The 282,854-nt window shown below is 41.3% G+C and overlaps 3 protein-coding genes across 5 annotated transcripts; all 3 read right to left on the reverse strand.

Moving 5' to 3' along the window:
* Positions 1–23,457: 23,457 nt before the first annotated feature.
* Positions 23,458–133,884, reverse strand: LOC139201665 (PDZ domain-containing RING finger protein 4-like). The gene is made up of 9 exons (XM_070831052.1): positions 133,474–133,884; positions 133,281–133,376; positions 40,746–40,999; positions 37,522–37,624; positions 31,505–31,603; positions 29,179–29,241; positions 26,979–27,080; positions 26,007–26,135; positions 23,458–25,027 (listed from the first exon to the last, which is right to left on the reverse strand). Exons 1-9 carry the CDS (start codon positions 133,882–133,884, stop codon positions 23,546–23,548), a joined length of 2,739 nt encoding a protein of 912 aa, XP_070687153.1. The 3' UTR covers positions 23,458–23,545.
* A 3,043-nt stretch (positions 133,885–136,927) lies between these two features.
* LOC139201022 (contactin-1a-like) lies at positions 136,928–200,631 on the reverse strand. Of its 3 annotated transcripts, none has more exons than XM_070830224.1 (25): positions 200,544–200,631; positions 170,138–170,272; positions 167,807–167,845; positions 160,893–161,019; positions 159,816–159,994; positions 159,327–159,422; positions 158,095–158,301; positions 154,973–155,072; positions 154,255–154,436; positions 153,861–153,985; positions 153,237–153,354; positions 152,794–152,941; positions 151,857–151,984; positions 150,987–151,159; positions 150,001–150,124; positions 147,105–147,266; positions 146,618–146,767; positions 145,955–146,025; positions 144,683–144,917; positions 143,501–143,604; positions 142,884–143,073; positions 142,654–142,766; positions 142,387–142,543; positions 140,821–140,904; positions 136,928–139,263 (listed from the first exon to the last, which is right to left on the reverse strand). In XM_070830224.1, the coding sequence occupies exons 2-25, from the start codon at positions 170,190–170,192 to the stop codon at positions 139,187–139,189; spliced, it is 3,144 nt and encodes a 1,047-aa protein (XP_070686325.1). In that variant the 5' UTR covers positions 170,193–170,272; positions 200,544–200,631; the 3' UTR covers positions 136,928–139,186. The 3 variants fall into 3 exon arrangements, with proteins under 3 accessions (XP_070686325.1, XP_070686326.1, XP_070686327.1); XM_070830225.1 differs by lacking the exon at positions 200,544–200,631 and adding an exon at positions 200,375–200,424; XM_070830226.1 differs by lacking the exon at positions 140,821–140,904.
* A 6,254-nt stretch (positions 200,632–206,885) lies between these two features.
* LOC139200919 (neuronal cell adhesion molecule-like) lies at positions 206,886–229,971 on the reverse strand. Its single transcript, XM_070830098.1, has 31 exons — positions 229,887–229,971; positions 228,838–228,855; positions 228,183–228,288; positions 227,277–227,470; positions 226,762–226,884; positions 226,018–226,188; positions 225,411–225,467; positions 224,099–224,210; positions 223,802–223,986; positions 223,481–223,615; positions 223,003–223,146; positions 222,785–222,896; positions 222,537–222,703; positions 222,169–222,316; positions 221,806–221,930; positions 221,452–221,481; positions 220,545–220,646; positions 219,440–219,637; positions 219,066–219,136; positions 218,588–218,813; positions 218,320–218,435; positions 218,019–218,223; positions 217,605–217,727; positions 217,036–217,212; positions 216,064–216,071; positions 215,685–215,769; positions 215,341–215,466; positions 213,402–213,557; positions 212,510–212,641; positions 211,810–211,888; positions 206,886–208,973 (listed from the first exon to the last, which is right to left on the reverse strand). The coding sequence occupies exons 1-31, from the start codon at positions 229,969–229,971 to the stop codon at positions 208,727–208,729; spliced, it is 3,963 nt and encodes a 1,320-aa protein (XP_070686199.1). The 3' UTR covers positions 206,886–208,726.
* Between the last annotated feature and the right edge of the window lie 52,883 nt (positions 229,972–282,854).

The raw sequence follows: 282,854 nt of genomic DNA on the forward strand, positions 1-282,854 counted from the left end.
GAAACGCTTATATATACACAGTTCCAACTCCACCAGGTATGCTAAAATCTACTAATGTCAGTATAGTATTCTCTATATTCTACATGTATTTATACTGAGGTGATCATTAAAGGTGGTGTCATATAGCACTATGTTATACTGAGAGGTGTTTCTCATTTTTTTGTCCTCCCTATTTACATACATGAACCTCTGAATATATAGGCTATATAGTCCAGAACAACACAATCTCTGACAATGACCTCAATGCAAAAACATATAATTTAACTTTTATAACTGTGTTAAAAGAACGATTTAATCTTTTTTTCTTTGTCAAATAATAGGCACTTGCTATTTTGTTGCCAGCGCCACTCTTTCCCTATTTCTCATTGAGTTTCCTATAGTGAGTGAAACAGCGCCCCTCTGGGTTGCAACGGGCTGTAATGTCAGCTGGCCGTAGTGGTCAAAAGTGGTATTGCACCCTCACCTACCGTGTGGAAGACAGGTGTAGGTGGCGTCATCTGATTAAAAAGAGCCATTAGATGCGGTCTCTGTCGTGCCTCAACGAAACTATGAAGGAACAGTTCCTTGGAAGAAGAGACTAAATTGTAAAGCTAACCACATCCCGGCCTCACAAAGAAACAACAGAAAGTTGACAACATAATTTAAATGAAACAACTCGGAGAGTTTGCTAGCTTGTTTTCCAGTGTTGCTAGTGATGGCTAGCAGAGACGAGGAGATTTGAAGAGGAGTTTTGCTAAGAAACACACACATTGTGGACTTCATCTCACAAGAAAGGAAAAGAAAATGGGCCTCCACGTCGACTACCGTGAGTAAGATACACCCTGTTTGTCTCTCTCTCTCTCTGTGTGTGTGTAGGTCGTGTCTCCCCTGGCCTGGAGTGCTGAGGTTATGGCTGTGCTGCAGGGGCAGAGCCTGCTTTGAATTATCTGTCCAGTTTTGCATGTATTGGTTGTTCATTCAGCTGTTGACTGTGTGGTGTTTGTGAATTGGCTTGTGCAGAAGTTCTCCCACATGCTTGTGAAGAAGGGATTCATCCTTGTTTTGTGTTTAAAGCTGTATAGTGAGTCATTAGTTTGACCGATGGGGTGTCCTTGGATGCAAAGCATATTGATAAGAGTGTGTGCAAGTCATGTATTTGATACAAGCATTGATACTATTTGATGTGAACTTCAACTTTAAGATCAATGAATGTTTCCACTGCTGAGTCCTTTCAGTATTCAGTGCTGATCTGTAACTATATGTGTCTGTAGCTGCCTGTATCAAAGCTTGAGGAAAGCAGGGGATCAGCGGTTCAATCCCCGGCCTCTCCAGTCTGCATGTCAAAGTGTCTTTGGGCACAAATGTCTCTGTGATTGTATGTGTGTGAATGATAAGCTCCTACTGATGAGCAGGTTGGATCCTTGCACAGTAGTCCCTGCCTTCAGTGTATGAGTCTGTGCATGAATGTACTGAAAACGTGCTTCGAGTGGTCAGAAAACTAGAAAAGCGCAACAAGCGCAGTCCATTTCCTAGAAAATAAGTGTGTAAGGAACTTCTCTGACTTGGCTTGTGAACCAGTCCACAAAGTGAGCACTTTTTGTTTGAGTTGATTTAACTGGCTCCTCTAAAACCACCACAGCAGCACAGGACTCAAATGCCTCTTTTAGTTCAGTTTTTCAATTATGAAAGAACCCCGAATCATAACCACTGTATCACCCAGTTTATTTATGATGTTTTGGTCCTTAGACGTTCATCAGGTGAAGTTTTGATGAGATGCACCTACTATAAGACCTCCTTGTGTGCAAGAGCGTTGTACTAATTGCTGAGTTTATTTGATCTTTATCTTACTTTTCCCCAGCCTTGTTTGAGTTCTCAAACATTTTTGTGTGTTTACCTTGTCCGTGTGTCTCAGAACCACTTTTAAATTAACATTCATTCATTCAGTCTTTCCTTTTAATAGAGCAAACACAGTATATTATATATGTGGACATGAAGTCAGAGTAATTATTCTGAGGGGAGTTTGGGAAAAGGAACTTAATTAGAAGACCAATCACCAAACTTTCTAAACTCGGCCACACAGTTTGAATTGTGATGCTGCTGAAGTGATGTCTTGAATACCTGAGTCGCTTCTCGGAAAAGATAACTTCATGTAATCTGTGTAGATTTACTGAGATTAATCTAAATTCTCCCTTGGGTTTCTGTCATTATAGAAAATTAAGATGCTCCCTTTGTTTAAGAGGATCTGTCATCATTCAGATAAATCTTAAACTAAGAAAATTTTGACTGGCTGTCATTTTTGGAGAAAGTGACGAACGAAAAATGTTTTGTTTTGAGTCTGGTTGATGCATTTATCCTCAGCAAATAGACTACAATTATATTTAGTTGTGTATGTTATGGATTAATTAGAGAAAACACTTCAGAGGTAGAAGTAATCAATTTTCTCCATTTTGAGAACAGTGATTACCCTGTTTCTTAGATAAGTTTGTGTTCCCCAGAGTTGAACTTAAATTGAATCCCAACAACAGAGGTCACGAAAGGTTAAAGCCTCATATTGATTGGAAAGGTAATTAACTTGAATGAGTCATGACTATTACCTTAACCAACAACACACATGCTGGGATGAGACAGGAAGCTCATTTTATAAAGCCATTTTAGCAGAAAATGAAGGGAAACTGTGGGTCCCACCCACTCCAACCTCTTCACACAGCAATTCATCTCAGCAGTAATCCGTCTGTTTCTTTCGTTCAGGTGTAACATTTATCCAATATTTTTGGTTCTCAGCAGCAACTCCCCAAAGCAGCTTTTGTAAGTCCCCTAAATGGCTTGGAGTAAAGCACTTGCAGATTGAGACCGCTCTTTCATCTCGCCAGGTGGTAAAAATTAAGTCTCATATACTCCAGCACTGCCAAATTGTCCTCATAACATTTTTTTCACACCTTTTTTTTTTTTTTTTTTTAATTACTGACTCATTCATTTGTCCTGTAGTCATCTTGGACTTGTTGCTGATTCTGGATTTTTTGCTGGTTTGTGGTGAGGTCTCAGAAATTATTAATGTCACTTGTTTCTTGTTTTAAAGGTGGCAAATACAGTTGAGGTAATGTTAGATGGACGCGTAGACGCTACACTACACATGTCCCCTTTGTTGCCACTTTATTAGGTACACCAAGCTAAAACTAATGCTTTTCAATAGTCCTGTAATAAATCCTCCCATCGTGATGATTATAATTTCCAGTTTTTGTTGAAACTGTTGTGTGAAACTGATGTTGATTCAACTGTGTGGTCATTTTGGAGGACATACTTTGTGGTGCCGTTGAATTGTCTTGTGTAAAACAGACACTTCTATTATTTTGTCCACTCCATTTATATCGATGAGGGTAGGCTACATAACAGAAACACCTCTCTGTTTATTGCAGTACAGTTCAGCAGCATCAATAAATATATCATCCAAAATAACCATGAAGCTTCAAAAGCAGGACTGTTGTATTAGACTGCATTAGTTTTAACTAGGCGTCTCTTATGAACTGGCATCGAGTGTAGGTGTCTTTAATAATAAAATGATAACAATATTAAAAATGGTTTGAGATATAATCAACTTCAAGGATGAACTATTTCAAATGTTTCAAAAACATTTTTAAAAATTTCAGGCATTTTACACCAAGTATTGTTATCTGAGTATAACAATAAGGTAGAAAAATGGGATATTCTGTGGGTCATATTTTTATTGAACACAGGAGTAATGATGGGAAGTTTACCTCTCAGTCTACACCATTCCCAGAGACCTGGTAGCTGAAGTCCATTTTGGTCAGAAAATGCTGTTGTTTTGAGACGGTTTGACAGTTTTGTCCATATTTTGTGTAATGAGGGTCCATATAACCTCATGTGCAGAGCATGGCATCAGTGCCGCTGGCGCTAAGGATTTGTGTCCATTTCAGGCTAGTCATACTACAATTATATTTCCTAACGGTATATGTCATACATCCGAAACTTGTATTTCCACGAAATGGCACACAGTGACAAGGTTGTCTACAATATGTGCTTTTTAATGATTTCAAAAAATCCCTATTGTGAAAAAAGTCCTAATATATTCTGGCCCAAGAGACTAAGGATTGAGAATTAAATCAGCAGCAGGATTACTTTGTACACCTGGTATAAGTGCAGCACAGCAGCTGTGTTTGCCAAGTATTGTTGGATTGAACCAATGATTACTTACCGTTGACCAGTGATTCTCAAACTTTTTGGTGTCTAGGACCCCAAAATTGATGCACATCAGGCTTTGGACCTGCATTTGATAAGATGTACTCTCAGGGATCTCCGTCTGATACAATGTACTTATTCCATAACTATCTATACTGTGGCAGATCAACAGTGGAGTATGAAACCTACGAATCAAACAGTCATTCTTATACATTCTCTCATTGGGCTTGACGTCTAGTCAAAGAAATATTGAAATTAAAATATTCCCATTTTTCTGGGGGTCCCTCGACCTCAGATTGAGAAGCGCTGACTTAGACCACATAAGAAGGGGTCGGTGATGGTTTTGATACCTGCCTCTGACTTAGGACTCCAATTACTCCTCTCGGCAATAACACAACCTTTAACATATTAAGTTCACCTCATAATGCCCAAGGACAGATGTACAACAAAATCCGCTAGTAATTTGCATTTAGATTGTGCTTCCACAGTAAGGTACGTGAATGAGTTTGCCATGGAAAGAGCTAATCCGACTTCTATGTTTTAGCCTAAGCAAGAACTGTGCAAAGAGCCATGGAAGAAGGTGTCTCTGCTGGCAAATGTTTGTCAGATCCAAGGCCTGAATGAATTGATTGAAATATTTTGCCAGTGGGGTAATAGACACATAGTGTTTTCTTAAATTAATCAAATGAATATTTATTAAGGTCTGCTTCTACTGGATATAAATTAAAAACCAATTTACATACATAATTGCTTTGTTTTTACTGCAGCTGAGAGATTACATTGGGTGAGTTAGGAAATTTCAATGGTAAAATTGTGGAATTCGCTGCATCTTCAAACTTTCTGACTCAACCAACTCTGTAATTTGTATTGAGCTGCTTTACCTCCGTCCCGTATGACTCGGCATCCTTCTTTGGTCTGCGTCAACGTGCCTGAAAACAGAGGGAGACTACAGTGCTGCAGATAAGATGAAAACTCTTTCATTGTTTCTATACCGTGGTTGCACTCTGTCCCACAAGTTGGTGTGACTCCTCTCATTTTATTGGCTGTATTGATGAAAGCAGCTCTGGCAATCAAGTCCCAGAGACCAGGCCATTCATTTTCATTAGCTGCTCGCATTTCTGTAGGCTTCACAGGGATGGAGAGGAGCAGACCATCTGTGAGGCTCACAGTGGAATCATCAGCACTACCTTTCAAAGGATTACCACTCAGTTTATAGGCCAACGCTCTGCTCATTTTATCTGATGCATGGCTCTTCCCATACACACTAATATCAAAGCAGCGAGAGTTTGTTGTTGTGTGAGTCTCAGATTATTAAAGCCTTCATATTACCATATTTACTTAAACATGCCTACCTGGATGTCAGATGTGACTGGGCTATTGTCCGAGCTTTATTGCTCTCCCTATCTGTCTCATTACATTCTGATATCGCAGTAATTTGACAGTGAATGCATTTGAAAAAGATTTGCCTCTTACAGACAATGGCGCTCCTGCATACTCTACTTCAGACACGTGTTCGCTGCTCTTTTCGCCTCCTCGGTCCTCTGAATATGATTAGACAGGTTGAATGAAACGATGATATCTGTGAATAGTGCCTGTGTCTGAGGGCCACGGCTGACAACAAATGATAGAGTAACCCCCCCCACACACATCAAAAGACTCATTATTCCAGACAATTTCAGTACATTTATTATTTTCGGCATTTCTTCATTCCCCGCTTATTCCCTCTGTAAAGGGTATCGTTCAGCTGTCTTGCAGTCAGTTAAAGTAGAAGCAGATCTATTAATATTTCTATTTCATCCACAGTCAAAAGTCCCAGTTCAGAGACTCGCTAATGGGATAATGGTGTTGTAATAGGGGATACCCACGCACTAGTTTCTCTGTATCATTCTTGCAGAGATTGAATAGCAACATGAAGAGCAGGTATCTATGAGAAGTTCAATACTCCATGCGAGCCTTTTTGTCTGTAAAAACCCAAATAAGTCACATGTGCATAGGAGTCCTTATTGAGCTATAAGGTGCAAATGGAGGAGCAACACAATAAGCTTTGAGTACACTAAAAAGCACATTATCCTCAGTATCTGAAAAGGAATTCAGTAATAGAGACTTTGTAAGATGCCAGTTATTTTGTGAAAACACACCTATGTGGAGTAGTGATAAATAGCTGGGACTTTCTTACATTTTCTCTGCAGCTACAACACGGCTGTGCTTGTTAAAAGCAGGGCAATACTGCAAGCTGAGTATGTGTAGCTAACGCCTCCCAGACAGTCACCTGAAGAGCCACCTTAAGGTAATAAGAATAGACGGCGTTCACCATAGTTACAGGTTACAAATCACAAATGAATTACATTTAAACTCCCCTGTTATTGCTCATCATGACAGGTTTACACGCTTTTTCTATTTTGTGGAAATGTCCACGCCCTACACATTATTGTTTGTACGCATACACATGTAAAGCTTTAAGGTCTAAAGTCTGTTCAGAGTCACATCACTCTAAAATGCATATTGATGGGAGCGCTGATTATCCTTGTTGTGTACTGACAGTAGCACTTTACATCACAAACCTAGTCAGCAGCCAGAGCCTTAATAACTCCTCCCCTGAGTTTTTCACCTGAGGAAACGCTCAATTAACGAATCTCAATCCATTATACCTTTTCTGATCTTAATTATGCATTTATTCAACAAAATAGCAGGCTGATTATGAACAAAATTAATTAATACAATGAGGAAAAATCAACTGTTAATACTAAGTGGTTTGGAAACATGCTGTATAAATCAAGACCATGCTTCAGAAACATTTTATTAAATTGCAGGCATGTGTTAATTTGTTTCAACGAATTATAAAGTTAAGAGCACAAATTACCACTTTTGGTAGATCTGAATTTCAAGTCTGATCTGCATAGTTAACTGATTTTACAATGTTAATCCAAAGAACAGTCAGATCAGTCACTAAGTATGAATGCTAATACAGTTTGATTTGCTGCTACAAATTCTGTTCACTGCATTCAAAGATTCAGTGAAGACTGTCATAGAATTCCCCAGAGATCTTCAGAACAGAGCCCTGCAGTCACATATCATTGTGCTATGGAATATACTTATGCAGAAGAGATGCTACAATAGTTGATAAGAAGCCAGAAGGGGGGGGGGGGGGGGGGGTGTATATGAGAATAGATGTAAGAATTGAGTATTTCCAAATAAAATGTTGAGGCAGGTTTCAAACATGAGCAGAGAATGTTTGGGTCAATCGATGGCCAGCTGATGTGTTGTACATGAGCTACATGAACTAATCATAGTTAAAGAAGGAGCTCAGAGTTACCAGCCTTACTTACTCCTCTTGGTATGACACAAGAATTGAAGCTTTCTTTTCACCCTACTTTGAACTGGGTTATCTTATCATTTAATTGTTTAATTTCATTTTTGGAAAACACATTTCTGTCACTTTTTCTGCTCATATCACATTCAGGGTTATGGGTTTAGAAGAGCACACTTGCTGAGGCAAGATTGGCGTCACACTTTTGAGCTCAGGGAAGTCAAATTTTTCGCTGAGCGTGTTATCTTCAGTATTTTCGCATGCTATTAAAACCTAGGGGAGATTCTTGAATATCAGTAATGGCTGACAGCACAATTAGTATACTCCATAATAGGTGTGTGTAAAAACAGATGCTTGACAGTAAAGTTCAACCCCTCGATTACTTTGACCAACTGTGCAAACATTTCCCAGATCCACAGCCAATGCTGTGTGTGCAGACTAAATTTCAAAATAAAAGATTCTATACACACAGGCCACATTTTCCAGCATTCTCCATCTGTTGTGAGGTTGTTTGTAGAGCTGCTGAGGCCCCATGTATAATTCTGACAGGTGCCTCTCCCCGTCCCACGTGCAGCTGCCAATGAGCCTGTCAGCAAACAAAAGAGGAGTTGGCATGTAAGAAAGAACAGCTGGTGAGTGCTAATATACCGGCCCAGTGAACTGCCAAGGCCTCCATGGTACACATCAGAGACATGCTCAACCTCAGATGTCAGCCCCTGCAGGACCTCCAGACAGGCTTGCTGTCTTAATCCTAAATCTGGGTTCATACCACCACCACCTGTGTTGCGTTACTTTCATCCAAAGGCCGATTTAGGGAAAACATACAGCTACAGCTAGCATGTAATTGAGTGTTGATAGGCAGCATGAGGCAATTTCTTCAGCAGCTAAATTATGGCAAATGAGGAAACAAGGCAACTAGTCAAAAAGAGCTAACATTTCTAGTTGTGGAGGAGAAGCATGATAACAGTGAATCATTGCCGGCAGTGATGGTGTGTGCAGAGAAGATCAATGAATAAAATGTGAAGGGATAATTGTTTTAATACACTTAAATTGACTAAGAGAAAATATCATGTGGTAACAGATGTTTGTTTTTGGTTAACAAAGTTCAGCTACTGAATTGTGCATTATTGTAGTTTTGTGCTTGATAGCAGTATTTATGTTCACCTCTACAGAGCAGTGGGACAAGCTGTAAACTCAGTATTGACACCATCATTGTATTGTATTAGTATTGATATTGTCATATAAAATTAATGTGTTAGCAAAAACTGACCCATGTACACATCCAGCAGACGCATTGTAGATTCTAAGTCCAATAGTCGCTCTTCTTGTAGCTCTCGTCTGGTCTCCACCTTTATATCTGGCTTTGTCATTGAGCGTGGTGAGAGTGAAGCCAGAAAGTGAAGTTGTGGGTTGTAAAACAAAAACAATCAGCAGCTAAAGTGCTTCATTACAGCTGAGGGGAACTTTGTCTGCTTCCTCTTTCGCTTCACATTACACATAGCCATTTGATCCATTGGTAATATTGATTACAGCTGCTTTAATTTATGACAATAGAAAAGACACTTAAGAAAACAGCTTTGCATCAACATCCAATTGGTAAGTGCCTGTAAGATATATATAAAAAAAAAATAAGAATTTTCATCAGTTTTAGGCTCAAATCCAGCAGTGCACATATCATTCCTTGTTTAAGCTTTATACCTCCATTAGTCTGTTCCTGTTTTTCCCAGCCTAAATCTGCATTACTCACACAAGAACCACAGACAAACAGCCAAGCTCCATCTGTATTCACTCCAACTGGGGGCCCCGGCCAGGTACACAACCCTGTGATGTCACATTAAAGCTGCTGGCGTCTGGGGATCTGAAAGAGCGATGGGGGAGCAGGAAGTAGGACATGCAACAAGAGAGTAAAAATCAGCTTAGAAAATTTCCTCAAGGGGCTCTAAAGGTATCTTCTCACAAGCCATTGCCACACACACGCTCAGACTCACTGATGGCTGTTGTGATCCATTAGGGGAATGATATGAGGGGCGTGTGGCAGGGAGAAGACTATAGATCTCAATGCAAATTCTCTGTCTCCTGACAGAATGAAAAGACTATTCTTTAGGGGAGGCATGCTGCTGTGGCAGGAGCGGGCTTTACTGGGGCGAAAGAGGAAGGCTGGTAAACAAGAATTAAATGATGCCGAGTGTGCGCTGAGGCTGCCGGCATGACATTTCTGCTCTGTGAGATTAATAATGAAGGAGATTACAGGCACCTCGATGGGGACACACAAATGAGACAAAACCCAGGAAGATTATTAGAAGGCTGACAGCCCATGTCAAATAACAGAGAGCCCCAGACAGCTGTTGTGAAATTAATATTTTATGGCCTTCCATCAAAGACCGCAAGGAGGGATCTCACCACTCACGACGCGGTTGACTTTATATCGACAAAACTGCGGTGCCCGTGTATTAAAAGTATGCTAGTTGTCATTCTCGCCATATAATGAGGGAGGTTGTGACTGCACCATGAAGGGAACGAATATGAAATAATTCATGTAGGACACAAAGAGTTATATTGTTTTTGTAGACCTCACTGCCAAACCTATATTGCTGTGAATCAAATGGGACATCATGTTTGCCAAAGGAAGCAAGGCAAGGCAACAACATCTGAGGAGCCAGGAAGACATGATAGGGGGCAGCTGGAGGTCAGGAATGACTTGTATTGCAATAAAGATGTTTAACTAAGTTTATAATATGCTGTCATACAATTCAGAAAACGCTTTGGAGGCATTTGCCAATGTTGTTGCAACTTTCCTTCCCATTTACAGTCAGTTGAAGGCAGACTAACACGTCTGAAAAACATTAGCATGTCCCTTTTTTATAGTCTTGAAATAATGTTGAGGTGAGCAGTTTTGATGTAGACTGACAGTGAGGCAGAATCAAAACAGATGTGGATTGACAGGTGCATTTATTTTGCAAGTTTTTTCCCCCTCATTTAGCTCTGAGTGTTGATTTTTTTTTTTATTTCTGACAGACGCATCAGCTTCCACTGCCTAAAAAGGTGGGGAAGTCAATGCTGATTGACATCTGATAGACTGGTTTAATGTTTTCTCTAAAACAGGTTGCTTTTGCTATTGTTTTAGCGAACCCCAAAAGGTGTCATAGAACAGGAAAGTAACGTGTTTTTTTCCTCACATTGGTGGGGCAGAGTGTGTGTTTGTCATACTGTATCCACATGACCCACTAATCAGTCACCACAGAAAAGTTATTTCTTCTTTTTACAGATATAGCATTTCCCTGTGACAGAGGCTGGACAAGTCTAAGTCGTTACGTTCGCATAGCATCCCTGGCATTTGACTATAAGGCCAAATGTAAATAGCCTGTGACGGGTGGTGATACACGGTTATGTCAGGCTCCATCTCAGTGTAGCCGAAGGTCATTCAGCTTAGTAAGAATTGTTCATCACCCGCTGTGTTCATGTTGTTACAGTCTGAGATAAAGTATTGCTTTTTATTTGCAAAATGCATTTCATCTCACCAGCGACGAACCCCATAATATATACAGCAGCATACTGTAGATGTGATATGGCATGCAATATGAGTTTGACGTATTGCACCATACAAGAAGCTCCAAAGATTAACAGGGAATGTGCTGTTTGATAGTTTTCCTTTTGCTACGTCTTAACCAACAAAATCCCCTCTGTTATCACTGACTTCACAATCAACAGTAGGGAACAGCCAGCTTCTTACCCTGGTTAATTATTCTGTTTTGCATTTATTTTGCATTAAGTGTACATTTCCAATTTGACTTGTGTATGCCACTTCACAATACTTTTAAGGACTGTAGCAGATTAATGGCGAGCATTAGAATGAAAAGAGTATGAGATGTAACAATGTCCATCATTCTCTTAGAGGATACAGATGGCCATTGAATTGTCTGCTAATGTATGTTTGTAGGAGCTGTAGAAGCCGAATTATACCTTATTGATGTACTCTTGATAGGACCATATTGCTTTCATTACATCCACTCCTCCCTTTGGGAGCTGCCGGAGACGTGCTTATCTGCATAGCTTTATTTCAGATTTCCATCTCACGAGGTTTCAGTGATAAGGCTGTGAGCCTGTCATTAAGTCTAATGTATATTTGACATGTTTATGTTTGTAGATTACACATTACACTGTAGTTTAGTCAAAGATATGCAGTACTCGTACAGAAATGTTGGTATGAAAGAAGAAGACGAGTTTAGGCAATAAGTAACACAGAGTATTGTAAGTATTTACAGATAACAATCTTACCTGTCAACAGAAGCACGCTAGCTAGCCAGCTGTTCTGGGACTGCACTGGCTATTTCTAATTGGCTGTTGTGGTTCCGCTTGAAAAGTAGTGATGCAAGTATCTATATTCTAAATTCAAAATATTAAACGTGTTTGAAATTATTGGAGTGGCCCCTATGAGTCTATGAGCAAATGTGGAGGTTTAAGATTGGGTCTATAAAGCCCTCACATCAACGGATAATTTGGGCCAAACATCGATACAAACCAAGGTACCAGAGCAGATGTCTCCTCTTATATCTGATTTGGACCCGGAACCTCCTTTCTGTGAGGCAACAGTGCTAAACAATACCTAGTGCAACTGGATCTAAGTTTACCTTTCTCTAATATGCAATGGAATAGTACAAAAGTGTTCAAAATGACAACATTTTGGGACAAAACTCTATCACATGTTGCAAAATTTTTAAACAATATCATACATAAGCTTAATTTTTCCAAAACCATACATTTACAATTTTGTTATATTTTATGTTTTCTGAAGAAACCTTTGCAGGGGAAGATTTTTGCACTTTAGAGCTCATTAATGTATGATAAATTGCATTTAACATATTTTTACTTATTTACATTCTTAACAGAAAATAAATACCTTAAGGCAGAAAATGTACACATCTCGTCTTTGACACTATAATAAATACCAGTGATGCACCTTTAGACACTCTGCATAGCTTACATTAATGTAATTTTAGATCTATAAACTGCAAACATCTGTAATTTTTTTTTAATATCTTACATTTATATTTCATGTTATTAACATTACTTTTATATTAACACCAATGTGTTTGTTGTTCGACCAAAACCCATACCAGTGTGTGCTGAAATTCTTTTTGTGCACCATTGTTCAGATTCTCATCAAAAACAACCAATGATAGGAAATTAAACAGGATATTCATATTTGAGAGAAATATTGAGCCCTGTGGATCATTGATGGAATTAATGCAATGCATTAGTCCAACAATATGACCACACATGAATGGCTATCAGGTCCCTCTGTGATTCTGATCATCAAAAGAAATATTAGCCGAGCTATTCAGCTTCCACCGTTGAATGGAATCTAATTTACAATATGCCTACAAGACCTTTTTATAGTAATGTGAGGTGAGCACGTGCATATGTGAGGGAGAGCTACTGGACTATTCAATGGAATAATAGTGAATATTAGACAGGACCACTATTATGCATGCTACAATACAGTATGCTTATTTTATAATAATAGGATGTCGAACAAAGGATGGTGCATCCATTTATCTTTTGCCTGACCAGCAGCATGTTATGCCAATGTTGAATTAAAGAAAAGCAGTTTTTGTGTTTTGCTTCAAACAACGAAGTGCTCAGATTTTGGTATCTAGTACAGTAGTAGATGCCCGTTGTGCTTATAATATGAACAGAAAACCCTAGAGAGTTGGCTCTCTTTTCAAGAAGAGCACACAAACAAAATACAGAGAACTGATAACCTCTAAAGTAGGTTAGCACCCAGATGTTAAAGTGATTACATTTATAAAATCAGAGCAGAAAACATCTCCAGCTGATGTTGAAAACATGAAGAGAAGATGTAGCTGTTCTGTGAATGCCTCATTGTCGTGTTCATTTTATTGAATTTTCAATACATGACTGTCTGAAATTATGTCAACAACAGCTTGAGTTAAAACATATTTAGCTTGCAAAGACCCGTCTGCAGCTCAGGTTGTGCTGCCTAAACTAAACCTACATCTATGTGTTTGTGTCAGGTTTTTTTTTTAGCACATTTTTAAACAGACAAATAAGACAAACCTTTATAGTAATTTTTAAGATCAAATCTGGTAATGGCTCATGCCTGTACCGTAAATGTGACATGAAAACTACCAGCTGATAATCCTTTATCTCCTACATATGTTTTTTTACCACGCAAAATGTTTCCTATAGTCTGATGTAAGTGAAAGTGAGGTAGTGGTGAGGTTGTGAGAACTTGTTTTGAATGAGAAACCTGGTTAAAGTAGATCAAAGGTAGATCAAAAGGTGGTTGCTAAAGCAATCTCTTTAATTGTCTCACATCTTAACAGTACAGTACTAGTGTTACATGGCTTTGTTGAATACTTGGTCCTGATTGGTCAACTACGTCTTCCTGCAGCCTGTTGTTTCCGTATAGCAGACGTTGCCATGTATAACAGGCTGTTGCTATGGATGCATTTCTGATAGCGGAAGCATTAAAGTCATTTTTAAATCAATAAAATCAGTTTTTAAGTCTGTATTTTTTGTCAAATTGTTGACTTCTTTAGTACACAGCTGTGGACTTAGCGGGATAATGTACAGCGAGTGATGTCATGATTGCAAAAGACCTGTGTCACCCTATCAGGGTTTGTTTTCCAATAACGACCTACTCGCTGTAGATTGTCCTTTACGTTGCATCATATAGAGCACAGCTGCTGATTTTCAGAGTTCCTAGAATCTGAGAATGATGTCTTCAAAAGAGACGTTTTTTCAGTAGCGCTGCCTGATAACTGATTTATAAGATGAGCTTTGTAGTTGAGTTTACAAGGTTGAATTAAAGGATGCTGCATTAAAACCAAGCATGATGCTGCTAATAATTTAGTCCTAGTTCTCTAACTGGTACGTTTAACAGCAGATACAGTTAATATTAAAACTAACAATATTAAACTATAGTAAATAAAAAACAAATGCTAACAGAATACACAAGCTATACTACACTCAGTTATGGGTTATCAGATCAGTTATGGTTTCAGAATGAATCCTTGCCCACATGTCAGGTTTTGTTGTGGTTCAAGTTGGTTTGGTGTTGCAGTGCATTACTTTGCAAGGCAGCTGGATTCACAAGCTCAAATCACGTGAATATCTATCTGGCCAGGCTCCAGGACTCAGACCAATCAGCGTTTGCTTCGGGTGGAGTCTGGGTGTGACGACAGAAAGAGGAACTCTTTCAAAAATGAATGGCTCTTAAATAGATTAGCGTAGATGCCTTGAAGAGCAAAGAATGGCACTGAAGTATTTTCTTGATGGAAAAGATGCTCTCGCTCCCCACCCGACTGGCCTCTGCAGAGTTTTATGGTTATGTGCTTCATTGATGTGATTGGCTGAAGTTAGTCTGCCTTAGATGGTGACAGACAGATGGTTCATCCAATCACCTGCCAAGTATTTTTCTTTGACATACTTTTCAATTTGCAAATAGTTGTTAGGTTTTTCCTAGATGGTTACTGCTTACTGTCTCCAACTGGCACATCAGGTTGGTATTAGCAGATACAGTATTTGAAGTCAGACAGACTGTCTAACAATATTCCCGCTCCTGTTCACCTATATTTCCCTACATTATCACGCTAGCTAATAAATTGGACTTGCTAACACAGCTACAAATGTTTGCCAGTTTCCAAAAAACATTTAGTCTCATTATTGCCATATGCAAACTATACGCTGGCTAATGATGTTGGCTAAAAGTTACGTCAGAGCAGACGTGTCAGTGACACGGATTAGGGCAAAGTGAAATTCTCCTCACAGAAAGCGCTAACTGAAGGCACTGTCAGACTGAATAATGGAGTGGCCATAAAATTGACTGTAAATCTAAATATCAGGCTTGTACATAATTCAAGGACAACAAACTGATATCTGTGACTGCATTCTAATTTGGCTGGTAGTTTAGTCTGCAGCTGTGACTAATAACCTAATTTCCTCACCAAAGATGCCTGATTTATGTTTTCAGATGCTTGTATGAGCAGATTTACCCATAATAGATGTTTCCTGTTTCCTTAAAAATGCTGGCCTAAACAAAATCACATGCACTTAAGATAATGAAACTACCTACTCTGTAATCGCTGTGTACACCAATCTTTTTAAAACACGACTACTACTGCCCACCCGAAGCAATTTTAATTGATTGCACAGCAGCATAGCATTGATGCTCATAACTTTACATCATTTATGAGATGTCTTTGTTCGCTCTACGCTCATATCTCTCAGTGCCTAAAGAGTAGAGGGCACACCTGAGGAGTTTTGAGCTCAAGGGTATCCCAGATAATTATTCTCTGAGCAAAAACAGAACCACTGCAGCAGGGTATATGTAAAGCCAAGATTAAAAGTGACATTTACATATTGCATCCAAAAAAACAATATTGAGGTACCAAAAAGCATATTGAGACAAAACTAAACTTACATAATGATCTTACTCAAATGTATGACTTGTGTCTCCTTAACCTAGTTCAACAAATAAACATAATTATCAGCATACATGTAGATTATCAAGCTATTAGAGCCCATGCATATTGTAGCTACCTGTGACATTAAAGCAATCCACAGGAGACAAATCCTTCAGAGCCAGTGTGCCATGCAGATAGGATATTCAAAAAAGGGGGATTGGGATGACAGTGATGTATAGCCTATTTGCCACGGGAGCATCAGTACATTTTGTGCTGTATGTTGCTCCAAATGAGTATTCTGCTGCTCCACTTTTTGAAACTGCACTATTAGTGAGACTGCAAGGCTTGATATTAAAACTAACAGCAGAATTTCAGCAGCAGCTTATTTGTTGCTCCACATTCACTCAAAATATGACCTTCTCTCGAATGCACCAGGGGTATCTTAATAGTAGTCAATTTTTTCTGCTAATGGAGAGAAGAGAGTAAAGACAGGGCCAAGAGAGGGCAGGGATTTAGTTATAGCGTGCTGTGATATGGGAGTCTGACACACTCTGTTAAAGTTTGTGTGTTCATGCGTGTGTGTGTGTGTGTGTGTGTGTGTGTGTGTGTACCATTGTACGGTGGGGGTGTTACTCAGCTGACCAGCTTAAGTCACATCTAACTTTACTTTTTGACACCAAAGGCCATTTGAAACAAAAGCAGTTATCATCTGTGACTATAGCCACTCCTCTGTCATAGTCTTTTTTCATTGTAAAACTCAGCCCTGTCAAATGGTCTGCAAAGCACTATGAAATCAGTAGCCATGAATCATTAAGCCTGCACAGACTTCTGTAACCTACTGCAATAAAGTATAATGGTGCACTCCAGCCTCAAGGTCAGTCACTGCGAGAAAGACTCTGCTGTGCAGTCAACCGCATCAGCCTCCCTTTTGCATTGACTTAATCCCTCCGCTGTTCACCCACATGCTTCGGACAGCAGCACACCTTGTTCAGCTTACTTCAAAGGCAATGCAGATTATCATCCACAGCAGTTGAAACCAGCTTGTTCTTGTGTAGTCGTCACTGATACTTCAAAGGATGTAAATGATGAAATGGTAAACGCAGATCATAATGGAGTCGAATGGCAGAAGTGTTAATGACTAAAATGGAGGGAATGTTTTCAGTTGCATAATTCATTTAATTGAGAAAAGGCACTCTTCAGCTTTGTGTGCCATTTTCCCAGTCGATCACCGACCAAAGCACCAGGTGAGATGGGGCCATTAACACTTCCACATCATATAAGGATTTCACTTACTTGTCTAAAGGTAGCAAGTCACGTTGGTCAACCTTGGCCTTTCATAAGGACAGAAGTTATTCTTTATCAACTTGACTAAGTGTTTTGAAGCAGCTCTTTGTATGATTTCTCTATAAAGATGAATTAAAAAGGGGGACAACAGTAGAGTAGGGCTACCACTCCCTGTAAGTGAGACAGTGAAATTAACCCTGTCCTTTGTTTAAAGAAATATCACAGACCAGTTAAAAATATAAATGACTGTGGTGTGCTATTTACTAATGTCATGTTACATGATTGGGAGATGTTGAAGTTGAAATCTTTACACAGTTTCCTCTCACTGTAATTTGGGGAGCTGTAAATGTGCAAAGTTAGTGTAGTCACCGAACTTTACTAAAGTTGACTTATTTGCAATATCTCCATGATCCAAAAGAAGCACTGTCCACATTACAGTAAGGTCATTACTCCCTGCAGATGCACCATGGATCATTCCAAGCCTAATTCGCCTGTGGCAAAGCCTGGATGCAGCAAAGAGGTGAGCTCTGACTAGCAAGGCCTCCTGGCAAGATTCTCATTACTCCCAGTGCAGGTGTCCCACTGCCAGGAATGCAACTGAACAAGTGAAATCTCCTGTCGGTTGACGCTGCACTGTATCAACCTGTATGACGGCATAAGTGCAAAGATATGAGTTCACTTCACACTCTGCACTCCGATTTCATTAGGAAGCGGGGTAGGCGCCAATTAAATCAATGTGAAGTTATGAAAATCCTTCATGACAGGACTACATATTCTAACACACATGAATATGAAACAGTGACTGACGAGCTCACCATGACAAATGAAAAAAGCCTTTTTTCACCCACTATGCTGACACTGAAATAACATGGCGGGGGATCCCTGTTTATATTGTGTAATAAATGTGAAACAGATCCTATGCACAGACTACTGTGCATTATTTATTAATTCTCAAGCTCAGCGAGGCAATCATGGACTCAAAATTATTAGTAATTTCTATTAGATACAGACTTTGACCTGCAGCTCATGAATAAGAGAAACAAACTTTACAGGAATGTTAATTCAGTTCATATAGACAATGAATGTGCAAAGGAGCAGGTGTTACATTTGTATACAACATAGTTTGCATGGTTGACCACACACGTCAGTCATTTCCACCTTGGAGGTTTGTGAACACATCGAGTGAGTTACTGTCAGTCATCACTGCAGGCTAGGAAGTGTAATTATTGCAGGATTTAAAAAACTATTTTGGAGGATCTAAGTTTTGGTTTTGTTTAGATACTAGTATTCAAGAACTGCTAAGCAGGCAGTGACTAAGACCTGAATGCTTGCCTTGATTCCAAGGTAAAGATGAGTTGGTGAAGTAAAAGGTTAGTAAACACTGGAGTAAGCTTGTTGTACAATTTGAGTGATAGTGTGAGCTGAATGTTGCAGAGAGATTATGTTTCCACCAGTGGGTATTAACCAGCTCTCAAAATCTGCAATGTGTGTCTATGAATAATATACTAGCTTATTCTGTTCAGGGCTAACAATATTACAATATGTTTTAGGTAGTATTATAAATATTCTAATTGCATTCCAAGTAGTACATGTATGAGTCCTTTGCAGTATGTATTGCAGTTTGGTTCACCCATTTTATGTATAATTAATAGTAATTGGAGCTCTAATTGTGCTCTGAAATATTCACAGGTTTTTGTTTAATAGGTCTTTTAATGCATTTGGTTGAGGTGAAAATGAAACAACAAATGACACATAAAACGGGGGGTGTGAAAGAAGAAAAAAGTCCAAATGGTTCACAGAAGCAATAAAAAGTCTCTGCCAATAATAACATGCTAACATATCTTGCAGAGAGTTTGAATACACAGAATTGTGATGAAGCAAACAGTGAGACAACAGATGATTAGACTTCTCAACTAATCCTTATAACTATTAACTCGTGTAATTTGCGTATTATCTTCACAGTTGGCTGTAAACACTTGGCTATAAACCAGGTTTTCTGCTCGGTGTGATGCTGGAAATGAAGAGTGAACTGCATGTGAAATTGAATTGTTCATTTTATCACAACTGAAGGTGCAGTTTACACTGGGACGCACCAAGTGTTTGCATTTGAATTTTTCTGCACTATCAACTACAGTTGCTACCATATGACCATGGTTGACATTCTGCTAAACATCAGCATGTTGCCTTTGTCATTTTGAACATGTGATAGCATTCTCAAAATTACATGTTTGCATTTAGCTCAAAGCACCGCTGTGCCAGCCTCACAGGGCAGCCGGCATGGTTGTAGACTCTTGGTACCTGGTGGTGTTATAGGGACAAAAGAATATGGAGTTCAGACATTTATGCAAGTTTAATTTAAATGTGCGGCTCAATGCAGTGTTTGAACTTGTTTGCCACTGTTGCCTCATGGAAAGATGGTTCAAAGTCCAGTGTGAACCCCGCCTCTCACTCAATGTTAGCTGGGACTGGCTACAGCCCCCACTGCGACCTTCTAAGGATAAGAGGTATAGACAATGGATGAAGGCATTATTTAAACATTATTTAAAATTTCAGAAGAGGTGTTAAGTGATACAGCACACCGTAACCCTCAATCAACAAACTCACTATCTTCTGCTTGATTAAAACGTATAAAATCAGAATAGCTGGCTCAGCAGTAGCGGTCTGTCCATAGCACCCATGTATATTTGGCATGACGGGGCCAATTACTGCAACACAACAGTTATGATGTCAATGATCAAAGCTGCCATCAATTTCTAAAGTCACACCGAGTCGCATGATCCGAGGCAATTACCAGTTTGATACAAGCCTCTGAGATTTGGAAGGAGAGGAGGCACTAGGAAGTAGATTGCACCACCACGTGTCAAGTGGATCTGTATGTCAATAAATATGGGCCTCACTGGATGAATAATGATGGAGAATTTGTAGTTTTTGCTGTTCAGGGAATCCTAAAGGTTATCAGTAAACATTCATTACAGAGGTATGGCTTTGTGTGTGTGTATGTGTGTGAGAGGGTGGAGTGCTGAAGAGGAGATGAGCCACTGCTATCTGTTTGACATTTCTGTCAGTACTGGTATTTGAACTGCTGGGTAGCTCTGACAAATGCCATGGCTGTCACAGGCTCGATTTTAATTACACCTGACTGGGTCTTTCAGGGGCTCAGGGATGAACTTAATTAGCTAGCAAACACTTGGGCTAGTTCTGGCATTGGCTGGTACAACTCACACCGCTTCTTCTTTTGTGGCTTTTCATTGGCATTTTAATGGTCTCTGTCTATACAGACTGAGAGAATTAACAAATGAGGGGAGAGCAAATAGGCTGGGGGGATGGCAGGAGTCGACTTTGCAACACCAACTTGGATGTTAATGTTGTATAAATGGAGATACTTAAAAGTACCGCAGACTATAATGGAAAAGGGGATGCGCTTATCCTGGAGTACAACTTCAGAGTTACACTAAACATGAAACCGTGACTATTTATCTATTAAATGTTGTTTTGTATATAAGTTAAGTAGTGTGTGCCAGCAGAAAGTGATGCATAATGTCTGCAAACTGGCCTGTAAAGACCTCTCCCAACTCCATGCAAGACAAAAAAAAACACCATGTCTTACACACTAAATGTTTGCATATATGATAATTTAAAAAGACTAACAAAAGAAGACCAGACAGGGTGCTTGGCAACAAAACAAAGGCATAATGCCTTTGGGTTACCAAAAACAATTTCTACTCAAAGGAAAACATGGATAATAATATCAGGAGGACTTTTTTCCTTTTATATTTTACCAGTTTCTTAAAATGGAACAAGTCTCCAGTTAAATGGAAACACAGAAGTACAGAACAGTCTTCAGGCAGTGGTGTATCTGTGACACTCCAATTTCAGCTATAGCACACTGACAACTTAAGATAACACAGAGACCAGAGTATCCCAGTAGCTCTCCCTTGCATATGACAAGGCCATAGTAATGATTAAGTGGTTGGTACATTTTAATGAACACAAAGCCAACCAAGTGGAAGGTGATTTTAATTGAAATCTCCCTCTGTAATCACTTAACATATTCACAGAGGGGAGAAAAAAGTGAGTCACTTGAGGAGATATCTGAGGTGAATATGTGCTCAGTGAACAAGTAATTCTGTTTCACTGGACCAGAATGGTCTTTGTCCCAGAATGACTTGCTGTAGTTTTCATTGATGTGCTTTTCACTTTCTTTTCTGATATGACGGCATTTCCTAATGCTCTCCACCTCTTTCTTGAGCCATCTTTCTTCAGCATAATCACTGAAGACTAAAAGGACCGCATAGATTGATGCTGTCTCTCACACTGATAACACCATCCACCAGAAAATTAAAACCTTTGAAAAAGTTCCAGCACACTAACTTTGTAATTAAACAGAGTTCAGTTATGTAATTTTTATGTTAAAAGTTTATCTGTGTTCACTTTTACCACACAGTTCAAGCACATTGAACTGTTGCGGCCAAGTAGCAGCAGATTTTAGTTCTTCCACAAATGTATAAATTAAAATAAAAAAAAACTTTATCCAATGCGATGTTATACCAAAAAACAATAATTTATTTTCATTTCTTTCACCATTATCACACATTTTACCTGGCTACAAATGTGCCATCTACGCATTACTCAAAATTAGACCATTGACATTGACTCAAAACAAATACAGGAATCGGTTTAAAATTTCAAATTTACAATATTTTAGTTAAAAATGAGGCATTTTGGATGATCTTACTGTACATGTAACTGAACTATAAAGACTGTTGAGAAATGGCAACCCTTTCATTTCACCAGTTTACTTTTTCAAAGATCTAGTATGCTGTGTTCTGAGTCCTGCTCAGTGGCAATCATCCCAACACAAGTTTAATGTGACCGTGGACATAACTATACAATGTCTATGAATTTTCAGTTGCTAAAAACTCAAATTTACAATGTGTAAGGCTGAATGATGGCTCTCTGTTGCACAGAAATATCCAGAGACAGTTTGTTTGTGTATGAAGTCAGTTTGTCACACACACATTGATTCAGTTTTTGCTGTTAAGGCTATGCTGAGTAAAGGTGTATTTGAAGAGTAAAAATGATGTAAAAATACTGGTATGTAAAAGCTATGAGCAGGTCCATCTGTTGCTGAAAATGTAGAAAAAAACTCATATTAAGCAAAAATAAAACTGAATACAAAATATTTTTTACTGAAGGCTGCAAACCATACAAACAAAGCTGCAGCACTGGCAGTGAGTCAGAACATTTTGGGTTCTTGGGATGTTTGTTGTTCCTTTTAGACCAAAAAATCTCTATTTTAGAAGTAGAGTATAGTACACATTCTCCTTGTCCACAAAGTTGTTCTTCCATTGACCTGTCAGTGTAGCAGCTTCTTGAGTATTGTTTCCTTGTTTGTAAGAAAAGTGGCTCAAGTTCATAAATAACAAAAACAACATATGAAGAGTTTCACTGTAACGTGAGGTATCAACCTTTTTGGAGATGCATAATTGCTGATGATAAAAATGATATTAGCAAAAGTTGTTCACCTTCGCTCCTATTGACAATTTACAATGTTCAGTAATCTTAAAAAAGGATTTTCCCCAAAACAGATGCCACATTTTCAGGTGAAACACTTCATGAGTTTTGAGGATTTTCCCCCCCTTTAGGTCATTGGAATAATTTAAATTTAATTATATTTTAGGGATTAAACACCTCCTTGCCGTAGCAAGATTCAATCTTTTACTTGGAGCACGTCTTACAGTACTATGATTGGAATGTCTAACATTTATGTCCCTTTAAAGCTGAAATGTGTACCTTATTTTAACTTTAACATACCTCTGCTATCAGCCATCACGATTTCATGATGCCTATATGGTTGGCTGTTATAAGTTAACTGGTTGGACTTACTGCTTCAATAGCCTGAAACATAATTTCAACTACTTCTAGACAATATCAAAAGAGTAACTGATTTCAGCTTTAAAGAATCAGCAGATCCTGCCAAATGAATGGCAGGACACCCATTGATTCATTGTGTGTTACAACTGGCTGGCAAGTGTACAAAAGAACATTTCTTAAGATGCTCATACAACTATTTGAGTTATATGGTTACAACATAAATATGAAAATAGAATTAAAAAGAGAGCGTTTAGAGCGAAGTAATAAAATAATTATATAGTCATAATTTTATAGAAAAAGTGAGTGATGTGAAAAACAATACTGAAAAACATGAAGAAAATGCCATGACACCACTGATAAATTCTTTACAAAATGCTTTTTGGGTTACAAAGTGTGAAAAATATTCCTATTGTCCTCATAAAAGCGCCACATTGAACGAGGCAAGTATATTATACCGCATGGGGTAGAATGTGTGTTTTTATACAGTAGTGACTGATAGGAAGGCATTGTGCACCTTGGCTCCCTCAGGGGCCTTAGTGCCATGAGTCATCAGCTCCTGGATTGTCATCCAGTTGTCCAGAATCTTCTTGTTGCGTTTCTTCATCATCTTTTTGTGGCTGAGCTCTATAATGCTGACTTCCTTGCGACCCTCGCTGCTGCTCTGAGGGTTCTCCTTCAAGCTTTCAAGCCGACTACGCTGCATGAACTCCCGTCTTTTCCTCTGTTCTTTTGCTCTGACCAGGTGCTGCTTTCTCTCCTCTTTACTCCAGTACCTCCCCATCTTCATTTCACTCATTGCGTCATCATCTGTGGTCATTCCCCCACTACGCTCCTCTTTAATCTTCAGGGCTCGCTCCCTCAGGATCTTGTCTCTCACAGGCCTCTTGGTGATGTAGCGTGTGCCGTCACTGCGGATCTTGACCTTCCACTCCATCTGGGGCTCATTAATGGGCCTCTGGGGCTCTTTGCAGATACTGAGCAGGCTGAGCTGGCTCTGTGCATACTCTACAGCTGAGCGTTGCTGGATCAGCTGCATGTAGCTCTGGTAGTGGCGAGCATGAGCTGGGATGTTGGTGTGCCTTTGCTGGGAACTGTGGGATGGAGAGAAGTAAGGAATCTGGGAAGCACATGGCTTTGATAACTCCTTGTCGTCCTTCTCAGCCTGAGGTGTCTGGTTTGACTTGGAGGGATTGCTGTGGTCAGGACTCCTGCTTTTTCCAGGGACTGGGGCACGGCATGCTGGGATGGGGCTACGGCTAGGGCTAAGAGAAGGGCCAGTGGCAAGGCCGCTGCAGAGGTTCCGCTGGTTGGTGAGACTGACCATCCTCTGGAGTGAGTGCTCCGGGGAGCGGTCCATTGCCAGAGGAGTGCTCCGTGAACTCTCTGCTGTGTTATAGGCACTGGAGCTGTCTTTGTCCGATTTCTCCAGCCTCTCATTAATGTCAGCCAGCTTCCCCTTTGTGGGCTCACTCTGACGGAGGCTTTGGTTTTTGGTTGAGGGTGCAGAGCGGCCCGTGGAGGAGGGAGACTGCTGGCTCTTACGAAGGTTATGGGCCTGCATAATGTTCTGACATTCAAGCTCGATGCTGCGCAGCTCCTCATTGAGCATACGTAGCTCATGCTGTACGCCACCCTGTTCCCCCATGCTGCACTCAATAGTGCTGCGGCGGCTGTAGAACAGGTCGTACTCGCCGCTGTTACGTATCTGACACTTCAGCTCCAAGAGTTGCTGGAAACGATCACCCTCCGTATCATCATCGTCCTCATCCTCTTTGTCGTCCAGCCGCGTCGAGCCGGTGGTACGGTGTGTGTCCCGATTGTCTCTCAGGCACTGGGACAGACGTCTCTGGATGTGTGCCAGGACATTATGCTCTGAGCTCTCCACTTTGTCTTTCATACTTGGTCCACTATCCTTATGATGAGGGAGTGTGGAGCAGGTTGGCTCACTGTCTTCTACTCTCTGAAATGTACAAGAGGAACAAGACCAGCCTGAAACACTAAATTTTAGATGTATGGCACTCACAACACATGCAAAACTGTGAGACACTTCCTCCCTTTAATGATCCACACAAGGATATTTTTTAGTATCTTATTGATTTATGGCACTTAATGGAAACTTCTAACGTGTATGTAAGCCTGTGTACGTTATTAGAATGTGCAAGTATGTTTTCAACTTATTCTTAATTTGCAAGTATCCTTGCAAATATGTCTCAAGTGATTAAACCTATTTAAAAATGTCATATGGTAATTAACTCGAAAAGGTATTCTGCTGCTTTCTGATATACCTTCCTTTTTATCCAATCAGGACTGAAAACAAGAACTGTACTAATTAATTACTACAGTTCTTGTGACTTTTGTTTAAGTTTAAGAAGTGCAACCTTATTCTTCATGCTCCTGAAGGACAGCTCTGTTACTTCAGGGATTGTTTCCTCTCTACTATGTCTTTGAAGTTCCAGCATATTATCCTCCCAACAAAACAGAATTTTAAATCATGATTACTAATGTTTGGAATTTTTGAATGGTTCAGTGGTCCCCTTCCATAAATATTCATAATGATTATTTTATATTCATATTTCAAAGGGCAAAGCTTGTTTTCACTGTTTAGCTAAGTAAGTAAGCGAAGAGTTTTAATCCTTCTCTGCCACTGGCTAGATCTGCTTAATATTGACCATCAATAATGACCTGATACACTCAAAGCAATTATTGGTCAGTCTGATGGTGTGATGTTCATAACACAATGGGTTCTACGGTCAGTCAGCCAGCCAGAAGGTTCACTTAAACCTATTGCTTTGTGACCCACTAGCCTAGTTTTTAGGGGCTTTATTCTTATTGAACAGAGCAAATGAAAAGAAACAGGCTTTCCTAAACCCAGATAACAAAGCTTTGCCATTGACTCGTTAATCCAATTATGCAAAGCATATGTTTTGCTGCTGTCTGACCTGTTCATTCTCCTGCTCCTCCTGCAAGGCAGCCAATTCCATCTCCTCCCTCTGCTGTTCCTCCAACATTTCCATCTTCAGCTGCTCCAGGAACTCACTGTGCTCATCATCCAGCCAGGCCTCCTCCAGCTAAGGGTGAATGAAGAAGGTATTCACATGGTGGGATGAGAGGGAGAGAAAGGCATGAGTGTTATTTATCATGCCCTAAAGCTTGGCTACACGGCTACACGGCGTGTCTCAAAACAAATAGTTGGGTGTTCCAAATGGGTGCCCAAATGGGATTTTCTGGAAAACAAAAACAACTAGTATGGTTTTAAAATAAGAAACTGCAAGCACCAATTTGACTGATATGCAGTTCCCTATTACTTAACCAAGACAGCACTACCCCTCATCTTTAAAACATGCATTATAATCTTAAAATCCAGCCAATACAGTTTAATGGACATTGGACTGCCACCTTTGACCTATCTCTTCCACACCATCCATCATATGTTTGTCTGCTCGATGTGACCCAAATGGGATCCATATCTGAAGACTTGAGATTTACTACTGAGAGACACATTTAATTACAAAGAGTCTACTATTGCTCCTGGCTCATCTGCACTGCGGCAGACTCCTTTCGCTTATTTGCCAGCGGCCTTGGGCCTGAACTCACTCCACATTAGCATGCCATTAGCTTTTATGGCTTACTGTTGGAAGTCAATTACAGTGGAGCTACATAAAAATAAAACATGATGAGGTGTCTCAGTGGTGGCTTCCACGAGGAGTGGCTGTGGGGAGGAGGAAGTGTTGGCTACCCCAGACTACTGAGGTTTACTCTGAGCAAATATATATGTACTGTAAATGACAAACTTTAAGGGTTATAATGTGTGAGTAGCGTGCTTACTTTGCCAATGGTAGGCCCATAGTGGGTGTTTCATTCAATAGGTGAGACATACAGCATGTGAGTACAAGTATGTGGTCATTTCTAACCTGCAGCTCAGGTCTGGCAACCAGCAGCACGATGTTCCTGCACTCGTCATTGGAGAGCGCAGCCATGGCTTCCTCTCTGTCTTGTACATCTTGGCCATTAATCTGAAGATGACATACAAATATGATTAACACGCTCACTCTTAAGACAGATGCAAGCAAGCAATCATGTATTGTATACACAAATGTAAACAAAACACAGGCACTTGCATACACACATACTTACATTGAGGCCAGCTTCAATACAAAAGCCCTTAAGAAAAACAAAGTACCACAATAAAAGTGATCCTACACAATAATGCCTTTTTCCCGGGGAAATTGTAAACACTCTGTGCTGCTCTCTAATATGAAGCAGGACCCAGCAGTGATTATGAATGGGACAGTGGCTGTGGGCCAACGGAGCTGTTGTGTTCACAAAAGTATCCATCAGCGTACATACATCTAGCCTTACAATTAACTGGCCACTGACAGGGGGCGTCCATCTTTTTGCAGGCAGAATAATGGCCCTGTCACTGGTGGATAATAGTGCCAGAGTACTAGTCTGCCTCACAAACACACAAACACACACACTCTCTCCTGGCTAAATCAGTCACACAACACATGGTAGACACCAGTAGACAATTAGACCAACAGTGCTTATGCATCTGCCCCCTGCATCCAATATATGCTTACGTGGACTATTTACTTCTCCCTTTATTCCTGCTTCCTCTTTCATAATGCACAACTGCAATTATTAAAGTACATTTGCTTTATAGAATACTGCTGTGTGTTTCTCATCTCATAGACTTTGCCTTCATCTGTATAGATCACATTTACTATTTAAGACGTCAAAAATGTCCTCACCTTGTATACAACTTTGAACCTTAAAGCTGCACTAATGATTTTTCATACTAAAAATGTACCAATCTAAAATGTGTCAGAACCCACACATCTTGGCCCAGCTTTTCAGCTTCTTTTAGCTTGTTGTTTTTGTTTCTGGGCCTGCAAACCTTGCTCCTGTCCTTAACGTATCCAGCAGCCGTAAGGAACTGTTTTTTAGTGATAAAGCTCTAATAAACCCACTGTACAGTACCTCCCAGGTACCAAGCTGCAGACAGACAACACTGCAGACAAAATAAGGCTAGATGGTGAACATAGTGAACCCCAAGCAACTTACACAGTCAGATGTATACCCCAGGAGTTGGTGGTGACCAAAAAAAGAGCTAAAATGCAAGTGAATATTGGATTTATATTGATCAAGTGGCTAAAAAATGCTGAAAATTAAATGTTGCACCTTTCAGAAACAAAAACTTAAAATATAAATAAGACAAAACTGTTTAAAGTTACAACAAGTACCATCCGTTAAGAAAAGCAATAAGATAACACTGGTAACCAGTGAAGGGCAGCAAGCATTGGTGTGATGAAGTCACTTTTCTAAGTATGTGTTAAAAAGCCAGCAGCAGCATTTTGTATCAGCTGCAGTCTTTGGATGTTTCTCCTGCTGATACCAGAATAAAGTGCATTGCAATAGTCAAAGCAGGATTGCACCACTTTGGTCACCTATGCATCAAACGACGAACGACATCAGACAAGGCATCCAGACTAGAGGAGAGACTATTAAAGCTGCTAGTGCTGGGCCCAGAGAGGGTAATTATGATCATTTCTGATTTGGAGTCATTGCATAAGGCGATAATATGTCAGCTGCTGTTTTCAGTTTATTTCACCAGCCAACATAAATCCATTAATGCAGCCTTAAAATCAAAATTAGGGGCTCGGACTCACCTACACAAAAACAATAACTACCCACTGAACCCACAGAGGCACCTCTATCCAGCCCTTAGCCTTAACAACTACTGCTCCTTTTCAGTAGCAGAATTCCTCTGAATCTCAGGCCTGAAGATAAAGCTCATGGCCAATAACAGCCATAGCCTCTCGGCTATCCCACAGGAAGCAGTGAACTGCAGCACAGCGTCATCCCGAACCAGAACTCTTAAGCATCCCTGTTGCTGCTGAGTCTGTAACTAAAACAGCCAGGGGGGCATTTCTCCCCCTCTAACAGTCACAGCGGGGGCGAGTTCCCCCTTTAATGTGCTGCCATTAAAAATGAATGGGCTCTCGTGCTGAGAGACAGTGGTTGAGCGCGACAAAATAAAAGCAGGTTTTTATGTTGAATCAAATGAGAGCTTGTGCAGAGGGGGCAGTAAGAGAGTGTGTCCTACTGTACCTGTAAAATGCGATCTCCCTCTCGGATCCGTCCATCTCTGGCAGCAATGCTGTTTGGACTGATCTGTGACAGTAGAAGGAACAAAATAATGCCTCTAAGACACTTTAATTCTTCACTCAAAAGAAGTGCCTGAAAATGTTTTAACTCTCTATGGTGACTAGCTCGAGTTGTCTAGACTTTTTGATGATAATGTGAGCAACACACAATAGGTGTGCTGCAATGGGAAAACCTAAGACATCAGATGGCTTTCCTGCAGCTGCCTGGGCAGTTTTCAAACTCTTTTATCCCTGAGCAAAAGCAACAAACTGAGTTATCACTTTTATCATTTAAATCCTCAATTGTATTTGTGTCAGTTGTGATTTTCTGGCAGGTTTATATAGCACAAGCCTCAGCATTTACAGCCTGTAACTCAGCCTCAGTACATGATGCACCTGCCCCTCCTGTAACTAAAACAAGTGAACAAGGGGGCAGGACACACTTTCATCGGCCAATCAATCGGTGTCTGGGGTCAGTCGTTTCACTCTCTCCTATCAGGTGGGATGTCTGGAGATGGTGAGGTGCTGTGGCACTCCATCATCATGATTGTCTACTCCTGCACAGAGGAACATTCATTAAACCGGGTGGGAGGTTACTAGACAGGAATGGGGGTAGGACTGGAAGGAGGCAAATTAAAGGTAACCTTATTTGCAGTTGTGGGGAGAGCACCCAAACCCTGAATAATCATCAATTAATAGATTGCAATATTTTTCAAGATTTAGGTTTACAGTTGAAGGTGTAATTCCTAGTGGCGAAATGGCTGTGGTTATAATTTGGCCACACAGCAAGAAGGTCTTGGGTTTGACTCTGAGCTTTAGTCCTTTCTGTGTGGAGTTTGCATTTCTCACTGTTTGAACAGTGGGAAGAAAAATTGGGAACTGGAGGAAACAAACAAAGAGGTGGAAGGTGGGTTGAAAACTCTAAATTGCCCATTAGTGTGAATGAATGTGTCTGTTGGCACTGCAATACACTGGTGACCAGTCCAGAATGGACTCAGCCTTTTTTCCCCCCATGCATGCTGGGTTAGACTCCAGCCCCCTGGTTCCTCTGAACAGAATTAAACAGGTGTAGAAAATGGATGGACTGGTGAAAATGGACTTTTTCTGTTCCTGTTCTCCTGAATTATTTAACCATTGTTCTGCGAGACACAATAGAAACAAAGGGAAATAAACTTAAATAACACAGAATGAAAAAACAATGTAGCCATTCATCAAGCATTACAAAGTTGGGACATTTAGCTTGTTTTAAAATGACCTTGCATTGTTCTTCTCTCTCTGTTGATGAGTTCTCTGCTTATGCAAGATCAGAGCACATAGCACTTCCTCAAACACAACCTGTATACAGTGACAGTCAGACATCTTATCTAAATGCAGCACACACCTCTTAGCCCTACTTTTTTTGCAGAGCGAACACTTAAAGATGCTGCCAGGAGCCACAGACCTCAGTGATTTATATTCCACTCTACTCTCAAAGCGAACACCTAGCAGAGTCCGAGTCAACTTCAAACGAATCAGAGAGAAAGTTGAGCAGACTGGAGAACAGTATTTTCCATGCTTTCCAACAAAGGGGAGAAAAATAGTATTTGCTAAAAGGTATTTTGCTAACATGTATCTCACAGCTTGCTTGTTGATGTCAGTTGTACTGAACAGACTGGGTGAACAACTCAGTTTTGAGACATGTTGGTAACTCACAGTATAATCACAGAGTTAAATTTACTCTACCCAATAGAGGAACTGGCTTTGCGCACCTGAATACTAAAGTGAATCATAAATTGGAAGATGAATATTAAATGTCACAACTGATTTAGTCTTGGATACCTCTCAGTTGTTTAGGCAGTTTACTGAAGCACTCTAATGTAGCCATGATGATTGTCTGTTTCTTCAACAGTGTTGATATGTGAATGTAAGACTTCAAAGAACTGAAGGAATAAGGACTGTAGAATATGCATATACCTTTTGCCCCAAGAGTGCTCATACTTTCATTTTTCAAACCGCTAGCAGTCCTAATTGTAGTGGTTGGTTTAAAAAAAAAAAAAAAAGATAACGGGAGGTGAATACATGTATGTTACATGCTTTTTTCTTTTTTTTTTTTTTTACAGTATCAGCAAGCAGAGAGGGGGAAGATCAAAGAGATACTATTCTGGGTTTAGAGAATATGAATAAAAAATTTGAGTAGGAAAGTTAGCTTCCTCATGAAAAACTCATTGAAAGAAAGATGTAACACTCTGAATGAACCCTCTGTACTAAAGTCATTCAAGCCTGCCATCTTGACCAGCAAGTTATGCACTCACCTCACTGACATAGATGGCCACATCCTCCTCTTCATCGGTTCTGTAGCACAGAGTTAGCCCCAACTTCTCCTGGCTGTTAAGTCGACACAACTCCACTTCCTGTGTAAATAAGAGTGAAAATACAATAAATGTAAAAAAAAAAAAAAAAAAAAAACCTGCATGCTAACAATGACAATGCTAACACGCTGATGTTAAGAAGGTGTAAATATCATGCTCAATATTTGCCGATTAGCACTAAACAAAATACAGCTGAGGCTGATGGGGATGTCATTAGATTCACAGTTATTGGGATAGGCATGTACTCTACCAAATCTCATGATGATACATCCAGTAGTTTTTGAGATTTTTCACTCTGACCCACAAATATCACCTCATGGTGTTGCAAGAGGAAAAAGTTGGGGGATCACTTAAGTTACTGGTATTCATCCACAGGGCACCATTAATATCTGTCCTGATAATCCACTCTATAGTTCAGATATTTCAGCCTGAACTGAAGTGGTGCACCGAGTCTTGATGCATAACAATGGCTCTGCAAACACCAAGTTCCTGTTCCACTGAAGATCAAATAATGTTCTTTAAGTTTCATCTGAAAAATCCGACTTGTTTTTGAGACGCTTGAATCTGGATTGCCAACTCTTGTCTGAGGGTTTTGAGTCTGAAAGTGTTTGATCATGAAAGACATTCTCAGCGCACAGTTTGATCAGTGGGGCTTTGATAAATGTCAGAGGACCACAAGTGTTTTTCTTTCAAGTCGTTGCCAAGTTATAGAATATTAGACTATAAATAAACTATAATTATGTTAATGCTACCAGATATACATATTTGCAGCAACACTAAAGTATTCCCCATCTTCCCTTGGGGAGAGATCAACAATCTATTGACTTACAAATCAGTGGTCGTCAAATTTCCCACGAGCCTCTTGGAACACAGCAAAGTACCCTGGCGTCTACCTCATGAATACAAACACGCAGTGAGTGAGATTTGATTTACCACAGCTAGAGCTTGAGTGAGTGGTGCAGTTCCCAAAGTATGTTTGTTTTGAATATGGAACCACACACAACTTCAGTTTTTCCTAAGCTCAAAGACAGTTTATGTACAAGAGCCACTTTGCACTCTCAGGGTGTTCACAGCTGTCGTATGTTTGCTCTGGTCTAAATCAGGTACCAGTTAATGACAATATTGCATATCGACGCAAGTTTGGTTTGTATTCACATGGCAGAATTTACAAGCCGACCAAAACTTGTAATCTGAGAGGAAACTGCTCTCTAACTTTTCGTTCCTCTGGGAGCTTCCCCACAAGGAAATTCTGACCAATTAAAGGAGCAGACTTCTGTACCTGAAATACATTAATGCGGCACCTTCCAATTTCACATCGGAGGCACAACTATGCTGGTTTATCTTGGCCCTGGGTATTGTTTATTACATTGTTAGCATTTATCATTTTAGGCAAATGATACAGTTGGAAAGTGAGGCACACCTGCGACTGGAAAATAATGTGTTGTCGCAGAAGGTGTATATTACATTGGGAGCTGGTACAATTCAAGATGCAATCCTTTCTGCAGTTGGGTCAAATTGAGGACAGAGTTCCTTTGCTGAAGACATGGTCTCAGTCTGGTTACAAAGTCTCTGTCCGGTCGTTTAGGTCTGCCCCACAGTGTGATTGCTGGGTTCACACCTGCCAAAATGAGCTACGCCAAGGGACAAAATGCTCTAGGGTTTGAGTCTACTGAAATAAACAAGGCAGGTGTAAAAACACCCTGCACCAGGCTGTGCTCCATCTCCAATACTGAAACATATCAAGGCTGTTGGGAGGGAATCAAGTGTGAAATGGCCTCTCCTCCCAAAGTCTTCATTAGAGATGAAGCACACCAACTCTGAGCAGCAGGAGCGAGGTGGTTGACTGGAGAGGAGGATTGAGGGGGCAGAGAGAAATGAGGCAGAGGTGAGGGCTCTGGTGGGGCTCACCGGGGTCTCACACAGAAACAGATTCATTTCCTCTGTGACAAGTGTGGGTTGGCTGGTTACACGTGTCAGATGTTGCAGGGTTTTGGGAAGGGGACGTGTGGGGGGGGCAATACCACTGCTAGAGAGCGGCCACCTGGTGCCTCTGGCTACTACTCCCTAAGCTGTTTGTGACCCTCCACTTCCTCACAAACAAAAACACATCTTTAGACTCTATACCCATTTTCTCCCTCTCCCCTGTCACTCATTTCTTCCTCAACTTCTCTACCTCTGCTTTGCTCACACACTGACAGATCACTGACGTGTTTTTGGACCAGTGCTCCGCTGCTGGGCTTCACACATTCCCATAGAGAAAATGATTTCTGCATCCCTGTACAATCCCTATGCTTACACACACAAGTGTACTCACCAGAGCACACACATTCGTGCAGACTCAAAGAAAAAGAGCTGAAGAAAAACGGCATCATCTGAGCTTTGTCGTTTCATCTTTCTCGACAGCCTCCACCTGACAGAGAGCTCAGATCTTTAATTGACTGTCTCAGAAGCGATGACAACCTCAAATCCCAGCTGATACCTAAGTATACAATGTAAAAGAGCGAAAAAAGCTTCGCTGCCGACTACCTGAACAAAGTGAGCTGCAAAAATCAGTCATTAGCTATATTAAAAATGTTACTAATGAGCTACCACTAATTGTTAGTAGAAATATTATTAAAGCGGCACATCTTCTGATGCAACGAAGCAGTCATGGAGGTAATGGAAGCTACAGAGACAGCATGCATCTTGCATGCTAATATGATGTGAGAAGTTGTGGATATCTGTGGGAAATATTGAAATCACTCGCAATGTCTTGGAGACATCGGTCTAAAAATAAACCGTACAAATTAATTGCTGAGACTGAGGCAAAGCAGAGGTGTGAGCAGGTACTACATCATCCCTATCTGGCGATGCTAAATAAGCCTAAAGTTACTTCTGATTAATTAATGGCTGGATATAGTGCAGTAGACCTGTGGCTAAATGATCAGAGGAAATAGATTGCTACAATTACTGCATGTTGGATGAAACATCAAACCTGCGTGTTTTTTTTTGTGTGTGTGTGTGTTTAATTGTGCAGCAAAAACATGTGTTGTATGTATGTGACCCTTTTTCCTTTACCAGATGTTCTTTTGATTTCTTGTTTTAAGACAATATTGTGTAGGAAAAACACCCACTCACACTCGGATGCCTCAGTGAAAGGAGGTTGTCTCCTGAGCCATCACACACGCATTCACCAATCTCTGTCTCTCCTCTTGCCTTTTGATTTTTTTTCCTCCATTTTCCAGGCGAGCTGTCTGCCTCTCAGGCAAGAGATTGCGGCGTGGCACAGGGAAGAGGTCTGACAGTAAATTAATGACTGCGATGGCGTGATTAGGGGGAAGATTGCCGCCCACCATCAAAGCACATTGGATGCTGTCATAATAATCGCGCCTTTGATTACCAGTAATTGAAAAAGCAGTCACAAATGCATGGATGGCTACGACTGGCAGGAAGAGAGAGAAGACTATCTCTGAGCTCGAAGTACTTCCCTTCTTCAGAACTTACCGAAACGAATCAAAGGAATGGTTACTAACATAGTGTTGAGGCCACATACACATCAAGGGATCCTAAGAAATGTGCCATTTTTCAGTGTGAAATTCTAGCTATGAGGCATGACCTGCGTGTTTCATTCATCCAAACAACCCAACCAGTGGCGAAGACGGGTTGGATGGCAGTGAAATTCTTCCTCGCCTTTCCAAAAGAATGTTTAAACTATGAAATTAGCTGAACTACAATATACTGTATATTGTTTTACTCACATGCTCCTTCCCTAGCTTGTTAAGTGAAGCAGGGCATATTAGGGGAGGAAGATGCATTTCAGAAGGTTATCGTGGAATTCAACTGTTCGTCCCTATTGAGTACATGTACAGCAGACAATTAAAGCTTACAGAGAAAAACCTGGATGTAGTTGGAAATTGAAGAATGATTTTACATGATCTGTAGTAACTTGGTCACCATAAAACCAGTCAGTAATCAGATTTATGTACTTACTACCCCTGAGCATATCTCAAATCACGATGGGCTTATTTTTAAATGTGTAAGAGTCTTAAATTGAGACCAGGTCTGACTCTCACAAGATGACAACTGTTTAACTGTAAAAACCCAAGTCTGGCAATATATTCCTAAATAAATAAATAGTATTACTCAATCGGCCTTTATGGACCTAATAAACAAAACAATGTGATGAAAGGTGTTAACAGACCCGGGGAGGAGGAGCTGCGTGATAATTCTCTGTGGGTTTGTCACTAATAGCTCTCCTTTCACATTACACATTTGATGTGATTTGTTGATACGAAAACTTTGTTCAAATTTTGTTGGTTTTGTTCAAGTTCAAGTCCTGATGTACTGGATGGAGACTAGCAAGACATGGCCATGTATCTATTATGAACCGCGAACAGCGTTGAAATATACAGAATACCATGAAGGTGTACTTCTGTGGTACTTGGCGTCTCTCCACCTCATCAGCCAGTATACTCCAAGACTCCAAGATGTTGATTACCCTAACAGAAACATCAATGTCCTGGTGTATTAGAAAGGTGAATTAGATTTAAATAGTTTCTCTGTGATGTGATAGCTAACTGCTCTCCTCCCGCTGTGCTTTTTCATCTAAGAAAAGGTAATTTAAAGAAATGTCTTTCCTTTATTCCCTTTCTTCTTCTTCAGAAGGGAGTGGGGGATCAGGTCGACTCTGAAAGTAGCTTTTTAGCTTTCGCCTACATCCCCCTCACGGCGTTTTCGGTTGACATACAGTAAAGTGGGGCTGCATTAGCGTGGTATCTAAGTCCCCAAGCATGAAATACAAAAAATGGTGCAGGGTACAAAGCATACACAGTATAATAGGATTTGTTAATAGCAATGAGGCATAAAGAGAGGCTTTAATATATTATAGTTGTTCCGATTTGACACTGGGGCCTCTGCGATCCAAGCGGGTGCACAGATCTCTTTAGGATGTGAAGAAACAGCTCAAGCTCAGTGGGTGGAAGCATTCAGAACAAATTCAAATGAACCAAATAAGAGGAGAGGGAGGGGTGAGCAATCATCATACATCAGACCAGTCGAAGCCCTCGCCAGCAATATGTTGCACCTCAATGACTCGGAAATAAAGAATATTGGACCAAAGCAGAGAGCGGAGACGGAGCCTGTTTATCTCTTCCTGTCACAGTTGAATCAGTGCATCTGTATGTATATGTGTATGTGTCAGAGATCAGCAGCCTTAAAGACATCAACTATCCAACTGCTCCTGTTACTTACATGCCAGTGCAGATGCAGAAGCAAAGAAATGTGTTTCCAACTGTTTTTCTTACTAGCACCCACCACTCACACCTCACTTTAATTGGGTCTGATCGAGCTCACAGTCAACCAGCCTGCTAGATTTTTCTTCGGAAGTTGTGAAAACAATTAGCAAATCTCAGGAAATGCAGTCTCTCTTTGGAGGTTTTTCAACACTCTGTTTTTGCTTTTGTAGGAAAAAAAAAAATCAACAGCATGGAGGTATGCCATCGCTGCCAATGGAAGGAATACATTTTTCAATCTCTGTCCCGCTGGGATCTGCCTGTAGAGACAAATTAGTGTTTGTGCCCTTCCACCAATTTTCAAACAAGTGTTAAGCAGTATTGAGGGAATGTGTGTCCATGCGTAGAAGAGGTCAGGTGTGTGCTTGTGTTTGTACTTTTCAGCTCAATATCCACATCGATATCGAACTAAAAGGTTAAAAATTGGTACCAATATAGGAGCTGATACAAGAATCCCTTCATTTATGTTACCTGGATAGACCTCTTCTCTGGACTACATGGACGTGTTCAAACTGTAGCCATCTTACATACAGTAGTTATCGTTCAAAGAATTGAGTACATTGAGTTGGGGGACATCACATAATTCCCAGCACAGCTTCACCTAACAGTGTGGATATGCAACGCCTTTAAATGCAGTTATTCTAGGAATAGTTTGAATTTGTAAGCCGTGGTGTCAAGTGCGATTCCTACCTCATACTCGAACTCTTCTGTCCTCTCTCCATCAGCTGGAACAGGGGAGAGGTAGTCAGTCCCTTCATAGTAATCCTGGTCCATTGTATGAAGAGAATGACAGCTGTCAGGGGAGACAAACGGAGGAAGAAAGAGAGGGAAACAGACAGACAGGAAGGCAGAGAATTGGGTGTAAGCAAGATCCTTTTCCTTATTTTCTGTTATATGCGTTCAATATTTCTAAGTGACAGAATTTCCTCGCCTTTGTCTTTGCTGGAATCTGAAGAATAAAGGATTTGTCAAGGGCTTTCAGTGCCAGTGGAGTATGTGCGATAAAAGTACAGCCCCTTGTTAATAACAGCATATCCACATAATTTGCTTCCTGCTCTTGACAGACAAAACCCCCCACATTGTACAGTGTAATTCTATTATGCTTCCCTCAGTCACTGAACAAAACCGCATTGTGAGGGCCTAACGAGATGAGCAGCCTCGGTGCCACACGAGATGATCGCGGTGGACAAAAACTTCAAAAAGACACTCTGTTGAACATATTGAGTGACGTGTTCTGGGGCTGTCTGACTCTTAGATTACCCAGCACTGTGAAATTGTCTCTAAACAATTTTCCAGTCATAAAACCAGACTAGTAAATGTCAGAATGCTTCATACTTTGATGCCTCAATATTACACATGTAACAGCATTTGGCAGCGGGTGCGAAGAATACAATCACAACTTTACAATCTAGCCTCAAAAATAAGAGTGACAAACATTTGTTGTATCTATAAAATCTGCCTTATATGGGGTTTTTTGCACCTGATCACAGGTGAGGAGAAGAAAATGTGAGTTTTATGGGGCACAGTGATTACATTTGCCTTTGGCCTAGGGCTGTAAGGAGCCTGCAAGCACACGTTGCACTATGTTGCCTGGTTTTTATTAGCTCATTTGCTTTAATCACCTTGTAAACCTTCCATGAGTCAAAACGGATACGCCAAGCAGCCCAATTATGGCGGGAAGGCCCCGTGGGGAATTCTGTGGTGATAATGTGTGAGATATATATACATGTAGCAACGATTTTGATCAGGTCATGTATAGTACTTTATACCTAGTGTGTAACACTGACAACACGCATTCTTAATGATGTTTTTAATAATGAACAATAAGGATGGAGCAGTCAGCTAAAGTTCTGTCCCTGAATGTCTAAACAAGTCTCAAATGACAAGCAACCACACAATTCAAGATGTTTATGATTGCTGCAATCAGTTATGTACTGTGACAAACACACACACAATTCATTGGGGCCGGCTTGACTTCCCAGTTCTGTGCTGTGAACATCCTGCTTTGCTTTTGTTTGACTGTTTCCCAAGAGGTGAAACCCAGATATTCTTTTATGCTAAACTTTTCTTCTCCATGGTTTACTTCTCCTTTGAGATGAACAGAATATAAACTAAAATGCCACAAGAAGAAATAATGAACCCTGCGTCTTTTGTTGTTTTCCAGGAAAACCTCTTGTTGATACTTTACACTCTCAAGATCTTTTTTTTTTGTACATAATGTGATGCCTTCTTCTCACATAGGCAATAAAAACACATCTATGAGGTATTGTACTACCCCGTGATTAGACTTCTAGTGATTGTACCACACGTGTTGTTTTGAGCTACTTTGCACACAAAGTAACAGCAGCAGTGCAGCTTTTCATCTCCTCTAACTTTATAGACATGTCAGCCCAACATACATATTTCATCTTACAGCTGAGTTATGTTCCTGTGCAGGATTATCTAAGCAGATGGGAAACATGTGAAAGATGGTAACAGAGAGGATAAAAATTGAAAAGGACAACTACATGTGCTGTGTACTGACCAGGGCAACCAGATTCAGCTGTCAGACAGTGAATATTGATTTATCTGTAAATGCGCATTTCTACCGCTCCTGCCACTCAATCACAACTATCCCCCACGTAACTGTCTGTGCTGTGTTCAGTCAAGTGATGTGTGAGTAACATTGCCTGTGCCTTCACAGATCCAGATGCTCATGTGCTCAAAGTCACTTAGCTGTCATACATGACGCAATTTTTTGTGAACTTCTTTTTCAAACTTAACGTTTATCTACTTAGTGATACGTTTGAATGAATGCTGTATACTTAACAAGATACTGAAATGCCAAGCGGACTTTAGACGTATTTTGTATTAATAGTTAATTAAGACCGCTTGGCCTTGGCCTTGTCCTTTGCTTTTCACCAATAAGGCATGTCAATTAACAAAAATGAAATAGAGGTGAAGGATAGTGAGAAGCTCATTCAACAACCAAATCTATATTTGTCAGAATCGACTATGCAGCTGGTTAGACAATTCATTTATATTTTAGAGATGCCTTCCATGCTTGTAATGCTAATCCTGCAAACACTGATATTTCTGCTTCATAGCTCAATAACACGTCTCTCGACTTCTTAATTACCATCAGTCCCAGCCAAAGTCAAAACAAGGACACCACAACAAACTATTTGTAGCAATGAACCAAAATCCTAATTTATTTATTAATAATATAATTATATCACACCAAGTTAAAGGGGTAGTTCAGATTATTTGAAGTGGGGTTGCATGAGGCACTTATCAACAGCTAGTGTATTACCTACAGTAGATTAGTCAGCACACCCCCACTCTGGGGCAGCAGGCAGCATTCATGGCACAGACACTGTGTGAAAGGGGTCAGCAAAAAAAATGTCCTTTAGACAAAAAAGGCCAGCCTAAAAAACAACATCAGTTTAAGCGTCCGCTATATTTAGAATATTTCCACCACTTTACCTTGCCGGCAGACCTTTTCCTTTTGACAGGGAAATGAAGCCGTTCTCTCTGCTTCTTCGCCACCAGACTCCGTTCACAAATACAGTTGTTAGTGTACCGCTGCCTCTGCCATTTAGTTTGCTTGTGATATTGTGTGACTTTGGTGTTTTAAATTGTTAGTTCAGATTCCAACTAACTTGTTAGTTCAATGATCGAAGCAGCAGTAGCACAGCAAAATTTTAAGCACCTGACAAAAGCCCACTTCAAATAATCCAAACTATCCCTTTAAATAAAAATGTGACATGTTATCAAAAAACCTCCTTCAATTTATAACCTCTGTTTTGAAATACTATTGACGATGATTCATATTGATTTTCCCTAACAAAGTAGGATTCACAACCTCAGTGAGCATATTTGATTTAATTTACAGCGACGTTAAACAAATGCATACATTTTGCCGTTGTATTTACCTGTCAGACAGAAGGAAGGGACAGACGTCAGGCACAGGAGGGGTGGAGGGCCGGAGCTTTGCCAGCGCCATGATGTGTTCAAAGGTGATGTCGGTCTGAGTGCACACATCCACCACATGGATTTCCTGAGGGGGGCCATGGGGGCGGCCGCTGGGGGTCCGCCTGATGACCTGCACCACGACGGGGTCCTTGGCAGCTCGAAAGGCCTCCACAGTCTCCTCATGGCTGGACTTGGACAACTCCTTCCCATTCACCTGAGGAAAACAGGGAAAATTATACTTGTAGATATTTTATCTCCAGTTTATCTCCTACTGTTTTATTTATTGTGCCTTTTTTGTGGACTGTTGCTATAGAAACATTTTAGGGAAGCAAAGCTGTTGTCGATGTAGACTTAACCTTGCTGGTTCAGCAAAATCTTTGTTTGCAGAGCCAAAAAAAGAGTTTACTCTGACATCAGACTAAAAGCCAGCAAAAAAGCCAAGAGGCAGGCAAAGATACAGCGCATATTACTTTTTTTTGCTCTTTATATGAAGTAAAAGGTGCAGTTGTTGTTCGTAGAAGTGTACTTAAAAACACCTATATAATGGAGCCTCAGACATACAACCTCCAAAATGCAACAAATAGTTGAAACTGAGATGCACAGACTGAATTGTGTGTATGTTAAACTGGTTTAAAGGTTTACTGGAGGACGTCAGCATTAGATCCCAAGCTCCATGGTCTCTGAACATGCAACATACTGAATAAAGACAATATCTTTTTTCCCCCCACTCTGCTGCTGCAGCCCTATGGTTGTACACAGGGTGAATGTATTCAGATAGAAACTGAAAGTTTTTTTCTTCTGACAGACGATCAAAGAGAATTTCTTATGAATAAAATATTGGAAATCATTCACACAAAAACACAGTTTGATGTAACATTATCAGAATGGTAGATCAAAGCCCAAATGGCCCCTGTTCACTCAGTCCATCTTCAACCTCATCTTCACAAAATGAACTGGATTTTTCTGGCAGATTGAAAACCATTTGCACTACAGCTGGCACATATAAAGAAAATCATTGCTTCATTTAACACGAGTAATTTCTCTGGAAGAGAAACCGCGGCTGTGGAATACCTTAGAGAATATGCTTTGGTATAAACGCTGAAACTAGAGATTATAATTTAGATAACCACTGAAAGAGAAAAAGGTAGACAGCATAATTACACTTGCAGTTGTATTTAAATATGGTTTTGGAGTGGAGCATTTTGCTCACATGGCAAACTGAAAGGAGTTTAAATGATAACCAGAAAACTAAAATGAAGCATTTGTATTCACAAGCGTCAGCTGTAGAAAAATACAGCAAGGCTTAGAAACTCAAAAACAGCAGTGTCTCAGATCTTAAATTACACACTCTGTGAAATGCAACACAGCTGTAAAAATAAAAACACATAGCTCAGCTCAGACTCTAACAAGATGACCTAAATTTACGAGCAGTCGACAGTAGAAATGGGTCATGATTTTCGAATATTTGTTAAATCCTAAAAAAAATCGAATAGTCTACATGACTGTTGTTTTGTTTCAGAAGTACATGTTCCTTGGTTTTTACCGGTGCCTGGTAGTGCCTGGCAGGAGCAGTAGATTGATCCGGGGCACTGAGATGAAGCCAGGTCTCTGTAGATGTGGGCACAAACAGTTTCTGGTTTCGTTGCTTAGGCAGCCTGAGTCCCATTTCATTCAGCCTATCTTCTCAACCGGAAATTAGCTAGAAGCATCCGTAGGTACTGGCTAGGTTAGCTTAGCTCTCCACCCGGGGAGATCGCCCCTCCTGGTGCGGCGCTTGATTCGATCGCAGCCCACAACATCTTCCATCCACTCAGACCAACGCCTGCTGTAATCCAAAGTAGTACGTGTTCCAAATAGTTCACTGTGACTATCGAATAGTATTTTGGCTTGAAATGCACAATCCCTAGCTGACAGTTCAGAGTAACTCTGGCTGTGTGCATGTGGTGCCGCTAAATGAATATTAAAGATGCAGAAGCCATCGGGGAATTCCTTCAGACAGAGTTTATATTTTCAACCCCAGATATTCCACCACTTATTTCTCACTTGTGCATGTTTTGTTACACGTCTCGCTGAATTTGACAGGGTGCGTTTTGAGAAATGACTCGACATGTTTTGAGCAGCAGTAAAACACCAATAGAACCTGACAGCACATGTCCTCTGTAAGGCCAAACTCAACACTGATGTGTTTTCTAATTTGTGTGTCTCCGTGTTACATTGCTTTTTAAGTCCCAATGTGACATATACATGACCGAACATTTTGTGTCCTTGAATAGACTCAGTACAGTAGACTATGTTGTTCATGTTTTGCTCGTGAATCGGCTGCAGTTAAATGTTTTTTGTTGACTGGATTCATCTGGTTTAATCGTTTGGTCTGCCAAATGTTAAAAAAAGAAAATGGTGGGGAAACGCCAGTCACAACTTCCCATACTGCTGCGTGACATCTTTAAATGGCTGGTTTTGCCGGACCTAAAGTCCAAAACCTGAAGAGAAGGTGAAACCTCAGGATGTATAGCATATTTTCACAAAATGACTTGATTATCAAAATAGTTCAGTTATTCTGTCAACAAGCTAGCTATATCTACTTGCAACCCTTTATTGCAGGATGCATATCTCTATAAGAAAATAATTCTAGCAGAAAAACACAATTTCATGATTAATCTTGTGACCCCTTACAGCATTACATGAACAAATGAAATGATGATTTGAAAATATCTCAAAAAGGGGTATTCCCATCTATTCCCATGTTAGGTCACGAAGACAAGAGACAGAAAGCTCCCTCCAGAAATGTTGCAGAAGACTTTATATAGCCATTGAGTAAACTGATTTCACATGTGAAGTCGGTAGAAAGCCCCTTTAATGTAATCTTTCAAACGTCTGTATGGCTAACATTGTTACCTGCTAACAGAAAATATAAAGAATATTTATAATCTAATAATGGTTGTAATAGATTAATGGTGTGTCCCATATGTATGTATGTGTGTGTGTGTTTGTTGTTTTTACTTCCACTTCTTAATGTGTGTCTCTGGAGACTGAGTGATGCCCTACAAAACAACAACCAACTTATTTTGTCAGCCGTAACAGTAGCCATATATATCTCCCTCAGCTCTTGTTGTACTCTGGCCTGCTCCCCTGCCTCCTGATGTGACCTTTGTTTGTAGCGATGTTGCATTAATCACCTGAGTGGGAGATAAACTGGGTCAACACCACTCCTGTGCAACTGCAGGGCAATTTAGAGGAAAAATAAAAGTGCAGTCGTGCAGCCTCCCTCGTCCCTCCTTCCCTCACAATCCGAGCTCGCTTTCATTCTCTTTTTTTGGCCATTCAGCAGGTATTAAATACTACTGCACATACATTAGCATTAAGTACTGCATTAAAGAAACATGGGCCACTATAATAATTAGCCTAGATAGTTCCTTTGACAATCTCTCTCTGTGTGTCTTATTTTCCTGCTCATCCTTCGCTTTGCAGACCAATCCTGGAAAAGGGAGCCCGGTGGAAACAAAGGAGTTGGAGTAGACAAATGAGGCAGCCTATGGTGTATGACAGTCCCCGAGAAAAATGATCAGATTTCCCCAAGTCTCCCTCTGGTACAGCCTGTCCAGCCTAGGCTCCTCCTCCTCCTCCTCCTCCAAGCCTCACCACTTGCTAGCCATACTCCATGACCATAATGAAACAAGAGGAAACACGTCAGGAAATAGAGGAGGGAGTGCTGTTTTTCATCCTCTTCACTGGTTTTCATGAGAGCCAGATGGAACAATTAATCCCTAATCAACACAGGAATTTTAAGTAGTCTTAACTCCTGCATGAGGGACTTTGCCATCCTCGTTGTGTCCCTTTGGCTGATGTCTTTCCAGCTAAACACACCGCCTCGGTTAGTTGTGTGGATCTTCAGTCCTCTCTGACAGATGGGAAGGGTTTCTATAAGCCTGGCTGCAGCTTTCTAGATATTCTCAAATATTCTCACACCGAAGAATTGCTTTCAACACAGTCCTTGAGATGTCTTGCGACAGCTTTGCTCTCTGCAAAGTGCTTCATCAGCTAGCATGTCTAAAGATGCTGATGGTGGCTATACAGTGAAATTTTAAGATGAATATTTTTTGCAATTGGCTTAATTCCTAAGTAGCTTTAATCCTGTCAATATTTAACATCATTTCGTCTCATATTCACTGCTTACCCTCAGTAAAGTTGTAGCCTCTTAAAGTTTCATCACACATATTTTGATGTAGTTACACTAGCATAAACTATCCTCTTGAAGTGTGCATACAAAGTATGCAAATACAGATACATTCATAAACATGCTGGTAAACAAAATCTGTTTGCAACAAATTATTTAGCAGCTGCAGCTTTTATCGAGTCCAGTGCAGCTACGCAAACTGCTCCACATGGAGTCAACATGAATTATCCTACTGGTCTGGAACAAAGGAGTGGTGATTATTCGTGAGAGATCATTTGCTATACGATTGACCTAGGAGATGATCAGGTAAATGTAAAGTTGGGGGGAAATGGGTGTTGGGACGAGGTATCTCGACCAAGACACATCTGCTGGCTGTTTGCACATGGATATGCAGCAGCTGCAGCCAGGAGAGAAGTGTGTTTTTATTCAAAGCCCCTGAGACGACCAACAGCCTTCCCACAACAAATGCAGTAAACCAGCTTAGTGGAGTGTAACGAAAGGATGAAGCCCCTTTTCTTTCATTTTCTCTGTGGCGGAGTCCCATATTGACAAAGACATTCCAAAAATGTGCACATGTGATTCAGCCGAATGCAGAAAGTCTCCGCTTCGGTAAATATCGCATGCCGCTTTGAGCTGTTCTGAGCAAACAAAGTTACTTGAAAACTTCACAAAAAGACACTGTTTTTACAACTATGAACGTATAGCCGCCTACAGCAAAGCGCAATCCCGAAGGTTCTCTCATCTGTGTCCCATCCTATCGTTTATCCTCCAGGTATGAGGACAAGCAAGAAAGAACAAACACGTAGCAGCTTAGCTCCACTCCTCAGGCGTCTCCTCCGTCAGTTTGTCTCATCGACTGCTGCCTCCCATCAATATCTCCAAAGACCAAGGGCAGAATGTAGTGACAGTAGTAAAGTGGGGCCAGTTTATCTGTTAAGATGTCAAATTCAGCCACATCTGATGCTGCTTCTGCTGAGGGGCCGTTTCTCTGGCAGGAGGCACAGACACTGCCGGCAGCTTGCAGGGGATTACTGATGGAAGTGATTGATGTACTTCTTCTGCAAGGAAAAAAGGCAGCTCCAGGCAGTAAACTCTAATAGTCTATTAGCTTTTTTATGCCTTTGAATTAACTGCATACATTGCTTTATGGCTTGCATGAAGCACTTTGAATCTTAATGAAATGTTTTTGTTTTCAATTTTATAGAGTTTATGCTCTGCACAAGGAGAAAATGCCTGACTTCAGTCAATTTGGCGCATTTCCAGTTCAACCCAGATACGAGTGAAGGAAGGTCATCCTTTCTACTTCAGCTACACTGACAAGAAAACAAGGCTTTCAGTGGCAGTGGAAAGAGCATCTGAGGCTCTTATTTAACCAGAGTGTGTAACCTTGGGTGTTGTGCTTAACATCTGTACAGGCAGTGAGACTTTGTTACACACACTCCGTATCTCCTGTGTGCAGTCACCTGCTGGTTTGAGTGGCAGTCCGTGGGGTGTTAAGTGTATGCAGGCAGATGGAGAAAGTGTAACATGTAGGTCATCCAGCCTCAGGAGTGTAGCGCTTACAGCCGTCGATTAGACAAACCGTGTTCTATCTCCTCATCTGTTAGGAAAAGGCGACATGACCCCACAGCGTTGGGGTCCAGTCAGCTGTGTGGAGCCCTCAGAAAAAAAAAAAAGAGTTGGACGAGACAGTGCCAGAGGAGGTGGAGGTACAGAAGGAGGGCAGCATGGCCGCAAGAGCCGCGTTTGGGAGATTACCACTTTTCTCACACTCATAAAATGTGGATAGGTGTCACGTCCCTCCGCTGTGGCAAGTCTTTCTCCCAAGTTTTTTCTGTTTTTCAACATAGAATCATAAACCCTACCAGCACGTGGTAGGGTAGGATTTTGTTACCTTTGGACAGAGCCAGTGCCCCGTTTCCAGTCTATATGCTAAGCTAATCGCTGTCGCTTCATAATTAGCGAATAGACAGAAAGTGGGATCCATGTTTTCATTGAAGACTTATATATAACCAAATATATATATTTCACAAAATGTCTTTCTACAGATTTTTCACAAAGTAGCTGCAGAGGCAACAGAACTTTGCATTTGCATTAGTTGTGTCATACTAAAGAGCTCCCTGGCAGTCATAGTTTTGGGGCAGCATTTTAAGCCTTTAGTAGTCAGAAAATAGTAGAGAGATTTTAGGAAAGATGCAACGAAGGTCTCCGGCACGACTTGAACTGGGGATGTTCTGCTTGATGATCTGTGCCCTAAACCCTTAGGCCACCAGAGCACCACTTGGAAGTCATGGCTGACTTCATGTGCACAGGCCTGCTGTATTGACTATTTACCAGAGAAGCAGATATTTTCAAAAAAATTTTTTTGTACTGATGGTTCATGCCCATGCAGCCATTCAGAAATCCTCCAACTGCTACTCGTGTAACTTTGTCTATGTAGAAAATGAACAACATTTTTACTCCTGGGACCCTGAATGGCAAAAATAACTCTCTTTGCTATACTGTCTGTTGATTTTCCCAACTGAGTCTATGCAGCAATAGAGCAGGAGACTGAGACACTGCTGCTCACTGCTGACTGACTGACTGCTGCAGTCTGTCTCTTCTGCGGCTCAAAGCTCCTGAACAGCAGCTGCTACACTGCAGCTCCAACAACAACATCAATGTGTTCAAATTCCATCTTTCAACATATGAAACTCAATTTGCATTTTCATAAATAAAAAACTATATACAAGTGAGAACGGGAACATTCAGTGGAGAAGTGGAATTAAATACTCCCTGAGGTAATTCCGAATGCTGCAAGGCTGAGTTTTGATGTGAGCATGACTGCTACCTCATCCTCTCTCAGTGAGAAAACGGCTCGGGTTCCTCTTTACACCCAAATGTCTCATTTCAATAATAAGTGTCAGAATAAAATACGGGCCAAGGTCTGCAACAGTACAGCCCTTATGACTGCATAAATCACTCCCAGACAGTCAGTGCTACTGTCTGAGCGACTCAAGCAACGCTCCAATGACATGAAACTGAGAGAGAGAGAGAGAGACAGAGAGAGAGACACAGAGAGAGAGAGAGAGAGAGAGAGACACAGAGAGAGAGAGAGAGAGAGAATATGCCACTGGGGAAATCTGACAATCCCCCAACATCTCTACATGAACCAATGTACAGGCGTCCTTTAACCCCTCCAACCACATAAAACACACTCCACAAGGCCCCTGGGTTATTTTTCACATTAAAGGCCTTCCACGTTGCTGCTGAGGTTTTATGCTCGCAGAGCATTTGATGAATTCTGCCAATTTTCTTCTCTGAGCACCAATCCTGTGTGAAGTTCTCCCTTTACTGCGCAACTCGTTCAAAGTGCATCAGCTCTTTCAATCTGCTCTAAAATTCATGGTCTGCCTTTTTACATACCTTTATTATCCAATCTAGCTCAGTAATCGCTCAGCGCAAAGGACAACTATTATAAAAAGGACAAAGGGAGAAGAGATCTTAGCATGAACTGTCCCAACAGTCAATGTCAAAAGTGTGGAGTTGCAGAGTAGGTGATGGAAGCTCCAAAGTATTGGGCAGTCACCATCTACTAGCACAGCCATTTCCTCCGGTTCGTCGTCATACTTGGCCTTGGATATTCGTTTGGTCTCTGAATGTTCAGTGGAGAGACTGGTAATGATGTAATGTAATTACTTTTTCAGTAAGTGATGTAATGAATAAATTATCACACTTTCAAGTCACTTTCCTAACACTGACTGTAGGTCATTGTTGCAGTTGCATTAATGAAATGCTGCAGTGTCTTATCCAGGAATACAAATAACCCCAGCAGGACCAACACACACACACACACACACACACAGGACAGAAAGAAAAGCCCAGATTCACAAGCATAAAGTAGTGTTCACGAGGCTGCATGTGACAGCTTGTTCAGTGAACATTTCATCAGATCTGTTAGCGTACTTGGCCCTGCATCTCTGATGCTCCATGTGATAATATTCACAACATCCCCTCAGTTCTGCTTATGATCACTTTTCCATGAAATTAGATCAATATGGTGCTCTGTCTTCATCACTAACAGATTACGACAGAATGCGGGATAATTGTACTGTTCTATTTTGGCTGGATTATGAAATTTTGCGGCAGGTTCTAAATATGATTTGAGACTGGTGAGAGTGCTGAGTTAATCATCTTGTTCAAGGTTAATGGTACATGCAGGGTATATTTGTTAAAGAGATTTAGAGATGCACAGTTAATCTCTGTGCTTAACTTTAAGATCTTGCCATCTTGAAGGGAGTTTTAATGTAAAATAGAGGGAGAAAATCGAATTAGAGTAAAAGTGGCACTTGGGTGGATGAATAACTAATGGATGAACAGCCTCCTCCTTGGTGATAACTGGTAATTGGTTTGGGGGGCGGGAAAGGAGCAGGAGATGGTGGGAGGGGGGTAGTTGGATGATACTCTGTGCTGTGCAAATCAGCAAAATGGCCTGGCTGGCGTGAAAAGATGTTGTAAGGAGTAATGGTGCCATCCATATGCTGACGGAAGAAAATCAAGTGGGTACTGTCATGGAACACCTCCAAATGTGCTGAGAGTGAAGCAGAAAGCAGGTACAACAAAAGAGGGTGCCTCGTAGGGGTATTTTCAACGCAAGTAAGAACCAAACATACAAAAGAGCAACCACTGCTCTTCCCTCACTCTGTCTACTTGCCTGTAGCCTGATTTTGTTATCTTGTGTATATACTTCTATCCTGACACATGAAGAAACAGAGCAAGTGTAAATGGTAAAGGAATTCTGTGTTACTACAACTTGGGTTTTGTTTGTTTTTTTGTTTTGACTATGACTTTTTATTGCCGCCTATATCGCTCATATATCATTCTCAGATCTCAGCAATCAACTTGGTGAGTCCACCGTTCTTATTACAGAGACATATGATGGCAAACACTCGAAAAATAAACACCCACGCTGTAATGACCCAGATTTATCCTTTATTATCTACTATTTACCATGAAGTTTTAGAGTGCAGATGAGATGACACAGGTAACAGATGGCACCAGCAATGCCTTCGAAAAACCGAGGCCGGCCTGACTCACGGTGGCCTGGGGAGACTTTGAAAGGAGTAAATTGTTTCCTTCACGTTTAATATGCTCATCCTAGCAGCAGAGGCAATTAACACTGGATAAGCACTATTTACATAATGCCAGACATAATCGTGATCACAACAAAGGCGTTGCGTTTGACTTCCCCATCCCTCCCCTCTCAACTGGCTCTTTGTCTGGGAGGCTGTCTCACGGTTGCTGGTTTGGAAATGAGAGTGGAGGTCAGACAGTGGCACGTGGAGCTTTGACAGTGCAAATAATAAACCAGAAGGGTTTGAAAGGTCAGTCCCGACCCCTGCGGCTGGCCACTGATCTGCCTGTAAGCCATTAAAAGGGAGCCAGTTCAGGAAAGAAAGAAAGAAAGAACTAACTAACTCAGGTAAAGAGATGGCGGAAAGAATGGAAAGAGGAAGAACAAACCTCATCAGAAGGTGTTTCCAATTCTGCCTGAAGAAGAAAAAACGGCACAAAACAGTTCATTTTGTGCACAAACGTGTGTAATTGTGGGTATCTTTCACCTGAAGCTGATGTTTTTAACACTTTATCCTGAAGCAAATACAGTAATTAGTGTCCCATCACAAATGCCAACCACCACAAAGGACTTGACAAAAGAGTGGACCTGTAAAATCAAGACTGCCTCATGGACCGACAGCGGGCAGGTCTGGTCAATGCTGCCAATGTCAAAGAGAACAAAAGCACAGGATTACTGATGATGGCCTGCGGATGCGAGGGCTGAACTCTCATTCAGGCTTTCTTTGCACCAAACTCATCTTCAAATCTTAATTCAAACACTGGAAGTGTATCAGAGAAAGCATGGCTGGGGGATGTTTGGCAGGTAAATGGCTGTTTTTTTTGATGAAATATCAGGTTTATGGAGTCACTGGATAATACAGCCTCTCTGGTGCCCAATGAGTAAATAAGAGGTTATTGACTTCAGTGCATTCAGCAAAGCTCAACACCACAGGGATCAAGCTAACATACTACAACTACTGCCAAGTCTTTGATTTTTATAAAAGGCAGTTTGAGAAGTCCAAGGGAGTTTTGTAATTACATTCACCTGATGCAACTACAGAAAATCCTTAAGTGTAGTTCGTAGAAAGTGAAGGCAACACATTTGACTTCTGTGCATGTAGGATGAAGATAGCTGACTGACAAAAAGACAGAAAAACGTGATCCTATTTCAGCTGAAGGACACGCAGCAGTAAATAAGATCAAAACTTCCAATGAAAAGCAGAGCTGTCCAATTAGGATGGCATTTACAATGAGACAGTGATGAAGCTGCTGATGATAATCTTATCCTTGTAAAGAGCAGGGGCACAATGCATGATTAAAAGGAAGGACATTATCTTAGAAGAGTGATCACAAGTGTAATCAATCTACTTCAAGGCTCCCCGCTGTGTTCTTCAGGGCACAGCAAAAGTGCCGGCGAGAGGTTAACAGCGTCAGTGTCTGTGGTTTCCTCTCAACTCCACTCGAGTCTCACTCTTTGTCAGGTCCCCAAGTCAATAAACAAAGGGAAGTGAGAGGAAATTGGATGCAATTCAGTGCTTCCCACTGTGTCCTGATTACACAGTTGGAACAGTGGAGACAGAAACGAGACTCAGACAAGCTACTGTACGACTTGATCAAAAATACTGTACCTGTTTACGTCAGACCAGGACGTGAATCCCTCATCAGTCACACCGACATCGTTAGGCCTTTGCTCACAGATGGGACATCACGTTCAGGTTACACGGGGTTTACCATTGAATTATTTGCTAGCAAAATGCTCAAATCAGCCTCCTAGTGGTCATTTTACAAATTATAATCAGTTAAGTTTGTTTATGATGTGCTTTGGATATGCTAAACAATGAGCATCTAAAATTTGCAATTCAACCAATTATTTTGTTTCTTCTGAAAAGATATAAACATGGAATACGTTGGGGAAAAAAATGAGTCCGATGGGTCTCCTTAAGGCACATTTATATCATGGGTATAGCCTGGTGCAGGTGCAGACCTATAATATAAAGATTACTATTAAACTTAGGTTGTTACTATTAAGTTTCACTATTAAGATAAAAAAGAAACAATGATTATAAAGCATCCTGATTATTTTGCTGGTCTGGCTTCATCATATAAGCGTCACTCTGCTCTAAAATAATTGCTAAACCTTCGGCACACACGCACGCAACATGTCATGAAAGGTCAGTCCCATCTACTGTTAGCTAATAACATAATTCTTGAAGTATGAAATATAAAAAGAAATTCATAATCATTTTCTCATATAAATGACACATCTCACTTGCCACAAAAATTGGTGAGACAGTTTTCTTTTATTAACAATCATTTGCTGGTTTATTACGCCGGTTGGCTGACAGCCACATTACTACTGTTGCTTCATCATGATTGTAAGGTTGAAAGTCCAAATTTTGATGTTGAAATATTGATTTAGGGCTGAAAGACTTGTTGGCCAGACTTTGGTCAAAACTTCAGCACTGACCGCTTCTCTGGGGTCATAAATGATGTTTCCATTCCCACCAGTAAACTGTATTTTAACACTGTAAGACAGCTTACTTCCAAGTGACAAAGCTCTGCTCGGTCATTTATGTCATTGCTTGTCAGGGTGGGATTAGATCGATTAAATGGCAGAACAAGATTTCAATGACAGGGCTGAATGCTTCGTATCAAATGAAGATCAACAGGAGTCCCAACGTCACCGTCGAACAACTGAGATCAAATAGCCTCTAATAGTAAATACAACAAACAATGTCAGCCAGTCTATTCTGAATGTAATGTAATGAAACGCCTGTCAAAATATTTTATATGACCTGAAGCTTTGCACGGTAAATGAGCTGTAACATTACCTTGCTCTTGATGGAGAATACATTAATGAAAAATAGTCCACCTGGCATTGTTAATGTATGCAAAAAACAAGCAAACAAACCAATCTTGATTAGTAACACCTGGCACTGTTGTTGTTTGAAGAGTGCATCCAGGAATGAGCAGAATGATTTACAAGCAGTGCACAGCGAACTTCCTGATTAATGATTCAGCTATCTCTTGAAGTTTCTCCAAAAGAAGAAGAAGAAAAAAAATGTGTTTATGAACATATTGAGCTTGTGGAGGCACTCCAGAGCTGCACTTATTAGCTGGCACCTCAGAAATATTTTGACATTACAAGGAGCACACAGGCGACTGTACTGCATTCGCTCTGCAAACGCATGTGAGATTGGGGGGGCGGGTAATGTGGTAATGGTATGCATGTGTGGTGGTGGTGGTGATGATTATGAGGGGGGGGGGCTTCACACTGTCATGGGAACCATAAGTAGGCCACGTATGTGACGACAGGGCTGCGCGTTTGGTATCCCCGTTTTCATAATGCTCAGGCTCCTCTGGCTAATGGGTGTAATAAAGGATTGTTCATGCCAGCGTCCGCTCATTTATTCTCATTCCTCAGAGTGCGAGGGGACCGCTGCAGCAATCAGCCTCTACTCACTGGTTAATTCCACGGCAGATTTATAGTCCGACTGTGTAATGGATGCACCGAGTGCACACGCATGTGATTGTTTCGGTGTGTATGTGTACTCCAGACTCATCCTACCTGCGCATGAAGTCAGTATTGTTTTACAAGGCTTAATCCAAACAACCAAGAGGCCGAGATTAAATTTCAAATCGGCTAGTAAGTACAATCACAGCCGTGGTTCTGGATTCCAATCAAGCTTATACCTGGTGCCCACACCTGGACCATCCAGGCTGCAGCGGGGCTGTCATCTGTCCTGGCTCCCAGACAGGAACAGGTCACTTGTGGCTGTGGTGGAAAGAGAGAGAGAGACACTCTTGCCAGACAAAAACTGACAGCTGCTCTGCCTCCCCAGCACAGAATGCGTGGTATGAGAGGTAATGAAGCCAGGAGAAAGATGTGAACGCTGGAGGATGAGAAGGAGGGACAGCTTGATGGCCAACTCGAAGCCTGATATATAAATCTCACTTTTCTACTTCGGGAACCCAATTCAACATACTGGAAAAATGTAGCAATCTTCATAGTTTTTTATATCCATTGTTCTATTGTTCTCTGCAGACTTTGGCAAGAACTTCCTGGAACTAAATTCTGGCCCAACTTAAGTTGGAAGCTGCTCTATCCAAGTTTCATATACATTTAGGCAGTGCTAGCAATGCTGTTCGTTGCAGCTGACTGAGCAAATGCGCAAATTACCACTGCATCTGCAACAAGAGTTACTTTATCAAAAGAAACAACTGGAATATGGACAAATAATTTCAAGTAAGCCACGGTAAGCCTTTGGGGAGAGAAGGGAACTGGAATGAGATCTTGCTGAGCAAACTGCAAAGCAACAAAGCCGTTCATTACACTGGAAGCTGTCTTCTGGTAACAGGCTTGTTTTTAAGCATACGTCCACAATTGTTACATAAACTGGTAGTCTCTTTTCGATCCTTGTTTCCCCCTCTACTCCTACTGTCTAGTTTTCCTTATTTGTCTTCCAGCACTAACAGATACCTAATTACGACACGGCTCTGCCAAATGCAAGGTGCAAGGACGCCGGAGATATTAGTCATTAGAAGATAATGCAGCCTCCTGTGACACCACCACACTCGTGCCTCCTCACTGCAGACACGAGCTCCTAGCCTAGACACTACAAGCTGAGGAGGGCTGAGAAGTCAAGCACCACAGCAGGGTGGAGCGGACCACTTTAGCTGAAGTAGAAGGTCTTCTTTTGTTCCTGTCTGCTGGACAGTGCGCGGAGTTGGCGAGCGATTAGGTTCATTTATACCACGGCAGCCACTTGGCAAGGATCACCACTCCATGTGGAGCCAATGTAACACTAGAACGAGACCAAATGGCTCTCTCAATTGGAAGAGGGGTTGGAGGGGGGGGGGATTGGTGGAGGGCATCTGCTCAACATTTACCTAGTGTTTTATAATTAGATGAGCGCAACTGCTTGGGAGCAAAGCGTCTGTTCCACTGTGATTTTCTGATAACAATTATATGTCTTGGAAACATGCGGAGGAGGGCTGTAGATGGAGACAATTAGTGAAGCTAATAAAATATGAACCATATTGCAAGTGAAAAGGAATCTGTGTTCAAAACATACAGACTGATGGCGGGGTGGAAGTTGGTCATGACAAATGCTAATTGGTCCCAAGCAGCAGTAGGGCAACCTGTTAAAGCCTGCTCACATCTGGCACTTACGGTTTCCTCTCTCACCCTGTTTCACGCATTTTAATTCTCTGCCAAACACCAACGTTTAGCGCAGGAGGATAACATCTCAGGGGGTGCAGAAATAGAGTCCATGTGGCGACAACATGATACTCTACAAAGAGCCTCCCTGCTGGTTCATGAAAAGCCACAAAATGTATTTTTATGATAATAAGACCTTTGTGTCAGCAGACAGAGGAAGCAGAGGTAAATATAAACATCACTTAATGATCGATCTGTTAATTCAATTTAGGTGTGCAAGTAAATCATTCTAGAGAGTCAGCAGGCAACACCTAAATGGAGTGCAGCCATTATTAATGTTAGTAAGTCCACCTTTGTGTAGCATATCAAAATGTCACGAACCGTATCTCAACACAAAACGGTGTATAAAAGCATTTTTTAAAGCTGCCGTCTCTATAGTTAAGATATGGCTAAGATTATAATCCTAAAGACAGTCATAGCTTTGCCCAACCACCACACAGACCTACATTCCTTTACCTTCATTGTGTTATAGGGAAGTCCTGCTAGTTTCCATTTTATAACCAAACATCTTCAAAAAATTGTTTGACATTTTGGGACATATCCTTATTCGCTCTCTAGCTCCCTGCAAGTTAGATAAGAGGTTTGATGCCACTCTCGTACAGTATCTGTCCAGCATGTGTAAAAGCTACAGCCAGCAGAGGAATACCTTAGCATTAAGTTAGTCTGGCAGTTTGAAGTTATGGAGAGTTTGAGGCTGTAACTATTTCTTGGCCTGGCAATGAGATTTTGTGGAGTCTCTGCTGGTTGCCTCGCAATCTCTAGAAATAGTCCAGCACATTAGCTCCATGACGACCACAACTTTAAGGAGAGGACCAGGGCGGCTGATTTGCTGGACAGGAGAGTTTGATCAACAGAAAACAGTATCTGACGGTCTGTGTTTCAGCTCAGGTTTTTTAGGACATATGAGATTAAAGAGAAGAACAGTTTGTAATTGATTTTCAAATGAACCCACCTGTTCACCCAGCAGACACAGTATTCATGACTAAATGAGGATTTGTCACCTCAGACATGATAGAGCTCCTTTTCTCACCTACAGTCTAAATTTAAAGGTACCTCAAAGTGTAATACATGCAGGGGCTACTAATGCGTTGCCTCTTTTAATCATACAAATGGACCAGTTCCCACTTTATAGAGAATTTATTCTTGGTTTGCCAGATCAAATGGCTTAAATGAACTTTCATGCCAGTCCTTCATACACTTCAGCTTCATCCTGGATACCATTCTGTATCAATATTAACTATTTATTTGAGCCTACTTTTGGTACAAATATATTTTTGCTTTTTTGATAGTTTTCAGTAAATCACTGCTACAAATGACAGCTGTATTTAATAATGTTTTATTTATGAAACTGAGGACTTCTCCACTGTGGCCATTTTCTGGCACTAGAGGACCTATATATCTTAGATTCACCTGGGGCCATCACTGAGGTGTGAGCTGCAGTGTGGACTTGTCAGACAAAGACGGAGAGGAAAAAACGGAACTCCCTCAGTTGTGCGAGTGCCAAATTCATTCCTGTACACAGAACGAGCAAGCGTGATAGATTTTCCCCAAGCAAACGGGATATTTCCAGACTTCGTGTTTCCTGAAATACAACTTTCTCCCTAGAGCAGGGAAATCTATTGGTGAGCTGAAAAAGCATGATATGATATTTTGGTGTGCGGAGACGCACACACTTGCATAAACCCCCCTTCCAGACTATACAGACACACAAACACACAGAAGCACGATGTCAAGTGGGAGCTATCTGCTTGCTCCTATTTTCTGTCAGTTCCCTGATGAATAGCAGCCCTCAGGTGGAGGAGGTAGCCCCATCCTCATCCCACCCCCTTGTCTCTCTATCTCAAAACATATTCCGCTATTGATTGATTCACAAACAGTCAACAATGCACTGAGTGTCTAAAAACAGACATTCCCGTATTGATTACCTCTGTGTTATTCCCTCAGGCACACCTCTGAGGAAATGTCTGTTTTCAAATCAAATTCACTTTGTTTATCTGCTATTGTTATAAAAAGGCAATTTCAAGTCGATAGCAGACCTTTTATACAACCATACAGAGTGTGTGTAAGTTGCATAAATCACAGACCTTGTTTATGGCTAAATAAAGCATCATTTGAGTATGTTTGGCTGAGGCAAGCTTTGGGACTTCACTGTGGTCTTCTGGCACTGATCAGTCACTGTCTGTTATTTTTTTTGGAAGCTCTCAGCGTGTCTGCGTGAAGACAGCAGCCACTCCCTCTCCACATTTGACAAGCGACGGAGAGAAACTGACATGCACCGATGACACTCAGAGTTAGTGATGTGCCGATGACACTAATGGACTACCACTCAGCACTCCCCTGACATTATCCAGTCTCTGTCTCGTCTTTCCTGATCTGTGCCTCTCGCGCTCACACTGTTCACCCAAGAGGACAGTCAGCTCGACGAAGAGGGAGTCTGCACATCCACTGGGATACATTTATAAACAGTTTGCCTGCAGCTAGGCTGGTTTTTTGCAAAGTCACAGCCACAGTGGCGACATATAAAGAAAAAGTAAGTTAGATATATGTCAAAAAAAGGTCTTCAAGTTCAAGTGCATCCCAGTGTATTTATGTAGGCTTGCACATCCATCTATTCTCCACTGCTTATCCAGGTCTCTGCAGCCCCATCCTGCAGGTCTTTCTGGGGGAGCTTGAAATGTTCCCAAGCCAGATAGGATATGTACAGTAATCGCTCCAGCATGTTCTGGGTCAGCCTGCTGTCTCCACCCAAATGGATGTGTCTGGAATACAACCAAAGGGAGGCTTTCAGGAGTCATCCAGATAAGATGCCTGAACCACCTCAACTTGCTCATTTTAATGCATTTGAACAGTGGTTTAAGTCAAAGCTCTTCGCAGAAATCAAAGATCTTCACCCAGCCCAACCACCCGCAATGGAAAACTCATTTACATGATTTTCATTCTTTCGGTCGCTACTCAAAGCTCATGACCACGGCTGAGGGTTTGAACACACACTGGCTGATAATTTGAGAACTGTGCCTTCAGGCTCAGCTTTCTCCTCGCCTCGACAGATCAGTGAAAAATTTACATCATGACAGATGTTATACCAAACGGCCTGTCGAAATCATCCTACACTCATGGACCCAACAATACTCAAACTCCTTCACTGGGGACAGAAAGTGAATTATTATCTTTTACATGGTGGGAGGCATATTGGTGCTGGTGACAGGCCAACGATTCAAACTATGATTTGGCCAAAATGGAAAAAAAAAAAAGTCACTTTGCCGCAAGTAAGAAAACCAGGGCCAGTGGAATAAAAACATGGTCCCTCCACAGTGAAGGTTCACCAAGGAAACATGTAGGCTAAAAAAAATGGAATTATAAACAAAATGTATAGCTGTACGTTGAGACAATGGTATGTTTTTGGAAGAAGTAAAAAAAAATTTGGATTTCACCAGTGCAATTTAAGGATTTATTACTAATTTACCATGCCTTATCCGTCAAGAGCAACTCAATCTCTGAATGCAACTTCATGTTGCCACAAAAGCATGAGCCGAATAAGACAGGTGGCCCCCTCCTCAGTGCGCCAGTCTGCCTGCTAGTGTTGAGGCTGTGAGGAAGGAGGCCTGACTGTGAGAGGATCTGGGTTGTGTAGGCGGTGCTGGGTTGACTGCAGTGCTGCGGGGGAAGAAAACACGGTCGCCATTCCAACCTCACAAAGATTGCATCCACTTTCTGCTGTGAACTTCTGCTAGGAGCTGTTTCACAACAATGTGTTGTGTTGTAAAAATAGTTTAATGTCTCTCACACGCTCGTATTGATACTTTAAAACCGAGTCTGCCTCAATTAACACAGCACTTTATTATTTTGCTCTCCTCTGCAACATGATCTATCGCATGGAGATTAGTGCTTAACAAACTCTTCCATATGAAAAATTTCTTGGAAATCAATTAACCTACAGACCTTCTTACTTTAAATTCTAATGCGATTGGACTTTTAAATAGATTTTGCAATCCAATTAAATTACATTTACACTGAGGTGTCAACTGAAACTCACCCTGTATTGATGAGGCATTGATTTCATTTGAGAAAGGTTGGAGTTTTTAAAAGCCATTGTGATACTCTCATTGGAAATGCAGCTCATTAAAAGCAAGGCCTTTGCAACTGTGTCAGTATGTCAGTGTGACAGCAGCAGCAAGAATGAAATCATGCCTCGGCTCGCCATAGTAGACTAAAACACTCAGCCACGTGGCAGAAACCCTCAAGTTTTATTTTAAAAAACACAGCTAAGGGCTTGATGTCTGGCTTTTGTACTCTAGCTAATAATGCCTGATATCCAATGATGGGCTCCTCGTGTTTTCTTTGGATTTGAGCCCTTAGGAATGACTCTTAGTGTCATTGCAGTGGCCACATTCAGGGAGCCTCTTATCACTTTCCTCCCCAGGGCCTGGCCATGCGAGCTGGTGAGCAGGGGGGAGCGAGTTTGTGTCACCCTTCCCATCAAATGGCTGTCAGACCGGGCTTATCGTGCGAGCCGCAGGGGGTGCCTGCTGACCTGTGGAGTGACACCCAGCATGGCTGCCTCACCCGGGGGGCTTTGTGTCACCCTGACACCCCCGGCTCCATCCGTCCTCCACCCCAGCACACACACACAGGCTGATCTCCTGACCTTCCCCCTGCATCCTCTCACACAAGCACGAGTTAGTACGTGTGCACGCACACAGACACACACCTGTCACAGACAATCCACACCTTCTGAGGCACCGCAGCCATGCAGAGGTTATGAAGTATGAAAGTAAGAGCAATGTAAAAAAAAAAAAAAGGCAGAGATGGAGTAAAAAACAGACAAAGAGTGAAAAAGGGCCGTCACTGGAAGCATCTAACACAGGAACTCAAGGCTTTGTCACCTCTTTTTATCGACTATAGATCACACAGGCAGCCCCTGCCCTGACACCATCCTATTTCTCCAAATGTCAGCTGTGATGTTGGAGCTGATATCTTGCAGCTGACGGGGGGGGGCGGGGGGGACTGGACGCTGAACGCATTGTATTGTACAGATAAGAGAAAGCCTGTACTCTGTCAGGTCCTCTCTCGTTTCACCGGCAGGGAAAACAGGATCTTGTTTTTTCCATCATCGAACAGCAGCATTGAAAACACCCCCCAAAAATGCAGATCTCTGATCCCTGAATACATTAGGTAAATATATTGTGCATTTTTAAAAATTATTTTCATTATTCTGCATCATCTCTCAATAACAAAATTAACATATTGTTATTATTTTGTGAAATTGTTTGATGAATGATTCCATGCTAATTTCCAACAATCTCAATAAATTGGCTTCATCAGGATTGTGATCAGATTTGATTGACAGTCACCTCTCCCTGGTGGGTGACATTTTTTTTTTATTGATTTGTTACTCAAGATCAAAAGGCTGGGTCATACGATAGGAGCCTGTCACGCAAACACAGAGGAGTGAAAAATAAATACAAGACAGTTGGCTTGCTGCATAGTAGCAAAACGATTCTAACTCTAACTCCTTGAAGTAGCCTTTGGTCCATTCTCTGTGTGCACATATCTGATAAACTGCATTAATTGAAACAAAAGCTCTGAGCAGTGTGCAGTTGGCGTCATGCATGAGGATGCTGTGCCAGGATCCCACCACTAGTCACAAGTCAGACTCCCCACCACTCAGGATCCACATCCTTGTTTTTTTCTGCTGGCAACTGACGGCACTTTGTGTATGTTGTAGCCTTTAAGCAGACAGAATGGCCTCAGACAAAGAGCAAATTCTGAAATTTCTCATATAAAATAAGCAAAAATACTTTGGTAGAAAATTGTCTTCATGTTTGATCGCATCACTCATAGTAAAAGTTGACTGAAAAAATAAATTTTCAGGGCTTTAAGTTTCAGATATTCCTCAAGTTTCACACTTTGAACTGGTTGTTGCATGACTTTAATGCTTTTCTAGCCTGAAATTTCCTTTCTTCTCAGCCTAGATTCCCCACTAATTGGGAGGAGAAGGAAAGATGTGTTCTTGTGAATGGCAATAAATTAATGAGGGCCCTTCTGTCTGCTTAAACTCAGATAATCAGCTAAGAGGCACCCTGGATGCAGATGCGCAGCACCCTGAGTGCATCTCATAGCTCTTTGTTTTCACCACTGTTTGTAGTGAAAAGCACAAGCTGTCAGGTCTGTTCTCACTCTATATACATGATAAATACACACATACGTACACACTCTGGCAGACACACTAGAACAGAATTTGAGAGCTTAATTCAACAGTCCAAAGTCTCCCTTACATTCAGCCACATACACACACAGTTGCAGCAATCAAGTACAGATAATGAACTGATTTAGACAGAAACAAATAATTCTGCACACATTTTTCTGCGCACACACGCACACTCATATTTCCATGAACAGTCATGCTTGCAGGCACCATAGATGCCTGTGTGTAAAGGGAAAGGAATAGCTGCTTTAAAATGCATATTGTCATATTCTGAGTTATACTGAGGGCACCAAGTCATGACTAATAATAATGGGGGCAGAAAAATATGCCTTCTTTGTCCTTTGTTTACTGGCAGAGATATGGTAACAAACAAAAAGACTAGGACAGAAAATTTTTCATATCCCCCAAGCCACAGTACCACGCCGTTTCCCAGCTCTTTACACACACAGAAAACACACACACACACACACACACAGAAAACACACACACACGGGTCTTACACCGGGTTCAATTCATTAAATAGAGGCATTGGTTCACTGGGGATTGGCACTGAGATACTCAGACATGTAGTTCATTTTCTCCGTCCCTCTTCTAGTCTGATTGAAGTTGACGGCCTTTGATCTTGATGAGAATGTGAAAGTAAAACATGCACTAAGACAAAGCTCCGTGTTACTCATGGATGACGCCACGCTGATGTCATCCTCATCCTCCAAGGTGAGGTCTACCCAAAGTGAAATTACTTTTATCCCAATGAGTTAATGAGGTGACGGAATTTTTTTTTTAAAAAAAAAAGGAAGGTGAATGAGTGTATTGACCTCCAGTCCACTTTGTTTGCTTCTATAATTGGTTTCTTGTTGTTTCTGTGCACGTACATGAGATGATAACTTCCTATCACAGCGCTTGTCTGAACACCTTAGAACAGCAAACAGCCCAAACAAGTACTTGCACATCCGACACCGAGCAGTGAGATGTAGAGAAATCTGTTCTGCGATAAACAGCTTTAGATCCCTAAGGAAAATGGCATGTCATGGTTTGCTTGTGCAGCTTTTCCTTGGCGGGAGCTGTGAGTGAGATGAAAGAAATCGGTAAAGACGGAAGCTCGTGCGAGAGATAAAACTCATTTTGAAGAGCTATGTTCGTGTTGGGTTGGAGAGGCGGAAGGACATGAGGGGGTCCGGAGGCTTGATATGTGGCTGAAAAGGTCAGCTGGGTTCTTATTGAGATAAGAAACAGATGAAAAGGAAAAGGTCAATTCATCAGCTCCCTCTTAAATCCCTCCTGCTCTTTCATGGTGAGATTTAGTGGACTGACTAATAAAAACCATTGACTTCACGTCTTGCGGTGGCATCATTTGTATCAGAGGAATACATTTTGCATCTTCAGGGCCAAACTGTGCAATCTGGATTTTAACTTCCCTTTTGATTTATTTAAAATCTCTTCTCCAAAAACAACAGTGTTTATACAGAGGCAGTGAAGCGATTTAATGTGTGATTCACACAGAATTAGACAGTTCTGCAGTCAGCGTGAGGCCGTGGTTATGCAACACCCTCTGCAGCGTCTTCAACCTGATAAGTATGGGAATAGAATTAGACACTGAGAGAGGAGCCATAGAGTGGGGAGGTAAATACTGCTTCTATGTAAACAGCCTAAGTGGAAAAAGATCATCTCACCATATTTAGATCTCAAATTCAGGCGCTGGAAACCCTGAGATAGACAACGGCGAAGCTCCCAGACATCCATTTGTCATGTAATCTAACATGGTTGGCTGACAGATCAGACTGCTGGTTAGAGGCTGTAGGATGAAACACTGGAACTGATGATGGGAATAGAGCTTATTCAGAAATATGGTTCATTATATTAACAAGGCATGAAAAGGATTTGTGTTCTTATGCGTCTTTCCACCTTTCTGGCCATGTACCTAATCAGAGCTTCAAAAATATGGACCTTTGTTTTTCAGGGGAATTGTAAAAGCAGTGCAGGAAGCCCACATTATATTTCAGGCTGATCTTTCCTGGGTGGACATGAGATCAATCAAGCAGCATGCTATTTTCTCTCCTCCCCCTCTTTTTTTTTTTTACTCATATCAATTTCAATGCTTGAGAGACATCCTTCAAAAGATTAATAAATAAAATAATGGGAAAAGAAGATGGATGAGAACATTTGTAGCTAACTGTCTGGAGATGGAGCTGAAGATGTGGTGGCGGGGGGGGTCAACGTGAGGTTCAGCCTTAATGTACCATCAAAACCATCACAGGCACATGGAGACTCATAGCAGCAAAGAGAGATGACATTAGAGCCATTTTCCTTCAATGTAAATTTCTATTTCACAGTAGGCCTGCAACTTATTTCATCCTTTATTAATCTGCTGATTATTGTCTTCCTTGCTTTGCCTGTGAAATATAAGAAAATTTTCTGAAACCCAAGATGACTCCCTCAAATGTCTCCATAACACAAAAACATTCAGTTTACTATCAGATAAAAACAAAGAAAAGCGGAAAATCCTCTCAATTTTTGAGAAACAGCTTTGAATCATAAATCTCTCATGAACGAATTGCTGATTAATAGTCTCAGTGACTTTTTCTACTGAGAAGAAGATAATCAGATGTGTGCATCAGAGTTGTAGCAACTTCAAAACACTTTTTGTTGAAACCTTGAACAAACCAGCATGCTACTGAATGTTTATGAGGTGTCAACATGTCCAACATGCTCCTCAGCTTTCACTTGCCATCACTGGGCAGCACAGAAGTTTTGGCTTGATGCTTCAATTGTTTACATCTATCATTATGATTGTGATTATTATTAAAGCACCTTTAATACAAAGCTGAAGCTCAAAGCACTTCACAAAACAACAAAAAAAGAGGGAGCATATAGCCTATTAAGAAAATAGAATATGGCACTAAGACTAATATCAAATATCTATGTCCACAAAATCACTTGACTTCCCTTCTGACAAGAAACAGATACTGTTTGCCATGTTTGTCATATTGATGATTCAACAGAGAGACTTTCTTAACCATTGAAGCCTTGGAAATACTCCAACTGTAACCCAACTAAGGAGAAAATTTACATTTGGAGCCCTAAACAGCCTTACCCCTCTCCCACTTTGCATCTCTATAGACTAAATGCCACACTAATGCCCTTGCTTACATAGATAGCACAAATGTAGACTCAGGCCTTCTGTGCGTGATGATCCATGTAACCTGGTGCAGCTTGCCAACACTTTTCTGAGAAAGCCTGGCTCTTATGATAGCTGCTCAATTGAATGCATATCCATTACACACATGGCCAGTGGGGTCGCAGAAGCAGCAGCAAGTCAGCTGTGTCCTCCTTAGACCTACTTCGGTCCACAGGTTTCACATCTGGTGCTACCACACGGAGCAGAAAATCCACCGCACTGCTGGACCAAACTCCTGGGGATCGCCCTTCACCCCAGGGGCAAATGAATTCCGGCCCTGCTTCATTTCACGTCCGTCTGTCCCGTCTTGTCAACCGGGGGGACACTGCCCAACATGACATCTCTAAACTCTGAGATTCCATTACAGCCAGCCTCCTGAGCGCTGTCGCACTAAAAATTCATGAACACGGCTTTCCAGTTTTATAGTAATATTCACTAAGACTGTTTTTGTTTCCTGTAGACAGTGTGTGTGTGTGTGTGTGTGTCTCATTCTCATTCATATGCATCAGCAAGTTATCAGGGACTGCTGTGCCTCATTGAGCTGGGAAGCTGCTTTCAATTCATTTCTGAAATGCAGCAGAGTGATTCTGCTCCTGTCTAATAAAACTTATAAAACTGGCTATGCTGCTTTCAAAACTTCTAGTAACAAAGGAAAACTGGGCTCATTGGAAAATTACAAAACAGGATAATGAAATATAGAAAGTCTGTACTCCGGGCGGCAAAGGATGAAATTCATTACCAAGCAATATTAAGAGGCGCAGGCTGCTTCTATAGCCCAGTGGTGGCTTACCATCAGTTCCAACTCTTAGGCTCTGACACCTAAAGGAGCCCCATTCTTTTGATTGCAACCCTATTTGCAAGAATGGTTTTTCTCAAAAGACAATGCAGACCATTAATGCATCAACACACTTGCAGACTGCAAAAATCTCATCCTATCCACATAAATCTGAGCTACGCTGTGTTGCTCCTCTCATCAACATCTGCCATCCTCCTAATTAGCCCCAAAAAAGCCACACATCACTGGGTTTCAGTGGTGCACAGACAATGTGTGACACTCACGAGGGGAGCTCACGGACACAATGGGAATTACAAACCTCTGCCAGATCACAGAGCGAATCAAAATACTGTATGTTATTGTTTGCAGAAATGGGCAAATGAAATGAGCAGCAGCCTGGTGGAGAACGCAAGCTGCAAGAGTCTGGTTGACCGTGGCATGAGAGCTGCTGAACCTCAGGTCAGTAGGTTCAATGAGGCTTCATCCTTGTTAATCAAAAATGAGAAAAAACATCCAACTTCTCCTGCTACGCACAGAAGATGATCAGTGGAAGGTTAACTGGAGCGAAATCCAGCAGAGAGCAGACTGGAGCAAAGGTTGAAACAAATCTAATCAAAAAAGGAATCAAAAAAAGAAGACCACGTGATCAGTTGTAGGTATTAGCAATCTAACAACAAGAAATTTGAGTTCTTAAAGTGAGAAAAGGCTACAGGAAGATTCCATTGTCCTCTTGTCCTTTCAAGAAAGCCGATACAATAAATAAAAAATGTCAGTCCTGTGAGATAGCTTTGCAGGCCAGCTGAGAAAGGTGAACACATTTTCATGCAGAACACCCGCAGCCGTGAGAACAGAGAAAAAAAGGGGGGAATGGAGAGGGAGTGAGGGAGCCAGCTAGTCATAAATCTCCCACAGCTAGTGGGGTCAGGCAGACGGGGAGAGTGTCAAAATTGTTTCGGGGTGTGAAGGGAAGGGGAGGAAGGTGGCTAACCAACCACTGTGACTGACTCCTGCTCCTCGATCAACCTGCTGCAAGGCCGGTCAGTCACGCTGTGACACCAGCAAACCACTTCTGTCTCATTTGCATACACACATTCACCGACTCTGCATAATCACAAGAGTTGAGGTGTGTGTGTGTGTGTGTGTGTGTGTGTGTGTGTCTGTGCATATGTCCAAGTATGTGTGTGTTCCTAAACAGCATACAGACAGGACACAAAGACAGACTAAAGAACTGAGCAAGGAGGAACGAGAAATGATAGAAAACACACGGAGCAGTGGAAGCTAGACAGATGAGACAATATGTAGGAAAGAGGATTAGGCTGCCGGCGGTATGAGCTGTGAGCGCAGCTTCCCGCTATCACAACACACTTCTCCTGACCACAAAGACACAGTGACACACTTCTATAGCTGCAGGAAGGGCTCAGCTACCTGGAGGAGACTCTCCCCCGTCTGTCTCTCTTTCATTTCCAGCAGCTGTGTTGCTGTTTTTATGCATTTGCTGTGCTGTTGTTAAGGGTGCGCTGCTTGTTTTGCTGTCTCTGAGGACATGTGTGAGCGTGTGCACAAATGTGTGCATGTGCTATAAGAAATGTGCACAAATGTGGGGGTATTTCAAACCATAAAGTCTACTAGGAAACTTCTCTTCCTCCCTTGTTCCTCCACTTCAATCAATGCGCATTAGTGAGGTTTTCACCTGCTTGCTCCTGCTCTTAATTTCCCTTTTACCCTCCCCTCCTCCCTAGCACTTCCATCTTTTACGGCTTACTCTCTATTCCCATCCCGGTCTTTATCCTCCATGCTCTATATCCTTCCCACCTCTCCTCCCACAGTGGTGATCTGAAAGTAGGTGCTGATGTTGCAGCTCCCGCCTGAACCAGCTCTGTATATCAGTGGGTGGACAGACATTCCAGAGAGCCTCTGTCAACAGCAAGTGTGCCCTGGAGACTGGCCCACTTGGCAGATACTGATCCCGTCTGCTAAACCCCGAGAAAAGGAGTCAACGCAAATTCTTAACAACTGGTGCGGAGAAAGGCACAAAAGCCAAGATAAGCACCAAGACAGCACTATTTTTATGGTCGTCCTGAGGAGAGTCAGCCACTGTGGCGGCTACCTATTCATCCTTCACGGTCCCTGGACTATTCTGTCTGTTTGCTTATATTAAACAGACCATTAGTGAATGTAGCCTTCCTTACTGCTGACGTTGAAGCTTGCAGCACACTTTTTTCTGATCATTTGTAGCTCCAAATCTGACAATAACCGTCACTAGAGTTTGTCTCAAGTTGCACACGAGCTGAAAGCTACAGACAGTGGTTAACCCAAGGTAGTTTTCCACCCCCGCTTCTTCTCATCCCGTCTCCTCACAAGGGTAAAGAGAGACATTTCACGTCTAATTAATGCACAGGATGGTTGTATAAAACGGCTAATGAGGCTGTGATCACAGTGGCGTGAAGGCAGGCGTTACTCGAGGGGGGGATGAGCTCTACTCTACTTCCAGGAGACACTGAGCTTCACAGTTATTAGCCTGTCACAGGAAGAGGGCTGATAGGGAGACCAGAGGTGGTTAGGTGAATGCTTAGTTCTATATAGTCCTCTGCCTTTTAGTCTGGTAACTGTCTTAACACCCCATACTCACTAAAAACAGAATGTGTTTCTCATAGAAATGCACAATGTTTCTGCAGTTGCATCAGAAGTCTAACAAAGCGTGAATAAAGACAAAGTGTTCTCCAAGAAGTTAAAAAAGAACTCCTGCTGCCACAACACTGAACTGAATATCGATCAGAATATCCAATGAAAACTTTCAATGGAAGACCAAACATATTCAATCACCTTCTGAACATCATCTAAGGATTCAGAAATTGGCCCAAATACGTCAAGTGTCAAAAATAGCCCATTCATCCTGCTGAATGAATGGGCTGCACAGTAGCTGCTCTCTAAGCTACTGCTCATTACTCATTACACATCTGCTGGAGAGTAAGAATCCTCTCTCTCCGTTATGATGCCTCACTTTCATGTTCTGCGTCTGTCCCTCATTCATAGCTTTCCAATCTTCTCACTAAAACACTCAACAAGGCACCTGGTCTTGGTTTGGAGCCGCTCTCCAAAAAACGAGCCGCAGCAGCCTGGAACTGCTCTCCGCAAAGCATGCATAATGAATCATACACAACAGAGCCGGCCGTGCCTCTGCTCACCTGTGCAATCTCATACAGCAGCTTGTAGTGTTCCTCTCGCTTCTGTAAAGTGCACAGATTGCAGCCCATTATAGTCGTCGTGGAAACGCCAGGCGTCCAATTCTCCCCGAGTAGTGGTGGTACGGACACAGGGGGTCACCCTCCACACCGGAGCGCTGGTTCTCATCAGTCACTCCTTAGCAGGCGTCTCTTTCAGGCATCCCATTCACGCACAAATGTCATAAACAACCCCAGCTCAAGGGAACAGAAAGCTCCTGCTGAGTCTAACAGATGAAGGTTCAGATGTGAACAGTGTGGCAGCAGCTTCAGCAGTGGTACAAGTAGCGGCAGCCGTGTCAGCATCAGCCGGTGTGTCTCCTCTCTCCTCTCCCGCTCCCTCTATTTCACAGACTCACACACACACACGCACACACACACATGCACACACTCGCATGCTGGAGTTGTGACTCTCGCTCACTGAGACACTCCCCCCTTTTTGCTCCTCGGTGTCGGCGCACATGACTACGCTGATACCAGCTCATGAATAATGAGGGAGATCACTGCGGTATTCATGAGGGAGGCGGGAGCAGGGGAGGAGACGGACGGAGAGGGAGGAGTGTGTGAGAGCAGGAGCACTGGTTCATTAAAACTGAGGCACAGTTACACAATAAGCTCCTTTGTGTGAGGAGCTCCTGTTGGGAGCTTGGGCAGGGCTGACTGTGCCAAGACAACACACACTGTGGGCAGTGGAGGCTTTCTAAGGCTTATGGGTAACTCACCTGCATCTGACGCCATTCATTGACTGTTTATCTGCTTCACGAGTGGAGGATGTTTGGCTACAAGAAATGTATTTCTGAAGGAAATTAGGAAACACATTGGTTTAGGAGAGCTTGAGCTGGTGAATACTATTACAGCACATCATGGCTATATGGTTAGTATGGAAATGAATGAATTATTTTTAATAAACACTTAATATATTTAATTAATTAATTGATCACAAGAATAATCTTAATCAATTTCTTACACCATTTAACAAGCAAAACTGCTACTTTCTGCTTCTCTTCATTTTATATCACTATTTAAGGAATATCTTTTGGACTTTTGAATTTCACCTTTGGCATTTATTTGCAACCTTTATTTTATTTTCTCATTTAATTCCTGTAATTAGAGCTGAAATGAATACTTGATTAATCAATTAGTCGACTGTAACCAATTTGATATTTTTGTAATGTGTATTTTAATGCAAAACGTCTACTGTTCTCCAATTTTGCTGCTTTTCTACGTCGTATGTGGTAAGATATTCTAAGTCTAATATTGAGATGGACTTTTTTTTTTTGACATTTTATGACCATGCAATTAATTGATTTAGAAAGTAATCTGCAGATTAATGAAAATATTAGTTAATTGCAGCCCTTCTTATAATAAAGAGATGAGAGATTCAACATTTTAACAATTTTTACTCCATCATCATAATAAAATTTACAGTATTTCAGGAGCACATACAGTTACAGTTAAATGTTGCAGTGCCCAAATATCTTATAGGTGAAATGTGAATTGAAACAGACAGCCAAGGATGAGGACTGGGAAAAAGGAAAAATAAATTACTGCACATTTCTGACTCAGGCACCACAGGTGTTATTGATAACAGGGATGCTCACAGCAAATTGGCAATCAGCAAAGCCAGAGACTTCAGAGACAATATGTCAACCACTGCCTTCCCTCAAACTGCAATAATTGCAAGACAGTAGACTTTGGCTATTGTCTCCACCATGGAATCCCCTTTCGCTAGCAGGAAGCCACACTAACGAGCAATAATTGTTAACAAATTGGCCTCCAAGCCAACTGTGGGGCTTGCTGTGCAAAATACAACTAAGAGTAGATGAGCGCTCATCAGTTGGCTACTGGGCATCCCACCCCCAGGGAATCCATAATCCGATTTTCTGGGCTTTAATTTTGCTCCACTGCCTGGAGGCAAGCCAAACAGAAGCCTACATCATACAGCACCATTATGGTTAATACCATCCACCATCCGCCCTCTTCATCTCCGCCACCCAAACAGTCCTCGCTACCATCCGCTCCTCATCCTGAAGAAGCCACAAGGAGCAGGATTTCTGCAGTTGCCAGGCAATATCAAATCCATGAAGTGCTGTTCACTAAAGTGTCAATTTGACATCAAAGGGTCTTGTTGGGAGACTGAGTAGTGGGGATATAATATAGCATTTGATGAACAGAGGTGTATGTATGCTTGCGGTACAATGCAATGTGAAGAAAATGTGAGTCAGAGGCAGTCTTCTGAAATTGTATATCGAGGACTGAAAGCTATGAAGTGCTTGTGAGTGAGGAGGGCTGCCTGCCTAGTTGTCTATAGCACAGATGGAAAATGTAAAACCATCAAGGGTGGAATACAACATCCTCCCCGCTCGGAGAGAGAAATATTAGAGAATATGCTGACAGTATCCAGTATTAGTACATGAGGAGAAGTGTACTCAGGGTTTAGGTCTGGATGACCATCACTCTACAGTGTTGCATTCACTGACCCATAAAGGTTAAGATGCTCATCGGTCACCGAAATGGTCTCTCTCATCATCTGTGTGAACAAGACTGATACAGTAGCCTCTGCCTGCGGTCAAACGACACCTCTCGATGGGACATGCAGAGTGAAAGATGCTTTGAAGAGTGCATTTAAGACTGATAAAAGCTTGCCTTAGGTGCTTTATGGCTGTGGGTTTTACATCGTGACAGGGTGAATTTACCTGAGACTGCATTTCCAATGTGCCCTGAGGGCAAGATTGACACATTATAGATTTATTTAGTAAAAGCATTTTCTTTCTGACAAGGTGAAGCTGTCCTGGATATATAAACTGTCTCTTCACCTATCCCTGGTAGACTTTTTATGTAGAAGTTATGATCAGGGTTATAAGGAACCCACGCAATAAAATGTACAGCTGAACATTTGTATGGAAAATGAAAGTAGTTATTGTGTACGAAGTCTGTACTTCATACTGACAACCAGTGATTCTGTCTCCTTCTTCTGTCCTTTTGACTTCCCCGCTGTCCTTTTCCTCCTGTCCAGTGGTCGTTTATCAACCGCTCTGCCCTTTTCCTGCTCGGGTAGAAACAGGCCCTCAATCGTGTTCATTCTCTCAGTTAATGGGCCTCACATCGCTGGGCATGGAGAACCGATTTGTCCTCACCGTGATGGGTGTATTTTGAGGTTTCTTCAATTGCATTTCTGACAAACTGATATTTGAGCTCACCTTAAACCTGGAGGTATAACCTTCAGCCAAGTGTGTAATGTAGGTACATGGCCGAGTTGTAAACCCTAGTGCCCTTACGCATGCCTGCCTAATGCTCACACAGCCATCATTTTCTCTGTCTGTCTAGTCACTATATAAATATATACACACATACAACAACAAAATGAGCAAGAAAAACACAACTGATCAGAATGCTGCCAGTGTGGAATATGAAATCACAATCTGTACACAGAAACTGTATTCATATCGATTTCTTGTCCTGGGATAAATACTGCCACTCAGCAACAGCCACTCACCACAGCACAAAAGTTGAATCAATTTAATATTCCACTGCATCTGGATCAACAGTCTGGCATGCATCCCATCTGAATGACTTTTAGAGTACCTTAAACATGGGGAGTAGTTTTTTATTTTCATTCTGGCAGCAACTTGTCAAGACGATTGTAGCTGCCAATCACTGCTATTGTCAGGGAAGCTCTGGGCAGCAGCTTAGATGAAAGAAGACGCTCATCATCTGATATGATGAGGCTCATATTTCACAGTATTATCAAAAGTCCTGGACAGAAAAGTGGGGATCATCGCAGGCTAGTAGGAGAGTAGAAGTGTATTCCAATAAGCTTATGGAAAACGTAAACAACAAACAAGAGAGCATCTTGAAAGAGCTGGAGATTTAATGAGAAGCAGTTATTGCTATGATTACTTGTCAATGGAAATGTCTGTCAGGAATATCCTGTGTGTGTCCCTGCAGTGTTCAATACATAAACAGGTTTATTAGGTCAGCTCTGACACACCAGGTGGGTGAAAATCCCTTTGGTGTGAGCACTGAAGATTGAAATCCTGTTCACGTGAATGGACAGCCGTGGGGATCTGAGAGTGGTTTGTGATGTGACGCGTGGCTCAGATCTGATCGCCCACTGCCGCTGTAAAGCAGCCGCTCCTCCTGGGTATCCATGTGACCTGATTTGGGAGTAATTACATGAGGCCCTTTTATGAATGAATCATCGTCACAGCCTGCTCCTCCGATGACAGCTTTGACGGGAGTCTGTCCAGCGCGCACACTCAAATGCACAGGTGGGTGCTTCAAAGCCAGCGTGGCCAGACTGTGGGAAGCCAACCAAAACATCCTTGTCGATGCCAATAAATTATTAAAAAGGCTTGAATTTTTAATTCACGTGGGAACATGACGATGGATAAAAAAAAAATAGCACATTATAGGCATGATAACACATGCAATGTTGCTCTTCAAGCAATCAACATAATGGCCACCTAATTCATAGCCTGAAAAGCAATTTAAACTCATATTTTAGCCCACACAAGGTGTCCGTGGCTTTATTTTCAAACCATGCTAATTACACAGATTAACTTTGAATTACCCAGTTATTTGACCCTGTGGTTAGCATGTTTCACTAACAATACTACTAATTATGAATCTACCTTGCTGAGGTATCAGTAATGTAGACATTTTTCATGCTCTCCCTGCTAAATTAATGGTGACATGTAAGAGGTAAATTCTAACAAAGCTTAGTTTGCTTGACATTCTCATGAAATTCACGTTCGTTTAGCTGCTAATGAGCCTCTTCCCTGAGACATCACACCACCTCGGAGGAGTTCTCCCTACACTTAGATACAAAGCAGCACACGACACACTGTGCACACACCACGCAACACAGACGTCCTACATGAAATCAGGTTAACCCTGATACCCCCCTCGTCTGCATGGAGATGAAATAAAGAGCACATCAGACAGGAAGCCCCAGGTTTTCATGGTGAAACTGCTAAAGAAGTGACATATGCCAAGTATTCAGTTTAGTCGGGGGAAAAGAGCAAAGGATTAGAATGAAAATGCCTGTGCGATCAAGATGAAATACAAGTCTGAGAGGTGCAACTATGAGCGCTGCCTATCCCTACAATATCAGACCAAAGATTGTGACTGTGTCTAGGTGAAATATCTGTGATTGGATTAGGGCTGAGCGACATGACAGTACTGCATTATAGAAATTAGTCAACAGTATGAGACAACACAGTTCATGTGTGTGGTAACTACTCTTTTAATGTCTCTCGTGGTATTAAGGCATTTCAGGCAATGTTTCAAAGAAATAAGCAGGACTGTTTAATGGTAACATTGGATTTAGAGGATTTTTACATCAGTGTGATAAAGGGGTTTGGTTTTTCACTTTCTGATCCATGTGAACCTCCTAAATAGCTGTTTCATCCGGTAATTTGATATTATACTCCATAAAGTAGAGTGGCTCACAACAGATTTAAAAAAGAATGATTTAATTAAAGCACTATAGGCTGACTCACTTTTTTGTCTCTACGGTAAAGCGACAAAGGCGTTACTGAATAGATGCCCCCAAAAGACAATTTCTTAAATACAATAAGGACATTTCGCCATCACACCTGTAATAGGAAATATTCAATGTATGAGCAAAAAGATCCATATATGGACTTCACCTAAGTTAATCCAGGTGAGAATCCCAAATTGAGCCAATCAATTATTCAATAAGTACACATAATGTCAGTTACAATATGTAGATTTTTTAATGCTGAGAGCTTTTGCCTTTTTTCCTACACACCTGCTATCAGGGATGCGCATGCATGACCTTGAAGCACCGTAATGCAATAATAACATCTTTTCATTAGACCCTCCCTGGCTGGTTAATGCATGTGTCTGTCAAACTGCATACCACCTTTGTAGCATAGGCTTTCTGTTATAAATTTGTCGCCCAAGCCCAAGCTCAGATAGCCTCCAGAGTCACAGAATACATTATACAATACAACCATTTTCACAGGCTGACAAGTACTTAAATTGTTGCGTAAAATTGGAACTGCCCCTTTAATTGAAATTTCCAGAAGATACATATTTATAATACAATTACACATACCATCATAAAAGATTTTATCCACATCACTCAACCTTAACCAGAACTTATGCTGGGAGAAACTTGAAGTATGGCTGCCAAGATGTCAGCAATGCCTAACATGTGAGCAATAAACACTATATCAGTTTAACACATGTAAGAGCGGAGACCTTTTCAGAGAGGAAACATTCAGTTTGACGTGTTAAGCTGCAGGAGAAGAGTGGAATGAAAGACAAGACGTTTGGCGCTACCCACTCTTGCTGCATGTTTCTGTCTGCTTTCATATTCATTCTCCCCCAGGCTGCAGTGTGTGTGCCCTGCACAGCTGCCATGAAAACACTCACAACCACATGATACCGTGACCCCACACCACCCGTGTAGCAGGACACCCTCAGGACATCCTGCACCACTGCTGCACCTGCCTCCCTGCAGCTCTGGGAGAAAAAAAAACATGAAAATGTTTCCTCTATTATATTTAGCTTTGATGGTTGTTAAAGTTTCCCCTGCCACCCTCTGATGAAAAGTCACCATTTCAGACATAAATATAGCTTAGCTGTGATGCATATCTGTAGATTTAACAGACACATTAGAGGTCCATCAGTCTGCGTCCTCCTCTTGCCTGAAAGTGTTCAATGACATTTGTGACCAGATACAATCCATCTGTATGATGGGCTCCACCCTTTTTATTATATTATGTAATGTACCGTGACAAGCACAAAGAGATGTGCTTTACATTAATGCACATCTTTTCATCAATGAACAGTGAACATATTCTCTATATTTCATACTTTTGCACAATCCCTGTTCAATATTTTGCAAATTCAATATTAAAAACATAAATTGCACATATTTCTAATATTATCTATTCTTACTCTGTATTCCTGATAATTCAATTAATATTTATATTACTTTTGCAAGTGCTTGTTTTTACTTCTACTTACTTATTTTCTCTCTGTTTATTGCTATGCATGACTATACCAAAGCTATTGCTTATACTGCATAGGACAACTTTCTTGGCAATAAACTTGATTCTGAGATCCTGAGCTGAGTAGGTGTAGAAAAAAAGATTACAAAGCCACCTGATCTAAGATGACAGTGAATCACAAAAGAAATAAAGAACTACAATAAATATTATGTTCAAGGACACACCTTGATACATTCATAGTTCCTAGGTGTTTTGAGGATTCAGAGATAGAAAATCTAATCTTGTGTCTCCACATTCAAGGGGAGCACGTGTGGAGCAGCAGGTATTTTTCATCTTGGCCCTCAGAACAGAGCAACCATTCTTCCATCACGCTGAATAACCATAATCGAAGTGATACAGATTTGCATTAAAGTCAATTTACTGGCTTTTCTGTATATATACACAGTAAATTCCAAAAACTGGTTGATCCAGATATTACTGATCCAGATATAACTACGTATTTTCGAGTTTTCATGCTTTAATTTTTAAAATCTGCATGTTAAAGAGCAAGTTAAGAGGGCTAATCAATTTTTGTAGCGTCACGGAAGCTCAAGGTGGCAATTCTTACTGACAACAAGCAGCAAACATGTACAACAGGCATGTCATTGATTTCGTACTCTGCCTACTGCTGGCTGAGTGCTCGTCAATACACAGTCAATACACCTTTGATTGTGGATGAGAGTTTTGTGCTCTTGAAGAGAGAAAGCAGATCTATAGAGACAATCAGCTCAGAGGGCAAACGGGTTAGACTCCATACCAACCTGTTCTGCTCCGTCTATTCAAGTCTAATGCTGATTCTAGCATAAACAGAACTGCAATCTCTTTTCTTGTCCCATGCAAGGCCTTTTGTGACAATGTCGCCAACAGGTCATCTAATTTCAAGGACACAATACCGCTCGTCCTCATGTTCTTTCCTAATGTCACGTTGAGACAAAATCACACACAGTAAAGCACATTCAGCAGCTGGTTGACAAATCTGCTTTCCCAATTCCTGACAATATAACATGAACATATTTCATTAAGGATAGACATACATTTTCAAGCATGTATCTGAGCACTCGATCGACAATGAATCACATTGCTCATCACAGCTCCATGTATATCCAGAATGATTTTCTTAGCACCTTTTAGCTATCACCTTTGGTTTCCAGACAAACTACTATAAATCCTGTTGCCAGCCTCAGAACAAGCAGCTGTTTCTGCTGAAAAAGCTGTGATAAACCCACTGAACACCAGCACCACACATCAGACAGGCAAGTTAGCAAGCAGCTAATAAAGACAGTCACCATCCAACCACACATTTTTTATATAGGTGGTGGAGACCAAAATAGAGCAAAAAGAAAAGTGACTATTGGACTTAAATTTGTCAGCTCCAAATGAATGCTACGGTTGTTCAATGCCTGCTAGATGAGTAAACGTTTTGTTTCCAGCTTTTTCCACTACTATTAATGCAGCTTTTGCATGAATACAACCAGACAACTGATGAGGTGTGGGGAGTGTAAATGGATTCTGGACTCTGCAGGTCACTGAGACATTGACTTTCATGTGTCCCTCCCAAGTATGTCTGATTTCAGCCACATTTTCAGTTTGACAAAGTGAAGAAAACAAAATATGCATCTGAGTAATAAATGAGTGTTTTGTTGGCTTGTGGCAGAAACATTAAATCATGTGTTACACGTTGATGGAAAAGATTTAATAAAAAGAAAATTGATGCAGACATTTTCAGCTGAACTTTCATTTTATTTTCAGTCTGTAGTTTTACGAAGTAATAGCACAATCTGCTGTGTGTCTTGGTAATATGACCTTGATATTAAAGTTTGCAAAAATCCACTGATGTAATTTTACAGATTGCTCCAAAACAGCGAGGCAAAAATAATACGATGTGGAAAAGTTGGACAAACAAACAAAGTACATCTTAATTTAGTCAGACTTTGGCAGCAGCGGTAGAGTAATTTGTGTTTACCCTACATTGATCCAACAGCGAGCTTCCACCAGCACCCTTCATGTACTCTATAATTTGTGTTGTGATGGGCTTGTTCATTTTGCTCCTCTAAGCGCCTCAGCAGGCTTGGCGGGTGCACCTCCATTTTCTATATGCTGTTTTTTTTTGGTGACTGCTATTCCTTGGTGTGCCGGTGAGAGAAAGTCATCGGTGCACCCGAGGATCAGCTTAAAACCTTCCCCTAAACTGCAGTGCTCCAGAATGGGAATGGCTGCAGATCCAATGGTAATAACAGACCTGCAGATGGATCACACGCTTGCTTTTCAGCACATAGATTAGTCTGGAATTATGATGATACCCAGGGGGCAGGAATCTTATTTTCTGTCCCCCTGATAAGAAAACAAGAGCAGACGACAACCAAAGGGAAAGAGAGGGAGAGGGAGATGTGTGTGATTTAACATGCTGTGCTGCATGCTGGTGTGTTGGCACTCCAATTTAAGGGACCAGATCAGATAGCGTTGGACGGGTGACGTTTCAATGTTGCCTACAACAAATACAGCTTCATGTCCTGTGGCACAATAGAGTCTGCTGTCTTTGCATCCATTTGGCACTTCATAAAACCATGTTTAATTACATGTGCTGTTATCTCACAAGCTCTTTTCATACATAAAACATCTGGATAACGTGAGTGTGCACTTATTACCTTGAGTGTAAAGCAAATAAGGAATGAAGGAAAGAGTCAAATCTTCTGGTTAAACCGTGCATAACGTTAAAAAAAACCCGTAAAATAATTTAAATTTCTCTTTGAAACCTCATCCCCTTGTTGCCATTTTTGGAGTTAACTTCAGGGTTCTGGGCTGTACAGGAATTAGGGCACATGTTTTAACTTTTGCATCTTTGATTTTCTAATAGAAGACTTTTATTGTATTTCTAAGTGTCCTAATCCCCTTCCTATTCCAGGGCTCAAAGATCCTTTTTTCTTTTTTATACTTAGAAAAAATTCATCACAACCAGAGAGTTCACATCAGCACACAGCACATTATTATAAAAATGGTAATGGGGATTTAGTTTATGCAAATTATTTGTCTTCACTTCTGATGAGATTCAATGTTAATAAGTGTTTTCTGCTCAGTTGTTAAAAGGTTCACCTTTCATTTGTTTTTGTCATGTTTATTTTTATAAGATCAGGATTTCACCTAAAGAAAACAACCTAGTGCTAAAACGACTGGTCAGTAGACAGAAATTAAAAATATGATAATCAGATAATGCTTTCTTTCATTGCCAATACCCATCTTAGGTCTTTTTCACATTTTAGACTCTAAATATGTGATCATTTAATCAAAAAATAGTTGAGGGAAAGTGCTGGACTGACCCATCATTTTATTATTTAATGATGAGATCTGAAGAACTCACACACGCTTTTGTGCTTTGAACAAACTCGTAATTCATTTCTGAGGAGACTGACAATCTGATCAAAAATCTTTGGTCCATAGTTATGCATTTTTTTCAGAGGGTGTCCACAAGGAAAAGAGCATCTCACACACCATTGAAATGTCTGATTGTTTCCCCCTCTGTTGTTTCTGACAGAACAAAGAGTAATGTCTGCAAATGTATAAGTCTACAAGGACTTTATCATGATCAGAAAATACCAAAATGAGGTAAATATTTTACATGTTTATGAGACTCACAATCAGAATATAAAATTCAAACTTGACAGCTACTTCTCACATTTAAATACTGTTAAAAACACCAAATTAGATTGTGTTAGTTTAAACTTGCATTGGCAGTGTCCTCAACTGCACCTGATAATGGATGTTATCAAGTAAAATATAAATGCCCCTGTTGGATGCAGAACACAGAAACAAACAAATAAACAGGGCTGGCACCTCACCGTCGCTGTCCATCTGTCCAGCACTCTGCATCCCAAAGCATAGCCATTGATTTTCCAGTTATAATCAACACAAAATTATTGAATGTCAGATGATAAAGTGTTGGGGTCCACAGGCATTTCTCCGTGATGGGTTTCCTGAACCTGGTCGTATCACCATGGCAACCCTGGCTGTTTGACAGAGCTTATGACAAAGAACTGTTCTGCAGAGATTTGTCTTAAAAGTCTGTTCGCAGAGGTTTTCATTATTTGATTCCTCTGCTGTGAGAACTCTGAGTGATGCATTTGGACTTTTAGCCACTTCAGGAAAGTTTCACATTGAAACGAAATTTGAAATCCTTGGGAAATATTTGTAGGTACACATTTGGTAGAAAAACTGAGACATTAAATATTTCGCAGACACAAAAACATTGATCAGAGCAGATGAGCCATCGTCAACAAGCAATAAAATCAGAGCTCTAAATCTACACCGTGGACAAAAACTACTGCATAATCATATAAGACTGTATTTCTTTGCAGCAGCTATCTAATGAGATTATACGTAATGGATGTGGTGTTTTATTGATTTGTCTGTTGTTATGCTTGATGGACCTCGAATAGCTGCGGCCATCCTCACCCTCATGTGGTACAACGCATCTGCTGTGACCCTGAACTGAGGCATCACAGGGCTTCACAGCCTCCAGTGGTACGTCCTCGAGGAATCAGCCCGGTATATTGTGATCAGATATTTCAGTATTGAATCTACAAGGGCGACCCCATCAGTATCGGCCTACAGCAACACACAAGGGGGTAACTGACTGTGTATCCGTGGATAAATGTCTGTCAGGGCTGTAGAATGTGGGAGGGCCAATCATAAAAAGCTCAAACGTGCCCTCAGATGGGCCAGCTCATCGTTTAACAGAGTCCATTTCAAGGTTTTGGGTCAACACAGGTCAGCCTTTCCCCAGTTTGCTTTGGTGAAGAGAAGGTTGGGGTGCGCTCTCCTGACAAGACACAGTTAATACACAGGAGATAAATTAACAACCCCCTCCGGCAGCCTTCTGGGAATAGTTTTCGCCTCACAGCACACAGCAGATTAAACCAAAGGGGAACAATATTCACAAATCAGCCAATGGTTATGAGGAAAGAGGCAACACTATCTGTCAGAGGGCTCCCCATCCTCTCTAACCCCTCCAAAATGAGCAACTCACAGCAAACCCTTTAGTCCTCAGAAATCACCACCATCTAGATTTTGCCCACTGGATAAACTGGGAGAACATAAGATTCTTTTCTCAGGGGACATGATGCATTTTTTTCCCCAAGTCAAGGCAGGCGAGAGGGAACATATGCTACCAAATCACACTAATACATAAAAGTGTTCCAGTGGAAATATATTGTTCCTACATATGCCCATTACATTATTGCATTACTGCTATGTATATGCAGCATATTGATGATTGTTGCATCATTTGAATTTCAGGCCAATGGAGAGAGCACAGGCAGCCCACCTTACTAATATAGTGTTGTATTACAGCATGAATTGTTAGGTTAGGAGATGTCCAACCACCCTGTCTCTGCTAAAGTTAGTCAGCCCAAAAGTACAAAAGTCTCACCGAAGAAATAAACGTATGATGAGTGTAAAGGTTCTACTGGCATCTTACAGCAGTAAAAGATGAGCAGAGAACAAGACAGACTCATCTGTCAAGTAGGCAAGAAGTATGGTGTCCCTGAATGTAATATGAGAAGGTGATGAGCCCAAAAAGACAGTTGGAAAAATGCTAACAGTCACAGAAATCCTCAGAGATTGGTAAGAGTGAGAGTATGGGTTTAATTGGCAGAAGTTTTATCAACATAATGATAATTGAGTATTCGTTTTTTTCAACAATCCCAGTTAATAGTTTCTCAAATGTGAGAACTTGCCATTTTCCTTGGTTTTGAATCATTGAACGTCTTTGATGTTTGGGCCCTCCTGGACATCTCCTAGAGCTGTGCGCAATTACATCTTTGCACATGCAAAAGTATTGCATTTATTTAGCTTAGTTACATTCGGCTGCTTGTTTTATTATGTTAGTTAGTTGTTATATTTTGTGTTTCTTAGATGTTTACGCTGCTCTTCTTTTAAGTACTTCTTTTTTGTATAGGACTATTTTATATATTTATTGTGGCTTAAAGCAGGACCTGAGAGCGAAATTTCGTACCATCTCATATGTAAATATGTGCTGGTATGACAATAAAGTTCCTTGAATCCTTGAATCACAACAGGCATTTTTTACTATTCTCTCAGATTTTATAAACTACACGATAAATCAATGAATCAAGAAAATAATCAGCATGCAGCATTCAGGGCTGCAACTAACCATTGTTTATCATAGACTAAGTCTGTCAGAATGTGAAAAAATAAATGAACACATTGACATTAAACTGAAAGGCATTTAGTTGAACCACACAGTATTGTCTCATTGTTCACCTGTGTTTACTTCCCTTGGCTCAGCAAATTCCATCCAGTTCTGTGTTCAGTCTTTTATAATGAACCTCATTATATGGTACATTTCCTATACACAACAGAGAGACCCTGATCTTGAAAAGCACAACAGCAGTACACAACACAGCTCCCCCGTTGATTCTGCACAGGAGCATCCTTGCCCCCCCTCACCCTGCTCTGCTCCTCACATCATAAAACTGCTGTTAGCTAATACTGTGTGTTTAATTCCTCGTTGTGGAGCTCACCTCACGGTGCCCCTGCCAAACCCTTCCCGCAGGAGATTTACAGTCAGCCATTTTGTGGACTAATTGCCCAGTCCTAGTGCAGGGAGGTCAGCCATGGCCAACACGGGGAGCCGGCTCACACACCTGCTACAAGTCAAGCCAGGCGGCGGGCAAACTCCTCAAACAGCAGGACACATTGCACGACACACCAGGAGTCTCCTTGAGTTGTCTAGAAGGTGGTCTGTCAGATGTAATTGCTCGCACTGCTCTCCATTGTTCAGAGATAAACAAGTTGGCAAATCATTTTTTTTCTGACTGACTATGTTGCTGGACCATAAATCACAGTCAAGTAAGAGGCAGATGTGTGATAGTGGGATAGATCCACTGCATGCTCTCCTCGATAGGAATCTAATCGCTTCACTTTGGATCATATTTGTGATTCATCTTCTCCCTCTCCTCCACCCATATCATCAGCCTCCCGTCTTCCTACATAACCTCCTAACGATCTCCTTTGGATTGGATGGATTAGACTGATGCTCTGACCATGGAAACATGAACAACTGAGCCAGTCAGAGATGAACTCAACATTGTTCTGTGCTGCCACATAATCCTCTTCTCACATCAACATTTCCAACATATCACCTAAGTATTATTAGATCTAGTTGTCCACCTCATTGACTCCTCTTATTGGCGCTGAACAGTTAACAGATCAGCCCACTCCTCACCATTTACTACACGGACTGAAGAGGTTCTGCGGATTAACTGACAGCTACGCACAGTTTTGCCTTTGTCTGGTCATTTTTAATAGCCCTTAATGACTATCTATTAAAGGCTGCTACAGACTGCATGCTATTCTGAGCACTCTCCCTTTATTAGCATCAGCTGACACCCCCATCATTCAGTGGTTCCCTCGACTTTTTCACTACCAGTGACCCTTCCATCTACCTAATTAACCACAATTTACTAATCACATAGGCCACTTTCCCAGAGCCGTGCGCCCTCCATCAGTGAGCAGGGACAAAGGCTCGTTAACGGGGGCCTCCCCTCCATTACCCCAATAGGGATTCCTCAGGTCAATTTGGAATCAAGAGCCATAAGATATGCAGAGGCTCTGCCAAACGTGCAACTAGGCAGGTATAATGGCACCAAGCCAAAGATACAACAATATAAAAACAAGAGTGTGTGGTGAAAATAGACCTTCTGCTCTCCCGCGGCTCAATAAGAGAAGCATTATATAAATCACAGGCTGCAAAGTTTGTCGAGAGCTACAACCTGCAAAGTGAGAGAGGAAGGGGGGGAAACAATTTCAGGTTTCATTTTACAAGAGGAGGTGGAGAAAATCGATAGGCTGAATGTTGGCTTATTGCCAACTTGCTGAGGGAAAAATGAGAAGATAACCAAAAGCAGCAGGTTGTTTTTTTTTCCCCTTACACCACATTCGCAGACCAGGATATTACATCACAAACACAACAGCAGTGCACAGTTGAGCAGCACTCCAACACACTCACACACACACATTTATAGCTGGTAGAGAGAAACAGAGAAGCTCATATCAGAGATGCAAGATCTAGCACTTTTTTTTTCTTGTTTTATAGAATCCTCTGCCATTTCTCAGGTATTTGTTCCAATCATGCTGCAGTATCCTCTGGTGCCTTTCTAACACTGCGATTCCCAAAGGCACCTCTGATTTTGTTCCATTACAGCACAATTAATAGGTCAGGGAATGATTAAGTAATTACTCATCAACAGAAAACTGAAACTGAACTGAAAATTGTCAATTAATAGGTCGTTTTTAATCAAGAAGAAATGTCAAACATTCACTGATTTCAGCTTCTCAGATGTGATTATTTGCTGCTTTCCTCTGTTTTATATCCTCATAAATTGATTATCAGCCAAATTTGTTAATACATAATAAATAGCCAAATCTATGAGATCCCTATCACAAGTGTTATTGTTAAAAAACAAATGATCCATTATCTATTATTAGTTGTTAATCACTCTAATATTGATGTTATTGTCCTCAAACATTTAGTGAGTGTCTTCATTTTTAACAATGTTCTGATCTGAATTTATAATAGTGAGTAATAGTGAATTTTATACCCAACAAGAATATTAAATGTTATAAAATGTATCTTCCTTTCCAAAACTCTTTCAGTAACAGAATCCAAATCAATGAGTCACACAGGATGTGTACAGTTGTTTTCCTTTTTAATGTGTATTTCCATAGTTCAGTGAGTCTGACAAACTGTGGCTCACATTAGTGAGAGACCGTAACTCTGTGCAGCTGCTCATGTCAGTGATGGGCATCAATAACCGGCGCCAGGCCTGTGATTCGTAATTGTGTTGGAAGGGTCAGTGTAGGGTCAACAGGGCATTCCCCCGCTCTGTCTAATGAAAGGAACACAACTCTCGCTCACACCAATACTACACAGCCATCTCCAATCCCAGGCCCCATTGCCTGTGTCAATCACACCATCAGTAATAGATATGCGTTACAGCACAGCACTGCCCGGAGGCCTACAAACCATCAAAATACACAGTTCTCTGGTGAAATCATGCTTCGGCTAGTGCACTGTCTGCACATGTTAATTTATGCAACTATCAGACTACACATATTAGTCTTGATACTACAAAGTACGGAGCTGGCGTGATTGCAACCAACATTGTGAATCTCTAATCTAAATTTGCTGTAATCATCATTACTACTAATAATAAGCTGAAGTGAATGAGAGCTACACCAACCGATGAAATCTAACCAGGTGTTCTACTAACTATTCAGCCCAAAGTCAGGTCCAGAAGTCCAGAATCTTTAAAACTGGAGTAATCAATACTTTTGGGTCAAATGTCTGAGTGTAATGCGTGTATTATAAGTGGAAGAGCTAGACACAGTTGTTGATATGGATTACTCTGACTGAAATGATTGGTTGGAACAAAAATGTTTGGAATTGGTCCAGTAGATCATCTCCGCTGGCAGCGAGACACGGACAGTAAACGAGCTATATTGGCAGCAGCATAATCCTTTAGGGGAATTACGGCAAACGAAAGTACGTCCACTAAAAGTGCCGTTTTTTCCCCGCTGACAGTCTGTCTGACAACATAGCAGAAAGGATCCATACACAGATAGACCTGTAAGATCCTTTCAGTTTAACCAGACAAAGACAATGTATTGTGCTATTCAAACCCAGACTCAAATGCCAAGAAGAGTCATTTTACCTCTCTGAACACAGGAGTGACTGGTCTACTGCTGCCTCGATTGGTTGGTTAGTTTGTTCTATTGTGTGTTACACAAATATTGTCCAAACTAACCCTTTAAAACACCAAAGTCACACAATAACAACTAACTGATCGAGACAGTGGTCGACCAACAAATCCAGTGTAAATTTACAGCCATTTCTGGTTCAACTAAAAGGATCTCAGAGATCTGTTTCTGTAGGGATCTTATCAGACACTTCGAATAACAATCTCAGCCAACAAGCACTAATAGTTGATGTGATTTAATCAGACTCGATTGCCCTGAAGGATTACATTACAGCCACTGGAAGTTGTTCGCTGCCTGTTCTTGGCTACCAGAAACGATGACAAATTCCAAAATTTTTTTATCTGCTAGTCATAAAAATACCAGAGTTGTTATTAAATGCTTTATCAGGTTTGCTTGGCTCGTACGTGTTTTAGTGAATTAATGTGATAACAAGCTTCTGCACTTGTTGGGCAGTTGGCGCTCTGCGTGTCCCGTTTACAGATTCTTCATCTGCCTCCAAGAATTAATACTGCTTAACTGGTCACACAGTAATCAATCCAGACAAACATATAGAAAATAAACCAATATGAGAAAGGGTATATACAGATGAATACAAAATGTATCATAAATATTAATTTGAATATTTACAATTTATCATGATATTGATTTTATATCATTTTGTCCAGCCTGACTACTTTCCCTTAAGTTCATTTGTTTTCTTCATCATATGTTGTGAGTGATGAGCTAATTTCTTTAAAAACTCCAATTACTTTTGGAGAGGACAATACATCAGAAGAGAAGAGCCCTGACAGTCAGGCCCACCAACCACCCTGCTCCATCTTAGTGAAGTATTACAGCTCATCCATCACCATTGGCTGGCGTGAGGCAAGGGAGGGACCGATACACCCATGTGTCAGACATGAGCCAAGGGCAGGCGAGCTTCATGTTTGAACTCTTGATTGGAGGTAACAGAGCTCATATCGGCATGATTGGATTAGACCTGAAATGCCTTCAGGAGGTTGTGCACATGGGAAATGAAGTTAAAAAGCTTATTTTGTAGAAAGCGCATCTGAGTCTGTCTTATCAAGGAGTGTGAGATAATGAGACGAAGAGAAACAACAGAAAGGTTGTCATGCTGAGATGTTGCCATTAATGAGTTAAATTGCAAGACAAGTAAACAATAATTTAAAAAAAGTTGGATTATAGCCATGTCCGGATTCAATTTTCTTTTGCCTCCAACTGAAGCATCAATATATTAGGGTGGGAGTCTAGTTGGAATTGAATTAGCACAAAGCAAATGGCTTTGGTTACATGGAGAACAAGCCGCATCCAATCAGTGTCTACTTTCAGACTAAGACGCTCCAAAACATCAGTCAATTACACTTTGTGTGAATGGCGGAAAAGACAGAAGACTGAGAATGAAAAATGCTGCGGAAGAAAAACAACAGATGAGGTTGAACTGAGGGGAAGATGGGGAGAGTAAAAGTGAACCAAAGAGAGAGAGAGTGAGGATGAATGGAGGGGGGGCAAGCGATGGGGATGGAGGGAGGGCACAGTGCACACGAGGAGGGGAGATGGAGGTGGCGTGGAGAGACGGTGAAAGAGAATTAGAGAGAATATTTGAGAGAAATATGGCTACACATGTCAGCAAGCAGCCCAAGACGTCAGCATTGTGTAAAAATAACCTGTCCAATTATGAAGAGAGACTGCTTGCCTTTCTATCTGGGATGCTTTACTGTAGACGAACAGCCCGTCTGATCCCCCAATCCCCCTCCCCCCTCCCTCTCTCTCCTCATATATACATCTCCTGTATATATTTAGATGCAGTCATATATTGCCTCTGATAATGTGATTCCAGAAAATAGATTGGAATTGTTCACTGTCTTTTATAAAGATGGATTGTTCTGTCAATATCCTATGGCTGGCTAGCGTTAGCTCGCCACGCAGCGTATGACTTTCCATTCCCCAGCCAAAATGGTGTTTAATGCTTCCCTGAGAATGTATGACTGCTGCTGTTTCCATTATCCATTTAACAGCCTCTAAAAGAAGGATTTATTTCTGTAAATTAGCTCCTGTATAACATGATTGTATCATGGATCATAAACTTTAAGTCAATACAGAATGGGGATACCATGGTTAGAGGGAGAAAATCCCTAACTGACTCTTTTCCTCTCCTGCGTGCGCAGTATCCGGCCGAGGCAGTGGCAGCTGTTCCTGGTAGAACTTTATCATATTCTTCCTCCCTCTACAAGGCTCCCCAATGTCCCACAGTAGCCATTTGCTCATCAGCCTATTACTTTCAATAGGCGTTGGAGTAATTGGCTATTTCACACATGTAAGGGTTGAGCTGGCAGAGGGTAAAGGCCAGGCAACCAGGCTGTCAGTGTCCTGCACCACAGTCATCCATCAATTATTATCAGGCACAAGGAAAGCCACTGCGGCCCTGAGCCGGCACTTTGTCAAACCCCATCCAGGGCTCCCTGGTTAATCCATTAACATGTGTGAGCTTTGGCAGTGCGCGTGTACTTAACTGTGTATCTGAGTGTGTGTGTTTGTGTGTTTGTAGCTTTAATAAGATAATAAAATTAAGTATCCAATAAGAGAGAGACAGACAGAGAGAAAGAGAGAGGGCTATAAAGACTGTGAAGACAACATCCCCAAAGTGTCCTTCTGTCATTCACTTGTAAACAGTTGGCTGTTACTTCGACTCCCTCAGAAATCCTGATGTTCCTCCGATGTTCAATTAATTTTCTTTTTCCAACGAGACCTGTATAAACTGTGATGATGATCGTAGATGTGATGATCTGATGTTTGCCATGACGATGGGCATGTTTGAAGGGATAGTAACTTATGTATTGCATAGTTTCTAATGTCTTTATTAGTGTGATTTGATGGGAACTATATAACCAGTGCATATTGCCTGAAGTAGTTAGTAACAATTAAGTCATAAGGAAGAATTTAGTATGAGAGCAGAGAGTGAAGTGATGCATTACAGCTGCTGTTAAGAGTTCTATTGTCCACTTTTGCCCTTTGTATATACTGTATGTCACCTGCAGAGACTAAACTAAATGACACTTCAACATCATGGTGTACGACGATCCCACTGTATGTTTCTCCAAAAATGAACTGATTCATCTTTCAGATTTGGAATTCACTTGTGAGCACCAACGCAGCACTTGGTAAATGTATCATTATCAAGCCGTGCCTTTAATTACATATACCAAAGTGATTGTATTTACATTTCTTCATTCACTTAGTGAGACAAAGCAACGTTTACCTCATCACTTTTTTCACAATCGAATTGGAGACTTGCTGTGCAATCAGTAATAGGTGGATTAATAGTGTTTACAATCCTTCATTCACTGTGATAGAGAGCAGCAATCACCAGCGAACCAAAGGTTTGTCTTTTTGTATCATACATCAAGAAAAGCCATCTCCACACAGATTAGTGAGTCTTTCTTCATCTTGTCTGGTAACATCACTGGAGCACTGCAGAGTTGGAAAAAACACAAGCACTTATAGCTGACCAATAACACTTTCGCTGGGTTCCAAAAGGTATCTCTACAGCCCCCTTAACCCCAACATAGTTACATTTTTTAAAAGCTGTGGCATAACTATGAATAACTATATATGACTGTATCTGTAACTATAACTATGAATCCAGCTTCAATCACAATAATAATCACTCTCCAAATAAAGATATTGGGCAGCAAGTGACATCATAAGGAGGCAAATGATGACAAGAAGGCGGTCATATTCCTGGCCTGCACTACTAGCGTCTCTGATAATGGTGATGAAAGAGATAAAGCATGGAAAACAGAACAACGGATGCAAACTAATCAACAGAATCAAGAGAGAAGCTGTTTGGCAGGTTTTCTGACTGTGTTAAAACACAACCTGTTCCTGGACACCAGAGAAACGGCTCATCTGGAGGAAGAAGAATGTTCTTTATCTGGATTCCTCATTCACATTCACTGTGATGTTAATTTACATGTAGCAGCTTCAGGAGGCTTGCAAACAGCTGGATCCTCTGCTGAAAAGCAACTACTGTCTAAACAGCTCAAATGTGGCATTTCTTGCTCCTATACAACTTATTTTTTTATTTTTGTTTATTAATCCATATAATTCTCTGATATCCTATTTGAAAAATGAGGCACATTTTTTATATAATGTTTGGGTCTTAATGCTGTGAAGCAACACAGCGTTGCATGCATTTTTATATTCATAAAAGGCAATGAGTCACTCTCTTTGCTCCCGCCATCTCTCCATCTTTCTCTGCAGTAAAAACTGGGGTTGAAGATAAAGGAGGGCAGGCTTCTGGTTGGTTGGCTAGTTTGTTGGCTGGGTCCCTGCTGACAGGTTGTGATAGGTGTCATCTATCACCTATGAAAAGGCCTGAGGGCTCACCACACCAATCACACTAGTGCCAGATGTTACAGCCGAAGCACTGCACACATTACCTTACATACACACACATAGTCACTCACACAAACATAAATCACACACTAACAAACAACCTGACTTTCAAACATATGCAGAAAGATGCCATTGTTATTCACAATGAAACTATATCTATACACCAATGCATGAGCAAAATAATATACATCTCATGTTGTTCCTTCCAGAAAGACATCGAGGACACAGAATGTGAACAAGAAACTGGTCAACTCTAAATTCTAGCAAAGGTCTTTAAGAATCATGATAGTACAAGTTTGCTGGAAGCAGGAATTTTCTTCTGTTTTTCTTTTAATCATTCTATTTAACAGGGGTCTTGCACACTACAACAGTTAAGCTAGAGTTAGCTATATAGCTAATATACATCTGCAGTCCCTTGGCAGGAAGATATTAAAAATGTTAAAAAAAAAAGACAAGCAGTGCATCACATATAAAACATCATCATACATCCAAATGCTCCGAACCCCACGAATAGAATAAGGGCCTGAAAAACAAAAACGCAATGATTTCATCCGCAAGTTATCACCACAGACAAAGAAGGGAGGACCCCCACTGTCTCTGATGGACCTGTGCAGACAAAAGAGAAGGCCACCTCGCTGCATGAGCAATTACAGCAACAACTTCACATGTCTCTCTATCCCCTGAGGGGCCAGACATTATGAGCCCACCTGTCAAGTACCCACATGCCTTTCAGTAGATTCACTGGGTGCACACAGTAGCAGTAACTCTCAATTAGTCCAAGGAAAGGGAGCATTTTGAGCCGGCGCTGTCGTCAAACCCTTAAAATACAACTCCAATCAAGGGCGGGGGTGAAAACAAAATCAGAAATTTAAATCGCAACGTGCAGAAGCGGTTGTGAGGATAACAAGGTCTAAACAATTTTAATAAGCTGGATGATACACATACATACACACAAATAAGATTGCCCTCATAAGTCCTTTCCCTAATGCTATGCTTGCTAACAAACTAACATCCAATTACTGATTGGAAATAGCCATATTAGAATATGTAATAGCCACTCTGAAAAGCATCTCACCCCTAATTTGATTGATCGCTTTTGCTTAACCACCATGCGCTCCGAATAGGATTCATTCACTTTTTAATCTGCAGCATTAGTCAAACGCAGCCCTGTGAGTCTGGGTTTGGTTTCAGCAAGGCGGAACGCTTGTTGGGATTTCCGTGTTATTTCTGCTCGCCCGTATCTGAGCTTTGTGAAGGGGGAGCGGAGGAGGGGAAGGGGAGGCAGTAGAGGTAATGGACCTCCTCTTGCTGTGTGTTCCTAGCATGGCTGAGAGCTATGAAGGGCGATCCTGTGGCTGACTCTACATCACACTCTGGGATCTGTGGAGAATGGAGGCAGCGGCAGAAATGTTAATGTTGATTTATTGAGATAGACTGTGATGGCTGCATTAGACTGGGGTTTGAACTTGTGTATGCCAGTGGTTTATACAGCAACAAATGAATGAGAAAACTGAACAAGTTAGGTGTTGATTTGATAAATAAAGATATTTGCATTGCGTCTTACAACACAGCAATTATTCTATCATGGCTGCAGATACCTTCTAGTCTAAAGTACACCGTTTGCAATCTGAATAATTAATCTGCAATTTCATGATAAAATGTTAAAATTATGTCTTTTTTTTCATTTTTAACATTTATTAACACAAATTACAGCTTCAACACCGTAGAAGTGTGAGGCATATCCCCCGGCACTGAGAAGACAGAGCTCAATAAATGATGTCAACTAGCCATTGTGGTGACAAAATAAATTTCAATTATGGCCATGTGAAATTGGATTTCCTTGGAGCATTAGGGGATTGAGAATCGTTGAAAGGTTTCACACTTCTGCTCAGGTCCCTTTCTTCTAGACGAAAGCTCGTCTCAGTCACAGGACCTGCAGCTTGTTGCTGCTGAGCTTCAACACTGGCTTCAGTGGCCGTCTTATGAAATCAATAACTCACTTTGGACAGACGTGTTTTCTCTGGTAACAGCTAACACAGAATTAATACAGTTGATTACAGGCTGCAGCCATTCTGGGTCATTTCCGTCCACCTGGTGACCTTCCATGGTGGCTGGGTCCTCTTGACAGCTATTTTGTGTCCATTCTGTCACATTCCCTGATCATAACACGCAGAGCTGTGAATTATCACTGTGATAAAATTTGTGAGGTCAATTATGTTGTAGATATATTGTAGATATAATAGTCTGTAGATCATGGTATACTGCTAAAGCAGTCAGAATTGCTTTAATGTCTATCTGGACACAGAGCCAGGGTTTGCTCACATATATCTGCAATATAAACACTCCAACAAGCCCTACATCTACGATGGATTTCCAAAGTTGCAGAATGTTGATGTACCATAAATAGAGATCCTGCTGTCATCATTGTGACTACAGGTGTCTGTTGAGAAGGGCTGTAAAGATTAGTTGATTAATCAGTAATTCAAACGACTGATCAACTAATCGTTCAAGTGATTTATCAACTTAAAAGGCCAAACATTTGCTGGTTCCAGCTTCTTAGTTGTAAGCACTTTTTCTCTGATTCCTATCAATGGAAACAGAACAACTTTGCTTGTTGTGTTTGACCTACAGTCCAAAACCCAATTTGAAGATGTCACCGTGGGCTGTGGAATGTGTGAGGATCATTTTTCAAGAGTTTCAGACGTGTATTTGCCTCAACAATTAAGCAGGATTGACATGTCATTTGACAATCAAAGTCTTTAGGGGCAGCCCAACTGTTGGCCATAGGAGAAAGCACATTAACTTTGCTGAGTAGAAGTCTAGATGCAATCAGTGTGGACAGAAGCTCTATAAACCTCCACCAGACATGTCTTTAGGGTGGGCACTGAAGTGTTAATGCTAGCTAATTGGTGCACAAAAGGAAAGAGGAATTTTGGGGCAGTCCATCTGGACCATTTCACCTCAGGGTTAACTTCAACTACACATGACCCTCTTTATCTAGCGATGCATGACCCTGGCCTCTGGGTCCTTGGAGCACTGAGCGATGCAAGCACCTCAGACAGCACATTCAGTCTTCAAACAAAACCTTTGTATACCTTTCTCTTTCTCTGTCAATCAGTCTCTCTCCGTCTCTCTTTTTCTCCTCGAAGATTCGCACACATTTCAAGTGGCATTTCCCTCTAAAGAGTCTTATTCTACAGTCTGCTGCACAGTTTCACTGTTGAATGGTTTCCCTGAATGAACTTAAATGTGCCAGGCTTCAGTGAGAGACTTATTTTCACAATGGGCAATAACGATAAGAAATTCACCCTTTGAGTCCTGCTAATGCCTGATGTTATGTACCATCCTGCTCAAGGAAAACCCTCCATGAAGCCACTGGACATAACAGTCAGGTGAATGTTTCAGCAGCACTGAAGATTGTCTTCACTGTGTTGCTGGTACGCTTTCCAGGCAAGTGAACAGTGACATGGAATCACAGAATAGCCAAGGCTACATTGAGTACAAATTTCTAGGGAAATATAGTACCATAAGGCCAAAAGTAAAAAAAGACACTCTTCAAATTACTTTTCTCATGCAAGCTTGCAGACATGTCCCTGCAAGCTAACAAGTGACTGCTGATGTGTGTCTACAGACTCAAAACGATGTCAAGATGAGATTCCTGATACTGAAGTCCTTGCCCGTGCAGGCATCACACTTGAGAATTAACAGGTTAGATGGGCTGAGCATGTCAGGAGTGCACAAGAGCGCCACTCGGGAGCCCACTATTTGTGTCAAAGTTCCACTGTATATTTTATCGCAGTACTAGTATTAATCTTTATAGTACGTACTGGTCTTATAGTAGAGTGTTTTTGCAGTTAGTATAAAAGAATTCAACAGAGTTTGCTATTTTATACTAACAGGAAGTGATGCAATACAAACTATCAAACTGCAACTGCAAGATTGCCAGTTAAACACAAAGAAAAATCAAAATGTTTGTCGAAAGATCAAAACATTTTTGTTTGCTTGTTTTCTAGAGCCGTCTTACCACTTTCAGAATTCTTTTGTTTTGCCCAATGGTCAGCACTTGCATCTAAAAAAATCATCAGAACACATTTGTCTTAATTTATAAGACCTTTCTTTCTTAGCTACCAAGAAGTTTAACATCCTCAGTTGAGTTGGAGCTAATAATCATGATATTAAATCACAGGATAGGCCGCGGAGTGCATCACTATAAATGCCTTCTTGTAAACACTGAAAGTGTTTGCAGTGCGTCCCACATGCGAGTAAGTATTGTTTCATGCCCGTCTCTGTGGCAGCAGGATTTCACCCATCTTCAAGTGTGGTCATGTAGAAATAGGTATAAACGCTGTAGCCTTTTGTTGTGTTCAGACCACACATCGTACTGCTGTGTTTGGAGCAAACCCCCACCTTTGCACGCCAAAATGTCTCATTAGTCATCTACAAAAACCTTGATAATCAAAGTGTGTCTTGATGTTTACATTGGGAAGGTGATCGGATTGCTTTTACATCGTTATGGTGAGAATCCACAATGCCTGAATGTTTAAAAAGAAGAGCAAGGCACGCCGTTGTTTCCCACACATTTATGTCAACACATGCATTCACTGGAGGCATATTGTTATATTTGATTAACTATTCCTATTCATCCATTATCCGTGTGTTCACATGCTGGAAGATTTGCTGGATATCAGCGAGTGTGTGATACGTCAGCCTGGTTATGAATTCCTGTCAATGGCTCGATCTCATTTCCATATTACGCTCAGGCAGCTTTGATTTGAATATCACTCTTCCCAGTTCACCACTTCAGCCTTTAGAAGCAGGATTGGAGGTTGAGAGCTCTCAGTGGGGGGTACTCAAAATGTGAGGATGGAAAACTGAGTGTGTAAATTTTTTACACTCAGGTAGTTCTGACATTTCAACTGATAATGTGAGTGCCTTATGAAAACTGTTTTTCCAGCAGGTTTCTTATTTTCAACAAAAATATTTACTTGTGAGTTTATCAAGTACAACATACCAGTCATAAGAGTACATTCTTTAAGTGTGTGTGTACATGCATTTATGCTTTCAGGTATATGAATGGGTTATGTAAAGTGGTGCAGGGTTCAAGTGTTTCAGAGAGTCCAGTCATTTTATCAGGTACAACCAGACTTTTTCAGGTCAAAATGTCCTCTGTGAAAAAGTCCCAGGCTATGCAAAATCCCTCCCTGCGATTAGTGTGTTATATTTACCTTCTGCGTGCCTGGATTCAAAGTGCAAACTTCAAGCTCTATGTGGTGTGTAATTCTTTCTAATACGGAACAAAAAAAAAAAAAACTGCTGCATTTTTTGCCAAAATAATCACAGTTGTACATATCAAGATCTGTTTTGAGGTCTTCCAGTATTGTGGCTAATTAGACCTCTGCTATTAAACCATAATTCTAACATATCTCTGTCCAGCCACAACCTAAGCAAACTCTGTGAAGCATAACAGATGACAAAGGTGTAACGAGAGCAGCCAATGTATGCATACTGGTGTAAGAAAGTAGTCGAGGAGTGTCAATCAAGCTCCGTGTGTACACACCTCACAGTCCTCAGAAGAGGTCTACTCTGGCAGAACATGTGAAAACACCTGTGTGGGTGTAGCAAGCGTCTGTACAGCCTTTGGTACGGAATATATTTGGTTATTAAAGATCCTTATCATAAATCTTAATATTGTGTGCTTTTGTTCGACAATGAATTCTCGGCTCGGCTGCTGGCAGCAGTGTAGCAGGATCAAACCACAGATTCCTTTAATCCTTAATTCTTACCTTTTAATAGCATACCTCAACAGAAACCAGAAACCATTGATTCAACCAGTCAAAATTATTTCTTTCAATGATCCAATTTTCATATTATGTGACCAACCAGACCTTTCTTCTTTCTTGGTTGTCTTTTTAAACAAAGGAAGCAGACGCAAGATTGTCAAGCTCATTCACTTCTTAGGTTCCTTTGCTGCATTACTGTACTAATACCTTATTTGAATAGAGACTGTTGGCACTCTTCCCATCAACTTCCCTCCTTAATTTATTTTTTCTCAGACAGTCAGTTCACTGCTTGTGTTTTAAAATTCTGCTGTAATTGGTGTATGATTTGTCAGCCAGTGACCCCAGTTTTAGATCCCAAAAGAACCCAGAAATCATAGATGCATAGTATTTTCATAGCACATGCTTGTAGCACAGAATATAGTATATATATAGTATACGGGCTACAGTACATGAAACAATGTCCAACAACTGAACCCAAGCCTAAAAAATGTCTGATGCTAACAATTAAACAACAATTAATTCTTTATGTTCTGTCAGGTCTGTCATTTAGTCAAACAATCTCTTCACTGTTTTTTTTTGTGCTTTAATTGCTTGTGACTCACTACTTGTTGCATTTACATCTGTGAATATTCGGATATCTGCACACAACAACTGGCCTTACAGTCTGTGGAGACACACACACAGAATTACAGAGATGTGTGGCATACACAGTGTCAGGGTTACTGCCCATGTATAATGCATAACTCAGCCCTCACAGCTGGCTCTGATAACACTCTCCAATGGCCTCATCTATCAGAAGTTGGGTAATAGCAGTGCTAGCCTGCAATGACACTCAGTCTTTATTACCATTCACACTTTCTCCCACTTGGATGAGAGGTAATGAGGGCTCCAAACAGTTTATGTGACAGTAACCCACTCGACTTTTCAAGTCTGTCCCATCATGTATTTGGTTGTGTGTGTGTGTGCGCATCTATCTGTCCGTAGCTAATCTCGAGTACTACCAATCAGCCTACTATTATTTGTACGCATTTATGCCTGCATGCTCAAAGGCCTCTCACAGTTGCGGTGACTGACAATTCTTGAAAAACCTATTTTACTGACTTTTATCCCACCACTGAGTGCTGACTCCACATTCTTTACTGGCCGGTCAGGGCCACAAATCATCAACTACTTCAATTTGAAATCACAGAGAAAAGGCATTCAGTGAGGCTAAAAACAATCCTTACCTTGTCTCCGACAGACCACATTTTGGCCTTTGTCGTGGCTCAAAAACTAACTTTCATGAAAAGTTTGGTCTCATTTTGAATTCAGGTATTTGCAGATTAATTCCATACCCAATATGTTATGATCCACTAAAGGTGAGCAAAATACTGCATTTATAAGTCTTCTGCCATCGTGACTATAAGTGAGCCGGTGTTAACAGCTGTTGTATCGAAGTCTGTTCACACATCAGATATTGTTTCCTGCAGCAGTGCTTTCGGCAGTGGCAACTTGGTGTAGCAGAGATCGCCTGGCGGGTACTGAGTGCACTTTCTAGTTGAAACTTGAGAAACATAATAGGAAACATAATAACTAAAAAATGTTCTAAATTGAGGGTGGTTAATAAACAAAATTCATGAAAAATACATGCAGAATTAAGTGTTTCAGTACACTAAAGCTCTATTTTATAAATTTGATGTGGCTTAAGAAACACAAGATGGAGTTCATTAGCATATGACAGCACAGCTTTTATGTGGCTCGGTTAATTAGAACACATTATCATAGCATTATAAATCTGATGTAAATTAGAATTAATATATGCAAAAGGAAAGCTACTAATAATAACCTTGGAGGACAGTGTATGCCTAAATGTCTTCCACTAAGGATTACTTTGGTACAAAGGATATTTTAGCCAATATCATATTTTGGAAATTGATTAGTTTTATGAACGAGAGTCTGCTGTAGTGGTTCAAGAGAAAGAGCAAAGAACATATGACGATATTTTATCTTATTTCATGGACTCCTAAATGGAGATAGTTTTATAAACTGCAGTGGTGGAAAGTAAAGTGCATGTACTTGGTTACAAATTCGATGTCCTTGTACAGTGCAGTGCAGGACTTGTGTGTAATGGAACATTTTTACAGTGTGGTATTGATCTAAATACTTCTCCACCACAGACTAGCTGCATGTTTAGATTCCCCAAGATTAAAGTGGGAACATATGTTGTGAACATTTTGTTGTGATTTGTGTGAACTGACCCTTTAAGATTAAGTGAAATGAAGAATTTCAAGGGCATCAAAAAGTAAGAAAAAAAAAGTAAGCAGGCTATAGTATTATTCACAGCCTTTTCTTGAATGTTTGAAACTCTCTCTAGCCACAAGGGAAATTTAAAAAGTGTCTGTTCAGACATCACAAAGTCTTTGAGCAAAATGCACCCTCAACAGACATGCAACAATGATAACAAAATAATAAGTCCTCACCAGATATTTGTTTTACTTTTTCCATTTCTCCAATCCTATCAAACCAACACTTTCTCTGAATAATGATCGGGTTTTAAATCCCAGAGGCGCAAAAACAAATCCACACAAAGTCTTCCACATGGAAGATGCGTCTCACACCAGTTACCCACTGGATAGACAAATATATGTACTCAGAAAAACTGTACACAGAATTAATGATAAGCAACCACATACAGTGATGATAGTGAACTTCTGCTGAGCTTCTGCTACATGTTACAGCCTATTCACACAGACGGACTCAAAAGCTGGGACAGTGATGCTGCCATTCATTGTAAATGGGTTCTGGTGTCACAGCCTTGCAACGCCCACACCCACTGAGCTACCGAGATTTTTGAAAAAAAGGCGTCCAGCTGCACTACAGAGGGAAATTGCACTTCATGCATACGTCCTCTGATGCAAAGCAAGTGGCAGCCATGAGAGAGCCAGTTCTGCTCATTTAAATGTCTACAGATTCAGAATTAAAGAGTAGAAATCGCTTCCATTGCAGGTTGTCATAACAATCTCTATTGTCTGTGAAGATTCTCAGTCATCCAGGTCATAGTTATTCCTTAGGAGTTGAGCAAAAGTCAACTGGACTTGTTGAAGGTATTTGAAGACATTCGCCTCCCATCCAAGAGGCTTCTTCAGTTCTCTATTGTTCTATCAAAACTGTTTCAACAATACATACCGTGATTCTATACTCAAGAAGCAAACTTTACAAAATGAGGCCAGAGTTCAGTTGGAGCAGAGTATGAAAATTACATTTTCAACGCAACACACACACACAAAGCCACAGCTTCATGAGAGGCCAGAGACTGCCTACCACTCTGTAATTGTATCTGAAAAGTCGTAGTCCCTTGATTCATTTAAATGGATCCACTGCTGTGGGGTAGACGCTGTAGGGGTGCCAATGAAGACGATCTCAGCAAAGAACCTCTAGTTCAACGTGAGGCAATGCAGTGGCCCCCAGCTAAATACTGCATTAGCAATTATATAGAGTATGTGCAAGTCCTAGTAAAATACTTTTTAACACGAACACTGCAATTCTACTGATTACTTTGGACAGTATCATTTTGACAATCACTTTATTCTCCATTTTATTCTCAATAATTGCAGAGTTTCTATAGTCTCAAAAAAATCATAAACCACTGTGCATTGTTCTGGCATCTGATCTGATCCATTTCTTAAAGCACATTGATCTCTGACTTATAGAGCACTCCATTGATTAAGTTGATTGCTTCCATAAAGTTGGGGGAGTCACATTTCCCATAATACCTCTCTCATTAGCTGCTCCTTGCTTGGGACCACGCCTTTCAAACTCCACATCTCTACTTTGTTACCCAGGCTCTCTGTTGCTATATAAATTTCTATTCTGCAAGCCCAAGCTGAGATCACCCTTCAGTCAACACTATGACTTAACCTCTAAAGACCTGGCGTACACATGCGTGGACATCACATTTTGGGTTATATTACCATAGTAGTTAATTCTGCTTAGCTGGGGCCGTATGGACATGTATGTGGGCAAAATTGTTGATATTTCATATTGTTTTTTGCACTGTGTTTTTCAAAACATGTTCAAAATATGTTTTGTATGTGTTATAAATACATGCAAAAGCAGTCAGGAAAAAAAACTGCTATGTTCAGGGTGGAAATAAAGAGTTTTGCACAAAGGTGACTTTTCTCTAAAACTACACCATGTAAAAAGATGATGCTTAGGTTTTATACTTATCAGGGTCCAATAAGCCCAAATAGCAAGGAGAAATAAAAAATGCATATCAAACGAGAGCTCGGGTCTTAAGAGGTTAATCAGGGGATATTTCCTCTGGCTTGACAAGGCCCCTCCAGAGACACAGAAGACATTATGCAGGGTTAGAGTAACTGTGATTAAACTGTTATTGTACTTGTTTCATTTGAGTATATGAAAAAATGGAAATGAGCCAATAAATAATTTTCTCTGTATTTCATCTGTATTGGGTTCTAAAATCTAGTATTGGTTGCTCTGTATTCCACTTAAAAAGAGAGCAATGATTACTACTTCTTTCAAACTGCAATCAAATATTTATCTGACTGTAGTGTCTAATGTTGGTTGGTGGGTTTGTATGCATCTGAAATGGTAACTAATATGGCTATTACATTGTGGAAAGGGTCTTTCTACCAGTTTGTGTTTGGAAGTTATCTAATGTACACATATAGCATCTGCATTACTTGAGCATCCATCGGAGCTTTTCAAAAGCCTGATGTGTCATTACAATGTCTGGTTGAGTAAAAGCGGTGACACAAATCAAACCTAGGACACTGAGTGACGCCCTCTATCTGCCCCCCCTCCTCAGAATGCATTGATAAAGGGCATGGGCGGCATAAATTTAGTGCTAAATGGCCAACTGTCATGTAGAAGGTGAGGGATCGCATCACGTCGCAGGCATGAGCAGATGCCTGTGAAGGTCTAATGACGGTGACCGTGTCACCTCTGTGAGTGTGTGTGAGTGTGTGTGTGTGTCTGTGTCTATATGTCTATATGCACATGCATGATGCGTGCATGTGCCACAAACGTCTCAGACATACAGCCCACGCATACTCCCACACACCGCAGACCAGACTGCGGAAGAACGCCCACAGTATAAAACCTTTAGCATGCACATGAGCCATCTTGTCCATTGATTTCAAAATTAATCATTCTCACACAGAAAACGGGAGAACAAAGGGGAAAGTGGAGCGGACATGATTGACGATGAAAATCTCATTTGTCATTTAGGAGAAATGTGAAGGACTAGTGATGTAAGCCAGATGTGGTGATGTAATGCATCTGTAGATCCAGCTGAGTTAATTCAATGGAAGAGTTCACCATCAAAGTAATAACAAGTAACACACACACGCACATCAAACCTATTAGTTGTATTAGCATGGGCAGAGCAACGTGGTGTGGGGAAAACGTGTGAATGTGTGTGTGGGCGGTGGGTAGACTGTTGGGAGGGGGGCATTTGTTTGCCCTAATTTGTGTAATGCACAATGACAATAAAAAGGGACTGAGAGCATTAATACACCATCCATCATCAAGCTAACTGTTGACTGGTTCAGACTTGCTTCCTAATGTGAAACAGACCTGCTGCATCCAAGCAGTCAGTGCATCAGCTGCCTCCAACTCAGACTGAAGACAAAATGTTTTTATTGTCCATTTGTTATGTTCTTGAAGAGTTGTTTTTATTTACAGTCCTGTCGTAGAATATATTTCCCCGTGCCAAAAGTATTATGTTTGAACACACACAAGAAAATACACATTTTTTAGAGCTGAAACAATCAATAGAAAATTGATCTGCAGTTTTAATCGATCGTTACAGTTTTGTAATCAGGCGGTTCAAGCCTCTCAAACACAAAGATTTGCTGTTTTTCTGTGTTTTATATCATTTTAAACTCAGTATCTTTGGGTTTTCTAGTATTAGTCAGACAGAACAATGGATCTGAAAAAGTCACCTTGGGCTCTTAGAACTTTTGATGGGCATTTTTCACTGTTTTTGATATTATACAGACAAGATGTAAAAAGCAGCCCTAATCCTTGGTTTTTCGTTTGTTTTTTTGTTTTTTAACCCATATGTACAACCAGAGGAAAACTCTTTATACTGCTGTCCCAACTCTAGTGCATCCTGATGTGAAAGCTGCGAAAAATGTATTGCTGAATGAGAAAATATCTTCAAACCAATAAATCACTAAGCAGACTGGCAGAGGAGACAACAGCATTCTGCAAATCATGGCTGGAGGGTTTAGCATATTAGATCATCTGATACAACTTTGTACATAAACAGAGCCGAAGCTTCAGCAAAACAAACTGTTCAACCTTGGTGTGAATAGATTTGCATCCATTACATACAGACAGAGTAGTGTGTGAGCAGGACAAAGAAAAAGGCTGCTCTGTATTTTTGCCCCCCCCCCCCACACGCAGGCAAGTCACATCAGTATCTTGGAGGATAAGCAAATTCATTAACGGCTTCTGGCAGCACAGGAGACAGGATTAACAATCCCTTTATGCTGAAATGTAATTGAAAATATGGCCCGTCTCATTTTTCACACAAATGTGATTGGATATGCTCCTGTTGTGTTGAGGTTAGCTGCATTTAAGCCATAATTCGATTTTTAAACCACCACAGATGTGGAATGTTACAGTCACCCGGTTAAGATAATGTCAAGCGATATCATTAGGATAAATTGGTGAACGATTCCAATGTAGGAAAAACTATTCATTTTTTTTCTAATGAAAAGACAAGTGGATGGCTTTTCAATATTCTTGATTAAATCCAGAGCTTGACTGCATGTATTACAGTGTGCAACAGGAGCAATAAAACGAGAATTAATGCATGAATTAAACAAACACTCCATTTGTATTAGCATATACACCCGTGGCAGCTACTGTAAATGTGATCAACTGCACAGTGAAAAGTCCCGCTGTATGCAATAACAAAAACATCACGAAAGCGCACAAATCACTGGTAATAAACACAAATAAATCACATATTCAGTCATGGACAACTCATTTTACATATGAACTCTTTGCTAGATCAAGGTTGGTGGAAAAGACATCTGTGATATTTCTCTCACTCCCAACAGGTTATGGATTGGCCTGGCACAGAGTTTTACTTAACATGCTTCCATCCAAGAACACTAATCATGACAGAAGGCTGTCCCTGTCAGTGACAGCGCCTTATTTCAGCAGCAAGGAGCACGGGGCAAAACATGCTAAGCAACAGCATTCAATCCTAATCAATGTGACATTCAGGTACAACTACTCTCAGCTATCGTGTTAGCAAAAAAAGGTCACAATAAGGACGTGAAATGTAATGTATGACACGCCAGGCTTATTTTATTATTTGATGAGAAATGCTCTAGAAATCAATACTGTGTCTGGGACCATGATGCTGTACCCTGAAACTCCACCTGGCATTTCTGAAAGAAATTGTATGCTAACCAGGAAAATGTAAGCCCAAAGGCACATGCCATTGAAAAATCCAATTTTCCATCTTTTTGCTTCTTTATAAATGCATCTGGACGGTAAATTGATGAGGCTATTCCTAATGAAGATTCATGATATTATAAAAAAAATGTACTGCATGACAAAAACCTTCTCCCCTTCTACGTTCATTTGTTTATCAGAGTTGAGGAGCAACTGTACATCTTAAATTACATTATCTTGCATGATTAACCTAGTGGATCTTTCTTGGTTGCCGTGGTAATGGTGTACGCGTGCATACTAAATCTGGTGGAACCAAATAGCACTATACATGCCTGAGGAATGGAAATCTAATCTAAGTGCTTCAGACAAGGGCATCAAATGTAGACTATATGTACTATATGCAATAGAGTACCATATTACTTATAAATTGATAATTTATAGTTCTATCTATTTTCTATGAAAATCAAATCACTTCAGTCAATTGAATAACTGCATTTTTCATGTTAGCATGAAAGTTTTCGATTGGCTTTGGGACAAAATCTTAACTCAAGGTCCACTTACTGTCTTTTTTTCAATTGCATATTTTTCACAGTGTTGTTTCTGTTTTTGTGGATTTCTGGCTCAATCAGGAAGTTGAATCACGGCATTAGACAGATTAAAAAAAAAAAATATTCAAAGATGGGTCAAATGAACAAAAAAAACAAAAAACAATTGTCGTGTTATTGGAATATTGGATTGGAGAAAGGACAGAAGCATTTCTGTCCCTAATGTGAGTGCAAAAGCTCCCCAGAAATGCATCGCCAAGACTTTTGATGATGATTCATAATTGGTTGGAATTTGTAGGCACACACACTGGTTGAACATGAATTACACATCATAAATAACTGACTTACCCATAGAGTTATAATCAATGAGACTCTAATATAAAAGAAGGCAGCCTGCAGGTAAGACAGCTTTTTTTTTTCTTTCATTATGAAATATGACATTAATATAAATTTGCCACAAGTGTCCATTCACCACACAGGAGTAATAGCATAGACCGCTATAATGACATATGGAGAAAATAATAACTCCATTTTCAGGATTGTTATGATCGATATTTAATCCATTGAGCAGAGAGAGCCTTCAGGATGGAGGCGGATTGTCTGGTTATCTCAGGAGCACAAGGCTGGGGCCATTCTTTCTGCAGGTGGCCTGAGAGCCGCCTGATTGGCAGCCACTGATGGAACACGCCGTGATAAGACCCCGGCATCGGTGGCTGATGCACTGCCTCCCACTCACCCTCCATTGTTTCTGCCATCAAGCCTGGCACAGTGCTGATCCTCTGATAAGGACGAGAACTTTACTGCTGTATTTCACACTGAATGCAAAACAAGGGGAGGGGAAGAGGTTCCCAAATGGAGAGGGAGGAGTAGCTGAGGCAAACCCGCTTGTGTCTGTATTTATTGGCTCATGAATCAATATGGCTTTTCTTATACAAAAAGGCCCGGCTGTCATGGAAAGTGAGTATCTATCACTTCCACCTGGAGCTGGGGTGCAGTGGCAAGGTCGCCGCTGATAGCCTTGCATTGGTTTGTGAGGTGGGGCTGAGTGAAGGGGATGACAGCCAAGCGATATGAGGAATATAACTCACATAACTCATCTTATACACGACCAATGGCAATGGCCCTGATTACAAGAGGTGATTTACTGTATCCCTAGCTCAGGGCTCATAAACATCCAGGCACAGGACACTGCATATGGTCCCTGTTTTATGTTGATTTTTTGCACCATTAGGTCTCTTTGCTGACCTGCAGATCTAACGTGTGGTAATAACAAAACGGCATTTGTGGTTTATTAAGCGTACTACGCAGTTTTTAACAACATGCCCTGAATAAACTGTGTGCAAGGATTAGTTAAGGATTCTTAACTCAATTGTAGTACCAAAGCTGCACCTAACTCAGGGCAGAGACGCTTTATTCTCTAATTTCTTTGTAAGAAAACTAAAAGAACAAATCAGTTTTCCTTGTTGGCAGTCAGCAGACCTACTAAGGCCTAAATCTCTGAAGTCTATGACTTCATATGCAAGTCAGAGAAATTCATTGACCTGAAGATTCGATTGTTTTCTGGTTTATGTTGCTCTCAGAGAAGTCACAAAGGGGATTAGATGTCTGTGTCATTACTGAGCCCTGCTTTGGAGGACTGTTCAGACAATTTTGTATAAAACTACATGAAATGAATGTCAAACAAATGTAGGACTTGGAACATTTTGATTGGCTGATCAAAACTGATTTTTACCGGTATATGATCAGTATTTACGAGGTCAGTGTTCAAATACAGCTTTGTTTACATTCTGTATATTTTCTTTAGGTCTAAAGAAAATTTTAAATATTTGGATCAATAATTACTGAATGTTGAAAAAATGTATGCTGTGTCAACCAGCAAACTGAGTAAACTGAATACCTACCACAGAACCAACTGAATAAATAATACATTTAATTTAACATAAATGTGGCTTATGCAGCTAATGTCCTATAGGCTAATGACAATAGCTTGTGAAGGTCACCTTATCATTGACGTAGAGCACAATAAAAGGAACATTGTTTTCAAACAAGATCGCGGACTGTTTTAATCTGCATATAAAACATCTGATATTGGGAGTTAAAGAATGACCCAAAATCCAAAAAGAATAACTTATTGTGAGGTCAGCGGGTTTGTGGGCTCCAGATAAGCCAAAGCACTGTCCTTTATTCTACCTTTGTTGAAAGTAGGTAAAGTTCTGCCAGAAATCCCTGCACTGGGAAATAAAAAAGTGGCAAGATAAAAAATGAAAGCCCTTGTTTTGACAGCTTTGCTAATGAAAAATTGATAAGTAGTGTCTTATCCAAAGCTCTAAATACGCTTTCACAGTATATTGCATACAGGCACGTATGCATATTTCTATAAAGTGACCCATTTATTGCATTACCTGCTATTTTCTGATTGTAGATAACCCATTTAAATTCCTTGACTTTGCTTTCTGGAGTAGACTTCAGTGACTTCTGTGACATCCCACGGGGAACGCTGTGCAATGGTATAAATTTGTGGGAGAAGAAGCATGGAAGAGGCATGCAAAAGAAGAGACGCTTTTGAAGGATTTTATCTCACACCAATGGGCACACATCTGTAGCAAGAACTTCAACGCAGAGCTTTATCTCTCTAATAAAACATCACAAAGCTATTTCCAACGTAATTTACCAAGGACAATAAAGCTGGGTAGACGTGTGCACAGCCAAAACATTCAACCTCTACACTCACTGTACAGATCAGTTGACCAGTCACAATGTGATAAATGTAAACACAGAACCTCCGACCCGTTTTGTCCATTGACCGTTCCAGTAATTTGAAACCACAGCTTGTTGGGGAAGATGCGGTCAAAGTGGTCCATCAACAGCAAAGTCTGACTACAGTTTTAATCATGACATGTAAAATACTACTCCAATGATATTAAATCAAGCTCACTACAGTTTATGATGGGTCTTTTGACAGCAGCCATGAAGGATTGGACTTCATGGACTTCATTGGACGGCTTCATTGGACTGCAAGAGAGCAGAGCAAGACATGCCAGAAATCCATCCAATCGTCCGACAGAGTGATCGCTGAGGCAATTGATAAGGCATCTTGACCCTGGTCAAAGTGAACATCGACAACCACTCTGAGAAATTTGGCCTGATTCTAAAATTAGGGTGAAAAATCGGGCATAAACCAAGCAATTAATCTTATCATGTGGTAAAATCTGGATTTACACAAGATAAAGCAGACAATGTGAGGTCTGCTGCAGGATACTGTACTCATATTCTCATATTCTGCTTGTGAGCCTTCACTCAAATCCATCAAAGAAGGAAAGAACAAACAACCACACCGCTGCTACTGTATTTTCATTCTTTTGGAAGTGCGCTATCAGATCAGGTCAATGCTAGTGTAGTACCTCAGCCTCCCAGACACTTCCCTCCCTCAGACTGTAATTAACTGTCAAGGCCGATCTGGAGGAGAGGTCCCATGTCAGAGTGTCAGGATGGTTAATTAAGAACCTTAAAGGTGTTTGAGAGGAACAAAGACCAATCCACCCTGGCAACAAATGCGACATGCGGAAACACCGCCTCTGATTAACTTCAATTAACTAAGCTCCGGAAGATAACCCAGAGTTTTTTTTTATGTTAATGCGCTCCCTGAGCTGATGGATAATAAAGAGCTCCATCTCTCCCTTTTATTTCTGCGATAGGATTGCAGTCAATCAGAAGAGAGGAGAGGAAAACAAATGGATGGCTGATGTTTGTTTCTCTTCCACTGTGCATCGGGGAAATGAAGCCTCAGCCTTTGATGGCATCTGTAATATTATTATATACATATCTATCCGTGATATCACTTAATTACTCCGCTGTGGACATGAGACGCTCTCATCTGTATTGTGTTGCACCTGCCTGGCAGCTATTATCTTACTGGACATCAATGAGGTAGGATATTATTCAAAAGACGGGCCAAATGTTTCATATTTCTGCATTCCACACACACTCTCCATCTTCTTTTGTATTTCTCTTTTTTCCCCATTGTCAGATATCTTTTTTCAATGCTATCATGTTCTATTAAAGTGCTTGTTTACGATTTCTTTTTCTGCCTCTCTTGCTGTGTCTGACTCTTTTCACTCCTCGTTCCCCCTTTCCACCTCAATCCCACTTTTCTCTGTGTGTTCGAGCACAGCTGTAATGAAAAAGAGTGTGTGTGTGTGTGTGTTTGTTTGTGGTGAGCGAGTGAGTGAGAAGGCGCCGTCTCATCCTGCTTGCCTGATTGCAGGCTGCTGTGACACAGTGAGACAGGACGGCTCAGTGCCAGCCCTCCTGACCTCACCCCAGAGACCACCTCCAGCCAATCAACACGCTCATCAACCATTGGGTGAGACAATCAGAGAGAACAGCACCACAGGTAAACATGAAGAGGAAGAGGGAAAAAATGTGAGGGGAGGGGGGGGGAGTAGCGAGAAATTAAGTATTTCGAGGGGAGTCAGAATAGAGAGGTAATCACAAAAAGAGAAAATGAGAGACTGGGAGAGAATCTCATTTATCCGGATAGACTATTGTACAAATATGCATCTGACTAGGGGGTCAATTGAAAATCAAAATCAAGGAGGAAAACCAAAACAAACCAGACACAAAGCCCACTTGTTAGCTGCTGTCACATGCTAGCAGATGGCTTTGTACTTTTGGATAATGAAACCAATCTATTCCTCCTTTCAAGTTCCTCGTCAGCCTCCCGTTCATGGGAGTACTGCAGCCAAGGAACACCAGTTGAATATTAGTGTATTAGTCTCCTCCGCCATGGCAACCCAAAGTAATCAACTCCATATCTTCTAACCTCCCCGCTCACCCACCCCACACTCCTCCCACCCGGCACCATCACACTTCTGCTTCCCCTGCCTGGTAACCCCACAGATAGGTCTCCTCCATGGCAACCCATGGCAACCCACAGCAATCTAATTTATATCTAATGATACCCACCCTCCAAGCCAGGCTACCCACTCATGAAAATCAGATTTGAAATTAAATGAATAATCGGCAGGTGGACTGTGGATTTGCAGATTCAGCTATCTTGTGTGGAGAGATTGTTCAGACATTATTATTACTATTGACTATGTGACATTTCAATAAAAACTAAATGAAAAATCTTGTGTTTTTTGTAATAGCATTCTGTACAACTATCAGAATTACTGATAGTTTAGCAACTTCAAAACAGGAAACAATACTGACCAGGCACTGCTGCCCAGATGAAAATGGAGTCCCCGTGGGTGCCGTTGTTTTTTATTACTTCACTGAACAATTTTACACAGCAAAACTTGATACATTCCAGCACTTCTGTAACATGGCAGCTGTGATGGTCTGTAAATGTCGAGCATCCACATTTCCACAAGGCATGCCTCCCAAGTCCTGGATCCCTTGCTAAAAATAAATGTGTTCCAAATGTGATTTGTTCTACACAAGTTTAATCGAGTAGCGTTGCCATTATTTCTACTTATAGGTTTCCTTTAGCTTCTCCAGCACAATGGCTTGATCTGCAACATTTTATTACTATATACAGAAGATGTTTGAAACCATTTGACACAAGAACCTCAGGATATTTCGCTCAGTCTCATTAATGGCATATAGGCTATGTTCACTCTGCACCATCATTTGTGCTTGCATGTGAGAAAGAAGTAGAGATGGCTAAGAGAAATTGAAGGCTGTCTGGAAGTGGGTTGATTTAACTAGAGTCGACATTGGCACCTAGCACGAGCACAGGCCCCACGAGTATTCAAATAAGTTTTTATTCAAGTGTTGTTGTTTGTAGTCAGTCCATGACAGAAACAAATCTGGAGATAGATGCTTCAGCAAAAGACAAGCAGACAGACTGGTGTAGGGTCCAGCAGTAGCTCAACAAAGTCGACCACCAACTTCATACAACAGTTGCTTATCAAGTTCATTGATAAGCAACAGGCAGCTCTTTTATAACAAAAATGCTCAAAATACTCCACTGTACCTTCACTATGTACCTGTTTTAACCTAAACGATGACTTCTGCTGATCGAGGCGTCAGGTTAGAAAAGGCTTCTGTGTGTTGTTCTCCAGGACATTGACAGACAAGGTATTTTGTTGTTTAATTTGGAGGACTTGTTGGAAAGCATTGTGCAAATGTACTTCACCTCTGAGAGCAAATCCCATTTACCCCAGTTCAACTGAATCGATTTCTGTTTGAAATTTTGATGTTAGTGTTACAATAATGTTTCAATATGCTGCAGAAAGTTCAGTCGTGTTCAACTTTGTGTTAACAATCCTTGTGTGCCAACACTGTGGTGTCACTGAAATGAAAAGGTTTTCAATCTCGCACTATTGACTGTCTAAACATAACCTTAACCATCTTACAATGTTTGAAGAGCAACAGTGAAACAGTACTTTAAGTCAAAAGTCTTATACCAGTGGAAAGTCTTACACCAACCCTGTTCCTGGAGGCCTACTGCACTGCATGTTTTAGATGAGGGTTGGGGAACACTGTCTTATATGACTATAAGTGGAGCAACAAAGCCTTATTAATGTAGGAACACGCTGATATACACAGAAGACAAGTACTGGATGCATACCGTGTTGATTTTGTTTGTTGATCTTTCAAAGTTCTTTCTGAGTACTATTCAAACTAAATAATGGTACACATTTCCTGTGTACCCTCCAGAGGACAATGCACTCATTATTTGCAGTCTCTTACATCTAATAACTCCAAGTGACAGTATCCCTGTTATAGACCTTCACAACATGGCCTCACATCCATAAACATAAAGGGCAAGCCAATGACATTTCCATTGTAGGCAAGTGTTATTTCTCCAAGGACTTTAAAATAATATGATCCCGTCTTAAATTAAATAACATTTCCTTGTGTCACTTCTGTCAGAGCAAAAAGAGGAGGGGTATCCTCAAATTCAATGGGTCTGGTGAAATGATGGCTGAGCTCTGTCTCGTCGCTATCTCAGGTTAAGCCCCAGACTCCTGATAACAGAGCTAATTGAAGGGTAGTTTGTGAGAGAGAAGAAAAAGATTTGATGGCTTGGCAGCATATGTGTGTCTATAATGAGGCTGAGGTGTTTTTTTAAGGGAAATTGGATCATTTTAGAAATGACAAGGTGAAACACAGTTGTGCTTTTTTTTCCCCTCACCATAAAGGAGATGAAGAAGGGTTGACAGAACCATTCTTTACATTGATTTCAGAGGACATGGAAAAGGAATGGCTTCCATCAGTGGTACTAAGGGCGAACAAAGACTTTTCAGCTGTGGCGCCTATGACCAGAGATAAATGTTTGACTGAAGGCTATTCTCCCAGCTGTGGCATCCTAATGATCTGCAGCCGTCACACCCCCATATCTCTTGTGGTACATGAGGCCCTGTGACATACTCAAAGCTCTGGTCCATCGGTCAGAGCACAGCTATATGTTGTGGGTCCACCATTTTTCCTGCAGGTCACAATCATAGTGCCCCACAAAAAAACACACCTATTTTGTGATGTTTTTGCACAACAGCTTGATCTTACAACAGCTCAGACTCAGTAATGACGACGGATTGTTGGGGCCTTGGACAGGCTGAGACACTATCAACGTTAATATTGCAATTTATTGAACCAAAGAGGATTAATTATGCTTATCTTTTAATCCTCAAATGGAGTTGTGTGCATGGTCCTAAATGAGCAGGAGCAATACTCCTGGGCTTCCAGTTCTGTCAATAACAAGAAGGGTTAGCTCTCTGTAAAAGAGTGTACAGTAAAATTAGCTCCTAATGTCATGGCTTTCTAGCCAGGAACACCATTGCCCCCCTCCCCCCTTAAGCTCTATAAATGAGCAGCAAGCCAGTGCTGCCAAGCTAACTAGCAGGAGAGTGAACCTCCATTAGACTCGCAATTACTGCCACCCCCATTAAAAAGAAGAAAAAAAAAAAAAAGGTCCCCGACTCAGCCACAGAAATCAAATGAAATACAAATATGAGCTTTAACAGTAACCTTCGGCCACAGTATCCTTATTAGCTGCATGCTCTCCTCTCTCTTCCCACATAATATCACTTGAGCCGGCAACCAAACGATGCCAGTCATTAAAAACATATCCATCTCACTTAGACAGTGCATTAAGACTATCCCACGTGAGGAATTTTGCACGGCTACGTCTCTATTCAGACTTATGACAAAACCTGGCACAGTAAGGTAATGATCCACACACTCCACAGATGGTAAATGGGCAAGCACTATCACTGATTGGCTAATTAAAAAGAATTCTAACATAACATCCATATTATTTTCCATTATTTTGCTTCCATGCAAAATAATTTTGCTTCCATGCTGTTGCTGCACAACAGCATCTGTACAATCGCTATGATTTACTGACTTGATTCCATAGCAGTGTAAGAGGGAGGCCTCTTAGGATTTTTGCAGTCTTGATTTGCTTGCATTGACAGGCTATTAAGGAAATTTACTGTACTTGCACTCTTCCAGCTGCTCCGTCTACAAACTTTAGAGTAACTTGCTGGTATATCAAGGTTAACTTCAGTGCTTGTCTGCCCAGCTTCTCTCTGGCTACCCGCTCCCATTGATTTTGATTAGCCACTGTCCCCCAACTTGGCTACAGGGGAACGTTGGTAATGACAGCCCCTCAGATGTCTTCATGTCAGCGGTAGAGCCATCCGTCAGCCCGCAGTGCTGTGCAAAAGTGGCTGACATGCCACCTCTGTGTCTGATGGATGGAGCCTGTCTCTGTATTGCCAACCTCTTTTATCTGCAGGGGCAGGCCAGTCCCTCTGGATCTGCCTATAATCAGCTAGACCCTCTCTGATCCTCAACGAGAGCCTCAACCCCACATCTATTCATGCTTAATGTCAGATAAGAAATTGTTTGTGTAATATATAGCCCGTCTATGTGGACTGCCTTTGAAAAATGACGGGTCTTCTACCAGATTGAGGGTATTTTTCTCCCATTTTTGATAGCTTTTTGATTGATTTGATTGCTTACTTAACCTTGATAGAGACAGCTCAGCAATAGTGAGCTGGAAGAGGCTAAAAATAGATTTGCTACTGTTGGTCACCAGTATGACATATAGCAGCACAGGGAGGAGGTGCAGAGAGTGTGTGGAAGATAGGAGATTGTAGGAGTAACACTACCTCTTAACACTCCTCATGCAAGACTAGCAATTATTTATCAGAAATATGCACTTTTCTTAACATATTCAACCATCTACTACTAAGCATTTATATACTGAGATGCTACCTACCCTACTGTGTTTCTGATTACCTTTGCTTGATTTCTCTGTGATAACACGTTGCGGTCATACATTTGGAGACACTGTAAGCTGTTAAAGTGGAAATAGTAAGTAGGGCATGCATCTCCCTGCGGGACCTTATCTCATTTTAGATCCAGCAAATCTGTTTGGTCTTTGCTGATCTAAATGTCTGGCAACTTAAGGAACAGTTGGGGGCTTCTGCTGGCAGCAACCTACTGAAATAGGCTACATCTACCATTGGTGACAGTGGACTTAGGTAGCTACATATGAATCAAGTGGGAATTCACAGGAATTCATATTTTTATAATCATGTTGTTTACAGCTATGCTGGTGACGTTCTAGGAATGGCATTGTCAGTCTGTCAGCCGGCATACCACTGAAACATCCCATCTCTGCTTGGATTTCCATGGCATTTTAGACAGATATCCACTGTCCCTAGTAGATGTCTCTTTGAGAATTTGGTGTGCCCCCGACTTTTCATCTTATTTAGCCACTAGCAGGTCAAAGTTTTTCACTTATACAGTAAAATATCAACAAGATGGATTGCACAACAATGTAAGCTAATAATGTTGCTAAAAATCCCCTGACTATTCTTCTAGCGCCACCATGAGGTTGACATTTGTGATTGTTAACAAATTTCATGGCAATCCGTCCAATATTTGAGACATTTCACTCAAACATTCATGTCCCCCTCAAAATGAAATTATAAACTTGGTAAAGCCCGAACTTTTCATCTAGCACCATTATCAGATCACATTTTTAATATGTCCGACACTTTTGTAGGCCATAGACCAAACTAACAATGTTCCCATCAGCCTCAGCTGTGCAGTAATTTGCGTTTAGTACTAATTACCAAATGTCTCTGAGTCTTGTTTTAGTTCGGATCATGTTGATTATTTGACGCAGGTGTTGAGGCAAAAACACAGAGGCAAAATCTTTAAACAAATAATTGAACCATATATATACACCACTAGCTACAGCACACACATAAGAATCAGTCTCACTGAGCTATCTGCAGACACGTTTCTTCCAGCAAGAATGTCATGTTCCTCACATAGTGGCACTGCCAGCTGAAATGTCATGGGTTAGGTTTGGCATGACAGCAAGTGCGATAGTTCTGTGGGAATACGAGTTCCTCTTCTCAGAGAACGGTCTAATTTATCCCCTCGATAGCTCTTGAACTCCTAATGACTTTTCCTCAGCTCCAGTTCACGGCCCTTCGTGGCTGTGTGAGCTGGCCTGTGGCTTTCTGTAGTCTAATAAAACCTTAAGTGAGCAAAAATGTCTTTCATAAAATGTGTCGGTTCAACAGCTTTATCATCCTGGCTGTAGCAAATGTCAAATGGGATCATTTCATTGGCACTCTGTCAAAGTCTCTCGTAAAATGGCTAATAAAACTTCACATGGTCCATGAAATCATCTGTTTATTACAAATGTAGTTACACTAGTCAAATGTGTGTTGATTTCTTCAATCCTTCATGAATTACTGAGCAACACATAGTTCGTAGGAATTATTTAAACCTTAGCTCTCAGACTTATTTTGAAATTGGGAGGCAACTTTCATCATCTTTCATTGGATCAGTGGTGTTGTTGGAGGCCACAAAGAAACTACACAAACCTTTCCAAAAACATGGACAAAAAACAGCAAGTTGAAATTTCTCCCATTAGACACTCCTGCTTATTAGAGTACCTCAAAACTTATTAAAAAGACAAAAAAGGTTGGTTTTTTTTTGGTTTTTTTTTTTATCTCCTTGGCAACATTCTCCCTTCGACCTTTCTAAGATTTCCAAAAGGACATGTTAATTAGCTCTGCAACAGTTAAGACAGCTGTTAACCTGGGCAATCTCAATGACCAGGCCTCATGACATGAAAAATAAAAACCCGCTGTGGTGAAGCCAGGACAATAGATCATAAGAGGCATCAATAAATAATTACATTTAAATGTCTCTTAATGAGTGGAGTTTGCTGACTGAGCCAATGTTTAATGCCTCTGATGAAACTGCACGCACAAGGCATCCATAATACAGAACGTCATAAAAGACTGGCTGTTAATGGCTCTCAGGGCTCTGACTGCCATGATAACAGCATCCTCAATTACACACTGACGACATGCTACAACTAGATATGCAAACACTCTGATATTTCCTTTGAAATGTTTGCTGTCTCAGCATGGCAGCTCCGCATTTATTAGTCATTGTAATTATGGACTTTATGGTGTGGGAAATAGCTTTTTGTTTTTAAACGGAAAAGTTAAAGGGTCGGTTCACCCAAAACTACATATTTCATCTCCTGCCCTCATGGTATCAAGCCATGAGGGCAGTATTGTTTTCATTTGTCAAGGTTTTGAGATAGTCACCTCAAAGATGTCTGCCACCATCCTAGTAAAATTCTGTTTTGGTCCTTGCAGCAATGGAAAATGAGAACTTGACTGCAGTGAAGCCTGCCGACAGTGAGGTCTGGGGATTATTCAGTAACCAGGACACCGTTTCTGCCAATGGATCTTGCTATTGAATTTTTTGGATATAATTTTTTCAGTGCCGTTAGCACCACACATTGCATTGGGGCGGAAGAGGAAATCTCTGACATAGATATCTCATAACTTGAGCAAATAAAAAAAATAGCTACATGATAAATCCCACTTTTGCCACTTTAATTATTTGGATGAACCAACTGTTTAAATTGAAAAGTTCCCCAAAATACTACTGAATGTATATGGTAACTTATTTCAAATTATTTGATTTAGATGGTAATCACATGCCCTTAGACTGTCAAGCAATGTGCAACAATGGTGTGTACTCTGTGCTCACAGTGTGTGGACCAGTGTCTTGTGGGAACATTTTGTTGGGCCCCACCAGGAGAGCAACATTTTTCTAAATTGTTGTTATTATAAAACAATAAGTGTCAAAACCTTTATTTGGTTATTATGCATTGTGCTGATAGGAAGTCCCCACAAGGATAGAGACACCTGGTATACGTATGTGTGTGTGTGTGTGTATGCATAAATCAAATGTGATTTTTCCAGAACCTCGACACAACTGACAGAGTTGAAGCCAAATGTATGACTGAGGAAACAAAGTATGTTTAATCCAAGCGTGTTCAACATGAAGGCTGTGTGTGCGATGCTCCTTCAGGTACACTGGCCTCTTATCTCCATGGCTGCCTTCTTAATTATTCATCAAAGTGTGTGTGAGTGTCTGTGTGTACGTTTATGTCTGGGGCACTGGGACCTGTATGGCTTCGCGAAATGATGAGCGCGTTAAGACACATGAAACAGGTGCAGCGCTGCCACAGCACAGCATGTGACCACACACAGAGACACAATCAGACCCACACACACACACATACACGCCCCTGTCACTGATAGATAACTGTGTGTTACAAAGCACAGGGGAGTGTATCAGTTTGATGGTGTCATGCAGGGAATGGGTGTGAGGAAATGAGAAGACAATAGGGTGTCATTTTTACTGTTGTTGTGGCGCACACACACACACACACACAACCTGTAGAACAATGTGCTGTCTCTGCTGTCTCCTCTGTGGCATCAGCTATGGTCTCCTGCGATCATAGTTGACAAGCCAAGAGCACATTGTCCCCTCCAAATAAACATATACACAAACACACACACACACACACTCCTACACAAACACGCTGGCACACACATGCACTGCTTTCTTCTAACATCATAGATATTTATCACCATTAATAATGAATGTGGTGCGCTGGGAGTGTGCGGTTACCAAAGCACTAGCATGCTGGAGATTAGAGGTGAGTGCAGAGGTGTGTTTTGGTGAAGGCTCACTGAGGCAAAACAACAACAAAGTTCAAAAAAGGAAAAGGAGAGCAAAAGGCAATGACTATGAATGGGAACTGAACCCTTTGTACTTATGCACATGTGTACTATTCCCCAGTGGAAGTGGTCAGAGGACAACAACAGCCCAGGACACTTCAACAAAGAAGGACCAACTGTCTGCTTTAGGGGCTGAACCTGTGACTATGGCTAGCACTATCAATTATTTTCATTATCAAGCAATTCAAATTGTAACAGATAAACCAGTAAGTGGATAAAACCCTTATGTTCAGTTTTTGCTGAAACTGTTTCAGGGTTAGAGGAAGGTGTCAGTTCAATTTCATGACATGTATTACTTTTTAGTGACGGGTGTTGGGAATATTTTCTCCACCCCATTTGTATCAGTGAGGGTAGGCTACATAGCAGAGCCATCTCTCTGTATAATGCAATATAATTCAACAGCATCATGAACTGCATCCTCCAAAATGATCATACAGTTGAAACAAAGCCTCCCTAAAAGAGTTTCAACAAAATCTGAACATTATAACCTTCATGAAGGTAGGATTTATTCCTGGAATATTGTATTTGATTACATTACTTTTAGCTGGGTGGACCTAATAAACTGGCATTAACGCCCCTATGTTAAGAACTTAAAGACTTCATCGCATCCTAGTGGCAGTGCCAAATAAGCTACAGTGGCAGACATCCATCCATTATATCATCCATCCATTCATTCATTGTCTATTCCGCTTATCCTTAATGGTCGCGGTGGGGCTGTAGCAGATCCCAACTGACTTTGGGCTAGAGGCGGGGTTCACCCTGGACTGGTCGCCAGTCAATCACCAGGCTGTCACATAGAGACAGACAACCACTCACACATACGGGCAATTTAGCATCACCAATTAACCTAACCATGTCTTTGGACTGTGGGAGGAAGGATTCAAATCTGGGACCAAAGCTCAACACATTATTCATATTGTCTAATTACAATGGATGGAATCAAGACAAAACATCACCACAATAATATAACCAGATATAAGAGGAATTTGACTTTTGCGTGGTTGAGCTAGCAGGGTTTGCCCTTTAAGGCTATTTTAAGCCTGGCAGCTAACAAGCATCCTCATATCAAAAACGTTGGTACTGGGGCACCTCATTAGCTCACCTGTTAGGGTGCATAGGACAAAGTTCAGTATTTACCGCAGTGGCTCCCTGCAATTGTCAAAATTAACCTTAGAAAAACTGCATTGTCTTTGCTCTTCCCTTTTTTCTTTCTTTCATTGTAAACTCCAAACAGTCCTCTCTTAAGTCCTATCACAATATAGAGAAAACATTTTTTTAAATTAGCAAAATGGTTAATTGGATGGCTAAAAATCTCAATTAAATTTGGTAACACAATGACAGTTGTAGCAGTAGTAGAAAGTACATTTGATGTCTTTCACCACTGGCGCTGGTTTGTGGGGATATTCATCTACCCAGGGTAAGTCAGCTCCCAAAGCATCCTTGATAAAACTGGAGGAGCGAGAGCTCTTCTTAGCCATTCTTTGCTGAATGCAGACTTTGTACTGGGACAGTACTTAGACTATAGACTAGATTTTACAAATCCACGAGGACACAAGTAGAGACAAGAACACAGCAGCTCTTGGAGCAACAGTGACTATTGTTTCTGCAGTGTTGAGTTGTTCCATGGACGAAGCTTTGAGGCAGAGACTTTCAAGCACTTTCAGAATTCGGATAAGTTCAGCGAATATTTATTTCAGCCTATTCATGATTTTCTGATGATAGGATAGTTATTACAATCCGAACACGCTCACCATCAGTGGCTTCCTTCACGCCCCGCTGCAGTCTTTCATTACACGCAATCACACTGTAGGTGATTAGCTTCTGGCCGTGGCATGTGACTGGCTGTAGGCCCTGGTGCTTCATCCCGAGCCAGAACACTCTTACTGACAGTAAGAAAGGAGATTAAAGGAAATCTTAGATAATAACTTGGCTTACTTCTGAGATATGCAGAACTAATGGTACAATCTCTCTCTATTTGAAGGCAAGCACTTATCACATCATTATACTTAAACATCAAACAAGAAGCGCAAAACAGAAGACGAAGCTAATTCTGCCATGGCTCGTTGGGTTGAAAGATTGATCGCAATTTTCTCCGCAGACGCATATTATGTTTAATGTTTTCTCATCTGCTGATGATGATGTTTCCATGCACAGCAGGTCAACACTGAGTGTATAAATTATTGCAGCACACCAAGAGATGTGCGCGTACATCGCTGTGGGTTGTAGGAGCTTTGCATTGTGACAGAAACATGTGCTTGGAGGATAAACTACAAGCTTGCCTGGTTAAAGACAAGAAAAGAGGTTACTTACACTTCACTCACTCTACTAGGATGCTTTACTCCGAGGCAGTGAGACAGACCCCTCCCCCACATACTACCGCTGGATGGAAATGTATGAAAAATAGCCCTGGATTGGCCCAGACAGCAGTCATCCATCAGCACGGTGACAGAGGCGAGTCTCCCACTCTATTGTCCCCCACTTTGAGCGTGTGAATGAAGATGGTCAGATTTGGGCTCAGATAACTCCTACCACCTCAGGCTTTGGCCCTAAGCACATCAATCAGTAGGCGATACAGTATCTGATCATTACAAACCCTCCCCCTGCGCAGACACAACCTGAAAGTATATCAGCCAGCCAACCCAGTGGGCCCTTAGGAGAGCATCGCATCCCAGAGACAAGTACTCCTCACAGAGTAAACAGACTCATAAAATCCACATAGAAGAGCCAATTATGCCAGGAACCTGACATCTCCTTGTCGTAAAAGCTACAGGAGGCCGTAACTATCGGACAGCGCGTGAAATACAGCCAGTTGTTATCGCCGCCCATTTGTGGCGATTAAAAGCCACCCTGGAGACCTGTGGTACAGAGTAAGGAGGGCATTCTGAATGCCTTGCCTCACCGTATGGCACAGCTCCGGGAGGCCTCCAGAGGGAGCTTCCTGTGCCAAGCGATCCTCTCTGTGAATGCCTGATTTATCACCAGCCATCCACAGCTAATGTACCAGGCTCTCTGGCTCTCCTGGTTGGCCCACGTTGATAGAAGCCTGCTTTATTATTATCTGCACTGGCATCGAAGACTGAGCAGCTTGTATTATTCATAAGATCACCCACATTTCCTCATCCAAACACCAGATACATTATGCAGAGTGCACATGAAGGTCTGATTTATGGCCCTTTTGTTGCGTACAAACATACACATTGATAAGATGGAAAGATCTTTGAAATAGCGGAGCTTCGTACTGCAGAAAATAAGAGATAGAGCCTGAAAGTGGAATAAAAATTCTATGAGTATGCTACCAAAATGATGAATCACGCTGCCTCTGCCTTGTAAGGCACGGCAAGTTCTCCGTCCACAGGCAGCTGACTCAAGACAAAGAGAATAGCAAATTATAGAATCGCTCAATATCACACTCTGAATGAGGGTGAGAAATAAAGTCTTATTCTCTCCACTGACATCCTCATCTGCTACTGGCCTGGTGGATTTTATGTACCACAAAACAACACTAAATTACAGACAAAATAAACCATTGTGTCTCCATTCTGTTCAGAGTGTATCAGCTCAAGCCAATTACACAGCCCTAAAACAATAAGGAGTAAAGCTGCCGTCTGCAACAGGGGGCCAACTACTCACTTTGATTAGCCACAGACTGCTAGCTGACATTGATTTTAGCTTTAGATCTGTTGGGGAGAGTACATTTCTGTAATTTGTATAGAAACAGATTTTCAAAGAAAAGCCAAAGCCTTATCTCAGAGGAAACAATCACGTATGTAAACGAAAAGCGTGCAGGGAAACACAATCATTATTTCTCTCTTTCTTTTCCTTCAAGCTCTTTCCTGCGCACACACACACACACACACACAATCATTATCTTTCCTCATTTCCCTCTCTGTTCCCTCTCTCTCCCACACATACACAGCCAAAACACACATATTTACACACACACACTATCGCAGCTAAACACCTCAAATCGCTCTCATCAGTAATCTGCTGGTGTTCAGGCTCTGATAGTCCAAGGCTATTGATTTCACAGTGCAGCAGCACTCAGTGGTCATTTGCAGTGATGAGGGAAGACAGTCGCAGCCAAATCATCCCTGGCATTTATTAGGAAGCTAAGCGGAGGAAACCAACTAGTGAGAGTCTATTGAAACTTAATCAACAACTGGTGCAGGCTAATGGGGAGAACAACAGTCGAGTTTGTCTCAGTTCTCCCAGTGGAAGTTGTTGAACAACTAGAAATCAACACTCCAAAGTGTTTTCAATAGTGTAGTTTTGTGCAGAGTTTCTCACAATAGTTATTTGAGTTGATTTCTGTGGAATATATAACAAGCTTGGCATGCTGTTACGTGAGCACTATATGATCCACTTCATACAAATGCACAGAGAAGAAGCAGAGTGCATAGATTAGGTGAGTCACACTGGGAGAGAAGACGAGAAATGAGGAAGAGCAGAGCAGCACACCAACATCAAATCCTTTCAAGTATTTGAGTGATGGTGCTCTTCTATGTTCTTATCTTGAAGAGGTTTTCTATACAGGACGAAACCAAGATCAAGGACACACAGTGCATTGCTCAAAAGAACATATTTCATAAACATGTGCAAACAGACGCATGTTTTCATTTCAGTTTTTACCAACTCTCATCAAATACACGGACCCTTACTGAGGCCCTCTCACTGTACGACTGGGTCAAAAAAAAAAAAAAAAAAAAAAAACACGGACAAAATGGGAAGGAAATTGCAAAAGAAATGCTTATTATGCACCAAATTACCTGCAAAAAGTGGGGGAAAAAAAACTAAGAAATGGTTACGTATAACAGCTTGAAACAGGATTTCACAGAACAGTTTCAACTCAAGATCCTCTTGCTTGTTCTGGAGCTTTTGAGTGTGTCACAAAGCAAATTGAGTTTGCTCAGTTACCATGGGACTGTGTAACACTGTCGAAACCTATGCGGACCTGGAGTTGAACCCGTTTTGTCGAAAGACTTTAAAATTTTTAGAATATAACTATTTAAGTACTTTTAAGCAAGTTTACACTCATTTTTTAGACTTAAAATTTACTCAGATAAATTCCTTCAGTACTTTATAGAGTACAAAAAAACCAGGATCCCAGCAAGAGCAAAAACACATCTATGAGAGTCAAATACACACAGCTGTCAGATGTGCAGCAAAACATCTAAATGTTTTTGTAAAGCAATCTATTCCTATCTATCCTAATTAGTTTAATAACTACAATTCCACAGCCCTGCCAACATCTGTAGCAGGCTGCAAATAAATAGGAGTCCGCACACGTGTACTTTCTGCCATCTGCTGGTCAGATACTGCTGTTACACTACTATTACTGCTAATGTCAGAAGAGGAGTAGGTACTGATCCCATGTCAGTGCACGGGGTAAATATCCACACCACACTTGCTCTACTCTGCCAAACAAACAGCACTTAATGAGAAGCACATGACATGCAAAAACAATGTGTTGTGTCAGATGCAGTGAGAGGTTGGCATTGCTCTCTGTTGGCACCGCCAGATGGAGGTCTGGTACCAACACCAGTGCTGTGACCTCAACATGCTGACTCAACAGCACCAGCTGTACTGTGGTCCAACAGATCTGGTTCACTGTTGGTCGCAGTTACAAACACGCACACACGCAGATTTGTATCTGCCTCCCGCTCTACATGATGGAGATCAATTAGCAGGAAATGAGGCAGAGAGACACGAACGTATGTGCGCTGCCCCGTGAAAACACACCGCAAATTCAAACTCATACACTCACGTCCAGGCTGCCTCACACTCACATGTGCTCCTTTACTGATGAATAAGCATGTCATTTTTATACTGATGGTCTCATTTAGGGAAACACAATTAGTTTAAAAAAAAAAAAAGCCCTCCTATTTTTTTTTCTACTGAAAATGGTCCTTGCGTTTTAGACAAGTCTCTCCTCTTAGATAAATGTACCCTAGTTTTGGCCACTGGTGGCACTAAGGAGCAATGTTTTTAACGAGTGGATTCACGCACGTGCACAAACATCTAGGAACAAAGGACAGATTCTTGCTTTTCCAGTTATGTGCCAAGGAATGAAGCAATGTACTAGCAAATGTAAGGTAGAAGAAGACCACTAGTTAGCACACTAAGATATAAAATTTAGTTTTACAAGAAAGAAAACATTTTACACGTTTACTAGACTTCAGGAATACTAACAATGAGACTCCACTAGGTGACATATAACTATAAATGCATAAATATATACCTCTGAGCAGGGTTGTACATGTGGGTCTTGAAAACTGCAACTTGTGATTGGCAGAGGCAACAGCGGCCTCTGCTGCCACTAATGTTAATCACAGGACGCAAAAATATTTCAAAGAGGAACAGACTTTGACACAAGACCAGAGCGGAGAGCAAAAGACAACCGAAACACCTGCATCCACAGCAGTTAGGCCATAGAACCATAGTTGGTGGTGTGTGACGCAGTGCTGTAAATTGTGATAGTGATGCTCGTTCTACAGTAGAATAGTCGCACATTGTTGTTTTAAGACAAAAAATTACTGAAGCTTAACTTGATATTGTAACACTTACTGGCTGCACACACACACACGTTAAGCCTACCCTAACAACCAACACTACACTAATATTGTAATATAATCTCTGCACATCATAAAACTGAAGACAGTGACACTAAATAACTGAATGATTGCGATGTTGCTGCCCTCTTAGACTTCATTTGAGCTGCAATGTAACTGGCTGCCAACTGAGAGACAAATTTTAGCCTGATCTTGAATTGTGGTGGTTCAATCCTGACACGATTTCATTACTGATAAATGCAGGATTACATGTTGTTTATGCACTGATTTTACGCAGACGTTGTCTCGGTTATGTAAAAACACATCACATGGCTTCGAAAGGAGAGCGTTGAATGAATAATATTTTACTGGTCAGTATTCACAGACTGGACGGATCTGTACTTGTAGTCTGCTCATAGAAACTTTAGGCTTTTCCTTATGGGCTTGAAACTCTAAAATCAGACTTTCTGTTCCAAACTTGCCCCAGAAGACTGTGCCTTTAAGTGAATAGCGCCATCAATAAGCCCATGATGATCTTTGAGACTATAATGCTGTAGATTATGTAGTCAGTAGCCATGAAATGGCTGCATAATACTTAAGATTACAATCATCTGCATAACTGGAAACAGAGCATTTAATAAGCATACTTGAAACAATTACCTTCCTTTCAAGATGTTAAAACTATTATGATTAAAATTCAGCTCTATCTGTAGGACAACAGCAATTACAATGAATATTCATACTTAATTTCTCTGCAAATCCATTTAGCCAATTAAAAAACACGTCTGTCGGAGCTTCCTTTCTCAATTCCAGGAACGACATGAAGGCACTGATTGGAATAGAATTAAGCAGCTCAATCAGGCTGCAAAAATAATACACTGAGCCTGTCACTAACTAGTTCGTAAGAGGTCACGCTACACTGGGCAAACACCACTCTCTGGAAGAAGCCCACTCACTCACTGTGATGAGGACGACATGAGAGCTGATGCTGCACGCAGAGCTTTCTCCGTTGCTAGTGTTAGAATAATATTATTATGTAAGAATGGGACGGGAAGGCAAGTCTCTGAGACAGAAATAAAGGAACAAATTAATATTCATGAGGCGCCGTTTCTGGAAGAGGAAGTCTGTGTTTATATGAGGTAGAAAATGAAGAGCTGTGATTGCTATTTTGGCTGCTCATGGGTCAAATGAAAAATAATTAGTGAAGACAAGCAAGACAGGCGGTGATATGTGCAATAGTCATCTTTGCTGGTGCACGCATTCATGTTCATCTCAGTATGAATTGTAATGGAACTATAACTTAGTTTTTCATTTACCGCCATCAGGTAGATCTTTAACGTCCAACACTTTGGCTTGACTAAACACTTGCTACACTAACAACATTCCCATCAGCCTTAGCTGTACTTAGTGGTTAGTGCTAATTAGTAAATGTTAGCATCCTAAATACTAATCAAAAGATGGCAGGCATGGTAAACATTATACCAGCTAAACATTTACTGTGACATGATAGCATGTCAGTATTTGCAATTAGCTCAGAGCACCACTGTGTCCAAGTAGCCCACAGCCACCGAGCCGCTAGTATGGCTCTTAGTCTTATCCACAAATGAAAATGCTGAGAACTCTTAAAAGGGTTTGGTTTGGAATTTCTAGACATCCAAATAGTTTTGGTTTAATTTGTGCGAGTGTCTTTTCGGGTAAAATTCCAATTTTTCTCTGCTGTGTGGACCACAAACAAAATCCCTCCTTTGTATTGGGATGAAGGCAAATCTCAAAGATGGAGAACTTCAAACCTAAACAAACAAAAACCAAAGCCATCTGCATGGCTTTAAACCACTAGAGGTAACTGACTGATAAATCAACGCAATTTCTGAGTGATCTGCCTGTGTGTGTGTGTGTTTGTGTGTATTGCGTTTGTGTGCCTGCCTTTTGTGTACCACTGTGTGCAGACTTAAGACCAAATGTTCTACTGTTTTCTTCCGCACAACAATGCCCGACAGAGGCGAGTGTTTGCCTTCAAGATGAAATGAGAGCAAGGATTCAAAGGGGTGGGCTTGTTTTGATCCCTTGTCTTGGCAGGCGCACAGTGCCGTGCCAGTGTTTGCTAATACCCTGGACGCACCTGGCATATTACACAGGCTTATCCCTCTCCTCAACACCTCCCTTATGTACTGCACTGGTCTCCCACAGTACAGTTGTTTCTCTGACTATATGGCAGCCTCTGCCCAGATGTAATTAAGCCCTAATCCCCTTGTCGACAAAAGCAGAGGCAGCCTTAATTCAGTTTGCAGATGAATGTGCAGTAAATACAGTCTGCAGTCATGGTGCTTTGATGATGCTGCACCTCTACTGAAAGGTCAAAAGGTAATATCACGGTCTTCTCTGACAAAGACTATGATGTGTAGCCCGACATGATCCACACAGGCATTTTAAACGCTCCAGGTTATCTGTAATGGACTCAACAGTGCGAGCTCCCAGTTCTTTATGGGTTCAGGCTTAACTGAAAAGTTCAGCTGTCTGATGTACTAGTGACTTTATTAACATTAAATAAAAAAAGTACAATTCTGAGGTACTTTACAAGAGTGAGCATTACCATTTTATGTTTTATTATTACTACATTTTTTGTGCTTTTTACTGGAAGAAACATTTTGAACAGAGGAGTTTTACTTGTGACAGTATTTACTTTTACTTCAGTAATAGATCTGGTTTCCTCCACCACTGAAGTGACCCCAACTACTGAAAACCTGTGATTGAAGTCCGAGCTTTGTTTCATCAGTGGACAGTCTGTCGTACCAAGTGGTGACCATTCGTACCGACTAAAAATAAGAGGGACGATGAGAAGGTGTGTAAATATTTATACAGCTGTTTATCACTTTTCCTACCTTTTATTGCACAATAAAAAAATATTAATATTAAATATTACTGTAATCATGTTTTTTGTGACAGCCAGCAACCCACGACCCTTACGGATAAGTGGTATAGATAATGGATGGATGGATTTTCACAAGGACAGTGTAATTTTTGTATAAACAAGCACTTATGTAGTCATAATTTGAGCCAAGCATTCAAAATATCCCAACATCGTCCTCCTGTATGTGCATCTACACAGAGGAGCTTTAAAAAGACTTGGTCATGTCTCTCATAGTCACTCTGGTTCTTTAAGAATTACACTTTAGATTTTTCTTATCTAATTAACCTTCAAAATAAATAGCAAAATACTTGAATATGAAAATAATCCCACAGCCTTTCTTGTTATCATTCTTTCATACTGGCCATACTAGGTTTAATTTGGTGTGAGCTCTCACCATGGAAGACCTAGCCACAACTTTACCTCATTACAAGCTAAGCAAAAATGATAGAGTGGACCCTGCTGTCTGTGTGTGTGTGTGTGTGTGAGATTGTGTACATGCTTACTCAAGGCTTCACTGTAATCTGTAGCTGTAACAGCTGTAGGTGAAACCACATGTTTATCAAGACTGCGGGAAATCAGTAGGTCCACATGAGTTCAAAAGGCATCAGGTCACTGACTAACCAAACCAAAGATGGGAACAGAGGGGGCGACTGAATTTAGATTTGACCACAGATATTTAGTTAGTGAATCAACTTCTTAACAACCCATTTTCTCATCACACTAGTGTTTGGTTGCATGTGAGCTCCTGTGTACAGTCAGCCTTTCCATGACAGCAGTAGGGTACGGGATGCACATCTTTTGTGCCAGCTGTGTATAAATGTGTATGTATTACAAATTTAATAAGCAGTTACATGTACACTGCGAGAAAAAAAACATCACACTAGGAAGTGACCTGGAAAGTTAATCATTTTCTATTTGGCCTCCTAGTTTACAGCCTAGACTCTTTTCCAGATGTTGGCTGTTGAATCCTAAACCTTTGGCTCTCACTTCAGTTCACAGAAAAGCAGCAGAGATCGGCGGGCCGTAGTCATTAAGGTGTGAATAAAGCCGAGCCTTCTCCTCCTGGGTAACGGAAATGATGAATCGCTGCGGTCACCAAGCGCTTCCTGCAGTACACCGGAGCAGCGCTGCGGTTCAGGACTGAGCTGCAATACATGAACATCTGCTAGAACCTTGTTCTAGGAATATAGAATACCATCATATAGAAAACATCCGCAGGGAGACCACAAAAAACAGCCTGCACAAAAAAAATACACCACAAAAAAACTAAAATACAGTCACTGCTATTTGTCCAAGGCCAGGAGTGTAATGTGTGTAAGGGGTGTGAGGCCTGCAATAAACAATAAATCTTCTGATTATCTTCTCAATGGTCAGTAAAATGTAAAACATGACAATCACAATTACCCTCAGCCCAAGGTGAAGTCAGTTTCAGCTCTATATTGTACCCCAATAAAATTACCTTACATTTCAAAGGAAAATTATATAATTATTCTGATAAATAAAGAGCTGTAGCTCACAGTGAAAGAAGGATACACTTGTTGAATAACTGAATTGTTGTCAATTATACAAATAATGTGTCCAGTCCATTATATAAATAAGAGAAAAAAGGACCATTATTAAAAACCATCATGAAGTAAGTATTTATTGAGGGCTGTTGTGCGAGGCTGCTCGCTCTATATTTCACTTTGCAGAGGTTTCCAATGAATGCACCTCATTAGGAACATAATTTATCATCAAAGTGTGAAAATCAAAACAGGTCATAGGAGTTCAGGTTACTATGATTTACTCTGCAGCACTCTGCAGGCCAAACCGACCAAACAGCCCGTCGGCGTTCAAAAGGGGCCTTTCAGCAGGTAGGGACAAATTTACCCAGAAAGCTCCTCTTTGCGAGCGCGGTGGTCTTTGGCGGAACAGTTTTCTTTTTCACACCTCCTGCCTAAAACAACAGACCTGCACTGCCTAAGTAAATGCATGCAAACGCACACAAACAGGCATACAAAACCCATAAAGATACATGATTTACTCTGCAGCCAAAGCTCTTGGTTGGTCCAAAATTCAAAGCTTTGGAATCTGGAATATCCTAATCTCAATATCTGCCTTATTAACTGACACAGCACTTGGCAAGAGCTTTGGAAAAACATGTTGTTTGCCAAACCAACACCTATGAAAATATTGCAAATTCCTTCAGCTAATGAAATCCCTTTAAATACACATGAAGATAAGCGGTAAGATGTTAAACAAGACGAGTAAATGCTGCTAAGAAAGCATTGAATAATTAGGTGTTTATCTAAATCAAATGATCCGAACTGATAAATCTAAATGAATGCAAGCTGAAGTTAGTTTTAGTAGCTTGGCGTGTGTGTGTGTGTGTGTGTGCATGTTGAATTGGAGAGGAAATAGGAAATGGTGAGCAGGGCGGTCCCTCGTCACAGGCGAAGAATAAACAGCTGCCATGTCAATTCTGGGCAAATGATGTCCCAAACAGAGCAGAACAGGTACAGAAAACACCTCGAGAGGGCTAAAGCACACAGAACATAACATATTTACACCCTGACAAGAAGAGGTTGAAAGGGGCTGTTTGATCGACTCAGTTTCCATATCTACCAATAACATTTTCTCAATCTGTCAGCTGTGAGGGAAGCAGACAGCAAGCTGTAAACCAATGACTTTATGCTATTTTCTCTGAATACAAACATTCTCTTCCATTTTCGACAAAGTGCTTCAGGGAATCGGAGCATAAAGAGACTATAAAGCTGTCTAGACAAGTAGTAAAAAGATGTGCACAACTGTGTGCTCAACTGATTTAACCATTAGACATCTGCCTTTGTTTGCAGCGACATAAAAACAGTGTTTTTTCCGTGTTTCTTAGGTCGTTTTTTTTTAAGTTAAATTGGATATTTTCTTCTTCAACCAGGCCAACACCCGACTTCAATGGGAAAAATGTATTTGCTTGTTTATCAGTTTATTTCAGGGCTCAGTCTGAACAAAACCAAAAAAAATCAAATCAGCTTATACAAAAAAAAACAGAGGTCATAAATCTATCTTTTCTCTTGTCGCGAAGCAATCTTTTCCTATCATCTTTTGTTATGGAAGCAAACAAACTGGCCTGCTTTCGTCCCCGCCTGTCACGCAAGATTGGATTTTGATGAGACCGATACTCGAGCTGTGTACTCTCTGCTCTCTCCTTTCCACTCCTTCCTTTCGTCTAGCCTTCCCCTTTTCTCTTGATCTGAACAAAAAGAAGAATTAGCTGGAGCTACTGTTCTCTCACTCTCAGACGGGTGAAAAGGCCTCAGTGTTTCTGTCAATAGCCTGTCGCAGGGACAGTCTGGGTCAACATAATAGATTTTTACTCTCCTGTACAATAGATAAACAGCTTTGGTAATGGATGATGAAAAGAACTATCCATTGTGAATCACATAAAAATATTTCCTCAGTTTCCCAACTTTTTAGCTGAGTCAAAGACTCAGGATCTCGGCTGCAGACAGGAGGAGGAGTTGGACTGTTTGACCTTAACTGTGGTTTCATTTGTGTATTCATTTTAAACAAACATTCGAGCAAATGACATGGGCAAATGAAGACGACGGTATGTTTTTGCAATGGTGACTAATCCTGTTGCCATTTCAATGCTGCATCTTGTTTCCATTATCCCTTTTCAACATAGCAGAACTGGCTGACTCACCCACCGACTGCATTCACGGTCAGACCAGCGAAGAGGCAATCAGCTGGATCTAGATCAGTGCATCTCTGAGGTACATGGAAAAATATGGTGTGACTCGTATTGTGTCACAGTCTTAACGGCAGCCCACTGACATCTCACAGAAGTTTTCTGTCTCTGTATTCCTCTCTCTTCACACACACACACACACACAATAGTGAACGAGCTCTCGGCAAGCTGTTTTCAACATCACTGACGATAAAGAACAACTGGCATCTGTGGAACTGATTAGTTGCTGGAGTCATTTCAACAATAGACTCAAAGGCTTTTTGTTTGTTTTTAACAATAATGTCATTGTTCAAAACCAACCGGGACTAAATATTCTCAATCACAACCTGTTTAACCATCAGACAAGATGTAACTTAATTTATTCAGCCAAACAGTGCATTAACTCACGATTCGCTAAACCCGTGCCAGTGATTGTCCGGATCACAGCTTAGCCACTGATATTTGGCATGGTGGACTTCTCAGGCTATGGATTTCTGCACATACTGCTTAGGGCTGTAGAGCAACACAACTCAGTGTATAAGAGTTTGAAGGGGGAGGGGGGCTGTCTTTTTTCAGCTTTTCCAAAACCAAAACACAAGAGCACAATTCTTAGGAATGGATTAAAAGGTATGTTTTTCTACTGGTTCCTAAGCTGCAAAACTTCAGCATTCTGAGCTGAACAGGTGTAGTTCCAAGGGGCATAACATTAACGCTAACTAACAACATTATATTGTGGAGCTACAGGTTGCATTAGAAAAAGCCACATTCTGAAATGGCACAATTGTGCAATATAGTATTCCAGTTAGTGAAAAGGTTGCCACACCCTAAAGTATAATCTGCTTCATCATCTTGTTTCATCTAAATGGGCCCATAATTTACTAAACTAACATTGTGCTGTATTGAGGAAGATTCGAAACTATAGAGACAGTTGATTGAGTCCATAAACTCTTTAGGGAAAATGTTCACTGAGATAATAAATCAAGTGAGAAGCAGGGTCACTGTCTCATAGACTTCTGTACTAATTTTTGCAACCACCCTGCAGGCCATTAGAAAGAATGCAGGTTTAAGGCACTTTCACTTTCACACCTTTCATACAGTCTATATGTGAGGAAGCTGGTCCTGGATGCTAAGTAACTACATTAGAGTTCAGGGTAACATTAGCAGCTCTTTATTTGCCAAAACTAGTTACAGAGTTAGCACTGTGTTTGCCAAACTTGTCAGTTAATCCACATCTCCAAAGCCATTTTCTCTTGCAAAAGTGAGCAAACCAGTTGTTTATACGGTTTCCTATAATAAGCATTCCAAACAGAATTGTGTTCGAACAGTCTCCAGTATTTCATTATCATACTGAACCATAATATGACGTCTACTCAGCCACCCTGCAATACAGAAATTATGCCACACCTCTACTTCTGCGTCCTCTACATAGTTTGAGGCTGAAGCGACGTGTCCCAGGCAAAACGTCAGCAGCCTCACAGTCTTTTTGCATTGTATCGTGTATGTAGCCATCAAGTGCATATTTCTTGTCAGTTGAAGCTGAAGTTAATTGGCTGCTTTGATAGAGCTGAAATCCATTAGCGATAGTTGTGATTTTAGCTGTCAAAATGGATGGTCACCTGCTAGTAATGAGGAGTCTGAGTCTCCCTCTGCCTGAAATCATTTCTTTTTTTTTTTTTTAATTTTACATTTCCATAATCGTTCCAGTTAGAGCGGAAAGATTGACAGGCGTTGACAGTAACCAAAGGATAATTAGGCTCGCTTTCCAACCACATAAAGGGACTTTGAATGTGACGATGCTTAACTATTATTGGGGTGTTTACTTGTCATCTAACTATTGTCGATGCAGACAGAAAGCCCATCACTTTTCCAGCAAAGTGGATTTTCCACTAAACTGTAAAACTTTGTTTGAACTGCAACCCAGCTCTCTCAAGTATTGGAAAAACCATTTGGAAAGCAAAAGGAGAAAACACACAGTGAGAAAACTATTAAAGACGCATTAATGTGGAGTTTTTAGATGAGAAAAAAAAAAAAAAAAAAGCTGAAAATAGATGCTGCATTGCTGCCCAAGCCCTGGCAGAGGAGAGGCAGCAGTTTTCCACATTAATCAAAAGTGAGTCTGTCACTCACAGCGTGCTGTAGGCAATTAGAGATACTTTATTCCACCATTTCCACAATTAAAACCATCCACCCTCAACAGCAGCCCAAACACAACACAGAGTGTCTGGCTGGAGGGTTAATAACACAAACTTTTAGGCTACACACTGAACTAAAACAAAAGCTATTATTAGATTTGGCAGCCACATGTGGAGGTTTAATAAATGAATCCCTGCAACAACAAAGACTCGGGAACAGTTCGAAACTGTGTCCATATTCTTTGGCACATCAATTACTTACACAAAACACATTGAGCAAAAGCACAGAAGCAAACAGGCAATGATTAACATTTAAACAAGCTGTTAACACCTTAAGTGAGAATGCTTTGTTCTCTTGTATTTTTCATTTTCAAGTACAGCTACATTAGCCATGGGCAAAGTGTCTACATAGAGCCTGAGGCATTGCAAAATACTGTTTGTATTTAACTACAACTCCTAATTTGCAGTTAATATTAGCAAAACATCTGATTCTTCTCTTAAGAAACTTTTGCTGCTGGAGCAGGCTTTCAACTTTCCGTTTATGTTTGCGAGGCTGGACTACGGTTTAGGATGCAGTGATCCTAGGTGAAATGCGATAAGGTGTTTTGACCCCAAACACTCCACAGGTAGGACATTACCCAGACCCATGACATTAGATCAGCTGACACCCATAGGAGAGGACAAAGACACTTGAAAGTGTCACACAGGGCAAACAAAAACAAGATTCCTCCACACAGACATCAGGAGCTCCAATCCTGGCACTGAGGTGGAGACTGGTCACTCCAATGTATATGTAGGCCAAATATATTCAATATTAGACTTGGTATATTGTCAGCTCTCCCTGGGAGTGTGTGTTTAAACCACACCAACTTACAAACAACAAAGTGTGAGGAGAGATTACCTTATATAAGCAGTCTTCTCTCAGATTGCTGCACTCCTTAGAATTCACTGTGATCCCAAAGTCAACATTTACACAAAGAATCGTCTGGCCGAGCTAAGCCTGAGCTGAGCCAGCAGGTGAAACAGAGCAGGAAGACGCTAAATCCTGGGGCTCCGGCTTTTTTTTTTTTTTTAAACACTCAACCAAATCCTAATATCAACAGCATTGGGAAGTATCTTAGTGGGCACTAACAGTGATACTGACAGATAAGACAACCTTGTGCTGATCTGCCTCTGGGCATTTTGGATAAGTACACCCAAGCTTATGTTCTCAAACTTTTATGACTGAGCAGTAAATAGTCTCCAGCAGAAGGGATAAAATGGGAAAGAAAAAAGACATAAGCCGTGAGCAGAGAGGGTGCTTCTCTTACCTCGGGTGCTTTGATTTGCTCCTGTGGGTCTCCCTCTGCACATGCTGCTTTATCTGATATCTGGCTCTGCGTGTCAGCAGCTGATCTCACATCACTCTAATTCAGCCAACAAACACATCCGCGTGTTAACTTAATCAGCCTGTCATGTTGTTGCGCCACATGCAAACCTCAAAATGAAGCACCCCCCTCTCACCTTGTGGTACCCAGTGACCTGCTCTGCGATGCTGTTGATGTGCACCATGTACTGGTGAAGTCTCCGCTGGTACCTGAGAGCAGCGAGCTGGGCCTCGTTCTGCAGAGTTGCCACCTGGGCCAGCAGGGACTGCTCCCTCCTGTTCCACCTGAGCCTCGCCATCCGGGCTTCGTGCTCCAGAGCTGCGCCTCTTTCCTCCAGCGCGTCGGTGACCGTGCGCAGCGCGTCCACACAGCAGTGCTGCGCTGTGCCGAGGTCCTCCCCGGGCAGCAGAAGCCCGCATCCCTTCTGACAAACACCCCCACCACGGTGACCCGTCTCCGGCTTTGTCTGCGACTCCATCACGCCTGGGCTTAAAACTTGGCAGATTGGCTCCTTTTCTCCGCAAGGAGTTGGGCAATCAGCGCACATAGTCCCGCGCGGCAGCATGAGTGAGGACAAAGTTGTTTTACAAGTCTGAACACATGAAAGCGTGAGTGCACTAAAAGTTTGACCGGTCTGCGCAGCTCAGGCTGCGCTGAGAGGCTGCGCCACTTCTCTGCTGAGGTGAGATGAGTTGTTCTGTGGAGTGAAATCTGTCCGAGCAGAAAACTTCACCCTGCTGACTCACGTCTGCTCTGTCAAGGTTTAGATCATTGTGCCTCCCTGCTGTTCACAGAAACGACACAATGTAGTTCTACTGTAGTGTAACATCAGGTGTGATCAGCTCCACAGTGTGGTCGTTTTGAAGTGTAAGTGTAATTTATTTGTCAGAGGTTTGAGTTAATTCTGTGCAGCTGTGGTTGTTGTGAACTGGATGTGTGTTATAAGTCCTCACCAGCAGGTGTCGCTCATCGTTTCACATGCCATCAAATGCTATAGTTGGCATCAGGGCTCTCAAAGTAAGATGAAAAAGGCTAAATTAAGGAGTTTTAACAGTCCACGTCGTGATTGGAGTTATAACTGGGGTTTATTCTGCCTCCTCTCTACCACTATTAAATGAGTTTAGTCCACCTCTGGTACAGGTTCTTCTGTGATGATGTGTCAGTGAAATTCGTCTCAAGGGGACGATGGTCCTTCAGTGGCTAAATCCGGGCCTGTAACACAATATCTGCGTGGAGACTCACACTTATAAAGCCTTCCTGCATGAGACCAGGCCGGTCTCAGTGCCTGACACAGCATGACATATTGCAGGCATCTCAGAGAGGGCGTCACGTTTCAGGTCTCCCAGCGAAGCAGTCTGGTTCTGGTCTGCTGTGCACCACTTTAAAGTATGTTTTGTGTTGTCTGAGCTGTCAGAGAACAGGTGTAGATTTACAAAGACAATAGCACAATCTGTCCCGGGACTGCACACCTGTCTGCAAAAACACATGCACAAGGGGGTCAGAGGAATGTACTCCCCCTCCGCCAATCACTGAATGAAATAGTATCTCTTATTATTTTATAATGTGATATTAAATTAAATCTTTTTTTAAATCAACTGTCAGCCAATAGCTCTATTTCCACAAGCGAATGAGTTTATAGTCTGGAGGGTGTGATCTGGAGGAGCAGTCGGATTGAACCAAGCAGCAGCCTGAGTAACAGTGATTGGAAGTGTGTTTTGGGGAAAGTGTTTCACAGCCACCTGAGATCAGACCTATCACACAGGCCATGTGCTTGGACTGATAAGCTACAGGAGCGAAAAAGTTATCTCTGTCTTTTGCTCTCTCTGTAAGCTGATTTTCATTAACCATTCAGACTTCTGACTGAAACGGAGCGACGACCTGAAGCTCAATAAGAATCTAAAATCTGATTCATTTGGTCTGACCTAATCCATGAAAGAGGGGTGATATCAATCTACTTTTCATCTGCTGGATACCTGATAGGAAACAAAACTCAAACAGCTGTTTCTGCCTGAAAAACTAGACATTGACAAAGGCGGCCTTATCTGTAATGGAGGGCAGATAGAAACACTATCTCTGATACATCTGATACTGGTAAAGAATAGCTTTTTCCTGGGCACAGACATGGTCTGCACAAAATGTTAAGACTTGTTGCAACTGTTTGAGTTGATAAAGGAAGGTTGCTCATTAATCATAAATGACGCTCTAGTTTTTCTTATTTGGTATGCGAGAGCTGAAACACTGTTATGGATATTTCACACATAACCAGTCTAAAGTTTCATCATTGTATAAATTACTTTAATCCAAAGACAGCAATAACTAAGGGCACAAGTGATCAAATGTTTTTTTCCCCCCAACAAAGCTTTGTTTTTGCTGAATTTTTATGTAAATCCACCTTTTTAGTGTCGGCACTTTGGCACATCTAAGAGCAGTGAGAAAACCATCTGAGACCACCAGTTGTTCAACCCCAGTGGAGAAAATGTCTGATTTTGACACATTTTCTTTGTGTGTGTGTGTGTTTGAAGTGAAACTGTGGTCGTCCTGAACTGGAAATATTCTGCAGGGGTGTCTGCATGTCTTTGGTTTTCATGGCTGAGCTCCAATCTTACAATAATATCAGTATTTCAGACTGCCAGCTTGTCCTGACTCAATTCATGTTTCATTCACCAGTGAACTCATGCTGACTTACTGTGAATTCAAACTTTAAAAAGGGACTTTTTCCATGTCATTTTTAGTCATTTGTCCTTTTCTCTTTACAGAGGACGTGGAGCAACATCTATGGTGCAACACAATAAATGGGCCACAAGTCCACAATCTTTATTCAGTGTAGTTAATATGATAAAGATCATGCCATGCCATTAGAAATCTCCAGACCTGCTACTAAATGGACTTTATGGTGTGATTGTTTTCCCGTGACTGATATTGTTCTATTTGACACTACACACTTTTACAGCTAAACAATGACACCAAAGTTGTCAGTAGTGGAATGTAACTAAACACATTACTTTAGTGCAACTTTCAAGTACTTGTACTTTAGTGCAAGTATTTTCATTTTATGTCATTTATTTCTGCTTTTCAGAGGGAAATTACATACTTTTACCCCACTACATTTAACTGATAGCTGAAGTATATATATATATATAAATACTTATTTTGCAGATTAATATTGGAGATGATGTATATGGAGCTTATGAAATAGTTCGCACTGTTATAAAACAAACAGTGTTGAAGTAGTTTATTTATTAAAAACTCTATAGATGAGTCTTAAGTAGATTACAGGGACATGTTTTGGGTTGCCTTAATATGGCTGATGTATTCTCCTTTAGGAGGAGCCATTCTGCTTAAGAGTACCTTTAATTATGATACTAAACCACATTTTGCTTATAATGAAATCAGCTGACTTGGATTTTGAATGTAATGTAACAGTATTTTTACATTGCTGTAATGCTACTTTCACTTAAGAGTCTAACTACGTCCTCCAGCATGCTTTGTAAAGCTGCACTCAAAATCAGATTACAGTACATTCAAATCGACCAGTACTCCCCAAGACAGAAAAGTCACTGCAAAACATCAGAGAAAGCCACGGACCACTTTAATAGTTAACTACACTTTTATTGTTCCATGTCCAGCCAATGAAAGGTTCCAGTTCCATCCCTCACAAGTGCGGTTCAAGTCCAGCTAAGCGCTGAACTTCAGCAAATGGCCAAACGTGCCGCCACTGCCACTAGTGATGCTATCAAATCCCAACCATTGTGTGCATGAGACTGCAGGGACCATTTCTGAACTTTAATGAGTGAGATTCCTTTAGTCGGTTTAGGATTTTCTCTCTAAAAACCCTCTACCCGAGACTTCACATGAGATGACTGGCTTAATGAAGCTTAGCAGCTAATGCACGTACTATGCTTGGATCTACACTGTCTCTGACGTAAAGGGATGTCACTCAGGAATGGAATGTATTTCGTATGAAGCCGAGAGGTTGAGAAGTTGCTATGATGTTGATTTGTTGCAAAGTAGTGAGCCACTTCCTCTCCAATGTCATGCATTTTAGAATGTAGAGCCACTGCTTTGTCCAAAATGTCAGAGTTCAAGGCATTCATGCATTTGGCAACTCTTTTTATGATTTGTCGCATGAAGGGAAACCAGGAAAAGCACTTTGTGGTGGATGTTGATATAGTCACAATGTAGAAGCATGGCCAGCATCAATCACACTAGAAATGAATCGGAGGAATTTTAAAACACAGCATTTGTTCCTCCATTTGAGGGAAATAAGCTTTTAAACTGTCCAGCTATGGGTCATGACATACAAATATAGTAATCATGAACAAAAACAACAACAGTTGATAATGTTTATATATCTCTGATAACATGTTAAGAAAATGACAAAAATAATGCAGAGGAAACAACTTCATGAGCTTAATGGGCTCTTAACGCTGACATGGATGGCTTTGCTTGTGCTTCTGTTTATACCATATAATGAAAACTGAAATATACTAGATTACTGTTTGAGGAGCTAGACAAGTTGTCTTATTAGAAAATATAAAGTAGCCACAGATGAATCAGACATTGCACAATTATTGGAGGACATGAGCGTCGCTACCTTTCACTGTAACTGTTAATAGTGACTCGCACACAAAGCCATAAACGAAAGACATGGAATGAAAATGTTTACATGAAATAAAATGCCAACATTCTTTACAAAGCACCAGCGGGTACCACTGAGGTCCTAATGATACAGTCAAAACAAAAGCTGTTTTTTTTTTTCTCAACTTTCGGTCAAGTTCAAAAACAAGGAGCAGTTTTCAGTCTCAATATTGACCCAAATTATGTGGCAAAGCCTTGATCACTGCACAGTTGTACAAATATAACCAGAGGAGGCAAGCAATAAAAAAAAAGACACTTTCGCACTCTTTTTGCTGCAGTTTTGCATTTGTAAATGTCTGATATGTTGTTCCTCTTCCCGTGGTTTGCTCTACATTCCGCTTTGCAAATATGAATCCATGTGCCTATACTCCCCTCAACACTTTTGAAGCATTTCAAACTTTTCCTCCATGTAATAATGTCAACATGCACAAGATTTGAAAGTGGTATTCTATTAATAGAGCTCATGTTATGATCTGGAAATAAGCGTTGATTGCAGGTCAAAAATCTATTTTCCATCCATTAACATCTATATATATTAGAAAACCATATCAGTTATTGGATATATTATCTCAGCATGACACAAACTGCTCTTTCCTCTATGATGCTTGTTAATAATATCAGGTATGGGAGGACGAGATTTGATTTGACTGTATCTCTGTAACAAAGGGTGTGCTTCATTTTGAAAAGAAAACAGAAGAAAATGCCACTGAACTGCAAGTAAAGAAAGACAAAGACATTTTTATAAACTCATACACTTATCCTTCACAGTTACTTGTTAACTTTATACTATGGAATGCACTGTAGGATAGATTTTCCAAAACATCACAGATCAATGATGTAAAAAGACTTGACAGCCTAACTATGCAAAGTGTAATGTTCACACTTTAAGTCATAATCCACTTTAAAATGAGTTATTGTGAAAGATAAGTGCAGTCATTTATATAAGGCATATTTAAAAAGTTGACAGAACTCCTTTGACACTCCTCCAAAGAGGCTTATTGTGGATAAATAAGGGATGTCTTTGTCCATTTCCAATTTTTCCATTTCTGTGTCTCTTTCCACAATATATTCCAGAGGGGAAGAGTTGGAATATGACGTCCCGGGTTATAGAGGTGGAAACAAACGTTTGTGGAAAGACTCCCAAAGTCCTTATAGGCCTCAACCATAAAGAGTCTCCTTCACGGGAAGTGAAGACAAAGATGGCGCTACATTCAGAGGTTCAGGCAAAGGAGAGCCGCCAGGAGTACAGAGAGGACGCTGAGCGACTGGGCGGCCATGACACCTCCACCTGAGAGACACACAGAGATGGCGGCGTGTTAGCTTCTGCTTCAAAACAAATTGGTCTGTCAGTCAAATTTGCTGCTAATTTAAGGAAAAAAATAATGTCCCTCAAGTGCCCCTGTGTCGTCCATCAAACTAAAGACCTTGTTTTGCGTGTGAAGTGTGATATTATATCCCATCTGTGTGGAGATCACCTTAAATGCTCCTCCATTTGTCAATGCCCTGCATTTGAAATCCCCCATGGCTTAAATCCCCGGGTCTGTGAAATCAAGCTGTCAGATGGGCCTGGACTGAACGATAAGGGATAAGGGAAACCACAGGAGGGGTTTCCTCTGCTCATCAAGATCAATTACAGAGGCTTAAGGTCTCCTCTATCCAGTCAGCCTACCTGTCAGTCCATCAGCCAGTGAGGGGATCGAGTCAGTGGGCTATCAAGGCTTTAGTCACGGACCGTAAAGTTTCCCATCTTAGCCCTCCAATCTAAGGTATGAAACCTGAAGTGACAGCTCTGTGCTGGCCCATGGGAACCCTCTAGCTGTGACAAATGATAACCTACCGCCAACTTTGAACCTGGTATAATCTCACAAGGAAATGGCAGGCCAGGAATGAACAATCACAGTGTGTCCACCTCAGCAATATGGATTTAAAATTTAACTGGAGGCTTTCTTTATTTTTGTTCCACTGATGTGAAACTTAACCTGCGTGAAGATGAAATACAGTAGTATTTTTCTCAAAGTCCTTCCTCTCAGCCGTTAGATGAAATTTCAGTGTTCATCAAACAGAAAAAAACCCTGAAACTGAAGGGAGAGTCACTCCTCTAAATGAGTACTTCTGTCATAAAGCTTTTCTGCTCTTTTCCACTTTACACATTCTAGTCTATGTGTGCCTGTAAACTGCTATAAATATCAATCATTTACAGTTGATCATTTACACTAATGCTTTGTCCATTTGTCTTTCACCTACCTGAATATTGCATGCCATGGAACACTTAGCCTCACTTAGGCGACACTAACCTACCACTACTGCTGCATTTCTAACTTTAAGCCAAGTGATTTTTGAAAATATGACTTTCAACTAGCCTGAAAAGATGCTGACAATGTAGCTATAAAACCATAACCATAACCACCTATGGTGAAATAAATGTTTTAGAGCTGGGTAATACAACAGTTCCCATTACAGGTAGGCTATTATTTAAAGGTATGATGATCTAACAACAATCCAGACTGAATATAAACATGGCTTTTGAAACTCTAGAAGCAATCACATCTCTCCTTACATGCTGTACTTAATGTGCAATGGAGTAGGTGAGGGGTGTTATAGACTACATAGTGCCAATGACACACACACACACACACACACATGCTTACTCCACTCACGGGAGACCACGTATAGTGTGAGCATTTTGTTGAAATACTATTTCTGCTCCTAACATATCTTTTACTTTTAGTTAAAAAAAAACCAAAAAACCAAATGGCTTCAGTTTCAAGAGTTCGTCAATGATTAAGGCAACAGGCATATTATTAATTTATGTCATTTCTGTGCACTTTTAGAGTGTCTGTTGCACCTGGCATTTCCTCAGAGCTTTGACTGGACTTGTGTTGATCATCATGACGCTCTGGAAGCTCTGAGTAACTGGAGATACCTCCACCTGACAGAAAAGAGTATACAGGACTTTAACTTCCAGAGTATTTCCATGCATACGTAACTCATACTCACCTACAGAGCGTGACTTTGTTGTGATATGAAGCGCTGAGGGCAGTCCTGCAAGTATGTCTTTTCTTTTTTAAACACCAGCCATTTCCCTTGCTAGTGAAGATGATTTTACAGCATTTACCGTCACTTTCCTGCCAGGCTTTTCTCCTTTTAATGCTCTCCCTAACAGCTCCACCTTTTCTCTTTCTCTTGTGCCATCCTTTTTTTTTTTTTTTTGCCACACTGCTCATCCACTCACACTCCACACACGTGTGAACGATGTGAATGTGCGCATGCAATCAATTGCACAGCAATCATACCATCAGGTTAAAAGCAGGCAAGGGGGCTGACGGTCTGCAGCTCTGAGGGACTGTAGTTGTTTTCTCTTTGAATTACCCATTTTATCCTCACTCCAGGCAAGTGAGCTTTTCAGGTGTTCCGCCAGCTTAATGTGAAGTATGGTGGCTAGTAGTCGGGAGGAAAGTAGATCACCGTACAATTTATTTTGAGCCATGTAGTTTTTAACAGTTAATCAGTCTATATTTTACTGTTTGTCTATTGAAGTATTCTTCTAAGAATGATTAGATTGATTCCCCTGCAGAACATCAGTAGTTCATTAGCTGACCCTTATTGTCGTTCCTCAGGATGGTGACTTACAGTGGGTGTAACATCTGTGTTACAGTTTACCTGTCTGATGTGTATGAAAGTACAAAATGCCATTTACCATTAGATCCAGACTGAACCCTGACAAGACAATTAACACTTATGAATAATTAATGAAGTTACCTCCGCTGTGCGGAAAAGTGCTCCTTCTGAAATTGTATTCATATCTTTCCTGTTGCTGTACTATGACCATCTAAATGTAATTAATATAGAGGTTATTCTGTCCCAGCACCTTAACTGTTACATTAGTTCTTTCCACTTCCTCTACATTCCTTTTGCCTTTGAGTTAGAAGAACCATCATCATACCCAGCCAGCCACAGTGAGGAAAAGGGAATGAGAGGGATGAAATCAGTGTTGTGTTGCTGCCTTTTTGCAGTCCCTTGAATTACTTTACTCATTTGATTTGTCAGTCATGATCATCCCCTGGATTTATTACATCCATGGATCATCCCCACTTGAAATTTGGGTGAAGACATGACTAATAAATCCAGGACTGTGACTGGAACGCTTCTTCTTCTCCTGCTTTTTGGCAGGGTTAGACAATATAAAATGCAAACAGGTTATCAGGTCTGCTCCTTCTACTACCGTAGAAGTGTAGTTGTTCATTAATCCAGTCCGTTAATCCAGAATACTAATCAACAAGAGAAACAAGGTTAAAATTCCAAAACCTTATTGATTTGGCAAGAAACCAGGATCATGAATGTCATTACAATGATATATTATTGAGAATTGTGAATAAAAAGGGACACTTGAATGGTGGAGTCTATCTCTTACCTGTTATGTGGATTCGTGCCACAGCCCCATCTCCCCCCTCTGTGTGCGCCCGGACCTCCACCACATAGTTACCATCTGCGTGCAGGGGAAGGTCTATGTGCCGTCTACTGGTTGTGTACAGAGTGCCTGTGGATTGGCCCTCCTGCCTGTACAACACCTAGGAATACACACACACATAAGGCATAGAAACAGAAGGTTCCCAGCAGCAACTGCCTCACTTCACAGAGATTGTAATATGCATAAAAGTCAATGCAGAGCTGTACTCACCTTGTAACCATCTATCGATGACTCGTTAGCCCAAGGCTCCACATGTTCCCAGGCAATATTCACTGACTGGCCCTTTAATCTTTTACCAATTATTTTTGGGGGTTGACTTGGAGCTGATAAAAGACAAAAGTTGCAATGAATTTATTAAAATGACTCTGCTCTGAGAGACATGTTGTTTTCCATGCAGGTCCCTGCTAGTCAATACTAAACTGCCTTGAAGTACAACATACGGGCTTTCTTGGTGTGGATCTGGAGGTGTTCGCTGGCCGGCCCGTATCCTGCAGAGTTGTAGGTCCGAATCTCAATAAGGTAGTGGGAGTCGGGCCTCAAACCCTCCAGCCTGGTGTGGTTCTCCCTGCTGGATACCACCACCCTCTGGGCACCCCCCTCACTGTCTTCCTGATTCCTCCAGTACTTCACCTGGGACACACAGGGGCACACAGGGAGAGATGGCTTGGATCCAAAACAGGCTTGGTGTACAAACCTTGTTTTTACAGCACTTACAGTATAAGACTGTATAATACAGTATAACACTTATTCATGGCTTGTGAAAAGAGAAAATGTCATACAAAGCAAAGTAAGATTAAGATAGATACAAAGTTGAAAAATAATGAAAAAAGGTCAATACTATATGGCTATACTATACTTCATATATAAAGCAACATTTTTGGAATAATGCTTTCAAAAAGACCTTTAAAGACAAATATTTGATGAGATTTTAGTAACTTTTTCCAGCCATGTGGTGTCTAAATACACCAAAAAAAAAGCTGCTGAGAGACCAGAGCCATAGTATGTCTCACACACGGGTACGTATTTATTACCAACATGCCTCATGCCTCCTACTGACCTGGTATCCGTCTATATTGCTCTGTGTGAGAGGCCGCCAACACACAATGGCTTCTGTAGCCGAGAGAGCTCTGCTGTCAACACTTACAGGAGCCTCAGATGGAGCTGAGAAAAGACATAGTGGACAGTTTGGTAAATAGGTTACAGTAAGAGAACCATTTTCAAGGACATGTCCTTCAGAGTTAATTTCTATATTGCATGCACAAAATTCAAATGTAGCATTTTGATAAGTATGAATATATTAATATAAATATTTTGATATTGACCTGTTCGCCATACAAGCTAATGGATCCATTACCCGGACCATAAACTATCTGGCGTTTCCTTTTCTGAGTCTGTTGGCCTCACCAATGCCATTTTTCTCTCAGTGGTACGTGTGAATTAATCACTGTAAGGAACAAGTGTAGTGACAGAAATCTCTCCTGGCCCACATTACTTCACTAGCTGATCGGACACTTCTCTAAGACTTATGAGCCAGTTATACACTGCGTGTAGCTGTCTCTGCCAGGAAACTGTCCTTGAATGTTAAATTGTCACGCTGGGCCTTGAACCAACAACCCATCAAATACTGTTATTGTGTTGCACACAGAAACAAGAAAGCACAAAAACAACACAGTGCAACCAGCAAGCACACAAATACAAATGTGCACACCCCTGGAGGCAGAGGCTTAGCTATAAATTCATAGACACTAAAACGGCAACCGTTCCCAAAGTGGGTTACCATGGCGATGGGACATCTCTGTAACCCATCATGTCTGGGTTGCCAATGGTTATCTCAACTGTCTGTCAGTGGAAGTTAATAACTAGGCTAAATGCTTTGCATCCTTGGGCGAATTATCAGCTTTCTGGTTCATGCTACATAGATCATGATAATCCCCCACAAGGAAAGAGAGAGAGAGAGGGGAAGATGGGTTCACTTTCAAGGGGTATTAAAATTCCTCACAACTATACATGAGAACTCCTATTAAATGGGTCCCACTCCAATGAAAACCCTGGCAGTGATAAGTAGCTGACACTGACAGATTGAAATAGCAGAGTGTTGGCATATTGAAGAATTCCTCATTCTCTCTGATACTGAGAAAACAGAACCAGGTTGATCTGTGACACCGTGACAGAGATCAGTTTGGCACATTTTCCCTTTTACACTTCAGTGTTGAGAGCTGTGAATCTCCTCAGTGCTTACCATCCTGTGCAGAATAAATTATAGCTGTTAGGCTGTAGGGTCCTTCTCCTTTACTGTTGAATGCTTTGATTTTGACTAGAAACTCTGTCGATGGACGGATGAAGGAGTCTTTGTGGACGTAGCGCTTGGCCTGCGGGTCAGCTACTGTCACTATCCTCCAGTCGTATACGTCATGTGGTTTAAAGGCCACAATGTAGCCAAAATTAGGCCCAAAGTAGTACTGTGGCTGTACAGGCTGGTGACAGAAACATCAAACAGTTAGGTTAATGTGACAAATGTTTTATCCAACACACCTCTTAAGTCCCTAGTATGAATTAAAGTTTTAATACTATCAGAGTTCAAACTATGCATATCATGCATTATCCACTTATGTATGTGCTATATACTCAGATTATCAGAAATACTCTACTGCTGATACTAGTCAAATGATGTTTGTATACTGTTCAGTAAAATGACTGCATTCTGTGAGCGATATACAAAGAGTTCCTCTTCGATCAGTCCTCATGCCTCACTCTCTTTGTTGGCACTCTGGCTTTATTGTTACACCACATGTCCCATAAGACGTGCCTGCATTAGGCACCACTAACCCCTAAAGCATCACCTCATCCTCCAGCTGCTCAGGAATTGAGGATAATGATTCTGTTCAGTCTTTGATTTGTGCTTGAGAGTAACTGTTGTGTCTGTATAAAGTACGAGATAATCCAAATCTTATTCCTCAATCCCTCTATGTATTCTGGTGTGTGCTGTCCACAAGTTTGAGTTCTCTGTCTCATGTTTGTTGATGTACTGCATTGTTGTCTTTCAGTCACTCTCTATTAAAACCAATTTCTATAAAGTTGCTTTCTGTGCCCTATTCATTTGATTCATTTGTGACATTTTTATGGACCACCTTTTATTTCTATTAAAATAAAGTCAACATTATGGTCCTGAAAAATGTTGTTTTGCCAAAACAGTGATCTTTATAGGTTCAAATATATGCATCAGTGTCACGATGCACTGCTTGTTTGCAGTTTTTTTAGTGTCAACATTATGTCTGTTTTTATTTCATTCGTTCTGGCATGCTATTTTTTTTCTGTGAAGCATGTTGTAACTTTGTTTTGAAAGTTGCTATAAAATAAAGGTTATTACAATCATTATTATTATTGAAAATATTCTCCCTCACTAAGAATTAGTTTAAAGTGACAGAACAGCAGCATGGCTCTTTTCTGTTAGCTTTTAGATGAGCTTTTGACCCTTTTCCCCCTTGTGCTCAGTGGAAAAGTCCAGACCTACCGTCCATGTGATGGTCAGTTCTCTGTTGCTCCCCCCACCCCCGCCGACGTCCGAGGGCGCCACCACAGGAACTACAATGAGACAGCAACAGTCAAACTCTGAGCCCACATGCTAAGAATCCACAAAAACAACGCCAACCCACACAGGCTGTAACCTATCCCTGGCAGCAGAACTGAAACATCCTTCCTCTGCAAACACAATGTCAGTGTCTTTCCCTGTGCCAAATGCAACACCTTAATGTCAGTGAGGGAACTTTGCCACCGAAGGAGACAGAGAGGCAAAACCTTTCATGTCTTTCCTTGAGTCTAGTAGCTCTCAAATGATGATTTTTCAAGAGAGGTTACAGTGAGCCTGTGATTTCCATTTTATAATTGAATTACAGCATACAGTTTCAGCAAAGTGCTCATTTGTAGAGGTTTGTGTGGTGAGTTTGGCAGCATGCTTGTGCTGTAGGAAGTAAAGATTGATGGGATTTATGCTGACTCATTTCTACGGAGATGCTTAACGTGCGTAAATAGTGCTATGATTGAATGATGAAGAATAAATATCAGAATGGAAATCTGGACTGTGGGACCACATTTCCATGACCTTTCAAGCTACTCGGAGGGTTCATACCATAGATCTTGTGTACTCAATGTTAACACAAACAGGTCATGTTCTTACGTGCTTCCAGGGTTCTGACTTTAGGTGACGCACTGCTCGGCTCTCCCGTCCCCAGAGTGTTGGTGGCGATTACCCTGAACTCATATTCTATCCAGGGGAACAAATCCACCACTGTGGCCATCTCTGTATTCCCCTCTACATCTGCAGGAGCTAGAGAGAAATGCACAGATTTCATTTTGCAATGCCAAAATGTCAGGGCTACAGCACGGTATGTTAAAACATTATACAGCACTGGTTGTGCTCTCCCACAATTTAACAAAAATATCCTTAAAACAACAATGAAGTTCCATTTTTGGAATTTGTTCCTATATTTTAAGTCATTGAGGCATGACTTAATTATATTGTAGACATCTTTAAGAGAGCTTCTACCACCATGTAGGCCTACAGTATCACTATGTGGCATAACCCAAATTATTATAACACCAAAGCCAGCTCAGCATTAAGGTAGTGGTGTTTATTTGACAAACTAGTGCGCTGGAGTTCTCACATGTAGTGGCATTCTTCCAGACATCCTTTGAGAAGGAGTCCCTGTACTGGATGGTATATTTAGAGATGGGGCTGTGGTTGTCTGCTCCACGGCTCCACTGCAACGTTACACTCTTGTCAGTTTTGTTCATCACTCGCACCCCACCTGGGGCACCAGGGGGACCTGAAGTAAAGAAAAGAATAAGAGCCAAGTTAAAAGTGTTGTTTGATGGGTGATGAATACAAGTGTGGCTACACAGTTGTGTTGGGATTGGTGACACTGTCCCTTAGCCATAAATTTGCAAGTTTAATTAACTGCCCACTTTGACTTGTGCCTCAGGCAGATAGTGAACATCCTGCTTGTTAATAAATTGCGGACAGAAAGAAAGAGGTTATAGTGTTATTGAAGGAGCTTTATCTTTATTCAAGCTCATGGAGAAATTCTTGGCAAAAGTCTTGAACCCTTTAACAACCTTATACTTCAGCACGAGTCTCCAGAAAGAGCACTGTTTGATGCATATGAAACACAGCACATCAAAGCCATTTCCTCTTTTTAGTCTCTTCTTTAAAAGACATCAGCAAAGACTGATGGATTAAGGCATTACAGCTTAGCGCTCATTGACATATATGAACTAAAGCTCAAGCAAAAGCTTTTGAATCCAATGTTTCTCTTGGTCCTCCTGCTCCTCTTGATTCTTCCTTTGGAACATAAAAATGGCCTAATAGAAAACCCAGACTGTGTCGGGGTTAGCCTCCCAACCCGCAGCCTCAGAATTCAGCCAGGATTTACTTTTTCCAAGTCATGAATATGAGCTGAGACAAGTAAGGTGATTAGGCAGCCAAAGCTAGACAGCCTTTAAGCTTCCCTTCTCCTCTAAGAGTCAGGAGTGAAAGCGAAGAAGTGAAAAAAATCTACAGTTCTTTACAATTCAATGTAAGGGATGAAGCGTCATGCAGATTTTCCATGTCTGTACAAGACTGAGTCATATGGATGTTTAGCAGAATGTGTTTATACTAACTAACATATTGTATCCTAAGAGCCAAACTGTATAAAATGTACGACTAATTAACAACACTTACATTAACTCAGCCACATTTCAACACTGTTCCAGGCAACACTGTAATATTACGCTACAATAACATCCACACCCGTCATATGAAAACAGCTCCTCTCCCTATCTCAAATCCCTACTAAAAACAAACTACAGGTGCAGAGCTGTGTTTCAACTCAGACAATCTCCTGAAGCAGATCTGCTTCCTCATCTGCCGTGATAAATGGCTGTCTTTCATCTCTCCCTCACTGCACCCCGAACTGCTGGCATTTGGCACTCCATTAGGAGCGGCCCAGGGCCTGTGTTTTGGTTCCACTGTGAGAAACGTCACAGTCAGCCGCTGTGCGTTCACCTGGCCATCTGTCAGCACCTGCTAAGAAAGCAGCAGCGATGGCAGCACACCCAGGGCACAACAGGGATCACTGGCAACCAGATCACTGCAAGAGTTCTTGGGTTCCTATCTGAAGAGACCCTTTGTCCAACCAACACTGGGCCTGTTTCAAGACCCGAGGGGAAGGCTGTAAGGCAAGCTCTCACTCATCAGGAAGTGGAGGGTAAAAACAAAGCCTGATGAATCATCCGGGAGGTGAAATACAGTAAATGACAGACAGAGCACTACGGAAGTTGGGCAGGGTTTATTTTGTGCATGTTGATATCTGTATGCAGCTGGAAGAACAAGTACTGAAATCAGCAGTGCTCCGTGTCAAAATATTGTGGATAGATAGAAATCTATGATGTTCTACATACTTCAATCATCAAATATTCATCACATGGCATCACACAACTAATAACCATAAACATACTAACTGCTGTAATCCCAGCATCTCTTGCATCTCTGCATAAAGTGCTACTTCATTCAGTTATAATGAAAACAAGTGGGAGCTGACACTCATTTCTAATGACAGACAAGCATTGCTTGTTCCATTTAGTTAAATAAAATCTAGCAGTGTTTCTAAAAATGCAACCACAGTAGCGGCTTGTTATTAAGACTCACAGGAAGCAAAAAACTTTCCTGCAAAAACTTTTCATACAGTATAGCTAATTTAATCTAGAGGTAAAGCATCATCAGATGTGTTTCAGTTTGACTTCTTAACTATTTCTTGCACTAATAGAAAAGCTGTAGTCAGATGCTGGTGTCTAAATGCATCATGTTAGACAGCCTGAGAGTTAGGCCGACCTTTTGTGGGTGGTAGTGGTAGATGGTTTGAGTTCCCTGTGTGGGTCTCTGTCTCCTGCATGGGGACACGCAGGCATTTCCTTCCACAGTCTCTCTCACGTTCTTTCGTGTGGAGTCTCAGGGGGTTGACAGATTATCCGGCAAAAACAGGCTACAGTCTGGTTACTCTGTTTTTTTTTTTTTTCCTCTGCAAGCACGTGCTGGAGATCATACAGTACTTGTGTCATCTCTCTCTGTGGCTCTTCACCCATGCCTTTTCTTGCCACATATTCACAGGCTGACAATAACGGCAAGGGACAATTTTAATTAAGAAACTTAGGAATATGCACCTGATGAACGGTAGAATTATTTAAAAGTCTTGTGTTCTGTTTAGTTTGGTTTGGTTTAATCAAACTCCCTGAAAACTTGACTGGGTGTTACTGATTAGTGCATGGGAGAATGTAGCAGCACCGTCTTCCAACTGAGTCACATCCACTTCAAACCAGTGAGAGGAACACAGACAGAAACCACAATATACAAATATCTCTCACATAAAATCACAAAGACACAGAACAGTATACTCCTGAGGGATCCCATTGCTCCTAGTAAGACGTTGATTGAGAAAATATCCTTTAGCCAGAGCCTTTAAGACATTTTATATACATGACTATATGCATATGTGTACTGTAACTGTATCACTCATGACTCACCCCTGACAACCAGCTGGGCAGAGGCAGAAACATTGTCAATGGGGGTCTGTGCAGTGCAGGTGTAGCGTCCAGCAAGCTTCAGCTGGGCGTTCTTGATCTGTAGCTCGCCGTTTGAGCTTCCATTCTGCACAAAACAATACAATAGACAAGAATTAATGTAATAATGCAAAACATCATATATTACAAGGCAAAGGCTTCCTACTGTGTGCTTTTCAAAGCAAAATTATCAGTCTTAAACGCATCTTGAAATATGGAAAAGGAGGTATTATATCAATCACTAATGAAAACATTCAAGACTGAGATATCCAACCTGGGCATCCAATAAGGTGAACTGGACACTATCTTCAGCTGAACGGCTTTCGCCTCTTTTACTATGAAAATATGTAGTGTTTGTTCTAGTCAGCACTCTCACTGTAAAAAGGTCACGAAAATAATTCACTAATACTTAAAAAAAAAACATTGAACTTGCTGTTTGAAAGTCAAACTAACTTTGCTAGTTCCGCATAAACACTATTAAGTGGGTCTGGACCCCATTTTTACGAGGGGAAAATCCTCCCTGTGTACAAAAACGAGGTATCATCAATCAAAATCATAATATAGTGTTTTCCTAGCGGGCAGAGTGACAAATGAGAGATGATAACCACTAACTTACGGTTAGAGCTGCACTATAGGGAGAGTGGGGCATGTCAACAATAATGAATGTTAGCTGAAATTGCTATTTAACTGATACAATGCACTATTCCACTCAGGGAAGGAATGTGAAATGGCTTTAGAGTCATATTCATTTAATCAGGCTGTACTTTTCCATTCCAGGTAGTCCAATAAAAATACTACAAACATCAAGCCGACCTCAAATATGATTTGACGTGGATGAACTCCAGGCTAGAGCTGACATTTTGCAGCTGGGGCAGAGTGAGCTATCATACTAAACTTTAATCATTTAAGTTAATTTCTCTTTAAAATAATTAACCAATATGATGTCTCACTGGGCTGCGTTCATAATGTTGACTGTCCTTGTGTAGGTCAATGACTCGGCCATCCAGGGACCATATGAAGGTGATGTCCAGAGAGGGGTCATGTGATGCGGCACACTGCATCCAGCTGCTTTCACCCACTTTTACGTCAGAGTTGGACGGTGCCAAGGTGATCTTTGTGGACTCTGGGGGAAAAACACGAGAGGATGAGAGGATCAGTGAGGTGAGAATGAGGTCAGTCCAGCCACTGAATCGTAATGTAGGTTATTAAAAATTAAAAATTTGATTTAATAAAAGAAGAATACAGTTAAATGACTTAAATCACAAAGGGAGTCTGGAGCAGTCTAGACAGACCTATGGTAAAGTATAGGGTGTATATGAAATAACCTGAATTGTTCACTATGCTAAAATGTCCAGAAGGGGGCAGAAAAGAGCTGTAAATCCAGCACCATGGGAGATCAGATTTAAAAACTAAAAATCTTTGAAAAATTGCAGGTGTAGAGAAAAGGACTGACAAGTACAAAGATGTATGTGAATATTATTATTTGATATCCAACCAAACTATCTCAACAAGTAACAGTGTAAGGGCTAAACCCCTGTCTCATCATATCTAATCTAAAGCAATCCCCTCTTGCCTCTGCCCTTGGGGAATGACTGAATGTCCACCAGTACCCTGTATACTGTCACTCTGCTCAGAGGACCATAATTCAACAACAGTCGACATTTGGAGGTCGGGACTGTTTGGTGGGACTGAGAGTGAGAGGAATGATTGCCATTGAAGGTTGCCATCCGTCAAAGCAACACCAGCTGTCCTGGAAACATTACAGAAAAGAGGTACAAAGAGAGTTATTAATTACACGTTGTTCATTAGCTGGAACTTGCCTGTAACCAACAGAGAGCCCGTGCTGTTGGCCTTGCCCCGGTCATTCTCTGCGAAGCAGGTGTACCTGCCTTCATCTGCTCGTGTCACGTTGAGGATCTCCAGGCTCCCATCCTCCCAAATGAACACCCTGAGGAGAAACCAGAATTCTTCACACACTGGCAAGAAAGAGCTGTATGACATAAAATATTCAGCACAATATGAAGGTCAAAAGTCCAGCGTGTGTTATTCCATCTGTATGTGGATGATGAAAAATGATGAGGGTACTCTGAATGTTTGCCGGCTCTCTAATAGATATATGGTTTTCTAAAATAAAAATGCCTGTGAGCTTGAAACTACTCAGCAAGACACAACATTAAATTGCGCTAAAGGCATGGCAACAATGTCATTTTTCTCTGCATATTTCATATTCATGCATGAAAAATAGCATCACGCCAACTGCCCCGTCACTGCTCCACACCCTCTCTTACACAGACAGCCACCATAGAGCGTATTAGGAGACATATGCTGCATAATAATTTGGCCGCTGCTCTTCCACTGCGCGAGTCCCACTGTGGTGCATGGTGGTGTGTAAGATGGGGGGAAGGGTTGGGGGTCTTAGAGCTCAGAAATTAGGCTTGTTTTGTCAGTGAGGAGCATGAGGCAGGGACTTACACTCCATGCTGATCAGCTTGAGATTGAGCTTAATGTCAACCATTGACAGACACTTAAGACTTTTCTGGTATATACAGTAGATTTTGGGGATCTAAATAACTCTAGATCTCCTAAATCACCATACGTTATGTCGTGCAACTAGACTTAATATGACCCAGATGTGTCTCATTTGTCACAAAAAATCTCTGCCATAATAAACCAGCCTCTCTGAATGAATACTTATCCATACAATATTCAAACCAGAGGATAGAAGGAAGTGTGGCATCTTATTAAGAGACTGCTCACCTGGTAGAGTTGGAAAGCAGCTCGGTATCTTTGCTCCAGGAGAAGACAGGCTTTGGAGCTGCTTTAGGTCGACATTCAATCACCACACGACCGTTTTTAGGTGCCAGGACTCTCTTCACTGGGTTATGCTCAAACGTGGGGGCACAGGCTGAGGGGGGACAATACGGATTATTCATCGCAAACTTGACAGAAGCCAGAAACAGTCTATATTCATAAAAACATGTAGTGTAACTCATCTAACATATTGTGTATGCTACTTTGAAGGGCCAAAGTCTATTTATGTTTTTTTCTCCGATGTAGTTGTTATTTACGTTATTTTTCTTATTAAATATGACATTATACTCAATGTATCTGAACGAGTGCTAATTATTGAGCTTGAAATGTGATTTTTAAATCTCTGATGCCGCCATTTGGGCTGCGGCTACAGCCAAAGTGTGACTCACCAAACACACGCAGCTCTGCATTGGCATATATGACTCCGTGGTGATTCTCTGCTATGCACTGATACATCCCTGAATCATCAAATGTCAAGCTGCTGAACCTCATCTCCTTGTTGTCAAGCTGTGGAGAACAACAGTGTGAAGGTAAAACATCATCGTTCTACATTTCATCATTTTCGCACAATTTAAATTCTATTACTAAGCAAAGGATTTAAATCAAACTGTTGATGGTTGACATCCACAGGGGTACAGATGATAATTGGTTAATTTGACTGGGAGAGGATTTCATTAATGCGTAATGATGTATCCAGCCACATATATCAAAAAGCCTCCCCCACTCTGCTGTCACTGTCTGCTACTCTCTTGGGTATTTTTCCAGGCTGATGATAGTTGTTTCTATAGAGGGTTATACAGCCCGTGCTGGCACCCGCTCAATAACAACAGGTATTTTTTCCTGACACGATGTGTACTCACAGTGCCAGCTTCCTGTCACTGCTGTGCTACTGTAACAACCCCGGGCTGCACACTGAACACACTTAGAGACCTCATGGAGCTGCCAGAGAGGCTACAAATACAGCTAAATTGCTAGGTCATGGGACAATAAACATTTCTGAGTTTGAATATTACCAGTTCTCCATTTTTCAGCCAACGGATGCGTGGTTTGGGTTTGCCACTGGCATTGCAGGACATAATGTAATCACTACTGAGGTCTTTCTCTGAGCTGCTGATCTGCTCCACCCACTCAGGAAAAGCTGCAAATGAGCAAAATCAGAGCAGAAAACAAAAACAGAACAGAAAAATCTAAGAAGACAATAAAGATGCTGAATAATACATTATGTGATACTACAGTAGGAGTTAGATCTAAAAAAGAAAAACCTGAGAAAATGTACCGAAAGAACAAAGTGACAATGAATATGGTTGATAAAGACTTTGTAAAACCGACACATTTGATGAATGTGTGTATTTCCTGTCATGTGTTTTAAGTGAATAAGGCTGACATGACGTACAACATAATTCTTACCTTCTACAGACACTCGTGCAGCATGGTAGTCCTTTCCTCTTGAGTTCACGGCCTCACACTGATAGGTACCGGCGTCTTCAAACTGCACATTGTATAGGTGCAGATGAGCTCCCGCCATCCGCACCTCGTGATTGGGTGACAACTCTCCATCTAACTTCTTCCAGCGGATCTCTGGGACAGGGCTGGGAGCGGCAGAGAGAGAGAGAAATGATACACAAGGCAGGCTTCAACTTGTAATGCATATGCATCACTGCACTCAAGTCATCATCATTCTGAAACATGGGCTTTAAATCATTTAGCTCAGAGAATAGGCAGCGAATCTTTGGCAGTCTACGCTGCAGTAAACATCATCTTGTTGTCATATTAAGAGTGAACAATTGAGACATTGATATGTCCCTATTACTTTAAATTTTGTATTTGAGCTGTCAATAGTCAGTATGTGTGTCATACTGTGCTATGTTGCATCACTTAAATTTCCTTACTTCATGCCATAATAATAACAAACAGCAACATTTCTTCATAATGTTGTCACTGAGAAGAGGAGCCACTGAAACATCATTTATATTCATTTAAATTCTTTACTGAGACCAATTTTATGACACTTGAAACCTAGAAGATGAGCCTCACTGGATGATATCATATTTTTATGAACCCTTTTCATCCATAACTATGCACTCTAAAAAAAACAGAAAAAAAGGTAACCAGTGCTCACACTTACTTCCCTAAAGCGAAGCATTCCAAGGTGATATTCTGTCCCACCAGAGCAGTGGTGTCTGGGAACTTGACTTTGAGGTCTGCAGGGTATTTCCTGATGGGACCTGAGAGGAATAACAAGAGGCCAGAATTATGACCCAGAAGCTAAACCCATTTCTAGATGCTAAGCCTGAAACAAATTGTAAAGTAGTGTAAATTTCAGCCATCTTAGTGTTTGTTTCCAAAGCCTAAGTGGGTCAAATTCAACAAAAGACACTTCATACTGCTGTTTTACTAAGATGTCCTACTGAGACACACAACTAAAAAAACACTGTGTGACAAGGCTTTTTAGGTTAGCAACACAAAGAAAACATGCACACTAGTGTCTCTCATCCTGGTATGACCATATTTGCCTTATGACATTTACATTAAATGAGAGACAAGGCTATTTGTCTCCCTGTGTATATGTAAACATGATTCTAACTTTTTTTATTTGTATTTTCACTGGGTTTGTGTCTTGAGTCTCAGCCAGAGGAGTCTGTATGACTTTTTTGACAAATTAGTCTCAAAACCCATGCACATAACAACTAGATGCCTGCAAGTGACACGAGCTCGACCCTCCCTCGACCTCTCACAACTGCTCAGCACATGCTTGTTGACTTTTGAGACTTTGGAGGCAGGATTAGACAGTGGCTGATGTCTCCCCTCCCTTCTCACACGTACGTACATACATACATACATACATCTTTATTAAGAGTTATGTCATCTTTGTTTGCCATAAAGATCGTGATGGTTCATTTTGCTTATTAAAAGCAAACAAACGTACATCGAAGAACTAGACAATACAGTTTACCCGGGTGCCGGGGATTAACAGGTGCCAAGTTTGTTTCTGAGAATAAATCTAATTATCTCTCAACGCAGAGTTTCTTTCAGTTCAGTTAACCATAAATTTAACAGTGGGCACTCCTTTATTCTTCCAAAATAGAAGAATGAGCTTCTTACCAGTGAGAAGCCCATGGGATAAGCCACCTGTAGCCTACATGACCCTTCTGATACTCCTAAGGATAATTAATACTGGCTCAGGTTTAATCTCTACCCCCAGTATTATCAAAAGCAGTTTGAAAATCCCCATCCAGAAGTTCAGCGGACTGGGACATAAAGCGTAACTATGAAGCAAGGTCGTTTCTGTTGAATTACAGTTGTCACACTGTGTGTGAATAGTGCAGTCCATGCAATACCTGAACCTTGAACTGAATTAAACAATGTCTTGCATTAAATGATCATGTATGTATATATTTCATACTCTTGGCCCAGATATCCTCTGATAACTGTTCACCTAATTCTGCTTCCCATTCTGCCTTAATGGTGTTAATTGTGGTTGGGGCTATAGTCTCCAATGCCTTATACAAACAAGAAATCACATTTTGAGACCCAGAGCGTCATCTAATTTGTCCGGATCTGCAGTCTCAAAGTCAGGAAGATATGTTCTCACATAACTCCTAACCTGAAAATATTTAAAGAAATCCTGTTGTGGGCGAGCATGTTTTCCCTGGAGCTGTTGGGAGGATGCAAATGCCCCTTCACTGAGGACACCGTTAACCCAGATCCAATCCCCAGCTCTATTTGCAGATAATGCAGCCAGAAACTTGCAAGGAATCTCCACCACGCTTCACTGTTGCTTGCGGACACTCCTATTGTACCGCTCTCCAGCCTTTTCGGCGAACAAACTGCATTCTGCTACAGCCAAATATTTCAAGTTTTGCCTCATCAGTCCAGAGCACTTGCTGCAAGTTTTCTGTACCCCAGTTCCTATATCTTCATGCAAAGTTGAGTCGCTTGGCCAAGTTTGAGGTATGGCTTTTTGGCCGCAATTCTTCCATGAAGACCACTTCTGGCCAGACTTCTCCAGACAGTAGATGGGTGTATCTGAGTCCGACTGGTTTCTGCTAGTTCTGAGCTGATGGCACTGCTGGACCTCAACTAATATACATAATATACATCATCTAATATACTGTTTGGATGTGACTTTGATTACTCGTTATCAACAAAATTTTGTTCACACATACAAACATATTTTTAAGGAAAATCTAATGTAACTTCAATCGAACCACCCGGTTGAAACACCTGCCCCGTACTGCAGAGGCTTCTCCAATCTCTGGATAAGGTGTAATACACATATGCATGTGAGAGCCCAAAGAACTGCTCTGAAATACAACATTTCAGTTTGTCTTCTAATTAACTACAGTACAGTACAGTAAATCAGCCACAGGTGAAGTTCTCCATTACCATGAAAGTCAACATCAAAAAAACTGATGGATTCAGGGAAGCCCCTCACACACACACACACACACACATAGAAAATGTTGTTATAGTTGTCTAGTTTTGTGTTTATTCTGCTTACATACAGTTGTGCAAACACACTGAGCATTAATGAACATAAGCCATGGTTTAGTTTGTGATCTCTATCTCTGGGGCGGCTCATGTTCCACTTCTGTCTTCATAACAAGCTGGCTTTGTCTTAAAGCAACTTCTTGTGTTTGTGACTACTTCTGAGCTAATTTGTTCCATTAAATCTCAATCTCAAACAGTGGCATGCATGACCTTATCACATTTAAAACAAGCACTGTTGTGATTTAACGTGGGGCTTCAGTAGGGACGACAGGGAAAGAAATTGATGCTGTGTTTTGCAGCTTCATAATTTCACGCTTATTTTTGAAACGTATCTCTTTAAGAAACACTTAAGGTCGTGCTCTGTACTCACACCTCACTTTCCTGATAAAAGTGTATGAGAATTTCATCCTGGATACTATTTCTTTATCAAACACTTCTTCATGCTCCGTGGCTATTGTAGAGACACATGTATTCAAGCTTTCTCTTGTATTTCACTATAGTACTGAGCTTTAGTACATTAATTGTGTTAAGTGCAGTGAATTGCAAATGTTATTGTGGTCACACTGTGATCAAGCTGCTACACAATAATTAATTCTAGATTTTGACTTGGGCTTTTATGTGGATCATTAAACATCACTGGATGTAACACTGAAGAGACCAGACATCTCAAACTGCTTCAGCGTAATCAGAATTTATGGGAAGGTCAGAAATAAGCAGTGGAAAAGACAATATAGTAGTAAGAAGAGAAGTACTAACGTTCAGCCAAAGGTACGAGGGGGATGTAGTTGGAGAAAACGCTCTTGGAAATGGATGGGCTGGATGCAATGCAGGAATAGTTGCCGCTGTCTGAGGAGTCCACCTTGGAGATATAGAGGTTACCCGTAATCTGGGAGACAAAACGCCTTTTGTCCAGCGGGATGAAGGTGGGGAATTCATTGAGGATCCATCGGAATGACAGCTCGGCTGGATAGAAAGAGACGTGACAAAATGGCACTTGTCAATCAAGGAGCTGGACACACAACAAAAGCTTTGTAAAGAGCCGAGAGGATTAGATTTGAATAATCTGAATACATGCAAAAATAAAAAATAGCGCAAGTCCTTGGTGCTGAGAGGGATTTATTATTCAAACATCTATTGACCTTTCCTATAAAATCTTATAATTCTTCTAGCTGAGAGGCATAATAGAGGGATAGTGTAAGCACATTGGCTTGTTGAGGTAATTCTAATGCGGTGGAGAGAGTTAACAATGCTTTCAGACTGTTTTGTCTGACTGATTTGCATTAGCATGAATATGAAAAATATGCATACAGCTTTTTTTGGTTGATGGCTCTGGCTAAATAACAGCAATGTTATGAAAATAATTCATAAGCTCAGCACATGCCAAATAAAGAATAAAATGAGGACACATATGGACCAGCGAAATGAGGGAAAACAAACAACAACCCTTGTAATGACATATTAGCTTGAATTAAATACAGTATGAGACTGATGAAAACATTTTGAATTCTTTCTCTTCTACAGTCATGGGGGAGTAGAAGTAAACCCAACAGGGGGACTGAGTGAAAAACAGCTTAAACACTGATAATGAGACAATGACAGTTCATCATTATTTTTAAATATTAGATGACATTAACAAGCCAAGAAGTCAGTCCCATGTCATGTCATGTATTCGCCTCATCAGTTTCATGGAAATCTGGCTGTGTGGATATAAAAGCTTCCAGTACCATATGTCTATAGCAGTTACACTTTAATTTATGTATTTATACATAAACGTACAATTTCCAGTCCACCTGATGTATTGCAGAACCAAGGAGGAAACATTAAAGATCCACACAGACAGGACCGGAAATGTAAGTAAGGAGCAGTGCTAACTACTGTGCCACTTCCATCTGCCCACATATCAATCAAATGCTGATGCTACATGATGAAGGGGGCTGAACATAATCTTGTAGCAGAGCAGAAGCACACTCGTTAAATTTATGCTGTACCTGGATAATGCGGTGGGGGAGCGCAGAGCAGCACTGCCCCCTGTCCCTCTTTGACGTACACCGACTCCCTTTCTTCCGAGGAGAAGAGATCAAGGTCTGAGAGAGGCAGAGACAAAGATCAATTGTGAGGCAGTTTCAGATTCAAGAGCTACTCAGAATCTATTGTCACACTTTCATATTTGAGCAACTCCCATAGCTGAAGTCCATGAATTATACACTAAGAGTTTAAGGATTGTGTTAAAGTTCAATAGCTGCTTGAATAGAGTTGTAGTTTTTTAATAAAAAAGTAATTAGCCACGGTGGCATCACAAACTTAGACTATTCACAAATTGCACTTTCCACACCACTTATGATTTGTCCCAGCTGCCCTTGCAATTTCAGTGCACTTAATATGCATGAAAGTACAGCTCCAGGGCAGTTCTCTGTTAAATCTGCATGGTACTGTACGTCATTGCAGCCTAAATGGAGGTTCACAACTGGGCCACTTACATCCGAACTGGACTGAGGCCTCTCGGCTGATGATCGTTCCGTACATGTTGGTAGCCAAACAGTAGTAGTTTCCTACATGTTTGGATTTGATCGGGTTGCTGATGATCAAGTTGCCTCCCACTAAACTGTAGTGACTGTCCTCTGCTTGCAGGTCAACTTCCGATTCACCCAGCATCCATCTGCAACAAGGAAAACAATGTGGGTCAATACATTTGTGCATTGTGAAAGCGGTCAGAGTCAAGTATGATATAGGAGTATATAACTACAGTTTGATTTGTTGACAAATGGTTTGCCCCACAATGGGAATTTTGTCAGGGAAATTGTTAACCGCATGTAGTTTTGTCCAACCATATAAGTGGCAAACACCTGACATCTGGCCCCTCATGACAAAGCTAAATCTGACAATTACAGTTTTTTGCAATAAATGTCTGCACATACTGTAAGTGATTACCAACATTCAAAAACTAAGCAGATTTCATGTTTTGAAAGGCACAGCGGACTGTACTATAGATGAACCCTCTTAGACACTTAATACCAGCAGTGGTCACAGCTAATTCTTTCCCCTCTGACATCTAATTCTGGGCTCTCTGACAGTGAAACCGATTTGGGGGAAATATCATTTACATACATTTACATCTAAATTGAAATGAATCGTGCAAAACACTTTAAATTTTGAGCTGTAAATAAGGTGGAGACACGACGGCAGTGCCGTTTGCGCTGCTGCTGCCGCTGTGGGAACAACATCTTATTTGTTTTTTCTGGCATGTCCTATTTTGGCATTTAAATTATTATTAGCATGAGGAAAAAACAAACATCCGCTGTGAACAAAATGAGTTGCACAGGTCGTTTGACAACAATAAAAGTGTGTGGGCCTGGCAATCCACCATGCACTGCTGGATGGTCACACATGCACAGAGAACCTTGGAAGAGCATCAAGGTCAAGATAAACATCCTTGTGACCTTGCCATTCACATGCAGATCCTAAAACAATCTAAATACAACATGAGAGATGGTGGGAGCCACACAGATTGCACAGCGGGTAGTAATGAGACCGGGTTTATGGGAAACATATGTTACTTGTATGTGGCAGGTGGACTGGCCCGGGCCCGGCAGCCCATGGTGATTTTTGCCTCGGGTGACTCCTCGGGGTAGATGGTGTCCACCGGCTGCTCCTCAAACACTGGCCCGTAACCTGTGGCTTCGTCTGCCGACAACAAACAAACGAGACAAGGGTAAATAACAACAAGCTGGGTCAGGCTCAAAACACGCTGGAAATATCAAGGTGTTAGAGCTCAGCGTCTGTCTGGCAGTTCTGGGGCAATTCCATCAGAAATGAGACAGCAGGGTTCAGATTTAAGACAAAAACACAACATACTGACTAGACTTGCGAGACTGCCGCTGCCTTTTAATATTTCAGCCTGGTTTGTGGTTTTCACAGATGCACACACCTGCATTGCCTGCTGGCTGTTTTAAGAGAAATCCTAATTGTGGCTGTAACTAATCTATTTCTTGAAATCATACAAACCCTCTTTTCAGGCATGGTGCAGAATCATAAACTCCTGTTTTATTCCAAATCACAACATCGCACTAATTATGACAGATGTGCTCTCTCAGGTGCCAAACCACAGCGACACAATCATCTGTTGCCAGTGAACGTGATATTGTTATGGGCTAATATAAATCCTGGAACTGGAAACGTTAACTTGTTGTAGCATAATCCCAACTCCTTTCATACTGCATGTGTCAGCCTCAGTGCTGTGAAGCAGATGCAGAGGCAAATCCAGGGAGAAGAGTCTCCTTGATGAAAATGCCTTTCTTGGTTCAATCTGCCTTTTACACCATCAACACACACATACAATTAGCCCCAATTACTCATTAAAACAGACAGACATCACGAGCAGTGGCATGAATAAGACATAAACACAATGCCAGGCTATGAATAAGCAATGAGGTGAAATGTTCTCAAACGTTGATTATTCCCTCAGATCAAGAGTGTGTGTAGGTGACTGCAGGAATACAAATGTGAGTGTGAATGTGTGTGTAAGCACATGTGTGCTATTCCCCTGCGTCTCTGACTTCTAAGAGAGCACAGCTGACACCTCAATGGGGAGAAGCTCGCTCTTTCAGACAGTAATATCCTGCTTCTACTCGATCCTTCTACCCGGGCCTGCAATGGCGCTTAGGATTCAGTAACTCTGAAAATGTCATATTGACTGACAGCGAGCAACCTTTAGAAACCTGAACAAAAGGCACTTGTATTCATAATAATCTGCCACCTGTAACTGCATTTTCAGTGCTATTTAGAAAAACGAAAACAGGAACATATGTTTGTGCAGAATAAGAAGAAAATGAAGCAAAAATCAAATACATTCAAGCAGTAGCACATGCGTTGAATTGAATGCTTGAATACTCTGTGGTTAAACATCAGTGAGCGAGATCTATGCTCATCTGTATCTGCTTCAAGGAAGCAAAAGGAATTATAAATCTTATAATCCTAATCAGTATGAAGACAGACTATAAAGCACACAAGCAAGTTAGCTGTACCCTTCTCGCACCAGGATGGCCAATTAAGATGTTTGGAGACAAGATCTTCTGTGACTCACACACTCACACGCACCCCAGCAGCCAACCGTGTGCGAGTACTTGACATTGATGCAAATCCCAAGGACTCTGAATTACTGCTGGCTGAGAGAGAATTAAACATACTATAAATGGGGCATTGTGGGGCTGATGGAAGGCAAATTAAGTGAGAAACTATGTTCTGGGAACAAGGGAGAAAGAAAAAAAGAGCAAAGAAAAGAAACTGAGGACTTTAAAGAAACAGACTCACCAGGGTGATTAGAGCAAAGGGAATATAGTGACCCTTTTCTACTGTTGCACTTAGATTGCTCTGCTCGAGTGTCAGATAAATGCTGTGCATGTAAATATGAAATATAAATGTGAGATGGGCTGGAGGAGGGGAGTTTCTGAGGCTCTGGTGCAGTGTTGAAATACCGAAGCAGTTGGAGGGTAACTGTGAGAGATGAGGCTGGTGCCGTTCCTATCTTTTGCCTGTAATGTGGGATGTGACAGATGGTGAAGGGGAGTGTTAAAGCAGGCCACATAAGGCCCACTGCCTGGAGACACACACAGGCCTCTTCCATTCTCTCTGCCTCGTTTCACTCTCTCTGTTGATCTGTCTCTAACTCTCACTGCCTTTCCTCTGTCCTCCCTCCATCTCTCTAACCTGTTTCCTACTGTCACACTCTGCTCCTCTTTCTTTACCTTTCCTGGATTTCCTTCTACAACTACTTTCATCCTAAAGGTACCTTAACTCTCTAGTTAGCCATGCTAGCTGCGTGGCTCCAAGGGCGGCCGTGTCAGTCAGTCAGTACATCACTTTAGTCAGGCAGAAATATCTCAACAACTACTGGATGTATTGTCATGAAAGTTTTTACAGAAATTCACGGTCCACCAGACGATGCATCCTACTGCTTTTGGTGATGTCTCAACAATTACTGGATGGATTTCATTCAAATTTGATACAGATGTCCACAATGACAGTAAGATAAACCCTAAAAAACCCAGCCCCATATGCTTTCACTTATCCACTGGAATATCTCTACAGAGTGGGTTGGTTCAAAGTTTTGTGAGGACACTTATGGATCTGAGGTGATATATGCTTAAACCATTCTGATTTTGGTGATCCCCTGACTTTTCTTTCTTTTCTTATGCAATCAACAGTTTCATGTTTGTGGTTTTGAGTGGAATGAAGTGGTGAATGGACTGACATGAAAATTGGTACAGACATTCATGTTCCCATCAAGAAGAACTGTGGTGAATCTTGTTTTCCCTCTCGTACTTGAACCATCACCCTTTCTCTCTTTTTCCATCTCTCAAAGCCCCCACTGTCAGTTGCCTCATGAATTCTCTCAGTGATATGTTTTGTCCAAAACACAGAGAAGCTCTTTCCAACTCTCCAAAGCTACAAAAATCTTCATTTCAGTGTCTCTCCCGGGTTCTCTTTTTCCCTGCACAGAATATCGACGGCATGAAGGTACTCTCAGATAAAGCAATATTTGTACTAAAAGGGGAGGAAGCACAGATGCGCACACACACGCACTAGTCAGAGGTCATGTGTCTCCAGGGCCTACTGGATGTGAACTCGCTCTGGACAGACTTCATTGTCAAGCACAGACTCCTATTCAACTGAGGAACTGGTTAAGTTTAGAGACTCATTTGAATTTGAGATACTATACAGCCTGTTATCTTGGGAGCCTGATATCTTCCCTTGCATCAGCTTCTAATGAGACAACGATTATTCAGCGAGGTTTCAGGTATAATTTTAGGTGCATGACAAAGACGTACTGACTTGAAGCAGTATCTGTCATGTTTCTTCAATTATTTTCTTGTGTGGTGTCCTCATGTTTCATGGGTTTGAGTTCTCACTTTGCAAAATAAATGTTTTGTATGGGATTTTGTTTGATATCTAAATAGTCACATAATTACCCCAAATCCCAGAAGAACTTCATCTTCTGATCCCCTGACGGATTTAACTTTACTCGCAGCTGTGTGTCTTGGCTACATCTGCAGTTTGTTTGCATGACCAAGAGAGTGTCCAAGTGGGACAGATACTATTATAATACTGTTTCCTCGAAGCAGCACAAGCACTTTCTAGCAATTATTACCCACAAGCCCTTGAGCCACATAATGAGGCATGGTGACAGACCAAAGTGTCCTTGGGGTAGAGATGTACTTAATTTTATACGTCGAAAAAATAATTGCCCACCTTAACTGAAAACCCAAGTATTTGGCAGAGGTGTGGACATAAGAGTGGCAGTGTCAGTGAGTGTATCTTGAATGTGGTGCCAGCTGTGCTATCATAACTGCTGTCAAAAAGAATTACTCTCCGAAATGGTGGCTGCAACTGAGCAGTGCTATTCAAACAGCACATATGAGAGAGTGAATTTAAATCCAGATATTCCCACAGGCCATGACACAAATTAATCTGAAACACAGTCTGCTATGGTCACAAACAATGATTGAGGTTTTAAAAGCACATCACTGGGATCACTTCAGAGAATCAATCGCTTGCGCCACATTTCATTGCATTACAAGTATCAAAATGTCCACAGGAACTTCTCAGACCACTTGTGCAGAATCATTTACTTCTCAGCTGTCCATCAGACGTTCAGAATATTCAGTCACTTCTCTATATATGTACATTTTGTCTATAAAATGTCAGAAAGTTGTGACAGCCCGAGGTGATGTCTTTAACTGTCTTGTCTTGTCTTTTCTTGTCTGACCAACAGTCCAAAGGCCAAAGAGATTCAGTTTACAATCATGCACAAAAAGCACCAAATCCTTAACCCACAATTTTCTGTCAAGCAACTTATCATTGCAGCTCTAATTTTAACAAAAGTATCAGAAACTGCACTGCAGGCAATCAAATCTACACACACCCAAAAGCTCAAAAGCTCAGCAAGGTCATGCCTAAGGACTGGGATGAAAGTGGTGCATTCAGCCATGTCTTGGCCAAAGATTGGTGTTGGAAAAGTACTGACCATATGGCTGGACAGCTGAGAGGTGATTTGAGGAGTCTCTATTGGCGCTTTGATAAATTCTAATGTCCTGAAAATACAAACTTTTTACAGCTATCTTTAAAGGCTGCTGGGGGTGATTGCTTGGAACTAAAGAGAGAGATAGTGAGTGGAGTGTCGCTTTAACAGCAGAATGATGAGCATTAATATGGCTATGGGCTGAGTGATAAGCACTTCATGATGTTACAAAAAAAAAAAAAAAAGCATAGTCTGTCAGCTGGAAGGCCACCTACACAATGTTCTGACCTTTTAGGAGTGTGGGATCGAAGTTGTCTCCTCCTGTGGCTACGCCTTCATTTTTGTCCAAGTTTGGGAAATAATTCAAAATGATAAAGCCTGAGCAGCATTTTCTCACGTCTTAGTGCTGAGTGACCTTAAACACCGCAGTCTATACTAATGTGGTCAGTATCAAGAACATTCAGCAGAGTCCCGGCTGCATCATGTTGTGTTACTTCTGCAGACAAGTGGGGATAATGTCAATATGTCCAGGAGGTGACACTGTAAAATCATCGACGGTCGATCTTTCATGGAGAAGAAAAGACACTGATTGTATGAAACAAAAACAGAGTCCACCAGAAAAAAACGATTCCTCTCCTCCCTGGATCCATCAACAATTCAACCTGCATTCAGCATCTCAACTTGTTCCCAAGCAACGAATCAGCAAGCCTTCCTTTTTCCAATTTACCCCTTGCTGTCAGTCTGCCTCCACTTTATTTTTCTTCCACAGAATAGCACACATGGTACAAATCTTATGCAGATAACAGAGGCAAACACTGGCAGTGCTTAACTGCTCTACACGATAGAACAGGAAGGTGCTCTAATCAATTAAAAATCTAAATGTATTATTTATGAATAAAGATCTACAGTATATTTGGAAATGAAGAGAGAATAACACCTTTCTTTTGTAATTTTCACATTTAAAGGTTGCACCTTTGAAAATCACACTTGCACTTTGATTTTGATTTCCCTTTTGCCACTGCATACATATCATAAGTATTGTTTTTTTGTACAGATGAAAAAACTGAGATATGGCTTGTTGATTAGTGTACTTTAGGTGGTGGTTTTGCTTTTTGTTACACCCTGCCAGAGCCAGGCTGCAGTGACTATATCCCCTTTTCCAGTCTTTATGCAAAGCTAAGCTAATCAGTTGCTGTTTGTAGCTTCATATTTAGAATACATGTCATGAAAAGCAACAGACATGAAAGTACGAATCTACCTTCTCATCTAACTCCTGGCAAGAAAGACAAAACTTGTTGTTTGTCCCCCTAATATTTAAAAATAATCTGCAATGATGAATATATTGTATAAAAATCTAAATTCAAATAATTTTTGATAAAATATTATTAAAATATCACAGTAAGTAATTGAATAAAAATTTACGGAAAAATATAAAAAGTAATATTTATTTAGTAGTATATTTATATATGTGCGTTTGAATGAATCACATTCTTCACCATATCTATGTCATCATACCAACATAAAAACTAACACGGTTTCTAACTCTAATGGCCGTTATAGATTTAGCTGTGCAGTACAGTGCAGTGTCTTGGACTTTAACCATCTCAATTAGGATTAATGGACATCTGCAAGTAGGAGAAACCCAGAAATAGCAACAGTGGGAAGAAACATGACCTCCAGATAGAATTTCATTTGTCCTGTCCAATTGTGGACCAGAAAGGGAGCCGTCTGTCACTGAATGTCCCTTAATGAATCCTGACAAGCAGATACTATTGTAGTCTCATCACCTCAGGGGGGAGCAGTGGGCAGAAGATGGGCAGAGCCTCAACTGAAACCTATCTGACTTATTTTCTTTGGTTTTCATTGTATTTCATTACATGAGCACAATAATAGAGTGGAAAAGATTCATTAGTGTGTTTAAATCAAGGAGGGGGTAACAATTCTGGTGAAATATTACCTCATGACTCATCTGTTCATGTAGTGGTAGCTGTTTACTCGAAGGCTGTTCCAATGTTGCACAATGTCCATTGCTCAATGTTCTAGCATTATCTAGCACATGGAGCTTATTAACCCCTTGTTGCCTGTTGTCGCGAATTCGGCTCAAACCTCTTCCGGTCTTGATGCAGCTGAGGTGGCCTCTGTATCCCACTAATGCCGGTTGATGCATATTCTATGTATACATTATATATACATAGATGTATACATACATATATATATTCTATGCATATATACATATATATTATATTATACTATTATTATATTGTACTAGTCTATGCTATGCTATATTCAAATGAACAATCTCCACTTCATTTAGCATCTGCTTGAATGCAAAAACACAAATGATACATTTTTTTATATGATTGTAAATAAATTCAGGCAGTAAGGGGTTAAAAACTAGACCAAACTAAAGCCTCGTCAATCTGCCAGTAAACTGACACAGTTTGTTTGTCTTACCTCCATAAAAGTCAGAAACCTCCCCATGCATTGATGCACCTGTGGGATAATAAGGAAATCATGTCAACATATTGAACCATGATGTTGCAAATACATGGCTGCTGATATTTATATTGCAATTGCGGCCTGTGTTCCTAAACTGCACGTGGATTTCTCTCACTTCTCACAGGACACCACGAGAAAAATGGATCAAAGGAAATCATGCCTCATCATATCTTCAGACAGGCGCAGGTCTTTGATAGAATCCCTTTTTGCTGCTGAGAATGTGATGAATGACTGGAAACCCCACTTTAAACTGAAGGAGTACCTTTGGCTGAAGGCCATCTCGGTGGATTCCACTACACCCCGTATTTCTCAATAAAATAGAAAACTTTTGTGGTTGGCCTTGTGTAAGTGTAAGTGAGTATAAATACTCTGTCAAACTGTATTCAAATGACCAGCTGTGTACAGTTACAAAAAGGATAAAATAATCATACCAACCTGTTAAATTATGTTGTATCATTACACTGTATGTTGTAATATAAGCATTACTATGAGCCAGCTGAATGACAGAAAACACACACAGACTTTAAACTTAAGTTGTAAGATGTTTGGCTTTTGTTGTGCTGTCATAGCATTAATATCCCATTAGCCATCAAACTATTCTTGTTGGGGCTAAACAAAAATGTCAAACCAATGTTCTCTACTCATAGTAATGAGTCTGTTGGTTGGCTGCTGTCTGTTTAGATAGAGCAGCCATACAGTTCAGCCCTGTGTGGATGAACACTGAGTGTATACTGAGTGTGTATTTGTGCGGTGCAACCATGTAAGTGCTGAGCGCTCATCTGCCCATTACTTTTCTGTAGATGTATGTGAGTGTGTTTTCAACAGGATACTCGAAGCCTTAGCTGAAGTGCTGCCAAAGCCTTTAGTGAACTCAGCTACAGTAATAAAAGAAGAGAAAGAGAAAATAAACCTCCAAGATCTCCAAGTCTGTCTGGGAAAGATGTGGTGTGAAGCTGATACACTTCCCAATCCAGGCTCCTTCTTTTTTTTGGATCATGTGAATTCAAATTGAAAACATGTGAGAATAGCCCAAAGTATGAGAACACAGAAGAGGTTGTATCTTTTTTAGACAGGTCATTTTCCCTCCTGCTGTTATCTGACCGCTTTGTTTTGTTTCCAACACAGCTGACTGCACATCACAAAAAAAGGGATGAAAAGCTGCAAACTCAAGCTCCTCCGAGGCAAATGATTGCAACATGTGTATAATATCATACATTTGACTAGAGCCCTTCTCATACAGAAATTGTGCAATATCACCATAAAGAAGCCTCCCCAGACAGCCAGCTTTGCTTTTTCACACTGAACCAAACAACACTGGCAAATTGTTGCCCCAAAACCTGATTTAAGATAGAATTAGATTGATTTTCAGCGGCCAAAGAGGCGTGACGTGTAACACACCAGCATATACATCTAGTGGCGTCCCATTCTGCCAGTTCGGCCTTTTTACACAGACACCAGTTCAGCCTGGTTTACTACCTCTGCCGTTGGCTCAGAGGTGAATCTACAATGACTCTCCATTATGTCCCCGTACGTTTTATGGAGAAGGTGAGGCGGAATAATGGCACAACATTCCTGCCTTGAAAAACCAGTGTAAAAGGGGCTTCAATCTGCTTTAATTAGTGTGTATTAACACCTTGATTAAAATGTTTTTCAAAGCTGGCAGTAAGCAGCTTGTTAACACCTTGTCTCTCTTGTACCCCATTCATCCTGACAATCCAGTTTTGATGTGGGCCTCTATCCAAGCTTCCTGCCACCTGTTTGATTGTCACTGTAGTTGGAGCCACAAATCAGAGTATGTTTATTAAGTTGTGGTGAGAATATGAGACACAGTGCACTGGCAGCTTGAGAGAGCCAAATCCATCTTTGACAATTGGGTTTTTGGATGGTGATACTTTAAAGGTGAAGGATGTTCAAGTGAAAACAAGTGTCGAGGTAAATGAGTAAAGTACTTCTACAGTCTGAGTGCTGCTCAACAGCAGTATTAAAAAAGTCTCAGAGAGCAAACTGCTACCACTGCTGAACCAATTACCAACATTTTATGCATCACTGATGCCAATTAGGTCAAAATATTGTGATTTACATGTTTTTTTTTCAACTCTAGCTCTGAGCGGAGGAATTTAATGACTCATAGGCTCATGCAAACATTCAGTAGCTATATAGAGAAGCATGATAGTAGCTGTGCGATGCTTTCATTCAACAACAGTGATACAGTATATTTAAAAATATCTTTTCACACATTCCGTCAATTAATCTAGCCATTCCCTTTCAGCTGAATGTGCTACTGACCTGCAGAGGAGAGTGAGAGTACCAGAAGATGGAGGAGCAGGATGAGGTGCAGCATGATGTTGAACTGAGGACCACCTGGTGGGGTTACAGCTAGAAGCTCAGCTGATGGAACATTAGCAGGACTGCCTGGCTTTCCTTAAAGAGACAAAGGACAACAGAAAGAAAGAGAGATTGTCAAACCATTGAAAACTCTTGCTGTGAATTCACAGAAATGTATTTGCCACAATCGCAAAATATAGACTGGCAGAGCAAAAAGAGGCTCTGTACCTGTTGAACTGTGTGACCTGTTTCAGTCACAATAGAAAAGCTGATACTAATGAGGATTTGCTTGTTGGACATCCTGCTATGTATTGCATCTTTTCTTGCAAACAACAAAAACACACAAAAAAAGGACAGGAATCAGCAGGAATGAGCCTAAAATGCATTTACAAAACCTTAGACCATCGGTTACAGTGTGTGTGTGAGTGTGTGTGTGAAGAGCTGTAACTAATAATATTTTCTTTTGTGTTTTGTCCAAAAAACATTCAAGAAGTTCAAGATAATGCCATTAAACCTCTGGTTTTGTCTGACAATAATAGTGCAAAGCTATACATTCTCTGTATAAAATACTCCATCTGAAGTCATAGAAAGCAGTAAAAAACGTCAGTAAGTCATCACATTTGAGAAGCTGGCAGCCAGCAAATGTTTGGCATTCAAGCTTTACAAATGCCTTCAGCAAGTGATTGATTGTGAAAACTGTTGCTGATGAATCGAAGATTGATTAATATAATCACCTCAGCACTGTATATCATCTGTCCACTCAGGGAGACATTTGCCTCATGAGGCAGCCATAAAGAGTGTGTAATGTGAAAACTGTATTAGGATCAGCCTGCCATAGCACACAACAAGCTTCGCCAGCCAATCCCTGCCCTCACATGGACCACAAGTCGAGTGTTGCAGCATCTTTACTGTGTCTCTGCTTCCTGTCAGCCTCCGAGGCACAAGCTCATTTATAGGTTGACGTCTGATGATTGACATTTCGACAGTTGCCATAAGAAAGGGTGCTTTAGCTGAGCAGGCATCTGGCTGCTCACTCACTGCCCCCAAGATGTTAACACCACACCAGGAACCACCGGCGTCACACCAGCTCTCAGCCTCATGCCCAGTAACACAATATGAAAAGCAATAGCTGTCTGAGTAGAGAACGCTGTCAGAGACGAGAGGAAGAATGATCATTTCTCCATAATGACTGAGAAAATGTTATTTGAGATTGTACTCTTTAATGCGGTGTCTTCATTATCTTTATGTAATTAATACTTTAAATCAGATTATACTGAAAATGTTTTAGTTGTTTAGAATAATCTGTCCTATTTAACATACCAGAGGACTCCTGAGCAAAGATGCTCAACCTGAAAATAAATAATAATAATTATTATTATTACGAAAGAGAGAAAAATGCTAACATGCAGTACACGGGAGTGGGTGACATGGGTGTGCACCGGAGTGACATTTCCAAGATGAAGGTCTTTTAAGGTGAACCATGGACTTTTGAGAGATGCTGAATGTACTTGTTTCCCACTGGACAGGTACCTAACCATTTTAACTGCCTTGCCATATAAAACATGTAACAAGTCATTATAGTAATCGAAAGAACCTTAAGGGAAACTAGAGTAGAAAACCAGTGTGTCAGCTTGCAGGTGACAGAACAACAATCTAAGTGTGTAAATTCATCATTACCAAGTCGTCTGACATTTGTAGAGCTGAAAGAGAAATAATGCACTGAAAGAGTTTTTTGTCTGTGTCTGGAAATTCTACTTTTCAGTGCTTCATGACCTGCACTCTCTCTCAGCGAGCACTGTCAAAGCTCACACCAGATATAATACCTTCATATATTCATTTACTGGTATCACAGTGCTGAGAATCAGTTCAATATTAGCAGACCTGACCATTCATTCCCAGCTCGCGCTGGATTGGTGTGTGTTGATTAGAGTGTAATTGAACGCCGGGCAGACACTATTGATTCTTTGTGCACCGCCTGAGGTGTCAGCTGGCGGAGACTCAGAGGTGTGACAGCAGGATTGAGATCTCAACACTCGCCGCACAAATGGAGTCTTATTACAGAAGAGAGTCTGTGTAATATGGCAGCTTTGCATGACATAAACAAAACCGCATTTACTGTATGACTGAACACACGAACACAAACACAAAAAGGAATTAAGACAAATAGGCCGACGTACTGAACCACATGCACAATAAGTTGGACATAATGTCCGAGCTGTACAGCTGCAGGAAAGCAATACAGAGAGGATTTCATCTTCACGCTGGCCTGTATCCTAGCAACACCTTTCAAAAGGAGCAGTTTGTGTTCTGCAGGGGGCCTTTTGTGACCAGCAATGAAACTATGCAAACACTCAATTTAATCTGGAACAACGCTGCTGTTGTAAAATAAAGTCCTGGAGTGCTCTGCTCATCTTTTACGATATTCATCTTTTGAAATCAGACAGAAAAAAAAAAGAAAGTTTATTAAAATGTACTCACCCATTCCCTCTCTCTGTCTACTATACACATATATTGCTGCTGAAAGTATCATTTCTGTAACTCATAAATCATAAATGATCATAATAGATGCACTTAGGAGATTAGTGGAGACGACAAGGAGCCTCATTATAGCGTCACAGTACATAGTGAAGGAGCAAATTCCATCTATTCCATTAAGAACTGTCACTGAATTGATATACTGTAAAACACCATCAGACCAGAACCACACAGAAAGGCAGCATGCTCTTATAATCAGTATTAATGGGGCCTCCTACCTCTCATGTCCTGTCTCAGCAGCCTGAATGCACGTGATGCGAGTGCTCCAGTCATCACAGTAAATCACAAGGCCCAGACGTGACAGCGCTCAAACAAGGCCATTTCTTCTCCCCCATAAATCACACCCTGGATGTTGCCAGAGCTATTACTGCTTGTGGTTTGATTTTGGTGTTTTTTCTTGGCAAGGTATTTTTTCCCCCCTTCCCAGCATTGCTTTGCTCGCTGAATTTCAATCTCTTTCTCTCTTCTTTTATTCCCCTTAGAATTCTCAACCTTATTGCTCTAAAATCAGTAATTCATATTACGCTGAGTGGAGGCTGCTGGGGGCAGATTCTGGGATTTCACTGCTGCACTCCAAGCACCAATACTGTCATTTATGCTTTTTATCATGACCCTGTAACCCCCTTAGGGCGCTAACGGCTATAAGTGAAAGTGAGTGAAACCCCTCCTTCTCTGTGCTTGGCCTGATGTGTGCTGCATAATCAAGTGGGTAACTTTATAGAAACGTCTTACCTTATCAGCTGGGACAGATCCATTGATGTGGGGGAGGAGAAACAAAGAGGAAAGAGGACAGGGTGGAGGAGAGGATGATGGAGCGGTCAAAGTGGTAGACTTCAAAAACAAGATGTTGCTCCGACAACCCCACCCCCCACCAACCATCCCTCCTCACGCACACAAACACAATCAACGTTACCACCACAATCAGTCATTATCAACAGATTTGCAGTAATCCTACAAGAGGAAGCCAAGATGGGGTTAACACTGGATTGGTCTTAATCAGTAGGAGAAGGGAAAATGAGCACTGCTTAGACGAAGTGTCGGCTACTGCAGCATCCAAGTCATGTCTGAATTCTACGAGGATGTAAACAGTTCTAGATGTACAGACACATAGTGCTGTTTTGCTGCTCCTCTCTGTTCTATATATGTTTCTGGGGTTTTCTATGCATCACAGTTCAATAAACTGTGATTTATTGATTTGCTGTCAGAAATGAACATGAAAAAGCACTTAATTTGATTTTTCCCTCAATGATTTCTGTAGTATTAAAATGACATACATAAGAAGACTTGTTCCACTTTTATGTCTGTGCTGTAAAGATGAAGCTGGAGCCTGCAGCAGCCAGTTAACATAGCTTAGCTTAGCTTAGCTTAGTTTAGCTTAGTGCAAAGACTGGAAACGATAGGTTAACAGCTAGCCTGGCTCCTTCCAAAGGTAGCAGTATCGGCCTATCAGCGCCTCTAAAGCTCCCAAATCAAAATTTTGTATCTCACACACTGATGCTGGTAGGCAGACTAGAGCCAGTCTAGCCGCTTCCCTCTGTTTTCTGTCTTTGTGCCAAGTCAAACTAAGGCTGCTGGCTATAGCTTCATATTTAGGGGAGAGTGATATCAATCTTCTAATCTAACCCTCAGCAACAAAACCAATAAGCTTATTTCCAAAAAAGTTGTCCTTAAATATTGGAAGATGTTCTGCTGGTTAATGTGTTTTTTTTTTTCCATATCACTCCAAGGGGCATGTGAACTGGATCAAATACGGTATCTGATTACAACTAATCCTAAAACTACACATTTTGTGATACAGCAGATACGATTTAGTGTCATCACCAAATGCTACTGGGAAAAACAAGCAAGACAGGGAGAGGAATATTGATCCAGATTAAATTAAGAAGAAACTGAGACACTGGGTCTGACATCATCTGTGAGAGGCAGCAGTGACTTAGTCTGGTTTATGGGGAATTACAGGTCAATCTCTTATTTATCCTGAGCCTGCTGAGAACAGTTGCTGTTTTTCTGTTTCACATTCATGAAATTATACACACGCACGCCTCACAGCTGCACAGTATGACTACTGGTGGATCTACTAGTGGTCCACTGAACCAGCTGGGAATTTTGGCCATTTCATTTTTCCACTAAGAATTCAGATAGCAAGCACACATGAAGCAATTTTAACAGCCACAAGTGCATCTCTCACAGCTCCAGGCTGCCAAATTCTCTCTATATTTACAAGCAAATATCTGCCATGATGTCACGGCGGGCTACACTCTCTCTTGTTTAGTAAATATATTTCTTTACAACATGGAAAAAGCCAAAAAGCATGGGGCCTGGTATCAAAGTGCCCACTTTAGAAATGTACTGTGACATGTTTTTTCTTTTAAATGGAAAGCAAGAAATAGAAAAAAGCACAAATGTTTTCACATTTGACACCTGGTCTGACTCATATTGTGTTTAAACATCAATCCCAGAATGAAACACAAGCTGTGATCCCTCTCATTTTAATGCTGAATCAGTGTTATTTTACCACAAAGCAGTGGTGATACATTTTGTCTAACTTATAAATTATTTATGTCAAAATAATCGACTCCGATTCCAAAATGAGCCATAGGCAGATATATAGTGTGTCTCTTTAACCTCAGCTCTTAAAGATGCACTCCTTCTATGCCTTGTCTGTGTGGAAAATAAGAGTGGAGTCGGCTACAGGCTTTTACCTCCCCGAAGTAACCCCAAGACGCGCACAACACCTGCAGATAAACATCCTCTGTTTTTTGTGCTGTATAGCCCCCTGTTGCTAAGCAAGAACTGGTTCAGAACCTGTTAGAAAAACACACAGCTTGATTTCCCTCTGCAGTCAGAATTGACTTTTTCCTTTCCTGTTAAATGACAATTCAATAATTCAATAATAGTCAATAACAGAACCATCTCTTAATCTGTCCAACAATTCATGATTATTGATTAAAAAAGAAAGTAGTAAAAGATTAAACATAATAACACAAACACATAAAAATCTATTTGGTACAACTATATTAAGGAGGTGTGAGTTCAAGTCTATATTTATTTTGTAGGCTGTTGAACTGGAGTTATGGTCGTCCATCTCCTGCAAAAAATGCCTCAATACCTCCTGAACCCAGAGAGCAGGCAGACTCAGGAGGAAGTGTAGGACCTATCCTGATGTAATCTAGCTGCAGGTGATCCAGTCATGGCTCGTTCACTGTGTCACTCTGGGTGCTTTTCATTATGCTGCCATGTCTCCTCACCTCCCTCACTCATGCCTCTTCCTCAGGTCTTAGTTCCAACCAGCGAGGATGTGAGAGAGAGATGCAAGGTCGGAGGAGCCGTAGGATGCACCCGTGTTTCCTCACTCTAGTCTCCTCCAGAGGCCTCATCTCTCCTCAGTCCTCATCTCCACAAGGTGCGTTAAAGAGATTGGAAGATTCTCCTTGATGGCAAAGGGGGAACGCTTTCCAGGTCACCGGAGGAGAGAGCACGCGAAGATGCATAAGTTAGCATAATAAAAAGCGCCCTCTGTCTCTCTCTCTCCTCCTCTCTCTCTCTCTCGCCCAATAGAGGCAGTCATGCTAATGTAAGCTATTTATCCCAACCCCTGCAGTCAACACAATGCCCCCCAGGGCCACACAGGCTCAGCAACCTCAGCTGACCTGAATATCAATGACACCAGTCATTCAATCCATGAAATCTGGAGCTGGACTCCTGTATAAATTACATCAGCCTCAAATCAGGTAGTGTCTGTACACAAATGGAGAGGCGAAAACAACAAACACATGACTTGAATCACAAAAAGTGACTGCGACTTTTGCCTTCGATGTCACAGTGGGAGTTCGTTCACTGCCAAGCAACAAAGAAGCCCTCATTTGATGCTGTGCCTGAATTGTGAGTGATAAACCAAGAACACGGGATGGCATATGATAATTTGGCCATCATGAATGAGTTTACACCTTGGCTTCTAAACTGATGATTAACACCAGTGCTTTGTCCATTTCACACTTCATTTTTTAAAGAGGACATAGACAAATTCTTGTAAACAAAATGTAAAAAAGGTAAAGACATGATATGCTATATGCTCGTACAGATGTGCACATAAAGATATGCACAAAGAATGATTTAAGAAGTAATCACGAATACATGAATAGGAATAAAGTCATTTGTCTGAAGATTTGAACATTTGTAGAAAACATTTGTCTCCACACTCCCTCTATAAATCTTTCACCTAATGACTGACCCCAAACCAAAACTAAAACAGAGCACATCAAACTCTGAGATCCAGAGCTGTCATGAAAAAAAAAAAACTAATCTCTGAGGGGTAGTAGAGATATCTATTTATATTTTTCAAATACTCTTATCAGTGGTTGCCATAGACACACACTGAAATATTTCAATCTGATCATCATTAATCATCAAGCATCTTAGAAAACATTTTGTGGCAAGAATAAGACGGCGTGACAAAAAATATCAGTTCATGGATCGGATGAAAACAGTATATTAAACTAGATTAAGGGAGTCTAAGTAGGCGTCATAACATTTGAAATGCTATCAAAGATACTGCTCCAAGAGGACTGAATTTTAGAGCAGCGTGAGTAACTACAGTGGCCTCTTCTGTCTGGCACTTGGATGCTACCACTGTTGTTTACATACAACAGTGAAATCTCTGTCATCACCATAGAATGTACTTAAAGATGAACAGCATGACGACTCCCCAAAAGTGAAGCCAAAACACCTCGATCTCTCCCTGGTGGCTGGGGGCAGTATAGATCATAATGCCTGTTCCCTCCATGATTTCTGTACTTTTAGGTTGTTCTTATCACGCTGATGTATAGTCAAATGTTCATATTTCTGATCAGTTTTCTTACTTGCTATCTGATGATTATTTGATAATGTCGTCACCAGCACAAGATGCCAGTGGCTATATTCGAGATATTTTGGCTTCATTTTTGGACACTGGAAGGAAATGGAAGTGCCTCGACCACCCTATGTCACAGCATAAAATAGATTTATTTTGTTTTTATGTTAATGTAATAATTCCTGAAATGTGTTGACCTTTCATTGCAACAGCAATGGAATAGTGTGATATATTCTATGGTGCAAAAATACTCAGGAGAACCCCCCCCCCCCGATATGAAATACAGTATGTAAAGTATGTCACTTCATGTATGATAAATTGTGCCATCCAGGCAAAGGTCAGAGGAGACTTGCACTATATAAAGAAAGATTGCTCAGCTTAATTACTTCATGCCACATCTGTCCAATAAAAATATTGGCTGAGAGGTTTCTATAGGAGAGCAGTGACACATTTTCACTGATGGCCTTATACTCTGCTGTAAATAACTGTAATTACTGAGTGACAGTGTGCTGCTTACATTGGATGGCAGAGCTGTACAGATAAGGAAGAAGAGCTCGTAAAATGCAATTAGTGCATCGTGAAGTATGCTGAGAAAACACTCAATACTTTCACATTGCACAAAGAAAGGTCTCAGAGGGAAAATGTGAATACAATGTGTTTATTCTGCATTGGATAACAACAATAGATGGAAAACAATGGAAAGATTAATTTAAGTCGAGTCTTCCCAGTAACATTTCCTATTCATCCCTTGATTGGATTAGAGGGTGTGAATCCAACATTATGCCAAAGATTAACTTGACATACTGAATGTTTAAATGTAATCATAATATAAAGCACAAACATGCCGCCTAATTGCATGGTCAAGAGTAGGAGGAGGTTTCCGATTATGTCACCACACGAAGCTTTAAGAGACAGACAGTAAAACAACCAGGGCATGGAATGTATGTGGTGTGACTCTGCTCAGTGCTTACCTTGCTGTGGAGAGCTATCAAGCCAGTGGCTATGTGACAAGATGAGCTACTTAGCAGCCCGTGTCCCCATCCCCTCCAACATGCCTATCCTGCCAAGTGTCCTAAATACTCTGCTCCATTGTCTGCCTCAGAAACAAGCAATGCTTCTGGATAGAAGCACTCTCTCAAAGGTGCAAAGAGGAGGGAGGGACGATGGGAAAAGAAAAGGCTAATTCCCTGAGCAGGACAGGGAGCCATGCAAATCAGACGCCACTGAAGAAGCCTCCCTGCAGTGAGAGCACCGCATAGAGGGGTCTTCTCTCGTCACTGTGGCCAGGCTGGGGTTTAATCTTTTAAGCCCTCCCACACACACTTGCAGGAACACCCCAGCATAAAAACCACAACATGAACAAACACACACACACACAATTTCACAAGTGACACCCCTCCTCTCCCCCAGCACTCCCCCAACTTTAACCCCACCTTCCATCCCGACTTCACTCTCATCATTAGCCTGGCGGCGGGCCAGACGTATCATCAGCACAGTCATAATCATCATCCCCACTACTGTTGCAGAGAAAGCAATTTTCTGCTGGAAAAGATGCCCATTGTTCAGGAGCTGAAAAGACCAAGAAAAACACGCAAAAAAAACCACTTCAAGTAATGATAAGAGATGAGAGGCTGTTGCTGTGATATGGTTTGCTAATTTGAAAGTTGACTTAATTCTCCTAGTCTGTAGCACATTCTGAAGTTCACTAAAGAATGCAAACAATAACTGAGCTCTTCTTTGAGATTAATTTATCTCGCCTCTTTGTACAGAAGTAGGATGAAGTCTACTTTTACATTATTTTGCTTTTATTTATTTAATGAATGGGAATATTGAAAGCTAATATCTCAAAGTTAAAGGTACAGTCAGTCACCCAAAATAAAACCACGGGCATTAAAAAGTAAACCAAAGAATCACTATCACTACGCTATCACTCCTCAATTGATCTTCAAATACAGGCACAAACACAACTAATTCTATCTTAAAAGTGTTTTCTAGTGTTGTCAAACTTTTGTTTACATCAGAAACAGTTGTAAAGACGGATAATGCTTATATTTTAGTTTACACAAACCTGAACCCCAACCCTCTTCAGTTGAGTTACTCATGGGCTAGTAAAAAAATCATGATATATTATTTAGCTGCTCCCAGCTGTCCTGAGTTTTATACTCAGCTTGTGTGGTAACATGAGGCTTAAGAGATGTCTGCTCTGCCCTGGGAACACAACAAGCAGACACCATTATACAAATTCTCACATCCTGTCTTTGGGTTGCATTAACTGACAAATTACTGTGTTGCAGGGATTTGGAAGAGGGGGCACTAAAGCAGATTTAGGTGAGATGTAGCCTTGTGTGGCCCCCTTGTGTGGCCCGCACAACAAATTCAGTCTCTATTACCACATACAGCAGCATTTTTAGAAAATTATTAGGTTTTTCCTGGACCACACCCAGCCAGATCTGACAACATGATACATTGTGTGATCAGGCTGGAACGAAACAGAAAGGCTTTTGTGCGGGGACAACAAAAGACAGAACAATGACTTGATTAAAATTATTGGATTTCATGGTGTTTAATCATGCACAGGTCCCAAATCATTCCAGGTACCCTGTTACCATCCATCTTACTGGGTAATTTATGTCCTGCTGACGCTCTAAGAGAAGAAAAGCATCTCAATTTATCTTCATTCACTCCTAAGGCCTTAAATTATGTGAAGGATTGTGAATGGCAAAGACAGGACTAACAAATTAGAAAATACAGCAAAAAGATCTTCTAGTATTATCTAAGGCTGTAGGTAACTTTGTGGGTCACTGAACTTACATAAGTGATTAGAGAAAATAAAAGGGATTATGAAGAGCAAGTAGTGAGAGCAGTGTCTTTCGGTGCTGAAAGCACATAAAGTCATTTCATTTGTACTAAAGTGTACCAAATGAAAGCAGGACTCTTTGCACTTAACTGTCTCGACGTCATTAAAGCTAATGGATCAGGTCAAGAGAGCTGCAGATGATGCTGGAGTCCTACACCAATCTAATGGCTTCCATTGAGATCAGCCAAGTTGGACATTAAAAAGTCAGGAGATTTGTGCAAAGACGCAAGAAAGTACAATTTCTTCCTTTTAGCAAGCTACCAACAACTATTCATAATCCATGAGCTTCCTGGCTAATCAAAACCAATGCAAATCTCTCAGAAGCATACAGCATGTGGAGCAGGGCACAGGGTGCAGTGGCAGAGCATAAGGCTTGTGTCTGGCTGGCTTCAATGCGCTGGCTTTTTTTCTCCCAATGTGATTTACCCGAGATTTCTGACTCAGCACAATCCCACCGCTGACAGGAATAAAAGAGGATCATTTCCTCCCTTCTGTCTGTGTTACAGAGCTGCGGTACATTCAGGATGGGTAAATAGAGTTTGTTCTGTTTCATAACACCACTCTGACCACAGCAGACAAGAATAGCCCTGGCATTTACAGGTAATTGAGGGTGTTTGTTTCACAGATATAATTCTTAGATATATATGATTTCGAAATTGCTTTATTATGAGTCTGCAAGTGAGAACTTATTGGACATAAACTGCATTTTAAGATTAGACTAACTACATTTTGTTAGACTAAAACTAAAGTTAGCATATGTTAAATGGGATGTGTTGCATTTTTCTCACACTCTCTTCTGTGTTGTGACCAATTTTAGAAGGAAGAAAATCTGTATTTAACTGTCCCCGTATATTGTAGTATGGTGGGAGTAGAGAGACACACTGTAACACATAGGAGACTGAATGCACTTACACAAGAAGCATTAACACCATAATTGAATACCTCATCAAAAATGCAAACCAGTTGTGCCAATATCTCTGTCTTGGCCCATAATCACTTGAACATTTAAAACATCCACCTTATCTGTACAGCATAGCTGCAGCAAGGAATGAATGATTAAACAAATAAATAACAGAGATTGTCTTTCAACAACACACGTTGTGTAAAAGTGCACAGAAAGCATAAACAGGAAAATTCCAATATCGCACTTGATGCGCATGAGGAGTTTTCCACTGCCAACTTGCCTTTCTGTTGAATATATTAACGTGGCTCTAATTTGTGATCAAAAGCAGTGAAATTAAAAATCATCTGCCATTTATCTATTATCTGTTTAGAGCAGCTATCAGCAAATTATGATCAGCCGCAGAGGGATCATGCATCTAACTGTGCAAATTATTAATCACTAAATTCTACCCAACTTTTGCCCCAACAAATCAAACATTGAAAATTCACTGCAAGTACGGTTTATACTAGATCTGGTGATGACATAGACCGGATGGAGCTATTTAACACTGATGGGCGGCATGTGAGCTTCACTTGTCGCGCAGTTAGTCTTTTAGCTGTCTGAAATCTGCTGTGCTCTGGTTTCTGCACCCCCTGATTGCATTTGACGTGGTGTTACGTGTCAGTAGTACAATGAGACTGGATGCATGAAAGGGGAAGCAAAAAACCATATTCAATGGCACTGTTGATAGCTCTTATGAGGCCTCTTCTGTACTAAAACAGACTTTCTACAGAGATTAAGCTTTCAACAATCCATCTTTTCATCTGCCTTCTTACATTGATCGTTTTTTTGTTCTTTTAGAACGTACATTTCCTGTACTGAAATTGACTTTCTACAGAAATTTAGGTCTCTACAATCCATATTTTCATCAGTTTTCTTCTTATGTTTGATTGTTGTTTCCTTTTAATATATAGTTGTTGAGTGGGCTTTTATGGCCACAAACACTCTTCTGTGTTTCTTTAGCTTTGAGCTGGTGCATGTCAGTGTGAAGTGTCTGAGTAAGTAGCGATGTGTGTGTCATCTCCTGCTCAGTATGTAGCAAGCTTGTCAATTCATGTACTGCAGCTTAAGAGCAAGTCAGCAAATCAGAATTTATTGACGTGCTGCATATGAATAAATTAACTTGTCTTGCATAACATTAATAGAGATTTTCTGCTGCTGTTTGAGTTTGATTGATACTAGGACAGTCACGAGTATAGTCTCTCAAAGGCTTGAGTTTAGGCCAAAGTAAATTGCTCCTGATTGCCTAGATCTGATCCTTTCCTCAAAGCCTTTTATTGCTGCTCAATGAGTCAGTGGAAGAGAATAGAAGCCAACCGAGCTGGAAAACCAGTGACTTATGAGAAGAGCCCAATTGGGCCCAGCCTGCCCAAAAGAGCTTTTGTGTGCATGTTAATATGAGTAGTGCTGAGAGGTTCGGGTGAATGAAGGTACCTTGAAAGGCGTTCGGCTCTCATTGCAAGTGCTTTTTTTGTATGTCAGCTGGAGAATGAGGGAGTACAGCGCAATTGGATTACTTGATTGCTTTGATTACTCGATAAGGGAGAGAAAATAAAAAAATGAATTAACTAATTTACCCCAAATGCTCGCAGTAAGAAGCTGATTGAGAAAATAGGGCATTTAATGGGGACACTCGTTTGGAAAATTCAACCCAAAGTTATTTCACCTTGGATTATCATTGATTTTCTTCTTCAGGTGCATTTTCTCAAACATTTTCTCAAACTATTCAATACTCATTTTGCTCATTTGGTTGAAAACTTCCCATCTCTTACCATGACCTACTGATCGTAAAGCTTTTTGTCAATGCAGGGTTGGCTCTCAAACATTTTCTCAAAGCACAGCCTGAATTCTGAAGGTGGGGGGGGGAAACATGTCACTGTGCTGTTGGTGGTACAAGCCCAATGACAGAAAATCATGCACAGGAAGTCATTACGTAAAGGTCATCAAGACTCACAATCATATGGTGTTACAGCTGTGAAGCAGCTTCTGAGTTGGACCACCACACCACAAGCGACATTTCCAACACTGTTCGAATACCTACAACCTACAAACGCAACATACATGGATGAACAATGCACATATGGGGCACAACGTTATCACAGCATAAATGATGTTGGACTGCTGGACTATTATTTGCTCTAATAGGCTACACTGGGCATATAGGACAATTCAAGCCTCAGAGTGGAGGCTTGATATGAATAAATCACACACAGTACATACGACATGCCATACAGTAGTAATATACAAAAAAAGGGTTCAAATAAGAGATAAATATTTAAAGTCTGGCTGCCTTGGCAGTTCAAACAAGTGAAAGTAATGCCTCAAGTAAGAAAGATGTCAAGACCAGAATGACTTGTATGATGTAGTTATAGACACACACAAACACAGAATAGGAGATACACCAAAAGAGGTATGGGTACTGTGATATCCACCACCACTTTCCTTAAAACAGCCCCACAAACTAACAGGCACATGTGCAGTAGCCACACAAACACACACAGGCGCGCACACACACACCACACACACACACACACACACACACACACACACACACACACACACACACACACACACACACACACACACACACACACAATGCTTCAATAGGTTCATCCTTTCAGTGTGCAGCACTGCAGTATTGAGGTATAGTAGAATGCTTCCTTCTGAGAGGCAGATAATGAGCTGTTCCCTCTGCAGAGGACAGAATCACGGAGCCAGCAGAGTTGAGCTGTGCTGGAGAATAGACACACACACAAGCGCACACACACATACACACACACATACACACACATACACTTTACAATAAACCAAGAAAAGCTAGCAAACTTCCCTAGTCTTCGCTCTGCTCTGGCTCCTCCACACAGCACACACACCCACCAAACAGTGAGCACACTCTGCCACCCACCTCTCTTCCCGAGCACACAGCCCTGAGGTGCACGCAGACGCACCCCAACACGCCTGTAGTTACAGTCAGCGTTCAGTTGGCAGCAGTGGAGCCAGCTGTATATCTCTCTGCTACAGTATGCCTCAGGATAAACTGCTAGTCTGCTCGTGCTGGTTAGCAACTGCTGTCATGGCATTCTGCCCTCTCTAGCACAGACAGTCAGTGGTACAGAAGCACTCTCCATCACACGCACACATAAATGCACCCTCACATAAACATTTAGCTGTCAAATCATAGGGCTCCCCAGCTGTGACCTCACATCAGAGTGGAGGAGGAGGAAAGAGCACGAGAGAGAGGGAGAGAGAGAGAACAGAGGGGGTTGGGGTTGTACATGTATGTTTTACACAGGGGGAGAGCGATAACAGTGTATGGTCAGACAGCATGGTGTCTGCAGTGGGAATGCAGAAATTACTACATCAAGGAAGAATAAGTTGGAAGACCACAGTACGTACAATGGAAAGGATTCTGCCGTGAGGAGAAGAAGAAGAAGTAATGAGAAAAAAAAGTATAGCAAGTTGCAGGGGTGAGCGCAAACTGTGGGAAGGAGGGAAGAGGACAATTTCATTTTGATAGTTGTGAGGGCTTCGTCCATTCCCTCAGCTGAAAATAAACATTACAACCACACTGGCAGAACAGCAGGAACCAGTCACAGAGAGGCAGCTGAGCCTCAATAAAAAAGCACAAACAGCTGCTGCAAGTCTCACCGTCCTGCTCTATTCTTCATCTCCATCTCTTCTTCTTCCTCCGTTCATTCAGACTTCTTGTGGGCCAACTTCCCTTTCTCTTCAATCCAACTTCCTGCATTTCCCCCCTCTTATCCCACTCTGATGGCCCCGTCTCAAATGCTGTCGCTCCTTCTCCACCTCTTATCTTCCATCCTTACACTCCTCCACTCATTCATAATGGATAGTTTGGAGATATCCGCTTCCTGTAGTGGGCCCTGTGCCCCTGGAGCCAGGCAGGCTGTATTGATTCCTGCTCTAGAGGAGTCATCAAAGCAAAGATAATAAGGTTTAGACTTGCACTGAATGTTCTGCATCCTTCCCTCCCCCCTTGGGGAGTCAGTCCATCTTCTCTTGTCCTCTACTGTCTCTCCTGTCCAACAAAATATGCGTACAAATCCAATTAGCCCATAGATTAAACGGTTTCGAATTGGGAATCACCCAATCTGGGTGTGTACTTGCAAGTACACAATTGCTTCAGCTCTAAGAATCTGCCAAAGTTCCACATAATTCCTGTGCCCTCTTGGCTATCTGTGTGTGCCACAGTCAGTCGTATCACTGGGTGCTACATTAAGGCTCATCACACTAGAAATCTGCCCTATGTTGTGACTAGCCTGCCCCTCCTGTGACCCAGACCTTCATATATAGGTCAACATTGACATTCAAGTGACTGATATGTGTCACACACACAATGCTGCTCTTTTGAAGACAAACAATGACTTATGCCCTGCAGCATTAGCATATCACAATGTCCAGTACAATAGAGATAAACCATATGTCTGTAGTGAAGTCTGTTGTTCACTTAAAGCAGGACCTTGTATGGAGTTAGGAGGAAAGGTCAGTGAATTGTCTTCAGTGCTTCAAGAGGCGTTGCATCTTGAGGAACATGGGAGGGCTTCATTAAATAGGGCAATTTTCATGCTCGCTGAACAAAACACATAGAATGCAAAGTGGGCGGCTCGATGCAAAGAGACAAGAGGAAATATGTCAAGAAAACAACTTTTCAAGCTGGTATGAGCCTGGAATGTGATGTAAAGGCAGTGGTAGAGTGATGCTAATAGAAAGAAATAACATAAAGAAACTATTTTATACTGCTTCCTTATGATAGTTAGACAGTTGGTGTCAGCTATATGGATGCTGTCCTCTACCACCGTATCCACATTTTCACATCAAAGCAGCAATATATTTATATTTTGCAATGTAGTAGATTTTCTGGAATCTAACATGTAAAAAATGTATATTCTAAAACATTGATATTGATACTTCAGTATTAATATGACACAGACTGAACCACACAAAACTATTCTAGCCAATCAACAGCAGGAGGCATTCATCCTGGCACGCTGGACAAGGGGAAGGAGAGGGGGCCAGTGGGAGTGAGAGGGATGGTAAATCTGACTAATGCTAACTATTTTTATATGCCAGCTAGCTAAATATCAACAATCTCTCTCCAGACTCGCTGACTCCCCCTATAAAGACCTGAAAAAGTCATAATTTAAGGAAAAACTCAACAGTGCAATAACCAAATCCCTGGCTATACTGAATCTCATACCACACTACTGACTTGTTGCCCAAAGGAGTTATCTTCCATGTGACAAATATGCTATTTGTGCAAGGAAATTCAAATTGAGCCAAACTGGGTCCGTGTGAAGCTGATCACTGGAGCCAATACTTGTGACAGCATCCGTGACATTTTTGTCGCATTATACTGTGTTGTTACATCTATGTTCACAGCTTTATGCAGTATTCATGAGAAAGGGCTACCCATACAGTTCCATCTCTAATGATACTCCTGACTTTTATTCACACACACAACCACACACAAAGACAGGGACCCTGAGGAGTCAGCCGACGGTTGCAAAATGAGTGTTCCCATCGCCTTCTGGCAAACTCAGCTCTAAGATATGAGCCTTTTTTTTCTGGAGTGGAAAAATAGGTCTGACACAGTGACACTTAATTAGCAAACAAGGTCACAGCACAGAACCCAGGTCCCATGTTTGTGTCTCCCACTGTCCTGGAGATCTGACTCTCTCTCTCTCTCTCCCTCTCTCTCTCTCTCTGCAAAGAACTCAAATGCAAACATGCTCAAGTACAAACAAACATGATCATTTTCCCTCTAACAATAGATTGGGGAACGGAACAGTGAACATCAGGCTGTCTGTTAATTATCGCTGTGCAGCAAAGCATTCAGCCTAATCATAGAAAGCGGTGTCCACCTAAAGCTAACTGCCCACTCCCTCCTTTTCCTCTTCACAAGCAACACCTCACCTCTGGGCTCTTTTGTCATCATTACCCACGTCTGCTCAGAACACTGTTTGCACAAACTGGTGAGAAGATTTCGGAGTAGGAGTCTAGAAGTGAAGACTATTAGCAGACACAGAGCTATTGTACGTGTGAAATGAATGAGTAATCTTTGCCTTTAGGAAGACTTCTTGACCCCAGCCCGAGAAAGTTGCAGTCAATCAGGCGACAATGTTATGTCTTAGTTTGGGCAATTTAACGTACAGTACAACAAACAAAGAACAAAAGAATCCCACTTCTTTTGGAGAGGAGAGAGTGCAGTGTGACTACGCTATTGTAGATGGTTTATGGAAATTAACCCTCATAGCTTGGACAGAAGCCTAGGTGTGTAAATTCTGCTGAGGCTGCAATCAATGTCTGTGTGTGTTTGTGTATTTCTGTTAATGTGAAACTGAGGCCTTATGTCAAACACTGTACATACCAAGTAGTACATTTCTTTGCAAAACGTTTCCTGGACTCCCAGCTGTTGGGATGTTTATGTAATACACTCCAGACAAACCTTGGGGTCCTCTCAAACCACAAATAAGCACACATAAACTCCAAATACAATCTCATTTGGAAGAGCAGATATCAAAGGGATAAATAAAAGTTCCATAATATGATGACACATTATGATATACAACAGAATACAAAATACATGAAAAAATGTGAAAATGTGAAAAAACACCTAGAATTAACCACAGCAGTTTGTTCAAACCAAACAATCCTCTCCAACATACGCACACAGTGTGTTTGTGTGTGTGTGTGAGTGCAAGTCAGGTGAGGAGTCCAGTGTTTCCTCACCACTCTTGAGTGGACCCTTTCACCACCACCCACACTGATTGTAAAATGGCAGAGAAAAATGTACCCTCGCACACATGAGACTGTAATGATCATTGAGACACAATGTAAGTCAGTGACGGTCACAGGCCAAACAAGATGCTTTTCACTGCGGGAGATACAGAGACGTCTTTGTGGCTGTGAGTGCGACACCAGCCAATCATTGAAATGTATTAATCAGTTCACTCATGTGTTAGGACACACTGGGCAATGCCTGGGAAATAGAATCCATCAGGAGATAAATCCATGTTTGTCAATTCAGCTCAGGTAAATCTGAGTCAGATAGGCTGGATCAATGGCATTGATTTGTTAATACGGCGCTGATACCCCGGTATCACTGCTGAAATCAATCAGCACCATAATTAGGATGATTACAGAGGAAGCTGTTGTTGGTGCTTATGTTTCCCACAGTTTTTCACAAAGACCAGCCCTACTTGGAAGTGTCAGCAAAGCCCATGGAAAGACCAGAACCAACAATGTTTTGAACATCAAAATGACCACAGCATGTCTGTGGCTCTCGACCCCAACCCCAGTCATTTCTACTGACGACCAAAATCTTTCTCTAGCTGGTCATAATTTCCTGAGCACTGTTTTTGTCAATTCTTACATAAACAGGATTAAATCATGCATTTGTTTGGTACTTTTTAGTAAGGCTACTTGTTTGAAGGATCAATTTATTTTTTTAGTCTGTTCATGAGATTTGTTGACACTAAGAAAAACATAGAACGTCACCAGAATGATCCTTCAACTTCTTCAGCTTGTGACTGTAGACGGACGGAAACAGAAGCATGATGAAGGCAGACATTGTGTCAGCAGACACAGCACCGGATGTGCTGAAGCTTTCGGAATGATAATTTAATTTGGTGAAGCCGTTGTGGCTGTTATGTTCCAATACCACTGTAGCTTTGATGCAACAATAGCCCTATAGCCAATGCCAGCGTTGCGCAATTTGCAGCTTTCGCGACTTTCCAGATTTCTCTCCAAGGCAGATGTGGATGGATGACGGATTATTCCAGGAAATGAGAGGAAGAAAAACACATCCCCTGCCACGTAGTCTCTGAACAGCACTGGTGCCTGCTAGATTACATCTGGGCTGTAAGACGAGGCTTGGGAGAACAGAATAAGAGGTCCTTTTAAAAGATTTGTGGTGCACTAGCTGTGTGCTGAGTTGTTTACTTTGGTATCTTATCACTTAGCGATTCATTAAACCAACTCAAAATCAATGAATCCCAAAAGAAATACCATAATTCCAAGTTGGGTAGGGAAGTGTAAACAACCTACAATTTGAACCTACTGATAAATAAGTAATTAGGTGGTGAGCAAGAAGACATAATTAACACAAAATAAGGCCCCTCATACGAGATATTGCATTTATATGCTTTAAAGATTTTCTTAAGCAATATTACAGATTTCTCTGTCTGACATCTCTGCAGTGGTACTTTAGGGCACAACAGTCCAAACAAGAGGCTCAGACACCTCCTCCAGAGTTGAAAGCACACGAGACAAAGCCTGCTCTGTGAATTCATTGACTGCCATACTGTATTAGCCTGTGCCAGTGCTTTTAAGCAGTGCCATGCATATTCATGCTTACCCATCAGGAAGTCTTCCTCCACTACTTGTGCCACTGCAAGCACCACAGTCCCTCTCAATGGGCGCATTTATGTGTAAAATAATATTCCCCTGTTATTTGGCACTGGAATACTCCTTCCTTCAGAAGCCCTATACACTATTTAAAACAGTCAGCGTGAGCTCTAATTCGCATAGCCAAAAACCTGAATATGACAGCTGGGACCAGCTAATATTTGCTGATATATTGAGCATGTGAACACATTATCCAATTTACCGTTAATTTAGTTTCTCTGTTGGTTGTTTCCTTTGTATTAATCAAAGGATTCTGTTAATTTGTGCATGCAGGGATATTTGCAAAGCGGATAAACGCTCTGACTGGACCATCCACCGTCATACATTCCTGCCCGGGACACAGTGTCCATGTCAACAAACCCAGTCACCTGTGTTTACTGCCGAGCACATGGCCACAGTCAGAAGGCCCGTTGGAAAGCAGCGTGTGTGCCGACTGACAATGAGCACAGCCTGGGCAAAGACCTTAGTCATCTGGTGCCTCTTGGCCAAGTCACGCCATGTGATCATGGCTCATAACACAGAGCAGGTGCCCACTTAAACAACACAGAAGAACAGAGGCAGATGTATTGATAAAGAGTGTTTATGTCACGATCAACAGTCGAATTCGGCGACTGGATTAGAGTAAAACGCTGTCTCTTCAAAAATGGAAATCTTCAAACATAAAACTGGTACATCATGACATAACTTGGCTGTGTCAGCGCGAGGAGGAGCAGATGTGTGGGACTTTCTGGCATTCAGATCACAAGATTATCACTTTACATAAGGAATTTATCTCCTCACTGTTGAAGCTGATGAAGCTTTTTGCACACAGTCCAACTGCTGTTGAGACAACCCACGCAGCTACATGATTTACAGCATTTGTAATCAAACTTACATTCCCTCTAGTTGTAGCAAGAAAGCTAAACTAGGTTAACAGACTTTTCATATATTATGCTTCAAACAGATGCTTTGCTTCACTGCCCTAAGAGTACTCACAGGGTGCTTTCACCTACATTGTGCCGGGTTTTAGTCATGCCAGCGCTTAAAATAAAACTACAGCTCTGAGCACTGATTTCATAACTTTCATGGCGCTATTTCTCTCCAAAGAATTTGTCCCATTACTCTGTGCCTAATTTAACTGCATTTACTCTGCTTCAAGGCAATTAACAAAGAAGCTATACTATTTTATACAGCAGATCTCAAATTATTATTATAATAATTGCCAATTTTCAGGGTTTTTTTTCAGTTTATTTTCTAATTTTTATTTTTAAGGATTACTTTGACATCTAGAGAAATCACTTGCTTCCCCGCAGTGAAGATTAATGCTCTCATGTCTGTCCATTATATATGAAGCTGGAGCTCGGGAAAGGTTAGTTTAGCTTAGCATAAATGCTGGGAGCAGAGGTTCAGGCATTTATCCAGCTAGCCTGGCGTCCAAAGGTAATCTGGCGTCTCTGCTGGTTGCCTGGCAACCTCACGGTGATAAGACTCCCAGGACGTCACTGTGCCAGGCTAAGACGTAGTCCATAAAAACACATAATGTCAATTTCACACTTTGGTTTTTGCATGAGAAGTGCTTATTTCCTAAAATCTCAAACTAGTATATAGTAGTATTTGCCAAGTATATTGGCAAATGCTTACACATTTTGAATGTTTATCCATGATAATATTCCCAGTTTGTGTTTTAAAAACCTTTAATGGGAAATGTGATTTATCAATTACTTAGACTGATGTATATGTGTAGCATATATAGTAATATATACTATATTAGTTGTAGGCATTAATTTTTTGCTACTTTTTTATTTCATTGTACTGGAGTCAAATCATAATGGGTCATTGTGAATAACATTAGGTACTGCAGCAGTCTCTCAACATGTAATCGTTTCCATCCCCCTTCAGTCATATAGAAGAGCAGTGTTTTGCTTTGTCTTGTTGTCCTCTGTTGCAGGGGAATTAAGAAAAGTACAACCCCTCCTCTTTCTATCCATTGTGCATATGTTTGTGTGTTTGTGAGTGTGTGTAGGTGGGTGTATGTGTGCTTGCCTGACTATGACGCTGCGCCCTTCACTCTTTCTGTCCTCCTCACACTATGGCCCTGTGTGTGCAGCATGAGTGGAGCTGTGTGTTGCAGATAAGAGTCAGAGTACCGCAAAGGCGGGGGGGTGTGTGTCTCTATGTGTGTGTGTGTGTGTGTGTGTGTGTGTGTGTGTGTGTGTGTGTGTGTGTGTGTGTGTGTGTGTGTGTGTGTGAAAAGAGCACAGGAAAAAAAAAAGAGTTGAGTGCTCTTTCTCCCAGTCAGATTCACCTCTGGATGCCCTTTCCTTCACCCACTGCCATTACACCTTCCTTATGAATAATCCAACCAGAGACACTGGCCACAACTGACACATTTCACCAAGAGGCCCTTCACATACAGTATGGACTCTGGCCATCATCGTGTCCTACTGAACTTCAAAACAAAAACTCTATTAATATGCATGCATGGCTTATTTTTCTCCATGGAACAATGTGAGAGATATTTTCAGTCAGGCAGGAAATTGATGTTGTCATTGCTGGCACCTCCCTCAGTCTAGACTGGCAGTAATGAGAATAATAAAGGTGGTATCTTCACTCACATCTTCATTATCTGCCTGTTTACTGTTCATATAAATTCGTCTACAGCAAGGCTGAAATGGTCAATGGCACTGTAGAACAGAAAGCAATTAGGAAAGCTGGCTTCCCCTACTCTCTCTTGACCTCCCTCTCTCTTGGCATCAAGATGACTTGCCCAAGCACTAGTCTGACTCATGATAATTAAAACACAGAGATGGTGAACGCCAACATCGCATGTGTTATTTTTCATGTGTTAATATTAGCCGCTTCTTCTCGGGGGCAATTTGCCGTTGCTAAGTAAAATTGTGAGAATAATGGCAGCAACATGAATTAGCAGATTGCAACAGAAGCTCCTGCAGCTACAAACTGAGCCAGGGAAAAGAATCTGCAGCATAATTAGTGCACAAGTCTCATGCATAAGTCAGCCAGATTTCCTCAGAAAGCTGGGTTCAAATCTGAATAATGAAATGCCAACTGAAAAGAACAACTTTTGTTCAGGGACATTTGAGAGCACTTTGTCGGAAGCTATTAGTGCTGGTGTATTGTCCCACAGAAAACATGACGCAGGTGGTTACATCACCTTGTGAGTTTGTGAGCCAGATGTGACAGTGTCACTCCAGCTAAATAGTGTTGTCTTGACATGGCAGTTGGCAGGACGAAGTCTCATACAAAGTGTACACTGCTTGGACTGAAGAGGGCTACATGAGCATTGTTTGACCTCTTTTATCCACACTCATTAGCTATGCAACAAGAGGGTTGATTTGAGACCCTTTGAGAGAATCCAGAGAGAACAGGTTTGTTAGTGTGAAACGGGAAACCAACCTGTTTGTGGTGCTCGCCTACACCGAATGCTAATGTTGACCACATCAATGGGCTCTTCATGTAGAGATGCAGCCTAGGGCCCAGGGGCTGGGAGTCTGACCAGCGAAACACAAATACACCGGGAGCACAGCGAGAGAGCCAGGAGAGGACAGCGGCGGCCCACAGCCCAGACCCTGCACCAGCCACAGCTTTTATTTCTGGTTACACTGATCTAAAGAATGACGAGGGAGTTCCAAATGTTTTGTTCTTGTCTGTTTCTCATTATACCCCCAAACCCCCCTTCCTTCTCTCTTTACCCCCTTTCCTCTTTCTGCCTTGTACATAGCCAAAGAGCTGAACTGAAAAACCACAGGCATTTTAAATCAATACAGCTAGGCAGCAGCCTAACTCCGGTCATAATAAGAAGCAATACACAATCAGCTGGTCTGAGGGGAGCGCAACACAACCTTATGACTTTAAAGCCATCCCACTAGTGAAGCTCTCTCGGTGATAGGCAGTGTCCAGGAAATGACAGCATCCAGTAAGAGATTTAAAAATACATTGCACATTGCATCATTTTGAAAATCTATCACTAAATGCGAATATCATGGGACATTTATGGATGAAACTGGTGTTGCTAAGAAAACAGAATCGAAAGAAATTTGATAACATGAGCGTGAAACGACCATGGGTGGTCTCAGCAGAAGCACTGCAGGTAAACAAACTGGGAGATTGAATAATGGGCATAGCGATAGCACTTGCTGAGGCCCCGAGTGCTATGCTTCTCATCTCTGCCAAGCGTAATGGGATTTCTTGGGCCTAAATGCACTTCACTCACTCTGTGGACCCGGTAGGAAGCTAAACTACTGATCCACAAACAATTTAGCTGTCCAGCTGTCCAGAGAGAGGGAAAACAGGACGCCCCTAAATGTATAATGAGGCTTCCCAAGAGCTCGGCTTCCTCAGTATTCGTTCCACGTGCCAAGAGGCCTTCGCCTTTGGGCTCTCTCTGCGATTAGCCTTCTATCCATACACTTCTCACACTTACAGTCCCTCCCACAGAAGGCTAGGGGTCAGCCAGCTAAAGAACTAGTATGCCTCTCAAGGACGTTTCTGATTAGTGTAAGAATCCCCTTTGACCTCTCTGTCTTTTCTTATTTTCAACTGGTGGGGAGGTTGGGACTCTAGTTTGGTATGCTACTTCAGTAACAGAGCTGAGCTGTCAACCATACACAGCATGCACCATCACTATGGGGCAGCATATGCCGGGTTTCTATGAGAAACGACATATATAAAGGATGGTTGTATAAGCAGAGGAGCGTGGTTAGGCTCGGGAGCTTTGCATGCTGAACTAGCATGTAGATGAAGTGTGTTCTTGTCTTCCACACATACTCCCAGCGCTATAGCAACACGCCTTGCTCAAAGGCCCCAAGAGTGGCTTGTGTGCGTTTTCAAACCTAATTGGACAGTTCCCTGCACCATCGGGCTTGCTCTTTGTCCCCAACACTAAATGATACAGTACAAGCCGTTTAAACTACAGAAAGATTTCACAATCCCATGACAAACACAAATTAAATAGGATTAAACCATGATGCATATCCATAATGAAGGATACAGAGGTCGAATTTTTTTTTAAATGATACTAAATACTAGCTATCATGTTAAGATTGTGGAATAAATTACAATGTCAGAGGTATGTAGTTGTATAGGTAAGGTTTTGCCAGCAACAAAAACGATTATTTCCAACCTTCAATCATCCACCCAGCTATCCCTCAATTTTACAGCTTGCTCAAAGGTCTTTATATCGTTCATTATGATCTAATCTCTATAATATGTTTCATAGCACCGTGAAAGGCACAAAAATAAAAAAAAACAAATGAGAAATTTAATTGTTAACCACTGCAGATGTTCTCTACATTCCAAAACAGGCACTAATCCCAGGAAATGAGTCAGAAACATTCCACTGATTTTTTAAATTGCATGGAATTGAAAGTCATCTCGTACAGGACCAAAATAGCACAGTGTTTGACTGCACAGCTTCTCAACAGCCCTGTAAACAATGTATCTGCCTGCACATAGGAAGGCACAAAAACAGATGGCTCAAGACTCCCATGTGAGAAGTCAGTCCACTGTGTGTAACACAATATTTCTGCTCAGTGAAATGTTAAACAAATTCACAAGAGGTAATCTGACACTTTGAGTAGTTTAATTACAGCCCATTCGCACTTAGATGCATATAAGTGACTACTTAATTAGGGAAAACTGTCCTCTGAACTTGTTAACCTTGCAGTACTGTCACTTTTAATTCTTATCATTATTAAACACAAACCACTTTGGTACTGGTTAACAACAACCATAATTCAATTAGTTATTTGATGAGCAAATAACTCTTCACATTCCTGTGGAAACTGAATGCATCCCAGTGAAGCAAGATAAGGTTTGTCCTGCTGATTAGCAAACAAACCACTTTCTGTGCTGACATTGTAATGAAGGAAGTCAAACATTATATCTGAAAAAAATAAAAAGGCTGATCATACTGACAGTCAAAGGGCACGCGTTTGTAATCTCCTTCTAATTGAGTCCATAAATCCCATAAGATTTACTTTGATTGTAAAGTCTAAAAATATCTCAGAGAAAACTCAGCGACGAATCAGAGATAGGAAGCGAAATCTTGTCAAATGTAACCTAGTTACAGATTTTAATTGTCCTTAAATGCAGCTGAAATAATGTCTCAAGTTCACTAGTTTAAACTCTGCATTTAGAATCAGTCACATTGATGCCCTTCCAACCAATAAATTCATTACTCAGTAAATCAAACACTTACCCTCTTTAAGAAATCAGTTTTGGTGACATTTTTCTCATTATTATTTCAATAATGGTTTTTGGGCTTATCATTTTCAGCCGCCCCAACAGACCACTGGTTAAGACTTGTCACTGAACATGAAACTTCTACCCATTTGATAACACTTTCATGACATTGATCAATGTCATCTTATTGCCTCCAAGAGTGGCAGGGGGAGATACCAGGAAATTTCTGACCACAATCTCGTTGTCCGGTCAACATTATCTTAATGGAAACAGAGTAATCAGATTTTGAATGAGACATCACTTTGGCAAACCAGAGGAGCCACGTGAGCCACTGAGGAAGTTCAGCACCTTATCAACAAACAAAATCACACTGATAAAGAGAAGGAGAACCGATTAAATGTTCCATGATAAAAGACACTATAAGTTCTATCTTGAGGGAGTTAGATTTCAGATGCTTTTACAACCAAGCCATTTCTTCAAAAACTTTTTTTTTTACCTTGTCAGTACATGAATAACGTCTTTGTCCAAGAGCTTTAATGCTATAAATAGACAAAAAGGCAGCAGTTGCATTGAAATAAATCTATTTTTGTCCTCAGCGTTGTGCTGCATTTGTGCAAATCAAGAAAATGCCATTTATGCAGGCTGGATTTTATTCTGATATGACAGACACAAATCATGTACTGCAGAAGAGCTAGATGAGTCACACTTACATACATGCATTTGTGCACATCCACACACACACACTATAACTTTAATCCAGTGTGGCTGAATAATTATTCATTTGGGTTCTGGCATTAAAAGTAACTAGCCGCCTGAAGTGCCTGGAGCAACTATTTGAGATCATTAGATTCGAGTAGGCAACAGAAATAGAACATTGGCCCAGGCAACTACACCTTATTCACTCAAACTAAATGAATGATTTGACTGGAAAGTCTTCTACATTTAAAACAATATAAGGTGCTCAAAAGATACAGCTAGCTGCTAATGTTGGCAGAGGCATGAAGGCTGCAACAGGATTAGTCATTACCCCTGAGTCAGACCATTTTTCTGGATTCATTGTTTGGTATATAAAATATCACAGCTCAGTTTACTATCACATCAGACAGGAAATGCAGCAATTTCTTACATCTGAGAAGCAGAACCAGGAAGTGTGGCTTTTTTTCATGAAAAATTAAAAGAATCATTATCAAAATAGCTTGATTACTAGCAAACAAGTGCCACCATTTTACAACATGATATTAACAAAACTGTTATCTGAAAGCCTAATAAAACAACTAGCTGCATTGACATTTTAGTCTAACATTGCGCAAATTAGACAAATAATCAACAAGTGGGATGCAAATGTGCACTGTACCTGTGGGCTGCTCAGTCTCTACACGTAAGATTTAAAGGGTCACAAGCATGCAGAGCACAGGGAGCTGTCCACAGTGGCAGAATCAATGGCAGGCCTACTGCAAACTGTACTCAGATAGCCAAAGATGGCAGATGGGGGACTGAGGCCCTTTCTCCTCCTCAGGCATGAACAGAGAAGAGGTCTGTTTCCAGGCAAACACAGTAGACGTCATGTCTCTGCCTCACTGCCGTACCATAAGTGGATCTCGCTATTGATCGCCGGTGCGTAAATTGCTGAGCAATCTAAAGGAAGCATCAAGACAAGAGCATCACATGTTTTGTCAGCAGGACAGAGAAAAGCACTTGTACGGGCAGAGAAGACAGTTGCAGCAATAAAGGGTGGTGTTTGTGTGTTCCTGCTCACAAATGTTCACGTGAATAGGCTGTCTCCTCTCCCTATATCCTCTTCTAGTACATTCACTTTTACAATGAAACAAGTCTACAAGACGTTTTCCCTCCAGCATGACTGACACTGCATTCAGTATGACAGAACAAACAGCGCCTAACAAACTAACCCTGTTGCTGCCAAATGCCAAGGCTGCCAATCAGTTTAGAGCCTTTTCAAAATCACAAGCAAAATCTTTCTTCTTCTCTTGAGCTAATGCTTTGACTCTTTGCCCAAGAATTTGTCACCCACGGTTCTCAAGGACATCTGGAAAACAAATCTAGTCTCCTAAAACGACTCTAAAATTACTCTGATCTTAGATGCGTGGCAAACATCCAAGGCTCTGCTTTGAGCACCATAAAGACATTAATGTTTAAGGGACATGGGAAAATGGAAAAAAAAACACTGTCCTGCTGAATCTAAACAAACTCTTACACCAGGTGAGTGAAACCAATCTCCCTCACCTTTAGCCTCATGTTTATAAGTTAAATGCTGACTTAAAATGAAGTGGAGATGCGGAGGCTGACATCAGTTCTATTTTCTGCCTCAGGTGAGTTTAACCTGTCTACCTGAATAAATGACAGATGTGTGTGACTGAGGCTTCCAACCAAAGGAGAAGTAAGTGTTATGGTTACGTTGAGTCGTTTGACTATGACGCTAATGGAGGCTGAGGCTGTAGCCTTGAAATGCATCACAGAACAGCCATGTCTTGCAGGGCACTGTGTTATGTAAAAAAGTTCCTCATCATGCAGGCTCGGCTCTGCAGCCCTACAGCCAATGTGCTGGCACAGATCTGCTTATTACAAAATCCAAAACTCTATATTGAGACGTGTTTCGTTGTCCAGCAAGGTAAAAATCTCAGATGATGCCTTTGTGAGCAGTAGGTTAGCCTACTTCTGAGCAGAGTAAATCCATTCACCTAGAATGAGGGAGAGGGTCTGTCCTCAGGGTGTGCACAGGACAGCACAGGATGCATTAGCAGCAGCCCAGCTTACAAGATTCATAAAGTGCTCCACCTGACAGGCGGCTATGGAATCCCTCTGACATTTCGTGCCACATTTATGGCTCAGATTCATCGGGACAAACACACAGTGAAGAATCTCACACATGCCCCCGAATGGCCGATAAAAAAGACAATATGAAAATTTGGGTCAAAAACATTTGGGCACAGTGCCCAGGAGCAGAAAGTGGTCAGACATTTATCAACTGATCATCTGGAAATACATATTTTCATATTGGGTGAGCAAAAGAAATTCTAACAGATAACAAGTGTGGGGACAGGAGCCCACTGTAAGATCTATGAGGAACAAACTACCTATTTATCCTGTTCATTATCCTGCATTAATTTCTTAATCTGAGACCAGTAATTCAAAATACCAGGTGCTGATTCAGTCAGCTCTGCCCATTACAAGAGCAATATAACTCTAGAGCTGCTAGCACATAAAGAAGTCCATTAGATTTCATGATTCGCTTCTAGTTTGGCGTTATTGCTCACACTGTACCAAGAATCACAACTACACCACAAAGTTGCGGCTTCTTAAAGGGTACAGTGCTCAAAACAATGCATTCAAGCCATTATTGAGCAAAAATCTTAAGCTATAAGCATGCTTTATCTAAATATACACCCATTATGTGACAGACTGGGTCATGATGGCAATCTTGATGACATCTTGAGTTGCAGACAAACTTCACCATGTGGCCGGAGACCAGAGCCACGGCAGGTATCAAATAAGATTGGATGATAATAAACACCAAATGTAATATTTTCATAAACTCGAAGGACAGCATCTCCAATGTTTGTCATCGGCAATCAATCAGTGCCAAGTCGCATGACTTGTGTTAGGTTATAAGAACAGTGACTGAGATCTCCATCATCCCTTTTCACTAAATCATCAATGAGTAAACAAACAGTAAAAAAAAAAAAAGAAAAATGAACTCTTCATCATGTTTTAAAATGATGAAAGACCTTTAGGAAATCTCTCCAGACTTCTGCAAGTCCCCAGACCTTACTTTGGCAACATGTAGCACGGACAGTTTCTCTCCACTGAAGCCTAGTGTGGTGAGTCAGGACGCGCCCATGACACCTTCTCCAGCACCTGACATCCTGACAGAATCACCCTGCAATGGACCATTACTAAGCACTACGGCTCAATGTGCCAGGAAAGATGACAGGGCCGGAACATATGCCTCAATCCCCCCGCTGCACTAACACCAGGACATGCGTTTTAGTTCCACCCCAGATGAAAGTGTTTACAGTCGTCGGGTGCTTCCTAATCTCTGGGCTATAAGGCAGGCGTCAGTTTGAATCATCGGTATGTGCGGCGCTATTATGCTATGGCCTCCGGCGTGGTCTAATTCTTGCAGAATTTAACACTCAGACTTATTACTTGAAAGCAGATGTGCTGCATCTATATACACGCAGAAAGGGCATCAACAACACCCCTTACATCTTCTCTGTGCATCGACTATTTTTTTGGGAGGGAAGTGCCTGCCAGGATGTGCAGCAGCTTCACGTTATCAGCATCATCCCCACCACGCCACGCCACGCCGAGTCAGATATCGCACACACACGGTATCTCTGGTCATCTCTCACTACGACGCCAAAAACGCCAAATGCAGTTTCTTCATACCTCAAATCGTTCGCAATTCTGCATTGCAGAGGGAGCCGCATCAGCTCCATCCCATCCGCGCATCCCACTCAGTCTGTTGTAAACAACACTGATTTGCCAGCTGTCAAAACGCAGCGCCCGGCTTCTCTGGGAATAATGTTAAATGTTGGTGCTGTGTCTCGCTTCTTACCTTCCGCAGCGGGCAAACGCGTCCGTCCGTCCGTCCGTGTGTCCTTCACCGATGCTCGCACCTGCTCAGCACCGCATCGCCGGGCGCTCAAGAGCGGGGAAAGAAACTGACAGAGCAGCGGTCCTGTCCCCGTGGATTGGATGAAGGGTTATCACTGTCAACTTAGGGGGGCGCTAGACCTGCCTGTTCCTCAGGACCGAGGAGCAGGGGCTCCCACTGTGGTGTCCGGGTGCCTCCTGAGCTCCACCAAGGGTTCCCCAGCACATGAGGATGGGGCAAAAGTTAATGCCTATAAAAAAAACCTTTATTATCTCTCAGTCTACACATTTTACTCTAAATTGAGTTTGCCTCAGTGTGTGAGCTCGGCTTGGGTGACATTTATCTTTGGCGGATTACAGATTAAAATCACTGATTTGATGCAACATTTTAAGGGAAGGTTTATACCATTAAAGCATCTTATTGTGGACATTTTTAAGGGCTCATCCTGCAATTTAATGCATGTTTGATCACCACTGACTCCCACTATCCCCTGTCAAAATGATCAAAAGGCTGATTATGTCAATGCATTCTTTAATTGCAAATTGTTTTATCCATGAAAAAGGGAATCCTCCTGTCCACATTAACGCTATTAATATATTTGATATGTTTATTTAAATGCTACAGGTAATTTCATGATAAGACATACTGCACCGTCCACATTGTAATGTTACAGTGCAGTGTCATCCACAATGTCAATATTCATTTAGCATTAAGCTAGTTTAATTGCTGAAGCCTACAGTTGGTAGCCATTAGCTAAAGTTTCCTGTGTGTTTGAAATTGAGGTTCAGCATTGTATCATTAATACTACTAATTTTTTAAAATTCATTTATAGTACTGGTGGTGGAAACTAAAAGCTGAAGTGATTTTATGTCACAATTTGGGCAGGACAAACAATCAAATAAGCTGTAGCCTACGGGTTAGCAAACAATTAGCTAGCTAACTTACTTTAAAATCCAGCAGACAGACAAGTAGCTTTAATCTGAAGTCGTCTTTCTGAGGAGTTTGAAGTCCAATATTTGCTCTGTGCTTTAGCTCTGTTTTAGTTTCCTTTAGCTCCTGAGAAGAGCTGTGTTCACTAGACATTTGTTAACTCTTAACCATCTGGGGTTTGGTGCTGGGCAGGGATCATAAAGTGAGTTTATCAGAGATTTGTTACAGGACACAAGAGCTAATGTGAGCCGATGATAAGAGCCGCTGAAACTCAGCCATGCAGTGACTGTGCAGTCATGATAGTAGACGTTAATGGAGGCTGAAGAGCTCAGTAGAGCAGAGTTGGGTTCGTCCAGTGTTTGTTTTCTTCAGTGTTTACATTAGAAATATGAGCTGAGATATATTCATATATATTATTCATTTGTGCACTTTAATGAAGCTACAATATAAATTTCCCGGAGTTAATAACTGTCTGTCATCCCATATAACAGTAACCACCAGCTGTTTCCTGCCCTAACCCATCACCTGACCACCTCCTGCTTCCCATCAGTCCCAGTGTTACGCACTGCCCACCAAGCATTCACTTTTTTGCCAGATTGAGTACTGTATTTTGCCTGTTTTTGTTGTATGTATGATTTCTTGACTGTTTTTAGACCCTTTGCCTGTCTTGCTCCCTTTACTTTTGTCTGCTTGTCTGGTTGCATTCTCAGTAATTACTGTATCTTTTACTTCTGGCCTGGTCAAGACTGTTTTGCCCTTCACCCGTTGTCTCAGAGTACACTTGAGTCATTATTCCCGTCAAAGGGATGTCAAAGATAACACAGTGCTTTGCTTAACAGACTAAACCTGAAGCGTATCCAGCTATAACACTGTATCATTCCCTAAAGCCTAATTTAGATTGTTTGCTGTTTAATTTTTACAAATGTGTGCCGAGGCAAGGAACCCCTTTCAAAGAGATATTATCCAGCATAACATTTCAAGTGTTTCCAGAAACTTGAGCCAGAAATCTTAAAACATGAGTAGATAAATCTATTTGCATGGCTATGGTTGGATGAGAAATGAGTGTGACTGCAGCCTGCATGTTAACTGTCAGGCTGTTTTCCATCAGGCTGATATCAAAAGGGCACCTCTACTAATTACAACGCCTTGCCCGTGTGTCAATCCAAACATGAGGCCATCTCAATCCCCAGGGATTAGATTTAAATCTTGGATGTAAACACCACACAGCAAATAATAATCTGCTGTGGCGGCGGCCCATAAATAATGCAGGAATCTTTGGGAAAGAGCAGGGTAGAATTAATTGAAGGACTTAGCCCCCTTGGATGAATTTGGGAGAATATATCAAAGAAGTTCTTTTTAAAGTGATCAGACAGCGACTTTATATGAAGGTTACAGCTCTATATCAAGTTGGCTGTGCTGTTACCCAAGGCTGTTGGTATTAGTCAGACTTTTCATCAAAACGGTATTATTTTCTTTGAGATGGGAGCTGGTGTGAATATACAAGAAAGAAGACATTACCTTAGGCCCAAGGGGATGTCGTGGAAAAATATGTCATTCCACAAAGGATTCAGTAACACTGAGGAAATTCATGACATTCAAATAGAGCGCCATAATACAAGGCCTAAAAGGATATTATTATGTTTGGGTTATCTGAGATCTAGGTGTAGTCAACCCTCAGACAAACACTTTTGTTCCTCTTACAACATGGCAGTGCAAATAGAGACAGATCCTACTGGTGAATAACATTGTTACAAGGCCGGTCTCTGGGGTGGATAAGAGAAACAGCAAACACCCTGCTGTCTGGAGGAAAGAATGGGTGGCTGTCATCTATCTGCCTGGCAGAGGAGGAGGAGGTGGAGGGATATGGGGGAGGAAGAGGAGGGAGGGGTGAGGGTAAATATGATTTAGCCCCAATGATCTCCACGGGGGCTCATCCAAGGTAACCCCCACTCACCACCACCCACCCAGTCCAAATACTCGTGGGACATGGTGGGGGATGCATGGGGAGTAGGAACCAGGGTGTGGAAAGACTCATAATCCTGGTGCTATCATGATAAAAAAAAAAAAAAAAGGGGGGGGTGGTGGTTGATAGAGTGTGTCAGATCAATAGAACAAAGCAGTCTCACTTTATGTAGCATCCCTCCAAAGCATTCTGATATCTGCTACCATATCGGCTCATGGCCCCCCCTCAGGGAAAATAGCCTCCTCAAGTTGATAGACACACTGGTAACGAAATGATACCGTTATACTGGAAGGGGTGATTTCCCTCCTACAGTTGGGGTTTCCAATTTCAAACAAACCAAACCTACCATTCAGGCTCCAAACAGCTTGTTCTTGACAGATGTGTGTGTGTGTGTGTGTGTGTGTGTTGGCAAACTGTTCGTCAGCCATATGGAAATGTCACAGAGTAATCATAAACAATTATCCTCCCCAGCTCTCAGAGCACCAGAAAAGGGCAAATTTACATAAGGACACAAAGGCTTTGCCACTTACATCTTAAGGAACAGACGCCCTGAAGCTCAGCACACACTTAAAAAATATCAGAAACAAAATGATAGTATTTTTCTAATACCTGCCTTTGATATCCTTTTGTTCTGCAAAATGTCCTATCAGGGTGCTTGTGGACGCTCAAAGATCACGTCCTTCACTTGAGCATCTGGGATGCAAATGATGCGTTTTAACGCTTCCAGGTTGTTTTGAAACAGGACAGCGAGACCATGTAATGATCTTTTTCCCCATTGAAAAGCAGACTGGAGGTAGACATAAAACCAGCAGTAAATCAAGGAGCTGGACACAGAGGAGGTGGGAATGGATAATGGATGCTATGGCAGACAAACGGCCGACACAGAATGAATCCACCGAGGATTGGATGAGGAATGAGAAGGATGGAGGGAGGGGTCAGCGTGGAGCGGCAGGAAGGGGCGGTGGGTGGAGTTCCGAAGGGTAATGGGGCAGCTGCTTGTTTGGTGGCAATGATCACCAATCGACGGACAAATAATGTGATTCTGTTTCAGTGAAAATAGATAGCTACAGGAGGCCTTTGTAATTGAGGACTAGGGATGTCAACAAACGGTCAAATTCACAGCCTCAGAGGCTGTCAGCTAAAATGTAAGGTAATTCCATATATTGTGATTTAAATCTAATATATTACGGCATCATCCAACTGTGGATTCTACATAATATATTTTCATTGTTGTTTCATTGAAATTTTACATCAATAAAAAATGGAAACAAACGTTTTAAATTCTATCAACAGTCCAACTCACATGCCTTGCATGGCATCTCCTTTTCACTATTTAAAAGCCTGTTGCTTATTTCAGCTACTGGTGTAATTGCCTCATATCACTAGGTGGCAGTAAAGTCAAGAGGGAAAAGCTGTCAAACATAAATAAATGGATGAATCATCATCATTCAGTAGTTGAAGGTCATCAGAGATCACTGCTGCTGAGTGTGAGAGAAACTTGTTTTGGATTAAATAAAATGAACATGCTTCCATCTCATCCTTCACAAAACTGCCTTTGGCTTCATTTTGCAAAAATATAAAAAATCATCAACCCTAGTTCATAAATATGTGGAGAAGCAATCCATGTTCAGTCACTGCTGTTATTAACTACGAACAGTCCTGTGAAATATCCTAAACATCTGTACCCAGGAACAAGAAACAGCGTACCTGAATGAACAGAAGGCAAAGAGTCCTTGCTGGAGGGAGAGAAAGTAATTCCAAGACACTGGATACCAGACTTCCCTGCATCCTGACACCATTAATGTGTGATAATGCACCAGATGGCGGGCTGCTCTCTCGCTATTACCCTGACAATATGACTGTAATAGAAGTGGAAGTGCCACAAGTGAGCGCCAAAAAGATGGAGCCCAACTGTCGTGTTCCATAAGGCTTCTCTATAGCTGCTTCGCACTAAGGAGACTGAGGCAGGTGTAGGCATCCATATTCTCACAGCCCTCAGCTCCTGCTCACCGTGCAGGGTGGTGTTATGGCTGCACATTTGAAGAAGTAGGCTTGTGTGTAGAGCAGTTTAACGAAATTTGTTCAGAAGATGAATCCCAGAGACTTTTTTTTATTAGTGCCACAGCGGTCTAACCTGCGTCTGCAATGACGTTTTGGAGGGCTGAAATCTAATGTTTGTTTAGCATCATTTCCTCCAGATCCACAAAGCTCTAAATATATCCCAAGCATGTGCAGCAAGAGATGGTATTGGTCCAATGCCAACACACACACACACACTTGTCTTTCTATAGTTGTGAGGACACTTCCCTTCCCTGTCCCTTTACCCCAACGGTCCCCAACCTTTTTGGTGCCATGGACCGGTTTCATGTAAGACAATATTTTCACAGACCGGCCTTCAAGGTGTTGGGGATAAATACAACGAAAGAAAATGATACCACCGATATAAAATATAAGTGCATAAAAATACAACTCACCATTACGCTGAATTAGTGGGATTGTTTTTTACTCATTTTTGCTTGAGGGCTTACCTGGGGTAACATATCACGTGACCGAGACGAGCGTCTTGATCTGTCTTCACCTGTGTCAAGAGGCACAGACGCACAGACGGATGTAACTGGGAGAGAATCCGGTCATTTTTCAAAATAAAACTCAGACTGATCATCAATCCGGTGGTTGGGGACCGCTGCTTTACCCTATCCTTAACCATCACAACTGGACCTCTTCTCAGATGGTTTTGTCAATAATTCTTTGAGGCCCAAAGATGTAAAACTCCCCATTATTTCGATAAATGTAAAGATTACAGAATCTTCCAAAAAAAAAAAAAGGGGCCTAAACTTCATGTTGGAAGTCACTGGGCTAAACTACCTACTATACTCAGACTATAGTCAGAACTAATTCTGCTACGGTAAAACGCTGCTTATACATTGGTGCATTATCATAAACAATAATATGCCAGTCACAGGGGCTCAAGAATGAGTACTTTTATTTCAAATTTAGCGGATACTTCTGTGCATTTACTTAATCAGGATTTTTAAATTGTTGCATTGGCGCTTTAATAAATAGAGTAAATGAGCTAAATACTTCCAGTACTTCACACTTACATGCACATTTGCATTCATTTCTATTTCGATTATCATAGAATTGGCTAAAGTCGATCATACTGAAACAGCATGTAATCTGCATTATGTGGTATAATTTCTTATGTAATGAATAATTTATTTACATTATGTGTCAGAAAGCATGCACAGACTGAATAACAGGGTTTTTATGACTCAATGGTTTTTATGCCACTCAGCACCATACTCATTTCTAAATGAGGCAATACCATTTCCAATAAAGAGTCTGACAACGCAAGTTATAGCAGATAATTATTTATTCATTCATTATATTTCCAGAAGCTTGAATTTCATACTTGCACTAAAAGGAGAAACTTAAATAGAGACAAAGAAAGTATCTGTTAGTACAAATTTTTCTTAAGTTTCTTAAATACAAAACCATTTGCAATACTGTCAGAAAAGAGCATCAGTTTGGCAGGATACTGGAACTGCGTAGAACCAATAATAATAGAATTCTGTGCATCAATTAATATTGTCGCTGTCCTACAGGTTGTTGTACAATACCAAAGTTATGCAACTCGCTGACAAGCAAATCAGAAAACAGAATTCAAATTTATATGCAATTTTCTGTTCAGTTAGTTACAGTACAATGTACACTGTGCACAGCAAGAAAAAAAAGAATATATATATTTATTCTCTACAAGTACTCTATATTTCATACAGTCCTATCAACAAGTTAAATCATGTCATGCACAATATTGCCTCTTAGGCTGCCTTTTAAGCTGCATGTCCCTGTACAACAATCAATTAAGGTATTTACAAATTCAACAAATACTCTACACGACTTAAAAAAAAAACTTGATGCAAGTTAAGAGAAAAGAAATCTTGATCCCATCCAGGCCCTCAAGTTTAGTTAGTACAAGTGAACATTTTTTGCCTAATAGGAATTGAATAATGTACTGGATCCGCACACACACATAGACACTCACAGATATCCATACATTCACACACGGCAGAAATACAATCAGGTACTGTACATAATGACTGCGGACTTTAAAAATGCATTGGATAGGGTTTTAACAGTGTTTCATGTGGGTGTATCTAGCTTCTCGGAGGAATCAGAGCCGGTCCTGTGTCTCAAGGCATTGGGAGGTGTCTTTTAAAAAATGACCAGAGTATATGGATTATTCCTCCCTCCACAGAGTCCTCTTCTCAAGCTTATCTCATTCATCCTTGGATGTGATGTATGTAGTCTTACTAGTGCCTCTGTTCCAGTCATTGAACTTTGGAAAGAGACTTCAGAATTGAAACGTTGTATGGAAGAAAAAGGCACTACCTGCTGAAGGAGCGCTGCAGGGAACGAGGCAAGCTGTCACACTCTCGGCGTTCCCCACTGGCCTTCAGATCAAACTCATTAAGGTTGCATGCAGGGCAAAGGTTATGAGGTCGTATGACGTGACATGCAGTATTTCAGCTTCCTCCTCCATAGGAGCAGTTTGGTCATCCAACAGAGTGGTGACCGATGAGGATGTATCAATGCAGCTGACTCAAGCATGCTGTATGCACTGCTCCCAATATTCAGTTTACAGATAGTTCACACAATATACACTGTACATGATCTGCTTTGTGCGCTGTAAATGCATGATGGAATTACATGGAGGAATTACATTGTTAAATACAGATTCCTGTACAAGCTTCTGTGTTGGAAAAATACATGGAGTAAAAGTCATTTACTGTAGACACTGATTACTATTTGAACATAGTAGGTAATATAGTAACCAATGACATAAACAAATATAGTTCAGACGAGCACTGCATAGTCCATAAGAGATCTGTGGTAAGAACGCAACACTTGTTAATATCAAAGTGTTAATCAATATATGGATTCAGGTCATATCACGTATTTCATGCACTGTTAAAATCAAATGTCAGGTTGAGCTAATTCCTACTTCCTTCCTAAATGCTGCTTGGGATATACCATAATGAGCGCAGGTTTCAAAGCCTCTCCATGAAGATTTCCAAGTGAAAACATAAACGTCTTCGATGAGTTGTGTCTGTATGTCATGTGTCATGTGTGACACATGAGTGGAGGTGTGATCATAAAGCCATGTGGTATTGGAACAGTATCTCAAAGAGAGATGTGGGGGTAGAGCCATCAGCGCACCGCTTCACACGGGTGTGTAGGAGCTGACTGGCTACACAAATGAGTTCAAGGAGTTCATGGCATTAATAGGGGATGGGGCCTCTGAGCTCTCATGGCCCTCAGCAGTGTCCCTGCTGGCACTCTTTCCACTATACTGGCCGATAAACGAGCCATCCTCGTTGAACTGTCCGTCTCCTCCTTCCCCGTAGTCAACTAAACTGTCGTCACTGTCGTCTCTCTTAACTGTCCCATTAGACGGCGTGCGGCTCCCTTTTAACGGTTTATGGTCCTCATTGTCACTGAAGGAGAAAATAACATGCAGGTATTACAGGTGAGATGATGTGACAGATGCAATAAGGAGATTAGTAATCACTTTTTTAGATGGAGCACTGAACTGCCAATTGTTACTTTTACCACAAACCAACTGGACGCTTGATGCGAGATGGTAATTTAGTCAGCTTTCATTAATATGCAACAGTGAACAAGAGGTAAATTTGAATTTGGCTTGCTCCATGTCTAAAAAACGGTAGCTATGGATGGTTAGTTGGTTTCCATCAGGCAGCAGGGGAATAAAGCTCAAGCAATCATACCCTGTTCAAATTCCCCCTGAAACCAAATATGAAGTGGTAAATGTGTTTGACAAAAGCAACCCCCCCGCTCCCCAGACACAGGTTGTGATGAAAAACAGAAAATCCGAGGCAATGATGTGAATAAAACTTGGAAAGCAAGGTTTCAGCCAAACATCCCCCAAAGCAAGCATGATAATAATCACAAATTGGCAAAATGCATGAAAATCTGCAAAGAAAGTTTTCTTTGGATATCAGATAGTTGAAAACATTCCACATACATGAGTTGAACATCAATGAGATAAGATCACTGAGCCATCATAATGCTGAAATATTTTAAATTGAAACAGAATCAATATTAATCAGTATGCAAAAGCATTTTTAGGGATAAAACCGGCACAGTTAAGCCGTCGATTGATGACTTGTCTATGCAGCGTGCATGATAATGGCTTTATGACCAAATGTTAAACTTGATGACAGCCGTGAAAAAACCTGGGATGCTTACACAGCGAGCATTTTTCTCCACGGTGACCCCACTATCCACTGACCCCACCCCTCACATGCTAGATTTATGCAACAGCGACCCTCAACCCCCCACAAACCGTCCCCACCCTTACCTTTCCTGAGACCTACACCCTGCGATCAGGTGGGGAGATCCAGATGAGATCCCACACAACACAACAGTCTCTCCTTGGGATGATTGCACTATGCACACGCTTGAGGAGATTTTTTTTCTTTTTTTTTTGTAAGAGTGGCACTTTAACAGGCACATGCCATGTAAGTGTATAGTCTGAACTCACAGTATGCTCTCCTGCAGTCAAACAAGAACAGCTTGATTGAGTTAAGTTATGCCTTTATTGACATACTGTAAGGTTCCAGCTGAGCTTAATGAAACAGCATGGATATAAAGTATACTCTCACAAAGGCACTATAATATTTGTACACTTTGCCTTGTGATTTATTGTCTACTTTGTTCTTTGAGTTGATGTCCATATGAGAGATTATCTTGCAGTGTAAATACGTCTCTCATTTTACCTTCACAAACTAAATGTGCTTTAAAGGATAAGTGTGGTGATATCCTACATTTTTCTTCTTGTAAACAAATCCCATGAAAAGACCAAAAGCAACGACGAATTAATCATAATGACAAGGACTGATGTATGTTCAAAGTCTGACAAAAAGAAACGCCATCCTTCTGCTGTACATACTAACAAGCGCCACAAATCTGCTGCTGAAAATAGTCCCCAATATATACTTCTGTTTGATTAACTTTTGCTTAAAACAACAGTGCCAACCCATTTTAAAAAAACGTTTAAACCTTTAAAAAAAAATGAAAGTATATATTTGTGGTCTGTTATAAAGATTTAAGTCTTCAGTAGGAATATGGGCTTGAAGCAGACTAATACAATGCTGGTTTTGGTCTATTTAAAGAATTTGTTGACGATAATAAAGATGTACAATATCACCAGCCTTATCCTTTAAGAATTATTACTATTACAGAATGGCTACTGGCCTGTTATAAACTGAATTATCCAGCTCTTGTACACTCAGTGATGATTGTTTCCCTCAAACATGCTGATAATTTCATATAAGATCCATATGCATCTATATACCATATATCTATATTTCAACAATAATTCCATCAACAAATTATTGCCTAGAGCAAATTTTCATATATCAGATCTTCACACCATGCATATCACATATTATATATATGTATACATATATATATACGTATATCGATATGTATTTATCACAGCATAAAATCCATAGAACAGATTTATGTATACATAATACAAAAAGGAATATAAAATATAAAAGCAAGACCATCTTATAAATCGACTTATAAAAAAAACAATTCGAAAATGCTAACTATACAGAAGTAAAGTGCTTTGTTTTTTTCTTTATTCTGCGAGCGATTGGAGAAGCAGCCTAGAAAGAGGATGCTAACAAGCATAGCTGGATAAATGCTGTAAATTAGCAAGAACGATCATTTCATTGAGTTTCGATCCTATGAGGGTTGTGTATGTAAGTAGCAATACACTAGGCAAAGTGTTAATACTATGTATACTGTACACAAGATGCATATGAGTAGTTTATCAGTTGGAATGGGGTCAGTTTAGGTTGTGTTGCAAATGAATCTAGCTTATATATATATCTTTTCTTTCCTGACAGCCTTATTTAAAGTTTTAAATAAACTCTCAAACCCCTAAATCCCTTGAACCTGAAGAATCCAGCTTCTCAAATGACACCACAATGTCATCAAGCTCACACACAATAGAGTCCAACACAAGTAGCATCCGGGAAGTCCCAGAACCCGTAAAAAAAAAAAATCTTGTGCTTCATGGCGGTAGAAGTTCAAATGAGGGGCAGCACTTCTTCTTGTTTTGAATTTCTGTGATCCTGCGATAGTTACTTGTCAGCTGTAAGGGTTGAGAAGAGGGAGGGAGTGTAGAGCTCCAGCCCAGCCGGAGAGAGAGCGGATCTGGGCAGAAAGCAGGGACGGGGCAGGGACTGATGGGTAAAATAGGCTCTGGGGGTCTCCAGAAGCCGGAGCGCTTTCTCTCACCTGTATTCCCCAAAAGTACAGTCATCTTCTTTCATGGGCTGGAACTCTGGGTCTGTGTGTGCGTCCTCCTTTTCTTTGACTAGTGTGAAAAGAGGAACCAATTTAGACAAACCAGCTCATAAAGTAAATTAAGAGGCAATCGTGTGAGTGTAATGTGTACTATTGCATATTGTATGGAATACTGGTGTTGAACAGATGTTTTTATTGTGATTGTTGTTGTTGTTTTTTGCTCAGTTTCTTGTTTAAATACAATTATTTTTACGCTATAATGACTTCCTGTAATTAATTTTGTTATCCCAATTTTTTCAGTTTTAACAAGAGACTTTTCTTGTTATAACAACATGTAGCTCATTTAAATCAGGAAACATTCCTGTTATTTCAAAGAATGAGCATATCCCAATAAAAAAGTCTGTTGTTGTTACATAATATATTAGAAATGTTCAAGGGGAAACATCCATATGTTGTTTTTTTTATCAGCAACATTTTTGTTTTAACAAGATATATTAATATTCAAGTTTTGTAGTATAATAGGATAAAATAGACTGTTATAAAGACAAACATTTCTTGTTTAAACAGAATAATTACATTTGATTTGAAAAAACAAACCTAAAACAAGTTAAAATTTAATCTTCAAATCCTTTTAAACATCAAACTTTTGAATTTTGAGTGTGTCCATGGTTGTTTTTGCGCTACTACTCACCAGGGTATTTCCCTCCTTTATTCCTCTGGATGAAGCAGATAATGAGGAGGATGAGGATGAGCAGAGCAATGGCACACATGAGGCCAATGAACCATCCCTGTGTGGCGATGTCCACCTGTCTGCTTGCCACAGCTGGCCAGAGGAGGAGAGGAAAACTTAATATTTATGTCTGGATGATCTTTTTCCACTGGGAAGGCAAAACATCCATACAATTATCCATAATTATGTGCTAAAACAAACACATAAGTATCACAGTACAACCAAATAGGAGAAGTCATCCTCTTAGTATGTACTGTGCTTGTTAGAGATTTCAGTTTGTGAGTGCATCGTGGTCGCTTGTTGTTACCAAAGCAGACAACTTTCATGTTAGAGGAGTTAGAAGTCTCCTGGGTTAAGCTAACAGAGATTTGAGCACATTTTTGAAACCACATTAGTACATGATGTAGGAAATCAATTATCCTCTCACAAGAGCACACAAAGACAGTCAAAGATACACAAGGACACACACGAACACACACATTACACACACAAACACAAACTGTACACGCAGGTTTACTGTGGGTGTATTAGGTTGGATAATATAGCACTAAATATATATTAAACTTCTATATGAGAATGATATCCACTTTTTCTAATTACCAATTCTAGAGGACTGACTTTAATTATACTCAAATTCAATCACACAATCTCATGCACGCTGCTACACACTGTCTCTATATCACTACAGTGCATGCCTGGCATATAGAGTGACCACAACACATCTTTTAAACCCATGCTTGACCGGATTAAAGTCACACAACGGCACAAACTACTACACAGTCTACACACGACACAGTGCAAGGCGAGGCCACGCCAGAAGATGGTGGAGGCAACCACCAAGGAACTGCCTCACCTGGGACCGTGACCAATAGCTCCTGAGAGTGGTGGAGCGGCTGGTCTTGGTGACCTTTGGCCACCAAACGCACCCTATAGGAGAGGCCCCCCTTTAGGCCCTTCAGCACAATGTTCTGAGAGCTGTTCACAAGCTCTTTCTGCCACTCCTTTTCACCTTCACCTGCAGGAGGGACGTTCATGAGGAGAGGTATGTTTGAGGGAGCAAACACAACTTCAAATGGGTCATGGAGAGCATGACATCATGGGAGCTAATTACTTTGGAAAAACATCTACTGATACAGGATTAATCTACAGGCAATGCTGTCTATATTAGATTTAAATAGTTAATATTCATGGAATTATCTATTCTATAAATGAATTATCATGGTGGCCTTGGAAGCTGAACACACTGCAAATTAAGAAAACACAAGCAGATGAAGAACAAAATTTCATCAGCTCGACAACAACACGCATTTATAAAAGAAATGCTGCAATATCAGAAAACACAACCATATAATTATGCTACAAGTTGCACAGGGCACAATGAAATTGAGTTACAAAACAACATAAGATTCAAGTGAGCACACCTGCCATATTTACTGTCCCATGAAAACCTGTTTTGTAACTCTTTCTAAGCTTTCTCACTTTGCAGCATTTTGAGCCGAGCATGGCTCATGGATGACAATGTTAGGCTGTCTGTCAGTCAGTCTGCTGATACGTCCAGACCCAGACCGAAAAATGTCTTTATCTACTGGATGCATCGCGATGAAAGACTTCATGAAAGTCATGTAAAGACATCCATGGTGCCCAGATAAAGAATCCTACTGACTTTCCCTCTAACACCACCATGAGGTCGACGTTTGTGGTTTTTAGTTAAATATTCAACTGCCATGAAATTTGATAAATTTGGTTTTCTGATATCTGCACAACAGTCCAATCAGCCTCAGCTGTACTTGCAGCCTTGCAGCTGTAACATGCTAAACTACGATGGTGAACATGGTAAACATTATCCCTGCTAAACATCAGCATGCTAATATTTTCGTTTTGAGCATGATGAACCTTTAAGGTTAAGGCACCATGTTGTTGTCCTTTTTCTGGCTGCTCCCTTCCAGGGTCACCACAGCAGATGATCTGCTTGTAGATTTTGGCGCTCGTTTTTTACACGTTCGGATGTTCGGATGCCCTTCCTGACGCAACCCTCGCCCATTTTTGGTAGCCGGGACTGGGAGGGAGTCGAACCCGGGTTCCCCAGGCCGATGGCATGCGCAACTATCCATTGCGCTAGCGGCCGGATAAGGTTAAGGCACCATGTACAGTACCTTGGTAAGAAAAATGACAGCCTCACAGAGCTGTTGCATGGCTGTAGACTCTTGTTTTCTGAATGCTGCTCATATTGTATTTAATCTATTTGCATGTGTTCTCCTAAGTTGCGCTGCGTTGATCTTCTGGGCCACCATAAATTATACATGTGATGATGAGCTAAATATAAAAACGTGTTTGACTGATGATCACAAGATAATGTTTTTGATAACGACATTTTCTAAATTACTGGGATCTGTGATTATGATATTCCCTAAATGAATCCACTAAACAGTAGGTGTGAGAGAGCCATACTACAACAACACGGTGTTTGTTGTTTATCCTCACTGCAGGTGGATAAAAATAATGGAGAGCACTTCAGTCAAAATCAACTGGCATAACAAGAATGTTGCTTTTTATGATGTTTGTCTGCATAAGTTCCAGCATGATTGTCACGGGAGGCGCACGCAACTCCAGTCAATAACAGGACTGGGTAATTAGCAATCCAATCACAGAGAGCTTATCACATCTGGGCCCAAGTTGGCAGGGGCCAGCAGCGACGTGACTGCCAATATTTCTATTCACCTGCGCAAGCCAATGTTGAAGTAGGAGTCTCCTGTGACCTACGTGTGGAACTGACAGAAATAAAGGTGTGTTGCTTTGCTTACTGTTCACTATGTATTCTACATAAACGTTTTTCTCCGGCCCCCAGTACTCCCAACTGATCAGGGCCCCGTCCTCTCCAACCGAGGAGCTAACGTTCCCAAAAGGACTCACAGGCAGCGCTGAGCACACAAGAGAAAAGACAACCATCAAGATATGTCTGTTGGTCAAAGGACAATCCAATAACTGGCACTTCATTAATTTAATTATATTCTTACTCCAATCTACATAGCCTTACACAATAGCAATTTCAGATCAGGAAACTATACCAATAACACACAAAGCTGATCATGTAACAAATCAGACATGCAATGTGCTAAGATCACAGCAGTATCTGTACCCTGGTGAGTATGGCGCGGAGGAGACTGTGCAATGGGGTGAGAGCTTTTGGCGTTTCCTGTAAGCAACATGGAGAGGGGTAAAGACTGCACCACACACAAGACACACACAGAGACGCAAACACTTTCCACAGGCAGGGACACCACAGACACTGAAGTCATTATACACAGTGCACACAGTTCATTGGCATGCCAAGCAAACTCTTGTAATATAAGAGATGACTGGACTGAGGGTTTATAATAGCATGGGTCCTCTTGTGTAACAATGCAAATGAATCACACTCATGTTCCACTAAACATGAAGGAGGAGCTTATGTGCATCATGCTATGCCAAAAATAAATGATAATGCTATGGAAAAGTATACTGTACACTGTACTGACCAGGAACACTTCACATACACAAAAGACATGACAAATGTTCTGCTTTAACATTTAGGGTTGGGGTAACCAACAATTATTTCCATCATCGATTTTATGTCTCAAGCATTTTTTAAATTGATTAATTGTTTAGTTGATAAAATGTGAAAAAATAGTGAAACATCGTCATCAAGCATCATAATTTCCCATAATTGGAGGTGACATATTGAAATAGCTTGTTCTGTCCCACCAGCACTCCAAAACTGCAAAATATTCAATTCACAATTATATGAAACAGATAAAAGCAGCAAATCTTTGCATTTCAGAAGCTGGAACCAGCAATTTTCTGTAATTTTTGCATTAAAAAAAAAGTCGCTTCAACAAATCATTTTCACTATTCGATCGATTTTCTGTCAAATAATCGACAGATCGTCTAATCGTTACTGCACTACTTTACGGAAAACACACCATAAAAATCATGCTCTAAAATAAGAAACATTTTGGTGGTTGTAGGAATACTTTTCCATGCAAACCAATAATTACTAACTTTGAGAAGGCACACACAGAGATCAGCTTTAATCCTGTGTGAGCTTTAATGGTAGTCCAACCAAATGTTGTGCAACTCCTCTCCAGAACACCATGGTTTATTCTGTAAACGTTTGTCTTTATGGTGTCTAAGGTAGATTCAATCATCAACATCAATGTGCTGTTGTTCACTTAAAGATCACAAAAACACTTCAGATTACAACCAACTTTCTTTGTTTTTTTTTAAAAAAAACAACACATATAATACTAAAGCGTGAAGTGTTTTAATTTTGCATGGACTTCATGTTGCACATTTGATCTGTAGATTAATGGCATGATTGGATCCTCTTACCTGAGTTACAAGATATAATTCATATCAATTAGCTCAGACATTCATCTACCTTTGCAGTTGAAGACACATGAATACTTTTTAGGTCATTTACTTTTAGTCGTCTGCATTTTGTGACTTACCTTCTTCCATGATGGTGACAGCTTCCTGAGAAATGGCTGGGCCTGCTCCCCTGACTGTTTTCGCAATCAAATAAAACTTGTAGCGTGTGCTGTGCTTGAGGTTGGGCAAAGTGACTGAGGTCTCATTGGCGGGCAGGGCCAGCTCCTCCACTGGGCCCAGCTCATTGGAGTTATTGACTACAGGGTTGGAGGATGGGTGACAAGAATGATGGGATGGGGATGGAAGTTGGGAAGTAGTGAGGTAAGTTGAATAGAGGAATGAGAAGGAGGAGGGGGTTGTAGATGGGGTTGGAGTGTCAATGATGACAAAGGCGGAAATGAAAGCATTTGGAGGTGTGGGGTTCAGGAATAGAAGGCGGAAGTGACAAAAGTTGATTTGTTAATTTGTGTCGTATTTTAGGCAAAATAACTTGCTTGAAATGCTCTCAGGCTAGTCTAAACCTTTAATTAAGCCTGAGCAGGATGACAGTACAAGACATGAAAAAGGAAGACATACAAAACTACAAACTACATGAAGGAAGGTGACTTTCACTAGGCTTAGATGTTGTCATATTGAAAAGAAGCCTCACCTGGCTGATATTTGAGGGTGTAGCCAGTGATGCGTCCATTACGGACATGAGGAGGACTCCATTCGAGCGTTAGAGAGTCCGGGTTGGGGTTGGTGACTACGAGGGAAGTGGGAGCCCCTGGCACTGCAGAAAACACACAAATCATGAAATTTTACATGAATTTGACAAGCGAAAGAGGGTTGTAAAATAACATTTGTAAGGAATGCTTAAAGAGAGACAGTGTCTGAATCAAGGTTTCTTGATGGCGTGGGTTGCCCAACGTTGATAACATTTTTTACATTCATCTGCTTAAGTAGTAAAATTTCTCTGTACAAATAAGATTTTTTTTTTTTTGACATCACAACTAGTTTCGAAGCTGCATGAGCATTAAAACAGGACAATCCAAATGAAGAGTTTATGAAAGTTGTGTCCTACCTCCTTCAGGTGTCTCAAACTGCTGGGTGGGGCTCGGGGGGCCCTCTCCCTTGCCGTTGTAGACCTTGACATTGAATGAGTACAGACTGAAGGGGTGCAGGCCGGGCAGCATGCCGTGGCTGTGGTTCCCACTGAAGGTTAGGATCTGCTTCTCCACGTGGTGGGGGTTGTGTTTGTGGAGGCTGCGTTCTCTCCAGTAGTACACCTACACAACACAGTTAGTATAGTAAGCGTTGAGGGTATATTGTGGCTGGTTGGATTGGTGTACATGTTACACTGCCTGTGGTCCATTGTACTATACCTTATATCCTTTGAGATGTCCCCGTATTAATTTCGAGGGCACATGATCCCAGTGTATCTCTGCCAGAGTGCTGTTCAGCACCATGGCCTGCACATTGTCTGGAGCTGCTACTGGCACTGCACAATAGAGAGGGAGTACAACACAACAGCAGCTAAATACAAAAGGAAACATACTGAGTAAATATTGTAGGATACACAGCCAACTGCATCACCCCAGGCTCTTGCACATAGTAAATATTTTAAGGGTCTAAAGAGTCGTGCTAACTCACAGTCTTCTCCTGAGTGGCCGGTGGCAATAGCAGGCGCAGGTCCAGTGCCGTGGTCGTTCACAGCCTGAACTTTTAGCTCATATGGAACAAACGTGGGCGTTCCAGACACGACGAACTTGGAGGTATTAGCCACAGTCACAACGTTCCACTCACTCTCCACAGCCTTCTGCCTCCACATCACTTTATAGTGAAGCCCTGGACCATTAGACTGGAGGCCTGTCAGCGGCTGCAGAGGAGGAAGTTTTAAATGTAAGTTATTTTTCAACACTTTACTTTTTTCTGAAAGAAATGTATGCACACTATGATATGCGGTTTTAGTGGATGAGAACGAAAAGAGAAAAGTAAGAAGAGGAAGCTCAGGAGACCGGGTGATAACTACATCTTCACAGTACAAGGACACTTTGATGCTTCATGGTATTCCCTGAGCAACAGTAAATGCTTGTGAATGAAAACAGACAGCCTTACACAACTTTATTACCTTCCACGAGATTACAAGATTATTATGCTCTGTTCCAAATCCCTGTACACCTGTTGGATTCTCATCTGGAGCTGAAAAAACACAGAAATAACGACAGAATGAAACGCTACCCCAAGGAAAAGCTTTTAGTCATCAACATGTTGATCTGCTTCTGAAATGAAGGAGCTGATATACTATCTTAGCTTATAATCCTTAAAAAACACTTATGCTTCCCAAGACAGAATCATTCGTATTTAGAAAACATGAGGTGATTGGTTGATTATCTATGTATTATTAAAACATGAATGCACAGAATTCATTTACAGACTTTACAGAGATTTCATGAGGCAATCAGAAACTCCACCACCAAAGGGCCGAGGCAGCCGAGTCTGTACCTGCAGGTTCTGTCTTGTACACTCTGGAGGGGAAGCTAGGGCGGCTGAAATCCACAGCATTGAGGGCCACAACTCTGAAGGTGTAGTGGACAAACGGTGACAGTTTGAGGTGAGCTGTCGTCTTGGTTCCAGGGACATCGGTTAGATTATGCCAGTGACCTCTGCGGTGAAGTAAGTCTTCATACTGGATGAGAAATTCTGAGTAAAACAAAAAAAAAAAGACAAGTGTTGCACATAACCGTACACTTAATACACTGCCTGACAGTATATTTGCATAACTAGCATGAATAACCTCAAGGTATTTTGGGATACTGTAACTGAAAAAAGCAAGATGTTTTTCTAAAATACAGCTAAATATATTACCTCTGGCAGTTCTTTGAGGCATCGAGGAAATAGTGGATTTAGCCATGTGTGTTTTGCAACATGCTGCACATACTAATAGGCAGCAGAAAAGTAGTAGAAGTTTTATGCTGTTGCCATTGGACACTTTTGAAAGAAATAAGATGACCTCAGCTGCCCTCCATCACTGATGAAACCATAATCTTTTTAGAGCCTCCGTTCAGGCCTACGGGGTTTTTTGATTTTTTCCACACGATAGATTTGGTGATTTTTTTCCCGCTGACTTTTCCAGACTATACTATACTGGCTGATTGTAATTATGGGGACTCAAGTTGTTTAGATTATTCTAATTTTGTTCACATATCCCTTCTGGCTGCTCAGGAGAATCAGATAAATGTCAAACATAATTAATTGAAGGGCTACTCCAGTGATTTAGTTTTGCATTTCCACAATATTAAGAGTAACTGCAGACACAATTTCCCAAACTGTCAAAATCAAAGCAGCCGAGGGAATGACTCTTTTCCATAGAAGGTCAAGCTCTAAAAACACTGGATCCTACAATTCCCATAATGCAACTTAAAGGAATTTTTAAGTAGACTCTCTTGCTTCCTGAATGGCCATTTCTTTCAAACAGGTGAGATATGTGAATTTGGTAAAGTGTCACTTTAAAAAACTTCACTTATTGTAATAGCACAGACTACCAAACCAACACAGGACACAGATGCATACAGTACACCTTCATACGTGTGTGCACACAAACACTTACTCTGAATAGGACTGTTATGTTCATCCCCAGGGGTCCAAGTGAGCTGAACACTCCTCTGTTTCTGGTCCGTCAGCTCTAGGTCAGTTGGGGGGTCGGGTCGCTCTGCCGGAGAAACAGCAGCAACATCAACACACAGTTACAGCTACAGAATATGATGTATCCATGCCACAAGAAGATGAACAAAAACTAAAGAGGATATCTGGTTACATACATTTTGTCCTGCAATACTAGTATCATAATAAATAATAAGTATATCGGTTTAACCAAACACACCTCTCAGTTCCGCCTCTATTTCTTTACATGTTCCATTTGCTGATGTTATTTGCCCTGTGATACACATGCCGGTACTGCATCATGCATATGAAACAACTGATGCTCAACTGAGCATCTTCAATGATCACGCTGCATGAAATAGAGTCTCTGGCTCACTAGAGAGGCTAAATTGAAGCTCATGTGTTGGAATTGTAATGATAAAGTGGAACGCATGCTTGGAATAAATGAGCGATGGGGAAATTGCGCATTTGAAAAGATCCCAAGTAGTGCAATGGAGAGATGTCTGAGATACAAATTATCTTTGCATTGAAGTGTTAGTGGAAATTGCTTCCCATTTGCCTGAATGTTTAATGTTTGCATCAGTGGTGTAATGCATTCAAGCTTCATGCATTTTTGCAAAAAATTTACAAACATACAATTCATTTAAAAGAAAAGTGTATGAAAAAACACCTTCAAGACAAAACGAATAAATGCTGGTAAATCATAACAAAAACAAGAAATCGATAATGCTCTGTGATTGACAAAAATAAATCGTCAGGCCACAACATGCTTCACTTAACGGAAACATCCAACAAACAACACAAGTCCATGTCAGCAGAACACATCTGGGTGCTCATGTGTGCTGCAGGTTTACCGGAGACAACAGCTGGTGTTGGCGTGGCCTCTGCCAGGTAGGAGGGCAGGAGTGAAATAGGGAGTTTAGTGGTCAGTCAGCCAGAAGAAGACAAAGAAGATTATCTGGCTTGCTAAGAAGGCAACAATCAAATATTAATGCTGTTGACAAGATAGTCGACCAAATCCGCTCTGACCCTCCTAAGTAAACTCTAAGGCAATTAACCTTGAAGGGCTGAAAGGAAATCTGTTCTGTAAGTTATTGGACAGATTCACTTTTCTGGGAAGACCTGAGATGGAGAGAGGTTACGCATTAATAATTTGTGAGTTTGTGTTATGAGTCAGTGAAATTGAGCTTCTGCAAAGCTGCACATACCGACAACAGTGAGCTCAGCACTGGCTGAATCGTGGTCCAGAGTGGTGTTCATGATGCAGGTGTACACCCCCGCATCGTTCTCTGTCACATCGGTGATGGTGAGGCTGTCGGAGTCTACGATTAATCTGCAAAACAAAGCATCCATACAGAGAGCTCAGCACGACATCTGGTTGTATCAGACACTGGAGTTATTCAGCTTTTTTCCCCGTCAGGACATGAAAGCCACGTCGACGAAGGAATAAAAACAAGCATACACCAATATATGTAACATCCTTAAAAATATACAGATAATTAAATATTGGCTAACTCCATTAACACTAATGTAGATGTCTAAGAAGGGAGACGTCTTCACACAGCTCTGACCTCTCATCATCGGGCAGCTCTCCATCGTCTTTGAGCCAGGTCATGGTGGGGATGAGTGACGGGTCATGTTTCACCTTACACTCAAACACCACAGACCTGCCCCTCTGGACCACTTTGTACTCCGGCTGCTTCAGGATTCGGGTGGGCTCTGATGCGAGGGGGGGTTAGAGGAGGTTAGGTTCACATTTAATTGACTAAGATTAAGGAATAAATTTTTCTGATTGATAAATTAAGTATTTAGTTGCACCAAAATCTCAAACTTTTATTTTACTTAAGCTTTTTTTTAAGCTATTTATTATATATTTCTTATATACTGTATCTATTTCTTATTTTCATCATAACTATATCTTCAGTGTGGATCGACTCACCTTTGACCTCCAGGTAGATGTGATTCTCAGAGATGCCAAGTGTGTTCTCGGCCACGCAGGTGTACTTGCCACTATTGTGGGCTTGAGCTATGGGAATCTCTAAAGTCCCATTGTCATGAAAGACGTAAGGGTCTCCATCCAGGATGCTGGATCGACTCTCTTTAAACCTGAGACAGAGGAGCAGCCACTTTGAGCTTTTGAAGAAATATAAAACAACACTTTCCTCTGTCAAAAGTTCATCAACTCACCATTTAATTTTAGGGATGGGAGACCCAAAGGAAGCACAGTCTATCAGCGCGTGGTGATTTTTGATGACCTGGTAGACTTTGTTGGCTTGTGTCAGCACTCTGGGTGGCTCCGCTTTTATCGACACAGCAGCAATTATTGCCATGTTATTACACCGGTAAAATCAATGTAAATGGAAAACAGCATTCTGATACAAATGGATCAAGTGTAATGAACTTACAGAGCACATTGACGAAGGCGTTGGCCAGGAGGTAGCCATAATCGTTGGAGACATTACACTGGTAGACGGCACTGGATCCAGTCTGCACATCAGTGAAGATGATGGTGTCGTCCTCCACCTTTCTGCTGAGATCCTTAGGCGAGTCTGTTCACAGACAACAGCGTTTAGACATGTAACTGTGGCTCTTTGTATTCTGAATGAAGCTTGTAGAGAGGCTTTCTATGGTCTTGGGATAACTTTTGGTGATTGTTTATCACAATTAAGACATGAAAAGAGTTTTGGTATCGGTATCAAACTCAGGTGTCATAAGTATCAAGCATCAACCCTATTAGGGTAGAAAATGCTCTGCTGTACCAAGGTTTTCACAAATCTGGCATTTGAAAACAAAATCCTGTTTCTTATGAGACTAAACAAAGCTGGAAAAAGCAGAAATGTATTTTCAGACAAAGTTTCAGACAAAGGAACGGGCTGCACTCACTCTCTATGGGGATGCCATTCATAGCCCAGGTGATGGAGGGCTTGGGTGTGCCACTGGCCCTGCAGGTCAGCACACCGTTCTCTCCTGGAGCTAGAACAAGATTCCTGGGAGCTCCACTGATCCAATATGGAGCAGCTGAAAATAGAACAGAGCGCAACGGAGGGCAGGAGAATTAATCACTGAACACCCTACGTTGTTGTCATCTGCGCATAAATCAATTATGAGACGGAGGGACATAAAGAGACAGAAAGAAGGAGTGACTGTGCCGCCACATGGTGAACGAATGGCCCGATGGGACACTGCATTTAATCACTGACACACCTTTGACCATGACATGGATGGTGTGGTGAACCGAGCCGAGTCGATTCCTGCCGGTGCAGCGGTAATCTCCTGCATCTGACTCGGAGACGTTCACAATGCGGAGGGTCTTCTGGTAGTGCAGGAAAGATGTGCGCTTGGCTGGGAGGTCGCCGCTCACTTTGATCCAGGAAATTTCAGGCGTGGGCCTGGAACCGAAGAGGGACGAGAGAGGGGGGAGACAAAGAGTGATGATGACACTCCAGCAGGTGGGCACTTGAGGCTTTTAGGACAGAAGTAATGGCGGATCCATTCACTTACAGTCCTTCAGCAATGCACTCCATCTCCAGCACCTGTCCTCTCAACACTATCTTGGAGGTGGAGTGGCCAGATGGGATGAGGAAGGTTGGCTTCCTCTCGTCCGCTGGGTCTTCTGTAGTTACACACACACACACACACACAGATTCACAAAGAAAACTATTAGCTTCTCTTCTGCAGAAGTTCATAACATAATTAAGATCCAGGCCTGAACCAGACGCATCACAATCCTTCCCTCGCTGTGGTATAATGAAACCTCACTTCTACGGGCATTACAGACTACAATTCTCATATTTTATGGTTGAATGTAAATTTATGGTCATGTTGTATTTCATTGCACTGTTTTCTGTGGGCGTTTATTGGCAATCATTTGCCCTGCGGGGTTTTAATAAAGACTAAAATGAACCTAATGTAGAATTGATTATTAGAAGTGAAGATTTGCTTACTGTTACTAAACTTGGAAAGAACTAATCTGCAAAACTAATGATAAAAAAAATCTGACAAAATGTATATGATGGCAGTGATGATGATTAATTAACACCCTGGCGTGTAAACAATTTGATGATAACCTAACTGTTTGCATTTTTAAGATTAGATAGGGTGATACAAACAAAGAGGCAAAGTGAAGATCTTCTGAGCAATGAGAAAATGAAGTGAGACGACATTGATTAGTGACAAAGAGATTAACAACTAGGTGCGCTCTAAAATTAGGCAGGGCAGCAGGGACGGAGTGATTTGGAAAATGAAGATTACAGCTTTCTGTTTGACAGGGAAAGGCAGAGGAGAAAGAAGATTTGAACACATCTATACTTAAAGCAGTTGCGTTAGGATCAAATTCATTTTTTTTTACTACCAAGTAGATTAAATTATGTTATAAGCTTATATAGTATAGTTTATATAATACGTAATACGTTTTAAAATGCAGTTTTATTTTCAAAGCTGTACAGATGTTGCTTCATGTCCATGTTACACAATCAGCTCAGTCAGTATCGGATTCATCATGCAGCGCTAGTTTAAGCGATTCATAGGAGGAAGTGTCATCAGAAGGGTTTTGATTGGACAGAGCAGGAGTGACAGAGGGACAGAGAATTAACTGGGATACTCGGATTTGGGAGTTACAGTGTTAGTGGGTGACAGCCAGACGTTGATGCTCTATGTTGGGGGAAAACACTAGGGGGTGCCAGATCTCACCCCTAAATGAACAGTGAGCTTGTAAAAAGCTTGAAGGGTTGAAGGGTTAGTGTTAGTGGGTAAGAGCTAGAGCTCAGAGCCCTACATTGGGGTGGGGTAAACACTAGGGGGTGCAAAAACTCACCACTAAATAAATCAGTGTCATTGTAAAAAGCTGCCATTGTGTCATTGATTGCATCCACTGTAACACAACAGAAAAATCAAACACGCCACAAGTTGAAATCATTAGACACATGAAAGAAAAAAAACAAAAAAACATATGTTGACAACTTAACATGAGAGTGTTTATAATCAAAATGGTCGGAACAAAACTTTAAATTCCCCAAAAGTCAGAGATGAGGAATGACAGTAATAAGAATCTTGTGGGAACGGCCTGTCGTCATGTCATTGCAAAACGCTAGACTGAATGAGAGCAGCCTTTGTTGTTGGTGGAGAGTGCGTATACAGAACGTCTCACAGAAGTAATAAAATGAACGCCTGCCTGGCAGATAGTGCAGGCCGCCATGAGAGCTGCGACAATATGTCTTTTCAGTGGGATGAAGACCGCTGGCGTCTCAGAGGATTGGATCAGAGATAGCAAATACTGTTCCCCTCCTACGCAGTCATGCTAGCACATAATACTGTGAATGAGCTGCCTCTCATGACGACACTTTATACAGACACTCACACTACGGTCGTCTCAGTCGTGCTGGCTCATTACGGCATTAGCACATACACACAGTCAGACTTACGGTTGACGACCCTGACGGAGATGGGCTGTTTCTGCTGGATGGTTTGTGTGTATGGGAAGCGTGCGTAGCAGATGTAGTCATTCCTGGAATCCTCTCTGAGTACGTTGGAGAAGTAAAGGTCTCCGTTCAGAGACTGAGACACCCTGCTGCTCTGTGGCAGCCTCTGGAAATCTGAAATATACAGCAAATGAAATATGTTGAGGCGCTTTAAATACATGCGTCTTTCTACCAAAGAAATAGCCCCTGTTGACAGCCCTGGAGCTTTCTACTCACACAAGCTTCCTCCGCTGAAAACATCATAAACACAGTACATCATCTCACGAAAAGTGGAGATTTGAAGCTCGGAAAAGCTACTAAATGGTCCTTTTGGTGAAATTGTTGTGCGCTAAATCGAAATCATATGTATGGATTTTTAGTACTAGAGGTAAGAGGGAATATGTTTTTAGTAATTTGGTGTACTGACGCTTTAAAATCCGTACATTTCATGAATCAAGTACTAATTAAATCAAACTTAGTGTAACAACATTAAATATGCAGGATCAAGGATGAGACTATTAGCAGCCTCTAATTAATTGCAGTGGCAAAGTGCTTGCATTTCTCAACATTAGGACCAAATACTGACAAAGACCGTCTGAGAGCAGACGCATGATTTTGCCACAAGCCCGCGTGAGCAGCAGTGTGTTATACGTTATATATGTTCATATATTCAGCTAAAACTTTATCTCCCATGGCTGAAGTGCTCACAGTTGTCCATCCAGAATATGATGGGAGGCGGCAGGCCAGCAGGGGGTCGACACTGCAGCACCAAGGACACGCCCTCCGGCACGACGATTGGCTTGATTTTCTCCTTTGACCACAAGGGGGACCCTGGATTGTTTGGAGAAGGATACACACATCAGTGGAAGAGAAGTCGCATACTTTGGAATGAAATATGGGGTTGCTAATGAATTGTTGCTAACACGGTGACAGAGGTGACGAGGCAAGATGAGAGGGATGGTGCCTCAGTGAATACTGAAACACAATACGCAGAAGGGGAGATGGAAAAGGAGACTCGCTGTTATCTACTGTTACATCCCGCAAAGTAAAACATGCAGCTTTTTACATGCAACCTTTACCTTCCAGGAGGGCTCGTATGATGGAAAACGCTACTTAGTTGTTAGAAAAAGAAGAAAGAACGATGTGAGCTATTCATGGCGTTAAGAAAATGTAAGAAAAGAATGAAATGATAGAGATGATAGAAATGACCGTGCTGCACTTACTGGACTGTCGCACAACTATGTTGCTGGAAACAGCAGTTCCATGTTTGTTCCTTGCTGTGCACTGGTACACACACTCATAATGTTCAGCCTTCGCTCCACTGATGTCCACCACCAGGGTGCCAGAGTGGGACTTCATGGCCACGTTGGTGTCCTGGTCGATGTCGAAGTGGGTCCCGTTTCTTGTCCAGGAGAAACTGAGGAAAAAAACACAGACCAGCAGCTCTTATCAGAAGAGTGTAGCACTGATGTTATCGCAATCTGGTGAAGAGTACAGTCAGCATGACATATGGTAATACAAGCCTAAGCTTATAGAAGGCACTGAGACATGGTTAGACAAATGTTAAGTGTTTAGGAATGAGTAAGAGCTTAAAATGTGTGTGTGTGATTGGTTATATAAGACTTAGTTTTAGGGTTGTGTTGTGTTGTGTTGTGTTGTGTTGTGTTGTGTTGTGTTGTGTTGTGTTGTGTTGTGTTGTGTTGTGTTGTGTTGTGTTGTGTTGTGTTGTGTTGTGTTGTGTTGTGTTGTGTTAAAAAAGAGGTACATTTTTGTCAATTTGGATCTTTGCAAATATTGAAACACAAATGTGTTTGCATGCAGTGATGGTGCCAGCAGGTCAGAGATAGTTGAAGGATGGTATAACTTGGGGCAAATGATTTAAAAGCTATAGCTAAAATGGGCCTTTGACAAGGGCATCATGTGCAGGAATGAAATACCACCGTTGATTATTCTAAACTTTGAATAAACCAGAACTTTAACAGTCACATTTTAAGCTTAATTCTCAGAATTTGACTTGCTGTCAGTTGAAGCTTTTAAATGATATTTGATAGATGGCGGATGAGTCCACGCCTGGATTATCTTTCTCAGTAACAGCATCATGAATGCACACATCACACCTCACACATTACCTGGGATGAGGCTTCCCCTTCGCCTCACAGTGGATGATAATGTTCTCTCGTGGGTCGATGATGTAATCCTTGGGGGATTGGTGAGTTATGGTCGGCGGCTGCGGCACTAAAAGCGATTAGAAAGAGGGTGATATTCAACCGTGACCTTTACTGCATAACTAAGCCTTTTTCTTTGCTGTATTGACCGTACAAACAGTTATTACCAATCACATGCAGACTTACCACACTGCATCAAACCAGACGGCTGTTTGCTGACACACACAAAAAGCTCTCATAACATGTGCAACAGCAAAAAGGCATGCAGAACGCTCAGGTACATTTCACTTTATTGTAATGATCCGATGCTTAATGTATCCCTGTCAGTGCTGGGGAGATAACTAATGGAGTGTAACAAAACAAACGATGTAACAACTCATGCTGTTTGCAATATTGCTCTACAGAAAAAGCTCTACCACTGCAGCAGCACACACACAAAAAAAAGCAAAAAGAGACCATTGCATGCAAGTCCACTCCAAATCACACCCAGCATCTCAAAATATAAAACAAACAAAATATAATACAGAAATATAAAGAAAAGATCACATATGTTATTTAATGCACAACAAAAACTGCTAGCACAACCTCTGCAGTGAATTCACACTAGTTTGAGACTTACATCCTTCCAGAACTTTAGTGTTTTTCCCAAGAATCAGCGAACAAGAAAGAAAAATTATGACAGTACAGAGAACCGGACATTAGTCGTGACAAATATCTGCATTTGCATTATTTCTGCTTCAAACGTGGTTTAAACACGTCCAGTTTTCCCAGTTGAGAAATGTGAGCATCCAGTGGTCAACAGCTGCAAAATGTAAAAGATCTACCACCACGGCGGCATCCCGCTGTACTGGTCATTCTGGGACACACTCTTTCGCCGTCAGTCAAAATGAGGAACGGTGCTTGCTTTACAAAACTATGGCAACAACGTACAAAGGTTCTCCCAAATATAAAATATCAGATGTTCAGAAAAAGTCTAACCCAAGTAACAGGTACATACACTGTTGCCCATAAAGTTGGAATAAAATGTTTTTTACCTTTTCTCATGAAATGATTGTGACAATGTGATTTAATCTTGATAAATAAAGTGTATATCTTCTCAACTTAATTGATCAAACTCTTCCAAACATATCACAGTGAAACTTAAACCACAATTAACCTTTGCAAACTGTGTATTCAGGCTTTAACAAATTTGGGGGTATTGAACAATTATATAGATGTTTAGAATAAAAGTGATTAGAGCTGAAATGATAACACGATTGTGAAATAATTGTATCAGTCAACTTTTAAACTAAAATATATATCAAAAAAATAAATGACAGTGGCTAGTTTCTGCTTTTCAAATGTGGGGATCTGATGCTTTCATTTGTCATTTATGCATATATATCATATATGATAGTAAAGTAGTGAATATCTTTGGGTGTTAGATTGGTCAGATTTTTTAAAGGAAATCTCAGGCTCTGGTAAGCAAACCATTTCTCACTATTTTCTGAGGTCTTTTAGACAAAGGGTTATTTTTTTTCCTGTCATAAAGCTACTGGAGGGGAAATAAAAGAAAAAACATTGATTTTGCTTCATAAATTACTTGACAATAAACTCTGAGACCTGACATCAGCTCATTTACACTCTCTGCTACGAACGTGCTGTGTGGTGTGTGATCTGTTGCCTTACGGTCTAGTGGGACCTCCAACGCCGTGGCAAGGTGTCCCAGGAACAGCAGCAGCAGTGCTGCGTCCATCCTCCTCCTCTCCATCATCGGTGTGTGACGCAAAGGTCTGCCCCCGAATACAGCGGCGCCACGCCTCTCTGCTCAGTCACACTGTCTGAGGACACGTGCACATTCACAACTACAAGGAGAGACAGAAAGAAAAAGAGAGAGACAGCGTCAGAGATAAGAGGATAGAGGCAGGAGCAGAGATTACTGGGTGAATAGCACATCCAGTTACTGCAGCTATCAATCATAATACTGAGTTTGTTCTATTTTGTGCTCATCAGCTGGTGAGAGAGAGAAAAAGAGAGGGAGAGAGAGAGAGGGACAGACAGACACATTTAGCTCTGGCCGCAGATCGATGTTCGTTGCCATGCAGTGCAGTTTGCTGGAAGCTATCTTTTTTGATCTAGTGCACTCCAATACTGGCCGATGCGACCCACTTGGGCTCATTTTGCTCGGCTAATCACAACCGTGGCCGTGATGCCATTAGGCTTCTGTGCCATATCGATCAGATCAGCCGGCAGATGACATGCCAAGGGACAAGACAAGGGGACACTCACTTTACTTTCCATTTCACTCTCAGCTTTATCAGTTTTATTGGCTGACTGACCGAATGAGTGAGCCAGCAGCAAACTGATCTGCAATGAGGTCAGATTTCAGACAGTGAACCATCATTCTTTCATGAGATTGTTGTAGTGGGAAACATCATGAGTGATTGGGCAGATCTTCGATCTCTGACATCTTAGTAGACACCGTTCAATGGGAGCAGATGGTGCGAGTTCAACAGGGTGTTGTTTACAGGTTTGAGCAAACTGCTGCAAAGCTAATTGGCCGCTGAATAACTGTTAATTAAGTAAGGATTTTCTTTTGTTACACAACTTAATCAAATTATGCCTCCATCACAACATTGGCGTTGGATGAACCGTGAATAGACTGGAAAGAAAAACAAACATGTATGTTCTGCAGTGAATATACCAGGTTTGAAATCTCTCTCTTGTTGCCAGGCAGTTCAGTGTTGCCATATCACACCTTCTTCCAGCTAGAAGCAGTTATTTCATAGACAGCCTAACAATGTTGTTAGCTAATGTTTAAATCATCACAGTAAGGGTAATCAAAACCAGTGTGACCCCAGCCTCAGAGAATAATAATAACTAATGAATCAAAACAACTTTGCTCAATTTAGTTCATATTCATCTGCATAATTCAGCATCATTACAAAGAAATTATTGGTATTACTCATTGTTTTTGTATAAATGTGAGTGTAGCTTGCAGATGGTGAGTAAAAAGGATGAGGAAACAGATCTTAGGAGGAGTACTTTTCTGTCTTTAACAACTGCAGTCTGACCTGTTTTTATCTTGCTCTTCTGCCTGTCTTACCCAAGGCATCCGCTGGCACAGTATTAAAATGTCACAGCTTAATTTAGAGCTCAGGCAGACTAATTTGCCGCGTTATCACAAAAGCACACTATCAAATTTGAGGTATTAATGCTGGTGACTTTATGAAAGAATGAAATACAGCCCAGTAAAGGTGGAGCTGCAGATGTGTGCTGCTCTCGTGCCTTTGGGGGTGGGGTGGGGGAGGGTCATGGCTGCAGATGAGGTTGGTGGAAACTGTGTCTGTGACCAGAGGGTAAACAGCCAGGCAGTCAGACCCTGGCCTGGTCCTCCTGGGGGAACTGATGTATTTGTTAGTGCTGCCCTTCGGTCATGATTCAGCACTGGCCCCGGAGCCCGTGTCTGGTAGCATGGGAAGAGACCAAGGCAAACGTCTGCTGCTCCCAGCATCCACTACACGTCTCTGGGGAAGCCTTGTATTATTTGCCTAGGGCAGCCAATCACACTGGTGTGGACGCCATCAGGCAGCTCTGGCTTGGGATTTGACATAAAGATCCAGGGGGGGGCAACTTCACCAAGCTCATTTGCCAGGCTGAAGGCAGGGGTGCTGAACTCATACTGAGCAGAAAACCTGCTGCAGACTTTTGTCATCAGTGTTTCAATTTCAATTTGCTATGTGTTAGAAATTTACGATCAGATGCCATTTATGCAAAACCCATTCGTGGAGATTTGTAAGATATTGCATTGTTATCCTTTCTCAGTGCCAATTCAATTTTGTTAATGTAAAAAGTTACTGTGAACACTATAATTTATAAAACTTGACAAGTCAGTCAAGTGAGAAGTCAGAAATGAAGTTAAAAAAAAAAAAAAAAAAAGGCATAGCAAGAGAATAAATATGTTAATTATAAATTTTATGGAATACCCAAAAGCCTGGTGATTCTTATCTGGAAAGGAGCCAGGGCTTCATCCAGGATTCATTTCCCAATTTAATGAGGTGTAGCAGCTCAGTTCCAGCCGGTCAGCATGTGTGTCTTTGTGTGCATACTGTTTATGTGTGCGTACATTCATCTGTGTGTATGTGTGCTGTAATTATCCCTGTGAGCTGCAGTGATACAGGGCCAACCCTTTACATCCTTCGCGCAGTAGGACAACAGTCGAAGTTTAAGTGGAGCTCTTAAGATGAGGAACCGAACCACCAGGGCCTGAAACTACCGACATCCTGCCTGAGCAGTGAGCTTAGAAATGATCGAAAAATAGCCATACTATTGAGCAAGAGCAGCCTTGCATCTTAAGGAAGAAACAAGAGTTGAAAGCCTGCTTCTCATTTGAATATACGATTCTTCAAGGGGACGTGCATTCAGAACACATCCATCACAATTGTTGAACCTTACTATGCTTCTTGTGCTGACAGAATTGGAAAAGCCAAAGTAAATAAAGCTCACTTCAGTGCTGAGGCTGAGATAAATACACAGCACCGTTTGGGGAACTCTGCCAAAAGCTGACAGACGGCTGATAACATCAAAGAGGAAATGGTCTCTTAGAAAGAAACACGACAGGTTGGTGAGGACACTTTCACTGAGGGTTTTGCCATTCTTCAAAATAGATGAGGCCAACGATGATAACACAGAGCCACTGTCGCACTTAGAAAACTCAATACAATAGTTACTAATGGCACTTGCTCATGCTGTAATCTACTGCTTAAAGGACTAGATCAGTGTTTTGTTAGGGTTAGTTTGCTTCTTAAATCGGCACTAATTGATCCACCTGGGGGTGGTGGAAACAAGCTGTAAACCCACAAACATACCATCACCTTTTAAACACTTGCTTATTTACACATCCAGCAGATACAGCACAACATTAGCATTCCTATGGAGTCCTATTTTTGTTTTATTATATTCTGTTGAATATTGAAATCTGCTATTTTAATATTCACGCCCTTTTAAGCTCTGCTTTGCTCTCCACCAACCTCCAAAGAAAATATCTGGCTCTGCAGCTGCTAAATGCTCCAGTATGTTCACCAGCAAGTTCCTAACTGTGTCTGTCAGCTGCTTGGTGCTGGACAGGTTGGGTACAGCGGCCTTCTGTGGCTAAAAACAATTGCTCCATTATATTGGGGTCGTAAAACCAGAACTATCAGCTGAAAGTTGTTAAAAAGTTCCATTAAGCTGAGGCGAACAACAAAGTGATCATTCTTTGTGGGTTTTTGATTTTGTTTGTTTGATATTTTGTTCCACTTCCTGAACATTTCAGGTAGCCAGTGCTTTCCATTTATTTCCATATGATGTGAGTCTCTTTACAACTTATGCAATCCGTTATATCAAATCTGCATTATCTTTCTCACATGGTAATGTGGTGCAGATAATCTGTGCTTCAACTGCATTAGTAAACCGTGTTAATTCTGACCTGATGGTCAAACTTTAGTGTTTTTCCAAAGAACCTGCCAATTGATTTCCACATGGTTCAGAAATGAATCAATACTGGCCTGGAATGGTTGGGGAAAAAAACAAACACGACAGCATGGTTTGCTGTGGTGTGAGGCAAATTACATGTGAACTAAAGCATGTGAAAACACTGCTGAGGACCTGAAAATGCCACTAAAGAATCTAACTAATTCTGTTTGTTTGGTTAAAGGCTGCAATGTTAATTACTGTCTACAACTACATGAGACTACCTTCACTCGGGACTTGCTTTTCTCCCCGTTCATTTGGTCCGGGGAGAAAACACTCAGCACTTGTGTAACAGCTGCATTGAGCTGTCTGGCCTCTCATTCAGCCGGCCCCCTCAATTACTCCATTGTCGTTTTCCCATGGACAGCTACTTCACCATCCCAAAACTAATTGGTTTTGTGCACATGTCAGAGGCGTAGCACATACAGCGACACATACATGCACGTACATTCATACACACTGGCCGCAGAGCGTGAGGGTCAGAACATGTCTGAGCACACAGATGGAGCTGACGGGGGCACGAGCTCTGAGAACTGAAGCACACTATGGTGTAAATGAATAGCAACCAGCAGGGAAAAAAGACCAATAGAAATTCCCTTAGAACAACAGATAATACTCCTCCATATGCTTCCTGCCAACCACTAGCAAAGATATTACCATTGTCTTTGCCAAACAACAGTGATGCAATGCTGCGGCATTGACAGAATCACTGCTGTTGCATCAGTACTGTACAGTTTTACGCTTATGATGAAAGAAAAGCCTTTCTCTCATGCCATGCTAACGCTAATTAACTCTTATAATCAGTGCTATTGATGGTTCATGCAATCAGGGGTTTGTGAGCCTCGGTATGGCCTTAATGGAGCAGCAGGGATCCCCAGCAGACGGCTGAATGTGGGGGTATAATGATGAGAATGGCCCTGCACTCAGGAAGGTGGTGATGAGAAAACGGATACGGATGGAGGAGTTTATTTCTCTCAGGCTGTCGGGTGCTCCCACTGCAGCACAGGATGTCACTGCATGGTATTCATGCCCAGGGCGGTGTGCCCATTTCTTGGTGCCATTAAACATCTTCGAGGGGGGAGAGGGAGGTCGCTTGAAAGGCCCTCTTGTAGATGATAGTGAAACATCCTTTCATTTGGCTACCAAAGTTTGGAAAGTCACAATCGTGTGGGACTTGAATGCATAAGTCATATCTCTGCTAAATAGTCCTCTGTAAAAAGCTGAAAAGAACATCGTATTTGTTACATTTAACAGCCGTCTCCATGAGCTATGAGTTCACAGCTACTGTGGTGGGCAGGCATTCGCAGTGATATGAATTACAGCCATGATGTATGAGGTTGAATGTTCAGTGGCTTTGACTAATACCTCTCACAGGCCTTTTATCTGCAGCTTCAGGATCACAATGAAAATTCCGCAGGCTGGCTTCAGCGTGCACTTCCCATAATCTTCTCATTAGCTTTTATAATTGGGGGACCGTATGCAAATAATTGGTGTGGTTAACATATGAATTGGGGTCCTGTTGTTCAGGGAGACCTTGCAGCTCAAAAACATGCAGCAGCCCTTTCATCTCCACTGTACAATGCCAGACAATAAAGTGAGGATCTTTAATTCATCTGCTCCACTGTAAATATGTTGTTTATGTTCATCTCCTGTCTTTTGTTGGATGATTACTGCAAGCGAAAACTTAAGTGGTTTTAATACATGGACATCTGATCCACATTATTCGTACATTCCCTAATAATAAAGGGCCCCTCCACCACTTTCACACATCAAGATCTTCAACTTTGATTTGGTTTTTGGTACAAACTGGCCATGAGGAGTTTGAAAATGAAAGAAATTACTAGGCAGGGAGGATTGTTGAAAAAAATTGGGTTGAAGTATGGGATGTTCATGCTCTAGTTATTGAATCCTGACACATTCGAGAAAACAAGTTTTTGCTTTAGCTGCATTGATTTTGAGACTTTTACCATCTACAGTAAATTTCTCAATTTGAAGGAACATTAAGTCTCTCTTTAAGGATATGTTGCTCTGTTTTCAATACTTCAGCCCCAGCTATCAATCTACTCTAACTTTTAATGCTAATGTGCATCTGATACTAATGCATCGTGTCCGGCAATTTGTTTGGTCCTCCTCCTTTCACAGAGTGCCGCACATTGGCATTCACTGGGCTTCCTCCGTGTGCACGTCAAAAACACTCCGGGATTCGCTCTCTGTCCCCTCTGCCCAAATGCTAATCACTGCCGGCGCCGGCACTTCTAAGAGGGGGCTCCTCTTTAGCATGCAGATGGAAGCAGCACCACTAGATGGGAAGGCTGTGTTAGGAAGGAAATCCCTGCCTGTTCAACCTGAATAGAACCGAAAGGTGTTTGGCTTTCATCTTATCAAATGCAGACCAGCTAAATATGACATATAGTTTGTGAGTCACGTCCTCTAATTATACCAGCACTTCCTCTGAGAGCCTTCCTGTGATTGGGATGGATTTACTCTTTCTCCTTATAATTGCTGGTGGCAAATAGGAGGTCTTTCAATTTTTTCACTGTCTCACAATGTAAAAAAAAGCCATAAATCATTAGTTAATCAAGTGGCAGTGGTGGCAAGGTAGCAAAAGTTCAGTCCCCAACGTGCATTTGTACGCTTGTCTGACATCTGACTTGTACAGCAGCTAATTACTGGGGAATTAAGTGAGTGGAGGCACTTTTAAAAAGCATTTATGAAAATGAGATCAGGAGGGGAAGCAACACATGGCTGAATGAGCAACTGTGGATCTGAACTTGACCTTTACTTGATAGCTAATCCCCACACTGTCATTACAACGGAAAAGAGGATGTTTCAGCGTCGACTAGCAGTCCTGCTCAAATGTATGTGAATTCATACTCGCTTCCACAGATATTTGCATCCGCATCCTTCTTGTTTATGCGCGTTCACAGAGTCGGTGGGTCAGTGAACGGCAGACATTAAAGATTGAGCTTGAGTACGCTTGCCCTGCCACATGAGTGTGTTATGGGTGAGGCCATTCATATGCTGAGGAGAGGTTCATTATCATGTGCAAATGCAGGAGAGTGGGAGGACTGCATTCTGGCTGGCTCCCTGAATAGCTAAAAGGACTCTCAAAATCCTCTGCATACAACGTCACAAGACACACTTTAGCTACAGAAACATAACAGCTTTGGGAAAGTAATCAACATAAAACCAATCTGCTGTGGCAAGACAAGCAAATCCTTTGAGACAGCAGACAGAAACATCTATGCATACGTGGAATCAGAGACAAATACTGTTATTATAGTTATACAATACAATCCATAAATGTCACAGTTCAGCAAATGCAGGAAAATGTTTTACAGCCAACTATAGGGACACTCCATACACTTTTCAGCAGAGCAGAGCCACTCAAAACTGCACTCCAAAAGGGCACTCTGTATCCATGGCAATACCCCTGTGATCTCAGATCTCCAATGCTGACAAAAAGATGTCGACCCTCTCATCAAACACAGATATGTGGAAAAAAGGGAACAAGGGGGCCTAGATCTATTTGTCATCCTCATCAGTAACCTTGGAGAGAAACTGTACGCTTGACATCTGGTCTGCACAAAAAAACATCTCAACCTCCTCCGAGCTCAACAAAAGAGGTATGATTAGAATCTCAGTTTGCCACCGTGTCCAAACCGGACGGCTTTCTCTACACGTGAAGGGTCTCTCAATATGGGGCCAATATGTGGGGTTTACTTTAAGCTTAGGGGTGCAACAAAAAGAGTGTGTGAGAAAAGTAGCGGAGGAACATCAAACACACAAAAACTGGCAGCTGTGATGTTTTGTAGCAAATGAACTCCTGGAAATGTCAGTGAGGGTAACAAAGAGAAATAATGTCTATATATGATTCCTCAGAGTCAACAGTTAATGCAACCAGGCCTTTCTGGAAAGGCAGTACTGTACAATAAACACTCTTCTGGTGGAATTTGAATAGTGCTGATACAGTACAGGCAGGCAGGCAGCGATGGGTCATTTAGAGCTCTCTGTGCTTTGTATGGCACCATTCAGTCCAGCAAAATCTGCCGACAACATCAGATAACAAAGCGTGTGCGCTGACTGTGTGCTGGAACAATCTGCTACCACTGCGTGCTACCAGAACATGTAATTTGCCACTGAGAAAGTAGCAGGTGGAAGCGAAGTCTGGTTTTATTGAGGCCAGTCTTCTCTGTCCTGAGGCCATGTCATCATCAGGCTAAACAGCATGCAGGAATTTATCCACAGTGTGAAATGGGATTCAGAGGCATTTCAATTAAAAGAGGTGAAAGGAAGACGTTTTAGCCATACAGTGTCTAAAAAAAAGGTACCTATACAAATTCATAGACATCTAAAATATGCTGAAAAAAAAGGTTAAGCTGAGTTTACAACCATGGCAGGCTGTACTTTGAGCTGAATGCTAACATCAGCATGCTAACACACCCATAATCACATGATGTTTATGCCATATTTGCCACCATAGTTAAGAATTCCAGCATGCTAGCAGACATTGAGTCACTTGTAACCATAAATTTGAACCTCATGGTGGCTCTAGAGGAAAAGTCAGGTGATAGCTTAAGTTTTTAAGATTCATTATCAGAATTCATGGATATCTGTATCAAATTTCATAGCAATCCATGTATTTCATAGCATATTTCAGTAAAGGCAAAATATGATAGCCTGCTGGTGGTGCAAGTGGAAAAGTCTGCAGATTCCTACAAAGTCAGAAGGATTTGTCATCTGGGCATCATGAATGCCTCAACCAAATTGCATGGCAATCCATCTAACATTGGTTGAGATATTTGGTGAACCAACTGATAGACCAGGGTCAACATACCAGCATTGCTGCTAGCATGGCTAAAAAAGAGCAAATTGTGCTCGTAGTTGTCCAGCAAAATCTACTGACATCAGATAACAATCTGTTACCAGAACATGTAATTTGCCAGTGATTATGTAGCGGTGAGAAAATTCCCGGCAGGTGGACAGAGGCAGCGAGGTCTAGTGTTATTGAGAGCCACCTCTACATTCACATAGCGCCACAATAGGCCTCTCCTGCCGCTCCCCTCCTCCTCCTCCTCCTCCGCCAGCCCCTTCCACTCCACCCCACCTGTGTCTGTGAAAGGTCAGCGCAGAGGAGGGTCCTCACCCCCTCCCTGAGCCCACAGCTCCCACTTCACAATCAGCCCAACACTGGAGCCCAGTGCCAGGAAACTCAATCAAAGAGGGGCTTCAGAGGGCTCCAGACCTCTTAAAACCCACCATTGTCTCCTGAAGGCTTTCCCCACACCGCGGCTGGTCTATATGTAACACTGTAAGAGGAGTTGCTCATTACTGCCCGTCCCCGGTTCCACTTTGTCTCTTTTGTGCAGCTGACAGAAGAATCCAGTTGCCCAGCCGGGCCAATAAAAGAGAGTGCGGTTATGTAAAAACAGAAAAAGAATGAAAAAAATGAGAAAAAGGATTCATTTGTTGGGGTGGATAATGGCAAGACACATATGTCGCATGTGTGTTAGTGCAGCATATTCACCTTGATCTTCATCCTGATGGTTTGATGTAAAAGAGACATGCAATACATAAAACTGTCACCTGTTGTGTCACCGCAAGACAGTTTTTCTAATGGCATCTGTTTAAAATTTACCATTCAACCCGCGAGTTAGAGAGTATTGACTGATAGACACACCACACCACAATGTGTGTGAATGTCAGAGCAATCCATTATCACATAAAGGAAGCACTATGTAGTTGCCCTCTCTCTCTCTCAGCCCCTCCTCAGCTCTATTCAGATACGGCAGGTGAATACAAATCATTTCCCCTTCGCTGCTCTCTAAAAGGACTCACCATCCAATTTCAGACATAGAGGACACAAACAATAGTCCTTTCAAAGTGTGAGAAAATCAAATCATGGCTTTTTTTTTAATGAAAGACACAATCAGGAGTTAACCCTCTGCAAAATGCTAAACAAGTTCTGAAAAATAGATTTTTTTTCTCATCGAGACTTATCAAAAGATCAAGGAGTTATAATGTAAGATCCCACGTATGAGTGCAACAGGTCAAGCAGACAAACTCCTGAAGAGAAATCGTAGTACAGCAGAGGATCATTTGTCCCAATTTGTGCTTTCACAGCTTTATTTAGTTAGTATTTGTTGACAAAAATATAGTTTTTGTCAAAGTTTGTTTTGAAAAAACAAATTTGTAAATTTGCCATGTTTTCATAGTTGAAAACGGTTGCCAAAGAATATTTGTCATCATAGTTTAGCAGAGAAAAGTAACAAATATTTACTTTTAAAAGGGTGGATGAATGACAGATGTTTAATCGTTTAGCAAAATTGTTAGCGATTAGTATTCTGAAGACCTGAAAAGTTGACTTATCATTTCAGCAGTAACAAATTTACATGTTTGTGAAGCTGGAAGCAACAAATGATAAATGACTTAACCCTGGAGAACCCATGGGGTCAAATTTGGCCGCTGTTAATTGCTGCTACCCAAAGTGAACAAACATAAAAAAAATTGTCAAATTTAACTTCCACTTAACTCAACTGCCACTTCTGTGGCACTCTGGGTTTTTGAAGTTAAATTTGACAATTTTTTTTATGTTTGTTCACTTTGGGTAGCAGCAATTAACAGCAGCCAAATTTGACCCCATGGGTTCTCCAGGGTTAAAACAGTTAAATCTCCAGGTATTATCAAAACTGGTGATTAGTAGTTTATCAGTGTACTCACTGATAAATAGACTTGCAGTGACATACACAGTTTTGCTGAAATATCTGAAATATTCTTATAACTTGTGCCATCTTTATTGATCCAGAGGAAATGGCACAGTAGTACAACTAGACACACGGCGTTCCTGTGAAGTCAGTGTGAAACCTTGATCATACCAGATATAATGCACACAGACATATGATTCACCAGCAACCACAGCATGTGCAGAAATGCCTCTTAATGTGAACATAATGTGTGCGCCAGCTGCACTGATCCAAACACTCTCTTTCAGCCAAGTCTGAATGAGCTTTGATTACACTGGCTTGAGCTATGGCCACTCTATTTCACGAGTCAGGTTTTCATATGCTAAAACTCAACAAACAACTCAGGGGAAGCAAACAATTCAACCATCAATGATAGCCCTGAATAAGCTCCTCTGACTGTATCCGAAATGAAGCGCGGCGCCGTGACTTTTCATTTTAAATCTCCCGCATTCAAAGACGTTTGATGGAATTTGATCTAATTAAGTTCTGAGGGTGAGAAACTTGTGATATTTTACTAAAAGTGAAATAACTGGGAGAGAGATAACATCTTCCTTAAGCGAATGGAAGTACTTCTTGTCAGCAAGTAATTGAATGACCCCATTTTTTTTGAAGCACTGGTTTTGGTGAAATTAAAGAGAGAATTTTGAAGATTAAAGAACACAACGGAAAGCCCCTGGTGAGGACTGACTGATGGTGACTGCTGGCACCTCACCAAGAGTTACTGTGGTGTGAACATGTTTGTATCTGTCTCATGGGTCCAGATGACTGAAATGTTGGCTAATGAGTATTAATGATACTAATGAGGGACTTTGCTTTCTCAAAAAGGAAGTCCCTTTATGTGCTGTAAAAATCTCCTTGCAAGTTTAGTGAAGACGTGACGTGAGAACTCACCAGAGACCTAACACTGAAAAAAGCTTAAAAGTTTCCTAGTGTTATAGCTTAGAGATTTTCCCTATTCCATCCATCATTTGGAGAGTTTGAGTGTGTTTCGAGAGGGTTTGGTGTTTTTCCCAGAGGGCGTAGCAGCTCAGACAAACAGTGCTCCATCCTTACAGATTGTCCGGCTCCATCAGAAATAATGGCCCCGACAAGAACTGCTCCATCAGCCCTCATTTGTCAAATGGTGATTTCAGAGGAAGCACTGCTCCCATTTAACACTAACAGTCTGCTCGGCTTCCGCTAACAGTCTCTGTCATGTGTCTGGGTTTGACGGGATGAGACTGGTGGCTAATGTAGAAGAAGTGTGTGCTGAGTGTTGGATGTTGGAAGAGGCTTTAGTGAAGGTTGTGGGGTTTTTTGGGGGGTTTTGCTCAGTGCAGGTGTAGGAAGAGGTCAGTGCTGGGAGTTTGAGCACCACGGCTGGACGAGGTGTGTGTGTGTGACTCGCCTCCAGGGAAGGAGACCAGGGGTGTTTGTGCCCCCAGGGTCAAACATGACAGAAGAATGAATTACTGCCATAACTGATAATGGTACAGTGTCTCCGGTGGAACTACCTACCCCTCTGCTGTCTAAACCTGATGAATGAATATACGCCTTTCATGGTCACCTATGTGCAGCATAAACATTAAACAGTATGTTTCAAAAGCAGGTGCACACTTTGTTATGGTCATTTAAAAGCATGACTGGGTATATATGTTAAGAATAGTCAATATAGAGGTCAAAAAGGTATAGGATTTATACTTTATACTACATGACACTATATTTAATCTATAAAATGTGATGGAACAACAACTGTAATACTATTAACCCCTAACCCTAAAATGAGAAAATAAAACTGTGTTCATAGCTATTAAGTTAATGGTTAATTATTACTCAATCAGTGGCGAAATTAAATCTATATTAAGAAAAAAAATATTGGTAAATAGAGGCTTGACGTACTTTTCCAAGCAGTCGTAAACCACACACACAAGTCTGTTAATAGCTTTCTACTCCTGTGTGCTCTCACATTTCAGATTTATCTAATTCTTTTACACTCTCTCTGTCTGGTACAGAGAGAGATTTCTCATCAGAATTGGCTGAGATGCAGGTGACAAGGGGTTACATCTAAATTCATCCATTTGTATTCCACCACAACACCCGGGGAGCAGGCTGTTTATATTGATGAGCAGATAGACTTGGCCTTGGACCAGACCCCATGCCTAACCGTCACATAAATCATTTGGTTTCTTAGAGGCCCTTCCAAAACAGATGGATCCCACCAGCTTATGACGACGCGAGGACGATCTTCTCTGTCCTAAAGCCCCGTCGGTAGAAGGATTCAGAGGCATATCAAGTAAAAAAAGATTAAACAAAAAGGTTTTGTATTATGCAGAGTCAATAATTTTGTACTCTGAGATAGAAAATTTGCAATTAGTTCTCAGTATTTTTGGTGGCTAACTCTATTTCCTCTTCTCCTATCTCTCTGTCTAAATCAAAAATGAAAACACTTGAGGAAATTAGACTGCGTGATCCTTTTTTGAACAGAGAAATCTGTCCTCACAGGCCAGTCAAGTGTTCTGCCTGATTCTGATCCTTTAGCTCAACTGAGAAATTCAATTTCCTTGAGAAATTTTTAAACAGGCACTGACATCTTAGAAAGGTCGATACCACTCTCATGTCTGTACGCCAAATATGGAGCTGGAACTGGAAGTAAGACGAAAAAACAGCTAAACAGGCTCTGTTCGAGAAGAACTCCACGAGGAAACTTTGAGTCTTTTTTTGTACTTGCAAATTTATAAGTTTGTATTTTGATATTGTCACTTGTAATGTCTCTGTTTTTGTTACCTGCCAAGGGATTACGGATGTAAATTAGCATTCTTACCAACTCTGGCATGTTTGGATCTTGTATTCTTTATACTAATGTTCATTATCATGCTCTGTCCCTAAAAAATAAACAAATAAATAAATAATAACTTAGCTTTAGTGGTGCTGGTTTGGACTTTGTTACCTTTGGACCGAGCCAAGCTAGCTGATCATCACTTCCAGTCTTTATGCTATTTAATGCTTATGTTTAATCTGTACAAAAACCTAAATGTTAACACAACAGGTTGTAGTTTAGAAGGGAGTTATGTGCAGGAACTACTCCTTCCTTTCCAGAATAGCTGTTTCCCATCATTTCCCACCTTTATACTAAGCTAAGCTAACATGCACACATATGAGAGTGGTATTAATCTTCAGTAATCTTAATACAGTGCATTAAAATAAACTGACTGCATGGCAAACGGTTATAATAATGAAATTGTCTTAATACTAGATTAATTAACTCGTTGAAATGGACAAAAGACAAACAAATATAGAGGAATGAATAAAAGTACATTCAGCAGCGATAATAAGGAACATCTCCAAGGCTGGACCAGATAATTACACAGAGGGGACGAGTAGTGAAGGTAGAACGAGGCCTAGAGGAAGGTTGTGCAGGTGAAGGAATGTGGAAGGAGCTAGGAAAATAAAAATAAATGGAGATCCAGAGCCAGATATAGAACAGTGTCTCCTCAGACTCTCCAGGCTGTCTTGCTGCGTAGTTTGTGAGTCAGTTGTGCATGAAGCCGCCTTTCTCCACAACCTTGGAAGATGGAGGAGAGCCGAAGGCCCTCAGGAGGGGCCTCACCAACCTCTCTCACATCACTCAGCCTCTTTCTCTCCCTCACTGTCTTTGTATCCATCTATTCATCTTGTTGTTTATTCATGTCCTTCTTTCTGACACTTTAGCTGCGTCTCTTTGCACCTCCCCGTCTCTGCTTCTCATACAGTCACAGAGACACTGAAAAACACACACACACACACACACACACACACACACACAATCCACTCAATCACATCCACACACGGCCTCTTTCTCACACACAGTAGAGCTTTTAAACATTACATGCGCAGACAGGAGTGTTGACACAGAGAACCGTCAGAGAATTGTCAGGCTAGTACCAAAGAAACACCTAAGAAATATCTTGACACATTCATCTGAAATGACGTGTGCTGGGAGCAGCCCAGGGGCCCTCCATGAATCCCTCTACTCATCTGAAGCTCGTCTGATCTCAGAGCTGCCGCTGCGTAATATCACTGCTTTCTAGCCACGCGCAAGAAAGCTGCCGCTGTACTCGTAGTGTAGACGGCGACACTTTGTTTGTGTATTGGCATTTATGGAAGGGAGGTTATCTGTGAGGGGGTCACACTCATAGGTCACAGTTTGGTAACTCAGCTATTCAAAACTAACTGCACAGCTGATGTAGTTCATTCTGTGCAGTGCAGCCAGAAAGAGGCACATTTTTTGGCTCTGTGCTCCAGTACACTGAATTTGAAATCAACTGGATTTTTTTCAGTACTTCTAGTTGTTTTTAAGTGTTTTGTGTACTTTCCTATATTTATATGCAAACTGTTGCACCTGCATTTACAAACTGCTTTTGTGTGTTGGTTTTCTTAGAGCTCCTTGACAACCCTTACATTTTTTGATATGTGGTGGGGCAGAGAGAAAGGGAATAACATGCAACAAACAAAGATCTGTGAATTTTTAAAATATCTCATCATATTTAACATTTGGTTGCAAATCCTTTGCAGAAATTGACTGGCTGGATCCTACGAGCCACAGGCATCAGTGGACGGTTGGCTTCTTCTGTGGTGTCACTCTGCCAGGCTTGTACTGCAGCCATCAGCACTTCTCGCTTGTTTCAGGAGCTTTTTGCCTTCAGTCTGGTCTTCAGCAAGTGAAACACATGCTGAGTTGGCCTGAAGTCAGGTGACTGATTTGGATAATCAAGAGTTTGGCCACAAAACTCCTTGATTGCCTTTTCTGTGTGCTGAGGATTGTTGTCCTGCAGCACTGCTTCAATTTGGGCTTCAAGAAGGGCTGAACATCCTACTGTTAATCCAATATGCAATATGCACGCAACAGAGGTGCAAACACAATCAGACACCCTGAAACAGTTAGCACTTAAACCTCAAAGTTTTCAATACTTCCTGATATTACTGTACATGAAAAGACTGGATCATGTAATGCTGTCTCAAAGATGTACAGTCAAAAGCCGCATTAATGTGGAGTCAATAATATCATATCTATTTCTGAGGAGGCAAGTCTCTGATTGGGTGATTCCTGATCTTTTTCCCACCCTCCCCCACTTGGCATGAAAACACACAAACACAAACAATAATACCACACTGCCTGACAGCCACATGAGAGAAACCAGCACTGTGGAGGTAAACAGAAACCTCTGCTGCCTTCTATTGAACGGCCCGGGACCTGAATGCTGCTGCTCACAATGGACGCTTCACGCCTCGCTGTGTTTCAAACGGCAGTTTCAGTCTGCAGCTCCTAAGTGTGGCCCTCTCTGACTCGGCCATTGAAAACTGTGAACTCAGCCTCTCTGGCCTGCAGCACACCTTCACAAAAACAACCGGCTACCACAGCGAGATGACGAGAGAGAAACGGAAAGAATGAGATTCAGAGACAAGCAAAAGATTGAAACAGGGTCATTAATGGATACACTGAGAGTGCGAGCCCCCCCATTGGCAAAAATAAAACAAGCATAGCATCAGCAGCAGAGGGGGATGAGCTCCGAGCCGTCAGAGTCCCTTAAACTCTCCACTCAGTTGTGCATGCAGCCTCCCCGCACGACTCGGCGTGCTACGAGGCCGAGGTGGGATCCTTCCTTCACACTCAACTGGGCGTTGGACGCACATCACACCGTGTCGCCTCCACTCACACAGCATTAGATCAACTCCCCGCTGAATCATGGACACACTTTCAGCACCGCCGAACAAGGGGATGAACCAAAGGTTACTGAGGGTCATTTTCAAAAACGCTGTGTGAGCTACGAGTCAATTCACTGGGCTCTAATGCACACTGAGACCAGTGCTTGAGGGAGCTACTTTAGCTCTTAATTGTGGGAATGCCATTAGAGAACTTTTTCTACCTCTGTGAGCTCCATTACGACACATTATGTGTCACTAAGAGAAACCAAAGGGACAATTTGGGCTCTAAGTGCTATTTTGTGATTTCTAAGAATTGACGTCCACTGTCAAAGCAGTGGGCAAGGATGAGATGGTGCGTTACCTTGACAACCGTATACATCAAACAGACAGTTGGACACAAGAAACACAGTGTGTATTTTTTAATTCCCAGCCAAACCTCGGTGCCAAAATGGATGCCGACATAAAAACACTTGCCAGTGGACAAATGCCAGTCAAGCAAGCAGTGACCTTTGCCTTACTGCTAGAATAAAAGAGAAGGCATCACAACAGAGACCGAAAGAGAAAAAGACGTAGCGGTGGAAAGGCCGGGTAGTCGTTTAGGGACTTTAGGAGCTCTGCACAGAGTATTAATATTAAAACATTCACACTGGCAGTATCATAGTTGACGATATTTGGACTGGGGATACATGCCAGGCATGGAAAACAGACTGATATTTGTGTGCGCTCACATCCTTCGGGAGGGGAAATGCCTTTGAGAAGAACAAGAACATTTGGTTCCAAAAGGCGGAAGTTCACACTGTTTTGGAAAATTATGTTGTTGGTGGAGATGATGTGATGAGAGGAAAATTGAAAATGGGGGAAAAAAAGGATTCAAAGTCTGACAGAAATGTTTCCAACTTACCAGAGAAACCCGAATCCCCTCTGTCCTCCTCCCTGGCTAGTTGTCTTGTTGTTTCTTCTTCTGGGGTTTTCTTCAATCTGGTTTAACAAAAATGGAAGAGAATTACAAATTTTAGCACTCATAATGTAGATTTCTCCTTCGTGGATACAACCAGGACTTTATAAGCAACCAGAAAGGAAAATTCTATTTTTCATAATAAGGTTTCTAGGGAGAGTTTTGCACAGCTACAAGTACGCATACTTTCCGACATCCAGTACATCAGTTTGACTTCACAATATGCCTCCGACTACATGTTTGGTTTTAATATAATCTGCTGAAATCCTTTTCATATTGGAAGTCTCCTGCTCTGTCACAGTCACACCACAGATTACACACCAGGATGTTCCTGCACGAAATCTCTCCTTCTCATTTTTTTTTTTTTTTATACACAGTCATCTGTGAGCGTGTTGGCTCGTTGGAAATGCACTTTAAACACTTTCAGCTGTGACAAGTTTGGGGGGTGAAAAGAAAGCAAACATCCAAGCTGTGTAAACCAAAGTGTGAACATGGATTTTCAGAGGCACGAGTGTGTAATCCAAACTGATAGACACAAAAGCCTGTGGCTGAGAGCTGGAGGAGAGACACATCTCCTCCCCTTGTCTCAGATCCCTCATCTCCTCTTGTCTTCTGTTCTTCTTCTCTATATCTTTCCCATCCTCCCCTCATTCTCCTATTATCTACCGTTTGCCTCTCTCATGTCCTCGTCCCTGTCACCTTGTCTCGTCTTGCGCCTTCCCCTCCGTTCAGTACTTTCTTAATTTTCCTTTTCTCTCCTCCCCCCAACAGTGTTATCTCCTGCTTTCTAACTCACCATAACCAATCCCCTTTTCTTCCCTTTCTCATCTTCTCACCTCCCTCCTTCTATCTTAACGGGTTTTGATCCTTGATGTCAGGAGCTCGTCGCAAATTATGCAGATGACTGAGGGAGATTTCTAACGTATGTCTTGCTATTTTTGAGATAAATCATGTTATCTTCTTGAATCATGTTCTCCAAAACAAAATGCATCTTTAGCGCAGTAAGCTGATGACTCCTAGCTGTGATTATGAGAGCATAAACAGGGAACCATGGGCGAGAAAAGGCTTAGGTGTCCTGTTCTGATACATCATGTCCTTTTCCTTTCTCTCCTGCCTTCTTCATTATACTGTCATGTCCTCTTTTCATTCTTCTTCTTTTTTTTAACCTAATCCTCTTCTCACCTTAAATCTCCTTTCTTTCATCCCAGAGTTGTCAGCCTTAAGGTCAAAGAACCCTCAGGCAAAAAGTCATATTAAATATATTAAAAACGGAGAAGGAGATTTTTGAGATGAATAATAATTCCTCCATAACACAAGCTCTTAAAAACAAAGTACTGAAGTCTGTTTCGCCTCATGATCTGATCATGAAACTTTGTGGCCTAAACATGGGACCAGAGGATATGATGTCCTGATCTATCCTTTCCTTTGATCTCCTCCTCTCTAGTCACCTCCTCCTCTCCCATCACCTTTCCACCTCTTCTGCCGCCCTCTTTTACAGTCTCATGTATTCATTTTAATTTCTACCCAGTCCCCTCCCTCTATCTCCTCCCTTCTTCTATCTCAGAGTTTTTAGTCTTATGTCAGGAGCCCCCATGCAGGCAATCGCGGTTGATGATATATAGACGCGTCTTGACATGTTTTCAATAAAAGTTTTGAAATCTTTTTGAAATGAAGCAGAAAAATATGTTTCATGTGAAATGACGTGTCATGACTTGATGGCCCGTTGCTGTGAGAATGGGGTCACAGGCCAGAAGGCCTCAGACGTCCTGTCGTCATCTATCCTGTCCATTTTTCCGGCACTCTTTTCTACCTTCCTATTATGTCCTTCCATCCTTTATTTTATGCCCAATCCTCTCCTCCTCTCTCGTCAAACACTGTCACAGACACACCGACCAGAATCAATGGGCAAAATGATTGAAGAAGCCAATCCAATTTACTTCTAGCAAAGGCTTATCGACTTCAGTCTGCTGCTCCAAATAAGAGTGTGGAAGCCCCATTGAGAGCCGCCGCCGTTTCCACTCGGTTAAATACAAACACTGCTTTCTGCACCACTACACAGATACAATTGCGAACTATAGGTTTACATTAATTCTGTTCACACAAATAACAGATGTGGTTTCTACCAGTTGTTTTCTCTCGAGATCACAATTTTTGTCTCGCCACACAAGATTCAATTCTGCAGCATCTGCAAATCACAAGCTTGTCTAGAGTTTTTTTCATGCTATTCTCCAGAAACCTGCATTATTTACGTCATACAATTCAAGGACTTAAAAAGCTGTAGCACCGTAGTCAATAACATACAACTTCTTACAAAATATTACACCAGAAAATCTGGTGAGAGAAAGTCTTCCCACAGCCCCGAGATTGAAAGAATCCTGACCCAGATTTTAATAACCACTGAAAAACATGCTAGTAAGTAACTCACAGCATCACATTGTATTATTGCTGACACCTATGCTGACACCACACCACTGCACATAGCTACAGTTCAGCTATCATGTTGTTAAGCTCAGAGTACAGCCTCACAGGCCCGAGCTCATAATTTCTGACACACTGTGCACTTGCTACATACCAGAGAAACAGCTGATTACAGCCGGGATTCATGAATAAAACACAACAACAAAACGACCTTTCCACATCCTGTTAGAATGAGCTGAAGGTTGATCCCATCAAAAGCGGCCTCCCCCCTACGACATCGAGCCAGCCATCCCGCCAACCCACCTCTGCCCTTAAACACCGCAGAGTCGAGCTGTGCTCAGTCCAGCACGGCTGCCATGGTGATAAGAAGAGGGATGGAGAACCGAGACTGAAAATAGCTAATAGGTCGGATGCCGACAGTGGGCAGTGAGCAGGACTACAAAACGCCTCACAGCAAGAGGCGCACTGTGCCCTCAATACCTCAGGGAGCACTCTCGTGCCAGGACAGCTGAATCTTTCATGAATATAGATAGAGTACAACAACAATTTACAACAAGGAGAAGCATAAGTAACGGCACATAGATAAAAGAAACATACTAAAACTTAAAGCTGCACTAGTCAATATTTTTTATATTAACAAAGGTTCAGATTAATATGTATGACGTCTTGAGATAACACTGTTATGAATTGGGGCTATATAAATAAATATTGATTGATTGATTGATTGACATGAAACGAGTCGCTCACAGTGAACTCTGCAGTCCTTCTCAGCTCTACTGAGGAATTTAGTGTCATTCACCTCACTGTTTTGGTCCGATGCATCCACTGTACACTACACGCCCCCAAACCTCAGACAAAGTTAACGACTAGCTGGTGAACGTGGTGAAACGTTTAGCGGCTACAGAGGTATTTACCTCAGGAGTTACTGAATATCAAAAGAGAGAGTGAATGTTTGAATGTCTGCTGGTTGTAAAAATAAGCTCTTTGCTAACATGTTAGCCAAATGAACTTTAAAAGGTGATAATATGTCGTTGTTGTGATTCCAGCTTGTTGTGCTGCCCCCATATGGCCAAAAAAAGTGGCATGTTAGCGGCAAAAAGGTAGAACTGCATCATAAACGATTAACCATGGGAGGGTTAATGATCATACTATAATTTACAGAATACATCTCTATCAGTAGAAATACTGATTTAATAATTAGTAAAGTGGATATGTTGACTCAACACATACTGTCCACATACACATACTGTCCAGTTCATTCAACTGCAACAGTTGCAATTCAATTTTATATCAATATCACAACTACCAAAGCACAGATGTAATTGAGTCTTAAAACAGTTTTTAATAATGTGGAAACAAAAACTTCCATTTGTCATGTCATATAAGACGCAGGTCCATGAGTCTCCAGTACAGAAACTGAACAAGCGTCACTCATGTTGATAATGCCAGGTAGTGAGGTATCACATGTTCCTCTAATGAGAATCTGTAGGTTTTTTCTCAAGGCTATGCTGTTTTAATGTTGCTGTGTGTGTGTGCGCGCGTGTCCTTAAACAGAGGATGTAGGGTCAGCACTAGCGTATCGGCCTGTGGGTTTAATTTTAGACTCTTGCCTAATGAGAGGCAGAGTGCGGCTGTAGACGATACCGCTCTCTCGATGAAGCATCATTACCGCCAAAGAGGGGAGAAATAATTAGAGCCGGAACGCACTCTTCCCTTATGATGAATTTACATTAGGGGACACAGCTCGCTGAGACAGAGATATGCTTCTGTGTCATTAAACTGAAGAGAAGCTGAGGCTCAGCAAAATAAACAGCAGAATAAAGAAGATGTGTTGATATGCGAGTGGTGGAAAAGTGCAAACTATCCTTGAAAATGTTAATAGCATAGCTGATTGTCAGAGGAAACAAGCTATTATGGAGGCCTCACTGCAGAAAACGTGTGCCCAGGGAATTTTACCACACTGCAAGAAATATCCTCCCATCCTCACCTGTCAGTCTACAGTTAGAGGAAAAAAAACAACTGGATTTGCTGTTAAAGTCGACATTTGGAAATCATTTAGGGCTGCAACTGATGATTATATTTCTTATCTTTGGATTCTTGATTATTCAATTAGTTGTTTTTTGTATAAAATGTCAAAAATAGTTTCCTCAGGCACGAGCTAACATCTATAAATGTCTTTTTTTGGCCACTCAACAGTCTATAAAAAGAAAGCAGCAAGTTTTCACAAGTAAGTAGAATAAACAAGGTCAGATTTGATATTTTTGCTTGAAAAATGAAGATTAATCAATTATCAAAATAGTTGCTGACTAAATTTTCTGTCAATCAACTGATTGTTTCCACTGTAAGTGATTTATCATTTAGTCTATGATCAACAGTGAAAAATGCCCATCACAACTTCTGAAAGCTTCAAGTTATATCCTCAAATGTCTTGTTTTGTATGACCAATTGTCTAAACCCCCAAATTATTTAATGTAGGATAATATAAAAGGAATTAGAGCAGAAAATGATCATGTTCGAGAGGCTTGTAAGCATTAAATAGTTGGTATTTTTCCCAGATACATAACTTTTACTTGATTACATAATAATTTCTTGATTATCAAAATTGTTGAGATTGACTAATTGATAAATTGTTTTACCATTAAAGTGGTGAAACATCTTCAAGACTTAATAAATTAAATCTAGCTGACTTAGAATATCAGATGCATCATCATCATCACCATCATCATCATCATCATCATCAAGAGCAACAACAGCACAACAGGTGAATATGTGGCATTAAATACCCATTAACAAAAGAGAGAAAACGTCACCTCTATGTCTGTGTGTGTCAATAAGAGTAAATCTCCTCAGTTTATCCATCCGTTGTGTGACAACAGCATAATTCAGATGTCATAATCCCAGTGGCTGTGTACTCCTCTGTGCTTCTACTGTGACTGAGTGACCGTAAAGAGAGACGAGCTGATTCCCTCACAAAATCACCCCCCACCCACCCCTCCAACACACCCACAACCCCTCCTCCCCTCCTCCCACGTCCCTCCCCTGACCCTCCCTCCCCTCTCACAGTGGGATTAAAACAACCTTTTGTCTCTGTACAATAGGGGTTAAACATTTCCTGGTATCACATGAACAGCTACCAGAATCCACAAAGTTGCCGGGTGGGTTTTAAAAACACATTTGTACAAGAGCCTTAAATATTCCACAAGTTATTTGTTTTCTATCAGCCGCAGACTGTCAGCCGGATGAGGAGATGACAGAGCAGAGCATCGTGCGGTATGAATTTGGCAGAGCATAAAAGAAAAATCGACACTATAATTGCATGTTGAATTAAATGGCAGCCAGTGTACACTGAAATAACTGTCAGGTGCACAGATTGTGCTCGAGTCAATGCAGCTTCCTAGATGTTCAATAGAGGGTGGAGGTGGATGTAAAACCACCAAAGCTAAGTGTATAAAAGAAAAAGGCCTCGAGGCACAACCTAAAGACTTCCTTTCCCATACAGTGAGAGGCCAGAGAAAGTGCTCACCTACACTCAACAGATGTCCCCATGCAATCTAATCTAGTCGACTCGGTGAGAGGAAGCTTATTTATTGCAGACTCCTCACCGGTATTATTCCAACCCGTTTTAAAAGAATAGATGTGTATAGGTCTTTTGACGTCCGTTAGCTATGGTTGCAGAGAGCAACAATGGTGGGAGCTATCCCTTTGAAAGAGTCACTATTCTCTGGGCCTGGCCCTAAATAATGCTCCTCTCACTACAAAAGCAAAGAAAATGTAACATAATATCCCTCAAAGCACATTGTCCATCAAACTGAACAATGATTTAGACTCCAGTATCCAAAAGAAACCCATTTGTTTACACTTTTTCTCCTCTCAATTGCAGCAGTGGAATCTAACTACGAACAGTTAGTTATATACCTAAGTTAAATACAATACCGAAGTACTACTCCCGTACACGTTAATGTAGTGCAAGCAGCAGCGATCAGACACAGGGGGGCATTTAATTACAGAACCACTACTAGTAAAGATTGCTGATAACACTTGTGGAATTTTACTTACAATGGATTTTGTGCAGGTATTTCACTGCAATTAAGTATTTGGATACTTTTACTTGAAGGTTCCCTGCGAAGCTTTTGACCTCCAGTAACACTACGAAGCTGTTTTCCATTTTGTTTACCTTGTGAAAGCACACAAGGATGCATATGCATGAGTGTGCAATGACATGAAACACATTTCTCTCAACGGTTCAGACTATTCCACAAGTGACACATCTACAAGTGGTGGTAATCCACCAAGATATACGCCAGCAAGGGCAGGGAAGACGACTTAAAACAAAAAGTAAACATGGACTCGAACAATGCTGGTTTTGCAAGTGTTTTATGAGGAAGGAAATGCAATCAGCGTGTGTGTTTTGGTGTGTAGCTCTGAATGTGAACAACTTTTATTTGTTTACAAGAAATTCCCACAGGGCATCTTTAAGTAAAGGATCTGAGCACTTCTTAGACCACTGCTCAATTGTTTTCACTGCTTTAGTGTTCCTTGCAGGTTTGGGAATAGCCACTTAATAATCCTACAAAAGCATATGAATTCTGTCAGCACCAGTGGGATGTGGTGAATGGCTTCACAACACGGTCATTGTTGCATGCAACTGCGAGTATATAATTTCCACCCACTTACCGTGATGAAACCTTCAGCCTACAGACTTGCCAGAGCTTCGTTGGCGGTCAAGAGACCTGAAACCTTTGCACTGCAATTCTACCTTAATTCACTAATGAACTCCTTAAATCCTTTTCTATGTAAACACAACTCAGCACGTTAAGCTTTCTCAGCATCTAACATCACCGCATGAGAAGCCATTAATTTTAAAAATGTATCATAAATAAAAGCATTCACAGAGGCAGACGTCTTTCAGAGAGATGATGGATAGCAGCGAGGTGTATAGATTATGGTATGAAATGAGTGAAAGGGCCATATTTCATTGAGTGAGGGGCGTGATTGACCAAGTCTAATGGGCATTATTTCTGCACACTGACTCTGTTGAGCAGCGACTCTGGACCATCCCTGCCGGCCCATTGCTCCTTCAGACTCACACTGAGATGGGACCGGCGCCCTCCCTGCTCTTTGTCACGACACCAATGGAATAGCAATATTTCAATGGCAACTGCATATTTCAATGGCAACTTTTAACAGAACAAAGTTCACGCTGCGGTCTAGACCAGGCCCTCCTAACTAGAGCTGCACGCTGTCTCCGTGTGTGTGTGTTTGTGTGTGCGCGCATTTGTCAATCAGTGGGTGTTCGTGGCGAGGACTCCCTTCCAGTTGTCTATTCAGAAATGTGAATGGGGGTGAAATATGATTGGCTCAGGGAGAGAATAAGGGGATGGGTTCACAAGGCTATCAATGCAGGGTGGGGGACACTTCAGAGGGAGAATGAAAAGACAAGTATAGATGATTTGGTCTCTTAAGTCGGAGGCCGACACATTCCTACAAGTAATTTTCAACGCCTGTTTGTTTGAGTACTCCAGGCACATTTACTGGTCACATCAAATCAGTAATTGTTTAAACGTGGCTCTCTATCAAGTAATAAACCATGACAATAACCCTGATAAGATAGAGCAGCGCTGTCTTCTGGCAATCCCTTCGATTTGTCCTCGTCCATGTCTGTATCAATTTTAGCCTTGTTAACTCTGGCTGAACTCATTCCAACACAATAACAGTGTCAGAGGTATCAGATAGCAAGGCTATCATGGTAACTTGAGGTGTCTGGTTAACTATCAAAGGGAGCTAGGTGAAGGAATTTCACATTTAAGGAAAAAAAAACATGAATTTTGCATCAGGTTACATTGATGATACAAGCATCTGACTCAGCTCGGAGGACAATGAGGAAAACAAAGCGTCCAGGGTCTTAAGGGAATTTACATGAATTACAGCAAGAGGCCCATAGAGACACTGCGACCTCTCCTCAGCTTTTTGAAACCAAACAAGACCCTGATCCCGCCCATCAACACACTAACACGCACACGGGCACACACGGGCAGTCTCTGCAACAAACACACACATGCACAAAAGACACACTGCTAACGAATGGTGAGACTGGTTTCCATGGAGCCATGAGGCTCACTGACAGGGCTGGAGTGTTAACATGCTCACAGACAACAGAGAGGATGATGGAGAGAAAAAGAAAAGGACAGAGGGAGAGAGAGAGGCAGAGAGAGCGCCGTAAAAAAAACAAAGAACGTGTAGAATAGGAGAGATTTACCACACACAGGCAGCAGACCATCCCCGAGGTTAAGGACCTGTAGTGTCGCCTATCGTATTTCTTTTCAGCTGAAAGATCCTCACGGACACAAACACACAATAGTCCAACTTAACAGAAGCCAGAGCAGCGCTACTCTTTTTTTTCTTTCCCCTACTGTTTACAGCGTCACTTCTATTTCTGTGATGCACATTATGAAGGAATAGTTCAGTTTTATTGCAATCTCACAAATAATAACACTGTAGGCTGAAAGTAAATTGGTGAAATCTGGGAATGCAGCAGCAATACGAAGACGAAGAAGTAAACAGGCAGAGCATCGTTCAAGTTAACTTTGGCTGATGAAAAAGAAAACATCTTAAAATATAATAACCTACTGAATATAGTAAATCTAGCATGCATGATTAGCATTCAGCACTCTACAGTTAAAGGAAAACAATATTATAACTTTATTATAACTTTGGGTTTACCTTTAGAGACTAAATTGCCATTTTGTTTCAATTTATTCATTCTGCCTGATACTGTGTTTATGCAAGCATATTTATTGTTGGGAGGGTTGCGGTTTTATTTTGTTTGGTCCTAATGAATCAGCAGCAACTGACACATCAGTCCCACCAATGTCACTCTCAGTTGATGCATGAGGTGCAGTCGCGGCTGTTAGGGACAGTTCAGTTAACGTTTTTCACACAGATTAGTTTTTTCTGTCTGTGCATTTACTTTACTCCGCTGCATTCATCTCAGTCACACATGCTGCCATTTTTCTGTCACTATTTTTCACTGATATAGGTAATTAGCTACCAATGAAGGACAATCCCAAATCTTAATAGCATCTACAAAGCTCTCATTGCTTTCCTAGAACACCCAACCTAATTGAGTCATCAAATCAGAGATGTCGCAGGCAACTCAGAAGTCTGGCTTATCAATTCTTCTGATGGGATTATGTTCACCAAAGTTGTTACAGAGATCTTTAATGAGGCAACATTGGCTACTCTGGTCAGTACAATGCTATCATAGCCGACAGGAAATAATGGCCTGAGTTCCAAAACATAAATCCCAAGTTGTGACAAACAATAGTTTTCCTTTACGGCTTGGCCATACAACTCGATGAACATCATAACCTTTGTGTTTCAGTAGAACTAAAAAGCAAATACATTTGTCAAGAAAAACAATGTACTTGTTATCTGCATTGTTTTTGTTTGACTGTGCTGTCCTCTGCTTTGTTTGTATTGTCTGTTGCTCGCTTGCTTGTTATGCTCCACAGCTTCCCTGAAGGATCATTACTGATATTTCCACTGTGCTCATTTTCAGCTTTAACTATAAAGTGATTTGGATACTGTGGCTAATCTGTTATCTTTTCTAGAGCTAACTCTAGATTATCTGACCATCGGACTTTGTTGGAGCAAGGTTGTGCTCCCAGATGTCCCAACTTAACTGAGTAACAATGAATTGATGATTACAATGTTATCATAACAAAAAAATAAAGCCCACTTTCAATTTCATTTTAAAGATATGCACCACCATAACTGCTCAGAGGAAAACTGACACAGGAATCCCTTCCCTCTTGGCTATTGTTAGCCCACCATGTACGAGCCAATGACTTTGAGTGACTTGCCAACAATAGCCATACAGTATACAGCAATATGGCAACCATTCATGTGGTAATGAAGCACTATTGCCTGGTTTGAAACAGTGTGTGTGTGGGGCTTGCTTTCAACTGCAGAGAGCGCCAGCTGAGGACATGAGGGGAGGTGGAAGAGATCCAAGAGTTTTCTGCAGCAAAGAGAGAGAAAGGCCCACCGAGCAGGTCTCCTTCTCTATATGCTCCATACTGTCACCAATAAGAAGATCATCCTCGGTCCAGTGAGCAGTGAGTATCCCCAGGAGTCAATAAACACATACTGCTCCCACACACATTCACAGACACACACACTCTCTCTCTCTCTCAGTATGTACATGTGTGCTGATCCCTGCATCCATATGTGTCCACAGAAGGTGCAGGCTTGTGTGCACCTCCTTTGCTTCCCCCACCAGGACCAATTTCCATCCGCCGTCTGTGTGAGGGTGTGCAATCGATGCTGCATGGGGTGCGTCATTCAGGCTGTTCATTACTGTTGGCAACGTTGCAGCCATAAGCACAGACAACCTGCCCCACTGACGCATTACAGACCCGCCATGGCCCAGTGAATGAACGGCATTTTCATTTAACACTGTGCTTAAGAATTAACCCCGATCTTTCACGAGCATCTACAGAAAAAGCAGAGCTTAAGTCACTTCTGATTTCCATTTCATTAGTTTTCATTAGTGTTATTAGAGGACCACAACAACAGCAAAGGGATCCTGGTGTCTCCAGAAGCCGTCTTTGAAGTTCATGTTTGTGGCAGCAGGAGGGGAATGAGATTCCTCTTCTTCCCTCCTTCTACTCCTGTTTTTCATCCCCACCCACGCTGTGTGTCCATCTCTCACACCACCTGTCTCCTCAGCACAGCCCGAGCCTCCCGAGATCATACAAAGACGTATAGTATTCACACGACCACAAACACTGTCTTAGAGAAGTGACACAGTGTTGTCAGGTATTCAGAACCAAACAAGGCTAATGCTGCATTCAAATGGATTCAGGTAGACGGTAGAAGGACAACGCCTTCTGGGAGAAAGAATAGACATGCATGACGATATGTTGCTAGGGTGACGAAGAATAAAATAGATTACATAAAATTATTCTATATATTGCATTATTATATCATCCATCACCATGGCATTATACAGCATATATACATGCATAATATGTGTGAAGGGAGCTACATAACGTCTGTTGCAGAGGAAACCAAAAGATAGCATAATTTAACTTTACCCTTACCGATATTCTCTGCTCGCCTTTGCTAATCTTGCCGCCCTGCTCTTGGCCATTAAAGTTATATCTGGTTTGCTGTCTACCATCTGCCTGGATCCATGTCGACGTAGCATAAGAGCCTATAGCCATGCTAGCAGCACTGTAGCCACTTACGCAAAGCAATGTTTAGTATCTGCATGTTCTTTGTTCACCATCTTAGTTAAGCAGAGTACAACTGAGGCTGTTGGAAATGTGAATTAAGTCAGAAAGCGTTAGACTTAAACCTGATGATGAAGCTAGATTGATGAAAAGCTAAGGCATCATAAAAGTGATGATGATTCATCCTGACGATACTAAATTCTATGGCAATAGATCCAATTATTTGCAAGACATTTCACTTAAAAACAACAAAAGTCAACCTCATGTTGGCTGCCAGAGAAAATGTAAGGGGATCTCCAAAGTCAGTATGGCTCATCCTCCGGGAACCATGAATGTGTAAATAAAATGTCATGAAAATCCATCTAGCGATTGTTGAGATATTTCAGCCTGGATCAAAGTTATAGACCAACCAATAACAGCCTGGAAACTAAGCATTTAAGCAGGAATAGCAGTAGGCAAGGAAGAAAAAAGATGCAACCTGTGGCCTTGGGATTGTGTCAGTATACCAACCTGCAGTGTACTGAATGAGCAGATAAAGATAATAAAGACTTTCTAACGGTTCAATAAAAGCTTCACCTCAAACACACAACTATACACATTCCTGTACTGAGATAAAAACCAATGTCAAAGCAAATGCCAGGAGAGACACCTTGAAACACCTACATTACACCACAGGCTTTATGTTTAGCACTTTTCATGTGAAGTTTAGAGCTTTTTTCCTAAGCACAGAGACAAAATTATGGACTTTTTAGGGAGTCCAAAAACTGACGGGCTGATCTTTAGCTTCCTACTCTTTCTCTGATGTGCCATTTTTCACTCAGTGAGTCAACAGCAAAAAAAAAAAAAGGTTGAGTAAAAAGAAATGCCTCTGCTCACTCCTTCAATACAAATACTGTTGAGAGATATTCTTATAAAAATAAATAACTTTGATAGAAGTGAAACGAGCTGCAGAGCCGCCAGGATGGGAGTGTCAGTGACGTGGGCTTATGTTGAGATGCACTGAGCCAGCTGTGAAGGAGACAGGAGACTGAAGGGTTTAATCAGGCTGTCTACAGCAGACCGACGCACACACACACACACACACACACACACACACACACACACACACACTGATACTTTATGTTGCTGTAGGTGTTGAGATAAAAATGCAGAGGGAGGGAGGGAGGTGAAAAAGGAGTGAAAGAAGGTATGCCAAAGGCAGAAGCAAATTAGAGGAGCATAAGTGAAGGCCAGTAAAGGTGTGTGTGTGTGTGTGTGTGTGTGTGTGTGTGTGTGTGGACTGAACAATACATACATGTGATTGTTTGTGTGAAGAGAATGTGTACATCTCTGCAACATGAATCCAGAAATGTTTGTGTTTGTATGTCCTCAAGTGTGGGGCTGTGTGTCTGTTTGGCATGTGAGCACACAACTGAAACACGAATCCCTGTGTGAGCGTGTGCATTAGTATGTGTGTGTGTGTGTGTGTGTACTGTGGATTCTCAAATAACAGGCAGGTGAATGACCAGGACAAACAAGTAAAAGCTGGGCAAAAACACTGAAGCAATAGCAAAATAACCTGTATAATGGTTTGTGAGATAGATTAAACATAATGTACTTTTCCACAGCACTAATTCCATCATTACAATAATAATATTATTAAAAGTCTACCAGGAAATCAGAATCAGAATTACTTTAATAATCCCCAGGGGGAAATTGCTTTAGGAGGAGAGGGAATGGTTGTTATCTGAGCCACTAAACGGCTTTTAATGTTAAACATCAGTAGTGGAAGTGTTGTTTAAAGGTGCAGTGCGTAGGATACAGAGGCATCTAGCAGCAAGGTCGCTGTTTGCAACCAACTGACTACCCCCTCACCACTTCCCTCCATTTACAAGTGTGTAGGTGAAGCTACGGTGGTGAACGAGGATTCATGCTCCCTTGCTTTTTCTCGTGCTAAACGATAGAAATGTCAAAACACATAATGGCAGTCCTCTTCTTTCTTCTTCATCTTCCAACCAGTGCATTCATGCCACCAAATTCATGCTGCCACTTCAACACAAAAACGTTCTGGGCTACTGTAAAGTTATGGCTGAGTTTACCTGTAATGAAATGTGCTGTATGAATAAAATTGCCATTGCCACTGCTATCCACTGTGTAAGTAGATAGAAAGGTCTCATTCTAAGCTCACAAAAACACAATAATTCTTGGTTTTAGGTGATTATACACCACTGAAAACATAATTATGAATATTATATTCCATTTCTACCCATGATCGTCCTAAATTATAAACTGTGCAACTTTACTTTACCCTCAATTGCGATTGCAACTGGAAATGGATCAGTGGCTGAAAATAATATATGATAAAAAGAAACTTGGGTATACTGAGTTGTGAGTATGACAGGACTATAACTATCTTCGGTATAGTACAGCTATGGTAATGTCTATTATCCTGAATTTGAAAGAACAACTGAGGAAGACTTGACTTTGCAGTAAGGGCAAAAAGTATAAATAGCAACTTATAATGGGAGCAGATCAGAAAACAGGGAGGCTGAAATATACAAACAAAATGGGAGAAAAACATGCCTGTTGTTAATATGAGGATGTTTCAAACTAGAGTAACACAGGCCCTGACAACTGTCTGAGAATATACGCAAGGATTGTGTGAATGACTTTTACAGAGGTGGGTGTTTCTAACTGGCCCTGTGGTGGAAGACCACGCAGCCCTCCATCCTCTCCCTCCCTCACCCTCTGCGTCTTTTCTCCAACTCCCTTCTCCTTCCACCTCTCTTTTCCCTCCCCTCTCTTCCCGGACTCCATGCTCTTTGGTGCAGGTGACAGCACAGGGACAATGGGATGATATCACTGGTCGGCTCCTAGCAGCTTGTCTGCATGCTGCACAATAACAGACTGCTGCAGCTCGAGTGTGGCACATTGTGAAGTTTGTGTGAGAGAGAAAAGAGTACAAAGAGCAAGAGAGACAGGGGCCGAGGGAAGGAGGGAGGCAGGGGGGAGAGAAAAAGAATAACTAACTGTATTGCTCAGCTAAGACTGAAGGAAGGGAAGAGCGAGGAGGAAACGATTTTCTCTGGAGCATCAGTGCATGTGTGTGTGAACACTCTGGTGGTCGTGTGTATGCAGAGTACACTGTGCCTTTAGCCTGTATGCTTACAGCTGCATCTGTGTGGGCAGGACTGCAGACTGTGCTGCCTTTTAATTACAGCATTGCTCCTACCTCGTCTCTGACAATGTCTCACACATGTACAAGACACACACACACACACGTACACACACAACAAACAACACACGGCACACCTGCCACGAGGCAGATTGGATTTACTCTGCATTAATAATTCAGCCCCACATATATCCCCAAACACACACAAAAGCACACACTCTCGACGCAGGTTGTCTTGGAGTAAAAAACAGCATTTAGAGGAGTCGATGGTCACAAACTGCTGGAGCACACAATGATACTGAGAGAAAAAGGGAATAGCTGTGGTTAGAGGCTAAAACATGCCACGGTGACTGATCCTGCATCATTACTGCACAAATTAGTTTAGTTATTAAACCAATTATGAGCTGTGTAAACACAGACGAGGTGACTTTTTTGGATTCAAGCTGTCCTATTCTTAGAAACACCTGAATAAAAACAACATCCCTGGGCTTCCTATTCTCCATTACATCTGAGACAGGGTGAGTATGAGGCACACTGCTGGAGAGCAGCTTTCATCTCCTCCACTGTGTTGTACATGAGGCAGAATTATAGCTGCCATTGTTTTTAGCAGACCAGTACGGGATGCAAATAGGCATCTGTTATTGTTGTTTTAGTCTGTTGTTTTTCTACAGTCTGTCAATACCTGATTATATCTCAACTGTGTGGTTAGAAGTGGCCGGGCGTCGTTACTGAAGCATCTCTTGCATTTAGAATAGTTTTTTTTTTTCTTTGAATATTACAAATACTAACAATTAGTGTAATCATTCATTATTTGCAATAATCTTTTGACAAATGCCAGAAAATAGCAAAAGAAAAGCTAATTACAATTGCTCAGGGCTAAAGTTCATGTCTTCAAATTTCTCGTTTTGTTCGGTTTTTCTAACACCTGAAGATATTCAGTTCACATTAATATAAAACAACAGAGAAAAGCAGCAAATCTGACATTTGAGGAGATGAAACAAGCAAATATTTAGCCTTTTTGTTAGATAATTGACCACAAAAAGAATTGTCGATTAACTTTCAGTTGATCAACCAGTTGATTAAACAACTAAGGAGTATGTGTGGGACAAATATCCACACAGGTTGGCTGTATTGGGATATATGGGATGGGAACCATGTGAGGTAGAAGATATGTGCATCTCAGTCACTGAATTAACTACCTGATATGGAAGAATGCCATCTGACCACATTTATTTGTGGATGACAAATCAGTGGGTGATGGTCAAAAGAATTCGGCAGTTTGTTTCACAACTATGGGTTAGGCACAGCATTTTTAGTAATAAAAAGGTCAACATTTGTATGTTAGGATTTAAGAATAAAGGATAATAGGATTAAGAATATACACATGTTACAGAGAATCAGGTCGTACATAAGTTATCTAAGTGAAGGTCCATGTGCCTAGTTGACATCTGGTATTAGTGTCAGTGTGGAAGATGCCTTCTCAACGATCTAATTTAAATTTCCTTTATTTTGGTTTTGTGTTACTGGAAAATATCTTGTTATATTTTTGATGTTTAATATACAGTCTTGTAATCTGGGTTTCTCCTATCATCCTATGTGGGATGTCGGCAAGACACATAAATAAAACCAACTATAGGACGATAAGGAATTGTGTTTTAACTGAATGATAAGGTACACGCTAAAAATACAACATCCATAAACATCCCATTGCAGCTCAAATGGCCCCTAAATTCAAGTGGACACTTAATGGTTTTTAATGCTCCTTTAAATGTGTTCAACCAGCTTTGGTATTTACAGTGGAAAAGCTGATGTATTGATCAAATGACCCATTAGCACTTTGAACCAGGTCTTTATTGGAAACACTCAAAGTGGATTCCTTTAAAATGTTTTGAGAAAATGGATCCCCTGCACTACTGGCATGGGATAATGCACTCGTGGTGGATAAATGCTTCCATTAGGCTGACGACTATGTGAGAATGATCAGTAATGCAAACATAAACAAGAATGGTTGACGTTGGAGAGTAAAAACAAAATATTCTTACAGAAATAATGTAGTGCATTGTTATTCCAAGTGAATCCTGAAGAGGGAAGTTTGAATATTTTCTTGTGTCTGGCATATATTCACGTGGATGTTAAGCACAGGAGGGGGCAGGAATTTTGAGGAGTGTGTAACAATTGGGCTTTTCTTTCCCCAAATCTGCATAATTATTGAGGTTAATTCAACTCGGAGCTTGTGTGCCATTGTCTTTGAATGTGGCTGCCACTGCTTAAATGAATAAATTAGTGACAAAATGAAGCTGACAGACAAGCTCTGCCTGAATGCACCATGTCAGAGAAACTGGCTCCAACGATAAGAAGAAGCTGCAAGAAAAAGCTTTTACATGATTTCCTGGAGACAACAGCCTTGCCATTCATAAGCGTTCAAGCCTGAGTTTTTCTCAGTGATATGATTTCTCTGGTATCTTTGCCACACGCTCAGTAATTCACAACCTTGAGGGATTTCACACAGCCCGCCACTGAATGTGCGTTAGTCTCTGTGGTCTGTGTTCCCTCCGCTTCATTCTTGATAAGCAAAACTAACATTGCTGCAGTTGTGACAAGACACCTTGTACTCTTCAGGGAAATGATATAACAAAATGAGACAGATGGTCACTGCTGAAATAACTTAGATGACAGCATAGACAGCGGCATAATAGGAAAAATGATGAAATGTTTTTTGGGTGAATGGATCACCTTTTTTATTCAAACATTGGCTGGAGGGGATTTATTGTAAGCTCAATTTATTGATAGCATGCTTAAAAGTGTTTACCCTCTTACATATCCTTTTATGGAAAGATTGGACAGAAACATAGCAAATCGGTATGTAAGAAACTGTTCTCAAAGATGCTGTGGAGCTTATAGAATTGAATGAGATGTATTGCAAGAGAATACTTGTCAGAAATTGGCCCTTTTCTGCTCTAAAAACGGATTGAAATGCTGCTTAAAGGCAAGGAATCACAAATTAAAAAGTTAGTTATATTCCACCAATTCTTCTTGTAAGAAAATTAATTGAAAATAACTGACATGACTGTGTTGAATGATTTGCGCAACAGGACTAAAGGAAAGGTTAAGCTATTACAAAAGTTATTACAATTCATCCTGAGGGGAACGTGAACGTTTGCAACAAATTTCATGGTAATTTTTCAAATAGCTGTTGGGGCATTTCACTCAAAAATTGAATTTAAACCTGATGGGGCTAAATGAAATGTCGGGGGATCACCAAAGTCAGACACCTTCATCCTCTGGGGACCATGAATGTAACTTTCATGGCAATCCAGCCAATAGTTGTTGAGATATTTCAGCCGGTGGACAAACTGATAGACAGAAGACTCATATTGCCATCCTATCACTAGTTTGGCTATAAAAAAAATGCAATACATATTGAGTTTAATGGGGGAAAAACTGATGTAATACAATGCTCAAACATCTTTTTAACTAGAGCCAGCAGCACTGTTTTCTCAGTTAGCTCAGCTGCACATTCACACAACTGCAGTGCTATCAACCCACTACACAGGCAGAAATCAAATTATACAATTGGTTTATACACCCACAGTCACTTCCTTATTTCCCATTGTGACATCCTTCTTGTGAAGTGGGACTAGGGTTGGGTTAATGTACTTAAACATGTCCCCGCCTGGGCTTTTATGTGTGAGGTGCTGCTCTTATTTCTCCAGGCTCTTCACATGTTAGATGTGTGCCCTTGACATGACTGATGACCGGTTCAGGACTGGAGACCTTGGAGGGCTCTTGTCAGGGAGGATAAGTCCTCCGAGTTGTGCTGGGGGGCCACGGGGACCTTAGCTTCAGGGGGAGGTCTGAGTGCTCCCTGTCTCCAGCAGGTCCTTCTAGGGCATGAAATCACGTCTGGGGTGGGGAAGAGTCTGGCTGTGAAGGGTGACTGGCCAACTAAACCACCCTGTCTAGTCGGGTACATCTGGCCTTTCAAGGTCCCTCTCTGCTTGAGTGCTCAATTAGTGACTAAGAGCCTTGCAGACAGTGCCGGTAAGTCCAACAGTGCTGGTTCAACACTGTGTTACTAACAGAAATAATAGTGTATTTGCAAAACGAACTAAACTAAATTAAATATATACAGACAATATACAAGTGTCTTGATTTAGTCTCTGCCAGTTTGATCAAATTTGTCAGCAAAATAAGTGCAGAGGCGTTGATGCGTATGTTTCTTAAGACTGTGATGTCTGCACGACTTTGAGTCAGCTGCCTTCACACAGGGTTTGTGTTTGTATTGAACTTCTTAAATATAGCCCCTGACGAATACCCTAACATCATAATTAAAAAAAAAAACTAAGACTAATGCTGAAACTAATACAAATTTAACTAAAACAGAACATTTTCAAACAACTGAAGTGAAAGAAGAACTGAATTAAAGAACAAAATAAAGATAAAAACTAATGGGAACTACATCGTACAACAAGCCCGGAGGCCAGACAACTCGGAACAAAGGGGAGCCTCTTCAACTTACTGACAACAAACGGCAATACGAGAGAAGACAGGTACTAGTCACACAAAGAAAGCTAATCATTTAACTGCAGGGCTTTTCTGTTCCGCCGCTTAAGCCTCTGTAGTCAAGCTGTTTTCACTTCACTGCTTAGTTCTTGATTTGTTGACTTTGAGAGAAAGAGGTCAGGTGTCCTCATTCAGAGGACACCTGCTACAGCTGTATTAAGCTGCAGGAGAACTCAGGTCAGCTGCTGGCATGAGAAACCCACAACATTTATTTTGATGGAATTAGATCATTTGAATGATAATCTTTTTCAGGTGGACAAACAACTAAACTGCGAGCTTCCTGCCTATTTACCTGTTGTGGGTGTAACTGCTGACAAGCTCATTTGACGTCACAGTAATCTCTGTATTCTAGTATAAAAAGTCCCAGCCTTGGAAGAATAGCCTGGATCAGCACTTTACCGCATTTCCTCTTTCTATGCAGTGATCACAATGCCAGTTAAAGCTGCCTGCTCCTTTTCCTTCCACTGTGTACTCATTATAGAGTGGCAAGTCAAAAAGCCCCACACAGTAGTAGGCATCCTGATCCCGGTGTGCCTTTCACATGGTAAACAGTTTCAGATGGGCCCAGGATTGTGCTGCTATAATACAGCATCTGCTTTATGGCATGGAAAAAATGCATTGTCACCAAGCGACAGTGAAAGAGCCATTGAAGGACAGCCAGGGCTTGTCCCCAATACTGAGACTTTGACCGTGACACAGGCTGGTGGGTGGTGGTCAAACAACCTGCATACTACTCTGACACTGATGTTTGCGAGGGCCAGGCCAGAAAATGCAAGATTCACTTACTTTCCAGTTTATTAGTTACACCTAGCTAAACTAATTAAAACTAATTCAACAGCCCTACAATAAATTCTCCCTTCATGGAGGTTATAATGTTCAGTTTTTGTTGAAACTGTTTCAGAGAGATGCTGATTCAACTGTGTGGTCATTCTGGAGGATGCAGTTTGTGGTGTCGTTGAACTGTAGTGCATTAAACAGAGAGGTGTTCCTGTTACTTAGCCCAGCTCCACTGATACAAATGGATGGACATAATAGTAAAAACACATGCCAATATAACACAGTACAGTTCAATAGCACCACCACACTGAATCTACATCTCTCTATAGCCTTCATGAAAGAAGGATTGATTTTAGGGCTGTTGCATTATATAGCATGAGTTTTAGCTAAGTGTACTTAATAAACAGTGTAGTTGCACAAAAGTTAAGTGACAGAGGAACTTTATAGTCTGGCCAAGTTTGAGAACAGAAGCCTGTGCTGCACAGACTAGTCAATACACCGCATAACTTCAGTGAAGCTAAAAAGTCTCCAATGAGGCTTTGTATCTGGTCTCAGAGCAGCAGCAGCAGCAGCAGCGTAGTTGGACAGAATGCTGCAGTGAGCACTGGAGCTTGGCCAGGTGGGAATGAGACACTATGCAGACGGAGGCCGAGAGACAGAAGATGCCTCTCATCCCTTGACTCTCCATTAAACATTTAAAGCTGCACTCGGCACAGCTGAGAGCTGCTGCTGCATGAGTCTGTGTGGGGAAACATGTCAGTGTGGCAGAAGTGTTAATTTATGCCACATCTACCAACACTATCACCAATCATACGGCACGATACACTATCCTGCTGTATTCTGTGGGATGTTTTGCTGCATTTCTTTTTTGTGTGTTTGTTTCTCTCTAAGACAGCTTAGTTTTGAGTGGGAGATGATGTGAAGGGAGAAACTGCATGATGCCATGACAGACGCTATTCAATTTAGCCCATGGGGATCTATAAGATGTTATCTTGTGCTATATTTAATCCTTGCATTTCTATATCTTTGGGCAGAATGATTAGGCGAATCATAGTGATTCATGTATGAAGATGAACCTTAAAAAAAATGCCAAACCGAGTCTGACTGACAATCATTTGATCAGTTCAGTGATACCATGAGAAGTAAGACAAATATGGAATAAAGGCTTAAACACAAACCGGAGATATAACAAAATGCATCATAATAGCATATAAATGTGTCTACACTCATTCTGCTATACCATTTCAACCATGATAGCTATCTTCTAAATATCTCTGGGTGTATTAGATCATTGTGTGCAATGTTGCAAATCAATGAGTCTTAGTCTAATTTAAGAAACCAATTCTGGCAAACATCCACGGTAAAATAGAAAAATAACACAGTTCCTGCTCTATTCCCATATCAAGCACATGCCTCAGATTCTGCTAATTTTAGCATTACAAAACACAGATATGTTGAGGTTGCTCTAGTTTGAATTCACAGAGGCCCAGTGGTGAATGAAAGAGGTTAGGCATGCAATTGTCCAATGTTATGTAAAAGAGCCACTTCTTTACCGTTTTACCATGTCTGATGTGAAAAAGAAGTGCTATGTCAATCAAACTGAAGTGCTATGATGAGCTGTCCCGGGTGGTTTCTCTCTGGCCACCTACTCCATTATGCTTCAGTTCCACACAATATGAGTCACAGGGATAAAAAAGGACGGTTTCACAAAACATTTATGGGTAAAAATGGACCTCCATCATAGCGGCGCATTAGATCACTGGTAGGTCTTATTCAAGATTCCTCTTTTCATTCTTTAAACCAGCCATTTGGAAGGAATTAATTCAGCAGGGCTGTCAAGGATGCGGCTCTGCCACTGCTGCCAATGCTATGCTTACACTCGAAATTCATATCCAAGGTCCCATTTCGGCTGAATCACATCTTAGATAAAACAGAGCGAGTGAAGCAAATTCTGGGGCTTTTGTTCTGAGGCCAAAAGAGCATATTCAGCTCTCACTCTGGCTGCATTTTGATGCGAGAAAAGAAAAAACAACCCACAAACAATCGAATCCCCTGAGAAGGCAAGGAGGGATGACAATAACTCCAAACTTTTGTGGTGTTACAGAACAGAAGCTATTGTCCAAGTAAAGTCACAGATGTAATGATGATACTAAAAGCTTTATTCACATGGGTACAAGTCAGTGATACTATGAAGACATAGGAAAGGACACATGGGGAGAAGACATATCCTCAGGCCTCCAGCAGGTGCATTGTTTCCAGGATCAAAAGAAAAGAGCCATATTTCAGACTTGGCTGCATCCTGGTGAGAGGGAGAGCACGTCCTGGTCACCGGCTCTTCCCTGTCTCTCACCCTAACCTGACCCCTCACCCTCCTCACCTCTTTCTCCCTTCATCCCTACTTCGTTCAGGCAAAGGCCTTATCAATAGCGGCCTCCTGTTGTGAGTCGTTCTGCTCACAAACACACACTTTCAATGGCCACAGTAAACATGTACTTTCACTCAGTGGACTCTAAAACAAAGGAGTGAGTGAAAAGCAAACCCTAAAATTCAAAGCGTACATCCAGCCCACATCCTAAAAGTTGGGACAAAAGCAAAGATACTTTGCAGAGTCTTATTTTGTCTCAAAAGGCAGATTAGACGAGGGCTGGGGGTGGGGTTTAAATGCTTTTTCAAAGCAGGTTTTCTGTTCTCTAATCTGTCTGTCATTTCCACCCATACAGACACACTTCTAATTTGACTTCAAAGCGTGGGGGTTTGTGAGCAATACGGATGAAACTCTGCATGAAATCAGTTTTTCTATCATTATCTCCCCAAAACACACTGATGTTACTGTAGCAATATGCACTATTTCCCGCTGTGGTGTTGAATGTTAACACAAACTCCACTTTGGTAAATCTCAAACTGAGATGCTTGGTTTGAATGTAATTCACCTGATATGTTTCACTGCTTTCAGGATGACGTGACTGACATGATGAACCTGTGGTGACGTTGGCCATCCCTGCAGTTTGGGTTGGTAGATTTAGTTTGCAAGGGTTTCATCATCAACCCCCACTCTAGTCAGCCCTAGCTTCAGATTATGGGAGTCTGGTTATCACTCTCTCCCAGGGTTGGGTTCTGGGTGCAAGGCCAGGGTAATCCTGGGGAGTTTGACTTGGGACGCCTCAGGCTTAATTAGATTTTTTTCACTGCCGAATACCATGGAGAATCCAATCAGTCCGACCTCCGTGTTGTTCCCTTATTGTGGTCTTATTAGGCACTATGTCAGTGAACGACACCTACCTTTTCAGGCAATGTTGGAAGCAAGGAAATCTATAAATTCATAAAATATGCCTAAATATAATGAATTCTACTCATTTGCCTCAGGCTTCACCCCAGGATAAGACAGTATATAAATTAACGTAAACCTAGATGATTCTGTGTAATAGACTGTGGGCTTCTTTGGGGTAAAAATATGTGAGATCAGATGGTATTTCGCCTCAAAATCTCATGTACGCAAGTTAAAATACCCAATTAAAGAGCAAAAAAAGCTAATAGGATATGGTCGACACATTACCTGACAAACTGCTGTTTAAATGTGACATAAACTAGGAGGGTGTTTAACTGCATTACACAAAACACAGTAACGTTATGCCAAAAATTAGAATGACAATAATGCTTGATTTGTATGCAGTAATCAGATTTCCCATTCTTTCTCAAATGCATGACTTAAGTGCCTGACTAGTCTGTAAACGCACATATTTCTCCATGTATGGACATGTAAATAAAACAATGCCAATAGCACTGGAAGATATATACACTACAGCTTGTGAAGCTATATTGGCTTCATCTATGTTAACATTACCAAAGCCCAAATATTTCTTAGGTTTAAAATGTCCCTATTCTTTTTAATCTCCAAAAACTAGCAGTAGTGCAGTAGTTACGAGTGACTTAGTAGAAACTTTACACACAAACACTTGGGGATTGAGTTACAAATGGCTGGTGCCAAGCTGGCAAATGTAGGAGTGTAATATCCTCTGGGAGTGACTTTAAAGGAAGAGGTCCAGAAAGGAAAGGAAATAATCGCAGGAACAGAGACAGACAGTGGTAGAGATCAGTGCATAATCTGCTCTCAGGGCAGCGACTGCTCCTTTATTTAAATCACATGGCTACGAGCTGAGATTATAAAACAGGTTTAATAATTCCATAAGCACTGTGCATATCATTATCTCAAAGGCTGGCATTGGAAATGAAACTACAATTTTAATCATTATCATCCAATCAGGGGGAATTGAGATTTTTACTGGGATAGCAGTTTTAACAATTATGTAAAAGCCTCAGATGTGCATTTAAATTTAGCTCAGATAGCTGCAAATGCGTATAACCTTGGAGTAACTACAGCGGCACACTGCAGCCTTGGTACATTAACAGTTTCATCTTTTATTCCACACCGATCACATTTCATGAAAGCAGTGGTGAATATCTAAAGAGTGCCCCTTGACTTTAAGCCGAGCCTTCTGCATACCCCGAAATGTCAACTACAATCAAAATACTGATTTCAAAACGAGGAGCTATATGAATCCCACCTCAGTCACACATCACAAATGACCAGCCAGTGAGAGTGTCCTATTTTTCTCTCACACGATCTGTGGAGGCGTGCTCTCTGTCACGCAGTAACCCCTTTGAGTAACATGTCCACTGTGGCTCTGCTCCTACAGAGATGTGGTCATTGTGCCTTGAGCCCTGAGAGGCCCAAAACCAGCCAACCTTGAAGACCCGAGCATTAGGTCTGCTTCAGACCAGAGTCTTTTCAACCTCTGCCAGAACGATACCAACTAACACCAAAATAAGGAATGCCATTCATTGCCAGGATCCAAATGTACAATGGTGGAATTGTGTGATAAAACATGGAAAAGACGATTTCTGCAATGTCCACAAAGTTATTATTAGTGTCATTTTTACTTTGAGAGACTTCACTCTCAAAGGCTCTTAAACACCATAGGGCTTTGGCTATAAACCATGACACACTGACAAAGGCTCATTGATATTTCCACATAGACAGAGGGACAAACACAGGGCTGAAAAACCCCAGTGTTGGCCCAGACAGCTCTCAGCCACACTAGACGTTTGATTGGGTTATCAGGCCAGCCAGCCTGAGAGGAGATCCTGATAAATGAAGTTGCCATTTGTCCATCCTTCCCTCCGCTCAGCCGGGCACAGCTAGCCCACAGCAAGGAATTATCTTAGTGACAATTACATTCTTCCAGCTCCTAAAGACGCCCAGCGCTCAGAAACCAGCAATGGACTGACCGCAAGGAGATTATAATGATTGCTATTTCACTGCTTGCATTTGATCCTAAATTGCTCTGGCACAGGGTCTGAGCACAATCAACTCCATGGTGGGATGTCCTTGGGTTTTGCTTAATAAATCAAATTTATAGGCAATTTTCTTCTCGCGGTGGTTGAAAAATGATGCCCTTAATATAAATCCTCTGTTTGGTGAATATAGGAAATAGAAAGGGCAAATTCAACATTGCAGATATACAGTATACAGTATATATACATATCTAGCATAACTATTTTTACTGTAGGTCAGTTTGATTGACATGTTTTTGCTACAGATTCAGATCAACTATATATTAACTCGTAGTCCAAAATTTCAAGGCCTACATGTAATGATTATTTTCCATTATTGATTGTGTTTGTTGATTAACTTACTAACAATTTCACCATAAAGTCAGTCCATAAAATGTCATAAATTAGAAAAACAAAAGATGATTGATGATCCTCTGCATGACCAAAAAGCCAAATAATACCGATTTACACTGACATAAACCACGAAAAGCAGAAAATCCTTACATATCAGAAGCTGGAGTCAATTTTTTAACCTTTCTACTTGATGAATGACTTGAAACGATGAACTACTTAACAAAATTGCTCTGTCAATCAACTAAACACATCACTTCACAAATTTCAGGACTCAGGATCCTGAACATAAAATAAATGAGGCTAAACAAACCCACCTTTTTGGAAAAACAACAGTAAGCTCCTGACTGTTCTCGGCGTTAACTACACATCAACATGGCAGCACCATCAGCCTGGAAAAGGGGAATGTGCTGCTGCTGCCTGGCAGAGTGACTCAGTCTACTGGCAAAAGCGTCTGATGCTCATTGTCGTCTCAACGGTAACTATTGGACACATTTGGACCTCTTTCTACATTCTATCTCTGGGTGGCTCAGCTGATTGGTGTAAAGGAGAGGAAATGGATTTGGTGTCCCAGTGGCACCAAATTGTATGATTCTAATGGTTTTCTGACCTCAATCTTATCCAATCATTTTGAAGCCTGGACAAAGATTATCCGGGTATAGATTATGTTTTTATCACAACACGTGGCACCAGGAAAATAATAAAAACAAAAAAAGACAAAGTAGCCAAAGTCTCATTGTATTCTGTGCTTTTGATATCTAAAAAGGACATGCATATTTATCTTCTCCTGAATGGAGGAATCTCAGATCTACACTTGGATTTGTTTACCATCCCATTCCTTTGTCTCCCTCGGGAGAATTTTTTTTCCCAGGATTCCTGCGGCTGTGTTTGGGGGGTTTAAGGGATGAAAAAAAAGGGAAAGAAAAGCCCATTGGTCTCAGCGCCACAGAAACAGCATCTAGAGCCAAGCTGTCATCCCACTTGGATTAAGGGCCCTTCAGTGGTGGCTGCTGAGCTGCTAACATGGTGTCTTACCCTCGGCCGGGCTGTGGGAGGGGGTACAGGGTGGAGCAGAGGGTAAGGGCATTAGAAGGCCTGGCCTAAATAAGACCTCGAGGTCAGTGAGCCTCCTGAAGCATTGCAAAGCCACTTTGTGTTTCCATGTCAACTTTATTCATGAGCTGACAGCTAAGTGTCTCCTTCTTTCCTGTTGATTCAATCACTGTTGCATCATGTGCGGGGGTGACAAAGATAATCTACACCTCTGTTCTACTTATCTCTGCAGACCCCCCACTTCAACAAGTTTATCGGATGTAAAGTCGACAACAGGCTGGTAAGATTGTAGAGGCTTGTGGTGGATTTCTTAGCGGGTCCCACTCTTTAAATCCCCAATGTTATAAGCAGAATAAGAGCTGTGGTAATGTATTTGCTGAGCTATTAGACAACACAAGTGGGCTGCATCACAGTGCCAACAGCAAGTGGGATGTGCAGCCGAGTTTTTCTTAAGCGCTATGCAAATAGGAGGAAGATGGAGGCTTGAGAACAGACCAGAAAGCATTCAAGTGCACACTCTTCCCGAATTCTCTGTAATGTTGGCGAGCCTGTACCCTGCCGGTGGAGCAATGCCCACCTCCTGTTGTTTTCAGGACAGGAAAGGGAAGCAGCGGTCCTTGTTATGTGCTGCCATTGGGCCACCAACTACCACTCCAACATCTGCTGCCCATCCAAAGTTGGCCAGAGCTTCAACAGGCCCGAGGCTGTTGGTAGGAAGGACTGCCTCTCCAGTCCTCTTCAGCGGGAACAACTGTGTGTTCAAACAGAGGCTCCAACACCAGAGCTTCTATTGTGGATCTCCTCAGGCATAACCCTGCACCAAACTAACACCCCCCTATACTGCAAGAAAGAGGGGAAAACAGCCACCCCGCCAGTACAGACAGAAAGAACAGACCCCCTTTGTTCCCCCTGCCCCTTCTCAGTGTCGACTGAGGTACATGATCCACCCCTCCTCCCTCCTGCAACCCTGAAAGCTTCAAAACACTCCTACTTTTCCTTTCCCTCCTTCCAGTTCTTCTAGTGGGTGGCAAGACAGCAGAACATCTTCTGAAAATTCAGAAAATTAACTCAGAGCACACACTCTCAACTTAATTTGTTCATATCAAGTCCCTAAACTCAAGGTTGACTGGGAGTCTGATCAAGCGGTACATGGAGCTAGTTAACCTGTCAGGCGCTCCACTGGGGGTAGAGAGGGAACATAAAACCCACAACATTACGTTCCATTATTCCAACCTCCCACTTCAAAAGGGGGCTCCATTGCTGTCATTCCCTGGCAGTTGGTTCAGGCAGCAAAGTGCATCTCTAAATGCTTTGTTCTCACCATGGGGTGTAATAACCTGAAATGGGTGATAATGCCGTTGCCTGGGCAACCTTGAGTGATTGGGCTTGATGACTGTCACGGTGCGAAGCTCTGGTGTAATGAGTCGGTCACAGTGGGCCGTCCAGGGACTTGGTCACTGACCACTACTCATCCACCATCTGTCCACACTACCTGCTCTCCGAAAAACACAACCTAATGTAACAGTACAGCACCCTAAGTCATACAAGACAATATCCGTGAGTAACACAGCTTGATTGAGACAGCTGACAACTTTTCATTATTAATAAGCCTGCTGATTATTTACTTGACTTTTCTTTTGGTTCATAGAATGTCCAGGTTTTAGCATTTTTGCTTTGATTAATCAATAGATTGCTTCAATTCTATTTTACTTTGATAATTTCATTTTTTTTATGAATCAGTTAATAAAGCGTCAGATGCAGTGAAGAGCAGCCATCTCGAGTTCTCAGAGCACAAAGTAATATCTTTGTTTTGTTTGACCAAGAAGAAGTCAAAAAATGCTGTGACAGTCCATTTGGAATTGTATTAAACAAGAAGAAGCTGCAAGTCACATCCATATGATGAGGCTCTCATTTTCGAGAGGCTGGAACCAGAGAACGTTTGATATTCTTGCTTAATAAATGACTTCAACTATCGATTTTTCCACGAATCATTTCAGCAATAACTCAGCATAAATCACTGTAGCTGTGTTGCTGCAGGAGATAACAGAGAAAATGGCAAACTTAACTGCATCTCCTTGGATCTAATTACACAGGCAATCAGTCGTCTAGCTATGAGCAACACATAAATCACCCAATATCCATTTTTGTTAGTCATCTGTCACCATCCGCACCTGATAGTGTAATACCGGCCTAGTATGTAAACATCAACAGTTGCAGCTGTGTGGAGTGGATTCGCGGGAACGTGTCAATCCCCATTAGAGCTGCTGCCTAACTGAGTGTGAAGCTCTAATTGCATCCACCAGCTTGCAACCATACAGACCCCACTCATAGAGAGGGGAGAGGAAAGTGAGAGAAAGTGCATGTAATGAACATGTATGTCCGTCTTTGCAAGTACTCATCTGCCCCTGCATATATTTGTCCAAATTACAACAAAGGCAAGTGTTCAAGCAGCCGTGAAGAAGGATGGGGGAGGGTGGGGGGGACACCATTCCCTGTGTGGTGCTCTAATGAGGCGCTCATCAGTCCCAAAATGAGACGAACATGCTTGTAACAAGGAGGTCCAGGCGATGTCAGTGTGCTGTGCTGCTGTGTGTGACTGGCCCACTGGGAAGGAACACCCAGACCACAATGACACTAATGGATAGGCGAGGGCCTCCATCAGTCCCCGGAGATTTTGCCTCATCACAGCTGAGCAGCACAGCACTTCTATTCACCACGGCTGCCAGATCGTCTCCACTCAGGGCGAGTACACGTGTCTCCAGGACACACTCAATCATTCAGTCAATCACCGGGAGTGACCTATGATGGGGCGTTTTTTTGCCTCTGCCTACGCCTCTCTCACTGAAAGGGAAATTATTGCCACTCTTTATGAAAGGACAATTATGGTTTTCATCAACTTTTGTAGTTTTGGTCATAATTGCTACATGTAATGATAACACTGTACCTTATCTTAATTGCTGAGATTTGAGAAAATGGCAAAAGCCGTAAAACAAAGTCAGATGGGGCAGAAACATCATACGTACACACAGGTTTTAAACCAGCTCCCAGGTTAGTCAGACTTACTTGGAGGATAAAACAAAGGCAAACAGTAAAGTTAACCAAACTGTAAACATGTAGCACAGTTGACAGACTGTACTTAGCGGAGTTGAACATGCACACAGTTTTCCTGCAATAACGGATTATTACCAACATGTCAGGTGGGTTTACTTAAACTCCTGTAGTCTGGCTAAACTGTTGGCTTGTTTACAAAATTATCTGATCTACGGCTGAAACTAATAATGTTTCCATTATCATTTAATCTGTTGACTATTCCCTCTATTAATCAATTCATCATTTTGTCTATGAAATGCCAGAAAAGTGAAAAATGCTCAAGGTGATGTATTAAAATTGCTAAAAATGTATTTGACCATCAGTCCAACCCTTAAATATATTCAGTTTACAATCATTTATAGAAAGAAAAGCATCAAATCATTACATTTGAGAAGCTGGGAACTGAGAATTGTTGGCATTTTTGCCAAAATGATTACAACAATTATAAAAGTAGTTGTCAGAATTTTTTTTTGGTCACTCAACCAATTTATTGATTATGATTGATTAACAATTACTTTTCGTCTTATCTCTCATTTGTTGTGGGTCATAACCTTTAAAATGTTGGGTCTTTTAATTCCATGCAACAGAGAGGACTTTGAGGTTCTTCTTTTTAAATGTCTACCAAACTACTGTGTACTGACTTTAAATGAGTCCTACTCAGACTTCAGCTGCAGTTTGTTGGGGTCGTTTTAATATCACCATCTCTGAATATATAAAACAGTTGACAACTCTGCTACATAAATAACGTGCGTCCTTGATGATATGAATCACCAAAAAGCCTCTCAGGTTCAGATCAGTTTCTCCGAGAAATGATGTCATCGACATCACCACAAGTGACACAGAACAACTCTGTCTATCTGTGAGACACTTTGTCCCATCCTACGGTTGGCGGAGTTCACAATGCCACAGACGGCTGCTTACAGAAGCAGCGTTGATCACTTCTCAGAGAATGGTCTGCGTGTTTCTCCGGCCCACGGAGTGAAATTAGTGGCATTTTCCCTCCAACACCCAAGCTTTTCCCATAGCCCCCGCAGGAGAGCTGCCCGCCACTGCTTGTGGGTCAGCAGTGTGAATGACTGGTGCTCTCACAATAACTCCGGCCAACGTGTGTCATGATAATCCCTTAGTTATGCAAATCTCCCCGCCTAGTGCCGCTTGTGCTGAGGGTGAAAGTAAAGATGGCAACACAATGTAGGTCACTATCTTGTCCCGATTTCTCCACATTGGTCAAATGAGGCAGAAATGTCCTGTCAGTAGAGCAGAGCTGAGGCTCTCCAGGCTCAAGCTCCATCCTGACTGACTGGGGTGAGGATGTGACTGAGTACGCCACCAAAGGGCGCACAAACAGTCGGGGATATGCATGCGTAAAGTGGCATCACACATTTTGCCGCCTGTTTCTGAATTAATGCAAACTAGACATAAGGCAGGGATAGTGGGGATATTGTTATCTTCTTAAACAGATTAACAATAGTCTGCCCTGAGTGAATAAACATTGCTAGAAAGTGTGTCAGCCCTTTCAGAGAGAAGTAAGAACAAGAGATTTCAGACAATAAAGCAGGGGTCATTAGCATTGTATTAATTTGGCTATCTGAGCAGGCAGCGAAAGTGTGTGTTTGAGCAGGCAGCGGCATGTGTGTGTTTGGGTGTGTGTGTGAGTGAGAGTGTCTGGGGATGAGCATAGGAAGGTGGGGGTTGTTGCATGATGGCGAGTTCCCCCTTGACTGAAGCGTTGACCAAGGGGAGACGGAGGGGGGAGGCGGATGAGAGGGGGGAGAGTAAGCTGAGGATTTGGGTGGGAATGTGGGCTTTTTTCTTTCCTCAGTAAAGCAATTGTTTGGCTTGTATAATAAATAGCATGGGATGTAACTGGTGGATCTCAGGGGGCTATTGTGATCAGATGGAGTCTGATGAAGGAAATTAGACTAAACAAACTGACCAGTCAGTCAAAACAAGATGCAGTTGTGATATGAATATGAAAGGAATTAAACATGCGGGGAGAAAATCAGCTTAGGAGATGGGGGATTTTGTGTAAGAGGACAGCTATTTCATCAACACAGAAAAACAACTGTCAAACAGAGAGCCATCTATCCATCCATCCATCTATCCATCTAATGGGAGCATCATGAGTCAGAGGACAGATCATGTCAAAGGTTCTGATCGGAAGACAAGTGACAATAATAACTCTCAGCAGCAGCCCACTATGTGTCAAGCCTTGATTTGACAGTCGCGCTCCGGAATATGTCACACCTGCACCTGCTCCTGCTCCTGCTCCCCGTGACGACTCACAGCTAATGGCTAACAGGAAAATGTGTATTTTTAGATATTCAGCTTTAGAAACAATCCCCGCGTCTCTGCGTTCAAAGCTGTCAAAGAGGAGCAGTCCTCTCTCGTTGGCAGCCTCGCAGCATCCAACTCAACGTGCTGCCTCCCTCTCCACAAACTCCTGACGCACAACTGTGAGCTACACGACACGTGTTTATTATGAATGGTACCGTTTAGCTCACCTTATCTCGTCCCTCGGCGATGCGAAACGCGAAGCCCCGTTCAGCGTCTCCAGTCCCCTGCGACAGGGCGATACCGTCGGCTGTTTGTTTACGTGGAGTCCCGCTCAGCGCCGAGCCTCTTGCACTTGTCTCCTCCGCTTCAGTCACTGGTCCTCTCCTCTCCCACCAGTTCATCGACACACTCACACACTCACACACACACACGCGCGCTCTCTCTCTCTCTCTCTCACACACACACACACAAGCGGGGGCGCGCAGCATCACTCCGGGGCGTGCGCACGTCCATTGCGCGCACTGCAGCGCCGCTACCGATGTATGGTGGCCTTGAGGCACTGAACCATCCTGGCAAATTGTTATCCAAATAGACACGTTAATGGTCCTTTAGCCGTGTGTGGGCTCAGAGCCACAGATGGACAACAGCTGGACGAGTTTTTGGATAAAAGAAGCCAAAAGTTGTCTTTTAATGCCCAGCAATACCCTTTTCTGTTATTTAACAGCAGGGAGCAGCTTTGTAATTTAGTTGCTGTTTTATTATTGTTACATTTAAGCTTCATGAAAATGCAACAAGCAGAAATAATGTTAAACACTGAAATAATTCCAACCCTTAAAGACTTAATAATCCTGTACTTTTTCCATTAATCAGGCCTGTAAAATGAAAAAGAGGAAAAACAAAACTCAAATCCACAGGCTACGGTTAGTCCAGTATGAGTGCTTTCACCTTTTAGACAGTGAAGTTCATTCCAGCTGTTCTGGACCTTAATTGCTTAAAGCCATTTGCATGTCCTGATACACTCTGCCATTTTAGCCTGAGAGCAGGATTGCACTAATAATCATACAGTAGCCTGTGGGATCAACCAAGACTCTGCTGGATGAGGTCATGTGACTTTAAAAGCGACATCTCCTCTAGGTTCAATCTGCTGTCAACCAGCAAGCCAGCCATGCTCCCCTCTCTCAGCGCATGTTACACTTATGCATTATCTCAGGCTTAGCAGTGGTGGCCATCTGCAGCCTTAGCATCAAACTGAGAGCAAGTGATGCAGTTATTGCTACCGTACTGTTGGATAAGCCTGGTTTGGCAAGAAGACAAGGTTTCTGGATCGAGTTGTCAGTCAGAGGATGTTTGACTGAGATTAGCTAAAATTAGGATGCGGCACAGATTGCGGCAGGATGACGACAAACGCAGCCATAGATATACAATCATTTGGAAATAAGCCAAAGTTCAGTTCTGCATAAGAAACCTAACAAGCCTGGTTTATTTATTTGTGAGGGAGTTTCTAAGACATTTCTGCTTAAACAGAAAAATCGCAAATGTGGCTGAAAACTGAAAAAGAGAGAGGTCGACATGCAGCCAAGGTCATTTGCTGGATGTAATCCCCCAGAGTCAAAAGCACCAGTTTCTGAAGGGGACCAGGGAATTCTTACCCACATCTGCCTGTAGTGCCAAACTGGGAAATATTGTAATTGTCTTCGCCTCTCATTTCAGACCGCCTCCAGATATGTCTGCATTCCTCCTGAATCTCATTAAACTATTCTCTTAATTTCCCTCATGCATATTATCCGTAAAATACTCTGAGGGATTTTCATAAATTCAAGGATACGGCACCATGGAGACCAAGTATAGCACTTGCAGAGTTGCAAAGTGAATCTTGTCAGGTCTTTATGTTGAAATGCAAAAACCCACCAGAGAAGACGCCTCACTGGTAACTCCAATTATTGTGCCTTTTACTGCAGTGGATCCTTGAAGTCCTCAGCTCACTGAGATGCAAAACTTTAGTGATGGCATGGCTATTGTGCGGGAGTCGTCACTTGGCCTGTTTTCTGCACTGATTCAGTGTTATTTTGTTTGATTATTTTGAGAACAAACTTCATAACAGATGCAGCACCAGCAGGCCAACCATGAAATGACCCGGCTCCCTGCAGAGGTGATGATTAACTAACAGATTCAATAAAGATCAGCAGGCTCATAGTCAGAGCTTACATTAAAACCATAAAACAGCACAACTCACAGCAGTCTAAAACAACCTCACAGACATCATACGGTCACATTTTGACAGCCTTGACATGAGCCAGAACTTCAGAAAGTTATGCATTAATCATGGACGAAAAGAACCCTGTGTTTACAATGTTCAACGACAGCAAGCCACATTATTTATCATCCATGTTCGATCTGTCAGGATGTTTTTTTGCAGAAGCGGCAATCATATTTTGTAATTAAACTTTTCATAGCTTATCTCAATATCTGCCGCTCGTTCCAAAACTAATTAAGTGCTAATGAGCCGGGTTTATTTGCTGCAGCGAAATGTGAGGTGTAATTGAGTATCAGCACCCGGAGGATGAAGACTTACATAACAACAAAGATGGGAGAACACGGTATCTGTCAAAGCCTCACTGAGATGTGTTCCCGACGTGGACTGGAAAGGCGTATTTATATTCAGAGACTGGAGGTTTGACCAAAGGTGCAAAATAAATCTAATTACTGATGTGATTACTGCTGGGGGACAAGTTCATGAGTCAGATCTGTTTACATCAGGAGAGGATGCATTTCCTCTCTCCGTCTGCTGTGTAATTACATTATGACTTTTTCTGTTTCGAGTGGGAGCAGACTTTACCGGCTGCCTAACACTGTTAACACACAGGGGGCAAAAACATGACATGAATCTAGTAAACACAGCGCAGTGACCGGATATGGAACACCTGTGTTTCAGCGGGTAAAGTGTTTTCAACAACAGTAAATACATTTACAGCAGCTTTTGGTTATTTATTAATCATTAGCAATGCTTGTATCACAAACTGAAGCCTTTTGAGCCTGTATCATCTCATCACTAAAGAGTGGGCTGAATCACTGTCATCAGTGGTTGAGATTAAGACAGTAAGTCACTCAGGGCAGTCCTTCGTTAACCGCAAATTTTTAAATACCACATTTTAGGATATTTAACCATTCCTCGTTTCTTTGTTAGAATGAATTTCCTCTAAAAGAAACTACTGGACCAAATGAGCAGGAGGAAACAAGTGGGGAGGATGTGAGAGGATCTTACTTGTGATTTTGAGTTAATAAATTCTCTAAACCTTCAAAAATGAAATTCATGCTCTTTGCACTCTCTCAAAAACCTACATGCTCTGGAACCTCCTGGATAATTTGTGAAAGGGCTCACGTGCTGCAGGACTGAACTGTGCTCATTCAAACCCAGCTGGGGACGAGTTCGGTCCAAAAAGTAGGTAAAGAGAGGGCCTTTCTTCTTATCATTTGCTGCTTAGTCTGCTGATTAGATGCATTGAGCTTCTATACTGGTGACTGACTGATTGACAGGAG

This window comes from Pempheris klunzingeri, chromosome 5, assembly GCF_042242105.1.
Source record: "Pempheris klunzingeri isolate RE-2024b chromosome 5, fPemKlu1.hap1, whole genome shotgun sequence".
In the NCBI taxonomy this organism is placed as follows: domain Eukaryota; kingdom Metazoa; phylum Chordata; class Actinopteri; order Acropomatiformes; family Pempheridae; genus Pempheris; species Pempheris klunzingeri.

What these genes read in the sequence shown, in the direction of transcription:
- LOC139201022 (XM_070830224.1), bottom strand. Translation starts at nt 170,192, where the DNA reads ATGCTGCACCTCATCCTGCTCCTCCATCTTCTGGTACTCTCACTCTCC. An exon ending in GGGCTCTCTGTTGGTTACAG is followed by an intron (nt 151,160 to 151,856) that starts GCAAGTTCCAGC and finishes TTTTTCCCCCAG; the next exon opens with AGTCCACAAAGATCACCTTG. An exon ending in AAGCTCTGAGGAAATGCCAG is followed by an intron (nt 139,264 to 140,820) that starts GTGCAACAGACA and finishes TGTGTCTCTCAG; the next exon opens with GTGGAGGTGTCATGGCCGCC.
- LOC139200919 (XM_070830098.1), bottom strand. Translation starts at nt 229,971, where the DNA reads ATGATGGAGAGGAGGAGGATGGACGCAGCACTGCTGCTGCTGTTCCTG. An exon ending in GAATGGCATCCCCATAGAGA is followed by an intron (nt 223,147 to 223,480) that starts GTGAGTGCAGCC and finishes GTCTGTGAACAG; the next exon opens with ACTCGCCTAAGGATCTCAGC. An exon ending in ACATAACAGTCCTATTCAGA is followed by an intron (nt 219,638 to 220,544) that starts GTAAGTGTTTGT and finishes TGTTTTACTCAG; the next exon opens with AATTTCTCATCCAGTATGAA.
- LOC139201665 (XM_070831052.1), bottom strand. Translation starts at nt 133,884, where the DNA reads ATGTGCGCTGATTGCCCAACTCCTTGCGGAGAAAAGGAGCCAATCTGC. An exon ending in CCCTTCCTTCTGTCTGACAG is followed by an intron (nt 37,625 to 40,745) that starts GTAAATACAACG and finishes CTCCCCTGACAG; the next exon opens with CTGTCATTCTCTTCATACAA. An exon ending in TGGCCATCTATGTCAGTGAG is followed by an intron (nt 29,242 to 31,504) that starts GTGAGTGCATAA and finishes CTACTGTCACAG; the next exon opens with ATCAGTCCAAACAGCATTGC.